The sequence below is a fragment of the Rhodnius prolixus genome, unplaced genomic scaffold (assembly GCF_049639745.1).
Source record: "Rhodnius prolixus isolate KJV_2025 unplaced genomic scaffold, Rpr scaffold_7, whole genome shotgun sequence".
Taxonomy (NCBI): Eukaryota; Metazoa; Arthropoda; class Insecta; order Hemiptera; family Reduviidae; genus Rhodnius; species Rhodnius prolixus.
The window spans coordinates 31,598,935-31,822,321 of NW_027411582.1; the positions used below are offsets into that span (position 1 = coordinate 31,598,935).

General features: G+C 35.5%; 5 protein-coding genes, 1 long non-coding RNA gene and 4 pseudogenes across 6 annotated transcripts; 6 read left to right on the forward strand and 4 right to left on the reverse strand.

Annotated features, from left to right (window-relative positions):
* The first annotated feature begins 21,943 nt into the window (after positions 1-21,943).
* LOC141447419 (uncharacterized) lies at positions 21,944-24,952 on the forward strand. The gene is made up of 3 exons (XR_012454309.1): positions 21,944-22,413; positions 23,030-23,227; positions 23,827-24,952. It is a non-coding gene; the product is annotated as an uncharacterized lncRNA (long non-coding RNA).
* A 9,397-nt stretch (positions 24,953-34,349) lies between these two features.
* LOC141446580 (uncharacterized) lies at positions 34,350-144,991 on the forward strand. The gene is made up of 2 exons (XM_074113120.1): positions 34,350-34,656; positions 144,369-144,991. Exons 1-2 carry the CDS (start codon positions 34,612-34,614, stop codon positions 144,702-144,704), a joined length of 381 nt encoding a protein of 126 aa, XP_073969221.1. The 5' UTR covers positions 34,350-34,611; the 3' UTR covers positions 144,705-144,991.
* Positions 81,435-82,961, forward strand: LOC141447420 (cAMP-dependent protein kinase catalytic subunit alpha pseudogene; annotated as a pseudogene).
* Positions 84,580-87,033, reverse strand: LOC141447422 (cAMP-dependent protein kinase catalytic subunit alpha-like). The gene has a single exon (XM_074114931.1). The coding sequence runs from the start codon at positions 86,260-86,262 to the stop codon at positions 84,928-84,930; it is 1,335 nt and encodes a 444-aa protein (XP_073971032.1). The 5' UTR covers positions 86,263-87,033; the 3' UTR covers positions 84,580-84,927.
* Positions 88,630-90,211, reverse strand: LOC141447423 (cAMP-dependent protein kinase catalytic subunit alpha pseudogene; annotated as a pseudogene).
* On the reverse strand, positions 91,836-96,604 carry LOC141446557 (ribosomal protein S6 kinase alpha-5-like). The gene is made up of 2 exons (XM_074113099.1): positions 95,279-96,604; positions 91,836-93,204 (listed from the first exon to the last, which is right to left on the reverse strand). The coding sequence occupies exons 1-2, from the start codon at positions 96,453-96,455 to the stop codon at positions 91,943-91,945; spliced, it is 2,439 nt and encodes an 812-aa protein (XP_073969200.1). The 5' UTR covers positions 96,456-96,604; the 3' UTR covers positions 91,836-91,942.
* Positions 99,764-101,093, forward strand: LOC141446579 (cAMP-dependent protein kinase catalytic subunit beta pseudogene; annotated as a pseudogene).
* LOC141447424 (cAMP-dependent protein kinase catalytic subunit alpha-like) lies at positions 103,565-105,076 on the forward strand. The gene has a single exon (XM_074114932.1). The coding sequence runs from the start codon at positions 103,673-103,675 to the stop codon at positions 104,972-104,974; it is 1,302 nt and encodes a 433-aa protein (XP_073971033.1). The 5' UTR covers positions 103,565-103,672; the 3' UTR covers positions 104,975-105,076.
* On the forward strand, positions 109,041-110,503 carry LOC141447425 (cAMP-dependent protein kinase catalytic subunit beta pseudogene; annotated as a pseudogene).
* Positions 144,992-203,007: 58,016 nt separating the features above from the next.
* On the reverse strand, positions 203,008-216,391 carry LOC141446603 (uncharacterized). Its single transcript, XM_074113148.1, has 2 exons — positions 215,498-216,391; positions 203,008-204,671 (listed from the first exon to the last, which is right to left on the reverse strand). Exons 1-2 carry the CDS (start codon positions 216,248-216,250, stop codon positions 203,718-203,720), a joined length of 1,707 nt encoding a protein of 568 aa, XP_073969249.1. The 5' UTR covers positions 216,251-216,391; the 3' UTR covers positions 203,008-203,717.
* Positions 216,392-223,387: the final 6,996 nt, after the last annotated feature.

Here is a 223,387-nt window from a genome sequence, read left to right on the forward strand (position 1 = left end):
ATTGATAAGAATGATTACGATGATTAGGGAATGAAATAAAAAAAAAAGGAAAAACGTTTTCCTTAAAAAGAAGACGAAGACCGAAAAGTCTTCGATAGATAAAGCATTCAAGACTGGTGAGATTAGGAGGAAAACTTCACTAGATGGAAATAAAATAAGCGAAATGTAAGGAGGAAGAAAAGGAGAGTCTCCTGTTCCTTAATAAGATGATCAATCCTTCGGGAGAGCTGAGAGAGAGAGATAGAGATACTCCCATTAAGCGATTATCCTTCAACGAGACTTTACTCTCTTTTTAAACGACAAAAGGGGAGCCCCATCCGCACTTTCCTTCTTACCGTTGCTCAGGTTAAACAGGAAAAGAGAGAGATGAGAGCACTACGGGTAGGTGGCCAAGGTAACAACCCAGGAGAATAAGTACGCCGTAAGCGCGGAGAGCGGTAGTTGAAGATAACTAAGAGCCCATCGTAAATCGCCCCTTAAACGGGGGAATGAACTGGTGAGGCACAGGAGGGCTTTCAAAAAAAAAAAAGAAAAAAGGGAATAAGTAGCGGGAAGAGATTACATTTGCAAAAAAGGAAGGGCAAAGGGAATTACTAGTTTAGTTGCACACAGGCACAAACATCTCTCTGGACCAAGGGATACTGTGCGCGCAATCTAAACTGAGAGGTAGGTGGTACAATTAAGGCAATTAGCAGCACGCTGGAATGGTTCAACCCATTTCTAACACTTCCGTTTTGTAGGTAGACTGTTCTTCCCCCTTCTCCTTTTTTTTTTTTAATTTTTTTGTAAATGAAAAACTTAATTATGGATAATTTATTAAGTTAGAAAATACTTTAATATTCTGCTGACAGAGTATGGCCGCCATTTTGGTGGCTTTATTTAGTTGTTTTCTCTCTAAAGACGTTAGTTTAAAGTTAGAAACTGGACAAAACTCTAACTGAGATTCTTTTTACGGACGAATATATTTTTCTGATTTTTGTGTTCCTAAAATGGAGCTAACAGAAAAACGAAAAAATCCATTTAGAAACTGATTTAGAAATGATGAAGGATCTCAAATGCTTCAATTCTTTTGCAGATTCTGCTCTTTCTCTTCTATGTGTGGGTTGCCAGCTCAAAAAACACCCCTAGGAGTCCGCAGTTGCTGCATTCAATAGAAAGCCAATGCGTTTATTTATTTATTTTTTTTTTTTATTTTTTTTTTTTTTTGTCCGGCGCATCAACTGCGAGGTTATTAGCGCCTCACACTCTTTCATTTTCCACTCGAGCTAGAATGGCGCTTGCCCAAAATACCCAGCATCCGAAACAACGCCTTTGAATGGTCAAAGGCGGAGGGAGCTAAGGAAGTATGGTATTATGGTCTTGACTTACTCTCTTTACCATCGCATCCGACGACGGGGAGAAGTCAGCCCAACGTTTCGCGCCATTCTCTAACTAGTATCAGGGGATTGCTAACGAAATCACTACCTAAGCACTAACTAAATAAATACATTCATACCAGAAGATACATTCATACTAGAAAATACACTCATATCAATAAATACATTCTTACTAATAAATACATTTATACCAGCAAGTACATTCATATCAATAAATACATTTTTACTAATAAATACATTTATACCAGCAAGTACATTCATACCAATAAATACATTCTTACTAATTACATACACGCTTTCTACATTCACTCTGGAGGAGTGTACTCGATATTCCACTCCTCGCTTAAGATATCCTAACCTAGCCTAACCTAACTGATCTAAATTTTACTATACAAGTTACTACTCTTCAAAAAGTCAAACAGTTTTCCTATATAAGGGGAACCCTCTTTTAAAATTGCCCGCAAGTTACATGGTAGCCCTGTTCTTTGTCTCTTTCCTTTAAGGGCCTGACACTCTTCTAACATGTGGATCACGGTCAGACTCTCTCTACATAGTGGGCATTTCGGCTTTCTTCCGTTCACTAGCAGGTATCCGTGGGTGACTCTTGTATGCCCAATTCTGAGTCTGGTGAGCACTACCGACTCTCTACGCGGGAAATTCTCTACTATTTGATTAAGCACTTGTGGCTTAATTTGCTTCAACTTCTCATTTAAGAGATCCCATTCGGACTGCCACTTTTTAAACATGGAGTACTTTGCAAATGTTTTTACGTCGTCCGGTCTGACAGGGATGGCTAGATCCGCATTTGAGCAGGCAGCCTGTTTGGCCGCTGCATCAGTTCTCTCGTTTCCAGCCACCCCTATATGACCTGGTACCCATACAAAGATTACCTTTTTATCACATGTATTCAGATTATGCAATGTCTCATGGATACGGATAATAAATGGGTCGTCTGAGAATCTATCCTGAAGGGCCTTTATTGCGCTGAGAGAGTCTGTCAGCACCAGGACTTTAGAGTAATTTCTTTCAGATATCGTTTTTAATGGCTCGTAATTTGGGGGAGGGGCATTGTCTCGATTGATTGGAGTAATTGGAACGATCGCCTTTTTTATTTAAATAGCTATGAGCCAACAGAAATGATTGGAAAATATTTAAAGATTTGCAAAATATTTCCGCGATTCAAATACGTACGCCATTTTGGCAAATTAAGCCAGGGAAATTATTATTTAAAAAGAACTTTTTTAAAAAAACTGTTGCAAAAAGCAAATGTGATATAAGATAAAACAATATCATGAATATGGATCGGAGAAGGCACCCAGTATTGTCACTCCATTATCATGAATCTAGTACTACACCGCTCTTATGAAGAGAGTAGATCTCAGGGGCCATCTTCTCTTCAATCTCCTTGGAGAATCACCTAGTAATATTGAAGAAGGTAGGTATTCTATGAGAGGGTTAGGATGAGCTGCTGTAGAGTGGAATGAAATTTTGTGAAAACGAATTTTAGCAAGACCTTTAACGAAAGAGATTTTGAGTTCATTATGGGTTTGGTGAGGTTAGAAATATAGAACGGAGCTTTAAGCAGTTTTCGTAGTATTTTTGGACAGTAAAGTCTGGAGGCGTAGTGAGTTGGAACGGTTTAGTCGATCCCCATACTTCGATGCCTAATTACCAAATAAGTTGCAGTAACAGAAGGTATAAGAGTCTTTTGTTATATAGGTTTGTCAAGAAGTCTGGCGAGAGGTTTTTTGTAGCCTTCGTTAGTTTCTTGTCTTTTCGAGTCTAGTATCGGGGGGATTCCATGTCAACCGTTTGCTTATAAGTCCAAGGTAGCGTACTTTGTCCCACAATTGGCACAGAAGTTTTGCTTCATGAAGAAAAGAAAAATTATTTTCAGGGCCGTTCTCGTAGAAAGGTGAGCTCCCCCAGTAAGTGTCATTTCAAAGTAATTAATGTTTTTTTTTAAAAAAAAAATGCAGACAATCTTGGCAAAGCATTGAAGAAAATTATAAGACCAAAAAACTGTGAGAAATGAGTATTAGTAAGAAATAGTCGTGTGAATGTGCACGCGAAATTTCAAATTATGCCAAAACCACAAACAGACGCACCAGACAAATCTGTAAAACCGACAACTTAGTACTCAAGAGATCACCAATTTTGTTTTATTTCTGGTGAGAACATGATCGCTATACTTCCGCTTTCCCATTACTTTAAAGGCAGTAAAGATGATTGTACTAGTTAAGTTGATCGAATATAATCGATATCATTTATATCGTATAAAGATTTATTGTAATCAGCCAGAATGGTTTTAGATTGCATGTACAGGGGATTTTAGAAAAACAAGAAGGGAAGTGTCCAAGTTTTTGTGTATATACAGTAATAAAGTTCCCTGTGTGTGATTTAAAAGCAAGGAAGATTAAGTTTGGGGGAACCTAGGATGGTTTCTAAATATCCTAGTGAAGGGTGTACGAACATTAGAATATTAATTGGTTGTATTTGTTCGCTTATGGATATCCCGAAATGAACTGATAGCGACCTCGACTGGGTTAGCACGTTCACATTTCTGGTGTATCATTCTAGTTCACCAAAGGGGTTGGCGGGTGGGGTGGGGGGAATGTGTTGTGTATTCAAGCTGCTGCTGCTGCTGCTGGTGGTGCTGACTCAGTCCATCTTATTGTGTGATAATCGATTATAAATACTACTTGCGCCTATAATAAGCTTATCTTCTTTTTATATATATAATATGTCACGTGACCTCTATCAGTACCGCAACCATTCCCGCCTTTCTACTTAGTTACCCGCTCCAAGAAGGGCGGCTACTCTTATCTATTTACATTCTTTCCTAAACATGTAGATAGTGTACCGAAAAAAAGAAGGGAGATGTATACAACCGGAAATCACTTTTAACAATGCTTTACTACTTATACATTAATGTGTGTGTAATGGATTGTTAAGTGTGAATGTTTGCAACTTTTAGGGGGCCGGAAGTGCATGAGTTAGTTCGTCGGGGAGGCTCAATAGAGCGTGGTTTTTCTTCACTAACTTAAATGAAGACATTAAAGCACAAACTTAAAGCGTTCTTTTGCGATGATCGTTGCCTAATGATGGCTAATCGATGAAAAGCAGCTAGCGATTAGGTGAAATGGATGGAGGCGAATAACTACGTATTATAGATTGCTCAAATTTCTCTCATAACATATTCCACATAGTTTTTTGGCGTATCCTAAGTCTACATCAAGCTGGGCTAGCCTAAGTTGAGTGAACATTACCCAGTTTTTGCGATATTTAATAATAATTTCTTGGGAGTATGTTACATAAGTACTTAGACCTGTGAAGCTAATATGCATTGTGATACTGGGTTCGATTCCCGGTCTTAGGCCTTGGATTTTATTTAATGGTTAATATGAGGAATTTACAGTAAAGTATGTTTGCTAGTCGCCTCCGTCCACGACACCTAATTGGTAGTTGGACGTTAAGACCCGCCTGAAAAAATAGGCGATTACTTTACTTTTTTTTTACATAAGTACTTGCTTCGCTAGTTACTAAGTGGGATTTTTTTTTTTTATTGGTATCGGACGGTACTTAGAAAACCTTAAAATGACTTTAATACAACTTAAGCGCGAAGCCTAAGAACTCCTTAAAATCTTTCGCAGGGGAAAATATCTCAAAGGCTATATAAATTGAAAATAAAAATTTTAAAGAAAATTTTTGGAATTTTAAAATAAATAAATAAATAACCTTCCGGTTATTTCCGGTTCCAGGATTTCATGCGTTCACTTTCCGTAAAATTATTTTAAAAAAACAAAAATTTAGGCTAAGATGATGACGAAATGGAAATTTGGGATGATAATTTGAAAAAAGAAAATTTGGCATAAACACAATATTTTCCTTACACTTACAAGTAACAAAACTAGAAAACATTTATAACAAAATTGTAGTTCCGGCAGTCGAATTTGTTCCGGAAATGGTTTTTTTTTTTTCGGCAAAATATTCTTTTGAGATATTCTATTTATAACTGCACCTACCATTAAACATTTTTCTCCCCCCAATTTTTTAGAAAACCTCAAAATGTGTGAATTTAATGTACACGATAAAATTTAAATTTCCTGTTTGAGATCCGTGACACTTCCTTTTTGTAGTTTTGTACAAAGCGTAAGGAAAGAAACAAAATGATTTAATAAAACTTGGGTGAATATACTATTTTAGCAAGACAAATATGTAATGAGGGTTTAATATAAACTGTGCGCCGTTATCGCTGAATTATTTTCAAAGTAACAGTAGCTAGCAAGCAGTTAATGCTACCTAGTTTGCGTCATAACTTAATTGCGTCATTACCTTGTATTTTTGTCTCTTTCTCTTTACTTTCTCATTTTTTTTCTCTCTCTCTCTCTCTCACACACAGAGCTTTATACTTTTTAATTATTCAGGGATTTCATGTATGTGAAAGATTTTTTTTTTAAATAAAAGAATGGATACGAAGTATGATGAGAGGAATGAATCTGAGGGAGATTTGAGAGAGGAAATAAGGAAGAAGCGGAAGGACAGGAAAAACAAAAAAAAATTGAAATGGGACCGAATGGTGGGGGGAATCAGAAAGAGAGAGAGAAATAGAGAGTCCTGTACAGCAGTTTGTGAGGGTTAATTGTTAAGGTTTGCCACAGTTTGTTTGGGGCTTAGGAAAAGGGGCGTGTCCCTTCCACCCCCCCCGCTTGAGATTTTACGCAAAAGTGAGAGAGGTGAGATTTCAGCAAAACAAGAAAAACGCTTCCCCCCCATAACCGCTCTCTTTAGAGAGAAAAAAACAGTTGGGGGGGAGAGAAATAATTATTTTTTATTAAAAACTTTGTAAGCAAAACTTATTTACAAACCCTTTAATTACCTTTTTAATTGCGTTTAATTAATTTTTTTCAACCTGATTTTTTTTATTTATTTTTTTAAATGCAAACATTTTTGTTTAATTTAAGAATATTCAGTAAGATGTAAGCATTCCGCCACCCCCCCAAAAAAAAGTTACTAAGATTTTGGTTAATTTTGGAATATGTCTTTTTTCTGGAGAATTGAGGGAGCAGTCTGGAGCCAAGTAGTCAATTTTCATCCACAAATTATCGGCTTTCCAATCCCTGGGATTTTTTTTTGGGGGGGGCGGTCCCCGAGCGCTAGCTCATACCCGCCCCACGTACACACCTCTACCGCTCATCCAAACGTCCACAAAATGTCAACAGCCACAAACAATCACAGCCACAGCAACAACAACAACAACAACAACGTCAACAACAACAACAAAATTATTAACAATAATCACATAATTACAAACAAATAAAACAAAATAAAATCACATACGCACACGCCCAACACAAACTCGTGTATTCCCTTCTTTAAATTTTAACATTTTTGAATATCTGGGGAAGGAGGCCGAGCGGTTAGAGGCAAGACCTGCAAAGCTAATATGTATTGTGGCACTGGGTTCGATTCCCGGTCTAAGGCCTTGAATTTTATTTAATGGTTAATAAAAGAAATTTATAGTAAAGTATGATTGCTAGTCGCCACCGTCCACGTCATCTAATTGGTAGATGGACGTTAAGCCCCGCGTGAAAAAATAGGCAATTACTTTACTTTACTATCTGGAGAAGGGATAACTGGGCGCCTAAATATAACCATTTTAACCCTAGATCTTCGCTAGAGAACTTGGCTCTCTTGGATCCATTCTTAGAAACATCTGGGGTGCTTTAGGAGCGTGAAAAAGAGTGCTCTTGAAATTTCTTAGAGAGCCTGGATAGTTACCAGATTTAGAGGATATATTTTCTGTCCCGAAACCTTAAAGGGAGAGCTGAGAAGGGCAAAGGGCTGGATGAGTAAATTGGTTCTAGGAAGTAATTGACTTTAGGAGGGCCATTTTTAACATAATATGCCGTTTAACTTTATTTTAAATATTTTTTTTTTTTTTTTTTTTTTAAGAATTCGTGTTTGCCCAGTTGTAGGGGAAGATATAGCGATAGACTTCCGCCAAAAATTCATTATATTTTGTGAAGAAGACAGAATAGGCTAAGAAAACATCTCCAAAGAATACGAGGTGTGGCTATTAAATAACGAGACTGATGCTGCTACAGAAGAACTTATATGCATGTGCCAAATCCTAACGACCGCGACAGCTGTGCATCTTTCGATTGCAGCGTCTCACGTGTTTGTAGAGAAATCTGTCTGACCGGAACCGCCGTTTGTGTAAGAGGTGTTAGTTTCGTTTTGCCGAAAACATGAAACTACACATGTAGTAGAATAACGAATTGTCGTGAAATTTCACATGAAACTTGATTAAAGCAGCTAGTGAAACTTATCTTTTATTAAAAGAAGTTTATAGCGATGAATGTTAATTACGTGCGCGAGTTTTTGAGGTGGTTCAAGATGGCCGAGAAGACATCGGAGATGATGACCGCCCGGAACGCCCTTCCACGTCCAAAATGGACATGAAAATATCGATTATAATTAATCAACATTTCTACCGTTAGGTGCTTGCTCAACTCCGTGAAAGAGTAAGGAAAAAAACGACCCGATTTGTGGAAGAACAAGTCACGGGGTTCTCCATCAAGACAACTCACACTGCATTGTCTGTCAAGACGAGTTTTCTATGCCAAGTACAACATCCCAGTTTTAAGCCATCCGCGTTATTCGCCTGACCTGGCCCCCAAGTGACTTTAGATCTGTCCCCCCAAAGTCAAATCTGCATTAAAAGGAACACGATTTCAGTCCGTTGATGCTGTGTAAGAAAAAGCGGCACGCGTCATGCAGGAGCTCACAGTGAAAGACTTCCAACACTGTTTCGAACAATGGTAAATTCGCATAGAGCGTTGTAGGGATAGGGGAGGGGTGTATATTGAAGGTGATAATAACTAAATATGTTTAAATTTAAAATAAAATGTTTTGCAGCATCAGTCTCGTTACTTAATAGCCACACCTCATAGAATGGCTCCCAAAGTTTCAGCCAAAGCTTTTGAAATCAGTACAAGGTTGTCGACTAAAAAATGACATTGAATCGTAAAAGAATTAAATAGTGAAACAGTTACTATTAAAGTATTTTTTACGAAAAACATCATTGAAAATAAAGAAATTTCCCGTTCGAGAGAAAAATGAAAATTAAAAATCCGACAATTATGATTCAGTAGGCATAGAAAGCATAATAAAGATAAATTAAGATTTTAAAACGTGATAAACCCTTTATTATATAAAATTAGGGTTTCCCATTGTTTAAACCCAATAAGCGGTTAATTTTCCCCCAACAAAACAAATAAGCACAAAACAAAGATGAACAAACGAGCACAAAACTGTTCTAATACAATTTTGTTTTGTTCAAAAAATTTGTTCAAAGTCTATTCTAATTATTGTTTATTCTTTTTTAACGAGCTTATTGAAAGATGGTGCCGCCCATCTATTTAAAATAAAAAGAAAACATGGTCAAACACAAATAAGATGGTAAAATAAGGATAAAAGAGCCAACAAAGAAAGAAAAAGTCAAAAGTAACAAATAATAGAACTAATGATCTTTCAAATTGTCATCCTATTGTTACCATAGTTACATCTTATTTTTTGTAGTAGTCATGGTAACATTGTTTTGGGGACATGTTTGGAATTTTTATTTTACAGTTTAAAATTCTTTTCGAGCATTTATAATTGTTTACAAAATGGTTATTAGAATATTTCAAAAGTACGAAAATAATACAGCCTGATCAGAATAGACAATTTTTGAAAGTTAGCTGATTCACATACGTGAAGAAGAAATTTTAAGTTAACGAAGTTTTGTAGTTTTTCTATTTTCTGTGATAGAAAAATAATAGTTTGGTTACATCAATTTATTGAGGAGGCGAGCGTGATGGATGAAATGATCGAAGGAGCCCTAAAACTATAATGAATAAGAACGTAATATTTTTATTTTGTTATAAAATTATTAATAAATTAGTGAAGGAAGAAACTGACTTCCGCATAAGAGATTTAACAGCTTTAGCCATGTATGGGAGCAAATCAAGAGGCTATTGAGAGCTTAAGACGTCTAGGAGGATCGTCAGGAATTGTCCAGGAAGAAAGACGATGGACTAAAGGATTTGGTTGGGTAGATAATTTGTGGTGGAATATTAGAAGTCTAAATATTGTTTAATGTTTTCAATGACATCTGGCCGTTCACATGAATGTCCTAAAGAAAGCAGAGGTTTTTCCTAGTTCGGGAAAAATTGTTTAAAAAACACTAAGACTACTGTGGTAAAAATAAAAGATTTTTCCAAATAAAGAGCTTTTTCGTCCTTCAAAGAAGATACCCATCGTTTAAAGAAAACATTTTTCAGATAAAACCAAATAAATGAAAAGAAAACCAATAAAACAAATGAATTTTCCAAAATTTAAATTAAATAATAATAACCAAACAAACGTTTCTATTTTTCTGGTTAGAAATTATAAATAAATAACTTGATCTTAATGGTGTTTGAAAACTAATCAAAGATTAATCTCAAATCAAAAGCACATTGTAATTCTACTTCTGTCATAAATAAACAGTATATAACAGAATTGTAAGTAAGTAAAGTAATTGCCTATTTTTTTCAGGCAGGCTTTAAGTCCAACTACTACAGTTAGGTATCTTAGACAGAGTGATTTGCAAACATACTTTACTATAAAGTTCTCATATTAAACACTAAATAAAATCCACGGCCTAGACCAGGGGAATCTAACCCACTAAACCAGCAATACATCTCAGCTTTGCGGGTTTAGTCTATATTCTCCTAACATAATTTACTATAAATTTCTCATATTAACCATTAAATAAAATCCAAGGCCTAAGACCAGGGGAATCGAACCCACTAAACCAACAATACATCTTAGTATTGCGGGGCTCGCCTCTTAACCGCTCGGCTACCGTGGCGCCTTATACAACGCAATTTTGCCCTGCCATTTCGCCTAGTCTTGTTCCAAGATTATCTCTTTTTGTGACTTAAAGTGACGTCCAAGTTTTGTAAGTTAAAAAAAAAAGAATTTCTGCCGCCATTAAGATCTTACTTAGTTGCCGCCCCCACCCGGGTGTGAGTGTGGAGGCAGACAAGTATGAAATTTTGTAACAGTATTCACCTATAGACGGACATGTCTTAACTACGAAATGTAAAAAATAGAAATTAAAATAAAATAAGCGCAAGCGCAAATGGACCCATATTTGCACTCATCGTATGGTTTTGGTGAACTGTTTTATGTAGTGGTATATTCAATGCGCACTTGGGTTAATGTCAACATGTCCGTGTGTAGAGGGCGAAAGAGATCATAGCGGTCTCTCTCTTTCTTTTTTTCTGACAGCTTCCCTGTAGCGTAATTGTGGTTATAAATAACGTTTTATTGTCCAATAAACCAGCGCAATAGGATATTAATATTAATGTGCAAAAGAGCCTCTGAAGAGTACATTGTAGCAGGATGGGCGGCTTTTCTCTCACACACACACACTCTCTTGGTGGGAGAGCAAGGAGAAATATCAGTGCTCTCTCTCTCTCTCTCTGCCCCCGTTTAGCCACCTCCAACAGGATTAGAGGAACAAGAACAGGGTAAGAACCAGAATATAGGCTGGATTAGGTGAGACTGAGAGAACAGACCTAAAGACGATATACAGCGCTCTTGTTTCCAGAGATATCAAGGCGCGCAAGAAATGCGATACAAACTGTAGAGAAACAATGAGAAAGAGAGCGGAAATAACATTCGGCGGGAATATTGCGCGCCGGCGGCTCTCTTTTTCTCTTTTCCCCCTCCACCCAATATGGCGCGCTTATGTCACACTGTTTTTTTCTTTTTTTTTTTATAAGCGTAAACTAGGATCGAATGTAGACTTTGGGCGGGTTAGATTTTATTGAGTTATAAGAGGGGGGAGCATATAGTGAGATTTCGAAGCTTTTCCTTCACGTACACTTTTCAATAAGCTCTATTATTGCTTATATCCAAAATATTGAGATGCTTCTGGGATTTCAATTTAGGCTACTATGACGTCATATAAATCCTGATTTGAATTGTAAGTGTGTTAAACGCAATATATATTCGGTTATTGGGTCTTGTTCAAATACGTACAACAATAACTGAGATAGATTTAGAGATATAGAAGGTTGACCCAGTACAGACTCCTTCGCTGCAGAAAAATCCCTGGGATTCGAACCACCTCTCTCCTACAGATACACCATATCTATCTCCTCTTTTCTGCCGGAAAAGGAAGTTTGCAATCGTACAGTTCTTTTCTTTTTATAAATACTAAGTCCTTTTGTATAGGCTTCTGTAGCATAATTAGACCTCTAATGTGTTATTCTCGTGTCTTTTACAAGTCTATCCTAGCTGAACAGTGCATTTAATTAGAAGTAAATTGTTGCTGAAAACTGCGTTAAGTTGACTTAACCAGTTAAGAGTGGAATTTAGTTTTTGAACCCCCCCCCCACTCACAGTGTGCGGAATTAAAATCAGACAATGACGTGTATACATGTCGAACGCAGGGCAAAACAACCAAAAGTTTACAAAAGTCGTAATATTCACTGCAATCTTTGGGCAGGGCCGAATTTAGATGAAAAGAGGCCCTAGGCTATTCCACTTATGAAGCCCTTTCACCCCCCATTTTTAAGTATATAAACTACATAAGAGATAGTAAAATACATCACTACGTTGAAACATCACTAAGGCAGTGTTTTAGTGTTCACTGTTTTTAGAATTTGTAATTTTAATTTTGCTAACAATTTGAATGTAGGCCTCTCTTGATCTTGAGGCCCTAGGCTGAAGCCTAGTTAGCCTATAGGTAAATCCGGCCCTGTCTCTGGGGCTTACAGATTACAGAGCATTCTGTCCTCTTTCAAAATCTTGCACCGCTTCACGAATGCATTTCTCTAGTTAACTGGAGACACAAGAACTTTTACAAGGAAGAAAAGAGCTTTGAATTTTATGCAAAGTGAAATTATGCTCGTACTGAGGTCTGAATCTCTATCTAAGAGGTAAAAACGGGCATTGCACAAGGGTTGAGAGCTTCTATTTCTGTGCGTAATTCCCCAATCTCTAATGTGGAGACCAAACATGTACTAACCACTTATCATTTGGCTGACTTCCACCATCCCCCACCGTATAAGATACTGGGCAATTCTATTGGTAAGATAAAGGAAACATCCCACCAAATAATATTCTTATTGTATTTTATTAAAATTTCGAGTTTTTATCGTTAATAGCAATTTTATATTTTTCACTAGTATACGAGTACATGTCCAACGCACCGTAATAGAGATTTGATTTGACGTGTATACACGTCAACCACGCCTAACTGGTTAAGAGGTTTTCTTGAAAAAGTTGTTAATATATCCAAGAATGGTAGCGCTTAAAAGAAAAATGATTATATTCTGCTTAACTGGTGAACAGAAACAGACTTTGAGGATGGAGTACCAGTAGAAGGTCTAAGGGTACAATACATCTATGTTGATCTAATCTAGAATAGTTGTTAGCTAAATTCCATTGGCTGTAGACTAAGAAGCGGAAGTTACTGAAGCTATGACGCAAGAAGGGTAAAAGAAAATCAAGGGAAACCAGTTTAATGCGTAAAAAAAGGGAAAAAAACCTTCGCGCAATATCATCACGTTATTTAAATTTAATGATACTGTGAAGAGAGCTCGTAAAAATATAGGAGGTCTTGACAAAGAAAAAAGGAAAAACTAGGAGCTATAAAAGTAAGAGAAAGTAACAGGAGTAGGAGAAAACAATCGCACAGAGTAAATGTGAAGAGAAAAGAAGTAAAAAAGAACCCAAAGAGAAAATTCTCCCCCACTCCTTTGGCTTTCCGGCAAAGAGAGGATTTACCCAAGTAGGCTTTCCTCTCTCTCTCTCGGCACTCTGGTGGAAAACTCCAACTTTTCTCCTCGCTTCTACTACCACCGCTATAATAAAACTTAATCACAAAGCTCCTTCTAGAAGAGGTTCCCTTAGGCTCCTATTTTCCATTCTTTATTCACATATTTCTTACTGGGAGCTAGACAAATTTATTTTTTACTTCCTCTACGCTCTTTCTCACTCTTTTCGTCTCTCCAGCAGCACTCGAAGAATATAAAATAAAATTAAAAAGATTTATCATTTGCAAACTCTTATATAAAAGATTCTTTCCTTAGCGGTTTTTTTTGCACTTTTTTCATTTTCTTATTTGAATGATGAAAAAAATTTATGGCCGAAAGAATTTTCCACTTTCGGAAAACACAGGAGAGTTTCCGAAAGTTTCCCACCTTTAAATCGACTTTGTTATATTGTATATACTTATGTTACTAAAGTTTTGAAAACGTTTGGATAACGGAAAAACTGAAGCTGATACTCGATTTTCTCTTTCATGCTTATTAATATCTAGTAAATTAAGGACTTAAATACTTATATTACAGTGGAGTAATACTCCTTATAATTTGAGGAAAGCCCACCTGTACCGCACTTGGCACTGTCGCGTTCTACTTCATCCCCCCTTAATCTAATTTCTTCGGGAAAATATTTGGAATAAAAGTTAGATAATATTGAAGCAGAAGACGTGGGGGGCGGAGTCCTACGTCATACCTAAAATTTTAATAGATTATGCACGATATGTAGATGTGCAGGTCACGTTATTAGAATTGAAGAAGGCGAAATAGCCAGGACAGTGTTAAAAGAAAGAGATCCACAGTCTTAGAAAGACGCTGGCTGATGGCGAAGTAGATTGATGGTGTTACCCTCGGATGCAAGTTCATTATTTGGCATCACAAACTGGATGGCTGCCGCACAAGATAGGAATGCCTGGCTGAGGCTCAGACTCATTAGTAGGTAAAAAGGTAGAGTAATGCCGATTTTTTCAGGCGGGCTTTACGTCCACCTACCAAATTACGTGTCATGGACGGAGACGACTCCTTCACGGTTAGGTTAAGTAATCACATACTTCGGTTGGTTGTATTATCGGAACGAACAGTATACTCAAGATACCAGAGACGGATATTTGCAAGGAGTACCAATTACTTAAATGCATGACCGGGAATCTAACTGATTAAAACGTCTGTAGACTCATTAGTTGTGCCATTTAAGTAAGTAAGTTATGCCCCAATACTAATGATATTACTAGGGTTTGTGGGGAAATGGTGAGAACAGGCCGAAGATGTCTGACTGACCGCCCACTACTGCATATCCTCCAATCCAGAACAGTACGGATTCCTGGTTAAGATGTAGAAAACTCTGAAGAATAGTACACCAATGGAGCTCTTGCTTGAGTACAGAAATGGGTATCTCAGTACTCTGATTTCTGTACAGAGAACTGCCAACCCAAGTCCTAACTTTTAACATGTCTGGGGAACCAATGTCTCACAAGATATTAAACATCTTTAAACCAAGGACTATTGAGGGGAAAGGCTGGACTACTTTACAGAAGAAAAGAAACCATCTGGTTTTTTTTCCAAAAATTATAAAAGCCCTACTGCCCAAAAGAATCTGGGTGTAGAACTGGGGGCGGACCAAAATGGAGCTAATTAGTTGGGATGTTTCTGGCTAACTGAATATATGAAGCAATGTTAAAGGGAGAATAGTCGTCTTAGGGTCATCCAAGAACCTGGAAGGAGGATAATAAAGATGGCTTTAGAGTTGAGGAGATGCACTGGATAAGGAGAAGGGAGTTTGCTAAGATTCGGGGATGAAGGAGTAGAAGCTGTGTAAGGCTTCTACCCAGAAGTTGGATTAAGTATGGTACAGAAAAGGCTGTGTTATTTCGAATAATACAATCTACAGAGAAAAATTGGTTAAACAGGATAAAGGATAAGAAAAGCAGGAATTGGAAAAAAAATAAATAAATAAGAATAAATAATGTAACAAAGTAAGTGATTTAGAATAATGTCAGATAGAGGGGTGATAATGTTTTAGGTGACGAAAAGAAAAAGTGATGTAGACATATGTGTTTTTCCCTTTTTCACTTTGGAAATGAAAGAAAAGCTAGAAGAAGGAAAAAAAATCTATGGGAAGTTGTTGTTAGGGAAGAATTGTGATGTGGAAAGGGGGGGATCAACGAATAGAGTTGAAGAATCGGGTAGTACCCTATAGAAAGAGAATAGCAGCAAAAAGCGGAAAAAAGATTGACTTGTATGGTGAAATACTTATGCAAAGTAGTGTGTAGCTAACTAATAAATCGGGGTAACATCGGGTCACACAGGGCATCTGATCGAATACTTGCACCACACAGGGTCGATTCCGGTGTTGGGGGGTTCTGGAAATTCTTTTTCCCTTTTCTTACAGTCGGAGGGTTTCCCTTGGCCCTTAGTATGTCTCCAGTAACGCTACTATCCTTCTACGCCACACACACACACACACACACACACACAACTACACACTTTATCCCATTCTATTTTTTTTGGATAGGAAGGTTATACTTACACAGCCTTCTAGATATGTAGATAAGTACATACACAAAGTTACAACTTCCCCAAATCTAAACTTGCAGTTAGAAATAAAAAGCAACTTTTATTGCCCAAAAAAAGCTTTAGAGAAGTTAAACTCCCTCAAAAAGAAAAAAAAGCTCATTTCAACTCCCTGAACAGTTCCCTTCAATCCAAACAGAGCTTTACACCCACCTTTCTCATACATGAACACTCCTGAACAATTTCACCCTCGTTTTTATGTATTCCTCCCACCATTACAAAGCTCAAAAAGCTCAACACACTCGTGATCCATCCAGGGTGACTTTGTTTTTTTTTTTTTTTTTACTTTTTACTTCTCCCTTATGTTACAACATGAAGCTTAAGCTTTTCTCCAATTTTTTTTTTTTCGTTTTACTTTGACATCCTAAACATTTGAATCTCTACATTGAATCTACAAACACAGACTCACAAAATAGGAAATAGAGGGTGGCAAAAAAAGGTAAAAATCAAAAAGAAAAACCTTTCATTCAACTTTTGTAACCTTCCCCTCGTTTAAACTAATCTTATTGGTGATTTGAATAGAATTTGATAAAATCTGAGGTCCTTTTCTTTACTCGACTATTTCCGTTCTCAAGTTATACGTAATACTACCGCTCTTCTTCTTTTTTTTTAAATTGGATAAAAACGTTAGTGATCGAAAATAAAATTTCAATTCTAATCGATTCCATTGGGGGGGGGGGGGAAATAACTATTTACCAGAAAATTTGAGGCAGTTGGGAGTTGAAAGGAACGATAGGGAAGCTGCAATAAAAATAAACAGCCGATTTAAGGGAGAGAGCAAACAGCTGGCTGAGATTGTTGCCTTTATAGGCACTATTTACATGCTAACTTAATGGCAAGCAAGGAATCAGATATCCTGCTTTTATTTGAATGGAAAAGAACTACTAAAATTCTAACCGGAAGTTAGATTGCAGAAATTAACAATTATTCAATCTAAATTAGAGCTTAAAGCTCCATCTATCTAAACACAGAAAAAGGAATCAGTCGCTATTATAAACTAAAAAAAAAAAAAAAAAAAATTAAACTAGTTCTGGCACGCACTCTACCAAAAGTAATTTTTAATCTCTTGTTTACTAGCGCTAAATATGGCCCGGCCAATAAGGGGGCAAACAGCTGGGCGTATTGTTTGATTCTACTCTTAACAAATCTCCCGCTAAATTCACAAAATAGACTGGCCATTGATTCATTGGGGATATAAACACACACAAAAAATCGTGCAAGGAAGAGGGAAGAAAAAAAAAATTTCGTTGGACTAAATCCAGGACTATTATCATCCTGGTATAATAACAGAGGACAGGCGCCACTTAAACATTAAATCATTACTAATACACACGCATAGTTATGTCTTAAAGATTGTTTTACCGAAAAATTTATTAGCCATAAGCAAATCACCAAACTGGAGCTATCGATATTACAAAAAAAAAAAAAAATAATCGATTAATCGACTGAACACAAACACTGAATAAAATATTGTTTATATATTTCTTACTAACAGAACCCAACATTACCCCTAGTCACTCGTAACTGTCATGCGACCTGTCACGAATGGATGGACAACACTGGAGGTGACTGTACCGAAAACAATGCCACCAAGATATCAGGCAATTATAGTCAATAATATAAGGCACTGAGTTGAGGGCGCAGCCTAACTTAGAGGGAACAAGAAAATTAAGGCTATAAGTGGTCATCTCCAACCTATCGGATCTTCCTTTTTTTCTCTCTGGAAGTTGCCAGGTGTTAGAGAGGTACAATGTTCTGTATAGTGGGGGGAATCAGGAGCCAAGGAGTACTTTATCCCCAATCTGTCGACTTCCCGGAGATCTTAGAGCCGGGGTTCTTAAACTATGGCCCGCGGGCCACATGTGGCCCCCCGTTGCACTTCCGGAAGGGGCATCTCTTTCATTGGTAGACCAGTGAGATGGGAGCACTATATGTGGCGGCATCACAAAGCGCTGCGTCACTTATGTACAGTACTACTTCCGATGACGCGCGGGATGCACGCGGTACGGCTCCAAAAACAGTGTAAAATAACAGCCAGAAGTAGGAAGAAAGGCAAAGCACTATAACTAAACCATCATTAGCCAAACTGACCATCTCATTAGCCAAAAAGCAGACCCATAATTCCCACAGAAATACTGGGCAGTTTGTTGATTTAAATTTACTTGTTCTTTATTTGAAATATTCTATTTGTTCCCGTTTTGTTTTTTTTACTTTAAAATAGTTTTTTTTTTTTATAGTCTGGCCCTCCAACGGTCAGTGAGGGACAGTGAACCTGGCTCCCTGTGTAAAAAATTTGGGGACCTCAGTCTAGCGGGCCGAATACAGCGAAAAAGTTTTAGAATGAAATAACAGTACTATCTTAGCACTACATCCTCGTATTTCTTTAAAATATTAATTAAGGATTAAATATTTAATTTTATTTATTCCAAATACGAGGAAAATCGGCGGAAGTGCCACTTTGCCTTATAAAAACATCTAACAAACTGTCATCATTAATAGCGATAAGCGTACGTCATGTAATCGTTCGCATCGTATTTATTTTTTAAACAGAAAACCCAAAATAAATATTTCCGTTCAAAACTCAATTAAATCAATACAATATTTCCTCTTTATTAGCTATCTAGTTAGCAAAAATAATAATTCAGCAAAAATGCAAAGAAGAAAACAAAAAAATGCTGATTTACAGCGGGTCTAAAAGGGAGTTGAGATTAACTCCGGATATTGATTTATTCTTACATCCTTTTTCATTCCAACAATTGTTTGACTACGTAAAATTACTTAATCATGAAATATGTATTGCGTCATCACTAAGGATTGAAGAACTTGTTCTTTTCAAATTCGGAAAAAGCAAGGATCACTAAAATTTGCGAAACTTACATTGAAGACTTTTTTTTCAGAAAATGCTTCTCAAAGAAGTCCTGGGAAAATGATGGGTTTTAAAGCTTGCCTCTAAAGTGTCATTTAAGTTCAAATTATAAGCTCATTACTTGATTAATATTATCAGGAATTCAATAAGTAGTTAAAAACTTCAATTTTGAAATAAATCGGTTGAACGGAAGTACCATTTTGTGGTTTTTTAATAGATTTTTTTTCGGAATATTTGAGATAATAAAATGATTTTAATGATTGCTCTCAGATAGCAATCAAATTCAAGTCAATTTACAGTTGCACTGGTAAATTTAATTGAGCAATCTACAAATAAATCAATTCTACTTCACTCTGTTAACAGAATAAGAAATTGTGCAAATAGAATAGTATAAGAAAAGTTAGCTACCGAAGAAGCAAGAATGTAGAAAACGAGCCACTGGTTATAAAACAAAAAGTGTTTTGTTGCCGGACATAAGTTACTGCAGGATATGAGAAGCTGTATGAAGATGAAGGTTTTACTTCTTAAGAAGTTTTGCTTGTAATATAGAAATTTTTATAGCTATATATATATATATCTTTTTAGAGTTTCTAAATCCCTTTTTAAAGGGGTTTTTAAAGGGCTACCCTATTTATCCTTACTTCTACTTAAGTGAAGTTCCTTTACTTAGTGCTTTTCTCTCTCTAGCTTCTACCTACACCGAGAGGAAGTGTTGTTTTTGTAACGATTTTCGCCCTAGAGCTTCCAACAGGACAATCCGTCAAAAGATCAACGGGTGTTTAGTCCATCAACTCCCTAAATCTACGATCAGGCAAGAGCTCCATTTTGTACAAGTATCTCCTCTACATTATTCGCAAGTGAAGCCCTTCTGAGTCTAAATAAACCTAGTCCAGGACAGAAGTCTAGTTCCGGAATAACAACCTTAAGAATAAACAGCCTCAGTTTCACTACCATCCACCTACGAACGCCCTCACACGCTAGACAATCCGTCAAAAGATCAACGGGTGTTTAGTCCATCAACTCCCTAAATCTACGATCAGGCAAGAGCTCCATTTTGTACAAGTATCTCCTCTACCCAAACAAGGAAACCAACTCGCGGCTGTGAGAGACCCTACAGCCTCGTATAACAACCCTGGACGATGTAGGGGTAGTGAACTCCCACAACTCATCCACTCTAGCGTAGGGGTAGTGAAACCCCACCACTCACCCACTCTAGCCAGAGAGAAAGGGACAGCCCCCTTGGACACAGAGAAGGGAGGCTCGGCGAAGGTATATAAGAACAAGAGGAAAGTCAAAGAGGATCAATTATCATATTCATTATTATATTCAGATTCAATTATTATATTCAATTCAGTGAGATATATATTCAATTCGGAGATTCGGAGATTCTGTAATTCTGTTCAAAGTCTTACACTTCAGTTGTACACATCGTTTAGCCACGTCAGTCAGTCTGTTCTGTTCTTGTAGTGTAAAGTATAGAGTCCTTGGCAGTCAGTCATATAAATACATAAAGTCTTATACCGATACTAAAGGTGTTATTTATCCATCAACATCCACAACCAACATCTCTCTCTCTCTCTCACATCTGAACCCATTACAACGAACTTCCAAACTAGCCCAATCATGTTGATGGTATCATCAACCCCAGTTTCTAAGTTAAACCCCCTGTTCCATCCATACTTTTAACATCTGCAGTAATTTTCAAGAAACACAAATGAAGGCCTCATAGATAACCAATCATACCTAGAAGGCAGTGTCTAAAATTATAAGTTTTGACCACTTTAGCTAGATAAAAGACCAACCCTCAGAGAAATTTCAACAACATCTCGGCGATATCCGTACCGTTTCTCAGCCCGAAAAACCTGCCAGTTTGATTCTCCAACAGGCTTTCATAGCCAAGCTTCGTTTACACCTTCACAAAAAAGAGATGTAAGTTTCGATTAATGCCGGACTAACCAAGGAGAACTCATTTAAAGAACCTAGGTATGATAAAGTGGGTTTTAGCTAGTTGACTGTTTGAAGTCACAAGAATTAGTGAGCAGGACAATCTCAGTAACATACTATGCCTGCCTCATTCCGTTACAATACATTCTACTCCTTGGCCCATCGCAATATATCTTAGACTTATTAACAAAGAATAAATACACTCAACGTAAAAAACAAAAACAAAAATTATAATAGCCTCACAAGGAAATTATTAATTTCTAGGAATATCATTGCGATTCAACAGTTCAAGTAATTATTGAATATTCTGTGCAATAAGATTAAAATTCTCTGTTTTTTTTTAAAAAAATTTACTAGTCTGCTTAATTCTGAAGATTATTTATGAGGCTCTCAGTCAAAAATTGCCCACCCATTCTCTGAAGTTATCAAAAAATTGACCTTCACTTTTAAATACCTATTTAAGAAGTTACTTTCTATAAATTAGACTATGGTTTAGCTAATTGCCACTTAGTGGTTAGTTATTATTTTTAACAACTTAAAAACAATATTTTAATTTAAGTCGTAATATTTATTATGAATATTTTTCAAGGGCAATTTTAAGTGACTAGATATGAGGAGGATATGGCAAATAAATTAATTTAAAAAAACCAGAAAAATAGAAAATAGAAAAACAGAAAGAACAAATTCCTAGTCAAAAAATAGTTGTGGACAAATAGTTCTTAATTTCAATAACGTTTTTTGGTATCCATGGCCATTAAACTGCAGCATTTTTAAAACCAACAAAACGAACTAACCCATTTTCTTTCTTAGATGACCTCGGAGAGTACAGGGGCCAAAGTTAAATTGGTTTTGTCCATATTCTAATAGATCAAATAGAGCAAAAGAGAGAATGCGTTAAAGTTATACTTTTGATGTTTCAGGATCAAAAACTGCTGAATGGCTGGATCAGTTTGTATCATATTTGATTTGAAAACGAGGCTACACGCTACTGCATACACAGATAATTCGTTGATAATAAAGTCAACCCATAAAGCAGCAAGAGGCTTAAGAATTTAGAGAGATTGTACAATAAATTAAGCCTACAATTGCATTAAAATGTAAAGAATGCATTGTTGCTTAAATTTTCAAAATGTGTTGAGCTTAATAATATAAACATCTACCACCTATAAGTATCAATAAGTTGGACAAAACAAGAAAAGAAATCTCAAAAATAAGTTGCAGTAACCGTTTAAAGTATGTTTGGTTTTGCCGCCAAGTATGGCAGTTACAAAGTTACAAACATAAACAAAACAAATTCAAATCTATTCTACGCATTTAGTGCAGAAAGTTAGGTTATAATGTTGTAAAGGTTTGGTGAGGTTCTCAGAAAGTAATTGATGGCTTCCTAATTAAATGATTGTGGTGGGGCTACTAGATTGGTCTCATTTCTTGCTTTCATTTTTTAGGTTATGTGTGAAATGTTACTAGTTTTACTAGCTTCTAACTTCTCTATTTGCAGCAAAACGGTGGTTTCTGAGTAGAAGTTTTAGTGAATGTGAACGTGGTTTTTCATGAATTTTTGTTGGGGTAATTCTAACAGTAGTAAAAATCATTTTGAAAACAATTTGCTAGTTGATAGTGTTAAAAGAAAGCATGGCACCATGAGATAGTTCCAACAGTTTTCTGTTATTAACATCCAAGTGATTAAAGAATCAAATCTTTGAAGAGCTTGATTATATAAGTTGATAAAAAGGATTTAGTTTTAAATTAGCGAAGAGTTAATCTAATTTTTTTTTAACCTGGATTCAAATCAGTAAGTAAAGCACTACTTATTTTGGCGCCTAATTCATCAAAGAGGAATTTGTCTTATTTTATTTTGTTAAAGCTTTCAATCTAGGGACTAGGCAATCTTCAGGGCTGAATAAATGCACTGAAGATGATCTAGCACCTATATAGGTCGATAAAAACTAAAAGCAAAAAATTGGTAAAATGTAATGGCTCAAAGCAGGCAACTGGATTAGAAAATTTTTTGTATTAATTACTATAAAAACCCAATTATTTTTTTCCCCCAAACAATTTTACACCTGCTTTAGACATAAGATAGGAGATCGATTCTACAGATAAAGAGCTAACTTTGGAATGGCCTTTGTAACGTTTACTAGGTGTCAATTAAAATAAACATGCACAAAATAAAAACGTGATAAAATATCCAAAGAAATTATGCCACACATCATTCTTAAATTTAAATTGGTTAATTGTTTCTTGTAAAGATGAACAAGTTTATAGAATCAAATGTTCAAAAATGATTTGCTCTTTCTAAATAACATTGTTATTAAATATGCAGCATATTTATTTGAATGTTATGTCAAAAAAAATTAATAATTAATAAGCAATTTTTACAAAAACTTACATTGAACTGCTTCTTCTAGGTTAGATTCAGCTACCACCAGAACTTGGCACTCACTCGCGAACACTGATTCACTCGCGGCAATCTCACCATCCTGAAATTGTCAAGAAAAGATATTCTTAGATGGGCTAAACCTTCGTTTTCCAGGGAATAATTAACACATGATGTTCAAGATTAGCTAGAAATCTTGATATCACACTTTGAACTAGTGAAATTAAAGGTTAGTTCTAAAATTTTCTATTATTTTTACAGAAATAAGATTAGGATTCTTGTTTTGTGCACCTTTAAATCTAGAGAACATCCTGTAGCTAATAAGAAATTTCATTTCAAAGTATTCCCAAAATGATACTTATAATTCCCTCAAGGAGGAGAAAGATTATTGCCAATTTCAGACTCAACTTTCTATTTGTTTTATTGCCAAGCTTTCGACCTCGGAACTAAATCATTTTTAGGGCTTATTAACAATTATAATTTGTTTTACATTCCTAAGGTTGGTGTACCTTCTGTCCAGGACTGTTTAAATACACAGTTTTACATGGTTATTTAAATTGTGTATGTGAACAGTCAGAACAGAAGATACTGTTAACCTTTACTGTTAACAATGTACAAATAGCAAACTTTTCAGTAAGTATAAGCCCTGAAGATGACCTTAGATCCTAGGAAGAAAGCTTGGCGAAAAATTATGACTGAAATTGGCAATAATCTTTCTCCTCTTTGGAGAAATGCAACATTCACCAAAAACAATGAGCAGTACTCCACAATTAACATTTCTTCTTACTTTAGACTTAATTTTCATTGTAATTTATGTTAATTTTTCAGGCATGGCTCCTTTATTAATACAGCTTCGATGCTAACTAACAATTTAGTGAATAGCAGATTCTAATATCAATAAATAGTAAATCTGTTGAAGAAATCTATCTGGAGTGTTTCAAGATTAAGGATTTTTCGTTTCAAAAGTGAATTTAATGAAGAAAGTGAAGTTACAGTGTTCAAAAGACATTAAAAGGCAAAAGTGATATGTGTTTGTGTAACTTATTAAATAATTTCTGACTTTTAAGGATTTATTTCTAAGGTGAGAGATCAATAGAAAATTTTTAGCATAGAATTTCATGTTTTATTAACGTAAAATCATTATTTTTAATGATGCAACCAAAAAGAAAACTGCAAATTCTTATATTGACTCATATGATACAATATAGTTAGAAAATTAAGTTATCTTCTTTGGGAAAACAAATAATTATATGAATTTTCATGAAAATATCTTTTAAAAAAATGTGTAATATCTAACCATAAATTCATTTTAATATTATGTAGAAGGAAAAAATACTTTAAATGTTTCATAAAATCAAAACTAGAACAGTAACTTAAGAAAAGCCAAAAAAAAGTTCAATCTTACCATAAAAAAGGCTAGATTAATCTATACAAATTGAGTATTTCATTTATTTTATTTTATTTTTTAAGAAAATGATACTCTAAATCAGTAGTTTAAGAACCAAAATTCATTTAGAAAATGAAATATTTTAGATGATATGATATGATGATGATATTTCAGTTCTTTTTTTTTCTACTATTAAGATATTTTATTTAAACTTTTCTTTTATGATGAAATTAGTTTACAAAAGAACATTTTCTTTAATTTCACATGTATATAAATTAATATTTTACCTAATAATGATAATTAAAATTCAAATAAACCCAGTTCACTTTTTGATGTTCAAGGTCAAATCACAAGATTATTCAAATCCAAATTATCTAAAAGAATTCATTAAAAAACTTTTAAATAATTTTGTAATATTGTTTTTTAAAGTGGATTACTAAAGTTTAAGTCTTTAAATAACTCATTCAAAGTAGTTTTTTTAGTTAAATTACTCATTAACTTACCAAACGCCATATTGGACCCCCCAGTTTTTTCAACACACTTTTTTTACTTTACAAATTTAACAAAGTAATCCAGCATAAAACACCATAAATTTTATGTACTTTTAAAGCTTATTTTTAGACAAAATGAATGCTGTAATTGTTTATTGGTATATTCATAGTTTTTATTTAAAAAATAAATATTTTAAATAGACTTACGTTAATATGGTGAACGTTCAGCTTCGGGGCACCACGACTACGAATGGGAAAGGGGTGGAATGATCAAATATATTAATTATTATTTCAGTTAATTGTATCACAATAAATAATAAAAACTATTAATTTTATTTAATTAAATAATATATTTATTGTTTACCATTAAATGATTGATTAAAAAATATTTTGAAAAATTGACGTCAATCTCATTAAGCAAAGTATTTCAATTATGTTTTTTGACCTAATATAAAAATTTATTTTAAATTTTTATATTTTTTTATGTAATTACTTATTTTTTTAAAAAATAAAATTTGTAAATTAACGTTTTGTATATTAGCATTGTACTACTAGTATTGTCCAGTAATCGAGTTACGCCATTAATGACTCCATTTTCAAATCTGTACTTATATTTCATGCTAAAATGATGAAAGTTATCAAATATTGTAAGTTTCACTAAAGAAATTACCTCATTATAAGTAAGTAGAAGCACAATAATATAATAATTAATGTAGATATCAAAAATAATAAAGTTTTTTGATTAAACTGAAATGTGAAAGTCTCTTTACAATTTAATTAGTATTTGAAATTTCCTAAAGTTCATACTTTGAATAATTTTGAGTTTCTCTCTGTATGCTGTGATTCTTACGAAAATAAAAAGAAAATTAATTGAATTTGATCTGAATTTTCCAGAACCTATTGAATACTTCCAACTTATCTTAGTTCAAAAAAAATGGATTCTTAAAAATAGGAACAATCAAATTCAAGATGGACTATTCAAGATAATGGTAAGTATTTTCTTTAGTTCAGTTATAATTAAAATTTCAATGACAAATTTGAATAATCTAAATATATTATAGTTGCTAATTCAAAAAAATATTTTAAAGCAAAGAATTTTGTATTTAAATCAATTGTCTCTGCACCATATATTTATCCAGGTTTCTTGATAAAGTGAACTGTGAAAAAGAAGCTGACAAAATGTAGATTAGGGAAACTTACGAGTTTGCTTTCAGATGATTCATTTTTCAAGGTTAATGATTTCAATGATACTTAGTATGATTTGATCGCAATCGTATCATGGAAAAGACTTTATTAAAAGAAAAGTACAATTATATTGTTGAAATATTTAAAGCAGAAGTTGCAATTTAAGTATTTTTAGAAGTTGTAAGAGATTATAATCTATAATTATTGAAGACTTATTTGTGGATTATAGAAAGAATAATCATTTTTCTATTCTTTCTTTATTAAAGCAACTATTGTGCTGCAATAACTACATATGCTAGATCTTCAAAGCAAATATTTCTATTTTTATGCGAACAAAAATGCATTTTATTTTTTACCCCGTTATGTTACTTTCTATTACGTATTTTTCTGTAGTTTGATGGCAAAAATTTGTATGAAATGGTCTTCTAATGTCCATTATATCTTCATGGACACTAAAAAAATTTTTTTTCACTTTATTTGTATATTTACAACTGCAACAATTGTTGCATCAGGTAAATTTGATCTTACTGGTTCAGTTCTCTTGTAATGACATGGTTAGAGCAATCACCCACTGGTGAAACTCTTTCACAATGATTAATCACAACAGATCTCTAGGCCATTTTCGCTTCAAGCGACGAGGAGGATTGTCGGGAAGGTGAGGAGAGGAGAGTTGTTGGACAAGAGGATTAGGATGGAGAGAGCTAGGAGGCTGTGAAATTTGCGATAGCGAGACTTTATTAGGTCAGTGACGAAAGGGATGTGTAGGTCAGTGTGTATGGTAAGGTTAGAGATGTAGAATGGAGCATTCAGGATTTTCCGTAGGATTTTAGACTGTAGTGTCTGCAGGCGTTTTGGAGTTAGAGGGTTTGGTTGAGCCCCACACTTCCGCTCCGTACGGTCCATATGGGTCTTAACAGTGTCTTGTAAATTGTCAGTTTGTGATTCAAGTCGAGTTTGGATCTGCGGTCAAATAGTCTAGTAAGTAGCTTGTAGCGTCTGTTCACGTCTTGTCGTTTCAGTCGAGTATGTGGGTTCCAGGTGAGTCTCTTGTCAATGTACAGTCCTAGGTATCGTACTACGTCAGCTGGAGGAATCGTTACACCGTTCAGTTGAACTGGTAGACTTGCAGATTTTCGTAAAGTAAACGTAATGTGCACAGATTTTTGTTCATTAATTTTCATTTTCCATTTTCGGAACCAGGTTTCGAGAAGATTTAAATGGATTTGAAGACACTAGAAAATAGAATTTTAATTTAGATTTACACTTACTTAATGGCAGATTCAAGCAATTTAACTATAGATTAATGGCCAGTTTATGCATATCATGAAATTGAACGTATGATATTCTAGATTTCTTTACTATTCTGCAACGACTGATGTTGTATTTGCACAATTTAATTGAACCTTTATTTAGTTTAGTTTAATTTTTTTATATGCAATTGAATTTATAATTATTATTACTTGATACTAAGTAATTAGGAATGTATTCTGCAATATGTTTAGTTGATTTTGTAGTTGATTGGTGGATAATACTGTTGATTTTATCCGAAATAGCATCCTTGTATGCTTTTTGACACTGATCGGTTTCAAATTTACAATCTACCATCAAAAATTGATAATTTTGAATGTAATTTTTGACAAATTCTAATGAATGATATAAGGTTGATTGAAAAACCAAACAGCCTACCCCTTGTAGCTACTATTATGATTTATTCCATTTTGTCAAGACATTTCAGACCTTAATTTATTCATCATCACTCTTTTTGGTCCATGATTTTTTTTTTTGTTTCCCGCCCGAAGATAGAATTACAAATCAGATAGAAGATAGAATTACGAATCCCCAAAAATTCACCGTTTAAGCGTTTGCTTTCATTTAAGCATAATTATATCTTAATCTTTATGAATATCGCAATAAACGTTTCAAAGATATCGAGAGAAACAAAATTTTGAAAGTATCTCCTCTGAAGATGAGGAACTTGAAGAATCAAAATTTGGTAGTCTCAGTTTAGTGTGGCTTCTTATCGACTCATCTTTATCCTCATCACAATGTTGACTGTCAGCGCTAAAATGATCTTCTTTGTAAATAAATAAATAAATGTTAGGACTCCTACCAATACTTTCAGTTAAATCTTACTCAAAGAGAGAAGGTGACATGATGTTTGTCTCACTTTTACCGAGTACCTTGTATTGTTTTACCTCGTACCTGGAAAACTCCCTTTTTCTGCTCCTGCAATGCTTTCCCAATTCACCAATTTTTCTGTTCTCTTAAAAAAAATTCATGAAGCACCATCTGGAGCACCACACCACGGTTCCTAATCAACTCAATTCGTCCGGCCGCTTCTCTCGTTGCCTTCAAATCCCGTCTTGTTCTGCTAAACAGAAGAGCTTCACATTAAACAAGCTCCTCATTGAGTCTTTTCCTACTTTTACCCTTAATTTTGGAGCGCTGCTTATTTATTGCTCAAAGTCTCGAGCGTAGCTAGGCGGCTATCCTAAAACATTTCAATCTACCTGGTCGTACCTTTCTAAAGCAGAATACTTCTGTAATACCAATGATATCATTCAGAAAACCCTTACCACAACCACAAATACTAGACATCTCCCTTTATACAAACAATATAACCAAACTGCAGCTCCAGAAACGCCAGGATATCAGCAGTCTACACCATAACTCTCTCTCCTCAAGCTTATCTCCTTTTAAAAAAGTGTCAGAGTTGGGTGTTCTTCAACGTTACGCTTTTTCTGGCACTTTTTTTGACCATCATCCCTTAAAAAAGTGCCCTACCGGACAGATTTAATGATTTGCTGACCTTTAAAAAGTCACAACTTTTAATTCTACACTTTGAACTCAGATTGTATGTCTTAGAAAACCTCTGTTTTTTTATATACATTTGCCTAAGTTTTGTAGACAGGTTTTACCAACAATATTTTGGAACCTTCTCTCTTCTAAATAGGGTATACAATTTATGTATCTTTTGACGTTTAATGAACCCTTACACATGACTTTTTAAACTGTAAGTTTTTGTAAAAGAGATATGAAATAGCATTGTATTGACGACTCCCTGACGGTCAATCAACCAAGAAGTAGCCTTTAGTTTGAAGTTATATTGTTGGCACTTCCTATATTTTTGTACTAAAGTAATATTAATAGTCATTAAAAGGGAAGGGATTAGCTATGAGGTTAGCATACTGGACTCCCACGCGGAGGTCCCGGGTTCGAATCCAGCAGCTGACCCTTAGATTTTCTCTTCCTAGGAGCTTCTTACAGCTCACTGTCCGGTGATGGACAGTGTTGTCTGTAACGAGAGAACACTGTCCGGAGGCCGGCAGTGCACTGAAAAAAGCTCCGGGCGCTAATAATCTCAGCTGTTGATGCGCAAAAAAAAAAAAAAAAAAAAAATAGTCATTAAAATAATAATCGGGTTTAAAGCCAGTTCCGCCTTGCGTTGTGCTGAATTGAATTTGTCCAAGTTGATGGGTAGGAAGCGACATGAAGTTTTCCTTTTTGAAGTTTTATCGGAGTCTTTTTTCTACATTTTTGTATCTCTGGTTGAGATTAATTCTTTTAAATCTCACTGTTGGGTTCATGTTAATCATTTGTCAAGATGTAGTCTGAGATATCGTACTTGGTTAGTAATTGGTGAAGTGTTGTTGAAGTAGAGTCTTCTTGTTCAGAGTGAATACTGTGTTTTTGGATTTAATTTCCTGAACTTTGATTCTCCACTTTAGCAGCCAAGGCTCAAGTACATTTAGAAGAGATTGAAGTGATAAAGTTGCAGTGTCAACGGCGAACGTGAAGGTAATTGTAGTTGAATGAGTTGGGAAGTTGGAATTCAGTTTGGAGTATGAAGGGGTATGAGTACTACCTTAAGGAATTTCAACGAGTATTTTGGGAGGATAAGAGAAGAAGAAAGACCTAGTTTCACTTGGAAGAAAGGATAAGATTTAAGATTGAGGTAAAAGGGTGATTGAAGAAGGTGTGCCATTCACTTTATGAAGCAATGCTGTGTGCTAGATCCTGAAGAATTCTTAGTAAATGTTTAGGGAAGACCCTCCGGCAGTACTTTGACTTAGTGATTAGCAGACTCGGATTCATCCAGTACGTTTTGGTGATACTCGAACCAAACATACATCATCATTTCTGTAGCCCAATTTTATTTCTGATTCCTATTTTTTCCAACCCTCGTATTTTTTTTTTTTTACTATAAAAAGCATAATTTTATTTATTAGAGTTAATATTACATTTTTATTATGCGTAAATATTAAAGTAAAAACAAAAGAAACTATTTTAATTCCTATCTTGTAAAGTTGGCCGTGGCGGATCAACGAACTAACAGCGCTGCCGTCGGTTTTCCTCTACTAGTCTACAAAAGAAGTTCCCGTTTCTGTGTGATTTTACAGTAAATTTAAATTTTAAAGCAATAATTTCTGAGTGATTTTCATTATTTAACCTCTGATTATAATATTTAATTAAATAAAGTTTAACTAAACATTAACCTGTGAGAAAATTTAATTAAAATTAAGTCAGACTAAATAGTAAGTAAGTAAGTATAGTTCAACTTAATTTTTATTCATTTAAATGAAATTAACAGAACTTAAGCATCTGTTCTTAAAAGATATTTACTAAATCTTAGTCGCGTTACATACATTCAGACAGAATTTGTCTTTATAAGTAATAATTATTGAATTGATGGTACATCTTTAAAGTACATAAGGTAAGGTTTCAAGTTGGTTTAAATTACAGATTAAGCAAGCCATATCAAAATTGAAATTGAATTTAATGCCTTGAAAATGTCACAATTAAATTGTTATTTCTGATTTTAAGTGCTATAATTTTCGCTGTTTATTAAACTACACATTTATGAAGTCAATTAAAGTTAACGAGTTGGTTTAGAGACCCTTTTGGCCCAAATACAGCTTAAATCGCTGCTTGAATTTTACAACTTTTTAATATCTTTTGACTATTAAAGGTTTTTCTCAATCTTTCAATTATTATTATTTTAGATCTTTAAAAGAAAACATGTTCTAAAGTGGGACTTATTATCCCCAAAGATATTTATTGATTATTGATTATCTATTCAATAAAAACTAATTATTTTTTGTAACAATTAAGTTGTTAAAATGTTATTAAGGTTTTACACTTCATTGGGCTTCATTGAAACTTATAAATTTAATAACAAAATTAACATTATTTTCAAATATTGATTATTTAGTTTTAAGTTAATTATTTGAATTATATTACGCAACTAAATTCAGCCAGAACTTGAAACAACATAATATCAAAATCATTTCTCTTTATTTCATCCATTTGCTCCAATTTTCCTTCCAATTCAACAGAAAACCACTTTTCTCCATAGATACTTTTCCTATCCTTTTCCATTCTTGCTTCATTTAGATTCACAACTTTGCAGCAGTTATTCTTTTCTTGGTTCCCAGTTTTGTCTCCGTCTCCTTGACTTCTTAAGATCAGTTCTTGTGGGCTCCATATAGTATTTTCGTTTGACCATCTTTAGTCCTGAGCGAGCACAATATGTTCAATACATTCCGTGCTATACTCGACAATTGTCTTTCCTGTCATTTTTATACTTTTTTGCTTCAATGCCCAATGATTTGCCTACCTTTCTTTGTCGCTAATCTTTGGCATACTTCTTTTCCTGCCATATTTATTTAGACTTCATGTTAGGACGTACCCAGGGCCGGATTTAGATGAAAAGAGGCCCTTTCACCTCCCATTTTTAAGTTTGTAATACATTTTTATGTTTGTTTATTAGTCATATGCGTAGAATTTCTCCTTATTTTCGGTCCAGTGTTTTAGTGTTCACCGGTTTTTAGAATAGTGTAATTTTAACTTTTCTATCAATTTGAATGTAGGCCCCTCTTGATCTTGAGGCCCTAGGCTGAAGCCTAGTTAGCCTATAGGAAAATCCGGCCCTGGACGTACCACATTTTGTAAACCCTCCAGCATGGAACAAATTCTCATCTAAAGTTAAGTTACCATGAGGTTTCCATCAACAATGACCAATGGAAACCAATTTCTTTGTTGTATCTCTTACGTTTCGGGTACTTTTATCAGGGGAACTTCTTTAGGAATGGGGAATTTCCAGTATGCACATCAAGAACATTCTTAGAACAACTAAAGGAACACGGTTTTTCACCGAACGAACCTTAAAATATGGTCGTTGTTCTTGTTCTAGTCTAGGCTCTAGTTAAGCTTTTCAGAAATGATTATACCGTTACTAGCGCTATCCAGCGGTGGCCATTTGAACTCTACAAATTATCACACATACTGTTCCATTCATGGTAGTAAATAATAATAATGTTTAAGCATTTTGTCTTTTCAGTGCAGACACCTACGTTAAAAAATAATTAATAAGTTAACCAGCTGTTAAATAGTGTTAGTGTTAATGTTATTTTTGCAATTAACTGTGGATTCCCTTGGTTTCTTGCCCTAATGTTCTATGTTTTGTTACTAAACTGCTGAATTTTGTGCATTATTTTTCTGTAGCAACCTTCTTTATTAAGTATGAACTTATTAATAAAAGGTTGAACTTAATAAATCATGACGTAGTGAACTGAGAAAGGGATATTACTTCAAGGCAAATTCATTTTGCAATTTTAAGTGAGGTAAAAAGAGGAATACTTTACACTAGAACTGTATGAAACTTCTTCTTCCCTTTGCTCTTTTACAGGAAGCCGAGTTGAATGACTGAGTTTGCATAATTGTATATGTTTTAAAATTATGGCCTTATTTCCATCTGGATTGTAGGGATAAAGGTTGTTATATAAAACGCTTCTAAAAACAGGACTTTTTTTTCCTTTTATATTTTAGGGAGAGCCGTTATACGCAGATTGTTGCGTTATTAAACTATAATTTTCACTATTACTCGCTTTCTGTGAGGGGACGGCCTACTGTCAGTAGCGTAACCACTGTCTCCGCACAGCCTCTTCTATCCAATCTCCATCTCTCTCTCTCTGTCTAGAAACGCAATATAGCGGTTTATTACTCTTCTACGACTTCTCTGCTCTACGTATTCCTCCCCCCGTTTCAACTCTTGGCCAGCATTTTAAATGAGAACCTTCCTACGTTTTCAACTTTCTCACTTTGCCCTACTGGGGTTACTTTTTAATGTTTAAATAATAATACAATAGGGACTTGAATAAAAGTTATTATTATCAAAGTATGTTCTAAGCATTCTACTTTCTACTTTCTGGAAGTATTTTGCAAACTACATTTGAATCTGTGGAAACAATCACATCGAGACGTCCGGTTTAATTTTCTTTTCTTTACTGCCATTCCTGAGGGTTGAAAATCTATATTTTTGTAAAGGGATTTTCTGAAGTGGGTCCCTTTTCTAGATCTATTGTTCCCGTAACTGTTGGCAGGTTGGTAGGCCACTCACTCTAAGCAGTGCTGGGGGGTTGAAATACTATATCTTACCTAGGCTCTCTCTAGGGGAAGTTCTAGGTGCAGAAATGGGATTTCCATTTCTCCATTGACTTCCTCAGATATTTTGGATGAAACTATTCCAAATGAATTCTAGGTTGTGGTAAATTTTCCACCAATATTATCATAACTAATCAAGACTCTTCCTTGGAAGTCACAGATAGAACGGGGAACCTGTTGTTCAGAGCAATGTACCTACATATCTTCTTCTACACGCCGCGGGTGTGCTGAGTATGGTGCTCCCAAATTAAGGAACTTCTGGTTCCCCAGGGAAGTTCTAGAAAGAGTGAGGAGCCGGTTTCAGGGATAACTATCCCCTGGTTGGTCCTATGCATTCCCTGCTTGGCCTACCCTTTCTCATATTCCAAAGATAGCTCCCCAAATTAAGAAGAGCGAAATTTCTAGCAAGAGTATTCACTCCTTCATTATTCAAGAGAACATCCATCACATGGAAGCCCCTGCAGACTGGAATAATCACTTCCCTCGCCTTCCCAAAGAGGGCATTTCTTCCTCCTCTACCTGGTGCCACTATCCCATCGATCCCCTCCTTCCAGATGTCCTCTTTAAATATTGTGAGAAATCTATTTAATAATTTCAAAGCAGTATTGCAACCATCTTTTGAACTTCATTGAGATACTGGACTTCCTTTCCTAGTACTACTTCATAGTCTATTCCTGTGATAGTAATTTGTTAAAGAGGCAAAATTACACCTTAAAGTGGTGCAACCTGAACTCGAGCTCCCTCTGGAACACACTCTCGCGGATTTGTGTCCCTCCCTGAACATAATGAATAATACTGTTTCCTTAACTAATAACCTGTTGTTTTCTTTTGCAGGTGTTCGGGAGTGTTAAGTTTCGGGTGTGTTAAATTTCGGGAGTGTATTTCACGGAAGTGATTTCTTTCATTCACAAACTTTTTTAAAATTAGTGCGTAAAAGAAAATAAATTCCGTGTATTCAAAATTTTCGTAACAAAAAGCCAATCCGTTAGTTCTTTTTTTTGTTTTTTCTAAGCGAATCAATTTTGTTTTAAACTGTGTCAAGTGTCAAGTGAGGAGATGACAATGTAGCAGTGATCTATCTCCAGGACATTAACAGCTCTTCGATGGATGCAAGCAATTGTTACGCATCCCAACCATCTTCAACAATGTAAGGTAAGACTGAGTAATTGTTGCATGATTATATTGTTTTATTAATATAAAAAAGGGAATTACAATTCTTTAAATTTACAACTATAATACGGCTACTACTTATATCCTTCGGAACTTCCGGTCCAAGTTGAGATGGTGCGATGTTGTGTTTTGAAACTTTAGCGTTACATTATTTATTTAAGATGTATTATTTGGTACTGGGTTCGATTCCCGGTCTAGGCCTTGTGCATTTTATTTAATGGTTAATATGAGAACATTATAGTTAAGTATGTCGGCTAGTCGCCTCCTTACAAGACACCTAATTAATTACTTATTTGCCTCTTTACAAAATAATCTTGTTTTGCCACCGCCTGGCTAAGTGGATGATTTTTTGAGCGTATATGATTCTGGCAGAAGGATGAAACATCTTCAATTGATTCTCTTCTTCACTTTAACTACTTGGACTAAAATATCACCAGGACTAGGGGACTTGCATCATTTCCTTGCAGTCAGTTGTACTTTCTTGGCTTTCTGTAGGAATAAAATTATATGGTTTTTATTACTTACTTTCAAAAGAGATGCTCTCAGGAATAAGGACATCTTTCTCTTTCTTTTGTGGCTTTCCAGTCGCCTGAGCTCTTCCCGGCACTTATCATCTTGGACACCATCTTCTCACTTTTGTCCAAAATCTACCACTTTTTCTTCTACACCCGATAAGAAATAACTCCTATTCGATTTTCTCTAATTTTCATGTAGTTCTATGTACAAACAACTTCATAATTTTTCTTGAAATAATTAGTTTTAGGAGGGATTAGGGATTTAGGTAAATGATTATTGTGCTGGATTCTCTACACGGAGATGCTGGGTTCGAATCCAGCTCTTAGAGTTTTTCTTTTTTGGGGCTTCTTACAGCTCACTGTCCGCTGATGTATCGAGAGAGGCCTCTCTCGCTGAAAAAAAACCTCTGGGCGCCAATTACCTCAGTTATTGAAGCGCCTTAAATTAACAAATAACATTAACAAGTAAATAAATAACATTCACATAATTTTTGGTCTTTCACGTTTTGAACTTTGACTTTATGGGTTTAGGTCTAGAGAAATTCATCTTCCTCCATTTGGCCAATTTCTGTGCATTATAGATTTAAGAACTGATGCTATAAAGAGACGTTTAACTGAGATCTTTTGGGCCGGAACAAGAAATTATGTTTTACAAAATTCGGAATTTCTACTTTTGATACTTTTTTAAGAGAATATAGGGTTCACATCATCTTTTTAAAATTACAAATTGTTTGGCAAAGCTTGCTTAAGTAATTCACATGCGGGGCGCCACGGTAGCCGTGCGGTTAGACGCCGAGACCCGCAAAGCTAAGATGTATTGTTGGTTTAGTGGGTTCGATTCCCCAGGTCTAGCTCTTGGATTTTTATTTTAATGGTTAATATGAGAAATTTATAGTAAAGTATGTTAGGCGGTTATAGACTAGACCCGCAAAGCTAAGATGTATTGTTGGTTTAGTGGGTTCGATTCCCCAGGTCTAGCTCTTGGATTTTTATTTTAATGGTTAATAAGAGAAATTTATAGTAAAGTATGTTAGGCGGTTATAGACTAAACCCGCAAAGCTAAGATGTATTGTTGGTTTAGTGGGTTCGATTCCCCTGGTCTAGGCCTTGGATTTTATTTAATGGTTAATATGAGAAATTTATAGTAAAGTATGTTAGGCGGTTATAGGCTAGACCCGCAATGCTAAGATGTATTGTTGGTTTAGTGTGTTCGATGCCCCTGGTCCAACCCTTGGATTTTATTTAATGGTTAATAAAAAAAATTTACAGTAAAGTATGTTTGCTAGTCGCCTCCGTCCACGATTGGTATCCACCTAATTGGTAGTTGGACGTTAAGCCCCGCCTGAAAAAAATAGGCAATTACTTTACTTTACTTTACTTTTACTAATTCACTTGCGTAAGCTATAAACAAATCAGCTTCTTTTAGTGATTCGAGTTACTGTCAAGGAGTCGTAAAAGCAGTCACTTAAAACTATTTCTTTAAAATAAAATAAAAAGTACTAATTTAAATTGTTCTAAGCCGCCCTTTTAGCACCCTACCAGAAAATACCAAAACATTTAAGTACCTACTTAGCTCCTCCTACTGCTGCTGATGTTACCCATAAATCTCGCACCATTTAACGATTCCCTCACCTAACCAAAAAATACCTAAACAACCCATCCACAAAATATCCTAAATAAAAGTGTTACATTTTTCACCATTATATAGAGAAATTTGGCTTAAAAAATTGAGATGACTTTTGATCTCTTTGAAAGGATGCCGCTTTCTTAAACAAGTGGCTGAACACTTTCCAAAGTAAATATATATAGTTACAGATTTTGGTGTGCATGTATGTGTTAAGGTTTTTGCTTTGTTTAGATTTCATTATGTCACCCCCCTACCGTCCTCTATGTTATGCTTTAGATTGAGAAGGGCAATTATCAGTTTTGAGTGGTTCCCTCTTCGCTCCCTTAAGGGTGATCTTTAGTTCCCGCTTAAGGGCAGCTGCAAACCACTAATCGTTTAGTAAACACGCACACATATATATACACACATTTAGCTAGGAGGTTTATGTGAATTATAGTCCCAGGGTTCTATTGCTGTTTGTCTGTAACTCTGAAATGGTGCTTATTTTTTTGGGGGAATATCCGCTTTTATCTCATATTTCATTCAGAATCTTCTATTTGAACGTTTTACCTTATTTCAGGTTAAAAATAAATAATTTTTTTTTCCCCAGTAAATTTTGAAGGAAACTTAAAAGGGCCATTTCAAAGGGACATTTTACTAAATTTTGTAAATACAAATAGCCCTTTGTAAATAGGGATACATTACTTCCCCTCCTTAAGGAAATCTAGGACGAAACACTCCATTCTTCTCATTCTACTTAACGTAAATTATTCTACTTCTTAACCAGTTAAGGGTGGAATTTATTTTTAAAAAAACCCGCCACAGTGTGCGGAATTAAAAACAGGCAATGACGTATAAAACAAGACGAACGCAGGGCAAAACAACCAAAAGTAAAACAACGTCGTAATAGTCACTGCAATCTCTGGACAGAGCTGGATTCAGATGAAAAGAGGCCCTAGGCTATTCCACTTATGAGGCCCTTTCACCCCCCCCCCCATTTTTAAGTTTATAAATTACATGAGAGATAATAAAATACATCACTATAGTGATACATCACTAAAACAATGTTTTAGTGTTCACTATTTTTTAAAATAGTGTAATTTTAATTTTACTAAAACAATTTAAATGTAGGCCCCTCTTGATCCTGAGGCCCTAGGCTGAAGCCTAGTTAGCCTGTAGGAAAATCCGGCCCTGTCTCTGGGGTTTACAGATTACCAGAGCATTCTGTGCTCAACCAAAAATCTTGCACCGCTTCTTCACGTATGCATTGCCACTAGTTAACTAGGGGATGCAAGAGCTTTTACAAGGAAGAAAAAGAGCTTTGAATTCTGTGCAAAATGAAATTATGCTCGTGCTGAGGTCTGAATCTCTATCTAAGAGATAAAAACGGGTATTGCACAAGTGGTTGAGAGCTTCTATTTGTGTGCATAATTCCCCAATCTCTAATGCGGAGACCAAACATGTACCAACCACTTATCATTTAGCTGGCTCCCACCATCCTCTTGCCCAACACCAGAAATTCTATTTAGTACCATTTTAGCAGGATGGAAAAAATAAATACCAATTTCAGTCATGATATATTTTTATTATGCCGAGCTTTCGACCTAGGGGACTAGGTCATCTTCAGGGCTAATTGACAATGTAATATTTTATATCATTAAAGGGTTGGTGTGTCTTCTGTTTGTCTGCTCCATAGACCTAGGTTGAAAGCTCGGCACAATAAAAATATGACTAAAATTGGCATTTATTTTTTGCATCCTATCGAAATATAATGGGTATAATGGACGTACCATTTTAGTATCTCCTTAACAAAAACTTACAGTTTAAAAAGTTAAGTATAAGGGTTGATTAAACACCAAAAGGTACACAAATCAGCAAGTACCCATCATTTCATTTACACTTCATTGACATTATTTAAGTAATTTTACTGCATTAACTTTTCCTTCACATTTTTAGAATTTATTAGATGTCACAGGCCCTTATGCTGGCCATTTTCATCTACAAAATATTTTTTCAAGACTGTAGACTAGATTGTAATATCTATTTATCTATAATAATCAAACTATTAATTGCAGGTTAAAAAGAAAAACGTTATAAAAAATAAAATATGAGGCTAAAAAGTTCAAAAACTTTTCTAAAAAAATGTTTACCCCAACATACATTAATGATTTTATTTTATTCATTTTTTATTTTTATTTTTAAACAGAAATCGTTGGTTTAAGTTCATTCTTCGATCAAAGTAATTGTTATTTTATGTAGGAGTCAAACGTTTATAATAATAGGTAATAATTATCTGGCTTTATCGCAAATAATATAGTTTTCTTCAATTACATTCTCAATCTAGGTGTTCTTCCCACAATGTTGTATATATGTAATATAAGTGGCCGACTCTAACTTTGTCTTTTTCTACTTTAACATGCATGTGTATGTGACTACTCAGAATAATTCATAACTCATTTTATCATAATTATAATAAAAAAATATTATGAATAACTGGCCAGCATAAGGGTCTGTGACATCTAATAAATTCTAAAAATGTGAAGGAAAAGTTAATGCAGTAAAATTACTTAAATAATGTCAATGAAGTGTAAATGAAATGATGGGTACTTGCTGATTTGTGTACCTTTTGGTGTTTAATCAACCCTTATACTTAACTTTTTAAACTGTAAGTTTTTGTTAAGGAGATTTTTGTACCTTTTGGATAGATTTTTCTTTTTGTCTATTTTGCAAAGTTACATATCTGCTTTTTTGAGAAAGCGTTTTGAATAAAATAGGAAGGTATTTGTGCGTAAATAGCAAAAATTAAACTGCGATTTCAGTACTTCCTTTTAAGAGGAGCAAGAAAAATAAACTGCGATTACAGTACTTCTCCCTAAAAGGCATAGAGGCAAAGATTTTGAATCGAACGACAATTCATTGATGTAAATCGGTTCACTCATTGATAATTTTAACGATTGCAGTACTTCCTCTTAGTAGGTGTAAGAGCATGATGGCACTTCACAGCCATGTAGAGGAGCTTTAATCACTGCTTCGTGCTAAATTTTATCAAAATCGGAATAAGCTTTGTAGAAATATTGGTAATAATAGTTTTAGAAAGGGCCTTATTTGGGTAGGGCAAACTCCCCTCCTTAAGAGGCATAGCGTCGAGACTTTTGAAGTGCAAATCTTTACAAAATTTCGATTCGAATGACACATCATTCATGAAAATCGGTTCACGTCTCGATAATTTGAAACGATTGCTATACTTCCTCTTAACAAGTGTAAGAGCTGATCGCCGCTTTAATGTTACGTAGAGGAGCCCTAACCCTATCATCCTATCAAATTTTATCAAAATCGGGCCAAGATTTACAGAGAAATTAGAAATAATAATTTTTGAGGGGGCCTTACATAAAGGGGGCTAACTCCTCTCCCATTCGATGTACAGCGTCGAGACCCCCAAAAGGCACATCTACATAAAATTCCGACTCGAATGACACCTCATTCATGAAAATCGGTTCACGTGTTTAGGCGCTACGCAGTTTACAAAAAAGGTAACAACAACAAGAACAAGAACAAGAACAAGAACAAGAATAAGAACAAGAACAAGAACAAGAACAAGAACATTTTTTGAAAAAGCCGTTTTTTCTCATTTTCGGCAACTTTTTTCTCAAAACCAATTAGATCTGGGTTGTTGCAAAAAAATTACAGTTATAAAGGAGGGTTTGCCCTTTATTTTAAAGAAAATTTGGGAATTTTATCTTTTATAGAAAAAGAGAAAAAAATTGTCAAAGTTGGGTGTTTTTCAACGTTACGCTTTTTCGTGCAGTTTTTGATGATCAACCCTTATACAACTGTCCTACCGGACAGTTTTAATAATGTAAAGGATTCATTAAAATCTGAACAATACAAAGAGAGATATAGTGGTTTGAAATTTGAACAGTATACAAAACCTCCAAAATTTAACCTTCTATATCTCATTAAATCTTCCATCCTAAGTTTAACAATTTACGGTCACGATACCAATATATTCGAAAACTGAAGTTATATTCAATTAAGCTTAGCTCTTTTGTAACCTAAGATATTTATCTATTAAAACCGGAACACTTTCGCAAATAAGAAATCCTACCAAATATTACGTCAATTCCGTTTTACACTTAAAAATATTTATTCAATTTAATTAGGGTGGTGGTGGGGGTACCAGGAGCTATTATCTGCTTAATAAATGTTCAGGAGAACATGGTAGTTATTACTGGAAGACCTAGTGGTTTACTAGTGGGCTCCTATATTGGAAGCGGGGTACAAACTGTATCAAAAAGGGTGACCCCAAGCGGAAGACATGCTTCCCCCCCCCACTGCTGTTCTCTTGGTCCAGATGCCCATTTAGAACAAAGGAGAGACCGCAAAAACCGGCACCCCCTCCCTCCTCATCTAAATATCTAATACCTTTAAAAACTAATATCAGGTAGTTGTAAACAGTACCCCAAACCATAAACTCCTGCGGGAGGGTGTATTGGTTTTTCTTTTATTTTCGGCGGGCTCGAGGAGGTTTTAAAGCTGTCCAAACATGTGGTACTAAAACCTTCCACATTTATTTAGTTTGGCTCTCTCTATCTCTCTCTCTCTCTCTGTGTATTTAGTAATTTAAGTTGCTATTCTCTTGTTTGCCGAATCCTTTACCACGGCCTCTTATATAAGTTTCTCCATTCCATGTGGTCCACCTTTATTGTTACCGCCGGCAATTATAACCGCAATTATATATACACTTATTAATAAACATTATCTTAGAAATTATTAGATAAATAACTGCGCTTCCCTGCTAAGGAAGATGTTATTATTATTAATGTGACACTCCCTTATAATTTTGGGGTACAATAATCTGGGATATAACTTTATCGGATTGTTCATTCATTTATCCAAAAGCAAGATAGGTTAGTGCCAGTAGGATGAAAAAATAAATGGCAATTTCAGTAATGATATTCATTTATTGTGCTTTCGAGCTTTCGATCTAAAGACTAGATCATCGTCAGAACTTATTGTTAAGCTAGTTTCCTCTCTTATATTCCCCCATTTCGACTATGGTTGTTTAGTGTATGGCGGTCTTTCTGATGATATTGAAGCTAAGCTCAAGCGCCTCATGTACTGCTTCATAAGATTTATTTTCAGCATTTCCAGAGACTCTCGCATTTCGCACTGCTACGATGAGTTGAAGTGGCTATTTCCTGTCTATCGCCGCCAATATTTTTTGGCTTCTTTCCTTTTTCAAGTCGTCCAGTCTCAAAGGCCTTCCTATATTTTTCAACTCCTCGAAGTTTAAATCCTCGATCCATTCCCGTAATACCAGATCTCGCTCATCTGATCTCTATATTCCCTCTCACCGTACCTCATCCTTTGACATATCCTTCCTGATACGTGCTACCTCTCTCTCTGGAACTCCTTGCCATCATCTGTCCGCCATGCTCCTACTCTATCTATCTCCTTTTTATCCAGCTTCCCCCGAAATTCTAATTGTTTTAATTTATTTCCTTAATTTCTGCTGTTATTTTTATTTTCACTTTTTTGTAAATACTTACGTATATTTTCTGTTTAATCACAGGCCAAACTGTTAAGGCCTCTATTTGTTCCTGTATTTATTCTTAGGGGACAATTGTCCCAGAATAATAAATTTCTTTTCTATTTCTATTGTCTTTATGATTTTTTTACATTATTAAGTTGGTGAATCTCCTGTCTAGTCTGCAGACAATAAGCCCTGAAGATGACCTACTTCCCTAGGTCGAAAGCTCGGCACAATAAATGAATATCATTACTGAAATTGCCATTTATTTTTTTTCCATCCTATTGAAACTATGATTCTTCTTCTTCTTCTCTTCTTCTTTCGCTATCTCCTTTGTGCCGTGACCCTCAATCCAACCCTTCCATCGATCCCTATCCCATGCTATCCTTCTCATCCTCGCAAGAGATTCTCCTCTAGTTCGGCCGAGACTTTCAATGTACACCTCGTATAGGCTCTGGCATCCAGCATTTGCTTTGGCCCTTCTGTCCATCCTCCATTCTCAAAACATGGCCAAACCATCCCAGCTGTCGGGCCTCTAAAATTTTACCGCGCTGGCTGCACTTTTAAATCTTCGAAATTATGATTCAGTCACCAAAAACTATGAACACTTATTCATAGTTTTTTTTTTTAAATTTATTCTTTTGCCAAGCCTTCGGCCTAAGGGTCTAGTTCATCTTCAGGGCTTATTGTCCATTGGATATTTTTACATTATTATTGTTAAGTTGGTGTATCCTCTGTCCTTGTCTGCAGACAATAAGCCCTGAAGATGACCTAGGTCCCTAGATTAAATGCTCGGTACAATAAATGCCAATATCATAACTGATATTGGCATTTATTTTTTGTTCATCCTATTGAAATATAAAATAGGTATGCATATTTTTAGTCGGTTATAAAACTTCTTTACAACAAGTATTCAATGAAAAGGCTACATTAAATTAAAGTTTGAAAAATTAATGAATTATAATTACAAGTATTAGTTATTCGTTACTGACTATGTAATTTGTGCTCACGTAAGACGAATTTAGGACTGAAATTTCGTTTTAACTCCGTAATTCAAATTCCAACAGTAAAAGACCAACTCCAACATTCCCTTTTTCTTCCTTAATGTGCGAGTGAATGTGATGATTATTCAGAATAAAGATAAATCACAAGAATAATTTGGAATAGAGTTAAAACGAAGTGCCTTTTTAATACTAACTATGATGATGAGATACATCTTTTATTATTCTAACAGAAAAATATTTATAGGTGATAAAAGGCCAGCGCAAGGGTCTGTGACATCTAATACATTCTAAAAATATGATACTAGAAGTATGAATGAAATGTTGGGTACTCGCTGATTTGTGTACCTTTTGGCGTTTAATCATCCCTTATACTTAACTTTTTAACTGTTTTGTTAAAGGGTTGAAATAAAGAATCAAGTCACCAAAAATAATGAACAGTAATTGCCAAAGTAATTCATAATTTTGTTTTTTGTATGGCATCTTACTAGCTATAATAGTAATCGTGATATAGAATGTTATATTTTCTATGTTTTCCATCTGTGTATTCGAAATGAATCAAAATTCAATCGTTTATATCTCTTTTCGTACTAGTCGGATTTCAATGAATTCTTTGCCGCATTGTAGAGTAATCATAGCTCTATAACCGGTGTAAGTAGCAATGTTCTACACCCAACAGTTTTTGTGATATGGAAGGTTAAAGTTTGAAGATTTTCATATTCGTTCAAAATTTCAAACTCTTATTTCTCTTTTTGTATTTGTCAGATTTTAATGAATTCTTCATCGAAATGTAGAGAAAAGTTAGCTGTATAAGTGGTATAAATGGCATCTTACTAGCTATAATAGTAATCGTGATATAGAATGTTATATTTTATATGTTTTCCATCTGTGTATTCGAAATGATTCAAAATTCAATCGTTTATATCTCTTTTCGTACTAGTCGGATTTCAATGAATTCTTTGCCGCATTGTAGAGTAATCATAGCTCTATAACCGGTGTAAGTAGCAATGTTCTACACCCAACAGTTTTTGTGATATGGAAGGTTAAAGTTTGAAGATTTTCATATTCGTTCAAAATTTCAAACTCTTATTTCTCTTTTTGTATTTGTCAGATTTTAATGAATTCTTCATCGAAATGTAGAGAAAAGTTAGCTGTATAAGTGGTATAAATGGCATCTTACTAGCTATAATAGTAATCGTCATATAGAATGTTATATTTTATATGTTTTCCATCTGTGTATTCGAAATGAATCAAAATTCAATCGTTTATATCTCTTTTCGTACTAGTCGGATTTCAATGAATTCTTTGCCGCATTGTAGAGTAATCATAGCTCTATAACCGGTGTAAGTAGCAATGTTCTACACCCAACAGTTTTTGTGATATGGAAGGTTAAAGTTTGAAGATTTTCATATTCGTTCAAAATTTCAAACTCTTATTTCTCTTTTTGTATTTGTCAGATTTTAATGAATTCTTCATCGAAATGTAGAGAAAAGTTAGCTGTATAAGTGGTATAAATGGCATCTTACTAGCTATAATAGTAATCGTCATATAGAATGTTATATTTTATATGTTTTCCATCTGTGTATTCGAAATGAATCAAAATTCAATCGTTTATATCTCTTTTCGTACTAGTCGGATTTCAATGAATTCTTTGCCGCATTGTAGAGTAATCATAGCTCTATAACCGGTGTAAGTAGCAATGTTCTACACCCAACAGTTTTTGTGATATGGAAGGTTAAAGTTTGAAGATTTTCATATTCGTTCAAAATTTCAAACTCTTATTTCTCTTTTTGTATTTGTCAGATTTTAATGAATTCTTCATCGAAATGTAGAGAAAAGTTAGCTGTATAAGTGGTATAAATGGCATCTTACTAGCTATAATAGTAATCGTCATATAGAATGTTATATTTTATATGTTTTCCATCTGTGTATTCGAAATGAATCAAAATTCAATCATTTATATCTCTTTTCGTACTAGTCGGATTTCAATGAATTCTTTGCCGCATTGTAGAGTAATCATAGCTCTATAACCGGTGTAAGTAGCAATGTTCTACACCCAACAGTTTTTGTGATATGGAAGGTTAAAGTTTGAAGATTTTCATATTCGTTCAAAATTTCAAACTCTTATTTCTCTTTTTGTATTTGTCAGATTTTAATGAATTCTTCATCGAAATGTAGAGAAAAGTTAGCTGTATAAGTGGTATAAATGGCATCTTACTGGCTATAATAGTAATCGTCATATAGAATGTTATATTTTATATGTTTTCCATCTGTGTATTCGAAATGAATCAAAATTCAATCGTTTATATCTCTTTTCGTACTAGTCGGATTTCAATGAATTCTTTGCCGCATTGTAGAGTAATCATAGCTCTATAACCGGTGTAAGTAGCAATGTTCTTCACCCAACAGTTTTTGTGATATGGAAGGTTAAAGTTGGAAGATTTTCATATTCGTTCAAAATTTCAAACTCTTATTTCTCTTTTTGTATTTGTCAGATTTTAATGAATTCTTCATCGAAATGTAGAGAAAAGTTAGCTGTATAAGTGGTATAAATGGCATTTTACTAGCTATAATAGTAATCGTGATATAGAATGTTATATTTTCTATGTTTTCCATCTGTGTATTCGAAATGATTCAAAATTCAATCGTTTATATCTCTTTTCGTACTAGTCGGATTTCAATGAATTCTTTGCCGCATTGTAGAGTAATCATAGCTCTATAACCGGTGTAAGTAGCAATGTTCTACACCCAACAGCTTTTGTGATATGGAAGGAATTTTGTTTTTTGTTTATACTTTTGCCAAGTCTTCGACCTAAGGGTCTAGTTCATCTTCAGGGCTTTTATTTGTTAACAATTAATATCTTTTTTCTCTCCATTGTTAACATCAAAGATTGACGTGTCTTCTGTCCTGTCTATTCAGATACCTAAGAAGAGTTTATTTATCTGTTTATTTTTTTTTGTTTTTTGTTTTAAGAAATATATTTTGGATAATTATAAGCTTAATCTTGGAGCTTATGCTTCAAATAATTGAAGAGAAGCTTTGCTTCAAATAAACTCTCAATTAATTAATAAGAGCCAAAAGAATCACCAAATCTTTATCTCAAAAATAGTTTTTCAATGTTTTAAGTTTACCTGTACCTGTAAACTATCCAGGTAAAATTTCTAGGTATAAACCCATAAACCCTAATTATTACCCAGTTGTTGTAGTAGTTTGTAAAGAAAATTAAAAAAAAAAAAAACCTGCTCTATCCCCTGGACTCCAAACAGATTCCCTGAAGAGTTATTTCTCCTTTTTTTAATTAGTTGTTGTCCCTAAAAAATAAACAAAAAATGTTTTACAGTTCCTTTATTTTTTATGTTTATATAAGTTAGTTGTTTGTATAGTTGTAGTTGGCGGAAGCGGGGGGCCATCTTTTTTTTTTCTGTTCAATGTTTTCTTTTGTACTTTACATGGAAAGTGATAATCACTGTAAATATTCTTGGTTAAAAGAAAATAACAAGAAAGGCCAGAATATAGTGGGAAACATTCATGGAAGTTAGAAATTAGGAAATTTTAGTTAAATTGGAATGGCACGTTTCTAGATCGTGACGTCATTTCCACACAGTAACTCTTGTAAAAAAAAAAAAAAAAAAAACAATGACGTCTAGTATTACAGTACGTGTTAACGTTTCGTTCACGTTTCTTTTTTTTTTTTAAAAAAAAAAATTATTTATTCAAGTTGTATAATTACTAAGTCCTAATTTTTGTTAATTATTTTAAATGGTGGGAGAAGAGAACGACTTAATAATTAATTAATTTTTTCACCTACGCAAACTAAACAAACTTTTGACGTGAATACGTCTTTAAATTTGCTATCATATGGAGGCAATCCAAAAAAAACCTAATGATAACAAAATCGGGGGATACAGTTTGGCATTATAGTTTCGAATCTATCGTCTACATCCAAAATTAAATTATACCACTGGATAGCTAAAGGATCAAAGAATTCATTACGATAAGCAAGGAATGTGACGCATCGCGCGCGGTCGAGGGGGAAGCGCCGCCATTTTGCTGCGTATCGAGATTTGCAATTAGTATAACTTTTGATTCGGAGAAGCTACGATGTTCGTTTAAGTTTTAATCGTCAGCTGTCGTCACAATCTATCGATTGTATATAAAACATTAGTGTAAAATATTGACAGTGAATATAATAAGGTGTTAGAATAAAAAAATATTATCAAAAATATATAATGTCGGCCCTATACGCGTCGAAAAGCCAAAACCAAATATAGAGATCGTATACGGTTGGAAAGGGCTTCTCAAGAACAATCGAATGGTACTAATGAAACACCATATGACCGAGTCAAGCTGTGCCGGGAACGTATCTATGCGGCAGAGCGGATGAACGACGGTGTCCAGTACATCTGCAGCTGGGGCCGGTTGAAATTATGCAAGTGGATGATGAAATCGCGGACTGTATAGGCATAGATTGTGTTCGATCGTCGATTTGTTTCCTTGATTTCATCCTAAATACATAAATAAAAATATTTTATATAAAAAATATAACCCGTTACGTAAACGTATTCACGTACAACAAACGGCCGGTGTCCATGGCACAGCCACACGTTAATTTTTTGAAAAAGTATTCTTTTAGTTCAATTGTACTAGAAGTTTAAAAAAAAAATAACTCCATTAAAATTAAAAAACAAAAAATGACAGCTAAACGGGACGATCATGACAAGACAATCCGGTAAACCGGAAATCAGTATAAACAAAAGCATCCTCAACACACTTGAGAACTGATAAACTGGATCTATAATTAGTATTTAAAGAAGGAAACTCCCATAGTAAGTTAAACTTCTTCCGTTGTTGAGAGCTTGTGTTTTTGTGTGAGTTAAGTATTCACTCTGTATGTGTGTATGTAAAGTATGATTATAAGTATATGTAAGATTACCCCCATACGTTTACCCAAACTATTCCTAAAAACAGTAGCGTTTCTTCATCTCTATCCACTACTCTCCACCCTTTAACCACTATCAACTAACTTCCCTATACCCGGAAGTAGTATTTATTGAAATCTGCATTTGGTTATCTTTAGTATTTACCAAAGTGGTGTGCTTGTATGTACGTATGCAGTTATTTAAAGAAACTCCTTCGTCAAGTTTAGTTTAATTTTTACTTCCGTTCCTTGTTGTTTTTTTTATATAATCGTTCTGTCTCTGATTTCCTGTTGACAATATTGTTTCCAAACTTTTTTTTGTAATTTGTATTTCTGGATCAAAACAAACAAACAAGACAAAGAACTGTGTTTTTATAGTTTTGATCAATTTTTTTTACGTTTTGTTGATGAGTAGCCGTAATATTTATTTAAAAACTTCGTGCTAGCCAACTTCCTGGGATAATTAACCAAACCGGAAGGGATTAAGCTCAGGCTCCGTGTGTATTCCACTACATTTACATACATATACAAGGTGTCCCAAGCTGTATGGATAGTGCTGCACGAGACCGAGACGAGACGAGACTTTATGCAGTCTCGATCTCGGTCTCGGTCTCGGTCGCTCAAATCTCGGTCTCGGTCTCGGTCTCGTCGAGATATCTCGGTCTCGGTCTCAGTTTTTTTGAATTTTTGTTTAAGTATTAAAAGTGGTTTGCTATTAATAATCTTTTCAAAAAATGTTATTATTTTCTAATAATTATTTTAATTTATATATTGGTAATGAAAATGTGTGTAAAAGAAGACAACTATTTACACTTCAATGCATCATATATTATTATTACTGTTATATATCTTTATATAATTTCAAAAAGATGTTAACAACGCGCCAAATGAAAGACCCAAATAACATATCTGCCTCCTACAACAAGTTGATTCGTGAAATAAAAAATACACCTCCCAACAAACTTCCCGCTCCATTAGTTATGGCTGTTGGTGAAGATAAAGAATCTGATGATTCACCTTTTGACGACGACGACGACTGCATCAATATTTTTGCACCATTTGCTCAAAAATCAGCAAATATCACCGAAGCATGGAAGACAGAAATAATTAATTATACCAAATTAGACCAAGCACCAGTAGACGTTGACATTTTAGAATGGTGGAAAACACTTGAGAATTCCTTCAAAAATTTGTCTAGAATGGCGAAAGATATTTTTAGTATCTGTGCAACTTCAGTGCCATCGGAAAGATTATTTTCGCAAGCTGCGATGATAATGACCAATAAAAGATCTTCTTTAACTTCTGATTCAGTAAAAGCTCTTTTATGTATCAATGCTCAGGCAAAGAGTATCTTAAAAACGAAAATAGTGCGAGACCTGCGAAGCTAATGAGTATTGTGGTACTGAGTACGATTCCCGGTCTTAGGCCTTGGATTTTATTTAATGATTAGTAGAAGAAATTTACAGTAAAGTAAGTTTGCTAGTCGCCTCCGTCCGCGACACCTAATTGGTAGTTGGACGTAAAGCCCCGCCTGAAAAATAGGCGATTACTTTACTTTGCTTACTTTACTTATGTAATTCGAAGTCAAATAGATGTAGTAATATTGAACATATATAATACAATCGTAACTTTTAATAATTAATTCAATACCCGTAATGATTATTTATTAATAAAGAACACAATTTTATAATTTTGTAGCTAAAAATTAATATTTGAAAAACCGAGACGAGACCGAGATTTCTCGACGAGATATATATCATGTCTCGATCTCGGTCTCGGTCTCGGTTGCTCAAGTCTCGTCTCGGTCTCGGTACCGAGACCGAGACCGAGATTTGTCTCGTTTCTCGTGCAGCACTATGTATGGATAACGACTTTTTCTCGGAAACTAAGATAGCTAGAAAAAAAAACAACTAAAAAATACGTGTTCCCTTAGTTTTTTGTTAGAAATCCAAATTTAATTTGTAAATTTTTTTCGGTGCTTCCAGAAGCGAGATACAGGCACCAACTTCATTTTTTCAAATGGGGAGGGGTGGTTTTTATTTCAGAAATAGATTCCTCTATTTTTTTTAAAGAAAAATTTACTCGAACGTTTTTTTTTTCTGTGAGCGATATTTTACAAGTTATGAATGAAAACATGATTCTTATAAGAAATTTCAAAATGATAATATTGATCGGCCCCCCCGGGTCGATATAACACCATCAGGCATGTAAAGAGTTATGCATCGATAGGCAATTTGATGGGCGTGTTATATCGATACGGGGGGGGCGATTCAGTGGCCACCTAGTTCATCGGATTTGTCACCTATAGACTATTTCCTTTGGGTATCCCTGAAAAACAAGTTGATTGGCCTCCTTCAACAATTCACTCCAAGCCGTTCTGTCACTCGCTTTCCTTCTCCATCCTCCCGCATTTAACTTGGAGAGGTCCTCCTCCACCTTGTTCAACCATCTCAGTCTTGGCCTCCCTCTAGGCCTTCTGCCTCCGGGATGCCCTTCATAGGCGATGCGAGGTGCTCTACCTTGGTCCATTCTGTGGAGGTGCCCCAACCAGCGTAGCATTCCCAGCTTAATGCACTTTACAATGTTCGCCTCCTTAAAAAGCTCCCTCAGCTCAGCATTTTTCCTACATCTATAAGTACCATTCTCCACCACCGGGCCATAAATCCTTCTCAATACCTTTCTCTCCCAGCAGTTCAGCGTACTTTCATTCGCTGAGGTTAGCGTCCATGTTTCTGAGCCATATAATAGGACTGGTTTGATAATGGTCTTTGATAATGGGACACCCTGTATACTTACACCTCTTTAAGGAGAAGAAAGGTTATAGACCCTTCTTCTTGGAGTGTGCAGATATAATAACGTGATCTATTTGGTTAACCGTACATCCTTCAGTAACCTCCCTAAATGTATTCTATTAAATCTTAGCATCAAATCTGAAAGCCAAACTACCAGCTAAAAAGCGAGCTACAGTCAGTCTCATGTATGTGACAGTGTTCTAAAATTGATAGCTATATGTTAATGACCATCATTCAGTTAGAACTCCAGTGTTTGAGCACTTCTCTTTAAAAAATCGTGACCTCCTAATTTATCTATTCTCTAATTTCTCTATTTATTTCCTATGTTTTTATTTGCGCATGTCTTCTATTTTAAAAACAGTCTTTCATTTAATGACGTATACTTTAATAATGACTTTTTAAATGCTCTCTTATACAGGGTGATCCATTTAAAACGCACCAATCGCTAATAACTTTTTAGGAAAGCGGAATTTCGAAAAAATCCACGAAGTAAACTATATATTTTATTTGGTCTAGTTTTCAAATTTTTCACCCCCGATGCTGTATCTTTATTTTTGGCGGTGTTACGGCTAAAAACCCGATTGAAATTTTTATAAGGACCACTGATTTTGACAATGATTATGAAAACTATAAAAAAAATTGTGAAAAATGACGTTAACCCCGTTTTAATATCCCTAATATTTGTTGAGATATTTATGATCAAAATTACAATTTTATCTTTTTCGTGAACGGTTTTCAATATTAATTTTCCACCAGAAATACACCAGTTTTGGGAGGGTCCTCTGACTGCCAAAAAATGTTATTGGTGATGCAAAGTACTAAAAATAATAATAAATAATTGAAGATTTTAAAAAATGTAGTGTAAAGTAATGGTTGTAGGAGTATCAGGATAAATTGTGTTTTATCATCAAATAAAAGCAATCATCATATCATTTTAATGCACCCAGTATGCAAGACTTCTTGACCTATGATTACGCTGAGAATATCTTGGCCAGGGTGTTGGTCTAGTGGTCAAGAGCGTGGCTTTGTAAGTGTGGGAGATCCCCAGTTCGAATCCCGCGTATGCAATCATTCTTATTACTTAGTTGACATCTGTAGTCAACCAGAAAGATAGGCGAAGGAAAGTTATGAAAAAAAAAGATGTAGAAGTAAGAATGTAATAGGAGGATCCAGGAATAAATGAGAGTTTAGAAAGGACATAGAAGAAGATAGAAAATGAGAAAACAGTAATAAGGAACCTGGAATAAATAAGAAGATTAGACTTGAATGAAGAAGATAAAGTTAGAAGGAGGAATCGAAAAGGAAGGAGAAGTTAAAAGGAGAATGCAGAAGTTACTAATCAGAAGATAGGAGAAAGGAACTTAGAAGAAGGGAGAATTTGGAAAAGAGACAACGTGGAAGGAACCGGAACAGGAGAAGGAGAAGGAAAAGGTAGACATCAGTAATTCGAAACATCTAAGCTTACTCCCGAAACTTGTATACTGTAAAAACCATTATAGGTTTAATAAACAGTAAAAAAACTCCACGGATATAATGATCAAAAACTTATCTCTCCAGCTGCATCTCCAAGTATACCATAAACAAAGACTGAACTTTGGTCACATTTTACTTTTGTACAAATCCGGTCTTAAAATGCAAACAATAAGACATAGCAAAGAAAGAAAGAAAAATCCGTTAAACAAACGAGAAAATGGGAACTAATTAAATTTGGAATGTATTAATTATAAAATTTGCATAACAAGATAAAACATAATAATGGTAAAAAAAAAAAGATATATTTATTAGTATACAAAACGCAATCTTGCCAACATAGGTCTGGAAAAAAAAAAATTCCCCAAGAATGTGAAGAATTTTAATTTATACGATACTTCTGAGATGTGTGCAAATAAAAAGAAATGACTTGGTCTAATCTAGAAAGCATTCATTTAAGGAAATAATAAAAAGTTGTGACATTCTCCTATTTCTTCTAATCTTTCTTGAATTTTATTTCATTTTTTTTCTTTGTCGTTCAATTTTTTTGGGGGGGTTTTATCGAATAGTTGAAAAACAAAACAATATCAAAAGCAATTAAACTTTGGTTTGTATAGCAATTAGCTGGAATTCTATTATCAGCTACATTAAATTCTAATCCTCTCGTTTTTCTTTGTGAGTGTAGGTATATATACTCGTATATACTTTAAAGGGAGGGAAATTAGCTGTTATAGCTTAGTGGTTGATAACAACAGCACTCAGCAACCGGTCACCAGGGATATTTAGATCTTTATACTTATTGGTGGCAAGATAACTTCACCAGCTGTAAAGATTTACCTTAACATAATTAGAAAACCTGTTCTACATTATAACCTAACTTGTTGATATCATCTTCTAATTTATTTTCTTTTATTGATTTTTTATATTTGCTATTTATGTTTTTATACTGTTATCTGCTTTTTTATCGAGTATTTTTTTAAGAGTATTTTTATAGCTAATGGTTGGTTATTAACTTAAGTGATTGCAGCTATCATGAAATTTAATAAAATTTATTTGGAATTAGAATTTGCTGATACAATTTTCAGTACAACCTGGATTAACCGGGCTGACCTCCCGGCTATACCCACCCCGGAAAACTGAAATCCCCGGTTATACCGAATGCACAGTATTACATATTAATACATTACGAGGGTCGTTTGAAAAGTCCGTGCAAAAATAAAAACTACTTAATTTTTTGGGGTAAACCTTTTTTATTTTTCAACATAGTCTCCTTTTAGGCTTATACACTTCGTCCAACGCTGCTCTAGTTTGTTGATCCCTTTCGAATAATAGGATTTGTCCAAGTCTGAAAAATAGCCATTCGTTTCTGCAATCACCTCCTCGTTTGAATAAAATCTTTTTCCCGCCAGCCATTTCTTCATATTGGGGAACAAATAGTAGTCCGAGGGAGCCAAGTCTGGAGAATAGGGGGGATGTGAAACGAGTTGGAACCCTATTTCCAATAATTTTGCGACCACAACTGCTGAGGTGTGAGCTGGTGCGTTGTCGTGATGGAAAAGGACTTTTTTGTGGGCCAATCGTGGGCGTTTTTCTTGCAGCTCGGTTTTCAAACCGATTCAATAACGATGAATAATATGCACCTGTAATAGTTTTACCCTTTTCCAGATAGTCGATGAGGATTATTCCTTGCGAATCCCAAAAGACAGTCGCCATAATCTTTCCGGCCGAAGGAACGGTCTTCGCCTTTTTTGGCGCAGATTTCCCCTTGGTAACCCATTGTTTAGATTGTTCTTTGGTCTCAGGAGTGTAGTGATGTATAACGACGCTTAAAGTCCTGCGGATTCTTCTGGAACAGCTGCAAACCGTCCTTGCATCACTTCACACGATTTCGTTTTTGGTCAAGCGTGAGCAATCGCGACACCCATCTTGCGGATAGCTTTGTCATGTCCAAATGTTGATGCAAAATATTATGTACCCGTTCATTCGAGATGCCCACAGCACTAGCAATCTCACGCACCTTCACTCTTCTGTCATCCATCACCATATCATGGATTTTATCAATGATTTCTGGAGTAGTAACCTCAACAGGGCGTCCAGAACGTTCAGCGTCACTTCTGCCCATATGGCCACTCCGAAAATTTTGAAACCACTTATAAACTGTTCTAATCGAAGGTGCAGAGTCACCATAATGTTTATCAAGCTTCTCTTTAGTCTCCTGAGGCGTTTTGCCTTTCATAAAGTAGTGTTTAATCAACACACGAAATTCTTTTTCGTCCATTTTTTTGAAAATCACTCGATTTCCTCGATTCAAACGAATGCCAAACATACTGTTTCGTCCCAAAGATCGACTCCTATCTTAGGCTGAAAACATAGTGGAGCGGCGAGCAAAGCGGCGATGATAGAGTAGAGCAAAGCGGCGAAATCAAACACAAGTAAACATATAGGACCGCGCATAGTGGCGAGCAAAGCGAAGATAGAGCAACGCTATCTATAGAGAGTAGAGCGAAGCGTTATAACATGTTCGATTTCTTCGCTCTTATCGCGCTCAATTTTTAAAGGTTATTGCTCGCAGGTTATGGGTATTGATATATTTATTGGTGTAGTTTTTTTTAAATAAACCTCTGTGCGACCATAGTATTTGCGATAATAGTTTTCAAAAATTAATAATTAATAGTTAAAATTAATTAACAATTAGTAGTTAATGGAGAATTCAGGTAATTTTTGCTACATTTAATTTGGTTCTCATTCCCTTAATGCTAACTTTCATCTAAATACTAGGCAAAATTAAATTACATTTTCACGTCCTACTACTTCTGATCAGGACGAATTCTCCAATCCTTCTTCTGTAGCGTCGTACTACTCCAGTTTTTCAGATGAACAACATTAATTTACGACAAATCATGGTGTAGTGATTTAATAAAATTATTGTGTTTTTTTTTAATTGACTAATTTCTTTTTATCTGCATATATTTCTATTTTATTTTTATTTATTTTGATTTTCTTATCTTAAAGTAACTGCTAGGATTAATGGGGTTACACAGATTTGTATTTAGTTAATAATTTAGTTAATTTTTCTATATTGTGCCTAACTTCTGTTGTGAGTTGTATTACTAAAAAACAATAAAATTTGATTTTGATTAATGGGGTTACACTGGGCTAGTATGTAATCAAATGTTGATATAGACATTCGAAAATGAGCATGAAACTTGCCAGGATGCTCCCAATGTTGTTGGTACAAGTGATGAAATTCACCAAGTTCATTTCTAGACTTATTTATATCAAGAACACTGCAGCTCCTGCTTCTAGGCTGCTGCAAATACCAAATTTTCAAGGAAGAATTTTCATATAGAAATAGTTCCTCCATCTTGTTTTGTAATAAGGAGAACGCGACTAAACTCGTCACTAAGTGCATGCGACTCTTTGCTCGCTGCTCGTCGCTCTTTTTGATCTGAAGCAGCTATCATCGCCGCTTTGCTCGCCGCTCCACTATGTTTCCAGCCTTAAGAAGGCAATCCTTTTTTTTTTTATTTTATTTGTTGTCATCCCAGGGTCTTTTGTAAGATCTTGTGTAAGACAGTGGTAAATCCCAAGAAATTCAGTACTAATTGCACCATATTTTGGGGTTTTTATATACATACATACATACATAATGACCCTTCAAGAAAATCAGGTATAAAAGAGTTGCTGCCATGCCTACCAATTATGTGTTACATCGGAAGACAAAAAATGTTTCCTGTCGCCACCGAAAATTAACTATTGTTTTGGGCGCCCATCCAGGTGTTCTTATGATGACTCAACATGATCCTGGTTAACCGAGAGCCGGCTAATCGAGGTTGTACTGTAATTAAAACCCCATTTTTTTTTGGAGTTTAATTTAATTTGATCCAATTTGGAACGTGTAATCTCAATTGAGTGGTCAACTTTCATCACCGCAAATCAGCTGGGGAAGTAAGTTCTTATCGCAAAGAATTTTGGATCTACGGAGTCGAGCCATAGGGGTTCTGCCAAGTGGTCCACTCACCTGAGAACCCTAAAAGTCCTCCGCAAAAAAAAACAAAAAAAAAACGCCTTTATTGCGGGAACACGAGGAGAAGCTGAGCCAATAAGTTTTGGCTCTAAATTTTGTCTGAAATGCTGTCCCGCAAGGAACTAATTCTCCTGCTCATAAATTTTGGCCACCATTTTTCAGCCAAGTTCTGAACAAAAAAAAAAAATATTTTTTTTGTTCTACAATTCTTTTTTGTTCGTCCGCCATTTTTGGGCCATTTCCAAGATGACGTAGCGACCGGCAATAATTTTATTGGATCAAGTCTACTTCCGTTTACTCAATAGTTTTCTAGAATTTTTTAATTGACTATAAACAAAAATAATTTTTTTTTTTTTTTTTTTTTTTTTTTTGGCGCATCAACAGCTGAGGTCATTAGCGCCCGGAGCTTTTTCCAGTGCACTGCCGGCCTCCGGACAGTGTTCTCTCTTTACAGACAACACTGTCCATCACCGGACAGTGAGCTGTAAGAAGCTCCTAGGAAGAGAAAATCTAAGGGTCAGCAGCTGGATTCGAACCCGGGACCTCCGCGTGGGAGTCCAGTACGCTAACCGCATAACTAATCCCTTCCCTAAACAAAAATAATAAATAAATAAATTGATGGTAACCATTGGTTACTCGATGGAATATTTAAAACGTGCTGGTTCCATATTGAATTACACGTTCCGCAAGTCTGAACATGCACGTCTACGGTTAATATTGCTGAAGATAAAACATATATTGATGTCTGCGCTTCTGTTGAAACAAAAACACACACACACACACACACACAAAATAGAAGACAAGTGCATTTTGAATAATGACCAGTTGATGACCAAAAACGTTTTCTTGGCGTTGTAATTAATCCTACATTGACGTGTGGTGTATATAGGTAAAACGTAAACTTTTTTTTATGGTTTTGATTTTGTTTTTAAACCGAAGGAGATCAAATAAAAATCGGAGGCTAAAACTTCTTTTTGAACATGCTCAGAACAAATGACTTGAGCCGATGATTGAGAATCTAAAAACAAAGAAGACTAATGGATGATTTGGGAAGCTGCGGCTCTTAGTGAATGAGAGATAGTTGATAGGTAATATACACGCGCTGTGAGTGAGTGAGAGAAGAAATTGAGATAGTCTGACACAAAGTTAATGTTGTTTTAATCTATAAAAACCCACTTCTATTGGCTCTATTTATTTTTTCTTTAATTTCTTTTCTAACGACAGCCGGACGAGTATTTTTTAAAGTGATTACTTTTTTAAATTAAGTACAGAAAATAAAATAAAATAAATAATGGAGAAGGAAACAAGATTGATTTCTGGGAATTTCCTTCAGAAGCTCCACAGAAAGCTTTAACCAAAAGTATTTGCAAATAACCGGACGTGAACTTGGTAACAAGGTATGACCAAACCAATATACGCTGCCCAAAACTTCCTTGATAGGATCTTATTGGTGCATTTGCCTGACCACAAAATGTAAGCTTTGGGTACCAAATATCTGCCCTGTCTCAAGAAATATTCAATATAATTTTAGGCAAAAAATAAAGACGAAAGAAAAAAAAATCATTGCAACTCCAGCTGAACCGAGGCTGACTGCAGAATTAATCCGTCAAGGCCGTGTGGGGGCTATAAGGATAATTGTAGGACTATTAATTGGGCCACTGCAGGCTCAGAAAACACATGCATCGCATGGAGGCCTGGCAGATGATAGCCTCTGTAGGTTCTGTCAGGAAGAGGAGGAGGAAACGGCACTGCAACGTGTTGTGTCAGTGTGGGGGGGGCTTCTCTGGCTAAGGATGTTACTTCTCGGGGAAGAAAAATCCAAGGCCTATGACCTTTACCCGGGGAGCCGCTCTCCAGCATTAAGAGTCTGAACAAAAAGGACAGGTCTGGAGGGTGAGCTTTAGAGTGGTGGGGGTGCCACAATAGATCCAAAGGGGTAGCAGTGGCATAGGCCTTGAGGCCGCCCTAGTTTTGATCTATCTAACACCAGCTGAATGAGTCTTTAGGCTTAAATTTCTGCTCTAATTAGATTCTTCTAAGTTCCACGGTTACTGGTAGCCCAATAATCTGCTAGAAACAGTTAGCAAGAGCTCAGGGCTCAAAGAAACGTTGAGAAGAAAGGTTATTCTCGCTATCTTTTCCATTGATCAGAATTCCTTGGTGCCTAGGAGTTGAGATATTATGGCTTACTGCTTTCTTCAGTTTAATGAGTCTTCTTCTACTACTACTATTGGCGCTACAGCCCATTACTGGGCCTCCTCAATCCGCTTCCGCCAGTACTCCCTATCCATTGCAGCAATCTTCCAATTCCTCACTCCTAGCAGGTTTCTGGCATCCACGCCTATCCCATCATTCCATCTCAATTTAGGTTTGCCCACTCTCCTGACTCTGTGTACATCTTCTTGTTGAAGCTTTCTGGGTGTTTCAAATTCAGACATCCTTGCCACATGGCCTGACCATCTGAGCCTGGAGTCTTCTTCTACATTCTCTAATTTTACTCTTTAATGAACATTCTGATTTATGGACAAAAACGAAAAAAGAAACGATCCTGACTTTTGGAGAAAGTTCTTAGTCCCCTACCCTGTTCTTCTCCAGTTACCTCCATCGGGCAAAATACTGTAGGAACGTCAAGAGCTTTGCTTTTTTGTTTGCTTTTTAAATAGATTTAATGTTGGAAGAAAGGGAAGAGATTAGCTCAGTAATTAGCGTATACTGGATTCCAAAGCTGAAGATCCCGGTTTCGAATCCAGCTGCTGGCCGTAGCCTCTCTTCCTAGGAGCTGATTGTCCGTTGATGGATAGTGTTGTCTGTCCAGAGGTTGGCAATGCACTGAAAAAAAGGTCCTAGAGCCCATGACTACAGAAATTAGATTAGTTAGTGTATATTTTACAGCTGATTTTTAGATTCCTTTTAGTTCCATTTAAACTAGTATTTCAAAATAGTTCACATTAATCAAACTATTGAGTAGACGGTAGTTCTTTTCACTTACTGTTCATTAACCGCCCATTAGCTGTCCACCAGTGACAAGGTATACTGTTCAGTAGTTCTGTAAAATAATGAGTATTTAAATGTGTAGTACAAAGGGTCTATAGTTACACAATTAGCTGCCCTTTATCCCTTCATTAGAGGGATCCTTTTCATTTTTCTTCTCTTTTTTTATGGCTCTAAGTAACCGTGAGTAACACAGAACAGTAAGAAGTAAACGAGTGGTAGAAGTTACCCAGTGGTAACATTCCGAAACGCTGTTCTGTTTCTCCACTCTCTTCACGAGGCCACTGTCTTCTTGGGTTGTCAGGAAGCCTAGCGTGTGCCTTTTCTGGGTACATTAGTAACCATAGGGGTTACTGTACCAAACTATAAGAAGGGGTGTTGTAGATTAACTTAAACACCAATGCATGAATGAGGAGGCTAAGCTACCTCATAACTTAGTAGTTTAGGTTGTTAGGGTGTGACGTAATTTTGTATATAGTTGATGGCTGGGTGGGTGGTGGAAGATATGGGGATCAAGGGGAGTAGAATATGAAAAATAATAAATTCCCTACAGTACAATGATATAACTGTGGACTTTGTTCGTACATGCAATAATCCATATTGGCTATACACTTCACTAAGTACGGGTATAATATCTCTGTGGTTACATGGATTAACTGTTTAGTGCGGAAGGTTCCTTTTTTTTGTTTTGTAGGAGGGGAGAGCTAGTTAGGGGAAGGTCTACCCACCTCCACTTAACTGTTATAAAATGTGTAAGGGAGAAGGGAAATTGACGCGTACCCTTTATTGTATTATTAAAAAAAAACAAACTCCTACCATATACCATGTTGAAATGTTTACTTTTCCCAAGCAGAGCGAGCCGTCTGTCCAGAGAATCCAATTATATTGCTGGTAATCAATCATGTACGTATTTCTATGGCTAACCTCTTTTTTCTTTAACAACAACAACACAAACAGTGCCGCCAACGTAATGATCAAATAAAAAAAAATAAGACTGCCTTCCTGTGCTGGGACACGCTTCCCGTAACAAATAGCAGTTTTATAACTCTGTAAACTAAGTCTTAGTAGTGCTGCTGCAGAGATTGTAAGACATTAATTCCTGGGTTTTTGCCATCTTTGGTCTGTGATAGCCAGGCTTATAACTCTGTGAGCTAAGCTATAGTCTTTCTAGTATTGCTGCCGAAATCATAAGACATTATTTAATTCCTGGGTTTTTGCCATCTTTGTTCTGTGATAGCCTGGCCCCGTCTTACTGGCTAACAATAGATCTTATAGTTTGTTGAAGGCTATTGTAGGGACAGTTTTAGAAATCCTGCTGTGAGAAATGATGGCGCCTCAATTAGAACTTTGTTAATAATTTGACAGCTGATTGCTTATCCCGGGGAAGGTGGTCTTCGAGGTTTTCACAGGAATCGAACACTATTAGAGGCATTACAGGATGTCACAGCCAGCATAGACTACGTGAACGGTGAGAGGGAAACTCCTGGCCAAAAAGCAGACGAAATAGAATATCAACATCCATTCGTTCCAGCTTACCACCGCAAATAACAAAAACCGGGTGGCCATTCAAGGAAGATTGCAGTCCCCTTGAAAGGCCGTTGTGATTAGAAAGACCACATATGTCCCTTGCAAAAGATAGCCTATGTACGTTGGCTATCAGGAGGCTAACTGGCAACTGCATTCCACGTTTTACGGAATAAAAGAGGGTATGGCTCAGGGTTCAGCTTCAAACTTTACCTAGAAACCTCTCACCAGATCCTTTAATCTGACAGGACTAAAAGTGGTCCCAATAATAGACCTCCTGGACAGCGGGGGCCAATTAAACGAAATTGAAACTTGGCGCTCTAGGCTGCTGCATAGGACGTCTAAGTAAGGGGCCGACCCTGGTCAAATCTTGGAAGTTTTTCTTCTTTTTCTTCATCTTCGTCTTCATCTTCTTGCTGTTGGTTCTTCTTCTTTTTCTTCTTCGTTTATTTCTTGTCCTTGTTCTTTTCTTCTTCGTCTTCTACTTCTTTTTCTTTTAGAATCATCTTCTACCTAGACTCCAAGGATTTCTGAAGAAAGGTTCCTTCTAGTAGGGAAAGTCCTCTTTCCTCTTTAGTAGGGCAGGTTTCGTCTACTAGATCCGAAACCGGGAAGGCTCAATAAGTCTCTTGTGGCTGCGATCCCGTAGGGCATAGATCCCGTCCCTTTTCTAATCTATTCTAAGATCCAAAGAAATTTCATTATGTAAATTACGATAAGAGAATTTGTGTTTAACATCAGACATCCAATATTTTGTAATAAACTTTAAATGTACTAAATGGGAAGAATAAATACAGACGGAGGTTGATATTCGATTATTCTGCGGAGTATACTGATTTTTCCTTATCTGAGCACAGTAGATCATTTTATTGGGTTAGATATTTACGAAGTGTAGGGAAATTAGAATATTTTATGAGGAAATTATTATTTTATCAGGTAATTAACCAGGTGATATTTAGGTTTAATGACGTACATGATGTATAGACGGATAGAAAATATCTTTTATTAGAAAATACATCAATCTATGTGAATATGAATTACTTTTTGGACTGTCCCCAGATTTGGGATCAAATGGGAATTGCAAAATTGTTAAGGTTGTCGAGTGAAATGAATACAGGGAAATCCCTACACCAAAATTGCCATGAATCAAAATGATACAGGATAGGAATATACGTAGGTGAGAGGTGGGGCATATGCATTACACGGTTGCATTGGCTACCTATTGCATCCGGCCAGTTTATATACACGTAAACCATTGCAACAACAGGAAATCGTTTTCACCAGCCCCCGTGGGCGGGCGAGTGGTGGTAGTATATAGGTTTGTTTGTGTTTTGACGGACACCAATTTGCAAACATTTTTGATCGAATATTATGTGTACACAATATCTATATAGGTACAGGGTAACACCGTGAGGTTTTGTGAAAACGGATGGAACGGAGGTTGGTGTATGTGTAGTTGTGTGGTAGAATAGCGGGCTGTCTGGTTATACTATGGTAGTAGAATTGGTTTTGGTTATACTATACAGATAACCAAAGTGCTCCGGAGAAATATCATAGCTCTGCGGTGCTGGAAATTTGTCCAGACCAGGTTGGTCACGATTGGCTATCTTGATTTTGATTTCTGTACCACTCTCCAGCCTCCCAGCTCACACACACACACACACACACACACACACCAACGTATTCACACATTTCAAACAAACTCAACTCTTTATCTACAGATCATCCGTTTTCAATTTTTACAACCTTACAGTTTTTTATTTTTTATTTTTTGGACATGTTTAATCTTCTCTTTCACACTTTGTTATGTTCTCATCTTCTGATCATTTATGAAAATCTAAATAATAAAAATAAATATTGTTCCAAAAAAACTTTAGATATTATATTTCCCCAAATGGGTGCCTCATTCTTCCTTGAGGAGATATTTGAGACTTAATGAGTGTTAAAAAAGGATAAAAAGAATGGTCGAATATCAACCTTTATCTGAATTTATTCTTCCAATTTAATAAATTTAAACTTTATTACAAAATATTGGATGTCTGATGTTAAACACAAATTCTCTTATCGTAATTTACATAATGAAGTTTCTTTGGACCTTAGAATAGATTAGAAAAGGGACGGGACCTATGCCCTACGCCACCGCAGCCACAAGAGACTTATTGAGCCTTCCCGGTTTCGGATCTAGTAGACGAAATCTGCCCTACTAAAGAGGAAAGAGGTCTTTCCCTACTAGAAGGAACCTTCCTTCAGAAATCCTTGGAGTCTAGGAGGAAGATGATTCTAAAAGAAAAATAAGAAAAGAAGAAGAAAGAGATGACGAAGAAGAAGAAAAACTTATTAGTTGTTCTATTGCAAGAAGTACAAGAAGAAGAAGTAGAAGAAGAAAAAGAACAGAACAAGGGCAAGAAATAAACGAAGAAGAAAAAGAAGAAGAGCTGATCAGCAAGAAGAAGAAGAAGAAGACGAAGATGAAGAAAAAGAAGAAAAACTCCAAGAATAAAAAGAAGAACAGATTAAGAGCAAAAAATAAAGATAGAAGCAAAAGAAGAAGAACAGCTAACATCAAGAAGTAGAAGAAGAAAAAGTAGAAGACGAACAAGAGCAGAACAAGAGCAAAAAATAAAGGTAGAAGAAAAAGAAGAACAAAAACATCAAGAAGAAGAAGAAGTAGAAGATGAAGAAAAAGAAGAACACAACAAGAGCAAAGAGAAGATTTAGGAGAAAAAGAAGAAGTTCAACAGTAACAAGAAGAAGAGTAGAAGAACAAGAAAAAGATAGACGTCTTAGAATGAGTGGCCACGTAAGAGCCTAGCGAATACGGAAGTGATCAATGATAAATTTGAGCATGTTTTTTCATGAAAAGATCGGCCCTTGCGAGCTAACTAAACATTTTCATCGCCTCGTCTGTTGGAGGAGTTTTTTCTTTGGAGGGCGGTCACCACTTCTACAGTAATTTTACTCTTTTTTTTCTTTTGTAACTATGTGCATAAATTTTGACTAAAATCGATACAGAGATTTATAAACCGATTTGCAGTAAAATATCGATAATTGAAATCGGTGAGATTAGTTAAGAGGTTTATACAGGATTCCTACATGAAGATTTCGGATTCCAATCCAGTTGTCTTAGACTATCTTCTCCTAAGAGCGTCTTACAGCTCACTTACTGGCGATAGACCGTGTTGCCTGTTACGAGGGAACACTGTTCGATGGCGGGCAGTGCACTGGAAATGTTCCAGATGTGGTGCCTAAATAAATACGATAAAACTAATTAGGTTCTACTATACACACATTACATTGCTGTGTGGGGGCGTAGTATGCAATGAAATAATACAACAGCTTTACACCGGCTTGCTATCATTGAATTGTTTAAACTTTTAAGACCTAAATTCACTAAGGCCTTCTGAAGAATTCCTTCCAGTAGAAAGTCACTGGAACAGTCCTAAGATGGCCTATTTGATATCCTTAAAACTTACAACCAATACTTTTTGTTCATATCATGGTAGTTGTCAACAGTAAGATTCAAGAGCAACGCTAAGCTTTCTTACTTCCTGTTCTCACAGGTGGCGGCCCAGATAATCCTTCGTCGCTCCCACTCCGAAGAAAACGCTAAAAAAAAAAAACTATTCTACATCAACCTTCAATATCGAAACAAAAACGGTGCGAAGACTCAGACAAAGCAACGTTCGCATTTCAGACGTAATCGTTGATCGTTTAGATTACTATTTCAAATTCACTTCCTGCTTTTTTTTATTGAAGAATCTTATAGGCAGAAATTAATCGATATATATCGATGGTAGATTGTATCGAACATTCTAAGCTCAAGCGCCTCCATGAACTGCTTCATAAGATTTATTTTCTCAGAGGCACTCGCATTTCGCACTAGTACGATCGGGTTGAAGTGGCTTTTCTCCTGTCTACCGCCTCCAGTTTTGTTATTGGCTCCATTCCTTTTACAAGTTTTCCAATCCCATCAGACCACCTTATATTTTTCAACTCTTTAAATCCTCGATCCATTCTCGTAATTCTAGATCTCGCCCCTCTTCACACCGTACTTCGTCCTTAGGCAATTCCTTCCTAATTCGCGCTACCTCTCTCTGGAACTCCTTACCATCATCTGTCCGCCATGTTCCTACCCTTTCCATCTTTAAATCCCTTCTGTTCATTTATCTCCTTTCTACCCAGCTTCCTCCGAAATAATAATTGAATTTTTTTTGTATATAAATATCTAAAATACAAGCCAAACCAATAGGACCTCCAAACTGTACAGGTAGTTATTCTAAGGGCACAATAGTCCTGTAAAGCTAATAGTATTGTTGGTTTAGTGGGTTCGGTTCCCGGTCTTAGGCCTTGGATTTTATTTAATGGTTTAATATGAGAACTTTATAGTAAAGTATGTTTGCTAGTCGTCTCCTTATACGACACCTAATTGGTTTGGACGTAAAGTTCTTCTGAAAAAATAGGCAATTACTTTACTTATAAATTTATTATCATTCATTCATATATTTATTTTTTAATTATAATGAACAGAAATTTTTAAAAAATTTCTTGTGTTAGTTGGTTTTTAATCTGTTGTATGACTAAAGATGCAGATACAGATGCAGACTCCTACAATAATAAAAATAAAAACGTAATAAAAACTCTTGCCTAATGTGGATATATGGTCCTAATTTTTGTAAACATTTTATGCGATGTAGAGAGGGGGTAAGTGCCATTAAAGAAGGGCGGATATTACCTTTAAGTGGTTGACACTCTTCACTTTGCCGCCAGTGAAAGTGTTAACACCCCATAGTCTAAATAAACACTCTGTTCTTCTTAGATATGCTTCCCTTATCTCGGTTAAATCAAGAACTATCTGTGAGGGGTGCAAGAAGAAAAACTAGTCCTGAGGTAGGGGGGCCAATGCCGGGGCAGGGGTGGCAAACTTTTGTCTTCTTGTCTCGCAGGACGTCTTCCTGCACTTTCTCGGGAGCCACTGCTTTCTAGGACGGGTGGGTCTGTGTCGGGATTGGCAACCTGGCACGCGTATGAATGGGCTGCGTAAATGTAAATAGATTTAGGATTGTAAATGAGTGAGAGGAATATAGAGTACTCCACTCAATGTATATATAGGAATATAACTATTAGGATGATTGTATTTATTAGGATGAGTATATGAGTGTACATATAAATTTTGTGTAAATAGGTTTTTTTTAAAATTTAGGTTAGATCTCTATGGGGTGCGAGGAATATCGAGTACTCCACCCCAACATTAGTTAGTTAGGTTAGAAGAAAATAGGAGTTAGGCCAACCGTTAGGTTTGTATCGATCAGATTGACTAGGTGTAGGTTAGGCTGTGTAGTAAAGTGTCTATTCTACAGTATAGTTTAGGTGCAAAGGACCCTTGTTGTTGCGCACCTTACAAAACCCCAAAACAAATAGTCCTGAGGATGTTGCCTTCATTAATTAAATGTTCCATTAAGTATGTATAAAGATACATTTCCGTTCAAGATTCCTTTCAGCCTCTTTGGGAAGAATTCTAGAGAAAGCGCAGAGCTCTTGCTGTTGGAATCTTTTAGAAAATGAAACGGTGTAACAGAAATCAGAAATGGGATTTTTAGGATATTATGGTTGGGTCTGTTTTCGTTAGCAAAAGAAGCTGCGTTGATAATGGTGTACAGGATTCAAGATTATTTGATTTAAAGCGCTTAGTTCAGTTCAGGTGCTTAAGTTCCTTTTTGTTTAGAAAAACTCAATTTAGATACTCAAATCATTCGGTAGCGAAAGTTAAGTACCTGTCGGTTGTAGTAGAGTCCAGGTGAGGCCACAACTACCCTTTTTTTTCTATTCCTGTAGTCGCCCTGGCACCATCGAGCTCACTACAGGAGCACGGCTATTTTTTTTGTTTATCCTTGTCTCATCGTCAGTGATGGCGAACCTATGACCCGTGGGTCAGACACTGACCCGCGCAAGCTTTTTTACTGACCCACAATTGCTAGGCAACCATTTGTTTGTTTACGCGGGTTGATTTAGATTTTTCTAATTGTGTGGTGAATTTATATTCTATCTGTATTTTTTCAATACAGAGCAATTTAAATGCTATCTATAACCTTTAGTTTGATCATTACAGTTCTAAAACGCAAATGACGACAAATGCTTTTGTAGTCTTTGAAATAAAGCAAAAGTGTTTACAAAATATCAAATAAAATGTATAATTTTACTCATATTTTGTTTGTTTCAAAAAAATCGACAACCCAAAGCAAATAACCATATTTAGATTTTTCTTCAGATAAAACACACTTTTTGCTCAGGTTATGTTTGTAAAAGGAGACTTCCATAGCACTTGTTTCGTCCCCGTTTTAACCGTTAAGCCAACTGAATTTTAAAGATGTTTAGTTTTGAAAATATTCAATTTTAAATTTTTAAACTTAACTCTTGTGCCGAATTCGTGACCCAAGAGCTAGTACTTAAAAAAAAAAAAAATGAACATAATTTGACCCACATCTCAAAAAGGTTCGCCATCCCTGGTCTAAAACCTCTAGGGCTCTAGTTTAGCATCTCCTCTTACCTCGCTACATCCCTTTACGATTTCCACGGGGAAGAAGTAGTATGGAGCCGAGGGGATACTGAGCATATCTTCCCTCTTCAACCTTTTGGCCATCGTATCCAGTCGACGGATGGAAGAGTCTTGCTGTCATACAGGCACCATACTATCTCCTCTTTTATGCTTCGGGTGGACTTCGGTCAATATCCTTATCTCCACCCTACTTCCAATTCAAATTTATCTCGTGTCTATAGCTCAAGTTTGACTTCTAACGTCATTCAAACATAGACACGTCACAATTAAAACTGTCCAAACAACAGGACAGTTGTATAAGGGTTGATCGTCAAAAACTGCACGAAAAAGCGTAACGTTGAAAAACACCCAACTTTGACAATTTTTTCCCCTTTTTTCTATAAAAGATAAAATTCTCAAATTTTCTTTAAATTATAGAGCAAATCCTCGTTTATAACTGTAATTTTTTTTGCAACAACCCAGATGTAATAGATTTCGGGGAAAAAGTTGCTGAAAAAGTGCAAAAACTGCATTTTCAGAAAATGTCCTTGTCTTATTGGACTCCTTTGAGCAGTTTAAAATATATTCAATAAAAAGACGTTTAAGGAATACTTAATATTTCCTGTAAGTTGACAAGAAGGAAGGATTTCCTTCAGCTTTGGAATCTCAGTTATTTTTTTTTTTTTGCTGCATTTTAATAATAGGAAGTCTTTAAATTAGATTCATTGATTATAAATGATTAAATGAACAAACGTACGTACAGACACACAAAAATTAATATCGGGTTCTTTTATTGAGACTATAATTATTATGGAGACGCGTGTATCTATCGCCGGCTCTAAACTGGCTGCAATAGGGTTCTATAAAATATTTATTTAAAATACAAAAAAAGAAATAATAATATTTCAAAATTAACAAAAGCCAAACTATTGTCCTTATTTATTAAAGTAATAAAATTGAGAAGGGCGTTAGATCGAGGGTGTGAGAGGCTGTATATGTAATGATACAAGGAATTAAGTGTGTTTGATCGATGATGATCGGTATTTATGAAATAAAAAAAAAAAATAGGGTGAGCAAAGAGTGAGGGGAAAGGGCACACACACACACACACACACACACACACACACGTATATCACAGGAAGGGAGGAGATTTTGGAAGGGCTCAATGGTGTGGAGAGAGAATTATTTAGATAACGTGGCCCTGGACACGTGACCAAGTGAAGATTATCTTTCCTGTATCCTGTTATAACAGTATATTTATATGTTTAGACGTGTGTGTGTACGTCTGTGTGTAAGAGGAGGGAATCTGATCCTAGAGCAATGCGTACACACTCCCACTGATACTAGAAGTTTATATTTGAAAACCCATTCAGGATTTCTAGGAGATTTCCAGTCGTTTGCACAAAACAGCCAGCAGCATGGTTACTAACACCCCCCCACATTAAAACTGTTAAAACAGATTATACAGATCCGTCAGGCTGGGATTATGCCCCATCAATGGCCAACCGCCCGCTTTCAGTGTTCCTTCATTTTCAATTTTCTTCATTTCCAGTGAAATCCCTGTAATAATATCGTGGGAATTGATATAAATACTCTCCTACTTATATCTCCTTTCTGCTAAGTTCAATCGTCAATCAAAACTTATTAGAAATAATCTGTCATCTGTCATCTAAGTTGTCTAATTGGCCAACCGTCATTTGACTTTCTCCTATGACCAAGACGAGCTCTTCCTAGGACCCAGACAGAGCCTCTTACATCCTTTTTCTGACGGTTATTGGGCTACCAGAATCAAAGACATATGATAGGATCAACTCTTTGGAATTGATTCATAAAGAAGGCCTGATACTGACGTCGTTAAGAGAGAGTGAGAATGAATCCTCAGGGAGTGAATGCAATGCTCTGGAGAGCCGGTGATCTGACGTCCTTATACACCCTGATTCCTTGGACACCTTCTATTGTTCTGAGCCCTACCTGGGCTATTATAGTCCTTCAAAAACCTTTCACATCCTGCAACTTTTTGAATTCCCTAATTCTCTGCCATTACAGGCAAAATCCTGAATGAAATTGAATTTTTGTTCATCTAATTAATCTTTCTCTTGTGATAATGGCCGGAAGTTTGAAACCAATCAGGGATTAAATAAAAATGATAACGATATAATAAATACTTCCTGTTTATTTAAAAGAAATTGTCCCGTCATATCCTCCTCGCAGACTGAGGTGCCGATGGCCTCGTGATCGCACCTGGTCGCTGAGATAAACAAGGCCATCCTTCATATTCAATCCATTCGGTATTTTACTTTAACCGACTTGTCGTTGGATGGCCCTCATTCAAGCCCTTCCTGTGATTTTATTTTATTTTTCGTATTTATTATTTATTAATTTATTTTGTTTTATAGTATTATTTTGTTTTTGGTTATTATTTTAGTTTAGTTTATTTTTGGTTCAATTTCATATTTACGCTGTTATACATTTGCTTGTTGCGTCTATGTATTAATCAACAAAGGGAAATAAATAAATAAATGAAATTGAGGAACTAGGTATTAAATATTTACCGGAAATAATCCAATCTAAACATGTAAGATCATGCAAGAGTACACTTTATTTTCCTGTTTAGTCATGTTTCTCTTCAAACTGTTGAAGGAAGCGCTGGAAGAAGTCGCAGCTTTCTCCACTTCCTTAAACTCCGTTTCCTCTCTGAACAAAACTAAAAAAAAGAATGTCTTGACTTAGTTGATTCTTGATGAACTTTAGAAAGAAGGTTTCCTGCAGGAGGAAATCTTTTAAAAAGGAAAAATCTCCCTCACGCGTAGTGGAATTGGCCTGAAAAATTAAAGAAAATAACATTACATTAGTTTACATAATAGATTTAGGAGATTAACATTGATTTACCAAAAAAAAAATCTCATGAGAGGGTGCAAGGGATAGAAATCATGGGAACCAGCGTTGTCAACAAGTATCGATAACCATACTAATCGGATTAAACCAACAGCAAGCTTGTGTACAAGATTATAATGGAGGGTTAGATATTGAATACTGCTCTAAGTAGTATAGTCGATTCTAGTAAGGGGTCGTCGGAATTACCATCAATTCTTGGTAGTTTCCATTCGGTTAAAGGCTAAGTCCATAATAGCTCCCGCCTCTATAACTGCTCTTTCAGCTAAGGATTACATGACAAACCAAAAAGTCAAATGGATTATATTGTATAACTAAAATATGGATTACTAAATACGGATTCTTTTGGGCGAATACTAATCGTACTGAGGAAGTTATTGTTTATAGCAGAAAATTGCTGTAGCTATAATAGCTTAAGAAATATAGACAACTGTTTGCTAAAAAAGTAGTAATACCTTAAAAAAATATAAAATTAAAAATATAAAACGGAGCTGAATCCAGCGATAGTTTATATGGAATTTTTTGTTGCAAATGATGCCCAGAATCACCTCCCGGAAGTAACGGTAGTCTTATGCTGAACACCCTGTATATTGGTATACTGGACATAAGTAAATCAACGCGTATTCTAGTTCGATGGCTTGAGATGGCAGAATCTCTGAGCATAATAAGTAAATATAATTACTAATTTTCGTTTTTCGAGCTGATGTTTTTTTGGTCTTCAGCATCCACCTGATTACCATCTTTGTTTTGCCACAAAATTGCATCAGAATTATTCACTATTAATTATAAGCTACATCCGTAATAAAGAGTACAAATATCCGGTCACGAAAAGTGCCATTTTCTCTTTAAAATAAAGAAAAAATATTTTCCTCAAACTCATGCAAAAAAAAAAAAATACCAGGAATTGGGGGTGTTTTCCCACCAACTGGCGTAACCATAGCAACCCCGTAATTGGACTCATTTTATCTCTGCAATTCTACTAGCTGCTGCTGCTGTCTATGTGGGTGGAATGGTCCAAGGGCGGACTTTCCACTGTGGATGCTGCGCACCATAGTTCTAATCTCATCCCTCTGTTAATTATTTTTTTATCTCTTAAGCCTTCGGCTCCCCACCAAGCTTCTGTATACCACCGAGCGGCGGCTCCATTACCACTACTCACACCCCTCTCCGTTTAGTCAATTCATTTTTTTTTTTTTTTTCTGTATTTTTGTACCTACTATCTTTATATCATCCGGTTAGATTTTAAAAGTTTTAAAAAAGACTAAATTATTTGTATTAGTCGATTTAATTTTAATTTTTTTCTTCTCTTTTCCACTTTTACAAGTAAAAACTCGCAAGAGGAAGTCTCCTACAATCGTGCAGATTCAGTTACCACCGGGTGAAAATCAATTTCCGGATAGTGAATTTCCTTTAAACGCGAGTTTTCCCACCAAATTTCTAACCTTCCTTAACCTTTGCAGCAGAAGTAGGGGTCATACTTACGTAAAAAAAAATGGCACTTATGACGCGATATACCTAACTTAAAAAAGGTTTAAGGTCTAAAGTTTAAATAAAAACGAGGAAGTTGTTCTCGAGAAAATGAGAAAATTCTATTCAGTTGACCATTTCACTTCCGGTGACTACTTTTTTATACAGATAATTAGACAGTAAATTGTACGGAAATAGGAAATCACCATGCTTTTCCAGCAGTGCCCTTCATGGAAATTCCTAGACGAAATGTTTGAAAGATGTTATTCTTTTTCCGCTTTGTCTTAGCCGTTATGCCTTCCAGCTTCGAGCTTCAATACCTCTTTAGCTCCCCTGCGAGCTCTTTATATTCCTTGTTCCCAATTGTAAATCCTTGTACGCGCCTTGTTTATCCCTTAAAATCCGTCAGTTATTGAGGCTATCTTTTGTTCTCTGAATCATACTCTATGCGGGTAATTAGCCCAGCATTGGAGGCCTCGCTACCACAGGATATCTGGTTTATTTCCTGGTCAAGAACATATGTATATCTAACTAGGTGATTCCTTGGGATTGGTAGCCCTAAAGTGTGTACTATAGGTGACCTTGTCTACAGTGATCTTGCTGTAATATTGGTGTACTGTGTCCTGGGGGTTAGATACTCCCCAGGTGTCTGCATGTATCAGACACCCCTTGCGAGGGCCAAAAGTTATTAATGCACGTAATTACATGAGGGTCAATTCAATGATTAGACCAAAAAATCGAAAATAGCTTTTTAAATCAATACAATTTTTTTTTGTTAATTATTCCACGTAATTCCCAACTTCCGTCTTCTTATCTCCCCAGCGCGGAATTCTTTACCATGAACTCGAGGTTAATTTTTCTACTTTGTTTCTTTACCACTTCATTAACGGTGAACTTGATTCCTCGCAAAGCTTCTTTCAGCAGACTAAAAAGATAAAAATCTGGATAGGACAAGATCAGGGCTGTAAGGAGGGTGTCCCAGGACCAGTGATGGCGAACCTATGACCCGCAGGTCACAGACGCTGACCCACGCAAGCTTTTTCACTGACCCACAATTGCTAGGCAAACATTTGTTTGTTTACGCGGGTTGATTTAGATTTTCTAATTGTGTGGATAATTTATATTCTATCCAGAGGCGGCTCTAGCTCGTGTAGCGCCCTTGTGCAATGAAACCCTGGCGCCCCCTAGGCCTGACCCCCCCCCCTTCGTGGCTATAACTATTAACTAAGTTATTGCGTTTGATAACTGCCGCCACCGCGCTGGCTGGCCGCTTCTGTCATATCATTGTTGTACCATGATGGTCCAAGACGATGCTCTTAGCTGTCTCAGGGAGCGCCGCGGCGCCCCCTGAGACGGCGGCGCCTGTGTGCATTGCACACCCTGCACTACAGGTTAAGCCGCCCCTGATTCTATCTGTATTTTTTCAATACAGTGCAATTTAAATGCTATATCTATAACCTTTAGTTTGATCATTACAGTTCTAAAACGTAAATGACGACAAATGCTTTTGTAGTATTTGAAATAAAGCAAAAGTGTTTACAAAATATCAAATAAAATGTATAATTTTACTTATATTTTGTTTGTTAAAAAAATCGACAACCCAAAGCAAATAACCATATTTAGATTTTTCTTCAGATAAAACACACTTTTGTTCAGCTTTTGTTCAGTTATGTTTGTAAAAAGTGACTTCCATAGCCACTTGTTTCGTCCCCGTTTTACCCGTTAAGCCAACTGAATTTTAAAGATGTTCAGTTTTGAAAATATTCAGTTTAAAATTTTTAAACTTAACTCTTGTGCAAATGGGCATCAGTGACCCAAGAGCTAGTACTAAAAAAGAAATGAACAAAATTTGACCCACGTCTCAAAAAGATTCGCCATATCTGGTTTTTAGGAGCTTCCAGCTCACTTTCCCAATAGTTTCCAGCCGTACGAAGTCGAGCGTTTTTCTTAAAGATGAAGCACGTACGTCCTTTACTCTGCATCGCCTCATCAGCGCGGGTTTGACTTTGTTTACAATCGTGCCTGAGTAGTATAGACAGTTGAAACTCCCAAAAACACACCGCTAAAGTCTGACACTGCCATTGTACACCTCTTGCGGCCATTTTAAATCTTTTCCACTCATGCGTAGAAATCTCGTCCGGTTTTCCGAAAGTAAAAAAATCGGATCACTTAATTAATATAAGAACTTAAAATCGCATTAGACGTTTTCAACAAAATCTTCAACTAAAAAGAAAAAATATTCAATAACATGGTACTTTCGGTTGAATTACTTTGGCTAAAACCTTCTTGTTGTACCGTTTGGTGGCACCTAAACGAGATATTAAGTTTTGAACTATTTTTTAGGTTTTTAGGGAACTCAATGACCAATTGTAAAAACACTTTTCCGGAAGTCTAAATGGATATCTCCGCTCTTGAAAATTCAAGATCAAAATTCTGCACGATCAAAATACTTGATTTTCCTTCGAGAAATAAGAGAAAGCGAATATATTTCACACAAAAGGTTTTTGTGCTTTATTCAAAGCCCTAAGTAGGGTAAATTATGTGGGTATAAAGGAGCAAGTTCTTCTTCTACTTCTACTGTTTCTTTTAGTCAAGTTGGGGATTTTTAGGACGAAGTCTTTACCACAAATCTGTCTGCTCATTCAACTTATTCTTCTTTCCAGTTTACTTCATAGAATAAGCATTTTTCTACCTTACTGTGAGTGTGAATACTGGTGGCTCCAGGTTCTCCCGCAGGAGGAGAAGAAGTAAGAGTTTTGGAAGAAGAGAAGATTTATGCGCACATTACCGACCCAAGAAATTAGAACATTTGTATTCAAGTATTCCGAGTTGGAAGTTATTTTTTTTTGGTCTTTCTCTGCATCCACGAAGAAAATGTTCCCTTTGGTGAGGGGGACGTAGTATTTTCCAGGTGTGGAAAAATCCAGGAAAATGTATTGGAATAAATACTCCAGAGGAGAGACCCTCTTCATAGGGTTTTTTTCCCTTCCTGCGTAGGCGCCTCACTATTTGGGACGACTTATACGGTGCACACCAGGCTAGACGGGAAAAAACGACCAATCTGAGCCCAAGTAAGGGAAGTTAGCTTCCTGTCTCATCTCCAGACAAAAACGACCCTTGTTATTAATATTTACAACATGGGCCGATTATGGTAAATATACTCACTTAGAAGCACCTCACCAAAAAAAAAAAAATCTTTCAAAATTTCTACGACGTAAATCTGAATAGCGTAGGACATCAGCGTTTAATTATTCCATGCTGAATACTTACCCGCCCTCATTCCTTTTCTTTTTTTGGTAGGATTTAGGAGCATTTAGTGGAGGGGGGATGAAGGAGAGCCGCTGTCAAGGAGGGTGTGGCTGATTCTAGCAAAGAAGTTTAGACCTCTTTGGTTATTCTCCATTACTTCATACCTGAATTTATTCAAAAGGAATTTCCACGTGCTCCTGTCTTACGAGGGTCGTTTGAAAAGTCCATGCAAAAATAAAAACTACATAATTTTTTGGGGTAAACCTTTTTTATTTTTCAACATAGTCTCCTTTTAGGCTTATACACTTCGTCCAACGCTGCTCTAGTTTGTTGATCCCTTCCAAATAATAGGATTTGTCCAAGTCTAAAAAATAGCCATTCGTTTCTGCAATCACCTCCTCGTTTGAATAAAATCTTTTTCCCGCCAGCCATTTCTTCATATTGGGGAACAAATAATAGTCCGAGGGAGCCAGGTCTGGAGAATAGGGGGGATGTGAAACGAGTTGGAACCCTATTTCCATTAATTTTGCGACCACAACTGCTGAGGTGTGAGCTGGTGCGTTGTCGTGATGGAAAAGGACTTTTTTGTGGGCCAATCGTGGGCGTTTTTCTTGCAGCTCGGTTTTCAAACGGTCCAATAACGATGAATAATATGCACCTGTAATAGTTTTACCCTTTTCCAGATAGTCGATGAGGATTATTCCTTGCGAATGCCAAAAGACAGTCGCCATAATCTTTCCGGCCGAAGGAACGGTCTTCGCCTTTTTTGGCGCAGATTCCCCCTTGGTAATCCATTGTTTAGATTGTTCTTTGGTCTCAGGAGTGTAGTGATGTATCCATGTTTCATCCACAGTGACGAAACGACGCTTAAAGTCCTGCGGATTCTTCTGGAACAGCTGCAAACCGTCCTTTCAACACTTCACACGATTTCGTTTTTGGTCAAGCGTGAGCAATCGCGGCACCCATCTTGCGGATAGCTTTGTCATGTCCAAATGTTGATGCAAAATATTATGTACCCGTTCATTCGAGATGCCCACAGCACTAGCAATCTCACGCACCTTCACTCTTCTGTCATCCATCACCATATCATGGATTTTATCAATGATTTCTGGAGTAGTAACCTCAACAGGGCGTCCAGAACGTTCAGCGTCACATGTGCCCATATGGCCACTCCGAAAATTTTGAAACCACTTATAAACTGTTCTAATCGAAGGTGCAGAGTCACCATAATGTTTATCAAGCTTCTCTTTAGTCTCCTGAGGCGTTTTGCCTTTCATAAAGTAGTGTTTAATCAACACATGAAATTCTTTTTCTCGTCCATTTTTTGAAAATCACTCGACTTCCTCCATTCAAACGAATGCCAAATACAAAGAAATAGACCGATCTGGCTGAAACTTGGTGTGTGTTCTTCCAAGAGATGCTACTAACTAAAGATAACCTCGATACGCGCCAGTAGTGCTATCTCTCTGACTTTGCACGGACTTTTCAAACTACCCTCGTATATATCTCTTGTGGAAGATAATTTCTTTCCCAGGGACTTCATTTAAGTATCCCTCTATTCTTTCAGTAATAAAATTAGCCAACCATTTTTTTTGTTTTTAAATTTATGGCGCGTTAACATCTAATCTAGGTTCGTTACTATCGATGTATCTGCCTCATTCTGATTTTAAAGCCTGTATTAGGACGAAAAGTGTCAAAGAATTTGCTCAGAATCACCTAAGGGGCAATTTTATAAAATCGTTAAAGTCCCTAAAATAGGTGATAAACCTTGGTTTCACGATGGATCATGTTCTAAACCGTATGTCTCCATTATCGCCATAGACTGCGAAGTGATACATTATCTATGTAAGAAATATCTGCATAAAATAGGTAATGAGGCATGCCCACCTCTTTGTACAACTTGTGATTGTCCATGGAGTACATTGTCCATGACCTGCTCCAAATTTGCATCCAACAAGAGGCTCTACTTTTTAAAAATTTTAAGAAATCAAATTGTCGGCGAATATAACATACCCTTAGCATTCTAAAGCAATGGTTCTTATCCGGTGTTCAGCGAATATGGTCCATTTGAATTTTAAATGTATTGAAAATTAGAAACTTAAGAAAGATAGGAAAACAAAAAATCGTTCCTTGTTTTTAAAAATTTTGAATTTTCTACTACAAAAGCTGGCCTATCTTTTTAAGTCATAGTCTTTTACAACATTTTTCCAGTGGAAGTGAATTAGTGATGGGCAAAATCGTTGATTTCAAAGATGTTTTTTTTGTTATTTGTAGCAACGTACTTTTATGTTCATTATTTGATTAATTTCATTTTCAGAAATTATTTTTGAAAACTATGTAATAATTTATCCTTTTTAATTTTAATTAATACAAGTACCTTTTTTAAAAATTATATTCGATTTTGGTACTGTGACACTACCAATGGTAGGGTCGTCTAGTAGACGCGGTTCCGCTGATGTGGTCAGATTAGGGCAAGGAACTTCCGAGAACACCGAATAATCACAATAACAATAATTACAATGAGGGGAATAAATAACAAGTCTAGAATGTGTACAGCCTTATTTTTACTTGACAAGACAAAGATTAGAATAATATTAAACAAAATAAAAGGATCCTTCACCTAATTTACCTATAATATATACATTGATCTGTTTTGTTAATAACTGAAATAAAATATTTATTCTTTATATATAATATACGAAACACAAAATAATCTAGTGCACGGGGGGGGGTTAGGTTAATAATTGTTCGGGTTTGGCGATTAATTTGCCCTGCCAGTCCTGGTGGCTTGACGAGGAGGGAGGAACCACACCACACTCAGTACCTGTTGGGGGCGGCACGGTCACCTGGTTCTGCCGATGGTTCCTGGTAATTCGTGGCTCGAGCCAGCGGTTTCTGTCTCTCGGTGTAGAGTGGAACGTTTAGAAGAAGCGGGTCGGCCGATTAGCTCAATTAGTTCTGCTCTTTTCCGCAGCTAAGACGCTCTCTGTCTCACTCTCCCTCCAGCACTGACTTACTCCAGACTGCTCCACACCCCTCTCCGACTGCATTACCCCTCTCGCCACTACCACATTCCCACCACTGCACTTGTTTGAAGCTCTTCTTGCTCTTCTTTGTTATTATTATTATTATTAACACTCTTATTATCATTATTATTAAATTTATTATTATTGTGACCATTTTTGACTGATTAGCCTATTTTTCGACGTTACGTCACAGTACTTTACCGTTAGCCGGGCGGAAATGTCGCTAATTGTGAACCAAACGCGAGCCAAGTCAACGGAATAAAAGTCGAAAACGTTCAACTATAAACAAATATTAATGAATTGTAAAGAAAAACAGTTTTACCCAAAACTGTTTTTCGCTTGCGCCCGGCTCGATTTTTTTTATTAGATATTCATTAATTTTAAGTTCTTGTTAAATACCGAATTTCAAATTTTTTTAATGTTGGTTGTTCCGCGAGAAAAATATAAGTATACATAATTGTGTTCCGCGTCTTTTGAAAAGGTTAAGAACCACTGTTCTAAAGAATAGAAAAACTTTCGATGAACTAGTCCACTTCATTACCAGTCGTCTTAAGGCTACCCTTTAGAAAAAAATTAGGATCTATGAAGATAATTTTCTGGCTAAAACTGATGCCAAAGGTGGGGGCGGAAAGTGGTTGGCGCCCGGAGCTTTTTTTTTTTTAAAGGTACTGCTTGTTTCCGGATAGGGTTCTTTCGTTACAGGACAACACTGTCCATCACCTGTAAGAAGCTCTTAGCAAGGGAAAAACCTAAGGGCTGAATGAATCTGGGAACTACTAGAACCACTTAGCTAACCCCATCCTAAAAAAAAAAATTATTGTATTTCATTATTTTTTTTACTTTCCTTTTGGGGATAGTGGGGATGGATAAGCCTTCGATGTTACTGGGTGCCCTCCCCAAGAATAAGTAGCCTTCTTTTGGTTTATACTGGACTGGAGTGCATTTGATCCTTTCTAGGAAGTTCTTGGTATTTACAAAGAGGTGAAGCGTAACTCTGTAAAAATGTAGAAAGAAGTGAATATCTAAACTGGTTCCGAATACTCGTTTTCAAAGAGCCTAGTTGGTTTTTAGGTGGTTTTTAGATTGGGTGTGGGTATACCACATCTCTGCGGGACAAATTGAAGTCATGCCAAAGTTCAAAACCTTAAAAAAATAAAATAAAAATAAATAAATAAACCTTTAACCTTTAACCAGCAAGTGTAGCGTGATACTTAAACACGGTTAATGCCGAATTCCCTACTCCAAACAGATTAAATCTATCTCTGATGATGGTTGAAAATTTGAATCAGTGATACAAACAAAGGACCAAAATCAACAACTTTAATATTTCTCTTGCTATAATATTTTCATGAATCCTAACAGAAGTACTAGGGCACATTAGTTTAAGGATTCTGTATAGGGATTTACTGCTTTAGTAAGTTGGTAATCATGTCGTATTTCCAGGAAGATTGGATGATTAGCCTTGTAGGGAAAGTGTTTATTCCTTCTCACGCAGTAACTTTGTTGGGTTACAGCCGCTGCTATTTCTTAAAGTGGCCGGAACATTCTGAACTGCGCCACAGTTCTGAACAGTGACAAACTTGGAACTTCATAAACTCTCTCTCTCTCTCTCTCTTCTGATCTGTTATTGAGATATTCTGGTTTGTTTTGGGGTTTTGTAAGGTGCGCAACAACAAGGGTCCTTTGCACCTAAACTATACTGTAGAATAGACACTTTACTACACAGCCTAACCTACACCTAGTCAATCTGATCGATACAATCCTAACGGTTGGCCTAACTCCTATTTTCTTCTAACCTCACTAACTAATGTTGGGGTGGAGTACTCGATATTCCTCGCACCCCATAGAGATCTAACCTAAATTTTAAAAAAACCTATTTACACAAAATTTATATGTACACTCATATACTCATCTTATTAATTACATTCATCCTAATAAATACAATCATCCTAATAAATACAATCATCCTAATAAATACAATCATCCTAATAAATACAATCATCCTAATAAATACATTCATCCTAACAGATATATTCCTATATATACATTGAGTGGAGTACTCTATATTCCTCTCACTCATTTACAATCCTAAATCTATTTACATTTACGCAGCCCATTCATACGCGTGCCAGGGTGCCAATCCCGACACAGACCCACCCGTCCTAGAAAACAGTGGCTCCCGAGAAAGTGCAGGAAGACGTCCTGCGAGACAAGAAGACAAAAGTTTGCCACCCCTGCCCCGGCATTGGCCCCCCTACACCTCTTTCACACACACATTCACACTGCCTAACCTACTCCTTCCTAAATTGTTACTATTATCAAATACTACTGTTATTTTTACTGCTACCAAACTTTTGTAAGATACCGATTTCCATAAGTTTGTATGTTAAAAGTGACCTCGCGTAGTAAAGTGTCTATTGTTACATTGAATTAAAAACATTAATATCTTTCAGAAATCGCAGAGTGTTTTGTACGCTGTTTTCATCGTCCTTCAATACTTCTTCCATTTGTGAGGAAATGTTACACTTTTGCCTAGCTCTGGTATACTTGGGGCATTCAACCAGGATATGGCGTACAGTTAAAGGGACGTTATTACACTCAGTGCAAATAGGTGGTTCTTCTCTTTTGAAGATTTAACCATGGGTAAATAGCGTGTGGCCAATCCTCAACCTGGCTAACACCACCTCCTCACGGCGAGTGTTTCGACATGATGTTACCCACTTCATTGGTGTTGACTTTATATTCCTCAATTTGTTAGTTAGAGGAACTAATTCCCAGTCTCTTATCCACTGGGACATAATTTTTGGTCTAAGAAAACTTTTCCAATCTGAGGGCAGAATAATTTCATACTTATCGTTCAGTAACGTGGCATCTTTAGCAGCCCTGTCAGCGGAGATATTCTTATCAGGTTAGATAATTAAGGCTAGATGGTGTGATTGTCCATATTTCAATCAAAAATTGTCGAATTAATAAATGAAAAATAAAATTAGTAAGACTCGCAAAAGAAAAGTTCAAATCAAAAAATTTCTTTAAAAATAATGAAGTGACAGTTGATGATGATGATGATGCATTTTGTCGCAAAAGACCATTTAAGATCCAGATAACCTGGCCATAATTATATAATATGAGCATATGATTTTTTTTGAAAAAATATATATATTTCTAAGTTATTTTAATTTTCTGTTTTCTTTTTTTTATATATATATATATTTTTTTTTTTTTTTGGAAAACTTAAAGAAAAGTGTGTTTTTTGTGCAGAAATTTATTTTTTATACAGTTTTTCCTTTGCGTGCAGTTAAGTTGTAACATAGAGGGATTTACGTCTTGATTTAGTGAATGTTTTCTTCTCTTATTGATGCGCCAAATGAAATTTCTATTATAAATTAATTAGAAGAAAGAAAAGACAAAAACAAAAACAAAAGAAAGAAAATCATGGAAAAAACGAGTTCCGTAGTGCAAGATAGTGACGATAATTTCTCTGATAAAACGCCAGCATCTGTAGATGATTCAAAAGAGAGAAAATCATTAACACAGACTGATAAAGGGATATTCGATGATTGGCTAAAAACTAATGTACCACAGCGTAAATTTAAGACAGAGAAAAAGAATAAATACTCAGATGAATTATTGAAAGATATACTAAATACAGATGGAAAAGAAGTGAAAACTTGGCGTGATTATTTAGATAAAGCTAAAGCTGCTTTTGAAAAGCGAATGTTGAATACACAAATGCCGTTGATTAAGAAAACAGAATTTGATTTTATGAAGACAATTGGTACGGGTGCATTCAGTAAGGTATTATTAGTAAGACATATTGAAACGAAAACATTTTATGCGGCCAAATTGTTGACAAAATCCGTATTAGTACGCGATCGACACGTACAGCATGCACGTAATGAGAAATTAATTTTACAAAGTATTCGTTTTGTTTTCACAATACATATGGAGTTTTTCTTTCAAGATAATGTCTATCTATTCTTTATAATGACTTTAGTGCCCGGCGGAGAATTGTTCTCCTATCTAACAAAGGTGAATCGTCTTAAAGAAGAACATGCTAGATTCTATGCAGCGCAAATTGTATTAGCCTTTGAATATCTACATTATTTGGGCTTAATTTTTAGAGATTTAAAACCAGAAAATATATTAATCGATGCGAATGGTTATTTAAAGTTAGCTGATTTTGGTTTTTGTAAAGCAATCGAACTAAGAACGTATACATTCTGCGGTACGGCAGAGTATTTAGCTCCGGAAATGTTAAGCTGTCGAGGTTATGGTAAATCGGTTGATTGGTGGACATTTGGAGTATTTTTGTACGAATTAACCGCCGGATATACACCATTTTATTCAAAATTACAAGCAAAAACTTATGATAATATCTCCAGATGTAAATATAAAATACCATATCATTTTTCTAGCGATCTCAGAGATCTAATTAGAAGTATCTTATTATTAGATCTAACAAGACGATTTGGTAATTTAAAAAATGGTGTAGACGATATTAAAGATCATAAATTCTTTAGCAGTATGCCTTGGACAATGTTATTGAATCGTGAGGTAAAAGCACCATATATACCAGTTATAACAAGACCCGATGATACTAGCCATTTTGAACGATTTGTAGAAAAACCACAGCAAACTTCTGCGGTAGACCTTTACAAAAAAGAATTTGCCGATTTTTAAAAATATCAAAAAGTAAACGCCCGTAAATTAGATTTGTTTAATAATAAATAGTAAATAAAAAAATATGAAGTTTGTTTATTTAATTCTATTTTTATGATGCTAAGATTATCTACAAATAGGTTTAGCCTAAAAAAAAAAAAGGCACTCTTCACAGCCTAAAAATCCTTTCTAAAATCCTGTAAAATCCCATAGGTCCTACGAGAGACGCATTTAAGGTACTGCAATGGTTCAGCTTGCAATAGATTTACCTTTTTTAGTGTGTGAACATTCTCTCTCTCTCTCTCTCTCACTGCAATTTTCCGAGTTTTTCCCCTACAAAATTTTTATCCAAAACCTAAAATTTCAAAATAAAGAGATCTAGTTAGAATTTTATCCTCATCTCAACCTAAAATGAATTCCCTCAGCTAAAATTATTTGATAGACAAAAATAGTTACAGATAAGGTGCATGTAAATTTAAACCTCTCCAGAAAACCTATTTTGAGGGTGGGGAGGAAAATGTTCAGAAAAAGGAAAAACCCAGTTCGTATTTATTTCAAAAAAGAAAACCTTCTCCCTCCACACCTATCTCTTGGAAAAGCGCTCTTATTTGAAAACTTTTTTCTGGGAGAATTTTCCATTTAAAGGTAATAAATTACCATGCCTTTAAAGGAAATCGTAAGAGTCATTTTCCGGGAAGACTTTTTTTTCAACTGAAAAATCCATATTTAGTAATATGGTTTTCCGGTTGGCTGAGATCCTCCCTCCCAATAAAATTTAAAAGGTATGAGGCTCCAGTTATTGGCTGGGCTGAAAAATAAGTGTTTAAAAAACCTGAAGAAGGACATCCACGCTGTCCGAAACTTCAAATTTTAAAGAGAATTTTTCCCAAAATAATTTTTTTTGGGGGGGCTCCTTTGTTTGTTTGTTTTTTTAATTATTTATTTTGTGATTTACAATCTGTATAAATATATACAATAAGTAAATAGGAGGTGAATGAGATGAACTGGTGCGGGAAGAGTAGGAGGAGAGAAGCTACCCAGCGGTAGCACTCTCTATAGGAGAGATGGGAATGTGAGGAGTGGAATATGATGAACTGGTGCGGGAGGAGAGCAGGAGGAGAGAAACTACCCAGCGGTAGCACTCTCTATAGGAGAGAGGAGAGCGTGAGGAGGAGAGAGTGATGAACTGGTGCGGGAGGAGAGCAGGATGAGAGAAACTACCCAGCGGTAGCACTCTCTATAGGAGAGAGGAGAATGTGAGGAGGAGAGAGGAGTGATTTAGTTCTTCAGACCTCAAGGAAGTCGCGGGGCCACTGGCGATTCAGTCGGCGCGAAGGATTGTTAGGGATGTCAGAGGAAGCGAGAGACAGTACAAGAGGATTAGAGCTAGTCGAGAGAGCAGTATGAAACTTTTGGTATTCAGTCTTGGCGAGTTGGTATATGAAGGGAATGTTGAGGTCGTTGTGAAGAGTGAGGTTAGTCACCATAGAAAGGAGCGTCAGCTATCTGTCGGCAGTAGGTTTGACTGAAATCTCCTGCACAGTCCGTACGTTTTTTTGGCTCCTTTGTAATATATCCTTATATATTTTAACAACAACCAAACATCCATAAATTATCTTTATTTTAGTCCTTTTTTTCCAAATTGTTTTTTTAAAAAGGATTCCTTAAATTTTTTTAATCCTTTCCTTAAAAATAAAGAAGACAATTAAAACAGGAATTTGGGTAAATTTAGTGAAAGAACATGCTACTGTTTACAGTTACACACAATAAACTAACACAGTTGATACTTTTACAAAGGAAAAACTTAATTGTCCTGTTTTTCCGCTGAGTATATCTATGAAGGCTGAAGACATTTTTATCATTTTTTTTTTTTTGGGAGGGGGTTTTCATTTCTGTAATTTGGTATCAAATTTCTTTGTAGTAATAATTGTTGTTTAATTATTAACTACGTGCTTTTTATTAGACATTTTTTTAAAAATTATTTTCTGTACATTGATACACCACGTTTTTACAAACACTAATTGCTCTCAATTATAATTTCCCCACCTCCTTTTCAAAAATTAATGAAACGTTCGTCAAACGGTTTAGTTATCTCATCTTCAGGTGGTGTTGGCGGAGGTTCCGGTGTAAAATATAGATTATTTGGTAATGTCACTATTGGTAATAATGGTGAAGGAATTCTACGATTGATTAATTCTAACCAATTAACATCTTTAAAAAATTCATGCTTTTTTATATCGTTGACACCATTTTTTAGATTACCATATCTTTTTGTTAAATCTTTCTGTAATAGATGGGTAACTAAATCTGATAATGTGGTTGAAAAATATTTAGGCATTTCATACAAAGCTTGTGTAATTAAATGGAATATTTCAAAATATTCAGTTGCTAGAAATGGTGTCTGGCCGGAACAAATTTCAAAAGCTAAAATACCAAATGACCACCAATCAGCTGCGATACCATAACCATTATGATCCAATACTTCCGGCGCTAAATATTCAGCCGTACCGCATACAGTGTAAGTGCGTTTATAATTAATCCATTTACACATACCAAAATCGGCTAATTTTATGTAGCCAACATGATCGATTAAGATGTTCTCTAGTTTTAAATCTCTATGGATTAAGCCAAGATAATGGAGATATTCTAAGGCTAATAATAATTGTGACATTACGAAACAGCATAGGCTTTCTTCGAATCTTCCCATTTTCTGTATATAACCATATAGTTCACCGCAGGCTAATAATGGTAAAATGAAATAGATATTTTTAGTGTCTTGGCAAAAATATTTTAAATGAATTGTAAAAGGAAATCTTATCGATTGTAGAACAAGTTTTTCGTTTTTAACTGCTTGGAATTTACGATTTAATATTATATTATGTTTGCTTAATGCTTTACTAGCATAATACAGGCGATTATCCTTTTTTCTAACCATACTTACTACACCATAACTACCCTGGCCAAGGTATCTAATATATTCAAATTCATCTTCATTACATTCACCAAATGTAGTGTGATAACGTATTTTAAAATTTATTTTCTCTTTCTCTAAATATTTTGCTATATTTATTATTGGAATAGTTTTCTCACTTCTACCTAATTCTGGAAATTTTTTCCTTATCACTTTTCTCTTCTCTACTATTTGTTTTTTAGGTTTTCTAATTGGTATATAAAGTGCGGATGAATCAGTTGGGATTGGGATAATTATTGGTGATTCTTTTATATCATTTCTCTTTTGTTGTTGTTGTTGTTGCTGCTGCTGCTGTTGCTGCTGCTGTTGTTGTTGTTGTTGTGGTTGTGGTTGTCTGGCCGTTCGTACTGGTTTTGGTGGTGCAGACTTTACTGGTGCTGATCTACTTGGAATATTTTGCCTTCTTACTTGTTGCATTTATAACAAATTTATTAGAACACTAAAAGATCCACGGAAATGAAGGCTCTGTTCACAATAAATTTATTTACTTAACTTCCTGTGCATCTTTTATTTTCTTTTTTTTATAACACATCCTGTATAAGGTATACTTTTGTCTTTTTTTTTTTTACTTGATAATTTAAACTTAATAATAAGTAAATAAAAAATTGTTTATTTAACATTAAATTTTTCAGGCGCACATGATTTATAGTTAATCAATAACATATGGCCAAGCTATAGCTACAAACATATCGCTACACATATCGCTTACTCAAAACACCAATCTTTACAATCAAAATGTGAATTTTGAAACGTATCAATTTTTCATTAATGTTATCCCAGTATTTTGTTACTCTTCCCTTCAACTAAGGAAGAGTACTAAACTCAATACTGGACTTCCTTGAGGAGATCCAGGGTTCGAATTCTGCCTGCTAGCCGTTAGATTTTATTTTTTTTATCTCACTCTCTCTCTTAATTAATTTAATATCCGCGATCTCTATGATTTAATCTAAGGACCTTTTCTTCACTGCAATCACTTTTCCTTTCCTCTATTCCTTATTTCACTTTCTCTTTAACCTAATTTTCTCATCAGGATAATATTAAATGTTGAATATTCACCCTCAGACGGGAAACAGAGGTTTTGTTTGTATGTGCACACCGTATAATTCTAAAACCAAAAACAGTAAGTTCAAAATTGACATTTAGTTGCCACGATAAACGTTGGCCCAAAAATCTGTACCGCTTTTCCGATTTTTCTATAAAATACTAATTGTTCACTTGAAAAACCTAATAAATTTTCTATTGCAAACATTTTTTTTATTAAGGGGGCAGTTGCTTTATCTTTGAAGCGTCATTTCCTGTTTATTGTCTCGTCCACCTAACAATCAAATTCCTCAAAATTTGAGGCTAAATTCACAAATTCAAGATAAAAAAGAATTATTTTATGTGGTGCCCCTCCACTAAATTTATTTTCACAACATTTCGTGATTTTTCATGAACATCTACGTATAGATGTACACATATATGTACACATATATACAAACATATATGTACAGGGTGTTCATTTTAAGACGGCTCAAATGTATTTCATGCTTAAACGGTTAATCTCAGCAAAAAATGGTAGAGGAAAAATTTGTTGCCCGTCACCACTAGTTTCAGAATATGTGACTTGATTTTAGATTCCTGCCCGCAAACGCACAGTACATGCTGAACAATCTGCGTAAAGTGCATTATTTGATAAATTAAGGAATAAGTTTGATCCTTTAAATGAAAGATATTGATCACTTAAATATGTGGCAGGAGGTTTCCAATTTTTTTGGTAATTAAACGCAACTCTCCCAAAATTACCAAATAATTATTAAACCTTCTTGTTTGTAACAGATGTAAAGCTACTTTTTAGCCATTTTGTGTATGCTTGAGAACATCTACAGCTCTTAACATTTGATTTTTCTTACAAAAATCACTCGGAAAACGACTTATTTCACTATATTAAGAAAAATACTAGCTTTACCGCCTTGGCAATATTTTTAGTAGAAAGGGGATGAAAAAAATACATAAAAATGACCTATCGCGTGCTCTTCTTTCTCTTTGATAACAAGTTAAAAAATTGAAATATGATTAATAAATATCCAGATTTTGAAATGGCCTAGCACCTTTAATTTTAAAGATATCAAACTGCGGTTTCCGGTTTCTTTCATAACTTTTAATACTCTTTAAAACTGTGTATATGCAAAATGGGAGTCAACTGCGGAACTCTCACTTTTGGTCGCACGTCAGCCGCGTATGCGGGCAGGAATCTAAAATCAAGTCACATATTCTGAAACTAGAGGTGACGGGCAACAAATTTTTCCTCTACCATTTTTTTTGCTCAGATCAACCGTTTAAGAATGAAATGCATTTTGAGCCGTCTTAAATTGAACACCCTGATAAAATTTATCTTTGGAAAGCATGAAGTAGATTTCCTCTGAGGTGTCATTTTAAGTGTAATGTACGGCCCTATCTCTTAATTATTGCTACAAAAATTAACCCAAATCGATAGCCACTTCCTCTAATTTGTTGCACAGGAAAAAACCGGAAGATTAAAGAACAAGTCCTGAAAACAGACAGGTTGAGAAACTGTTTTTCTCAGTTCATTGACAGTTTTTTTTGGCGCACTTCCGGCTTGCGGACAATGTTCTGTCATTAAAACACTGCCAATGAAACAGTGAGCTGTAAGAAGCTGTTAGCAAAGAGAGAAAATCTAAGGGCCAACAGCTGGATTCGAGTATCCAGTATACCACTGAGAGCTTATCTCTCCCCAAAGAATACAAGTATGATTATTTATTTTTTTTTTTTTAAAGTAATTTTGAGAAGTACGACTCAATTATTTTTCGTTCAAATAATTTGGTCCAACAGTTCCGATTCATTTATTTTCCAAAAATTTTTTGTGTATTTTCTTCCCGCAAAACTAAAAATCATCAAAAATTGAATCAATTTTAGTTTTTCCTTCTTCAATAATTGGCGGCTGATTTTGCGGTTCAAAGAAATTATTACGTGGCAAAGTCATCAATGATAACATCGGTGAATCAATTTTACGATTAATTAAATCAAGCCAATCAATATGTTTAAAAAAATCATGTCCTTTAATATCATTGATACCATTTTCTAAATTACCATATCTTTTAGTCGGATTCCTTTCTAGTAAATGACCAATCAGATCGGCCAATGTATAAGAAAAATGATTTGGTATTATATATTTATCGTGTGTAATTAGATGAAAGATTTTTAGAAATTCATTAGCAACAAATGGTGTCCTGCCGGAACAGAGTTCGTATGTGATTATACCAAATGACCACCAATCCGCTGCTAAACCATAACCTCCATGATTTATAACTTCCGGTGCTAAATATTCGGCCGTACCGCAAATAGTAAATGTACGTTCTTGTTTTATATATTTACACATACCAAAATCTCCTAATTTTATGTAGCCAAAATGATCGATTAAGATATTCTCTAGTTTTAAATCCCTATGGATTAATCCAAGATAATGAAGATATTCCAAGGCTAATACCAATTGGGATAATAAAAACTGGGCAGTACTTTCCTTTAATCTGCCATATTTCTTCATATAAATGTATAACTCACCACCAATCATCAAGGGCATTATGAAATGGATGTTCATATAGTCTTGATAATGAAATTTCAAATTAATTATAAATGGAAAACCTAATGATTCTAATATTTTTTTCTCATTTTTCACTTCGCTAATTTTATTATTAGCAAATATATGGTTTTTCCTCATTTCTTTCCTGGCATAATACATACCGTTATCTATTTTCCTAACCATATTTACGATACTGAAAGCGCCTTTACCCATAAATCTGATAAATTCAAAATCATCTTCATCAACCGGAAACATTATTGATTCAGGGCTATTGTAACGTTTTTCGAAATTAGCTTTTGATTTCACCAGATATTCAGCAATATTTCGTATTGGTGTGTATTTTGTTTTACTTCTACCAAGTTCTGGATATAGTTTTTTACCTTGTAGAACGTTTTTTGCCTGGGATGAATCACGATTTTCATGTTCTTTGTATCTATATATCTCTCTTATTGGGCTAGACAGTTTAATTTTGTTTCCGCTGACGTTTGTTCTATAATAGGGCGTTCTTTCCGCTTGGCTATCGTTCTGCATTTACTGAGAGGTTTTTTTTGTTTTTCATTCAAAGTGGATATGCTTAAATAGACTTGGAGATATAGTAAAATTTAAATACTGATTCTTTTGGAGGTTAGCCATAAAATTTAATTGCACTTTTTGGTTTATACAAAACTGTTTATGGAACATTTTTAAGGTACTAAAAGAATGAGAAAGAAAACTGAAAAAATTTAAATTTGAAAAAGGCACATGATTGTTAACTTATTATTTATATTTTGTTCAAATGTTCGTATGTACATCATATGTAGTAAAACAAAAAAAAAGCAAATCTACAAAAAAATCAAATATTATTCCAGCCTTAAGAACTTGGTTATGAAATTCCAGACAACTTTTTTTGGGTAACTTCCAGAATAGATTACAGTTTATTGTCTCCAAGTTACCTCTTACAAATCGATGATCGAAAATGATTGTAAAAAATAAAAATTCAATTATTCATGTTGCAGAAATCGGGAATACAAAAATTACGTGGTATGATAAATTTTTTAGGCAACGAAAAATGAAGAAAATTCCCCAAAAATGGAGTTCCCATTTTAGACTATGGTTGCTCCAGTATATGGGCCGGTCTTTCTGGTGATCTTGAAGCGCCTCATGCTTTATAAGATTTATTTTCAGCATTCCCCAGAGACTCTCTGCAATTCGCCACTACTATGATGAGTTGAAATGGCTTTTCCCCTACCTACCGCCGCCGGTGGCTTCATTCCTTCTTTTAAGTCATCCAGTCTCAAAGAGGCCATCCTATATTTTTTCAACTCCTCGAAGTTTAAATCCAGAGATCCATTCTCGCAGTACTAGATCTCGTTACTCTGATCTCTATATTCCCTCACACCGTACCTCAACCTTTGACAAATCCTCCCTAATACGTGCTACCTCTCTCTCTGGAACTCCTTGCCTTCATCTGTCCACCATGCTCCTACCCTATCTATCTACTTTCTATCCAGCTTCCTCCGAAATTTTAATTGTTTTAATTTATTTCCTTAATTTCTGCTGTTATTTTTATTTTCACTTTTTTGTAAATACTTACGTATATTTTCTGTTTAATCACAGGTCAAACTGTTAAGGCCTCTAATTGTATCTGTTTTTATTCTTAGGGGACAAATTGTCCCAGAATAATAAATTTCTTTTCTATTTCTATTCTATTCTAAAATTGGCCCCCCCCCCCAATCAAAAAAAAAATATCCAAAGATTGCACTCTTTCCTTTTTGAATTTATTAAATTTTTAAAGTAAAAAAAGAAAAATGGCCACCAACTACACAAAACCTCTTTCATTTTATCCATAATAAAAACACGTCTCTCGTTTTGTGAAAGGGAGATTCCACAGTCAGCAAGTTTAGTAGAAAGACGAATTTTAGCATACTGATTAATTTATTCCCTGATGATGGATGTAAATCCAAAAATCGATCAAAGCTCCTACTTCAACCATTAAAACAGAAAAAAAACAAAAAAAAAATCCACCAATCCCTTTCAACGCAGTCCCCAAACCCTTAGTCCGCCGCCATCTTTCATCGCGCATCATCTCAGCCAATGGGCCTTGCACATTTACTCATCGAGTGACTAGTACAATTAGCTCAACAACTGGGGTAGTTTTACCGCTGGGTTAGCTTCTTTCTCTCCACGGAGTGGACGAACATATGCGCATGTCTATACATGCATATTCAGTGCTAACAATGTTAGTTACAGCAGTAATTCTTTAATTTTCTTAAAGTAATTTTGAATACACTGATTTATTAGTAAAAAAAAAAAAAAATTGTTAAGAAAACGACGACAAAACGCATATTTTCCAAAAATGATACCGAAAATCAAACTTCTGCAAATCACAATAACTTCTCTAATTAAGTACAGTAAAATGCAGTAAAAAATTTATCGACTTGAATTGTTATCGTTATATATAAATATATTTATGTATATAAAAAAAAAAAAAAAAAATTATGCGAGCTTTTTAGAGAAAACAGGAAATGTTTACGTTTTCTAATATTTTTGCAAACTTCTCACTTCCTTTGCAACATGTTTATCCTCGCTAAAATATTTAGTATCGTGTACTGAATGTAATTGCGGCCTATATGGTGGTGTCATTTGTCGATTGACCAACGATAACCAATCGATAAAATTATACCATCGATGAAATTTTATATCGTTTACACCATTTTTCGTAGTACCATAACGTTTACTTACATCCGTTGTCAAAAGATTTCTTAATAAATCGCATAGATCATCACTAAAATAGGATGGTAAATTAAACTTTCCTTTTGTAATTTTAGTAAAAGTATGTGTCCTGTCAAGTGACATAAATGGTGTATAACCACTGCATAGTTCATAAATTAGAATGCCTAAAGCCCACCAATCCACCGATACGCCATAACCTTTATGCTCAATCATTTCTGGTGCTAGATATTCTGGTGTACCAGTCAGTGTATAAGTTCTGGTTTGGACAATTTTACTTGCACCAAAATCGGTTAACTTTAGGTAACCAAGGTGATCAATTAGTATGTTTTCTGGTTTTAAGTCTCTATGTAATAAATTGAAATTATGTAAATATTCAAATGCTAATACCATCTGGGCTGAATAAAAGGCTGAAGCTTTTTCTGACAATTTATCCATTCTCTGTAAATGAGTGAACATGTCGCCACCTAATAGTGCTGGTACTATCAAATACATACAAATTGCATCCTGCAGGAAGAATTCTAAATGTAAAGTAAATGGGAAAAAAATGGACTTTAAGATATCCTTCTCTAGTGTAAACTGTGCTACTGCTTTTCCTTTTAGTCGATCTCTTCTGATGATCTTGGCCGCTAGATAAGTTTCAATTTTTCTCAAAAATACTAATCTCACATCACCAAAACTAGCTTTACATAGCCTTTCTAATATATCAAAATCACTTAAATCTATAATTCTAACAGCTTTTTTCAGCATACGTTCACCAAATTGATAGCTTTCATCAATCAAAAATTCATCCCAATCTTGAATTTGTTCATGATATGTATAACTCATACCATATTCATCAATTTTGATACCGCTAAGTATAAAATCACGTAAGTCTTCAATTTGTGTATTCCTGCGTGGCTTGATCCACGGTTGTCGGTGTGACACCCTTGTTATATTGGCTTCATTTAGTTTTTTTGGCGTTTGATCACTTTCTTTTATCGGATTTATATAAATTACCTTTACCTTTGTATTCCTGCGTGGCTTAGGCATTCTATTTTCTTCCTTCTCTTTTCCTTTGGCCATCCTGCCTATTTAATGACAACTGGATTATATATAAACACTAAAAAAAAAAATAATAATTGTACTTAGTTACCCTAGAAACTGTAAGGACAATAAACTATTATTTAATCTAGTCACCACATGTACATTTTCTTTCAATGATAATAATGTAGCGATTAACTATTATCTACAACTTGTTAATTTAGCTTGACCTTGGAAAATATCTCATTATTTATTTTGGGGGGGGCCTCTAAGTATCCAAAAATCACGACTTTCCATTACCATAGTAATTTTCTTTGAAAGTTACTCGTCAATAAGGATTTTTTTTTTTCCAGTGCTCCGGACAATTAATCTCTCCTTAAAGATTGCCCTGATCACTCTGTCTCTCGTTAAGAGAATTGAATTAGAGCTATCCAATGATGACCTGAGTCGGCTAACTCAGGATACAGTCTGTAAGCGACACTAAACTGATTATTGATGCATGAAATTCCGAAATCGGTCAATGGTTCAATGAAGATGCGTTCTTTGACGTATAAAATCAACGTATATCTTTCTTTCTTTTTTTAGTTGTTCTATCTTTTTCCAAGATTTAATTTATAAGACAGCTAATTTGTGTAGATAGGATCGATATAGACTATCGATAGAAGCTAATTTGGTAATAATACTTTTTAAACTCTTGTTTACACTAGTTTTGTAAACAATTAAAAAATTATTAAATTAAAGACTAATGTACGAGGGTCGTTTGAAAAGTCCGTGCAAAGTCAGAGAGATAGCACCACTGGCGCGTATCGAGGTTATGTTTAGTTAGTAGCATCTCTTGGAAGAACACACACCAAGTTTCAGCCAGATCGGTCTATTTCTTTGTGTTTGGCATTCGTTTGAATCGAGGAAGTCGAGTGATTTTCAAAAAATGGACGAAAAAGAATTTCGTGTGTTGATTAAACACTACTTTATGAAAGGCAAAACGCCTCAGGAGACTAAAGAGAAGCTTGATAAACATTATGGTGACTCTGCACCTTCGATTAGAACAGTTTATAAGTGGTTTCAAAATTTTCGGAGTGGCCATATGGGCAGAAGTGACGCTGAACGTTCTGGACGCCCTGTTGAGGTTACTACTCCAGAAATCATTGATAAAATCCATGATATGGTGATGGATGACAGAAGAGTGAAGGTGCGTGAGATTGCTAGTGCTGTGGGCATCTCGAATGAACGGGTACATAATATTTTGCATCAACATTTGGACATGACAAAGCTATCCGCAAGATGGGTGCCGCGATTGCTCACGCTTGACCAAAAACGAAATCGTGTGAAGTGTTGCAAGGACGGTTTGCAGCTGTTCCAAAAGAATCCGCAGGACTTTAAGCGTCGTTTCGTCACTGTGGATGAAACATAGATACATCACTACACTCCTGAGACCAAAGAACAATCTAAACAATGGGTTACCAAGGGGGAATCTGCGCCAAAAAAGACGAAGACCGTTCCTTCGGCCGGAAAGATTATGGCGACTGTCTTTTGGGATTCGCAAGGAATAATCCTCATCGACTATCTGGAAATGGGTAAAACTATTACAGGTGCATATTATTCATCGTTATTGGACCGTTTGAAAACCGAGCTGCAAGAAAAACGCCCACGATTGGCCCACAAAAAAGTCCTTTTCCATCACGACAACGCACCAGCTCACACCTCAGCAGTTGTGGTCGCAAAATTAATGGAAATAGGGTTCCAACTCGTTTCACAACACCCCCTATTCACCAGACTTGGCTCCCTCGGACTACTATTTGTTCCCCAATATGAAGAAATGGCTGGCGGGAAAAAGATTTTATTCAAACGAGGAGGTGATTACAGAAACGAATGGCTATTTTTCAGACTTGGACAAATCCTATTATTCGGAAGGGATCAACAAACTAGAGCAGCGTTGGACGAAGTGTATAAGCCTAAAAGGAGACTATGTTGAAAAATAAAAATGGTTTACCCCCAAAAAATTAAGTAGTTTTTATTTTTGCACGGACTTTTCAAACGACCCTCGTAAGAAAATTACCATAAGTAAATTACGTATAAGTAAGTAGTTTATAAAAAACAAAACTCATTCAAAAATTATAATTTATCCAAAACTCTTAAAGAAATTGTTCAATTCAATATCTTCTTCAGATTCTGCATCGATCTCAATCGATTCAGTAACTTTTATTGCAATCGATATTTTTGGCAAGACGGGCGGTTCAATTTGACGATTTAATAATGGCAACCAATTTATATTTTGAAACCATTTATGCCTTTTAATATTGTTCAATGTAGTTCTTTTAGTTTCTTCTTTTTGCAACAGTTTCCAAACTAAATCTTGTAATAATTCTGTAAAATATGATGGACATGTATATTGCCCTTGTATGATATTGTCCAGAACTTTTGTAGCTTTAATATGATAAAATGGCGTTTTACCACAACACAATTCATAAATCATTACACCAAACGCCCAGATATCGATTGTCTCACCATAACCGCTTTTAGATAAGATTTCTGGCGCTAGATATTCAATGGTACCGCATAGTGTATAAGCGCGACTATTATTTAAAGATTTACAAAAACCAAAATCAGCCAGTTTTATGTAGCCTAAATGGTCGATTAATACATTTTTTGGCTTTAGATCTCTATAGATTAATGACATAAAATGTAGATACTCTATGGCTAGCAGAACCTGTGCTGAATAGAAGACGGCCGTTTCTTCAGTCAATTTACCACCACAATCTTCCATGATTTTGGTCAAATCACCGCCAATCGCTAATGGCATGATGAAGTACATATGTTTACTAGTTTGGAAAAAATGATCTAAATATAATGTAAAAGGAAATCTAATCGATTGTAAAATCAATTTCTCATTCAATATATACCTGATCATATTTTTCTCATAAATAGTTTTCTTTTTAATAATTTTTGTAGCATAAAATATTTTCGTATCTTTGTTAACTGTTAATAATACCCGACCGAAAGCGCCTTCGCCAATTAATTTTAAAAATTTAAAATTACATAAACTCAACTTAGTTGGTACATAATTTGTCATTTTCGCTTTGTAACTCTCTAGTTCTGTTTGTAGATATCTTTCCCAGTTTAATACCGGCGTCGGGCTATATGTTGTGCCTAAATCATTTTTATCTAAATAGATTACTTCGTTTTCTTTTATGTCGTTCAAATGTTCGCATTTTGAATTATGCATAACTCTTGTTAACATCTTTATACTTGTAATCTTACTTTCGTTACTATTGTGCTCAGGATGTTTTCCGACTGACATTTTCTTCTAAACTAGTCCTTAATTTTGATTCCTTGAACTCCTATTTTTTTTTTTAAATTCATTTAATTTTATATTTTATTAATTTTTTTAAGTTTTACTTATTTTCCTTAACCCATTTTCATTAAAAAATTAATAAAAGTTGGTTAACTGGCAACAAAAACAAACAAAATGGAAAATAACTAAAAAATATCATATGGAAATTCTCTCGTCTGATAAAATACTTTTACAACTACCCGGAAGTTGCCATAAATTTTCACCAGAATTTTGTTTAATAAAAAAATTGTCGTTTGGCTGGCCAAAAAATAAAAATATAATCATTTTAAAAAGTTTCAACTTTGGTAGGTATCCATTGTTTATTCCATTTTAAGATTTGGATAAGTAATCTCCACCTCCCTTGAAAAGAAGAAGTGTTGTTCTGGGGTGTTCCTTGATGTGAAGCAGGCTTTCGATCGGGTGTGGCACACTGGACTTCTCTGGAAGCTCAAGACCATCCTTCCAGCCACCTATTTCCTCATTTTTAAAATCATACTTGTCTGACAAGACATTTTAGAGTGAAGGTAGGAACTATTCTTTCTCCATTCCACGCTGGAGTTCCGCAAGGCAGCATACTAGGCCCCATTCGGTACACAATCTACTCCTCAGACATACCTACTCATCCTCAAACTACTCTTCTCACCAATGCTGACGATACTGCCATCTTATCTACTAACAAAGATCCATTAATAGCTCATAGAAACCTTCAGTCTCACCTCACCTCCTTAGAAAAATGGTTCAAAACAATGGGCTATCAAACTGAACGAAACTAAATCTCAAAATATTACCTTCACTCTTCGACGCATCACTCTTCCTCCTGTCTTTTACAATCTTATTCCTTTACCAGTAGTCAACCAGTAGTCCGCTACCTTGGGCTTTACCTTGACAGAAGACTTACATGGAATCCTCATACTCGACTTATGAGAACAGAACTCATCAGACGCTTCCCCATTTGTCCCACTGAAAAGACTACTCGACAACAGATCAAAACTCACTCTGGACAACAAAAGACTTATATATGTAAGTATATTAAAGCCAGTCTGGGCTTATGGCATCGAACTGTGGGGTTCTACCAAACGCTCAAATCTGCAAAGGATCCAGTCCTTGCAATCTAAAATTCTTCCCTCTATAGTTTGACTCTCCTTTCTACGTCACCGAATTAAACCATTAACACAGAGTTAAACATTCCTTTCGTGAAACAAGTTGCTGAAAACACGATACAGAAAACTCCTCACAACATCTATCTTCAAGAACATTTCCAGACAACACGTCTTAAAAGACAGTGGCCTCGCGATCTCCTCTCTGATGAAGAGAGTCAGTAGAATGTAGAATGTTATTGGAGTGTTACCGCTGGGTAACTTCTCCACTCTGATATGTGTGAATGTTATTTATTGTTATTGTTGCTTATAACGCAAAATGCGTTGATTGTAACTAAATAAATTATTAAAAAAAAAAAAAAAAGATTTGGATAAAAAAATGATCCGAATCGAATATGAAGCCGAACTTTAATGAACCGTTCATTTTTTTATTCCGTCTCTTAAATCGAGTAAAGAGAAGATAATCGAATAGATTTTCAGTTTCTCACCGGAAATAATAGTTTTTTTTTTTTTTTTTTTTTTTTTTTTTTTTTTTTTTTTTTTTTTTTTTTTTTTTTTTTTTTTTTTTTTTTTTTTTTTTTTTTTTTTTTTTATAAAAAAAGTCCCATATCCTGAAAAGTGGTTTAACCTTTCAACCTCCAAATCTACGTTCAGGACCAAAGTAAATTCAGGCAAAACTGATTACACGACTGTTATATTTCCTTCTACACTCACGTCACTCCAAAATGGACAGTGCCCATCAAATTCCTCCTTCATCAGCTTCTGGGAGCGCCTGGACCAGATAGCAGAAAAAAAACATCAAGAAGCTTCTCCAGGGGATGACACCGGTACAAACTTAATCAGACTTGCGATAGACTCTCTTCGACCTTACTAAAAGTGGCTCTCTCCAGGAGACTACATCCACTATCCCTGGTACACTCCTATGATCCAAAATCAGTCTGCTGAAACTCCTCTTTCTATCCTAGATTGTCATTCTAATCCACTCTGCCACGACATAGCCTCCTACAGATCCATCTATTCCCCTACAGACCCAAAAGACTAAAGCACTTCCTTCTCTAATTTTCTCCTCTAGCTGCAGGTTTTTCCTTCCTTTTTCCCTGCATTCTTTATCCTTCACATCTTAAGCTTTCCGCATACCATTGTTATGAAGGTTACAATGTTTAGTACATTGTCACTTCGTGTATTTATTTTTTTATAGATATTTATATTGTAATAAAGATTTATTCTATTCTATTCTAAAAAGACCAAATCCAATGGACCGGAAGTAACAAATTGTTGAATAGTATTTAGTCGCGCACAACGTTCTCTTGGTGGTTCTTTAATCTTTTCTGCCATTGCGCTACTCATTTTCCCGTGCTTCTGGTTCCCGACAAACTATAACCTTTACAGGCTACCAAGAGACTGCATCTCCTTCCATCGGCAAGAAGAAGGAGCAACAATCACCTTCCTGTATCCCTTTTTTTATATTTATCTCTTCAGCATCAGTGTTTTCTTTATCTTCAGCTTTAGGATTGGCCCTCTCGGTGTTCTTATTTTCGCCCACTCTTTATAGCCCTGGCCCTTACGACCTTCTCCCCACCTTGTGACCCCAACCTTGACGAGTTGGTGGGGCTTAGACACCAAACAGACTAGTGTCTAACCCTCCCACTTTAAAATTCTCTCGTCTTCTGCCTAGAGGATGAACAAGATGCACTGTCCTGGCAGCCTGGAAAGAAATGACATGAAAAAAAAAAACAGCAAAGGTTATAGAAAGTTTGGCGGCAAACCAGAAGCGCGGGAAGATGTTTAGCACGATGGCAGGAAATCTAAAAGAACCGCCAAGAGAAGGTTGTCTGTGTCAGAATAAATAGTTTTTATTTTCATTTTTTTTTGGGGGGGGATTCTCCCCCTGCCGAAAACTATCATCAATGATTTATCCCTTAGACTTCTTCCAAAAATTGACACTTCCAGGACTGAATCCCAGAAAAATGATTCTTTTGGGATTATCCAGGATACAGATTGGGCCATTTAAGGGTATTTGTAGTGTCGCCATTATCTTTACATAAAATCGAATTGTTAAATTTAATTGATTTTATCATTAAACTTTGTCCAATGATTAAATCTTGAAACTAATTTTCTTGCATATGAAATACATACAACCTATATATATATATTTATATTAAAATGAAAACATATGAAAATAAAACGATTTTTTTATTTATTTGAAAGGCCTGGAATTGTTAGTTGCCAGATTTAATTGTTCGTAAACAAGGATGAAATAGTTGTTTTTTCGTTTGTTTGTTCCTATTTTAGTAAATATTTAGCAGAGTTATGAAACCTAGGAAAAAATCAAGATCGTTCGAGAAAAATCAGCTAATCAGCACTGGTGAATACCTTCAAAATGAGAGTCAAATTTCAGTATGCAGTAATAATAACAGTAAACGTATAAAATTACTATTTGGAAAGACTTATCATCCTATAGAAGTGTCCGACTGGGAAAGTTATCTGAAAACGTGTAAAAGTAGTTTCCAAAAACGATATGATGATTTTAGTAAATCAACGATGAATCGTAATGATCTAATAATTATTAAAACTTTAGCAGAGGGAGAATTTTCACGTGTATCGTTGATGGCTAACGAAGGAAGTCATGTATTATTTGCTGCTAAATGCATAAATAAACGGAAAATTATGAACATACATATGGCCAAACAGATTGTTTTACAAAAACAGATATTAAAATCAATCCGATTTCCATTTTTACTATATTTAGAAGGATTTTTTCAAGATTTTAATTATATATATTTCATTATGCCATTTTTAATTGGTGATAGCATGGAGAATCTATTAAGAAAACGTTGCCAACTATCAGAAAATTTTGTGAAATTCTATTCAGCTCAAGTATTATTAGGCTTAGAATATCTACATTTTTTAAACATAATTTATAGAGATCTAAAACCAGAGAATATTTTATTCGACCATCATGGTTACATCAAATTAATTGATTTTGCTTTTGCTAAACTTTTAACAAATAATCGTACGTACACATTTTGTGGCACTCTTGATTATCTAGCGCCAGAGGTTATCCTCCAAAAAGGTTATGGTCTATCTGCCGATTGGTGGTCTTTTGGTGTATTATTGTACGAACTATGCTACGGACGTTCACCTTATCATGATGAAGATGATGAAAACATTCTGGAAAATATTTTTTTTGGTAAATTAAAAATGCCTGATTGGTTTAGTACATCTTTAAAAAAATTATTAAAAAAATTATTAACAACGGATACAACAAAACGTTTAGGATGTTCTTTTAAAGGCGCCGATGATGTTAAAAGACATTATTGGTTTAAATCTATTGATTTTATGGCATTGGTTAATCGTAACCTAAAACCACCCTACGTACCGGACAATGAACAACTGAAAATGGCGGTTTATTTGGACAGCTCAACTGAAAGCGATTTGAACAGTGTTACTGAAGATACAAAAGATAAATTTGACGATGTATTCAAAAATATATAACATCTTGAGAAAAAGAAATGTTCATTTTTTTTGTTTTAAATTAAATTAAATTTAAATAGTTATAAAAGATCCATTAATAGCTCATAGAAACCTTCAGTCTCACCTCAACTCCATAGGGTAAAATGGGCTATCAAACTGAACGAAACTAAATCTCAAAATATTACCTTCACTCTTCGACGAATCACTCATCCTCCTGTCTTTTATAATCTCATTCCTTTACCAGTAGTACGCTACCTTGGGCTTTACCTTGACAGAAGACTTACATGGAACCCTCATACTCGACTTAAGGAGAACAGAACTCAACAGACGCTTCCGACAATTGAAAAGACTAACTAGACAACAGATCAAAACTCACTCTAGACAACAAAAGACTTATTTACTCGTACGAGGGTCGTTTGAAAAGTCCGTGCAAAAATAAAAACTACTTAATTTTTTTGGGGTAAACCATTTTTATTTTTCAACATAGTCTCCTTTTAGGCTTATACACTTCGTCCAACGCTGCTCTAGTTTGTTGATCCCTTCCGAATAATAGGATTTGTCCAAGTCTGAAAAATAGCCATTCGTTTCTGTAATCACCTCCTCGTTTAAATAAAATCTTTTTCCCGCCAGCCATTTCTTCATATTGGGGAACAAATAGTAGTCCGAGGGAGCCAAGTCTGGAGAATAGGGGGGGATGTGAAACGAGTTGGAACCCTATTTCCATTAATTTTGCGACCACAACTGCTGAGGAGCTGGTGCGTTGTCGTGATGGAAAAGGACTTTTTTTTGTGGGCCAATCGTGGGCGTTTTTTCTTGCAGCTCGGTTTTCAAACGGTCCAATAACGATGAATAATATGCACCTGTAATAGTTTTACCCATTTCCAGATAGTCGATGAGGATTATTCCTTGCGAATCCCAAAAGACAGTCGCCATAATCTTTCCGGCCGAAGGAACGGTCTTCGCCTTTTTTGGCGCAGATTCCCCCTTTGGTAACCCATTGTTTAGATTGTTCTTTGGTCTCAGGAGTGTAGTGATGTATCCATGTTTCATGCACAGTGACGAAACGACGCTTAAAGTGCTGCGGATTCTTTAAGTCAACAGCTGCAAACCGTCCTTGCAACACTTCACACGATTTCGTTTTTGGTCAAGCGTGAGCAATCGCGGCACCCATCTTGCGGATAGCTTTGTCATGTCCAAATGTTGATGCAAAATATTATGTACCCGTTCATTCGAGATGCCCACAGCACTAGCAATCTCACGCACCTTCACTCTTCTGTCATCCATCACCATATCATGGATTTTATCAATGATTTCTGGAGTAGTAACCTCAACAGGGCGTCCAGAACGTTCAGCGTCACTTGTGCCCATATGGCCACTCCGAAAATTTTGAAACCACTTATAAACTGTTCTAATCGAAGGTGCAGAGTCACCATAATGTTTATCAAGCTTCTCTTTAGTCTCCTGAGGCGTTTTGCCTTTCATAAAGTAGTGTTTAATCAACATACGAAATCCTTTTTGTCCATTTTTTGAAAATCACTCGACTTCCTCGATTCAAACGAATGCCAAACACAAAGAAATAGACCGATCTGGCTGAAACTTGGTGTGTGTTCTTCCAAGAGATGCTACTAACTAAACATAACCTCGATACGCGCCAGTGGTGCTATCTCTCTGACTTTGCACGGACTTTTCAAACGACCCTCGTATGTATGTATATTAAAGTCAGTCTTGAAGCACCGAACTGTGGGGAGGTTCAACCAAACGTTCAAATCTCTACAAAGGATCCAGGTCTTTGCAGTCTAAAATTCTTCGCTCTATAGAAAAACGCTCCTTTCTACGTCACCGAATCAAACCATTCACACTTGACTTGAACCATTTCCTTTCTGTACAACACAAGTTGTTGAAAACATGATACAGAAAATTCCATCTTAACATTCAATCTAATCACAATCCCACTTGTACAACACTTCTATCTTCCAGAACATTTCTAGACAACCCTTCTACGACTGTCTTATAAGACCTTTGGTCTCGCGATCTCCTCTCTGATGAAGAGAGTCAGCAGAATGTACGTTTTTATGTGCAATGCACAATGCAGTGCAAACGCAGAATGTGCAATTCTCGAGCGGACTCGCCATCGTTAACTGAGTAAATTTGAGGTTATGTTTACAAAATATAATTGAACAGCTGATCAGATGTCATCGCAAGGTTGCCAACTTTATGTCCTGAAAGTTTCATACGGACCAATTTAGCTGTTTTTGAACAGTAGTAATTTGTCTCGTTACTTATTGAATGACCCTCGTAGAATGTTATTGGAGTGTTACCGCTGGGTAACTTCTCCACTCTGATATTGTGTGAGATGATGCTTATTTGTTACCCTTGTTGCTTACAACGCAATGCGTTGATTGCAACTAAATAAATTATTTTTAAAAAAAAAGCTTTATTTTATTAATTAAAAATAGTAAATATATATTAGGTATATATAGACATTAAAATAATATTTCTATGGTAATATTTAATTTATATTTTAAAATTATTTCTACGCGAAAATATTTTAAGAAATACAAAAATAGGTAAAAAAGTTAATTATTAAAAGTAACTAAAAGAAAAAAATCAAATATGTTTAAATGTGAAGAAAGTGAACTTAGTAGCGATGGAAGTGATAAGGAAGAAAGAGCTGCTGAGAGGGCAGAAAAAGAAAAAAAATTAGTTGAGGAAATGAAGAAACGCAAAGTTAGAAAAGAAGAGAAATCGGATGATGATGAAGATTCAGATGTGGATTTAGATGAAACCAAAATAGTTGACATAGCTGAGGAATATCTAGCGGCCGCTTTTCCACAAAAGATTTCAACAAATTTTGTATTTACTAAAGTAAATCAATTAGGTAATTTCTTTGATTTAAGGCCAGTGAAAAATTGGGATACCTATATGAAAATGGAGAATAGTGAATTTTTAAAACGTTATCGTTTTAAACCATTTAACAATACGTATACTAAAAAAGATTTCCAATTTTTAAAAAGTTATGGCAGGTCAATGTTTTCCGAATGTTTACTGGCGAAAAATAGGAAAACCAAATTATATTATGGTATAAAGTGTTACAAGAAGAAAACCATTCTACAGTTGGAGATAGGAAAATTAGTTGAAAATGAGATGAAATTATTGAATGCAATCAGGTCTCCATTCATTGAACATGCCAGTTATTTTTTCGAAGATTCCAAAAGGCAATTTTTTACCATACCATTAAGTCTTGGCGGTACAGTATTTGGTTTATTAAAACGTCATTATCGTTTGACCGAATATTATTGCAAATTTATTGCAGCTCAAGTTGTATTAGCTATTGAATATCTACACAATATGGAAATCATTTATAGAAATCTAAAACCAGAAAATATGCTAATCGACCATCATGGTTTCATCAAATTGGCTGATCTAAGTATTAGTAAAAAACTAGAAGATACTACGAGAACTTTTACTTTATGCGGCGGTACAATTGAATATCTAGCACCGGAAATGTTAACCACAAGTGGCTATGATAAATCAGTAGATTATTGGGCCATTGGTATACTGATCTATGAACTCTACACAGGGATAACACCATTCTACAATGAGGATGAACTATTGGTCTATAAAAATATATTAGAAGGAAACTATCATAATCATTTTACATTTTCCTCAACTTTAATCAATCTAATTAAATCATTATTGAAATCAACACCAAACGATCGATTGGGCAATCTAGAAGATGGTATAAATGATATTAAAAATCATTATTGGTTTAAGGATATTTTATGGTTACCATTGTTTAACAAAGCCGTCATACCGCCTTATGTGCCGGAAATCACTGAACCACATGATATGTGCTTTTATGAGGGACTTGATAATGAGGATTCTGAACTGAACGAATCGTGCGAACTAAAATGAGTCAGGAAATGGAACTAATCACAAATTTTTTTGTTTAAATACGGATTTTGTTTTAAGTAATTAAAAATTTTAATTTGAGTAATTAAAATTTTATGAATTGGTTGTGGTTTTTATTTTAATTTCTTATTTATTATTTTGTAATAAAGGCGTGTCAAGAACTAAGTTCATTTGTGCTCAGAGCTTTATTCAAAGCATAGACAGTGTTCTCTCGTTAAAGACATTATCCATGACCAGACCAGTGTGACCAGTGAAGTGAAAATCAAAGGACTAGAAGCGGGATTTGAACCCCGGGGATATCCGCGTGGTTATCCACCCCTGAACTGGATATCCTTCTCACTAAAATTTAATAGCTCCTGTTTACCGACTTCTGTACAATAGGGGAAAGGCGTAATTTTACTGTGTGTGACATTATTGATTTTAAATTTAATAACATAAGGGGGCCACCCAATCTCATTTCAGAAAGAATTCTTATAACTTGAAAAGAAATGAATTTATCTAAATATTGTTGGCCAACATTTTGAGAATTCCAAAATATATTAAAAATAATGTTATTAACTTTTTTTTTTAATCATCTAAGTGCAAATGTTCCCTGTTTTATTATAGAAATACGAGGGTCGTTTGAAAAGTCCGTGCAAAAATAAAAACTACTTAATTTTTTGGGGTAAACCTTTTTTATTTTTCAACATAGTCTCCTTTTAGGCTTATACACTTCGTTCAATGCTGCTCTAGTTTGTTGATCCCTTCCGAATAATAGGATTTGTCCAAGTCTGAAAAATAGCCATTCGTTTCTGCAATCACCTCCTCGTTTGAATAAAATCTTTATCCCGCCAGCCATTTCTTCATATTGGGGAACAAATAGTAGTCCGAGGGAGCCAAGTCTGGAGAATAATGGGGATGTGAAACGAGTTGGAACCCTATTTCCATTAATTTTGCGACCACAACTGCTGAGGTGTGAGCTGGTGCGTTGTCGTGATGGAAAAGGACTTTTTTGTGGGCCAATCGTGGGCGTTTTTCTTGCAGCTCGGTTTTCAAACGGTCCAATAACGATGAATAATATGCACCTGTTTTACCCTTTTCCAGACAGTCGATGAGGATTATTCCTTGCGAATCCCAAAAGACAGTCGCCATAATCTTTCCGGCCGAAGGAACGGTCTTCGCCTTTTTTGGCGCAGATTCCCCCTTGGTAACCCATTGTTTAGATTGCTCTTTGGTCTCAGGAGTGTAGTGATGTATCCATGTTTCATCCACAGTGACGAAACGACGATTAAAGTCCTGCGGATTCTTCTGGAACAGCTGCAAACCGTCCTTGCAACACTTCATACGATTTCGTTTTTGGTCAAGCGTGAGCAATCGCGGCACCCATCTTGCGGATAGCTTTGTCATGTCCAAATGTTGATGCAAAATATTTTGTACCCGTTCATTCGAGATGCCCACAGCACTAGCAATCTCACGCACCTTCACTCTTCTGTCATCCATCACCATATCATGGATTTTATCAATGATAACCTCAACAGGGCGTCCAGAACGTTCAGCGTCACTTGTGCCCATATGGCCACTCCGAAAATTTTGAAACCACTTATAAACTGTTCTAATCGAAGGTGCAGAGTCACCATAATGTTTATCAAGCTTCTCTTTAGTCTCCTGAGGCGTTTTGCCTTTCATAAAGTAGTGTTTAATCAACACACGAAATTCTTTTTCGTCCATTTTATGAAAATCACTCGACTTCCTCGATTCAAACGAATGCCAAACACAAAGAAATAGACCGATCTGGCTGAAACTTGGTGTGTGTTCTTCCAAGAGATGCTACTAACTAAACATAACCTCGATACGCGCCAGTGGTGCTATCTCTCTGACTTTGCACGGACTTTTCAAACGACCCTCGTATTAGGTTTGTGATATAAGCACTTCTGATTCTAGAAGGGGTTTGAAATCCAATTATCATTTGTGATTTAGGGTTTTGGGAATATACTCTATGAAAGACAATTTTAATCCTGTTAAATGTGCTATTTATATTTTCTCGTATACCTTAAGACAGACCAACCTTACAACTTTACGGGCATATGATAATTTTGCCAGAAATATTCCTTAGATTTTTTTAAATATCTTTCAAAATTGGTATTCTCATTAAGGTATTCCTTTTTCTTTAAATTTACGAACCTTATTAATTTCATTTTGTACAATTCGTGCTGTAGCAGACTGAACGGTTGATAATTTATACCGCCTGTAGTTCTCAGCTTTGCGCTGAAAGTAGACAACGCACTGGAGGCTGCCGCCATATTGCTGGGATTCCACTTCCTTCCTTACTTAGCAACTTCCCGTTTATTTTTTCCTTTCTTTCATAGTGAACTTGGACGGTGAATACTATTCACTTATGTTTAGAAGCTATTTTTCAGTTTTCTTTTGAATTTTCCTTATTGTTTATTTTTTCTTTTCAAAGATAAGAATTTTCTAAGATAATTCCTTGAAACTAACAACCTAAGAAGACCTTTAAATCTACACAAATAACTATTCAAAATAAAACATTGAACGTTTCCTAGCAATTTTTTTGAAGCTATTTTTTTAAACTCCAGAGCCAGATAGATTTTCATTTTCTCTTCTTTTCCCTGATCGGGAATATCCGGTAAGAGAGACCGCTCTCAGTATTAAGAACTATTATTTAGACCAGCGATTCCCAACCTGTGGTACGCGAAAAATAATCAATAATGGCGGACATAAAAAATTAAATCATATAAACGTTTTTTTCCTATAATACATAAAAATTATTTTAATTAATAATATTATACAGTAAAGATGTTACTATATCACGGTTCGCCTAGAACGATTTTAATTGAAAAGTTCACCAACATGAAAAATATTTCTTTCTCCTTATTATTTGGGTCTAAACTAACCAAAATCCACTGAAAACCAAATCGGTTTACGTTGCGGATTTTTTTTTTTTAATTTTTGGTCAAAAAACGGCTTTTTTTTGCATTGTTAAGCCTAATAAATGGAAAAACGATACAGTTTTTTGCAAAACCAATGCATGCATTTTGAAGCTGAGGGAATTTCTGACAGATTGATGTATTTTATAAATGATAAAAATGAAATTTCGACATTCAAAATCAATAAAAAAGACATTTTTGAGCAAAATAAGGCAAAAACAAGGGGTTTCTCCGTTTTTTTGTGGAAGGGAATGGGACTTTTCTCAAAAATGAGAAAAATTCCTGCAAAATACAATATTTATACACTGGAAAAAATGAAACTTTTTGGATTACTAAGCCCTGCAATGCGATAAAAAATTATTTGGGCTCTTTTAATCCAAAACGTTTCATTAAATGAATTTGAATTGGAAAAATTCACTTTTCCCAGTGTATAAATATTGTGTTTTGCAGAAATTTTTCTCCATTTTTGAAAAGTCCCATTCCCTTCCACAAAAAAACGATGATTTATTTGTTAAGTAAGCTTTGAAATGCGAGAAACCCTTGTTTTTGCCTTATTTTGCTCAAAAATGTCTTTTTTATTGATTTTGAATGTCAAAATTTCATTTTTATCATTTATAAAATACATGATACATGTCGGAAATTCCCTCAGCTTCAAAATGCATGCATTGGTTTTGCAAAAAACTGTATCGTTTTTCCATTTATTAGGCTTAACAATGCAAAAAAAAGCCGTTTTTTGACCTGAAAAATTAAAAAAAAAAAAAATCCGCAACGTAAACCGATTTGGTTTTCAGTGGATTTTGGTTAGTTTAGACCCAAATAATAAGGAGAAAGAAATATTTTTCATGGTTGTGAACTTTTCAATTAAAATCGTTCTAGGCGAACCGTCATATAGTAACATCTTTACTGTATAATATTATTAATTAAAATAATTTTTATGTATTATAGAAAAAAACGTTTATATGATTTAATTTTTTATGTCCGCCATTATTGATTATTTTTCGCGTACCACAGGTTGGGAATCGCTGGTCTAAATAATAGTTCTTAATACTGAGAGCGGTCTCTCTTACCGGATATTCCCGATCAGGGAAAAGAAGAGAAAATGAAAATCTATCTGGCTCTGGAGTTTAAAAAAATAGCTTCAAAAAAATTGCTAGGAAACGTTCAATGTTTTATTTTGAATAGTTATTTGTGTAGATTTAAAGGTCTTCTTAGGTTGTTAGTTTCAAGGAATTATCTTAGAAAATTCTTATCTTTGAAAAGAAAAAAAAAAACAACAAGGAAAATTCAAAAGAAAACTGAAAAATAGCTTCTAAACATAAGTGAATAGTATTCACCGTCCAAGTTCACTATGAAAGAAAGGAAAAAATAAAGGGGAAGTTGCCAACTAAGGAAGGAAGTGGAATCCCAGCAATATGGCGGCAGCCTCCAGTGCGTTGTCTACTTTCAGCGCAAAGCTGAGAACTACAGGCGGTATAAATTATCAACCGTTCAGTGTGCTACAGCACGAATTGTACAAAATGAAATTAATAAGGTTCGTAAATTTAAAGAAAAAGGAATACCTTAATGTGAATAACAATTTTGAAAATTATTTAAAGAAATCTAAGGAATATTTCTGGCAAAATTATCATATGCCCGCAAAAACTAATCTAACTAGTGCTGATTTTGATTTTATTAAAATCTTAGGCAATGGTACTTTTGGTGTAGTATTGATGGCTATGAAAAGCGATAATGAACATTTTTATGCTATAAAAGTAATCAATAAAAGATTATTGATTGAGAAAAAATATTTACCACATGTAAAATCAGAGAGATTTGTATTGCAAGCATTGAACTTCCCATTTTTAATCAATTTAGAATATTTTTATCAGACTGTAAACAATTTATTTTATGTAATGCCATTGGTGCTTGGAAATAATCTGCACGAGATGCTAAAAATAGAGTTTAAATTTAGAGAAAGCGTAGCTAGATTTTATCTAGCACAGATTGTTCTAGCTTTAGAATTCCTACAATTTATCGGAGTTATACACAGAGATATTAAACCAGAAAATATCGTTCTGGATAGTAATGGTTATGTGAAACTTGTGGATTTTGGGCTTTGTAAATTATTAAATGGTAGGACTTTTACATTGTGCGGTTCACCAGAATATATGGCGCCAGAAATTTTAAAAAATCAAGGCTATGATGCAGCTATAGATTGGTGGGCATTCGGTATACTAGCTTATGAATTATGCAGTGGTACATCGCCATTTAAAGCCCATTCAGTAAAAAAAATCTTTACAAAAATATTAAAAGGTGCCTATCATTTTCCATCATATTTCAGCATAGAATTGAAAGATTTTATCTCTCGTTTTCTAATTACTGATAAAACAAAACGTATCAACTTTGTACATGAAGGTATAACATTTATAAAATCGCATTTATGGTTTTATGGTATCAACTGGAATGGAATAATAAATCGTACTTTACCGCCGCCAATTATCCCAAATTTAACAAAATTTGGTAAATTAATAAAGCTAGAAATAGTAGAAGCCAATGAAGGTGATGACCCTAAAAAATACGAACGATGGTTTAAGGATTTTTAAATAGACATAAAAAAAATATATATATATGTATATAAACATTAAAATCGCGTAATATTTTTTCACAAAACTTTTAAGTTTTAAGTTTTTAAAGAATACGATCTTCTTTCTCCCCACTTAAACATATCGACGCTGGAGTTCCACAGGGCAGCATTCTGGGTCCTATTCTCTACTCCATTTACACTTCAGACATACCAACAGATACTAACACTACACTTCTCACATACGCAGATGACACCGCGCCTTACTGTCCACTATTCATGATCCTGTACTTGCTCACAGAAATCTGCAGTCACATCTCTCCTCCTTAGAACAGTGGTTCAAGAGATGGGCTATTAAACTTAATGAAACCAAGTCTCAAAATATCGCCTTCACTCTTCGTCGCATTACTCTTCCTCCAGTCACCTATAACCTAACACCTCTACCAGTAGTGAACGTTGCCCGCTACCTTGGGCTTTACTTAGACCGCAGGCTTTCTTGGAACCCCCACACTAGACTTAAAAGACCAGAACTGAACAGACGCTATCGACTACTTAAAAGACTCTAAGACGACAGATCAAAACTCTCTCTGGACAACAAAAGACTAATTAATACACCTATTTTAAAACCCAACTGGGCGTATGGAATAGAGCTGTGGGGTTCAACCAAACGCTCCAATCTTCAAAGGTTTCAATCTCTACAATCTAAAATTCTTCGAACTATTGTAAACGCTCCTTTTTATGTCTCCAACCTGACTATACACACTGACCTAAACATTCCTTTTGTCACACAAGTTGCTAAAACAAGATACAGAAAACTCCACTACAACCTGCAATCTCATATAAATCCTCTAGCTCAAAATCTTTCTTCTAGAACTCTTCCTGACAACCCGACAAGACGCCTTAAGAGACAGTGGCCTCGTGATCTCCTCTCAAGTGAAGAGAGCGACTAATATCCTATTTTGGAGTGTTACCACTGGGTAACTTCTCCACTCGTATTCTTCTGTTATTGTTGTTACTGTTATCACTGTTACTTATAGCGCCAACGCGCTGATTGTAGCAAAAATAAACGCAAAAAAAAAGTTTTAAAGAATTAAAAAAAAAAAAAAAATATGCTTATAACAAGACTGTTGGATAGTTCGGGACCTAAAACGGAAATAGTGCACAACATTGAACTAAAGGGTGACCCAGTGAAAATGACCACATTTATTTCTTTAATAACAACAAAAGTATTACAGATATAAAAGTAGCAAAAAAATCTTAGAAAAGTAGAAACATGGGAGATTATTTGTGGAATATTACATCCTTCAAATGATGACCGTTCTGGGCTTTACATTCTTCCAATCGTTTAACGAAGTTTTTGAATACTTTCTTCAGCATGGAAGCCGAAATTTTTGCGAATTCAGCTCTAATCCTCGATTTTTAAATCCTCTAGATCACGGGGGCTTGGTTTCATAAACACGACTTTTCAAATACCCCCACAGAAAAGAATCTGGAACCGTCAAATCTGGCGAGCGAGGCGGCCAAGCGAAATCTGAAGAACGTGACAATAAACGAATTCAACGCAAACGAACACAACAACGCAAGTGTAAGAGCAGCGGTGTGACAAGTTGCCCCGTCTTGCTGGAGGAACCAGGTTTGATTCAAACGACGTTTGCGGCGGAGTTAGGGGATGAGGAACAAGTTTAACATCTCCCTGTACCTCTCTCCATTGACGGTTCCGTCGAAAAAATACGGTCCGATAATTCCCCACGATGCTACACCGGCCCATACTGTAACTCGTTGGCTATGTAACGGTTTTTCTGGAATGAATTGGGGATTACCACTTGCCCAGTACCGAAAGTTTTGTTTATTTACCGATCCAGAGAGTTCGAAATGAGCTTCATCGCTCATTAAAAGATTATTTAAATCAATCTCACCATCGTCCAATTTCTTTAACGTGTTTACGGCGAAAAGTAATCTCTGTCGGTAATCAGTTTCTTTCAACTCTTGAGTGATCATCAACTTATATGGATGGTGGTTCAAGTCTGAGGTTAGAATTCGACGCACAGATTCCCTTGATAACTTTAAAGAAGCTGCGTGACGGCGAGCGGAACGAGGTGGACTAATTTTTATTGCTTGGCAAACTTTTCCGATGTTTTCCGGTGTACGAACTGTTCTTTTGGCACCTGGATGAATCTTATCAGCCGTCTTGCCATTTTCACGGAAGTTTTCAACCCACCTGAGGATCGATTTTCGCGTAGGAACAGATTCATTACTTTTAACTTTGAACTGTTTACGAAACGCTCTATGAACTTTCACAACCGATTTATCTCGAAAATATGCTTCTACACAAAATGCTCGTTTTTTTTTGCAGTGTAACGTTCTATGATTACTAAAATGTTGATAACAGGAATCTACCAGGTCTCTATTAACCATAGAGCGCGCGTTCGTCCCTGTAGCAGTGTTACCACCACAGTTATTCAAAAAAGAAATGTGGTCATTTTCACTGGGTCACCCTAGTATTTTGTGGGATCCTGTGTGGAGTAATGTGTCACTAGTTTGGATTGTCAGTGTGTTAATGCAATTCGCAAGGATGCGACAAAGGTTCTATTGTAGTAAAAAAGAGAATTATCTACGGGAAAACTTACTGACGTAAGAGGAAGCAATACGTCTCACTAATAGCTGGAACGTAGCTAAAAAAAACCTCCATCAGAGCGCTCTAGTTAGCTACTTTTTTGTTTTTAAATTTAACTTTTTGAAGAGATTAAGCAAAGTTAAGAAAGCCATTAATGAAGTTCAAGGTAACAAAAAATTTGGTTACCTACTTTAGGTTACCACAATCGGACCGGAAATCAGCTTTTTAATCAAAATCACCTAATCAGTCACTTTACTGAATCCAGTTTTTTTTGAGATTTTATCGAATTCAACTCCTCTGACTTTTATTCGGTAAATTACTTCAATAATATTATAAGAACTTTGATTAAGGGTTATTTTTACTTGTGGGAACTAGGGTGATTATATTGCCCCTAAAGTGCTTTTTTTTTTTAGTGTGTTGTACGGTTCTATTAAGAATCATTAAATTTGTTGTAAAACTCCGAGTTTAAAGGAAATGACTTTACCAGAAATATCTGTTTTTAACCAAAGGCTTCATTACTTTTTTTTGGATAATTTTCTTGAAAATGACTTTTGGGAATTGAATTTCTCTCGTTTAATTATGCTATCAATCAGCGTAGTGGTGCTGTAAGTAACCATGATAAAACTGAATAGTAAGAAGTATAAGAGTGGTAGAAGTTAATCCAGTGGTAACACTCCAAAACGCTGTGTTTGTCCACTCTTTTCACTAGAATGGAGATCATGAGGTCACTGTCTCTTAAGACGTCTTGTCCGGGTTATCAGGAAGAGTTCTAGGTAGAAATATTTTGAACTAGAGGATTTCCTTTGCGTGTAATTGCAGGTTAAAATGGACTTTCTTGAATCCGCGTTTTTAGAATTGAAATTAAACTTCAGTTATTTATTTATTAAATACATAGATTTATTTATCAATTTTTCTAGAATAGTTTTTTTTCTTAGAAGCTGTATTAATTTGGTAAGAATTAAGTATTAAAACTGTCCGGCAGACGTTACGTTGAAAAACACCCAAAATTGACAATTTTTTTTTTCTCTTTTTCTATAAAAGTTAAAATTCCCAAACTTTCTTTAAAATAAAGGGCAGATCCTTCTTTATAACTGTAATTTTTTTGCAACAAGCCAGATTTCGAGAAAAAAAGTTGCTGAAAATGGGCAAACATTTTCCAAAATGGTTTTTGTTACTTCTTTTTTTTTGTAAACAACGGTAGCGCCTAAACGCGTGAACCTATTTTCATTACTTAAATAGTATACATAGTTCCGCGAAACATTTTTAGTGAAGAGAAAAGAGAATTTCAGTGAGAGAAAGTCGTAGTATTAAAAGAGAATCTCACCGGATGATTCCATATTCAGTGAAGTACGAGGTGTGGCTATTAAAATAACCAGACTGTTGCTGTAAAACATTTTATTTTAAATTTATACATATTTAGTTATTATCACCTTCAATATACACCCCCTCCTTTATCCCTACAAAGCTACACGGCGAATTTACCATTGATCGAAACAGTGTTGGAAGTCTTTTTCTCTGAGCTCCTGCATGGACGCGTGCCGCTTTTTCTTTCACAGCTTCAACGTACTGTGAAATCGAGTTCCTTTTAATGCATTATTTGACTTTGGGGGAACAGACTCTAAAATCACATGGGGCCAGGTCAGGCCCCTCATAAGGCGGATGGCCTAAAACTGGTATGTTGTACTTGGCTAGAAACGTCTTGACAGTGTGAGCCGGCGCGTGATTTGTTCTTCCACAAATCGGGTCTTTTTTTTTTTCCTTACTCTTTCACGGAGTTGAGCAAACACCTCACCGGTAGTAATGTTGATTAATTATAATCGATATTTTCATATCCGTTTTGGACGTGTGGAAGGGCAACCCAGGCGGTCATCATCTCCGACGTCTTCTTGGAAACGCTTCAACCACTCAAAAACTTGCGCACGAGATACAACATCCATAAACTTCTTTTAATACAAGATCAAGTTTCAGTAGCGGTTTTACCCAGTTTCATGAGAAATTTCACGACAATTCCTTGCTCTACTACATGTGTAGTACCATGTTTTCGGGCAAAACGAAACTAACACCTCTTATACAAACACGTCAGGTTCCGGTCAGACAGATTTCTGTACAAACAAGTGAGATGCTGCAATCGAAAGAGAAGGCTTTACGCTGTGAACAGCTGTCGGTCGTTTAGGATTTGGCACATGCATATAGTTCTTCTGTAGCAGCATCAGTCTCGTTATTTAATAGCCAAATCAGCGTAGATCAGCGATTTTGGTTGAAGAAAACTTGTTATCGTAAATTTGGAACCTAACGCCAACTTCTTTCTAGAAAGAAAGGAAATAAATATAATTGATAAATGTTTATTTTTTTCCTTTATTAAATTAAAGACTTGTTCTAATTAGTAACAAAATAAGTAACAATTAACTTGGTTAAACATTTGTGTGACTTACAAAAACCAATTCCAATAAATTATTTATTTATTTATTTATTTTAGCGTTAGAGAGATAATGAGAAAGATAGTGAAAGAATGAGAGAGAAATAGTCGTTAAATAAAATATTACTTACAAAATAAATATAATAATGTACAAATGTAAATTAAATTAGAAAATCTCCAATCGAAAACTGTTTTTTATTAAACTTACTTCTTTAAATAACAAGTTTTAGATGGTGAAGAATGATAAAGAATTTAGAAAAAAAAAAAAAATACAGTGGGTTGACATTTGGGTTTCGAACTTGTTGTTCAAAGTCGTCTTGGTGGTAGTGGAATATACAAGCAGAACAGTACAAAGCCAAACTGGTGTAGATAATATAAATTATCTTGTGTTCCTAATTGCCCCGGCACTGAGCTACTGGCACTGAACTTTATTTTCCTTGAATTAAAATAAAAATAAATAAATAAATAAATACTAGAACTAATACTAAAACACCAAGAATTTATTTAAATTAGGTATTTTTACTCTTATTCACTGTGTATGTGTGTGTGTGTGTGTGTATATATAATAACTTTCGCTATACAAACACACACTCATATCTACAAAAACATAATAAAACAGTCTCCCCCCCCCCCACCACCAACTACTCTACTCTATCCAATTAACATCTCTTCTCCAAACTTTCAACCTAACAGCTCCTTTACATTCTGAATTATAACTCCATCTCTTGAAATTTGTTTTTTCTTTTGCTTCAACTTTTTACCACAAGAAGGCTCTAGCGTCTGCCGGTGCGTTCGCTTCCTGCTAAATATAAAAAAATCATCCGCTTTTCTATTTTTTTTTTTTTTTTTAATTCAAAAAAAAGATCAAATTGATAATGATCGCAAAAATCTTAACATCAAGATTGGCACAGATAATTCCAAACAGAGGAAGCCTAAAGAAGTTCTAGAATTATACCCAAAAGATGGAGCTTTAGGTTGAGCATTTAAGTTATTATCGCTTCCTGTAACTATTGCGTTGTGTAAATTATCACATATACACAACCAGTCTGCAGGAATGAATCACATTATCGCAGAGATTGTAGAAACTATTGCCATTTTTAAAGAGAAGGGAGTCTGCATTAATTTTTTGTGGGTAAGAGGTCATTGTGGTATAAAAGAGAATGAAATTGTTGATACACTTGCAAAGGAAGCCACCAATAGTGGGGAAATGGCTAATTATAAATTACCACACACCGATATCAAGGGTATAATTGCAAAAGCAGCACTACAAAAATGGCAGACAGATTACAATAATGGTGATAAAGGTAGATTCTATAAAACTATGGCAGAGCAGTTACCTAGACAACCATGGTTTAAGGGAACTGGCACTAATAAATGGGTTGTTACGACAATAAGCAGGCTGAGAGCGAACCACGCGGTGTGCGGATCGTATCTACACAGGATCAACAAAAGGTCCTCTCCTCTTTGCGTAGATTGCAATGAGGAGGAAGATTTCAAACATGTAATAATGATATGTCCACGTTATGTGGTAGAAAGGAAACGAATGTTTGACGATATATACAGGTATTTAGATGCACCATTTCGCTACGAAGACATTATATTCTCCACCAACAGTTATGTGCTTAAGTCGATAGCAGAGCTAGCAATGAAATATGAATGTATTTAGAAGCTATAGCCGAATTAGAATGAATGGAACAAAATGCTTAGAGAAGGATTACGTGATTTTAATTTTGGTTAAGCGAGAAGGATGGCAGGAGCACAGAGTGCTGCTCCATCCATTAGCAGTAGTTTATGTAAATAGCGGTATATAGTAGAATGATGAATGTGTGAAGCGAATGTATTTGTAGGTAAGAACGGAGAGTAAGTGATATTCTAGTGATAAGCACCTAGACGATGCTGGCTGTATGGCGGAAGCCAATGCCAAAAAAAAAAAACAAAAAAAAAAAAAAACTATTGCAGATATCAATCACATTGTCTTTTCAAAAACAGATTATTAAAACCAAAAATACTATATTAAATTTAAATACTCAGTGGCTGTCCAGTACAGTTGGAAAATTAGTTTGTCGCTTCCGGGCAACCGCTTTCCACTGCTTTCTGGTTTTATTAGAGCGTAACTTTGTATAAGCTTGAAAGATATGTTCAGATGGACAATAAAATTTAGATCAATCCTTTGTTGCATCCTTCTTCTTCTTCGTCTTCCAGTGCTGCAAACCATGATGACCTCTCGCCTGCTCTATCCGAGTGGAACCATGGTACCTATCGGTGGCTAAATGGCTCTGAAATCAATTTTCCTCTAATCAGGGTTTGATCATTGCCAAGATACAAACTAACAGCGATTGGCAATTAATGGACAAACTGTAGAACAATTTCATATTTCTGGTACAATCGGCCAAATGGCATTCCCCTCTCGTCGGCTAGATCGAAGTTGTAAGTAAGAAGCGCGGCATGCTTCCGTTTGCCTAGGTACCATCCCAGCTCTAGTGGCCTTTGTATGAGAAAAGAAAATGTGTAGTAGGAGCTAATGGCCACAGACGTCGATGCGCCGGAGAAAAAAAATTCATATTTCTTTTTCTTTTTTTTTTATCGTTAATTAACTTGTTTATTACCCGTGCAGATCCGGAAACAGAATAGATCTTCTCCTGTCCAGGATGTCGTAAAAGGCGACCTAATAAGGCTACGCACGTATGATTCTTTTACAGCCGTATGGGTTATAGTGCACCCACGGAATCCTAGATCAGCACCACACATGCACAAGTACACAAAAACACTCTGAGCCATCATTCATTGCTCACGGTTTTTCCATCCTTGTCTTTGCCTTTCAGACTTGATCAGCGCCCGGATGCTGGAGGTTAAAGGTACAAGAAAACAAAAAAAAAATACCAGACGGCGCGCCCGGGGGTTACCCGGGGTCTTTACAGTGGACCCAGTTTTGCAAATTTTCATTAATTGGCTCATGTTTCCAGGTAAACGACCAGTAGTCGTCTTAATAGAACCTCAGTTCTATAATTTTTGGCATATTCCCCAAAAGTCAAGCACTTCCAAACTGGTTGGGAGTTGTCTGAATTCTGGATAACCCTAGCGGAGATCTCAGTTAGCGGAATCCAGCTGCTGGCCCTTAGTTTTTTTCTCTTCCTGTAAAGAGCTACTTACTAGCTTACACTCTGAAAGGTCGATAGTTTACAGAAAAAAAGCTCCAGGCTCGAATGACCTCAGATTATTTTAAAGATAATCGTTGGACAAAATACATTAGAGTAGTTCTGATTTCCTGATATTAACCAAAACTATATTTAGAGCCCTCTGGTAGCACTTAAACGAAATATTAAATTTCAACTTCCGGCAATTATTTTTTCTTAAATTTTTGCTAAAAACGCCCCATGCACGATTACAATACTGCAGCTAAGTAAGAGAAAACTAAATATAATAAACTTTTATTGGAAGTAGTTGATTAGTAGTGACAGTACACGATTAATCGATTGCCGCGTTCGATTGCTCGCTCTCTCTCCCTCTCTCTCTTGTTCTTTGTAATTAGCCAGGGTATGCAATTAACATGGTATTGGCTGGCATTGGCTGCTCGTTGGTTAAACCTAGACTACCTGTGTCCGCCTATCTATTATTCCTATCATATGGCCACGAACATAGCTACTTAATTGGAGCACATTTATTAGCTATTGTAACTCTAGCTACTGCAGCTACTAACACAGACACACACTATAATACTCGTTTTTCTTCAAACTCTGATTTATCTAATACTTATTTCTTCCACTAGAAAAATTTCCTTTCCACCCACGCATTTCTTGTGAATAGATTAAAGTTGTTTTGTATACTAGTAATGATTTAATTAAAGTATTTTAATGACTTCTTTTTAGTATTAAGTTTTGAAACTCAAAAGAGGGAGGGAATATTGTGTTCGTATAGATTTTCAATTTTGAATGATTTTTTTTTTATTTTTTGAGTTCCCCTCTGAGCTCGAAACAGTAGCTTTTAAAAAATGTTAGTGTGAGTAACGAAATTAGGGGGGTTATTGGAAAGAGGAAGATTGCAAAAGTACAAATTTGATAATTCGATAATCGAATGTTTGGGGCCGGTTAAAACAGCGAACCGGAAATGCCACTTCCATTTTTTCGATGTTTTGTTCCCTGGCTCAGAAAAACGGAAGAATAAGTTGTTAAAAAAATGAAAGTAAATACGCACATACGACTTTTAGGAATCTCTATTTCTGCTTCAGGGTACCTCAAAAACCGATATTTACGATGACAATACAGTATCAAAAATCGACAAACTTTTTTATTTATTTATTTATAAAAAGACCCCCCCACACACACACTAGATTTAAAAGAACAGAACTAAACAGACGCTATCGACTACCTAAAAGACTCTTGGACGAAAATCAAAAACTCTCAAAAGACTGATTTATACTTCTATTTTGAAAACCCATCTGGACGTATGGAACAGAGCTGTGGGGTTCAACCAAACGCTCCAATCTCCAAAGGGTTCAATCTCTACAATCTAAAATACTTCGAACCACAGTAAACGCTCCATTTTATGTCTCCTAACCTGGACTATACAGATCTTAACATTCCTTTTAAGTAGCTGAAAACATGATACAGGAAACTCCACTTCAACCTACCATCTCATATAAATCCTCTAGCTCAAAATCTTTCTTCCTAGAACTCTTCCTGATAACCCGGGGACAAGACGCCTTACGAGACAGTGTGGCCTCGTGATCTCCTCTCCAGTGAAGAGAGTTACTTATTCAGTGTTTTGGAGTGTTACCACTGGGCAACTTCTCCACTCGTTTACTTCTGCCTGCATTTCACACGCAGAAAATCCTCTAGCTCAAAATCTTTCTTCAAGAACTCTTCCTGATAACCCGACAAGACGCCTTAAGAGACAATGGCCTCGTAATCTCCTCTCTAGTGAAGAGAGTGGGACTAACAGTCTAATGTGGCATGGAGGAGCATATCAAGAGTTATATGAAGAGCTGGAGGCCGATTCTATTTTGGGCCTGCCTTCGGATTCTATGACTCCCAAATATAACTTCGACAAGCCGTTCAAAGTCTGTATTGGAGACCGGGAGGCTTGGAGACGTGGACCCCCAGTGGTGGGAGATTCAATGTGGTACACTGATGGCTCCAAGATGGAGGAGGGAGTGGGAGCGGGAGTGTACGGGGTGAAGCCGAAATGTAGCTTTTCGGTTAGCCTAGGGAAGCTAGCTACAGTTTTTCTGGCTGAGCTGGCTGCAATTAGGTTCTGTGCTACCGAGATTGAAGGGCGAGGAATTATTAATTCTAAAGTCGTAATTTTCTCGGATAGTCAGGCTGCTCTACGGGCAATTAGTTCCTATCAGGTTAACTCAAAACTGGTTTGGGACTGTCTGGGTGCCCTGAAGGAAATTAGTGACCAAAATAAGGTCTTTCTGGTCTGGATACCTGGTCATTCAGGACATAAGGGTAACGAAGCGGCAGATTTATTGGCCCGGGAAGGCTCTGCGAGATACTTCGTTGGCCCGGAGCCCAGTTTTGGGGTTCCGAAGTGTATTAAGACTGCGACCATTAACTTATGGGTGCAGAGTAGGTCTCAGGAGTGGTGGTCTGCCACCACTGGGCAGAGACAGGCGAAGGAGTTTATTAAAGGCTATTCGCCGAGGCTGACTGCAGAATTAATCCGCCAAGGCCGTGGGGCTATTAGGATGATTGTAGGTCTATTAACTGGCCACTGCAGACTCAGAAAACACATGCATCGCATGGGCCTGGTAGATGATAGCCTCTGTAGGTTCTGTCAGGAAGAGGAGGAAACAGCACTGCACGTATTGTGCCAGTGTGAGGGGCTTGTTTGGCTAAGGATGTTACTTCTCAGGGAGGAAAAACCAAGGCCTGTGAGCTTTACCCAAGAGTCGCTCTCCAGCATTAAGAGTCTAATTAAAAGGACAGGTCTGGAGGGTGAGCTTTAAAGTTAGGGGAGCCACAATAGACCCAAAGGGGTCGCAGTGGCGTAGGCCCTGAGGCCGCCCTAGTCCAATCTAATCTAATCTAACAGTCTAATGTTTTGGAGTGTTACCACTGCGGTAACTTCTCCACTCTTCGTTACCTAATCATTTGTTGCTCTGTTATCATCCTTACACAAAGCGCCAACGCGCTGATTGTACCACAAATAAACGCAAAAAAAATACTATAAAAATGCCAAAGAATAATGTAATTTCCATTCAAACTAAAAATATTAAATATAAAATGTAATTTATCTACAAAAATAAATTAAAAAAAAATATATAATAATAAAAGCTCATAAATTTTATGAACACTTTATTATACAAAGAAACAAGCTATAAATAAAACAACCGTTTATCATAATTAATTTACACATTACTCTCTCATAACCGAGTGTAAAAAAAGAATATTACCGAGGTAATAATTTAATGTGTGTAAAACTTATACCCCCTGGACATCGATTATATGCTAATTCCTTCATTATTTCTCCTAACACTTGTTTTACTATAAAAAAAAAAAAAAAAAAAATGGAAAAAAAGAAATTTAAGCAAACTGTTTAAATTTTATTAAAATTAATTGCGCACGATTATGGTGCAAATAGTAATAAAATCTGGTACGCGGGGGATCAGCTTAAAGGTTTAAAATTTACTGAATTGGAACATGGAGATTGTAAAAGTGAATATATTTTAAAATTCAGGAGTTTAGTGAGGCCACAGAAAGTCGTGTGAGTGTTTTAAGTTATTTATTAAATCTTTACTAGCAAGGCGAAACACTTCAAATAACATAAAATACAAAGTAAGTGGATATAATTAAAAAAATAAAGAAAATAAAATCGCTATATACATATAAAGCGCCACGGTAGCCGAGCGGGTTAGGCTGGAAACAGTGGAGCGGCGAGCAAAGCGGCGATGATAGCGAGGAGCAAAGCGGCGAAATCAAACACAAGTAAACATATGGGACCGCGCATAGTGGCGAGCAAAGCGAAGATAGAGCAACGCTATCTATAGAGAGTGGAGCAAAGCGTTATGACATGTTCGATTTCTTCGCTCTCATCGCGCTCAATTTGTAAAGGTTATTTTTCAAAGGTTATGGATATTGTTACATTATTGGTTGTTTGTTTAAAGAAACCTCTGTGGGGCCATAGTATTTGTGAAGCTACAATAGTTTTTAATAATTAATAGTTTAAATTAATTAACAATTAGTAGTTAATGGAGAATTCAGGTAATTTTTGCTACATTTAATTTGGTTCTCAATCCCTTAATGCTAACTTTCATCTAAATACTAGGCAAAATTAAATTACATTTTCACGTCCTACTACTTCTGATCAGGACGAATTCTCCAATCCTTCTTCTGTAGCGTCGTACTACTCCAGTTTTTCAGATGAACAACATTAATTTATGACAAATCATGGTGTAGTGATTTAATAAAATTATTGTGTTTTTTTAATTGACTAATTTCTTTTTATCTGCATATATTTCTATTTTATTTTTATTTATTTTGATTTTCTTATCTTAAAGTAACTGCTAGGATTAATGGGGTTACACAGATTTGTATTTAGTAAATAACCTAAATAGTTAATTTTTCTATATTGTGCCTAACTCATGTTATGAGCTGTATTACTCAAAAACAATAAAATTTGATTTTGATTAATGGGGTTACACTGGGCTAATATGTAATCAAATGTTGATAAAGACATTCGAAAATACGCATGAAACTTGCCAGGATGCTCCCGAAGTTGTTGGTACAAGTGATGAAATTCACCAAGTTCATTTCTAAACTTATTTATGTCATTTACACTGCAGCTCTTACTACTAAGGGGCCGTACTTAAATTACGTAACGCAATTTAAAGAGCTTTTTAATCCCTCCCCCCCCCCGATGTAACAGATCGTAACAAAATGTCAACCTCCCCTCCCCCCCTAGCCAAATGTACGTAATTTTTTGTTATGGAATATCGTCATTGCATAGTATTTAATTAAAATCAAACATATATTTTTTATTTATTACTTATTTAATTACATTATCACTTAGTATGAAGGTTGGCTATAGTAGAATTTGGCGCGAAAAATATCGTTAGTATTTTTCCATTAATGACCAAAAAATTATAGATTCAATTGGAAAAATTACGTACAAGCATTAAAAAAAACCCTCCCCCGAACCATAACGAATGGTAACAATCGAGCCTTACCCCCCTCCCCCCTTGCGTTCGTTACGTAATTTAAGTACGGCCCCTAAGCTGCTGCAAATACCAAAGTTTCAACGAAGAATTTTCATATAAAAATAGTTCCTCCATCTTGTTTTGTCAAAAGGAGAACGCGACTAAGCTCGTCACTATGTGCTTGCGAATCTTTGCTCGCTGCTCGTCGCTCTCTTTGATCTGAAGTAGCTATCATCGCCGCTTTGCCCGCCGCTCCACTATGTTTCCAGCCTTAGGAAGTTGTTAGAGGCTAGACCCGCAAAGCTAAGATGTATTGTTGGTTTAGTGGGTTCGATTCCCCCGGTCTCTAGGCCTTGTGCATTTTATTTAATGTTTTAAATGTGAGACTACTTTTGTAGTAAAGTATGTTTGCTAATCGCTTCCGTCCATTGCGCATCTAAATTTGGTAGCTTGAACGTAAAGCCCCCCAGCAAAAGTAGGGTATTACTTTAAGAATGTATTAGTATATCTTAGAAAATATCAAGACGACTAAGATGGAATCCTAGTTTGTTAATTCATGTATGTTTTATGGCAGCAATTTGGGTTTAAAGTTAGTGCTTAATAGCCGTAATAAATTTATGAGTCGGTTGGAAATAAAAGGTGCCTTAAGAGGCAAAAAAAAAAATAATACAGTTGCTATTCATCTTTACTACAACTATGCATTTTTACTAATGATCTAATACGTTCTAGCTGGTCATTTATTTAACTAGAATACTCCCCCTAGCAACCCTCCATTCAGCTTCCTGCCTTCTTTTTTTCCCCATTCATTAATTCTTAGTTTTATCCGAGTCCCCGTTATCTCTAGATCTAATCAGATTTTTAGAAGTAAAGTGATAGTAAATTATCAAACTAGATATCAAGCTAATTATTAATAATAAAAAAAAGAAGAATCTTAACAAATAAGTAAGCCCTCAAGTTATTCATGAATTCAAACCCTATCATTTACCTGGCAATAAAAAAAAACTAAAATAGTGTTCCTTAATTATTATCGATCATTTTTTTAAATACGATAATTAGCAAACGATGCTATCGTATTTTTTTTTTTTTTTTTTAACTAAGTTATGTTGTAAATCGATTTAATTTTATAAAAAATATTTTCAAAATTTTTCTTTTACGTTTCCTTAGGTAAAGATGAAGTCTTGGAAAATGTGTCAAATTTTCAATTTTTGAATTTTTACCGGGAAATATCCGGTTTGACCACCCTTAAGCTGTTTAGTGCAAAGTTTAACGAATTTTAATGTTAATAAAATCCCGAATAAAGGTACCTATGCTAAATAATTAAGGAGACAATAGAGTGTCTTCCCTATCAGATTTTTACGATCAATTTAAAAAATAAATAAAAATAAAAAGTGTGTAACTAGATACCGCTTAGTGCGGAATAATGAGAGTATCCGGTCCCGCAGCCGATCCAACTGTCTGGTAGCAATCTTATAGAGAAAGAAATAGAAGAAAAAAGATCCACATAACCAAACCGGTTTTGTATATACGTGGTATTTAATTAGGAACAGTAATAAAATTATAATTATAGCTTGTTAAAATACGGTAGCTGATTTATTGACCGTTCGAGAATAATTTAATTTGTTCCCTCTTCTTATTTATTTCTTTATTCTCTAATTCTAACCTGTATATATATTTATATATATAAAGGACGGCGTCCGCAAAGAGAAAGAACGTTCAGAGAGTGAGTATTCAGGTTTCTTCTTTGTCTTCTTCATGGTACTTCTATTAATTTTATAATCTTTAATATTTTTTACGATTTAATAATAAAACATGAAATCTAGCAGGACGCGCGTTAGTTAACATTATGTTTAACTGTCGACCAATAAAATAAAAGATACAATATTCAAATATCTTTCTTGGAGGATCAACTTTCATCTACAACCGTTTAACTTTCTCTCGTTGATGGTGAAGTTCGAGCTTCCCGGATATTTGAGCCTAGAAATGGGACAACAGCGATGATACAAGAGACTTGTCCCCGTAGCCGAGTTTTGAGGAATTCCTCAATTTTCCCATCTCATCATCTTACGGTGAAGGAGGGAAACGGATTAATGCTCAGAACAGCTGAGGAAGAAGTTCTTCACTAGCCCAAACTGGGGGGCGTCGTGCAAGGCTATAAAGTATGGATGGTCTAGGACAGGGGTCTCCAAACTTCTTGCACAAGGGTCACTGTCCCTCAGAAGGTTGGAGGGCCGGACTATAGAACAAACTATTTTAAAGTAAAGAAAAAAAAAACGGGAACAAATAGAATATTTTGAAATAAAGAACAAATAAACTTAAATCACCAAACTGCCCAGTATTTCTGTGGGAATTAGGGACCTGCTTTTGGCTAATGAGTTGGTCAATGTCCGGTTTATGTTAGTTATAGTACAGTTTACACTGTTTTCGAAGCCGTGACGCGTGCATCCTGCGCGTCACCGGAAGTATTACTGTACATGAGCGACGCAGCGCTTTGCGGCACCGCCACATATAGTGATCCTCCACTCACTGACACACCAATGAAAGAGATGCCTCTTCCGGAAGTGCGGCGGGGGCCGGATAAATGTCCTCAGGGGGCCGCATGTGGCCCGCGGGCCTTACTTTGGGGACCCCTGGTCTAGGAGGTAACTTGATCGAAAACGGAATCTTCAAGGTAACCGTCCGTAATCCCTTGGATTTAGTGACTTTTCCTAGTTAACTCAGGCTTGAGAGAGCATTTAAATATTTTCAGAAAATCTTAGTAGATGAATACAATGGTGAAGAATACATCGTACTATGAATGGTGGGGATCTAAAGATATTAGTGAATGGTTATTCCAACTTTTCGGATCCTCAGCGATTCTTAGAAAGCCTCTGAATATGGTTTCCAATTATTTTTGGGGCGTTTGCTGCCAATTTGCCGGCTTCCTGGCTTCATGGTATTTTCTTAGAGAGCATGGATGGTTACCAAAGTGTGAAACGGCTATCCCCACCTTAATTCGTGTATTATTTCCTAGACAATTAACCAAGAGTTTCATTGGAAATTTGGGTTTAATGAGAAGCTGTAATGTTACGCTTCCTTCATTTTATTTCATTAAAAGGGCATGAATAAAATTGGTATCAAATAATTTTTTAGTACAAATCCTAAGTTTTCTAAAAAAAGAGAATTACGCAGTAAGAAAGAATATAGTGTTTTATTTACGCACAATTTTCGGGAAAATCAGATGATTTAACTCATAGGTTTCCGGCGCGAATCATTATTCAAAAATTTTCCCTTCTACGTATTAAAAGTAAAGAAAACCTACCTATAGATATTTAAACCAAAAAAAGGCAAACAAAGAACAAACAGTTTCCTTAATGTGAAGAACATTAGAGATTATCTTGTCATAAGTTTTGTTACCCACACGTACATCCTCTTCTCGTACACTGAAGTGGTGTCGATCTGTTTTTAAAGAAGGAGCATCTCCAGACTGAAGAAGCAATATATCAATCTCACCTGGAGTACCACACGGCTGTAGAAGTAATCAAGACATCACGAGGAGGCTTCGTGTATTCTAAGGTGGTAGTGACTAAGAGAGCGAGAGAGAGGGTGATATTAGGTTTTAGTAATGGCCGGAAGAGGAGGGACCGACTTTACCTTCTCACTGATTATTATTAATCTTTATCGGAGTCCGTGCGGTCGGCCCAAAAGAGTGGTAGGGCCCAAGTGGATGCTGCTTCATTGCCAACATCCATCAAACTGGAAGATCTATGAAGAGTCTTTTACCTGTGTTAGTGCGTAGTCAGCTTTAAGGCTACATTCTCACTTACTAACACTAACACTCTTCGACAACACCTAAAAATCACTTCTTTTTCTTCATCGTCTTCATTTCACATCTAAGTCTAAGTTCCGGGTTTAACACTAATTTCATTTTGAAATATTTGTCCATATTTTTTTTATCTTCAGAGCTCTTCAATTTATATCCAGATGGTTCTCAGCTGCATACAACGCAGTAAAAGGTACAAATAGAAAGATAAACTTCATTGTTAAATATTTACAATTAATTACAAAAAAATAAAGTGCTAATTTGAATTTCAACCTTCATTAGGAGAAAGTTAGAATAGGAAATGATTTAGTCTTTTGTGTCTGTACAGAATGGAAGGTTCGTAGGTGGATGTTTGGGGGGCAGAGTGGGTTAGGATGGCGATCTAGGTTGGAGAGGAGTTTTGGATTAAGGAGTGTACAGGGGATTATGGAAGATATCTCTTGGTGGGAGACGATCCTAGTCGAGGAGAATCAGTCGCAAGTCAGAGAAATTTGTTCTGCATTGTCCTGGAGTTTCTTGATGTTACTACTACCAGGACTGGCCTCCAGGCAGCGATTTACTTCGGCCTAATGTCCACTTAGTAGAGGAGTTTTTTTTTCTTTCTTTCTTTCTGTTCGGTCATTTTCGAGACTTGTGACAATAACGGAAAGAGTAGTCTTGTAAGTCAGTTTGCCGGAAATCATTTGGTCCTGTAGGTGAGTTGAGAAGGTAGTTTGTAGTTGAAAGTTAAGCCGAGGTACCTTGACGTGGTTAGACCACGGGGATCAGAGTATTGTTGTGTCCAACTTGTCTGTTGAGGAAAGAGTTCCTGAGCCTCCATAGTAGTTAGTTTTCTCATGATTCTCATTTTGAATTAGTGCATTATTTAGTCAGTTAGTCTGTTGCTAAAGTAAGTTTTTTGATTCGAATATCTCTAAATGTACCCAGAATATATGAAATTGGATTTGACAGAGAAAGTTAAAAAAGCTAAGATCGCTGTAAACAGTATGTGGAAACAGTTTTTTATGAAGCAAGAGATACCCTTATCGTGTAAAACCAAGGTATACGAGGCAACTGTAAGAAGCATATTATGCTATGGTACGCAGGCGTGGGGATATCAAAGTTCTGAGGTGTTGGAAAAATTTCAGAGGTTTTTCCTGAAAAAATTGTTGCAACTGCCATACAATACACCAAATTATATGTTAAACTTAGAAACCTCATACAATCTAATTCATATTTATACATTTAAATTGCATATGGATTATGTTCGGAAAATGTTGAATTACGGTAACAATAGATATTGTACAATGGTGGCAAAGGGGATTGTAAAGTGCAACATTTCATGGTATAAATACTGGACAGAAACAGCAAACACGGTGGGGATGTCTATTGATTTAGAGGCGCCAAATTTAAAAGAGCAGCTAGAGAGAATGATTCATGGGTATACATCATTATTAAGGTGTAAATCGATTGATCGAGCTGAAGCTGGGACGCATCATGGCTTTTATTATTTACTTAGAAAGGATATGAATTGCTTTAAGGATGAACATAATTTAAGAAAAATCAGTACTATAATAAAATGTAGAGGGGAACTGTTAAACCTTAATTGCAGACCATACAGTAAGGAGAGTTCTGATTTATGTTCCTTGTGCAATTTGAGTAAAAAAGAAGATGGTGAACATTTCCTTGCAGTCTGTCCTGTTTTGAGTGAATTTAGAATCAGGTATTTGGGGAAAAAAGAGCTCACACAGGCAGAACTGATAGATGTGCTAAATGGTAAAGACTGGGACAGCCTATGTAAATATGTTAATGTGGCCAGTAGGTATAGAAATTTTTTAGTTTCTGAGTTCAATTACTAAGAAGTTAATGTAATTTTGTTCAATTAGGGTTTTATTATTATTTTGATTTTTAATAATGTTCTAATTCCTCGTTATTTATTGTATAATTTTCTCTTGATCATTGTTTAAGTTCCGAATTTATGCAGCTTTTCCATTTCTTTATAGTTTTTATTTGTTATTGAGTTTAGTTTAATATAACGACTCCTGGCAGACGGTTTTTTATACCATGCCTAGAGCAAGCTTTCTTTTTTTCAATTTTGTAAGTTTATTTTGTATGTTTATATTTTTTTGTAAATAAAGCTTTCTTCTACTACTACTACTACTACTACCCAGAATACTTGAGTTAGATGAACGATGACCATCTAAGTTGGCCACCGCTGCTTAGTTGCCACTCTGCTAGGAAATTCGCAGAAAAAATGTTTTCTGGTGGATATGTTGTGAATCAGAGAGTTCGTAATGACGGACCCAGCTATCCTAGAATCACACTAAGATCATTTCACGTACGTTAGTTCCTGTTTTTAGGATTAGGCCGGATACACAAAACTTAGACCAATTTGAAAAGAATTTTCTTTTTCTCGAAATCAGAGTACCTTAAAACTTGTATTGCCATAGAAATACGAGAGAAAGGGACAACATATAAAGAAAATTTCTCTAAAGGAAATAAAATAAACGGGGGAAAAAATGCTGAAAATTTTAATAAAAGATACATTTAATTAATTCAAGACACAAATTTTAATGAATTTGATCCATAAATTAATGAACAGAGATGCCCACCATCATTGGTACCAAAATAGAACAAAAAATTATTGACAATAAAATAAACCAATAGGAAATCGTTCCACTCCCATAAACCAGGACACCAAAATTTACACTGAAAACATTTATATATGGCTAGCTTGTTTTAATTTTCTTAACAACATAATTCAAGTTCTTCAATCTTCAATAAACATCTTCATCAAAGTCTAGAAAACAAGATTATACAGAAAACAAAACTATAAATGAAGATAATAATAAAATAAAATAAAAAAAAAGTAATAAAAATACAACTGGAACAAGTATAACACTAATAAAACTTATTTTAATTTCAAAAAGTTGTAGAATACTTTTAAATATACATCGATGTTGAAAAATAAAATAAATTAAGATCTAAGTAAAAAAGACAAATATCAACTAAATTATTAATGTTAATATAGAAGTTATAATGTGACGTCATTATGTAAAAGTCATATAAAATTATATAAACAGAAGATATATATGTATAAAATAGTGCAGAACATATATACCTTTACGAACTATAATAAAAGATAGCCCAAGTGGAGGAAGTTATGTAAAAAATAAATAAAATATAACAAAGAATAAAAAAAAAAATGAATATAGAGAAACAAATGGTCAAAGAAAGGCCTCTGTGTGTTACAAGAAATCCGTGAAGAAGAGGAAGAGGACACACAACTCTGTGAAGAAAGAAGAACAACTCTTAAAGGAGGAGGCTGTGGAAGAAATCCTTTAAACTGGCAATAAAACAAATTCGGTTGCTGCTACCTCCTTCTACTTCGTCTTCTTCTACTTCTCCTCCTTCCGACCCTTCGCCTGCCAAAAAAAAAAAACACCACTTGTTAGTGAGAACTGGTTATTTGGTTTTTATTCGTATTTTCTGTTATATCTAAACCAATTAGAATGTGCCATCTAAATCAAGCTAAAAAAAGAAGTATGTTTCTTTCTTAATTAGGGGTTAATTGCGATAAGTTATAAAAGTATTTTATATCCACTTAAAAAAAGAAGCTTCGCCTTAACAAATTTGGTGAGTTAATAAAGATTGAGTCACGTGTTATTTCAATATTTTGTAAAGGGAAAATAATAAATTAATTTTTATATATTTTATAAAATACAAAATTTTCCCACTTAGAGATAATACGAGGTGTGGCTATTAAATAACGAAACTGATGCTGCTACACAAGAACTATGCATGCGCCAAATCTTAACGACCGACAGCTGTGCAGCGTAAAGCCTTCTCTTTCGATTGCAGCGTCTCCACGTGTTTGTAGAGAAATCTGTCTGACCGGAATCGTCGTTTGTGTAAGAGGTGTTAGTTTCGTTTTGCCGCAAAACATGATACTACACATGTAGTAGAGCAACGAATTGTCGTGAAATTTCACATCAAAGCTTGGGTAAAACCGCTACTGAAAGTTATCTTTTATTAAAAAGAAGTTTATAGCGATGAATGTTGTATCACGTGCGCAAATTTTTGGAGTGGTTGAAGCGTTTCCAAGATGGCCAAGAAGACGTCGGAGATGATGGACTGCCCGGGTCGCGGATATGAAAATATCGATTATAATTAATCAACATTACTACCGGTGAGGTGCGTGCTCAACTCTGGTGAAAGAGTAAGGAAAAAAAACGACCCGATTTTTGGAAGAACAAGTCACGGGGTTCTCTCCATCAACACAACGCGCCGGCTCACACTGCATTCTCTGTCAAGTACAACATCCCAGTTTTAGGCCATTTCGCCTTGTTCGCCTGTGACCTGGCCCCATGTGACTTTTATCTGTTCCCCCAAGGTCAAATCTGCATTAAAAGGGGCACGTTGTAGGGATAGGGGAGTGGTGTATATTGAAGGTGATAATAACTAATTATGTATAAATTTAAAATAAAATGTTTTACAGCAATAGTCTCGTTATTTAATAGCCACACCTCGTATATTTGAGCTTTACTAAATTGACGACCATATTTAAGCGCGGTGCAGCCAGAATGGTCGTAAAAAATCCTGGGCGCCTAGCCCAAAAGACACCTGATGGATAGCGTCACCAGTGACTAAAACTTTAAGCCAAGAATTATATCTTTCTTGGGTCCGTACGGCGGAGTGATGTTCCAGTTCTCAGTGCAGAGATTAGGAGCCAATCAGGAGTTCTAGTAATTTAAGTGCCAGTATGGGCCTAGCTCATATAAGGTTGCCCACTTTAGAATCGAATTCTCCTTTGACATTTATCACCATGGGTTTCTGATTGGTTTCAAATTATCCACAGAAATAAATGTGTTTTAATTTCCAAAATGGGCATCTTATGGTACAATTCCCTTGGGGCCGCCCCCAAATTTACTCTTAAATACCTAGAACACCCGATTAGCTCCTTGCATTGAACTGGAACATCTCACCGCCTTACAATCCAGGTAGATACAATTCTTGGCCTAAAGATCGTTACTTAAAGAGATAGTTAAGATTATATTGTCAATTTTAGTTTCAAGAATTTTATTTTTGCGTTTATTTGTGCTAAAATCAGAGCGTTAGCGCTAGAAGTAACAGCTGATAACAGAGTAACAAATGAAGCAAAGAGTGAAGAAGTTACCCAGTGGTACCACTCCAAAACATTAGACTGTTAGTCCACTCTCTTCACCAAGAGAGTAGATCATGAGGCCACACTGTCTCTTAAGACGTCTTGTCTGGGTTATCAGGAAAAGTTCTTGAAGAAAGATTTTTAGCTAGAGGATTTGCCTGTGATTGCAAGTTGAAGTGGAGTTTTCTGTACCGTGTTTTCAACGTCTTGTGCGATAAAAGGAATGTTAAGGTCACAGTGTGTATAGTCAGGTTGGGAGACATAAAATGGAGCGTTTACGATAGTTCGAATTATTTTAGATTGTAGAGATTGAATCCTTTGGAGATTGGAGCGTTTGGTTGAACCCCACAGCTCTGTTCCATACGACACAGAAGGGTTTTGTAATAGAAGTATAAATCAATCTTTAAATTTGAAGAAATTTAAAGACGAAACATTAAGTTTCAAGATATTTCTTTATCTTGAAACATATTTCTTTCTTTAAAGTAAATGACTATTTTTTTGTTTTCTTGTCATTAAAAAAAAGAGTAATAAAACTTAAATATAAGAATAAAGAACTAAACAAATCACAGTTAGTGATGAATCAGTTAATCAAACGTCATGTTAACAATCATCAGATACTACTGGCCAGAATGATTCTTTTATTTTTCCATCATCCTCTAATCATACGTCAGCATACGTCATCTTTTATGTTCATTTAGATGTGCATTGTAATATTATTGTTACAGTCGAACCTATTTTTCACTTAGAATAAAGCGTTGATCAATCAAATCATCTAAATCAAATTGATGATGTAATATTTATTTTTTTAATTTTTCTTGCAATAAAACTATCTAAATAAAAGTCTGATTATTACAAATTATTTCACATTGATCTTATAGTTTATGTATGGATTTTAATAAAAAGTTATTTATTTGTATTGAATTCATTTTAAGTTAAAATTCTTTGGCTTTGAATGAAGTGGAATAGTCATGAGCTTAAATATACTTAACACGAGTGACTTACAATCATGATCGAATTCACTAGTGGGGCTAGGGGCTTCGGTTGCCGTGGAGATTTGTCAAGAATGATAGATATAGATAGATAAATAAATATTTATTATAAGTATGTACAATAAATACAGACATGAAGTGCCAATGTACAGTACATTATAACCTTCATAACAATGGTATGGGGAAAGCTTAAGATGAGAAGGATTCAGAATGCAGGGAACAAAGGAAGGAAAAACCTGCAGCTAGAGGAGAAAGTTAGAGAAGGAAATGTTTTAGTTCTTTTGTGTCTGTAGGGGAATAGAAGGAGGCTGTATCGTGGCAGATTGGGTTAGGATGGCAGTCTAGGATGGAAAGGAGTTTCAGCAAACGATTTTGGATCGTAGAAGTGTACCGGGGGATAATGGATGCAATCTCGAGGAGTGAGTCAATCTTAACGCATCGTAGAGAGTCTGTCGCTAAGTGTAAGAAATTTGTTCTGTGTTGCCTTTGGAGTTTCTTGATGTTACAGGCTATAAAGTCTAGGCTCCAGGCGGAGCAGGCGTAGAGCAACATCGGCCTAGTGACTACTTTGTAGAGGAGGAGTTTGTTGGTCCACAGTCATTTTGGAGTCACGTGAGAGTAGAGGAAATAATCGTCTTAGTAGTCCAGTTTGCTTGATTTTACTTTGTCCTGAACGTGTTATAGTGAAAGACAGTTTGTTGTCCATAGTTAGGCCTAGGTACTTAGCGTGCGTAGATCAAGGGATCAGAGAAAAGCATGGTAGAATAGGCGAGAGGACTTTATAAGAAAGGATTAGGGGAATGAGAAAAAGTATAGAGCTTGGTAATTTGGGAATTTCTCATTGGCTAGCTGCGGTGTCTTTAGTATCAGGGAAAACACATTGTGGAAAATCGAAAGCGATTACAAGTACTTCCACTTATCGATAGATCAAAGCCTAATTACGGTATTAAAAGAAAAAAAAGTCATTTGTAAGAAATGGTAAAAAAGTAAATTTACCACTTTGCACACTAAATGACCTCCCTTATGTATTTATGTATATTTGAAGCAAAAAAAAAGTAATAAATAGATACATTAATAACCAGTATTAATAAAAATTAATGGGATTTTATTAATATACAAATAGAATGTAATAATAATCGAAAAATAACATCGATTAAATAATCCCACGCCTTCAGAATATTTTATTTCTAAATTGCTATTTAATAAAATTAAAATAGAAGAGAAAAAAAGGCTAAAAATCAGAGAGTTGTTAGTTTCTTTCAGATTTTATTGCCCAGATAACATTTAAATAAGCTGCAATTAATTTGTTTTTGGTATCCCCCCTCACTGTTACTGCTTTTATAATTTAAATATTCCATTTTTGCTCTAGAGTGGCGATAAAACTGATATTATTAATGTTTAAAAGGTTATGATTTTTTTTTTTGGGGGGCGTTTATGTTTGCTACAATCAGCGCGTCGGCGCTATAACTAACAGTGATAACAGAACTATGAATTACAGAGGTATACGAGTGGAGAAGTTACCCAGTGGTAACACTCCAAAACAGGCTATTAGTCGCTCTCTTCACTTGAGAGGAGATCACGAGGCCACTGTCTCTTAAGGCGTCTTGTCGGGTTGTCAGGAAGAGTTCTAGAAGAAAGATTTTGAGCTAGAGGATTTTATATGAGATTGCAGGCTGAAGTGGAATTTTCTGTATCTTGTTTTCAGCGACTTGTATGACATAAAGGAATGTTAAGGTCAGTGTATATAGTCCCAGGATGGGAGACATAAAATGAAGCGTTTACGATGGTTCGAAGTATTTTAGATTGAAGAGAATTGAATCCTTTCGGAGATTGTTGCGTTTGGTTGAACCCCACAGGTCTATTCCATACGCCCAGATGGGTTTTAAAATAGAAGTATAAATCAGTCTTTTGTTGTCCAGAAAGTGTTTTGATCTATCGTCTAAGAGTCTTTTAAGTAGTCGATAGCGTCTGTTTAGTTCTGTTCTTTTAAGTCTAGTGTGGGGGTTTCCAAGAAAGTCTTCGGTCCTAAGTAAAGCCCAAGGTAGCCGGGCAACGTTCACTACTGGTAGAGGTGTTAGGTTATAGAAGACTGGAGGAAGAGTAATGCTATGAAGAGTGAAGGTGATGTTTTGAGACTTGGTTTCATTAAGTTAAATAGCACATCTCTTGAACTACAGTTCTAATGAGGAGAGATGTGACTGTAATGAAATATATAAATGTATATTTCTCTTTGAAATAATCGAGTAGATTATCGATTTTTAGTTTTTTTCGCCGGAAATATCCAATTTGTGGTCTCTTGAGCCCCTGATAAAGTGTAATCGCTGCTTGAGTACCCATGTATCGATTGTAATCGCTGAAAGTTCAAATTTGTTATTTCGTTTAAGGTACCAAGAAAGGTTACCTCTTTAAGGTTACCAGTCAAATATGATATATATATTGGTTAAATTGCACACAGTCTAACCTCTAGCACAGCGTTTCCCAATCTTTTTTTTGGCTCGCGTACCACTTGGTAAATTGTACCACTTTGTAAAAATGATCGTATTTCGTGAAATTTGTTATTCCGAGTGCTATTTTATTATTATTATCTTTATTTGTACAGAGATACAATGTATCTGTTACAAAGGAGTCCATGTTCACTTTATAAACTATGTAAAGTATAAGATCTTAGTTTTAAAATTAAATTTAATGTTGCTTGGATAGAGCTTACTCATTACAATCCAGTCTCTTTAAGCAGATCTTTACATAGTTATCACTTAAGTTCTGTCACACATGATAATTCTATTAAATTTTCTTTATCTCTTATCGATAATGATGTAGCTTTTCCTAAATTTTTCTTTGTAGAAGGGGTTTGAAATCCGATTATCATTTGTGTTTTCGGGTTTTGGAAAAATACTCCATGAAAGACAATTTTAATCCTTGATAAATGTGCTATTAAGTATATTTTCTCGTATATCTTGAGACAGACTAACCTTATTACTGTACAATATTAACAACTTTACTGTATAATATTATTAATTAAAATAATTTTTATGAATTATAGCAAAAAATGTTTCTATGATGTTTTTATGCTTTAATTTTTTATGTCCGCCATTACTGATTATTTTTCGCGTACCACCAACCAGCATCTCGCTTACCACAGGTTGGGAAACGCTGTGTCCTACAGGATACTTACTAGATATACTTTAGATAGATAGACTTTACTATATACTTTACGACTTCTTCTTCTCTAAGGCTCAACAGTCCTTAAAAGGACCAAGGCCTCCACCACTATCCTCTGCCATTCCTCTCTTTCTTGGGCTCTCGTCCTCCACCTTCTTACGCCCATCGCCCGCAGATCCTCCTCCACCTGGTCGATCCATCTATTTAGTGGGCGGCCCCTGGACCTCCTGCCCCCAGGCTTGCCCTCCAGCGCCATTCTTGGCCCGCGGCTGCGATCCATCCTCATTAGATGGCCAGCCCACCCTTGAAAATCAGTCAGGCTTTTCTTTGGTGGTTTCTGAACAATACTCTTTTTTCAGGTGTGAAGTTGTTAGCCCCACGCCCAACCCCCGCTAACTTGGAGGACCTGTGATTTTGAGGGTTTACTTCCTTTGCATACGCCAAAGCCTAGGGGCGGTGGCCCTAGGTTATGTACTGTGAATGACCTTGTCTGCATTGTGTATGTGTTGTAGTGTAAGTGTATTGTGTACTGCTTGGTGTGGTGATAGTGCATGGTGTCCTGAGCTGGGATACCCGTGGGATCGCTACCCCCAGGTGACTGCATGCAACAGTCACCGCTTGCTTCACGACTACCAAATATTATTTAAAAAATTGTAATTTAAATGAATTACGTAGTTTTTTCCTCACCATGATTGTACTGGGCAGTTGGTTAAAGGTTACCTATTTTGTGTTTAAATGTTTTATCTCGTACAGGTATATTTGTTAAAGGCCCTTATAGTTACCAATCTACTTTTAAGGAAACAATAGGAGTTCTCCGGTCGAAAACAAATATATATCACTTTGTTTAAAAATAAATAAATCACTAAATAAAAAAAGGCATTCTGAGATTTTTCTCCAACTCAACAGACTGTTGTAGAACAGAAGAGACTTATACTATCTTGTTGTATAAATTCAATGTAGAGGCATTATAGATTAAGACATCACACAGTGGTATAAAACAATTCAAAAGAGTAGGGAAGGGGTCCCTACCAACTGCTTTGCTTATAATGTGGGATCCAGGAATGAATAAATAAGACAAAAAGGGGGGAAGGTTAAATAAAGGAAACCTAATTTGAATATACGTATGCTTGAGGTTTTTTTCTTTTTTTGAGAGAGAGGAGGGCCCCTTGTTTGAAGATTGTGGTGGCATTTTCTAAAATGTATCAACAGCAACCGACGACCTTTCAGGTTCAGCCGTCTTTAGAGTATCTCTCTCTGTCTCTCTCTCACACAGCTTCTCTCCGAGGCATGATGTATGCCTCTGCTACAAGTAAAGGTTCCATATTTATTTAAAACCAATTTCCTCCCCACCCTCTCTCCTGCCGCTCTGTTTGACCGGTGTTCTCCATTCACTGGAGGCTCTCTCTCTCTTTATCTATATATCCAATCGTATTGGTGATATTAATTGTGGACCATTGGACAATTTAATGTCTCTTTAGAATCATGTTTTGTATCCCAGTCAATCTTGTTCAAATCTCATAAATTCATTTATTCTATAATAATTTTTTGTTATTAAAATTAATATTTATTTATTTAAATATTTCTTCCAGCTATTTAGAACTTGATACATAAAGTGATTTTATATAAATGTAGGCATGCTTATTGAAAATTTGCATGTTTCTACATGTTATTATTTTGTTTATTTATTTTTTGAACTCTGAATCTTGTGGTAATCATTATCTTTCAATTAAGATCTGGAGAGAACATGAACAGAACTGGGTGATGTGTCCTGGGGGTCAAAAACAGCAAGACTATGCCTTGGCTGTGTAAACGAAGCGCCAAAGAGACTCTCTGCTTGGATAGAAATCAGATTACTCTGACTACAGGCCTATTCTCAGGGGTACGATAGGTTTAGGAAGCATCTGCGTAAGGTGGGGGCTTATTAGCTTGGAACCGTGGTGTAAATTGAGTCAGGAAGAGATGGATACGGCCTCTCACTGGCTATGAAACCTTTGGATCTTTGGATAGTAGCGCAAAAAGAACTAGTAGGGAAAGTCCTCAACCTTCTTAGTACGAGAGGTTTCCTCTACTAGATCCAAAGATGGATGGCACAATAAGTCTCTTGTGGCTGCGGTGCAGTAGAACGTACGAGTAGGTCCCGTCCCATCTACTATTATAATTCTAATTCTAATCTTTCAATCGCTAACTACATTTACTTTCACCCCTTATTCAAACATTCACGATCACCTCAATCATACAACTTAACGCAATTCATAACAATTATTAAAATCCGGGTTGGGATAGAGTACTCTACAGCGTGTACACGGAGAAGTGGTCAAAACTTCGGAAGGCAATTCAGCAGCTCAAATGCAACAAAAAATATTCTATTCACTTTGGCCCGATTCTCAATAGAATAGAATAGAATAGAATAGAATAGAAAAGAAATTTATTATTCTGGGACAATTGTCCCCTAAGAATAAATACAGGTACAAATAGAGGCCTTAATAGTTTGGCCTGTGATTATAGAGAAATTAAATAAATAAATAAATATTTACAAAAGTGAAAATGAAAGTAAAAATAAAATAATAAAACAGCAGAAATTAAGGAAATGAATTAAAACAATTAGAATTTCGGAGGAAGCTGAATAGAAAGGAGATAACTGAATAGACGGGATTTAAAGATGGATAGGGTAGGAGCATGGCGGACAGATGAAGGCAAGGAGTTCCATAGAGAGGTAGCACGTATGAGGAAGGACTTGTCAAAGGATGAGGTACGGTGAGAGGGAATATAAAGATCAGATGAGCGAGATCTAGTGTTACGGGAATGGATGGAGGATTTAAACTTAAGGAGTTGAAAAATATAGGAAGGCCTTTGAGACTGGATGACTTGAAAAAGGAAAGAAGCCAAAAAATATTGGCGGCGATAGACAGGAAAAAGCCACTTCAACTCATCGTAGCAGTGCGAAATGCGAGAGTCTCTGGAAATGCTGAAAATAAATCTTATGAAGCAGTTCATGAGGCGCTTAAGCTTAGCTTCAATATCACCAGATAGACCGCCATACACTAAACAACCATAGTCGAAATGGGGGAATATAAGAGAGGAAACTAGGAGTTGCCGGGTCTTAATTGGAAAAAGGTGACGGGAACTATTAAACTGCTTAAGGATATGGATGGAACGGCGAGAGATTTGGGAAACATGGTTTTTCCAGGATAGGTTTTGATCGAAAGTGATACCAAGGTTTTTCACAGAGGGACAATATTTTATTGGGGTATTGTAAAGGAAAAGATTAGGAAGAGGAGCCAATGATTTAAGGAGTGGGTTGGAGCCAATAACTATAGCTTTGGTCTTTTCTACATTCAGGGTAAGCTTATTGTTCGTGGCCCATGCTGAGATGTTATTGAGGTCTTCTTGAAGTTTAAATACAGCTTCAAACAAATCCGACGGGGAAAAGGATATGTAAATCTGAAAATCATCAGCATAGAGGTGATACTGGGAATGAGAGATGGAAAGAGGAAGGTCATTGATGTAAATTGAGAAGAGGGTGGGAGATAGGGAAGAACCTTGAGGTACACCGCGTGACAAAGGAAGAAGTGAAGAAGGATTACTATCGGGAGTGACAACGAATTGGGAACGATTAGACAGGAAGGATTGGAACCAACGGAGGGTGCTATTGGAAAAAGAGAGGGATTGTAGTTTAGATAGCAGGATATGATGGTCAACGGTATCAAAGGCTTTGGAGAAGTCTAGGAGTATAAGGATGGTAAGTTTTTGGTCGTCAATAGCCGTCTGCAAGTCATGGGTAATTTTCAAGAGTGCAGAATGAGTGGAATAAGAAGGACGAAAGCCAGATTGGAGTGGATTAAGGAGATTGTTTTGTTCGAGGTAATTAGAAAGCTGGGATTGCACTAAACGTTCAAAGGGTTTGGAGAAATTTGATAAAATAGAGATGGGACGAAAATCAATAGGAGAGGTGGGATTTGAGATTTTATTTAGAGTACGGACTAGGGCTGTTTTCCAGCAGGATGGGAAAATAGAATTCTGAAGGGAGAAATTATAAATATGGTAAAGGACTGGCAATATCGCTGGGAGGCAGGCTTTAATTAATTTAACAGGAATGTTGTCAGGGCCATAGTCATTTGTACGGGATTTCAGAACTGAGGTTAGGAGATCTTCAGGAGTAATATGATGGAAAAAAATATTGTTAGGATCAAAGGAGGGTAAAATGAGAGCAGGAACATTACAAGAGGCATTGGTTAAGAAGGAAGTGAAGTGGACGTTCAGGTCATCAGGAGATATTGAAATGGGGCAGGAGCGATTAGATCTACAGAGGGAAAGCTTACGAAGGATAGCCCATTTCGATTTGGAATCAGGAGCATTGGAGAGAGATAAGTGAATATGAAGGGATTTGGCTCGGCGGACAGAGGCCAGAGTAAGGTTACGCAGGAGCTTATACAGAGAGTAGTCATGAGGAGAACGCGTGCGTCTAAACCTCCTCCTGGCTGCCTCTCTTCTCCTCATCATGTCCTTGAGCTCCGGTGTAAGCCAGGGTGCAGGAGGACGTCGAACATGACAGGTTTTAATGGGAGCATGGGAGTCTAAGATGTTAAGGAGGTGATGTGTCCAAGATATTGGCATTTTTAACTTTTCCGTCGATATTCGCGTTTTTCACCATAAAAACGGCCAAAACTTTTCTATCCTTTATCTTACAACAAATCTGCTTATTCCAAACGAAAGAGCATTAAATTTCCTATAAATATGCTTAACCCAGAGCCTCAAAATATTTCTTATAAACGATGAAATTTTGTACTTTAATGTCTAAAAAAATGGGAGTTCGTACAAGAGGCTACGGCCACCTCAACTCTATTCCAGGTTAGTGCGGGACTCACTCTAAGTCTTGTCTGTAAATTTTAGACGGGTAAAGGGTTACTGAGCGGAGTATCAAGGCAAGAGATTTTCGCTTCTCTAGCTCAACGTGTACACGTTGTGTTTATCAAATTATTATCCTGAATGGCAGGACTCTTTGCCAAGGTTGGGCAGTTAGCCTAGTCTTTTACAAGAGTTCAAGACATACCAAAGTCTGATCGCAACTCTCGATTTTGAGTCCAGATTTAGGTTCTTTCAATGATTAACTCGTATAATTCGATGTAATGAACAGTTAGTAAAAATTGAATATGTTTCGAAAATTCCTAGTTTAAAAAAAAATGTATAAATTAGAGCGTCGAGATTCTTTTAGATAGAAATTTTAGAAAGAAAGAATTCTCGAGATTTAGAAAGAGATAAAAAGAAACATAACCGTTGTCATGAGGTCTTTTTCGACCTAATTGATAAAAAATTCTTAATATATATATATATATATATATATATATGTGTGTGTGTGTGTGTGTGTGTGTGTGTATGTGTCTATGTGTAGTGGAAGTATTACAAATAAAAATAGAATATAATGTAATATGTAAAATTGTTATTTGGTAAGACGATAACATGGTAAGTTGTAGATCAGTGTCAGAATTAGGCTTTAATTAAGAGATTTTGTGGTGGTTGACATTTAAAATGGGCTGAGCTTCGTGTAAGCGGTGCGTGTGAGTGTGTGTGTGTGTGTGATGTAAGAGAGAGAGGGTGAGAGAGAGAGGGTGAGAGAGAGAGGGTGAGAGAGAGTGAGACCAATGGAGGGAGAAAGAGAGTGATCGTTAACGAATTAGAAAGAGTGAGAAGTAGCGAGAGATGGTTTTATGTAGCAGGATAACAGTGGCAAAGGAGCTATTTCATCAGGAGAAGAGGTGTTCATCTGTAAGACAAATGATTAGCTCACATGTTCAAACATGCTCGCACCCTAACATCTTTGTTTATGTATATTCATAAAAGTGTGAGTGTGTTCGATTGATTATTAATTTACTGTATATAATATCTGTTAATCACATAAATGATGTCTTCTTTAATAATCCCCACTCTACAAAAAGCCTTTATTATAGCTCATTATTTGTTTATTTATTTTATTTTCACCCTCTTAACATATTTATTTTAATTTATTAAATCTAACCTCTCTATTTTATTAATTTCCATTTAAAATTCATTAAAAACGTGTAATTTCTTCTTCCATTTCTAATTTATGTAAAACATATTTTAAATTCTTTCTTATAGGGACCAAGTACTTTTATTATTTTTAAGACTTTTTTTTTATACAAATTATTATTAAAAATGTGGTTAAGTAGTCAGTGCTGGATAGATATATTTCGATTTTATCCATCGTGGCGCGCATGTTTATCGTATCCCTGACCGTAATCTGATTAAAGTACCTCTGACGGTGGATGAATGTCTGAAACCGGTCAGAGATCCAATAAACATGCGTGCTTATTTCAGAAATTATTATTATTTCGTTTAATTTTCACACAACTAGATAATACTCTATTTAAATAATCTATAAAGTGAAAATTGTAAAATTATAATCGTGTTTTCCAAAGCGTGCTGCCGATTTTCCTGAAAACACGTTAAGAATAAACGCACAAGCATGCAATATGGACGAAAAAAGTCAATGGTTATGAAACATGAGTTCAAATTGCAGAATACATTATGAGACTCGAAAAGTTTTTCAACTTTTGGATAAAGGCATGAAAACCTATCTGTGCGGTAATTTGGAAGAGTAATGCCTGGTTTTTCAGATGGGCTTTCCTTCCTATTAAGTGTCGTGGACGGAGGCGACTAGCAAACATATTTAACTATTCAGTTCTCATATTAAATATTAAATAAAATGCACAAGGCCTAGACTGGGGGCATAAAACCCACTAAACCAACAATACATCTTAGCTTTGCGAGTCTAGCCTTTTACCGCCTAATCTACTTTACTATAAAGTTCTCATATTAACCATTAAATAAAATCCAAGGCCTAGACTGGGGGCATAAAACCTACTAAACCAACAATACATCTTAGCTTTGCGGGTTTAGTCTATAGCAGGCTAACGTACTTTACTATAAACTCATATTAGCCATTGGGAATATAGACTAGTACCGCAATACATCTTAGCTTTGCGGGTCTTACGGTTGGAAGAGTAATGCCTGGTTTTTCAGATGGGCTTTCCTTCCTATTAAGTGTCGTGGACGGTGGCGACTAGCAAACATATTTAACTATTCAGTTCTCATATTAAATATTAAATAAAATGCACAAGGCCTAGACTGTGGGCATAAAACCCACTAAACCAACAATACATCTTAGCTTTGCGGGTCTAGCCTTTTACCGCCTAATCTACTTTACTATAAAGTTCTCATATTAACCATTAAATAAAATCCAAGGCCTAGACTGGGGGCATAAAACCTACTAAACCAACAATACATCTTAGCTTTGCGGGTTTAGTCTATAGCAGGCTAACGTACTTTACTATAAATTCCTCATATAAGCCATTGGGAATATAGTCTAGTACCGCAATACATCTTAGCTTTGCGGGTCTAGCCTATAACCGCTTGGTTACCAAAACTGAGATCTTCTGCACCCATAGCACTCCTGGCTTTTGGGCGGTAACCTCATTTAACGACAGTGGGCCATCAGTAGTTTCTACAAAGACAAAAGACATGGATTAGAATTAAGATTTGTGCTAACTTGTCCCGTTCTTAGTGTAGCAGCTAATTATTATGAAAAAATATGATCTTATAAAAAATAACTAATTTTTTTTTCTTTTATTGTTACAGGAAACACGGGAGTGTGCTCGAGAGTACGGAAGTGTCCCCGGAAGTGCGGGAGGGTTAAAATCTCCGGGAGTGCTTGATTACTCTTTATTAAGTTGGAGTGATTTATTTTTAACCTGTGCGCTTAAAAATAATTTAAAAAAAAAAAATTCTCCGGGTTTATTCAAAATTCCGTCACAAGACAGTAAATACATCACAGTCTCATTTGCGTTAAAACCTTTTAAACTGTGTCCAGTGTCCAGTGAAGATGAGCTGCAGAAGACATCGATGGATATGTTACTGCAAGTGATTGGTGCATATCCCAACCGACAGCTAAAATCAGGTAGGACGAGGAATTAATTATGTGGTCCATATTGATGACTCTCAGCATCTTTTAGGTGTCATTCTTCTACGGAATGGCACACTACTCCTGCCACAGATCTATCCTCTAAAAATTAATAACTCTGTCTTCTATAATAATTATAGTTCCAATTATTTTGCTTGCATGAAAAAAAATGGCACTAGTCATTTTAGAAAAATAAAAGGGAATTTATAATTATTTAAAACATTTATATGGCCACTTATTAATATCCTTCTTCGGAACTTCTAGTCCAAGTAGAGGAGTAGAAAGGTAAGGCGATTTCTGCATGTTTACTCTGCATGACTCCTGTGCATGTTTTTTTATATAATTTTTCATTTATTTTATTTAAAAATGTATTTCTTCAATAACTATAGCATTTGTATTTTATTTATTTGATCCATCCAGTTTTGATTTTTGATTAAGTTGTAGATTAATTTTTGATTTACTTTGGGTAGACTGTTTTGTTGTATCAATTCCAAGTTTCTATCGCAGAATTTTTCAACTTAGAGTCTCTGAAATTTTTCTTTCAATCTAAAACAGGATAATTGCGTTTTTTTTTTTGGTTTTTTTTTAAGGAAGCTATAAATTACTTCTAATAAATAATCAATAAAATAATCCTGCAGCAGGATTATTTTATTGATTGATTTCTTTTTGTTTTTCTGTAAAAATAAACAAAAAGAAAAAGAAACTATACATCGTGTATTTTCAATGTTTAAAGACAATCAACAAGGCATTGTCTTCGGATTTTTATTTTTTTTATTTATTTTTTTTAATTTAAATAGCAAAAAAATAAATAAATGTTTGCGAACTGGCTCTCTAAACATTGCCTGATTGACATAAACAGGGTTCTAGATTTGCATTTCAAGAGAATGGTGTACCTTAGCCCTGGAAGTACAGGAGGAATTATTCTTCTTGATGCTACAGCAGTAAAGGTTGGCCTTATAATTTTTTTGCTTAGAAGATCTTTTCTTGGACGGATATTGTTTTAAACCATTAGAACAGAGTAGGTGACTGTGACTATTGAGGTTTATGACCTCATAGTTTCTTTCTAGATTCAGGAGCAGAAGCTAGTAGTTCTCTTTCTCTCTCTATCTCGCTCTTCTGTTCTATTCTGAGTAGACTTTGATTTAATGACGGCGATTTACGCCAATGAGGAGAAGAGAAATCAACCTTCTCTTTTTTTTACCCGTCTATCTCATGACCCAGGACGGTTACTCCTCTTTCTCTCCTAAATCGCTCTCTCTCAACTTCTTGTAACAAATCTCTCTCTCTCCCGCTCTTTTGCTTTTATCAAGAATTTAATTTACATGCTAGACAACTATTGAACTCTGACAGACATTTATTTACAGGTAGTATTCGTCATTTGTCAACAAAGAAGTAGTCAGAAGAAGTACAGTAAAAAGGAATGCAGAGAGGAGAATCTTCTTGGCCTACCATCCTAAGGGAACTATGAAGTGGAAGAAAATAAAGATAACGATGTGTAAGTACAGAATACGAGCCATGGATTATCTCGAGACACCAGTTTCTCTTACCGCTATTCCTGCCAAGAAAGGGGGAAGTGGATTAGCTACAAGAGTGAGAAGTGGATTAGCGTCCTCTTTCCTCAAGAGTGGGAAGTGGAATAGCCTCTTCTTTCCTCAAGAGTGGGAAGTGGATTAGCCTCTTCTTTCCTCAAGAGTGGGACGTGGATTAGTCTCTTCTTTTCTCAAGAGTGGGAAGTGGATTAGTCTCTTCTTTTCTCAAGAATGGGAAGTGGATTAATCTCTTCTTTCCTCAAGTGTGGGAAGTGGATTAGCCACTTCTTTCCTCAAGAGTGGGAAGTGGATTAGCCTCTTCTTTCCTCAAGAGTGGGACGTGGATTAGTCTCTTCTTTCCTCAAGAGTGAGAAGTGGATTAGCGTCTTCTTTCCTCAAGAGTGGGAAGTGGAATAGCCTCTTCTTTCCTCAAGAGTGGGAAGTGGATTAGCCTCTTCTTTCCTCAAGAGTGGGACGTGGATTAGTCTCTTCTTTTCTCAAGAGTGGGAAGTGGATTAGTCTCTTCTTTCCTCAAGTGTGGGAAGTGGATTAGCCACTTCTTTCCTCAAGAGTGGGAAGTGGATTAGCCTCTTCTTTCCACAAGAGTGCGTCCTTCCGAGTATCCTAACCTAACCCCTGACACTCTTACCAATCACTTACCTTTATTTTATTTGTTTACAAGTCTGACCGGTTCTCGTTTTCTTCCATCTTCAGTCTTTGAGTCATTATTAAACGTGGTGTGATAATTTTATGAACGTTATTTTATGTTACTTTTATTCCTAACTTTACGGGGCGGGGAATTGGATTGTGGATTAATTTCTAGGTAGATTCCTCTTTTTGTAAGTACCATTTTTATGACGATAACTCGTTTGCATAATTAACAGGTGCTTAAATTTGTTTCTAAAATTTGATTTTGAAGAAAATTCCACCACCAGAAGTAGCTCTTAAATTAAATTACTCCGGAAGTACTCAATAGAATCTTTTAATTTTTCCCAAAATATTTCTTAGGCTTTTCTGTAAACTTCATATTATACAAAAATTTTATAACTTTATCTTTTATCATTTTCTTTCCTGGCGAAAAAAAAAATCTTTTAAGGACAATTTTCGGGGAGTGGTAAGGTTAGGCTACTGAGTGAGGTTACAATTCAGTGTAATGTATGGTTTATAAACTGTTTACAGTTGATAAGAATTAAGTATTACTCAAATTTTTGTGGGTTTTTTCAAGAAATTTGAGAATAATAGCAACAGTGCTTTGTTCTCGAATTCCTATCATTTCGGATACAGGAAAATATTGTTTATGACTGGTATTGTGGAAAAGCTGTAACATTACGCTTTCTTGTACAATACTACGAGGGTCGTTTGAAAAGTCCGTGCAAAAATAAAAACTACTTAATTTTTTGGGGTAAACCTTTTTTATTTTTCAACATAGTCTCCTTTTAGGCTTATACACTTCGTCCAACGCTGCTCTAGTTTGTTGATCCCTTCCGAATAATAGGATTTGTCCAAGTCTGAAAAATAGCCATTCGTTTCTGCAATCACCTCCTCGTTTGAATAAAATCTTTTTCCCGCCGCACCATTTCTTCATATTGGGGAACAAATAGTAGTCCGAGGGAGCCAAGTCTGGAGAATAGGGGGGATGTGAAACGAGTTGGAACCCTATTTCCATTAATTTTGCGACCACAACTGCTGAGGTGTGAGCTGGTGCGTTGTCGTGATGGAAAATGATTTTTTTGTGGGCCAATCGTCGGCGTTTTTCTTGCAGCTCGGTTTTCAAACGGTCCAATAACGATGAATAATATGCACCTGTAATAGTTTTACCCTTTTCCAGATAGTCGATGAGGATTATTCCTTGCGGCCGAAGGAACGGTCTTCGCCTTTTTTGGCGCAGATTCCCCCTTGGTAACCCATTGTTTAGATTGTTCTTTGGTCTCAGGAGTGTAGTGATGTATCCATGTTTCATCCACAGTGACGAAACGACGCTTAAAGTCCTGCGTATTCTTCTGGAACAGCTGCAAACCGTCCTTGCAACACTTCACACGATTTGAAAATCACTCGACTTCCTCGATTCAAACGAATGCCAAACACAAAGAAATAGACCGATCTGGCTGAAACTTAGCGTGTGTTCTTCCAAGAGATGCTACTAACTAAACATAACCTCGATACGCGCCAGTAGTGCTATCTCTCTGACTTTGCACGGACTTTTCAAACGACCCTCGTATTTTTATTGGAACTTAAGAAAAATTCAAGGTTTTAATAAGTGGTTTCGAAATTTTTTTAGAAAGTTTTGATTAATTAAAAAAAAAAAATAAGGTTTTTAGCAACCCCTGTATCTGAAAAACTTATTCTTCTCACTTTGTCAACGTCTGCTTAAGTCTAGGTTATCTTTTACATTGTTGAGGGGAAAAAAATAACAATTTGATGCAACTGAGTAGCTTAAATGAGATGTAAAAGATAAACAGAAATATGTTCATTATGTTTAGAAAAGAAAAAACAAAAAAATGATTGACTATAATTATGTGCATTTTGTCAAAAAAGAAATAGAAACGATAAAGACATTCCAAAGAAACAAAAATTTATATTTACGTTCATGTAAATATACGTATATAAGGAGAAATGGCGCCAGAAATAAAAGGGACAGAAGCTGAAACGATATAAATTTTGAAAATTAAAAGAAAAAAAAAAAATTCAAAACGACTTACAAACAACAAAGAATATTGGCCCGGCTAGTAAATCTTTTTACCAGAAGACAGAAAAATACTGAGGCTGTAGAGGAAAGAGAGAGGTAAAAAAAGGAAAGAAACCAAAAGGACTCGACGGGCTTTGGACATCGAAGACCCAAAACGAGGGGCCTCTTTCATTTGAAAAACATCCTGGGTGCAGACAAACCGAGGGCTATCTGTAACTTAGATCTACAGATTCCTTCCTTAACAACTCTCTTCTCTTTTATAAACTCTTTCTCCATCTCTTTCTCTTTCATCTACCTTCATCACATTCTCAAATATAATGTAGTAACAAATGTTTTACTTTCTTAATTTTATTTCCTTTTGTCCTCCTTCTTAAAAAGAACAACACAAATTTCTATTCAACTCCTTTCCAACAAGACAAAAATAAAACAATTTTTAAATATAGGATAATTTGTCAAAGTGGTTATATCTTGAATTTTCTGTATCTTCATTGCTCTCCTTGCGTCTTAAGAAGATAGACAAGACAGGTAGACTTGACTACCTGCTTGCTGATGAGAGGTGAACCTTTTTATAAAATAGTAATTTGTCCTAATCTAGGGTGATAGACTCGTAAACAGTTCTTATGGGCTAGTGATGTATGTACAAAGTCTGACATGTTCAAAGAACAGATTAGGTACTGGGAGGATGGGTGAATTATCTGTCAATGTTAATATTTGATCTTATCTGAGTATGGGAAAAATGATTATACGCTAACATCACTTAGTCTTACTAAGTACAGAATGTTTTCGTACGTGTGTAAGTGTGTTGCCTGTAATTCTCTAGAGCAAGGGTCGGCAAACCGCGGCTCGCGAGTCTCATGCGGCTCTTTTATCCAAATTTTGTGGCTCTTCAGCCCTGCCCAAAATAAATTGTATATTTCAATTTTATTGAAGTAAAGATATTTCTTCAAAAAGAATTTTAAATGCGATAGGTTTTAAATTGTATTAGAATTATATTAAAATACAGTACGTAATTTGTAGCCATTTTCATTCAAACACAGGTTTAGTTGTTATTTATTTGTTTATTTACATTGCAAAATAAATATATAAAACATGTAAATGTTATTGAATATCATAAAATAATAATTTGTGAATACAAATGATCTACAGAGTTTGTTTACACTATCATCCTTGCGGCTCTTAGTAAGATTTATTAAAATTATTTAAGGAGAAATGGCTCTCTACTTAAAGTAGGTTGCCGTCCCCTGCTCTAGGCAATTCCCAAGAAGTCTTAGTTCAGTCATAATGAACGTTAAGCCTATCTTTACCCTGGATGTGATTGTTTTTCCTTAAGAAATATTGATTGTAGTGTGTTTCTGAGAGAGCTGTGACTGCACTTCCTGCAACAGTATTAAAAATTGTCCAGTAGGACAGCTGTATAAGGGTTGATCGTCTAAAAGTGCACCAGAAAAAGTTGAAACTTTGAAAAATACCTAACTTTGACAATTTTTTTTAAATTATTTTTTTCTGTAAAAGATAAGACTTCTTAATTTTCAATAAGATGAAAAAATTAATGCTATTTTCAGTCATGATAAACTTTATTATGCCGAGCTTTCGACCTAGGGACTAGGTCATCTTCTTCAGGGCTAATTTACAAAGTTTCCAATGTTTTACATCATTAGTTGGTGCGTTTTCTGTCTTATCTGTTCATGGACTGGCATTCACATTCAATCCATGAACAGATAAGACAGAAGACACACCAACTCTCTAATGATGTAAAACAGTTAAAAAAAAAAAGGTAAAGTAATCGCCTATTTTTTCAGGCGGGGCTTAACGTCCAACGGCCAATTAGGTGTCGTGGACGGAGGCGGTCTAGCAAACATACTTTACTGTAAATTTCTTTTATTAACCATTAAATAAAATCCAAGACCGGGAATCGAACCCAGTACCACAATACATATTAACTTCGCAGGTCTCGCCTCTAACCGCTCGGCTACCGTGGCGCCCGATGTAAAACAGTATATTGTAAATTAGCCCTGAAGATGACCTAGTCCCTAGGTCGAAAGCTCAGCATAATAAAGTCTATCATGACTGAAAATAGCATTAATTTTTTCATCTTATTGAATCTATGATTCAGTCACCAAAAATAATTAACAGTAACTCTTAATTTTCTTTAAATTAAGGAGTATATCCTTGTTTATAAGTATAATATTTTAAAAAAACGCAGATTAAAATAGTTTTCGAAAAAAGGTAACCAAAAATGGGCATTTTCAGAAATTGTTTTTTGTTACACAACGTAGCGCTACCAAACGCGTGAAATGATTTTCATGATTAAGGTGTCATTTGGATTCTAAATTATTAGCACACTAGACAGGAAATTGCGAACAAAAGCTCGTACCGAATTTTGATATGTAACTCAAGAGTCCACTCAATAATATTGCGTCACTCAACCAAAAAAAGATATTTTTCTTTTTGAAGGGGTGACATACAAACAGACGAATTCAATTAACCACTCTATGATCCACCTCCTACTCTTAAAAAAAACAATATGAATGCCTTCACTCTCCTCTAACTTAAAAAAAAAAGACATATATCAATGCAGCAGCGCTAATCTACAGCCGAAACTAAATCAAAGACACCTTCCACCTATTGTCTCCACTTCCGGCGCCAGACTATCCAGAAAAAACAAAAAAACTACACGTTGTTACGTCAGTTCATATTTTACACATTATTTAAAAAAAAAAAAAAATACCCCCTAAAGTTTAAATGTATAACATGGCTGATAGACTTCAGACATATTTATGGTGCACGGCCACCTATATAATTTTTTTTTTTTGTTTCTACCCATTACATACCCACGTGTATTTTATCATATTTTTAATAACATAACTCCCTCTCAGTGTGGGAGATTTTTTTCAATTTATATGAAGATAAAAAAACATTGTTAGTTATAAATAATAAAAAGTAGTCTACATTAAATCAAGGTAGCACTGGCATACTATATTGTTGACACGCAGTAAAGGAAGTTTATGTTTTGGACAGGGTGAATCTGCACAAATCTTGTTGCAGAGATTTGTAAATAAAAAAGGTTTTGGGTGAATGGGGGTTATCTCTTAATATGTTACAAATGTTAAAAAATAAATTATTTTCTATTAGACGCGCAGAAAAACTTGGTCAAGTATTATAAGTGGTAAAATAATATTTATTTTGAAGTGGCAGGGTTAGACAATTTTTTTAATTTCTGTTACATTTAGTAGATCACCGAGTAGCCGAGGGGGTTAAAGGGCTAGGACCCGCAATACTAAGATGTATTGTTGGTTTAGTGGGTTCAATTCCCCTGGTCTAGGCTTTAGATTTTATATAATGTTTAATATGAGAAATTTATAGTAAAGTATGTTAGGCGAATATAGGCTAGACCTGCAAAGCTAAGATGTATTGTTGGTTAAGTGGGTTCGGGGCCCCTGGTCTAGGCCTTGGAGTTTATTTAATGTTTAAAATAAGAAATTTATAGTAAAGTATGTTAGGAGGTTATAGGCTAAACCCGCATTACTAAGATGTATTGTTGGTTTAGTCCAGGGATGGCGAACCTTTTTGAGACGTGGGTCAAATTTTGTTCCTTTTTTTTTATTTTTAAACTGAATATTTTCAAAAAACTAAACATCTTTAAAATTCAGTTGGCTTAACGGGTAAAACGGGAAGAAACAAGTGGCTATGGAAGTCTCTCTTTTTACAAACATAACTGAACAAAACCTGAACAAAAGTGTGTGTTTTATCTGAAGAAAAATCTAAATATGGTTATTTGCTTTGGGTTGTCGATTTTTTTTAACAAACAAAATATGAGTGAAATTATACATTTTATTTGATATTTTGTAAACACTTTTGCTTTATTTCAAATACTACAAAAAGCATTAGTCGTTATTGCGTTTTAGCACTGTAATGATCAAACTAAAGGTTGTAGAAATAGCATTTAAATTGCTTTTGTGTCAATGCGTGATTTAAAAAAAAAAATACAGATAGAGTATAAATTATCCACACAATTAGAAAATCTAAATCAACCCGCGTAAACAAATGGTTGCCTAGAAATTTTGTGGGTCAGTTAAAAAAGCTTGCGCGGGTCTTAGGTTCACCATCACTGGTTTAGTGGGTTCAATTCCACCGGATATGAGAATTTAACAGTAAAGTACTGTTTGCTAGTCGCCTTCGTCCACTACTTTTGATTTTACATTTTGACCTAAAGCTCGCTTGAATTTCCAAAGAAAAAAATATCCTACTAAGGTCGCTTGAGTCTGAAAATTGAGTCTACCTAAGATTTTTGGTCAAAATCAATAAGTCGAAAGTTTCACTATACTGAATTAATTTTTCAGTTTTGTTTTTTTTTTTTTAGAATTTTCATGAAAACACTTCAACGGATTTCCTTATACGAGGAATGGCTGAAAAGTAACGCACACATGCTAGGAGAGGGGGAAAGAAAAGAGTCATCAAGTTCGGACAAGAAGTCTATTAAAGTGCAATTCTTAAGCTTCACGATTATGTATTACTTTTCAATGTAGTCACCATTAACGCTAATACATTTCTCTCAACGTGAAACAAGTTTTTCCATTCCGTCACTGAAGATTCTTTTGACTTTTCTTGAATCCAGGAATTGACAGCTGCCTTCACCTCATCGTCTGAGGAGTACTAATTACCCTTGAGTAGAGGAAACAAATAAAAATCGCAGAGGGCAAGATTCGGGGAATAAGGAGGGTGTGGAATTGGTTCAAACTTCAGTTTTCCCAGAGCCTCTGCAGTTTCGCCGTGCGAGGTGTAAGGACGAGCGTTGTCTTGTCGCAAGATTATTGGTGCCAAGCTGGCCTCTAACAAGACAAACTCGACGTCGGAGGTTTCTTAGAGTCTGTACGTACCGAGAAAAGAATTTACCGTTGCTCCTGGATCCAGGAAAATCGGTCACATAAACTTGGTGAGCATCCCAAAACACAGACAGAAAATTTTTTTTTGCGCACGGTTGTGTTTTGAACTTTTACGGCCGAGGTGAAGACGCATGTCGATATTCAATGCTCTGCCTTTTCTCTTCTGGGTGTCGTATTGATGGACCCATGATTCGTCCCCTGTCACAATATTCAAAAGAAAGTCCGATAACAGCACGCTGTTTATCTTGCAGTGACATAGCACCAGTACACGTTTCCATACTTCGGCGTCTAAAAATACACTGGCTGAACGCAGCGAGTTCAAACTGCGCATACGTAATAAAGGGAAATGTGGCTTCCAAATGCCACCTCGCGCGCTTTTTGAAGCTCTTCGTTCGCGCATTACTTTTCAGCCAACCCTCGTACTATGACTACAGTTTATTACCCTTTACAGGAAATCTAATCATCACTCTGCCTCCAACCCTCTACAATCGCCCAGAACTGCCCTTAGTCAAATTTTCCTAGCGGAAACGTTTTTCAAATTAAAAATTAAACTTCCTGTAATTTTTCCTTTTTTTTATATATTAAGTTACGCTGAACATAGAATCTACTGACACACGGACAGAACAAGTGAAACTACGAGGGTCGTTTGAAAAGTCCGTGCAAAGTCAGAGAGATAGCACTACTGGCGCGTATCGAGGTTATATTTAGTTAGTAGCATCTCTTGGAAGAACACACACCAAGTTTCAGCCAGATCGGTCTATTTCTTTGTGTTTGGCATTCGTTTGAATCGAGGAAGTCGAGTGATTTTCAAATCGTGTGAAGTGTTGCAAGGACGGTTTGCAGCTGTTCCAGAAGAATCCGCAGGACTTTAAGCGTCGTTTCGTCACTGTGGATGAAACATGGATACATCACTACACTTCTGAGACCAAAGAACAATCTAAACAATGGGTTACCAAGGGGGAATCTGCGCCAAAAAAGGCGAAGACCGTTCCTTCGGCCGGAAAGATTATGGCGACTGTCTTTTGGGATTCGCAAGGAATAATCCTCATCGACTATCTGGAAAAGGGTAAAACTATTACAGGTGCATATTATTCATCGTTATTGGACCGTTTGAAAACCGAGCTGCAAGAAAAACGCCCACGATTGGCCCACAAAAAAGTCCTTTTCCATCACGACAACGCACCAGCTCACACCTCAGCAGTTGTGGTCGCAAAATTAATGGAAATAGGGTTCCAACTCGTTTCACATCCCCCCTATTCTCCAGACTTGGCTCCCTCGGACTACTATTTGTTCCCCAATATGAAGAAATGGCTGGCGGGAAAAAGATTTTATTTAAACGAGGAGGTGATTGCAGAAACGAATGGCTATTTTTCAGACTTGGACAAATCCTATTATTCGGAAGGGATCAACAAACTAGAGCAGCGTTGGACGAAGTGTATAAGCCTAAAAGGAGACTATGTTGAAAAATAAAAAAGGTTTACCCCAAAAAATTAAGTAGTTTTTACTTTTGCACGGACTTTTCAAACGACCCTCGTACTAGGATCTGAAATCGGTTACTTCCGGTGAACATCTGATTCGATTGATTATACATCCACTTAATTCGTACAGTTAAAAGTGTTTGACTTTAATTGCATTTTATTACTCAGAAATTTTCTCTGACTTAAAATAAAATAAAATACAAATTAAAATAAAGTACAAAGTATAGAATAAACTTGAAAGAATTTCTGTACTTTATTTTGTAAAATTTATTAATTTATTTACTTTTTGTACCTTTTTTCCCCTTTTTATTCCTACTATAAAACCCGGGCCTTATAATAAAAGTCACATAAAGTACTCATTTAGAATAGAAGCTAATCTGAACAAATGTTTTTTCTTGTAGCTTTGATAATAAATGGTAATAAAAAAGCCCGAAATAATAACAATAAATAATAAAAAAAGGAATAATAAAAATTAAAGGGAAAAAAAGAATGTCAACCTTTTTTGGAGGAGGTGGTACCATTTTTTGGATGAAAGAGATCCTCTGGTGACAATATATGGATATGGAATACATATTTGGTGGGAAGTGTAGGGAGGAAATTATGATGATTATGATGATGATGACGACAAAGGGTAGAGGCTTAAGTCTGAGAAATGGACCAGTTTGTTTCTTGTTCTCTATTTTTGTTATGGTCGTAATGGAGTGGCCAAAGAAGTTCTCGGGTGTGTGCAGAGGCGTCTTTTTTTCCCCTAACTAGTTAATTAATGTTTGATTTTTTTAAGTTATTCTTTCATCTTCAGCGTGATACCTTGTCCTCGACACATTTCTCCACCAGTTTTGTTAGAAAAAGGGTTAAAAAAAAAAAGAAGAAAATTTAGTGTTAGCTCCTAAACATTCACCATGAAGTGAGCACAATTTGTTGAAATGGAGTTCTTTTTTTTTGAAGAGGAACCCAGAAGGGGGGCCGGAGATATTCTTCCCTCTCTTTCCTTCACAGCCTCTTTATGGGGCAACCCGATCGCTCTGTCTCATTCACCCATACACTAAATATTATTAGCTTGAAATGAATGGAAACGAAGTGGTGTCGGCACATATCAAAGCTTACTATATCTTTCTCACTTACTTCCTTACCACCAAGTCTTGCCAACTCTTTCTAATATTAACGCACCTTTTAAAATGAAAATATACATAAATATATTCTTTTATTATTATTATTTTTTTTTTTTAAGGCGTTAATAATGGGGTGAAAAGGACATCATCGTTCACGCGGTTGGTGTACGACAAATTTTTGCTTTATTGCCATGTTTACTTACGCGAATCTTATTTTCTCTTACTCTAAAAAGACAAAAATATTGCTAGCCTGTAGTGCTGCACGAGACCGAGACGAGGCGAGACTTTATGCAGTCTCGATCTCGGTCTCGGTCGCTCAAATCTCGGTCTCGGTCTCGTCAAGATATCTCGATCTTGGTCTCAGTTTTTATTGAATTTTTGTTTAAGTATTAAAAGTGGTTTGCTATTAATAATCTTTTCAAAAAATGTTATTATTTTCTAATAATTATTTTAATTTATATATTGGTAATGAAAATGTGTGTAAAAGAAGACAACTACTTACACTTCAATGCATCATATATTACTATTACTGTTAAATATCTTTATATAATTTCAAAAAGATGTTAAAAACGCGCCAAATGAAAGACCCAAATAACATATCTGCCTCCTATAACAAGTCGATTCGTGAAATAAAAAATACACCTCCCAACAAACTTCCCGCTCCATTAGTTATGGCTGTTGGTGAAGATAAAGAATCTGATGATTCACCTTTTGACGACGACGACGACGACTGCATCAATATTTTTGCACCATTTGCTTAAAAATCAGCAAATATCACCGAAGCATGGAAGACAGAAATAATTAATTACACCAAATTAGACCAAGCACCAGTAGACGTTGACATTTTAGAATGGTGGAAAACACTTGAGAATTCCTTCAAAAATTTGTCTAGAATGGCGAAAGATATTTTTAGTATCTGTGCAACTTCAGTGCCATCGGAGAGATTATTTTCGCAAGCTGCGATGATAATGACCAATAAAAGATCTTCTTTAACTTCTGATTCAGTAAAAGCTCTTTTATGTATCAATGCTTGGGCAAAGAGTATCTTAAAAACGAAAATAGTGCGAGACCTGCGAAGCTAATGAGTATTGTGGTACTGGGTTCGATTCCCGGTCTTAGGCCTTGGATTTTATTTAATGGTTAGTAAAAGAAATTTACAGTAAAGTATGTTTGCTAGTCGCCTCCGTCCACGACACCTAATTGGTAGTTGGACGTAAAGCCCCGCCTGAAAAAATTGGCGATTACTTTACTTTGCTTACTTTACTTATGTAATTCGAAGTCAAATAGATGTAGTAATATTGAACATATATTATAAAATCGTATCTTTTAATAATTAATTCAATACCCGTAATGATTATTTATTAATAAAGAACACAATTTTATAATTTTGTTGCTAAAAATTAATATTTGAAAAACCGAGACGAGACCGGGATTTCTCGACGAGATATATATCATGTCTCGATCTCGGTCTCGGTCTCGGTTGCTCAAGTCTCGTCTCGGTCTCGGTACCGAGATTTGTCTCGTTTCTCGTGCAGCACTACTAGCCTGCAGATATTTAATTATAAGTTTTTGACCGGAAGTGAGTGTGTGCCTACTACGTGTAGGCTTACTGTGTGTATGTACATCTAAAGTGGAGTTCTATGACGTATGGGCCAACTTCATATTTTCCACTGTTCTTAAGTGACGTCACTTTAATTTTTTTTATAAAAACATTACTTTTTTTTGCAATGGAAATGTTATTAATAAGAAAGTTTTAATCCGAATTCGATTCGAAATAATGCACTTTACGCATTTATTAAATTTTGTGTAATTACTTTTACAGATAGGTAGCGCAATTTACTCGCAAAATTTCAAATTTTTGTTATCTACTTAGATAATATAATAAATATCCCAAATATTTCACTTTAAGAGTTAGGGTCCTAAATTAATAGTTTCTAGTTTCTCATTTTCAATCTAGTTTTTCAAATTTCTGGTTCCGGCCAAATTTATGGCCTCCTTAAAGCATATAATTGAACCTATTCAATATTACCCATGAATCGTTTTAACATTTTAGTACGACTTTCCAATTTGACAAGAAAGACAAAATTTATCACTTTAATGGTAAAAATTTAAAGGGACGTTTTAGTGATAGAATAAGAAGGGCAGAAAAATTAAAGGCGGCACCTAAAATGTCTATTTAAAGATGAAGGGCAAAAATGTCTATTTTTGTAAAGTCACTTAAGTGTTACTGTGGATGGATAATGGTACAAAAACTAAAGGTGTATGTAGGGGTCTCTGGTTATATATTTTAGTTTGTCCTACACACATTATGCCAGGTGAAGTACATAATAGGCCCTTTTTAGGTAATTGCAGTTTTCTTAAAAGCATAATTTGTCAAAAAAAAAAAAAGTTTAAAACTGAATAGCCCGATTTCATTACCTAAATTGGCATCAGTTCGTCAATTAGGTGAAGGTTGACACCAATTATAATCAGGTGATTATACTGTTTATAACTTTTTTTTCCTTCAAATATTATAATTCAAATTTTATGTTTTCTTAATACTAAACAAGGCTTTGCAAAGTTCTCTAAACTTAAGAACAAAGGTGCTTTATTTAATGGTTATTATAAATTTATTTGGTCTAAAAGATTTCGAGTTCATCCGGCTTACAGTTTATTACTTAGTACAGAAAGTAGTGCCAAATTTTTAAGGCGACCTTTAGTCCAACTATCCAATCAGATTTTGGGGTTCCGAAGTGTGTGAAGACTGAGGCCGTTAACTTATGGGTGCAGAGTAGGTCTCAAGAGTGGTGGCTTGCCATCACTGGGGCAGAGACATGCGAAGGAGTTCATTAAAGGCTATTCGCCGAGACTGACTGCGGAATTGAAATCCGTCAAGGCCGCGTGGGGCTATAAGGGTGATTGTAGGCCTATTAACTGGGCCACTGTAGGCTCAGGAACACATGCACATTGCATGGGCCTGGCAGATGATAGCTTCTGTAGGTACTGTCAGGAGGAGGAGGAAACGGCAGTGCACGTGTTGTGTTAGTGTGTGGGGCTTGTCTGGCTAAGGATGTTACTTCTCGGGGAGGAAATACCAAGGCCTGGTGAGCTTTACCCAAGAGCTGCTCTCCAGCATTAAGAGTCTGGTTAAAAGGACAGGGTCTGGAGGGTGAGCTTTAGAGTGAGGGGAACCACAATAGATCCATTGGGGTAGCAGTGGCGTAGGCCTTGAGGCCTCCCTAGTCTAATCTATCTGTCCAATCAGATATCGTGAGTTATGAACTAATTAAAAACCCCGAGTAAAATTATTTAACGCCGGAAAACGAGCATTTTATGGCAGTTCAGTTCATAAGTGGAGCCGTAAAGTAGTAAAATTAGAGGTTTTTATTTAAAATATTCTTGTAGAATCAGCATTTTTATACACCAATCGCACCAAATGAGCTTCTTGCTTCACAAGATTGAGGCCTTCAGCGGAAGTAGAGGTTTTATAATGGACCAAGGGTTCTGCTGTTGATCGTTGATCTCTTCGATGTTTTCCTTCTCCACGGATGAAGCTAATTCTTGTTTCATCTCTTCAAGGCTGTTTCCTATGCTAGGAGCAAGTTGTTTGTAATTGCTTCTTTTTTTTAATTAGGTTGATTTCTTCATACTTCTTGTCCACGAGCACCAGTTATGCTAAATAAGTACACTGAGAGCTTTTTCTTTAAGAGAAAATTATTCAACATCGGAAAACGTATACATCACGTTAGAGAGAGAGAGAGACAGAGAAATAAAAGAAAATTGTTGCCAGAAAAAATGAGACTTTTCTATGCTAGTAATTTGAGGAAAAAAAATGCTGCAACTGTGGTCGGATACAAATCTATGGATATGTTTTACTAATTTTTGAATCCATTTTTGGGGGTTTTTCCTGTTTTGTTTTTTTTGCCCCTTGAATCCTCATCCATTTTCATTTAATGTGAGCTGCCATCTTAGGAAGATCTTGGGAGGTGGTCTTAGCATGGTGGATACATAAAATACATACAATTTTCCTGCAAAATATTTGCAGTTTGTTGTTTTTCCTCTTAATAGATTCTTAAAAGATTTTTTTGGTTAAAGACAAAAATAATTTCTAGTATTTTTTTGAGAGAACATTTTGACTATCAGATTTTATCTCTGGGAAAATATATTTTATATCCCCCCAAAAATAGGGGAAAAAGAGGAAAAGGTGTGAACAATAGTCTCCCTCTCACTCTCTCTCTCTCCCTCTCAAAAAAGAAAAAGACTACAAAAAATTGACCATTGAAGGACCTGCGCTTTGCGAACAAACACACAGACAAGAAGAAGAAGAAAAACCACCTGCTTTTATAAATGGCATGATTTTCATGGTTCATTTATTGTGTCCACTTAAGTTACCACCAGTTACTGTTAAGACCAGTCCCCGTGGATAGTAAATCAAAGTTCTTTAATAGAAAAGTCTGCTAAGAAGTTGGTTCTTGAGTAGTGTAACTCTATGTTTGCAGTTAATCTAATGTAAAAAATTTCTTTTCATTTCAATTTATTACCTTGTATATATCCAAAATAAACCATAACTGTATCTGAATTTTTACCTTTTTCTTGTTGGTCTTCTTCATTGAAGAGAAAAAAAAAGTCTTCTCATCGATTTAGGGGACATAAATTATCTAGAACCATCTATCGAAGACCAATAAATCGGTGTAAAAGGAATTATGAATGAAACTGAAGTGTGGGAATTTTAAGTTCTGTAAAGTTTCAACTTGATAAAGTATTTATTGAGCTTCACCTGGATATGGTGAATTATGGTGTGGCTGTATTGTTAAGCATGATCCATATGAGTTTATCTATGCCTTGCTATTTTAATTTTGAAATGCCACGGAGTACTCCATATTTCTTGGGCCAGAATCTGTTCTAGGTGTAACTAAAGGGTGCACCGTAGAAAGCACAGCTCTTAAACAAAGACTTAGGGAAAAGCAGGGCAAAGGGATTTGTTGCATATTGGGGGAATAGTTTAGGCGGATTTAGCCTTGTCCAGCGATTGCCTAGAAGTTTTCCTATATCCTTTTTTTTGGATCACGATTTGATCCGGAAAAAAAATGGTGAGTTACCTATTTTTTCCGAGTTTTGTCTCCTTCCCCAAAAACACTGTATAAATCAATAACTACATTAGTAGTTTGGCTAATGTTCCGTAGCTCCGCGTTTGGATGGTCTTTAAAATAAAAAGTAAAAGTAAAGTAAAGGGCGGAGATCAGCCATGAACGTACAGAACAAACTGACTCTATACAAGACACTACTAAGACCCATCTGGACCTACGGAGCTGAGCTCCACAGCTCTGCGAAACCTTCCAACGTCCAAAGAATCCAATCCTTTCAATCTAAGGTTCTTCGGCATATCGACAAACGCTCCTTATTATGTACCCAATTTAACCCTCCATATAAGACCTCAATATCCCTATTTGTCAATGACCTAATCCATTCTCGGCTTCCTTAATTTCCATAATAGCCTAACCATACATCCTAATCCCAACAGCACAAGCCTTATCCACCAACAACCTATCCCGACAGTCCTCCACGACGCCTGAAACGACGTTGGCCCCGCGACCTTTTACCAATTTCCTAAACTTCCTTCCAACCTCTAGAGAGTTCCAGCATTGGCTGGCCCCTCTCAGCATGCCTTCCCGATTGTGGCACTGGATCCTCGGATTCAGCCTACAATCTGTGCATAACTAAATGAAGATCACATTTACTTGATGTATATGTATATGTACAGGCTGTAAATAAATAAATAAATAAAATGTAAAGTAAAGTAATCGCCTATTTTTTTTCAGGCGGGGCTTAACGTCCAACTACCTAATTAGGTGTCGTGATCGGAGGCGACTAGCAAACATACTTCACTGTAAATTTCTTTTATTAACTATTAAAAAAATCTAAGGCCTAAGACCTGGAATCGAACCCAGTACCACAATACATATTAGCTTTACAGGGTCTCGCCTCTAACTGCTCGGCTACCGTGGCGCCTTGGTATTTAAAATATCATCTACAGTTATCACCGTTGGCTAAAGCTTCTAGCTCATGATTTCCAAAATTAAATTTCTAGAACCAACGTAGCAGAGGTTTCATTCCATAATTCAGCGCATATTCTCGTAGATTGAACTGTAACAGGAGATTGTTCGAAACTGCTTCCTCGGCATGTCGTAGTGGTCTTTAAAAAACACGCGAAAGCCTGTAAACTTAATAGATGAAGAGATTCATTGGTGGATTTGAAGTAAAATTTAAAAACAAACCAAAAAAATGGCTACAAAAGATTAATGTTAAAATAAAAAAATAAAAATACAAAGAAGCAAGTAGAATAAGAATTGAATAAAGGAATATTGTTATATATTACACAAGGGAGGATTGGAGCATGCGCAGATTGCTAAAAAGAAAAACGGGCGACGACATATAAGGCGCGATTCACCAACACTTTAACCCACCCTTGTGTTACTTAGCTAACCCAAAGGGGTGGGGGGGAGGAGGCAGCAAGTCCGGCGTTGCCCCTAAGTACTTAACAAAACTTTATAAAGACGTAAAGTATAGAAGGTCGTGACTTGTAATGGCTACAACAACTTGCCCATACATTTTAATTCGTTCACATACACACACACTCACAGACACAACACTATAGTGACTAAATCACCACGGCCATCTATATATGTGACCATATTGCCATGTTATTTCCATATGTATGTATATATAACTACTTCCATAGTACTTCTATATATTGCACTGTCTATATATCCATTATATATACTCGTATCTTTGTATGTATTAATGTAAATAAGTAGATAACAACTTTTTATTATTTTACTTTTTAAACGCCTAAAGCTCTATTCAATTTGCAATTCAAAAAAAAATATTAATAACAATAATAAAATCTGTACTATCGAGTTCCGATTATGATTTCGGATTTAGATAATCGATCATCAGAAGTAGAATAATCAGTTTGATTTGTAAAGATTTCGACTTCACTTATGTTTCCGACTTGCCCTGCCACTTCCTGTTGCGAGACGGAAACAATAAGTGAAGTCGAAATCTCTGCACCCAAACTGATTATTCTACCTCTGATTATTGATTAAAGCTTGTAACCGGTCAAAGAAACAATAAACATGATGATAAAAATCGAAGATTTTGTCCAGCATTGTGGACCTAAACAGATTATTAATATTTTTCGTGACTAGGGCGTATTTCTCTTAAGGAATTAGGCAATTTTAGGCGCTACACGGTAGCCGGTTGTAGGCTAGACCCGCAATGCTAAGATGTATTGTTGGTATAGTAGGTTCGATGCCCCCGGTCTAGGCCTTGGATTTTATTTAATGGTTAATATGAGAAATTTATAGTAAAGTACGTTAGGTGTGTTCAAAAAATAAGGTGAATTTTCATTTTTCTCAAAAAATATTTATTTATTCATCGATTTTTATTTTGTCTCCTTCAAAGTAGTCCCCCTCAGATATAATACATTTGTGCCAGCGATTTTTCCAATCCTCGAAACAGTTCTGATATGCACTTTTTGGTATGTCCTTGAGCTCTCTCAGCGGTTCGGTTTTTATCTCCTCAATCGTGGCAAAACGCCGTCCTTTCTTCAATCTTGGGAACAGGAAAAAGTCGCAGGGCGCCAAATCTGGTGAATACGGTGGCTGAGGCATGATAATGGTGTTGTTTTTTGCCAAATAATTTTTCTCAAGCAAAGATGAGTGAGCAGGTGCATTATCGTGATGCAAAAGCCATGAATTGTTTTTCCACAATTCCGGGCGTTTTCTTCGTATTGCTTCACGCAAACGGCGCATAACTTCAAGGTAATACTCCTTATTTACCGTACGACCTTGTGGTAAGAACTCCTGATGCACTACGCCACGGTAATCGAAGAAAACAGTGAGCAAAACCTTGACATTTGAACTTGGCGTGCTTGTTTCGGTCTTGGCTCTCCTGGACTCTTCCATTGAGACGATTGCGCTTTGGTTTCGATGTCATAACCATATACCCATGATTCGTCACCAGTTATGACCCTTTTAAGCAAATCTAGATCGTCGTTGACGTCATTCAACAATTCCTGAGCGATGCTCATGCGACGGTTTTTTTGATCAAAATTCAGCAATTTTGGAACGAACTTCGCTGCCACACGCTTCATGCCCAAAATTTCCGAAAAAAAATTGCATGACATGTGCCAACCGGATATGCCGACATCCTCAGCAACTTCTCAAATTGTGATTCGACGATTCTTCATAACAATTTTCTTTACTTTCTCAACATTTTCATCGGTTGTTGATGTGCTGGGGCGTCCAGGGCGAGCGTCGTCATTCACGTCTTCTCGACCTTCTGTGAAAAGCTTGTACCACTTGTAAACATTTTTTTGACTCAGTGTACTCTCACCGTACGCCACTCTCAACATTTCAAGTGTTTTTGAGCACTTAATTCCATTTTTTACACAAAATTTGATGCAACTTCGTTGATCCATTTTTTTCGACAGAAGAAAATCGCCAAACTCGCAAAACACTTGTCTTATTTATGCCTCTCACAAACAAACTAAACATCCTATATAGCTACAACTTTGAACATATGTTCAAGGACAAGTGTACCAACATAAAAAAAAAAAACAATCGAAATTCGAATGTACGTAGCCCGCGAAATTTGAAAATTCACCTTATTTTTTGAACACACCTCGTATGTTAGGCGGTTTATAAGACTAAACCCGCAAAGCTAAGATGTATTGTTGGTTTAGTAGGTTTGATGCCCCTGGGGCCTTGTGTATTTTACTCGTATTTAATATTTAATATGAGAACTTTGCAGTACAGATTGTTTGCTAGTCGCCTAATTTGGTAGTTGGGCGTAAAGCCTGCCTGAAAAAAAAATAGGCATTACCTTACTTTTTATTTTTTTAAGAACGCAATTTTGGCAATTACAGAAGAAAAAAAAATTGAACTGAAACAATGGAAATTAAGTAAAAGAGAATATGCTAATGAGGTGATAAACGATATGAATGGATCGCTCGGTGGGTAATTGTTAGATAATTTATTCAAGTAAGATTAAACAGTTATAATTGGATGAACAGTAGGTGGAAGGGGTGAGAGAGGGAGAGGCAATATCGTTTAATGGTTTAATGTGTATGGTTAGTTGAACAAAGCAGAGAATTATCCAGCAAGCAGTAATATTGGTTGTGCCGCGCACAGAGTTAGTTAGTAGTAAATGGTTTGGCTGTGGGGTTGAGTTAGGGCCTGTTTCCAGTAATAAGGCGTAATAGAAAGGAAAGAGCCAGCCAAATGGGTATGTTTGTACGTACGCACGCGTATGTGATTATAATGTACAGCCGTGCGTAGATTATACACTATATATGTGGGAGTATGTATACGTATATATATATACGAGTAACTACGTTACACACAAAAGGTGGGATATGATGGTTAGCTTTTAGTGTAGGGGTAAGGTTATGTTCCAGCCATGGTAACCCGTTAATGGTTTTTACCTCCCTCTCATTAAACCGTTTAGCATTAATTATGGGTCCTAGAAACAATAGTGAGCACAAAACCCCTGACTAGATAACTTTAGCCGCGCGCTTCGTGCAGCTGTGTGTGTATTTTCCGTGAAGCGCGAATTTGTGCGTAATTCTAGGCTACAGATCACCTGTACTAGGTTAAGCTTTTCTGTTCACCTAATTCCGTAGTTTTTTTATCTCCAACGTTGTTTCTTCATTTTTAGGAAATTTTGTGTGGCCACGATAGTCGAGGGGGTTATAGGTTCGATTCCACTGGTATGATTGTTAAGCGGATGTATTCCGAATTTTCAAATATTTGATATCACTTTTCACCGGAAGTATCCTCCGGAAGGCCAAGGTCCCTCTACCGGAATTACCACCATACAGAGAAGAATTTTTTTTCACTTTTTTGAGATTTTAATCTGAAATCGCCCCAACTATTAACTAAGTACTCACTTTGCATTTATGGAATTCAACATTTTTTATTATTATTATTATTTTCAAGAAAATTCGGTTAAGAGCATTTCAGGAAGGAAGTAGGGTTTATGCTTTTCTCTAAAGAGCAATTTGAGCATAATTATTGCTTTCGGGTTCTACAAATTCTGAATAAGGTTTACATGTGTTGAAAAGAAAGTTAGTTGACAGTTCGAGCACTAAGCAAACAAAAGTTATGAGTTATAACACTGCAAAAAGAATATAAAATTTGAAGGTCTAGTTAGATAGATAAATAAACTTTTATTATTAGATATGTACATGATTCTGCGCCGAATTTCAGAGGGGAAACCTAGAGAAGGCGCTCTAATGCTGGGCTAATACACCTATTCCAGGCCCTGGACACCGTTAAAGTGGTAAAATTAAGTAGGTTGCGTTGGGCAGGGCCATGTAATTAGAATGGCAGATAACGAGATGTCCAGAAAGGTAATGGCAGCGCACAAGAAGAGTTGGACGCCCTAAAGTTACGATGGATTGATGGTGTTAACGAGGACTCTAAGAACATGCTGAAAATAGAGAGGACTGGCGGAAGCGGATCGAAGAAGCCAAGGCCTATTGATAGGGGCTGTAGAGCCGAGCAAGAAGAAGAAGAACAGATATGTACAATTTCTGTACAAACATGAAGTACCAATGTACAAATACATTAAAGTTTGGGGAACGCTGAGGATGGGGGGAAAAAGCAAAAGGGGAAAGGATAGAAAAACCTGGAGCTGGTGGAAGAAGTTAGAGAAGAACACGATTAATTTCTTTTGCGTCAGTAGGGAATGGAAGGATCTGTTGGAGACTATGTCGCGGCAGAGTTGGTTATGTCGACTGTCTAGATTGGAGAAGAGTTTCAGCAGACGATTTTGGATAAAGGAGTGTACAGGGGATGTCTAGTACGTTGAGAAGAATCAGTCGCAAGTTTAAGAAATTTGTTCTGCGATGTCCTGGAGTTTCTTGGTGTTACAACTACAGGACTCATATTACCTTAGTTAGTGGGGAAAATTAATGAAAACTTACAAGAAAATGCAAGTTGCTCAGATAAGGATAGAGACTTCCTGTAAAATTCAGTCTAAGTAAAAAAAAATTTATCAATTTAGAATTTTAAACATTGTAGGAATAAAATCCATATAAGTGTTGAATCCAGATTCTTTCTAACAATAAGAATGGCTGGATTAATAAGGTCTGTTGAATATGTAAAGGACAAGAAGACAAAGCGACAAAGAAGAAGAGCCAACAAAATAAAGAAGTAAAAGAAAAAAAAAATATATAATGGTCTGGGGCGCCATATTTAAAGGTAGTGGAAATATATAGTGGTTAAGAAGATCGATACAAATCTACTGCATTTAAGAAGAATAAAAGTGGATATCTGTTAGGGATGTGGTAATCATGCGAGAGATCAGGGTTCATCCTCAGACCAAATACACCCACCACTCGGTCTCAAGACTGAGGAGACAACATAATCCAGTTTCTAGGCTGCAATCAGGACGAGCGGACACTCTGGAAGCCGTGTATACTCATTGACAGTTATCATTTGTCATCTTAGAAAAGAGACCGAACTCTCTGAAGAGCTAACCAGAGTGAGCTCCATTCTTCTATCTCTTTTTTATTATTATTAAACTAAACTCCACTTGGGAACTTTAGAATTGAGGGGAGTTCTCACCTCCGCAACGTCCTTCTCTCCCCTTTCTTCGTTCCCTGCTGTTCCCTGCGATGATTTAACTGGCCAATGAGCGCCTTAAGTGTCTCAATTGCAGTCTCATTAATTTTGTATTTATTATTTTATTCTTTTGGTTATTCTTCTTCTTTTTCTCAAATGAATACATATTCATGAATCAAGAACAGGTGTCTAGTTCAAGGCAGCGTACTGTGTACATTTCTATGTACCATCTTTAACGCTGGCGTCCCTATTTATCCTTACACCTTTATCTTTTGCATTTCTATCACCCAACCCTGCAACTTTTCTCGATTCCATCTCTGTTAAAAGAACACCTTAAGCTTCTACCACCACCTTTACTCCAAAGAGGTAATCTCAAAATGCGGTTTTGAAACTGTTCAGCAGTTTCAAAACCGTAACCTCCCTTTTATGTTCATATATCGCTTTTCATTTTTCAGTGAGCGCGTGCGAAGGTGTGGCTATTTTGGAGGTAGGAATTATCTAGCACAAGATTTTTTTTTTCTTTTTAGAGTTGAAGATTTCTAGTCTGTGATGCTCCTGCGTCGTCAAGGAGACTGACAGATTGGGGTATCTCCCTCAGGGAGCCTTGAAAAATGGACCACAAAAAGAAGAAAAGAGGAAAAAAAAAAAAGCCTTGAAAACTGCTTTGTCACATTGCTTAACATTCAAGGAAGATGAAAACTGCTGAAAAAAAAGCTGAAATTTACAATTAAATTAATTAAGCGGATATGCAACTCATTTCTGCATTGAACCAAAACTACAAGTGAATAGAATTGCAGCACCAAGATGAAGTAAATTATATTGACGTGAAACTGACACATTTGATTTCTCATCAATCTCAGTATTACTTGATTTCAATTGATAAATTAAAAAAATCATCGTAAACAATCAATTAAATTTTCGTAAAGACTATTGTATAATCAATCCTTGTTTTGTCTAGAATTTTATGAGAAATTTAGAGAATAGAACTTCCGCTGTTTGCCAAAAGTTAATGCTTTCGAGACAGTTTGTCTGAAGCGAGTAATTTCCGAGAGTAGATTGGACCGGAAACCAATCTTCAGGGCTGCCAGCTTGGAGATCTCGGTCTTGTGATCTTTCAGCTACTTCTGAAAGTGAAAATTTAAATACGTAACCTTTTTAACATAAGTATTAAATAACTTAAATTTTGGGGGGATAACAATTAAACAGCAAATTTTTAGCATACGAGGGTCGTTTGAAAAGTCCGTGCAAAAATAAAAACTACTTAATTTTTTGGAGTAAACCTTTTTTATTTTCCAACATAGTCTCCTTTTAGGCTTATACACTTCGTCCAACGCTGCCCTAGTTTGTTGATCCCTTCCGAATAATAGGATTTGTCCAAGTCTGAAAAATAGCCATTCGTTTCTGCAATCACCTCCACGTTTGAATAAAATCTTTTTCCCGCCAGCCATTTCTTCATATTGGGGAACAAATAGTAATCCGAGGGAGCCAAGTCTGGAGAATAGGGGGGATGTGAAACGAGTTGGAACGCTATTTCCATTAATTTTGCGACCACAACTGCTGAGGTGTGAGCTGGTACGTTGTCGTGATGGAAAAGAACTTTTTTGCGGGCCAATCGTGGGCGTTTTTCTTGCAGCTCGGTTTTCAAACGGTCCAATAACGATGAATAATATGCACCTGTAATAGTTTTACCCTTTTCCAGATAGTCGATGAGGATTATTCCTTGCGAATCCCAAAAGACAGTCGCCATAATGTTTCCGGCCGAAGGAACGGTCTTCGCCTATTTTGACGCAGATTCCCCCTTGGTAACCCATTGTTTAGATTGTTCTTTGGTCTCAGGAGTGTAGTGATGTATCCATGTTTCATCCACAGTGACGAAAAGACGCTTAAAGTCCTGCGGATTCTTCTGGAACAGCTGCAAACCATCCTTGCAACACTTCACACGATTTCGTTTTTGGTCAAGCGTGAGCAATCGCGGCATCCATCTTGCGGATAGCTTTGTCATGTCCAAATGTTGATGCAAAATATTATGTACCCGTTCATTCGAGATGTACCCACAGCACTAGCAATCTCACGCACCTTCACTCTTCTGTCATCCATCACCATATCATGGATTTTATCAATGATTTCTGGAGTAGTAACCTCAACAGGGCGTCCAGAACGTTCAGCGTCACTTGTGCCCATATGGCCACTCCGAAAATTTTGAAACCACTTATAAACTGTTCTAATCGAAGGTGCAGTGTCACCATAATGTTTATCAAGCTTCTCTTTAGTCTCCTGAGGCGTTTTGCCTTTCATAAAGTAGTGTTTAATCAACACACGAAATTCTTTTTCGTCCATTTTTTGAAAATCACTTGACTTCCTCGATTCAAACGAATGCCAAACACAAAGAAATAGACCGATCTGGCTGAAACTTGGTGTGTGTTCTTCCAAGAGATGCTACTAACTAAACATAACCTCGATACGCGCCAGTAGTGTTATCTCTCTGACTTTGCACGGACTTTTCAAACGACCCTCGTAAAATGTCTCTGGTTCTTTGAGAAGAACGATGGAACCTTCCCAGGCCCAGCCATCTTGGCGTCTCCTAACTCTTTTGTACAGAATACAATTTTAGAATTTTAATTATAAACAGCTGCATAGTCAGACAAAATGCAATACCGCTGCACACTAATACAAATGCAAAAAACAAAACAATGCAATACATCTACACGCACAAACATTCTCATAATGCGTTGAAAAAAAAAAGTATATTGGCACAGTATCTAAGGAGAAGTGTCGGTTAAAGATCAATCGCCTTCCCATCCGATACGACTGCCAAAAATGCAGTTCTAATTAGTATCTATTTAGTGCCCGTCTATTTTTAGTAAACTAATAGGGGAAGATCTAGTAGGACTAGTAGTGTTGCATTTCTAATAGGAAATTAATTGCAAGCTCAGCTAGTTAGAGCTTTCAATTCAATTGTTTTTTTATAGTTTTTATAGTTTTAATTTAATGTTGCTTATTTATGTGGATTGGAAAATCAGAATCAACAAACTATCATTTATAATCATCATTATGATGATGTCATAACATTATCCATCATAGATGACTCTCTTCTAATTATAGGATCAAAGGTAGCGAACATGCCAGTTGTCCTACAGAAGATTGTTACTCTTAGTACCATCGTGTAAGTTGATAAAAAAACGGTTCACAGAGCCACTGGAGATTAGCCACGATGTTGTTAGGTTCCAAAGCGCATTGGAAAGGCTATGTAGCGGCAGAATTGGTTAGGTCGACGATCTAGATTGGATCAAGAGTTTTTAGCAGACGATTTTGGATAAAGTAGTGTAATCGGAGATTATGAAAGATATCTCTTGGTGGAAGTCGATACTAGACGAGGAGAATCAGTCGCAAATCAGAGAAATTTGTTCAACGATCTACTGGAGTTTCTTGATGTTACTACTACAGGACTCATGGGTTGAGAGTTCGAGCGGCAACCAAGAAAAAAGTTAAAGAGGAAAATAATGGAAACTTATAAGAAAATGCAAGTTGCTCAGATAAGGATAAAATTCAGTCCTGTAAAATTCAATTATTGGGTACCTCAAGATTTTTTTTTTTTTTTTTTAACAATCGACCAAAAAACGATCCTTTTTTTTTTTGGATTGAATCGTTGAATTGAGATAAAATAAAAATTTTGGTTCCTGTACTACAAAGGAAACGTTCTTGACAGTTATTGGACCAAGCTGAATTACCAAACACTTCCCAAGGTATGAAACCCATAAAAGAAATAACATGGTACTCGGGCACTGGTTTTCTCAATTAAACCATGGTTCATCTTTATCATCGCTAGTTCTATGCCAGCTCTTTCCAAATCATATCTTGGCATCTGAAGTAATTCCCTCTGCAAGACCTCAATAATGGAAAGAATTATACATTCCTTATAAAAACAAATATATAATATATAGCATTCTAAATGCGAACAATTTTAAACATATTAAATTACACTTTATCAAATCACTGCCATCTAGATAGAAGACCAAACCGGAATGGATAAATAATGAATCAGACAGCTGGAATTTAACTGGTCACATGTTTTCCCCTCCTTTGCAAAAAAAAAAAAAAAAAAAATGTAAATGTTACAGAAAACAATTTACAATTTCAGTGGAAAATAATTTCCTTATATGGTGAATATTATGCTCATCAAAGATCTTTTCCTTTCTAAATTTAAATAATAAAAATTTAAAGAAATAAGAAAACATGGGATATAATTTAAATTGATCTTTATCATTATCGGAATTTATTTCTAAATTAGTAAAAAATACACATTTTGGAATAAAACTTTAATAAAATAAAAATTATATAAATTTTTTATACTTCTAGTTTTCTATTATAAATACGACAATTTTATTGGATGAATTTATATTTAAATTTAATGTTGAACACCTGAATATTATTTGATGAATCTGATAAAACGCTACAAAGATAAAAGTGACTTGTTTTAATATATGGCTATGCAATTTTTTAAAATAAATTCATTTAGTAATTTACAATCTGTATTTATTAAGTAAATAAGTGTAAAGAGGTATGAGATGGGATGCGATAAACGGAAGAGAAACTGGCCAGCGGTAGCACTGACTACAGCATATCGTTGTTGATCTTCAGTTTACAAGGAAGTCTCTTGAGGCCATTCTGTGTACTGGAGAATTGTTAGAGATGGTGAAGAGAGAAGAGTGACTGTGAGAAGGAGGATTTAGTATGTAGAGAGAGAGAGAGAGAGAGAGCAGTCTGGAACTTGTGACATTTTGTCTTGGACAAGTTGTTGTACGACGGAGATGTTGAGGTCGTTATGAAGAGTAAGAAATGAGCGTCAACCATCTGTCTGTCCGGTGGGAGATCGCTCGTTTTTACCGTAGTTTGGCCTTTTTAAGTCTGAAGTCGTGGGTTCTACGAGGGTCGTTTGAAAAGTCCGTGCAAAGTCAGAGAGATAGCACCACTGGCGCGTATCGAGGTTATGTTTAGTTAGTAGCATCTCTTGGAAGAACACACACCAAGTTTCAGCCAGATCGGTCTATTTCTTTGTGTTTGAATCGAGGAAGTCGAGTGATTTTCAAAAAATGGACAAAAAAGAATTTCGTGTGTTGATTAAACACTACTTTATGAAAGGCAAAACGCCTCAGGAGACTAAAGAGAAGCTTGATAAACATTATGGTGACTCTGCACCTTCGATTAGAACAGTTTTATAAGTGGTTTCAAAATTTTCCGAGTGGCCATATGGGCACAAGTGACGCTGAACGTTCTGGACTCCCTGTTGAGGTTACTACTACAGAAATCATTGATAAAATCCATGATATGGTGATGGATGACAGTAGAGTGAAGGTGCGTGAGATTGCTAGTGCTGTGGGCATCTCGAATGAACGGGTACATAATATTTTGCATCAACATTTGGACATGACAAAGCTATCCGCAAGATGGATGCCGCGATTGCTCACGCTTGACCAAAAACGAAATCGTGTGAAGTGTTGCAAGGACGGTTTGCAGCTGTTCCAGAAGAATCCGCAGGACTTTAAGCGTCGTTTCGTCACTGTGGATGAAACATGGATACATCACTACACTCCTGAGACCAAAGAACAATCTAAACAATGGGTTACCAAGGTGGAATCTGCGCCAAAAAAAGGCGAAGACCGTTCCTTCGGCCGGAAAGATTATGGCGACTGTCTTTTGGGATTCGCAAGGAATAATCCTCATCGACTATCTGGAAAAGGGTAAAACTATTACAGGTGCAAATTATTCATCGTTATTGGACCGTTTGAAAACCGAGCTGCAAGAAAAACGCCCACGATTGGCCCACAAAAAAGTTCTTTTTCCATCACGACAACGCACCAGCTCACACCTCAGCAGTTGTGGTCGCAAAATTAATGGAAATAGGGTTCCAACTCGTTTCACATCCCCCCCTATTCTCCAGACTTGGCTCCCTCGAACTACTATTTGTTCCCCAATATGAAGAAATGGCTGGCGGGAAAAATATTTTATTTAAACGAGGAGGTGATTGCAGAAACGAAAGGCTATTTTTCAGACTTGGACAAATCCTATTATTCGGAAGGGATCAACAAACTAGAGCAGCGTTGGACGAAGTGTATAAGCCTAAAAGGAGACTATGTTGAAAAATAAAAAAGGTTTACCCCAAAAAATTAAGTAGTTTTTATTTTTGCACGGACTTTTCAAACGACCCTCGTAAGTGGGAACGTCTGTCTATGAAGAGCCCAAGGTAGTGCAATAGGTCCTGTGCAAGGAAGTGGATTGCTTGTTGAAGAGCCACAGGTGGACAGGAGCTCCGCCGGAGTGTAGATATACGTGACATGCTGGCATTTCTATTGGTTCATTTCATTTGGCGCCACTTCTTTGTAGAATCTCAGTATCATCCTCTTATGCCCGCAGACAGTAAATAAAATCTCCTTTCTTTCTGCAAAGATGTACGGGTTATATGGCATGGTCATTAAGGCTTTTCTTTGGATCTGATTAATTAAACTCTTGTGGCATCATTAGGCTTGAAATGGGTCCATAACTACGCGAAATAGTTCCGGCTCTTCAGAAAAATAAAAAAAAAATAGTTCCTATTCAGTTAGTACATATCCGGTAGCCCAGGATAAATAGCCAAAACTCCCATTCAAATTGTAGCAAGGTTTACTACTTCCCTTGGCCTGGTTTCTTCCTGTTTTCGAGTATGTCTTATCTTTTTACCTTCATAGCGAATGGAATAACAAAGATGTTTTGAGTTAGTCCTGTATCATATTTATTCTATTACAGTAGAGGTCGCCAAAGTGGTCTATATAGACCACCAGGGGTCTATTTAACAAAAGTAGGGGCCGATCTGAGCCAGGGGGGCGAAGCGAAAACAATTTTGAACCCAATATAGCGAACCTTGCAAAGAAACACCAGGCACACCCATCTCATTAATTAAGAAGCAATACTGTTGATACTTTACTTATTATTTAATAAATATTAAGGTATTTAAATTTCAACATTAAGCTATTTTTCATAACTATTATTATTAAAACTATTGTTGTTTTTTTTTTGCTTTTTTTTTTTGGCATTGGCTTCCGCCATACAGCCAGCATGGTCTAGGTGCTTATCACTAGAATATCACTCACTCTCCATTCTTAATTGTAGGGGTCCATGATCAAAAAAAAAGTTTGGCGACTCCTGTATTATAGTCGTCCTTAATTGCTGGCTTTCCTGCAGAAACCTCTTCAGTTACTTGAAGATGTACCCACCCTGAATTCTCTATTTTAATATCTGAGGATAGAAATTGGAGAACGAGGATGCGATAAAAATCTGGCAGTGGTTATCCCACTTGTCTTCGTAGAACATACCTAGAGAACGCTGCTGGATGAATTGTTTCATCACCTGAGATGCTGTAGGGAGCGTAGTCCCCTGTGAGGAAGCACTATAGATCTAATTAGTGCAATATAGCCCCCCCCCCAAACTCCTATCAATGGAATTACTCGAAACAGGATGAAGATCCCAAAAAGTACGGCTGATCACGGAAATGAATCTCTCTGATACTATCCAACTTGAATAAAAATAAAACATAACTCATTTCAATCTAGAAAGCCGTTCACTAATTCACTGGGTTTACAAAATTAAAAAAACACACAGCCAGCTAAATATCAAAGTCATTATAATATTACATTTAAACTTTTAACATTTTCATCTCATATAATAATAGCACAATTAATTAAACAAAATGTACGACTAATATCACAAATCAAGGACTCAACTGCGACATGTCACGCGATTCTTGTTATAAAGTGACTCTAATCTGAGTACAGCATATTTAATTTTATTTTTTAATATGTTCAACCTAATCTTTAGTATGAACCTAATATTTAAAATGATTAACATTTATGGTTTTAAAAGTGGCTTTTAATTTAATTTTTATCCATTTATTTAAAAATTAGCTTTTTAAAAAAAAAATATTGCAGAAATAGCTCTAAGATTTATTCCATAAATCAATATTTAAACTTCTAATTAGCTCTCATGAGGGAGCCCACAATAATTGATAAAGCGCCAATGAAGTCTAATGCGAGGAACATCCAAATGTAGACCTTAAAAATAATCTGATCACACATTAGACGCTCTCTTACCATATTAATTAAATTTATTCTATCTATAAATCTATAATTTGTGCCTAAAAAATTGTTGACTTCAACAATCTGAGGGACATTGACGCCCGGATTTATCGTTCCTAGCAACACTGTGAACTTTAAGAGAAAATCTAAGGAGCCAGCAGCTGGATTCGAACTCGGGGATCTCTGCGTTGGAATCTAATAAACCGCTGAGCTCAACCCTTTCCTCATGACACCAATATTAAACGTGTTTACTTTAAAGGAAGCACTTTAAATGGGAGAAACCATTAAAAGCTAAGAAAATCTCCTTATTGAATTGTATTTCCGGTTTTTTGAAAAAAAAATTAATTAACGTTTTTTTTTCCTTTAAAGCAACTGCGTAATACATGGACGCAACAAGCATATATGATAACACGTATAAATACATCATAAATGTGAAATAGAAAAAAATAAAATAAAGTAATATGTAGTGTATAAACAAAATAAATTAATAAATAAGTAAATAAAATAAAATCACAGGAAGGGCTTGAATGAGGGCCATCCAACGATGACCACCAGTCGATTAAAGTAAAATACCGAATGGATTGAATACGATGGATGGTCTTGTTTATCTCTCGACCAGGTGTGATCGCGAGGCCATCGGCAACTCACTAAACAGAAAATGTATTTTCATTTCCAAGATACGTAAACAGCCAAACTTCTTTCTTATCTCTTTCTTGAGTTGACTACCGTTGAGGAAGGTAGATATATCTTCTTCTATGGCACTTTGAATAGGAAGAGATTTATATAAGGGAGAAGTTATCCCTAAATGCCCTGTATTCAGTTTTTTTCTGGGGCCCTCTTGGAGAGGAAACTAGCTTTGAAAGTAGCACTCATCCAGTTTCTTTCTATTTTGGGAAGTCTTCTTTAGAATATCCTTGGAAGACGCTAGGAAGTGTAGGTAATGTTGGTACAGTAAGTGGTGAATTTTGACTGCTGACTTTCTTCTTTCTAAGACATTCCTGTTGAGAGGTTCCCTTTAACTGGTGGAATCACTCCCAGGACGTCTTAGGATATTACAGGAAGTTTAACTTTAGATGGTGGTTATCCCCAGGTTGTCATTTCTTAGGTTGTCTTAGTCTGGATCGTTACCAAGAATTGGAACGGTACGTACTTTAACTCATTGTTGCAGTTTCTCTTAATTTGGAACAGTCTTCTTTCTCTTTGGAAGTCATTTGGTGGTGATCCTAGACTGTCGGCCTCCATCTCGTTCTTCTTAGAACTTCGAAAATCATCTTGAGCTTAATAAAGCTACTTACATCATAGTGCAGTTAATAAAAAAGATCCATTGAGAGATTGAAGTGATTCCGGAACAGCACTACTGTTCCCGATAATTGCCGAACTCTAATTTACAGCTTAAGCAATGAAAGCTACAAAAAAAAAGGTGAATGCCCTTCTTCAATTCTTTCTTGGAATAGATCTTTTAGTCGGCTGGAGGGGGTGGGGATAGAGGATTTTTGTAACGCGTAATTTAGAAATGATTGTGAATATTCATAAGAACTGGATATGAATCAGTCTCTTACAAATTTACTAAGAAATCGTAACAATCTTATAACATTTATATTATAACGAAACAATGACAAATGAAATGCCTGTTAAGCAAACCGGAACGGTTATCGTATCGATAAGTTTTTTTTTTTTCTACATATATACATTTCAATAAACTCTTATTAATCGATTATCAAAAGAATTTATGATTAGATATTAGAAAGGCAAAATCTGTGATATGTTGTTTCCAACTTGTCTAAGAAAACAAGGACGCAGGATGAAAAAATGTATTTCAGGGTATCCTCAGTTAGAAATGGAGTAACATTGCTGAGGCCATCATCTGTTCGGGTCATTAGATCTAATTAATTTTTAATTGGCAGATGATATTGCTATTAATATTACGTTCAAGGGTAAAACAAAAAATCTTATTCCAGAAATTTAATCAAAATGTTCTCTTCTATATTGCTGACGTCGTCGTCTTAATTGCAACAAATTCTAAAGATTATTTGAAGAGATTCATTTTTAGAAAACAAAGAAAAGGAATACGATTTTTCGGGACTTACGTCCTAAAAACCAGAGTTAACCAGAGAAAACCCTTTTAGACGGAAATGGACCAATTTTTTTTAGAGATCTTGCATCCTTGCGGGTATCTCAGACTAACAACCTTAAAAAGAAAGACTTTCCGTACGTTGATAGAAATATTGCATGAACACAATGGTGTCAAATATAAAATTGTAATGAGGCGCCACGATAGCCGAGCGATTATAGGCTAGACCCGCAAAGCTAAGATGTATTGTTGGTTTAGTGGTTTCGATTCCCGGTCTATACCTTTAATGGTTAATATGAGAAATTTATAGTAAAGTATGTTAGGCTGTTATAGACTAGACCCGCAATGCTAAGATGTATTGTTGGTTTAGTGGGTTCGATTCCCAGTCTATACCTTTAATGGTTAATATGAGAAATTTATAGTAAAGTATGTTAGGCGATTATAGGCTAGACCCGCAAAGCTAAGATGTATTGTTGGTTTAGTGGTTTCGATTCCCGGTCTTAGGCCTTGGTTTTTATTTAATGGTTAATATGAGAAATTTATAGTAAAGTATGTTAGGCGGTTATAGGCTAGAGCCGCAATGCTAATATGCATTGTGGTATTGGGTTCGATTCCCCTGGTCTAGGTCTTGGATTTTATTTAATGGTTAATAAAAGAAATTTACAGTAAAGTATGTTTGCTAGTCGCCTCCGTCCACGACACCTAATTTGGGTAGTTGGACGTTAAGCTCCGCCTGAAAAAAATAGGCGATTACTTTACTTCAATATTCATAAATTATGCCTGGAGTAGAATTTATTTTATTAATGCAATTGCTTAAGACTAACGAACCCATCCAAGACCAAAAGATCATCAAGTCGTCTCATTCTCCAAGTTGTTTCCTCCGCATTTAACTGTGATTCTTATTTCCTCCTTAAAAAACAGTTGATGACCTAGGCAGACTAGCACCATTGCCTGCAGAGAAATGGGACATTAGGTAGTACGATTATCTTACTAGAAGGGGATTGAGCGTACTCAAGGAACTGGTCGATACCAATAACACTTACTGGATCTTTGATTAGGGATAATCAGAAACAGGAAACAGAGATGTAGACCTTTTAAAGCCGGTATAGAATTAATAAACAATGTAAACAATTTCCCATTATATCAATGAGAGAGGCGCCATTATTAGTCCAGACATTTCTACATTATCTACTGGAATAGAAAAAGTTAATTACAGATTAGTTGTCACCATATATAGACAAAGAGGAGGAAAGCAATGGAGATGAAGTAGTAAATAATAGTTAGCGGCAATTATCAAAGAAGACCCTAAATACTAAACTAGATGGGTAGAGAGAGTAGTGGAGAAATAAGTTGAAGTGGCAATTAAGTTCGGTAGCGCCGCTGTACAGCCCAATAACTAACCGTGTAGAGAAACGGACGGTCCAGTTGGTACCTGCGAAGAGGCCCAAACACCACCACTGCTTTCCAGCTCCAAAGGATATTAAAGTATTAGTAATTAGTACAAGGTGATTTATGTAAGTTTTGGAAAGATGTAGTAAGAAGACATGTTACCGCCTCGTCCTTACATGTATAAGAGGGAGACGGGTCCAGGCCAACACACCAAGTAAGGTTATAATATAAGAGGAAGGTTATGGCTTTCAGGTAGCACCAACTCGTTATCTACTTCTCTTTGTCTACTTTTAACGTATTACTTTTTCTCCACCCTCCTTAAACAACTGTCCCGAAAAGAGAACTTAGGCACTAGTATCCGGTAGGTTACATCGAGATAAGATTTTTTCTAGTTTATGTTAAAAAATTTTAAGAATCTCTTTCAAGGCCCCGACAATGTAATCCAATAATGTATTTTTTATGATAAAAATGTAATCAATAAACTTTTACGTTGAATGCTTTGTTCTGATAAACTGAATGTACAGTACAATCTCGATTAACTGGGATTCGGATTAACCGGGATCATAAGAACATTTTTTGTCTTCCGATGTAACATAATTGGTAGGCGTGGCAGCAACTCTTTTATACCTGATTTTCTTGAAGGGTCATTATGTATGTATGTAAAAACCCAAAATATGGTGCAATTAGTACTGAATTTCTTGGGATTTATCACGGTCTTACAAAAGATCTTACAAAAGACCATGGGATGACAACAAAATTTTTAAAAAAATATGTACATATCTAAAAATAAAAAAAAAGGATTGCCGTCTAAGACTGGAGTTGATCTCTGGGACGAAACAGTAATGTATTACTACGTAATACTGTGTATTCGGTTTAACCGGGATTTCAGTTTTCCGGGGTGGATATAGCCGGAGGTCAGCCCGGTTAATCGAAATTGTATTGTATTAACTAAAATTGAAGGCTCAAAACGGTTTTTTACAATAATTTCTATGAGTTGCCTAATTTTTGGGCATTCAACCGGATTAAACTTGGGGAAAAAAGATCAAATTCTGGAGATCTTAGCTGGACGGTAACACCATAGACCTGTCTGTTTTGCAGGAGCAAAAAGGAGATAGTCCCTCCTGTACCTTTTTCTTACTTATCTAAAGATATAAAGCAAAAGCAAGTGTCATCTTAATCAAGCTCCTCGTATAATGTTCTGCTTTGTTCAGTTAGTCTATTAATTTGGTTTGATAGATCATCTTTTTCACTTAATCTTAATAAAGATGTGTTTTTCCGAGTTAGGCAATGCAAATTTTATCGCCAGTAGGTTATAATTCAACTGTATGCTGCACTCCGCCAAGCATTGCTTTAATAGAAAATAGCATAAAGTGCCAAGTAGTTTCTGCAAAAGTTGCACCAAGTGCCATAAATCCATATACAGTAAAGATTTTGGTACAAATCTTATTTCATCCTCCATTAAAGAAGTAACTAAAGGGGAAAATCATTATTATTCCAATAGCAATGCCTGCAACCAGGATCAATCTTTTACCTTCTTTGACGTCGTTACTTTGCCATCATGCCAAATTTTTGCCAATTGGATTTTTCAACCCGAATAATATCTGTTTCAATTTGGTTGTCCCTCACAAGAAGACGATCAAAAGTGGCTTTAGCTTAAAGTCTTCAATGATTTAAAACGTGTCCATTGCACTCATTGCTGATTTGAGGCACCTTAAATTAAAATGATAAAACTAAAAGGAAGTGGCCTCCCTGACCCCCCCCCCCAAAAAAAAACTGTGTACACAATTGAATTGCTAGCAAATAAAAAATACTGAACATAAAAAGGGCCAAAAAAAAAAGAAAAGCTCTGGGCATATCGGTACTAACAATATTGCTCGATTACAAAGAGTGTTTGGCCCAACCGGAGTGGAGAACGAGGAAGGGTCAAAGCGCCATTTTTTGAAGCCGGGAGCTGGGGGGTGGGGGGGAAAAAGTACACGCACAATTGAAAATCGACAACGATTGTCGAAAACAAAAAAAAAAAAAAAAAAAAAAATCCTGATAGAGAAGAACACTGGAGATTGGAAAGAGTTGTCCGAGATATCTCGGACAGTGCCTCCGGTGGATGTCATTCTTCGGGCATCATCAGCATTCACAAGGTGGACGGAACAAGTTGCAAGCGATGAACGAATAGGAAATACAAAACTGGAGGCGTGTAAAAAAAAAAATTACTAAAAAAGAGAAGAGGAAAAAATGGAAGCTGTATCCCCTCCCTAGTGTCTGTCGGTCGGTATGTGCAACTACCTGGTTGGAAAACAGCATAACCTAAACGGCGATAAGTAACTTCGTATGATGTCAATTTGATGATGAAGAGAGGTTAAAATTCCCCAATCATCATGCTGTTTTTTAGAAAAACAAAACCTTTTCTGAACTAAAAAATGAACACTTTTGTTTAAAATATAAACTCATGACGTAATAGTTAAACCATCAGCTGGTAATTTTATTTTATTTTTATTTTTTACAGCGATAAGCGATGTGAACTTTAAAAGCGATTTTTTTTAAAAAAAAAAAAAAAAGAGTAAAAAACTAATCTACTTTACACTGAAAAAAATACTGCGAAATTTTTCACACAATTATTTGGCCTTATTGGTGACGTAAACTTCCTGTCCTGGAAAAAAAATCGCTGACGCTGCCTCCAAAATTGGTAATGATTCCAAAGATTTTAAAAAAAGAAATAAAGTTCAAACTCATTGGCCGTGTGGGTTCTTTTAAAAATTTCAGTCCTTTTTTTTTATAATTATTTTATATAAATACACTATTTTCCTATCGAATTTCTAATTTAACGCTCATGATTTCATAATTTATGAGAAGATATCTAATTCTGATTATGTTCTCTGAGTCTTCAAGAGAATCTAATTAAATTCAATGATTGGTGCAACAGAAATAGTCTTTTTTTTTTAATTCAACAAATTGTTAAATATTTCTTTGTTTTAGTAGACTTACATCTTTTGTTTCACAATTTTAAAAAAATCGCGAACTCCAGTGTGGTGTTGACAGCTTCCGCTCGCTTTCTTAGCATAATTTCCGTCATATTGGTTCCATAATGAAATAAGTAAACTAGTATGAAGCGTTAGATCTTAGGTTCTATGCTGCTGATAGAAATCATTTAAAATATGGTTCTTTTTACATTGGTCTTCTGAAAAGCCTTAAACGTTCTGCACAGCACTGAATGGCCAACCAAAACAAGATGATACGCTCAAAAGACTGTTGAATTTGAAATTCCAAAATTATGAAACCTTTTACAAGAAGTCTTCAACCTTTTACACCTTTCGAGCTCCATGGTCTTTCTTGGAAGGAACCTCATGTTTAAGTAGTAGATAAAATAGTTTATCAAAGCTTTTTTTCTTCTCAAATTGGCCAAATTATTCTTGTATCTTTATTCAATCTTAATACAAACATCTTAATTAGAGAATTGTATAGTGAGGTAGCGAATTAAGGATCTTCAACCTTTCTACACTTTTAGGAACCCTTAGGAGCTCTTGGTCTTTCTTGGAAGGAACCTCATGTTTAAGTAGTAGATAAAATAGTTTATCAAAGCTTTTTTTCTTCTCAAATTGGCCAAATTATTCTTGGATCTTTATTCAATCTTAATACAAACATCTTAATTAGAGAATTGTATAGTGAGGTAGCGAATTAAGGATCTTTAACCTTTCTACACTTTTACGAACCCTTGGAGCTCATAGTCTTTCTAGGAAGGAATCTCATGTTTAAGTAGTAGATAAAATAGTTTATCAAAGCTTTTTTTCTTCTCAAATTGGCCAAATTATTCTTGTATCTTTATTCAATCTTAATACAAACATCTTAATTAGAGAATTGTATAGTGAGGTAGCGAATTAAGGATCTTCAACCTTTCTACACTTTTAGGAACCCTTGGAGCTCATAGTCTCTCTAGGAAGGAATCTCATGTTTAAGTAGCAGATACGCTAACGTCACCTTACAATTCAAATTAGATAAGTTCGCTTCCATATTCACAGCCGAATTATTTGCAGTATATCAATGTTTAAAGTATGTCGATTCAATAGACCAATCCCCTTGTTTTAATTCTCACTGACAGCAAAATTGTTGTCCAAAAATCTACAAAATTATGGAAATAATGCGACCCGCTTTAATCTTAGAACTTCCCAATTATTAAATAGTATTCTAAAAAAAAAAAGGCAAATCGGTACAGTTAATCTGGATTAAGAGGGTCACACAGGTCTGAGACAAAATGAAATCATGGATCGTAAAGCCAAGGATGTGATCTCTTTACAAAAAGCATCTCCATTCTCAATGTTATTAAAAATTATGCAAAAGCAGAGTGCTGTACCGATTAGCAGCGGATATACGAATCGTCAAAGGCGAGAAAAGGCCCAATTTTATACAGCCATACAATCTAGTGGTCCCCAAAAGACCATGGTTTTTCAGATATAAGAACAACAATAGGAAGTTTGTTAGCACACTCATTAGAATGCTGTTTAATCACAATTATTCGCCGCACCATCTAGCCAGGATTGGTGTGGAAACATCTCACCAGTGTTCCTGTACTTCTAGAATAATAGCAGACGCCAAACGTCTAATTCTGGGAATGTGCCAACAATACTAAAGGAAGAGAACCGATTGTGGAAGGCTGTGATAGCGACTGGATGTACCCTTACCTGCCAATTTAAATACTATTCTGGCAGCTGATGATGGCAGCATTTACACAGAGCTCTTTCGAGTTCATAACAAACAACAAGATATCTCTGTAAATATACAATATACTAAAGAAGCTTCGAAAGAAGAATGTAAATGGCTCATTTGCTAAGCTCAAGAGGCCAATAACAAAGAGAGAAACAAAAAAATAGTTTATCAAAGCTTTATTTGTATTTATTTTTTTTTACAATCAACTGCTTTTTTTATATCCAATTTATATTAATATTGTAATTTTTACTTAAATATTATATTAATCTAATATTTTAATAAGACAGTCCACTACCCCCTGTTCCTGCATGAAAAATTCCTTGTATAGATGATTTCCATTTTACGTGCGTTTTGGCCGAGCAAATAGTGATCACTTGCGGCACCCCTGTTAACATTCCAGGGAACATTAGGGTACCCCTGCCTTAAACTAATGCAAAAATAAATAAATAAATAAATAGTGATAGAAAATTGGGCTTATTCAAGATGACGAAAAAACTATCAGAAATCCGTTCACAATCTAGCCTATACTTCTAGCAAGGCACGTGCCTCTTACAAGACTAGAATCTCCGTCAATACAAAAATCCGGTCTCCCACCTCCCAAGAACTAATTGAACTGAACATGAACCTAGATAAATTTCGTAGAAATCTAATAACTAAAAGTTATTGCATCATCAATAAAAAAATAATGAAAAAAAGAAATAATAATAAAATATGAATTTAAAAAGTATTTTTACGGTTCATTGGCTAACCTGCCATCTTAACTCGATAGATAATATGATCTAGTCGTGCATAATTCTTCATTTTTATTATTCAAATAATATTGCTAATATATATATATGGACTCAGAGTCAAGGCCTTTTTTTTTATACATATATAACATATGAATAACAAAAAATTTTGCTTTTCCAAATATAATTATGAGCTGTACGCAAAAAACAAAATGAAATCAGCTGATGTGATTTTTCTATTAGATAATTTAGGTTAGGAATGGACGTTTTTGTTAGCGTGTGTGGTTTTTATGTTTCTAATTGTATAGGCCATTAGGGACATCACGAGGCTAATTGAGGACAATTAGCGGGCAGAATGGCCGAATGTTAAAGGGGCGAAAAATATTGTCTAATCGATTAGACAGATAGATCCCTTCGATAGTGAAGAAAAAGATGGGAGGTTAAGGTTGGGTTTTGGTTGATGAGTGTGAGCTTTGTTGATGTGTATTTTGTTTAATAAAAAAAATAGTTGTGATATAGTTGTTTATTTTATTCTTATGTTTGTTTGAACATTTTCAACTCTTCCCTGACTGTGAGTTAACATTATTTCAGAAGTGGGCCTATTACTCACTATACCTCCTAGGTCGTCTCCTCTTCCGCTGGCTTCTCCTGCGATCACTCGAACCGCGGTCTTCTTCTTTCCCCTTGGCAGGCGCTTCTTGTTGCTGAGGTAAGCGCGGGGTCCCTACGTTTAACTGAGAGTTCGATTCTTCCTCAATCCCCATCGCTTCACCCGCCTTACTTTCAATGTCTGTTTCGCTCCCAGCTAGTTCTTCATCTTCTTTATTCTCTCGTCCTCCAAAGCCCTTTAGCAAGCTCACATGAGCCACTGTTGCATAGGTGGCGCCGACTTCGTTTCTCAACGACATCACACGGTAAGTATCCCCTGGTAACACGGCGGTAACCACTAGAGGTCCTTTGAACTTGATCTGGAGCTTGGTTGGTTCACCCGTCGGGACAGGTGGTCTACGTAAGAACACAATGTCCCCAATATTGTACTTCACGGTGGTGTGGTGTTGGTCGTATTTTTCTCTCCAACGCTTGTGTTCTTCTTCTATTCGCCTCCTCACTTCGCACTGGAGTTCCCCTACATCTCTTCTTTCACTCTCGGACTGTTGAGTGAGAGTTCTCAAAGCACCATCTACAAAACTCGGTTTGTAACCAAACAAGGTTTGAAAGGGTGAGATCCCTGTAGTCTTATTCATGGCATTATTCAGATGACTTTCCACTTCCTCCAACTTCTTATCCCATGTTCTCTCCTTCATCATAGAGACTTGAATTACTGGTAGTAAAGTAGCATTCACTCTCTCCACCTGGCCGTTTGCCTGTGGATGTCGCACTGATGTTAAGATATGATTAATGCCATTCGTGATGCAGTAGGTTTCAAACTGCTTGGATGTAAAGCAAGTGCCACGATCGGTGATAATCCGATCCGGCAACCCATAGTTTAACACAAACGATTTTACACTGTTCAACACTTGAGCAGCTGAGGTATCTGCCACTGGATACAATTTCGTGTACTTGGTTAAATTGTCAATTATCACCAAAATGTGTCGCTTCCCTTTAGTACTTCGTACCAACGGTCCCACATGATCTAAGTTTATCGTACTGAACGGCCGCTTCCCCGGCGTGATCGGGTGTAATTTACCTGGCTGTTTTCCTCTGGCAGTCTTATATAATACGCATTCCGGACAATTCCGAATGTGAAAACGTACATAGCGTCTCATCTTTGGGAAGAAATATCGCTCCTTAATTTTTTGAATCGTTCTATCTATGGAGAAATGCCCAGCGAGGTCGTGGAACTTCACCACCAAACTTTTCCGCATCGCTTTCGGGACAACCCAACGATAAATTCCATCTGTCTTATCCTTTTGGTACAACATACCGTTCCTAAGGCTAAATTCTTGTACTCTTCGATTCTGTTCGGCGGATCTTTCTTCGGGTTTGGTTTTGAGATCCTCTATGAGGTCCTTTAAGTCCTTATCCCCGTACTGCATCGCCATCACATGATCTTCTTCGGAGAGCGCCAACATCACTTCAAGTCTCGACTCTATTATGGTATCCATTACATCATCTGCCGGCTCCACCGCAGCTCTACTCAGCGCGTCTACGTGCGCCATCCTTTCACCTGTACGATGTTTGACCTCCACATCGTACTCTTGGAGTAGGTCGAACCATCTGGCAACTTGTGAACTCTTCGTTTTATTTGCATTTAAATACACCAATGCCTGACAGTCGGTTATCACTGTTACCTTTATTCCCAACAACATGACTCTTAATCTGTCTAGACACCAGACGATGGCCATTAATTCCAACTTGGTGGAATGGTAACGACTTTCCGCCTCACTGGTCTTTTTGCTTATGCAGTACACCAAATGCATGAGCTTGTCGTCCCCTTGCTGAAACAGCATCCCTGCTAGTCCACTCGCCGACGCATCCGTATGTAGTTCAGTGTACCTCTTAGGATCGTATAAGGCTAAAACTGGAGCACTAGTTATTTTCTCCTTTAACATAATAAAGGCTTGATCTTGCTCTTCTTTCCAGCTGAATTCTTCCTTCTTCTTTGTCAGCCTAGTAATCGGTTCAGCCATTCTTGCGAAATCTGGAATGAATCTCCTAAAATAGCTTACTAATCCAATGAATCGTCGCACATCGTGTACATTTCGCGGCGGGGGGTACTGTGTAACCGCCTCCATTTTCTGGATTCCAGGTCGCACACCATCACTGGATAGCCGTAATCCGAGGTATGTCACCTCTGGCATAGCGAATTGACATTTGGAGGGTTTCAACGTTAGACCTCCCTTTCTCAACGCCTCTAATATTTGACGAAGTCGCTCCTTCATGTCATCATAATCTCTCGCCGGAACTAAGAGATCGTCCATATAACAGACAGCCACTGAGTTTTTCAACGGTCCTAGAATCGCATTCATCGCCCTCGTAAATTCATAAGGCGCGTTCATGAGCCCAAATACCATCTTTTTAAATTGTCCTGTTTCATCTGGTGTGACGAAGGCCGTTTTCTCCTTCGCTTGGTCGGAGAGGGGCACCTGTAGATAACCGTGGGCCAGATCCAAAACGGTGAACATCTTGCTCCCGGCTAATCGTTCTAGAATCTCGTCTAGATGCGGCATGGGAAAAGTCTGCTTGACCGTCAGCTCGTTCAACTTGCGATAGTCCACCACAAGTCTATACTCTCCCGACTTCTTTTTTATAAGGAGTACTGGGCTTGTAAAAGCCGATTTCGTCTCCTCAGCTATTCCGTTTTCTTTCCATTCCTGAACAATTCGTTTTATTTCCTGTCTCTCACCCCAACTGGTTCTATATGGTTTACAGCATGGAGGTTGACTTCCAGGCTTCAGTTGTATGTCCATAGGGTCGCACCTCGCAGTTCCCAACTCAGTGATATAAATTGCAAAACAATCGCGGTATTCATTCAATAGAACAATTAATTCTTCTCGTTCTTCTGCAGTCAGTGTCTCGGATATATTTAGCTGCTCTTCCGTCAACGGCTTCCTTGGTTTTACTATATCTTCGCTTATCTTGTTCACCCCAACTTCTGCATTTCTGGCAATCACTTGTCCTTCCACAATCTGCTTCTCATTCTCCGAATGGTTGGTGATAGGTATTTGCAAATGGAGATTATCTACCCTGGCTTCTATAAACATGCAGCTCTTGGCAGGCACCTCTACCGGTTTTGTGGCCACTACTTGGCTGCGAATCTTCTCCTGTAATTCTATTTCTAAGAAAGGAAATCTGCCTGACTTTCCGAAGCTGACCTTGTTTCCGAGTTTCACCATTTCTACTTCGGGAGCCTCAGTCCAATTTCTACCAACAATCAGATCATATGGTTGGCATCCGTCGGCTACAATGAACAATTCCGTACCTTGAACATGAACATCATCAATGGAAAGCTTTACAACAGCTTTCCCCAAGGCGTACGACACAGAGCCTTCACCAAAGCCATAGACAGGAGCTTCACACGGCCTAATATGCACTCTGCAACGAATCGCGGTACTCGCTCTCATTATACAAACACTGCTGCCTGTATCAATAAAAGAATCTACTTTGTAGCGATCATCAATTACAGCTTCTTTTTTATACCTTTCGACGAAATCGTTTTGTGGCATCCTGGTTAATAATGCCTTTTCTGGACAGTCAGCCTTTAAGTGCCCGATTTTCTTGCACTTGTGGCATATTTTCTCTCTTTTGGGTGAAGGGCAATCCCTAGAGATGTGTCCTACTTCTCCACAATTGTAGCACTTTGATTCGGTCTTCGTGCAATTGTTCGAAAAATGACCAGTACCGCCACATCGGTAGCATCTAATTGTTTGTGGCTTGGCCTCAGCCTTATCTGTCACGGAACCCACTTTAAATGGCGGCCCATCTTTGTTCCTTCGACTTGTTCCAACACTGTCTCTAATGCTTCTCTCTTTTCTCACACGCTCTTCCCTAACCTTAGTCAATTTCTCCAAGGCTACAAGTGACTCCAATAGCTCGTCTTCATTTTTATGCTCTTTCATGAGTAAATGATTCGCTACATCCCGAGACCATAGTCCTTCAAGCATTAATTTCTTTACTTCGGCGAATGGTAGGTCTAAGCCTGAGCATAAATATATCTTCTCATGGAAGTATTCCACTGCGGACTCATTTCGGTATTGCATTCTATCATACATTTTCTTCCAACGATCAACTTTGTCGCACTCACGAACGAAAGTACCGTTAAATTGTCTTTCAAAATCTTTCCAGTCCTTAAACTCTCTTCTCAGGTACCAGAATTTGGCAGGTCCCGCTAGGTGAACTCTAGCAATTTCAAATTTCATACCCTCAGTCCATCCATGAATTTTACCAACGCCATTAATCGTACGCAACCAGTCTTTTGCACCGCTTGTTACCTCAGTACCCTCAAATTGAGGTATTTCTTTGTTAAGGTCTGGCATGATTTGTACGTCAGGTCTTCGCTCCACAAGTTGAGTCAGAATATTTTGCTGATTTACTAATATGCGAAGTAAATCCTTATTTTCATGCTCATCTTTTACCGTGATACAGTGCGGACAAAGCCACAACACTTCCGGACTAGCAAGTACTTTCAATTTCACCTCCGTCATGCCAGGAATACATTTACTGTGCCACCAAAGGCTACACTTTCCATCACACAATATAGATGGTTCACCCTCATCTATTTTGTTTTTACAGCCTCCACAGTTTTCCATCTTCATTTAATTATTTTTATTTATTTTTCTATTTAATTATTATTATTGTTTTTTTTTTTTTTTTTTAAACTATATATAACTCTAATGAATTTATAAAATCAACAAAAGTATCTAATTACCTGCCCTGAAGATTTACTGGCACCAGAAACAATTTAATTGTAAGGGTCAATTGGTTAACACATATAAGTCGTCAGTAATAAGTAATAAGTAATAAGTAATAAGTAATAAGTAATCCGTAATCCCACTTCTGAAATAATGTTAACTCACAGTCAGGGAAGAGTTGAAAATGTTCAAACAAACATAAGAATAAAATAAACAACTATATCACAACTATTTTTTTTATTAAACAAAATACACATCAACAAAGCTCACACTCATCAACCAAAACCCAACCTTAACCTCCCATCTTTTTCTTCACTATCGAAGGGATCTATCTGTCTAATCGATTAGACAATATTTTTCGCCCCTTTAACATAATAGATAATGGGTTCATCATAATTAGTAGAATTTACTTCTTTATACTTTGCCGACACTTTTATTGTGCAATAATATTGTCATCCTTTCTTCTGATTTGCAGATATTAACTGGATTCAAGATGTCAGTGGTCAAAGATTCACTCAGATGTACCTAAAAAAAAAACGAAAGAGGCAGAGCAAATGACATGTGAGTTTTGAGTTATTTTTTTATAGATTTTTGAGAAGTTAGAGTTCATAAATGGTGAAGACTAATGCAATTTTTCACAATCTACAACAAGAGTTTTGCTAGAAATGTTTAAATTTTTTTGTAGTTTTTTAAAGTAATATCTAATATGTTGAAAATGGGGTTAGACCCACAGTGCTGGGGATAATAACTTGTTTTTAGCCTTTTTAATACGCATGTTTATTGTATCCCTGAACGGTTTCCTTCCATCATCACATGTAGAGTAATTAAATTTTATGAAGTAGAACCCCCAACTTTACAATTCTAAAATATTACACATGCTCTAAACCAGAGTGGTTCTCAAACTTATTTCGTCTACCGCCCCTTTTTACTTACTTTTTGAGAATCAAATATTTTCTAGTGCCTCCTAAAATGTTTAACTTTACCACATCTTAAAAATCACAATCGCAATCATTACTTTAATTTAATTATCGCGTTCAAATTAAAACAAACATTTCAATTTTAAATTTTAAAATTCCAAAGCTTCCAATATCTACGAGAATCCAATCTTTCCAGTCAAAAACACTCCGTAGTATCGCTAATGCTCCCATTACTTTGTATCAAACTCTACCTTGCACCGAGATTTCCTTGTTCTCTAATGTTTTCAAAAGCTGTAAGTTACCGTTACATTAAATTCTATACTTCAATAACCTCACATCCCTCCAATCCTCTAGTATCTCAGCTTACTACTCTACACAAGAAATCCTCCCAGGCGGTTGAAGCGCAGGTGGCCACGCGATCTTGTTAATGAATTAAGTGCCAGTGCAAAATAGTGAACTAACTGTTCTTCTTTGGTAGCTTCACCAATGATGTGAATTCTCCTCTCATGCTATTCATGTATTTATTCTATGTATCATGTTGTATCAGCTGCACTTGTCGCAGAAATATACTGCAGTTGTGAAAGTAAATAAAGTAAAAAATAAAAAAACTAATCTAACGTGAAGGATGAATTTTTTAGATTTGTTAGTATCAGGCTCGAATTTACGCAAAAACAAGTAAGTCACCCGCGTTCGGTAACATGTAAACGATTTCTCTTTCTAGTTAGCAGTGTTGCCTCAGCACTAAATCCACGTTCACACAAAATAGGACGATGGGAAGGCTATCAAAAAATCGACCACAATCCAGGGGTACAGCTGGCGGGATTGGTTGATTTTATTTTAAAATTTTAGAAAAACCGAAATCAGCCATCGCCTCCCATTTTTCTGTGGGCTTTTTACTGCGCCCTCTGCAGGCTTCCAGCACCCAGAAGGGGGCTTTATCGCCCTAAAGACTGATCTAAACGTACAGAATCATTAAACAGATATTAGCTTTCATTAATGTTTTTTTCCTGTAACAGAAGCTTGAAATATTTCATAGCTTCATCATATTTCCTGAAATTAGTCCATAAATTTGCGCTACTTCCATGAGTTATTGTGCTCTTCATACTCAGGACCTCATTACGTCAATACTCAGGCTTCTGTATTTGTTTTTTTTTTCTTTTTATATTCCTTTATTTGACGTCTTATCCTTTTGCACCATAAATTATTTAATTCTTTTTAAGGACAAGTGACTCATTTATTTTATAGACCAGCGGTTCCCAACCTGGGGTACGCGAAAGATTGTTTAGGGGTACGCAAAAAGAAGTTATTATGGCGGAAGATATAAAAATTATACAGATATATTATTAATGAGAAAAAAATTATATAATAAATGATTCCTACAACTTAATTACAAAATTATTATAATAAAACTGAATAACATATAAATTGACAAGAATTAAGTACTCATTCGATACTGCAGTATTTTTTTTAAAAGTAAATATATTTGTATATCAAAAATTATCAAATGATTTCTTGAAAATGTGAAAATTGGAAAAAATGCTGCTTTAGTTTTGACTAATATTACACATGGCCCGCATATAATTTACTTCTCCTTTATTAACGCTTTGCTGTTTCAATTTACGACCCCTGCAATAGTTATTGGTTTGAAATGTTAACCTATTCATAAATTATTTTTTTAATAGGAACATATCATATGTATATGGTCTTTACAAGACACATTATATTCAGATTGTTTTGCTGTTAATTTGAAGTTACAATACGTAAAATCAAGGATACGATTATTTATTATATATATATACTATAAGGAAACAATCAGGTAAAGGGGTACACTACTTAATGAAAAAAGATTGGGAACCGCTGTTCTAGACAGTTCAAAAACATTAAACCTTGTTCGTATTTTTATAAATTTTGTAAGAATAAGACTTTGAGACAAGAAAAATCTTAATAGTTATTGTTAAAAATAAATTAATTTATTTTTACAGATTTCAAAATAAACAACATGGCTGGTTGTAATTTAAAAAAAAAAAAAAAAGAGAGAGAGAATAAAGAAAAAGAAAAATTGATAACAATTAACCCAGGAAACAGAGATAAAGCGAGAGTGTGGGGGAATTAATTTTGTAATTTTCTAATAAAATACTGGAAAAAGGAGAGAGTGAGACTTTTGTAAGGGTTGGATTATATTTGGGGTGATGAGAAGGGGGACCCCTGGAGTGCGATTACGGCACCCCCAATATCTTGCCGCCCCCGTCGGGGGGCCGCTCCGAATGGCAAGCAACAGCGGAGGCGGCGTGGCTTTTCTAAAGCTGCCATCAATAAGATGGTGGAAAATGATAATCCAGCCCAGCCGGGAGCGGATGTTTCACCAGCCTAGTATAATATAAAGGAGGTAGATGGCTGTGGAAGAACTGTGTATCTAAACTGAATAGATTAACACTTAATTGTGGTGGCTGTGGATTAAGCTTTCTTAATGAAATTGTGCAGCTCACGGCCGGAGGCCGGGCGTTGGGCTCGTTATTATTTAATTAGCCCTGGCTTCCATTTTACTGTCCTAATTTAAACTTGTATTTTATTACATTATTAAATTAGCACACAATTCCCTTCTGCAATTAAAACTAATAAAAAAGAACGCAATAAATTGTTTAATTACAAAGTTTCAGTGCATTACTTAAACATTTTTGGGATTTGTGCGCCGATTTATGTTTTCATTGTGAAAAATTGTGGCCATTATTTTTTAAGGTCAGACAGATCATTTAACTGCAGTCTAAACCAATAATGCATAATGCTCGCCCGGTGCAATCGTGGACACGCTGTAAAATCTTTTTCTAGAAACTTCATTTTTTATTGGTACTCATAAAAACTTTTCACCTAAAGTACCACAACTGTTTTTTACTGTTCTCCATAATATTATTATATTTTAATGAAAAGCTATGCTTAAATTTCCCTACCTAGAATTACTTAACAAAAAATGAATGAGAAAACAATGTTGACAGCTAGTAAAAGCAAAATTACTTCAAGGGACAGACACTTTGACCATTAACACCATTGTTTCTAAAATAAGTCACTTTGTCCCAGATAAATAATATAAATAAAAGACCTTTAAAACGTTTCAATTTCCCTGGACAGTTTTCTGCTAACTATAATTTGCATTATCAACTCTTAATCATTGTACCATTCATGGACACCTTATAGAGGATTTAAAATTGGAGAAATTGTATGATATAGGAAGGTGTTTGGGGGATTTTTATTAGCGTGGATTTGGAAAGTCCCTGAGGACGTCTCTGGGGAACCTGAAGATAGATCGTAGGCAACAGTTTTCATCAAAAGTTGAGTTTGAGCTTCGAAAACCCAAAAAGAGGCTACCATAAAGCGAACAAACTTAATTGAATTTTTGCTACAATAGAACCAAAGTGTTTTTTTTTAATCTACAAAAAAACACTATAGATTGAATACCTAACTTTAGTAGCAATTAACCTGTTAAGCGGTGGAATTTAGTTTTTAAAAAAAAAACTCCACAGTGTGCGGACTTAAAATCAGACAATGACGTAGTTTACACGTCGAACGCAGGGCAAAACAACCAAAAGTTTACAATAGTCGTAATAGTCACTGCAAGCAACTTTTTCTGCAATCTCTCTGGGGGGCTTACAGATTACCAGAGCATTCTGTGCTCATTCCAAAATCTTGCACCGCTTTTTCACGTATGCATTGCTCCCAGTTAACTAGGGACTTAAGAGCTTTTACAAGGAATAGAAAAGAGCTTTTTGAATTCTGTGCAAAATGAAATCATGCTCGTCCTGAGGTCCTGAATCTCTATCTAAAAGGTAAAAAACGGGCATTGCACAAGGGTTGAGAGCTTCTATTTGTGTGCGTAATTCCCCCTATCTCTAATGCGGAGACCAAACATGTACCAACCACTTATCATTTGGCTGACTCCCACCAACCCTCTCCGTAAAAAATACTTGGCAGTTCTATTGGTAAGATATAAAGGAAAAATCCCACCAAATAATATTCTTATTGTATTTTATTAAAATTTCGAGTTTTTTGTAGTTAATGGCAATTTTATATTTTTCACAACGAGTATGCACGTCGAACCACCGTAACAGAGATTTGGTTTGACGTGTATATGTTACCGTGCAAGACCAAAATTGGAGAATGTCAAGATTCACTTGGTGAATGTTGAGATTCACATAGTCGCTTGGTTTAAGTACGAAATATTTGCTAAATATCCCTTATTTCTCCTTATTTGCATCTGTAAATGTCGACATTCACTATGCACTGATAGTGAGTATTGAATAAAAATATTTCTGTTAGGGTGAAGGGACCAGTAATTGACTGCTTAAGAAAAAATTCGAGTTTAAGATAGAATAACTTCCGTTATTTTGGCTCCAGGTGTAGGTTGTAAAATTGTACCGCTCCAGTAGGATGTACTTTATTTTATTAATATTTTAAATGCAGTAAATTCGATCTTTATGTCAACCAAAAATGACTTTTTTTGTAAGTATGTCAATGACCCAGTAATTGACAGCGAATTTTCGGTGGAACCAGTGTTTGACATGGAGTGGGACCAGTAATTGACATACAAATATATTCATGAAACGACATAAGGTATGCATTCAGAATCACTTTTAAATCTAAATAAATCACTTAAATCACTTTTTCAATTGGATTTATAACAAAAATCAGTCTATTCATAATTAATTACAATCAGTTCTTAAATAGGCAAACCTAAATAATCTAATATTTTTTCATCGTTACTCTTTTTTATGCAGTTTTTGACGATCAACCCTTACACAACTGTCCTACCGGACAGTTTTAATTAAATCTAAACCAAGACAGGTAATTTGAAGAACAGCCCTTACTTTCAATAGTACCAAGGAGATATTAGCTAACATGCTTGTTAGATCGTACACAATGTCTGTCGGCTCGCTTTTATCTCTTTCTCTCAACCCTTCCGCTTTCTTATCCTTTCAAGTTTCCGCTAAATATTTTGTTACTTAAACCTTTTTTTTTTGGTTCTCACTGTACCAAACTCTACTTCCGATTGGACTATTTGGTCACATCCTTGTTTTATTCATTCCGCCTATAACGCTGCTACCGATCGCAACTACGCGACTTTGTGTTCGAGTTGTTGGTGCTTTCTAGTGAACCAAATTTCTCCTACGCTTCCCTTCTTTTGGAGCGCTTCGCTAATATTTTCCACAATCTGTGCCGCCAGTGTCATTTGCTTCGAAACCAAACTATCTGATTGTAATTCATTCTTACTTTCTGCATCTATTCAGTATTTTATTGTTTATTATTACTGAGTTACCTCTTGGGCACATGTATATATACATTGTGTGCACGTTCCTCGCGTCCCGCCACAGGTTGTAAGCATTCGCACTTATAACAGTAATAAATAAATGAAACGTCAATGAAGAAACAACTAGATTAAAAAATATATATCTGTTATTGACTCTTTAACTTGGAAAGGATAGGTATTAAAATACACATACCTACAAATAAACCACTGATATTCACATAACTAGGTAACCAATTGACAAAAATATGTGTTATTAAAATAGGCACACCATAAAAGAAAAAATGAATGAAAAAACAATATATTCTTTCGGAATACATAGGAAATGAACATCATAATATATCTTATGTAATTGATAATTAGCCACTTGAAATCACAAGCCATTTGAAAACCTCACACATCAACGGTTTTATTAAATTGGTAACGTTCTCCATAAAGTAGTACAGGGCGATCCAACCTTCACGTGTTTAGGAATTAAAAATGGTTTTCATACCGATTTCATTTTTTTTTAATACAGTTTAGCCTATTTAGCCTTTGGGATGCTATATATTCGTCTTCGGACAACATGTCTGTCAATTGGTAAATACAATAGATCTTACAATCTTTTTTATGTTATTAATGTGTAACATCACAAAGTCACCAACTTCTCCACGTACTCGTATGTTTGATTTCGCACCTGGTACTTCTCTTGAGGAAGCTTCACTTTTCCTCTGGCCGTTTTCTTTGATGGAATTCTATGGTTTAGCCATTTCCTCCCTTTCTTCTTTGTCATGTGGCTAGGACCCAAAACTGAGGGAGAATGAGAGATTTTCCAACTCCGATAAGTGGGCGTCGTTTTTATTAGTCACGTAGGCCTCGTGAAGCTGTTCGGCGATCACGATTATTCCAGTTTGTTGTTCATACATTGTTGTTCTGTACAGAATAATCATTCTGCATACCCTCTTGAAATAAGGCGTACATTTGCTAATTCATTAATTTAAACATATTTTGTTGGAAGTTTTACTATTTATTTTGCCGATTTTTATCAATGATTTTATTTTACAATGATTGAATTTTTAATTATAATAAAATTTATCAACCTATCTTACCATTTTCCCAGGAAGTCAATCACTGGTCTCAAACAAAAAAGCTGTAGGACTAGTAATTGACATACATGTCAATTACTGGGCAGATTGCCGTTTCAAGGACCAGTGATTGACAGCCCCAGTTTAATCCTCAATGCTTCTTATAATTAAAAAAAAAACTACATAAATGAAATCTACAAGTAATACTAATTATAACAGAACATTGATAACCACACGAATATATGAACAAATAAGCGAAAAATAAGAAAAAAGAAAAATTATTTTCTTATCAATCCTCCTTAGCAACGGCTTGATTTTTCCTTGATTTTGAACTTTTAACACAAATAACCTTCCACTGATACCAAGGAACCTTCCAATAATTAATATTTTTCTGGAACTGCTGCCCAAAAGCTTCTCAATAACGAAATTGAAAGAATCACCACTAAAAAGGCTCATATTCCTTATAATACCACTTTATTTCTGGTATGTCAATTACTGGTGCCCAGTCAATTACTGGTCCCTTCACCCTACGTTTTTAATGATACTTTATTATTAGAACATATTATCAAAATCAAAATAGGAGAAAATAAGAGCATATGTAAATAAACTGTAGAACTTAAAAGTAAAATTACATTCAAAATGAGTAAAGAAAATAATACCAATAATAAACTTCATTATATGATTGACGTTAAAAAATCTTATTGAAACAACTTAAACCAAATAACATATTTGGACATACACCAAGCGACTATGTGAATCTCAACATTCACCAAGTGAATCTTGACATTCTCCAATTTCGATCTTGCACGGTAACACGTACACGTCAAAAGCGCTTAACTGGTTAATATTATTAGAATCTAAAACTGAACACACAGCTTCTACCCTGCTGAAACTGTCAATTATTAAGCGTACTTTTTTTTAATACATATCAATTACAAAATAATAAAAAGGAATAACCCTTTAGAATGAAATTTGTACTCTCCGAGATTGAAATGCTTGAAATTATCAGAGTTACAAGTGAAGCTACTATTTGGTGAGTGCTGCTAGCTAGTGATCATTTTTGGTACTAATATCCTCATTTGTGGTTAGTTCTGTTGTTTGGTGGCAATAATTTGAACTACTATTTATTTATTTCAACATTTCGCTCGTAAGCAGATTAATTTCTACCTCTACTAGCTAATTTTGGAATTTACGTATTAGTTAAAATAGCTGAACAAACGTTGAGCCTATTATTCTAAAATCTCCTTAACAAAAACTTACAGTTTAAAAAGTTAAGTATAAGGGTTGATTAAACGCCAAAAGGTACACAAATCAGCAAGTACCCAACATTTCATTCAAGCTTAGTTGATATAATTTAAGTAATTTTGCTGCATTAACTTTTCCTTCACATTTTTTAGAATTTATTAGATGTCACAGACCCTTATGCTGGCCAGTTCGTTCATAATATTATTTGGTTATAATTATGATAAAATGTATATTATATCTTCGTTTTTAAATAGGTACTTTATTTTAACTCTATTCCAAATAATTATTATTCTTCTGATTTATCTTTAATATGCCCTTTATTCTGAAGTTGTCACATCTTATACATGCATGTTAAAGTAGAAAAAGACAAAGTTAGAGTCGGCTACTGTTTAAATTTGAATCACGGAGGATTTAAAACAATATTTCAGACTTGAATTCGTCTAACCGAAATATTCGTGAGCACAAATAACACACAGTTAATAACAAGTAGATTATTCAACAATTATTCATTTCTCAATTGTAATTTAATTTTACTTACAGTAAAATACTGGAATAATTATCTGTCCTAAAAGTATGCAATACTTATTTATTTTATATTACATAACATATTATAACATTGTGAGAAGAACAGCTACATTGAGAGTGTGATTGAAGAAAACTATATTATTTTCTATAAAGCCAGATAATTATTACCTATTATTATAAACGTTTGACTACTACATAAAGTAACAATTACTTTAATCGAAGAATGAACTTAAACAGACGATTTTTATTAAAAATAAAATAATGGAAATCATTGATGTATGTTGGTGTAAGCATTTTTTTAAAAAAGTTTTTAAATTTTGTAGCCTCGTAATTTTTTTTATTTTTTATAACGTTTTCTTTTTAACCTGTAATTAATAGTTTGATTATTATAGATTAATAGATATTACAGTCAATCTACAGTGCTACTTCAACAAATTTTTTGTAGATGAAAATGGCCAGCATAAGGTTCTGTGACATCTAATAAATTCTAAAAAATGTGAAGGAAAAGTTAATGCAGCAAAATTACTTAAATTATATCAACTAAGCTTGAATGAAATGTTGGGTACTTGCTGATTTGTGTACCTTTTGGCGTTTAATCAACCCTTATACTTAACTTTTTAAACTGTAAGTTTTTGTTAAGGAGATTTTTGTACCTTTTGGATAGATTTTCATTTTTGTCTATTTTGCTAAGTTACATATCTGCTTTACTGTTTTTTTTAAATTTGGAATAAGCAATTCTAACATTATAACCTGATAAGGTGTTAAGTAGGAACCGTAACTACCACTGGAGAGATCTTTTTAAAGAATGATTATAGTTGCGGTCCCCAAACCATCCTCAATAACAATTTTTTTGAGAAAGCCTTTTTATATAAAATAGGAAGGTATTTGTACGTAAAAAGCAAATTTAAACTGCGATTTCAGACCTTCCTTTTAAGAGGAGTAAGAAAAATAAACGGGCGATTACAGTACTTCTCCCTAAAAGGCAAAGAGGCAAAGATTTTGAATCGAACAACAATTCATTAATGTAAATAGGTTCACCCAATGATAATTTTAACGATTTCAGTACTTCCTCTTAGTAGGTGTAAGAGCATGATGGCACTTCACAGCCATGTAGAGGAGCTTTAATCACTTCTTCGTGCTAAATTTTATCAAAATCGGACAAAGCGTTATAGAAATATTGGTAATAATAGTTTTAGAAACGGCCTTACTTGGGTGGGGCAAACTCCCCTCCATATGAGGCGTAGCGACGAGACTTTTAAAGTGCAAATCTGTACAAAATTTCGATTCGAATGACACTTCATTCATGAAAATCAGTTCACTTGTCGATAATTTGAAACGATTGCTATACTTCCCCTTAACTAGTGTAAGAGCAGATCGCCGCTTTAATGTTACGTAGGGGAGCCCTAACTCTATCATCCTACCAAATTTTATCAAAATCGGGCTATGATTTACAGAGTAATTAGTAATAATAATTTTGAAGGGGGCCTTACATTAAGGGGGCTAACTCCTCTCTAATTCGGTGTACAGCGTCGAGACCCCCAAAAGGCACATCTACATAAAATTCCGAATTGAATGTCACCTCATTCATGAAAATCGGTTCTCGCGTTTAGGCGCTACGTAGTTTACAAAAAAGGTAACAACAACAACAAGAAGAAGAAGAAGAAGAACAACAACAATTTCTGAAAATGCCGTTTTTGCTCATTTTCGGCAACTTTTTTCTCAAAATCTATTAGGTCTGGGGGGTTGCAAAAAAATTACAGTTATAAAGGAGGGTTTGCCCTATATTTTAAAGAAAATTTGGGAATTTTATCTTTTATAGAAAAAGAGAAAAAAATTGTCAAAGTTAGGTGTTTTTTAACGTTACGCTTTTTCGTGCACTTTTTGACGATCAATCCTTATACAACTGTCCTACCGGACAGTTTTAATTATTTGAAGCTAACAAAATGAAACATAAAAAGCTGTAACAACCGTAAGTGTCCAACATACATTGCATATCGAACATTAGTTGGGTTCAGTTGACCAAACAAATTATGGTTTTATGGTCCAGCGATGAAAGAATGAGCTACTGCAACCATATTTTATCTGAGGTAGTTCAAATAAATTCTTTCCTTTATCAAATTCACACAGATCGATCACCACGCACATTCCGAATGAATCTTGTAATAAATATAACAATGTTTTTTTAAAAGCTATTACAAATTTTCTTACCTACGATGGAATTATTATCTTAAATTTAGAGCTAATTGGTGAAGCTGTATTTTCTAAATATATCTAATTCGGCACAATCAGAACTTTGTAAAATTACTCTCTTCTAGTTTGCTGATTTTTGTATAAACTTGATTTGCTATTCAACTTAACTTAACTGACTTGACCTTTCTTCCGTCGCTAATATTTGTTTAGTCTTCTGGCTGGAAGGGCTTGTTGGTCATCAGTTCTATCCATGGTCTGTGAATCAGCTCCAGCACCCTTTAATTTGCCCTCGATTACAATTAAGTTTGTTCGCTTTATGGTAGCCTCTTTTTGGGTTTTCGAAGCTCAAACTCAACTTTTGATGAAAACTGTTGCCTACGATCTATCTTCAGGTTCCCCAGAGACGTCCTCAGGGACTTTCCAAATCCACGCTAATAAAAATCCCCAAAACACCTTCCTATATCTTTCAATTTCTCCAATTTTAAATCCTCTGCGCGTACTCGAAATACTTACTCTTGTCCTTCTAACCTTGATTTTTTTTTTTTTTTTTTTATAGGACGAACCCTTCCTATATACATTAACTCCACTTCATTCGCTGTTTCCAGAACTTACCTCTATCATCACCTCTTCCAATTCCAGTGCCAATTCCAGTACATTCTATTGAGTTTTCTTCAGCTTCATGTAATATTTCTTTTTATTATAATATTATATTTATTTATTTTTATCTACTAACAAAGATCTATTAATAGCTCAAGAAACCTTCAGTCTCACCTCACCTCCTTAGAAAAGTGGTTCAAAACAATGGGCTATCAAACTGAACGAGACAAAATCTCAAAACATTACTTTCACTCTTCGACGTATCACTCTTCCTCCTGTCTTTTACAATTTAATTCCTTTGCCAGTAGTCAACCAGTAGTACGCTACCTTGGGCTTTACCTTGACAGAAGACTTCATGGAATCCTCATACTCTACTTAAGGAGAACAGAACTCAACAGACGCTGATCAAAACTCACTCTGGACAACAAAAGACTTATATTAAACGTAAATAAGTATATTAAAGCCAGTCTGGGCTTATGGTATTGAACTGTGGAGGTTCAACCAAACGCTCAAATCTGCAAAGGATCCAGTCCTTGTAATCTAAAATTCTTCGCTCTACAGTAAACTCTCCTTTCTACGTCACCAATCAAACCATTCACACAGACTTGAACATTCCTTTCGTCACACAAGTGGCTGAAAACATGATACAGAAAATTCCATCTTAACATTCAAACACATCACAATCCCACTTGTTCAACACTTCTATCTTCCAGAACATTTCCAGACAACACTTTCTAAATATCGTCTTAAAAGACAGTGGCCTCGTGATCTCCTCTCTTATGAAGAGAGTCAGTAGAATTTAGAATGTTACTGGAGTGTTACCGCTGGGTAACTTCTCCATTCTGATATGTGTGATATGTTGCTTTTTTGTATTTGTATTTTGTGTGACCAATGTCCTGCAATAAAGTTACTCAGTTGTATGATGATGATGATGATGGTGGTGATGATCGATTTTATGGTGATGATATTCTGGTTCTATGTGTTCATGATGATGGCGTCCATGGTGATGATGGTGTCCATAAACCAAAGTTTAGTGTGAGTCGGTGACGTAAGTGAAGTAGTAATCTGTACACCAAACTATTAATTTTCATCTGATGATGGATAAAACACCGAAACCGATTAGGGATACAATAAAACACGCGTTTTACGGCGGATAAAGTTAAAGATATAATCCAGCAATTCGGATCTCGGATCTAACCACATTTTCAATTATATCTTGTATTTGTTGATTCAAAGTTTAGTGTTACCTACCTTCCCATAACCACGCAGGTTAAACAAAAATTAAACTTTAAAGATAATGTTTTTTTAATTGAACAAAAATTTATAACAAAAAGCTTTTCACGAAGTCATGAAAATGCAAATTAAAATTATTTTAAAAATTAAATTAATTTCTCGTAGAATACTTTAAGAAACAAAAATGGTATTTTTGCTAAGATTAAAGTAAACCACAAATCACATAGGTACTTCCAGCTGATCGTTGTGGGTTCTTTTATAAAATATTTTTGTAATGTATTAAGTCTTATTATTTTTTTGTATTTTAATTATGAAATTCAGTCTTTCTTAAAATCCATGCTCATGCTGTTCCTCATGTTTATGCACAAATACTGGGACTGGCTCTTTAACAAATTCAGGCACTTTTACTTCATATGGTACTTTCTTTTCAACTGTATATGGTACATGTTTTTCAACAGTGACTGGATATGGTTTTGATATAACAACTGGGAATGGTTTTTCTACTGGTACTTTAACCTCATATGGTATTTTCTTTTCTACATAAAATGGTACTTTCTTTTCAATAGTTTCATAAACTTTAAATGGTTTTGGCACTTCATATGGTACTTTAATTGGTATTTTAATCTCTTTTTCTATCGGATATGGTATTTCTTTCGTTACATAGACTGGATACGGTTTTTGTACGTGATAAGGTTCTGGTTTTTCTACTGGTACTTCATATGGTACTTTCACTTCTTTTTCTATTGGATATGGATGTGGTTCTAGTATTTCTACTGGATATGGTATCTCTTTTTCAATTTTCACTGGATATGGTTTTTCTACATGAAATGGTACCTGTTTTTCCACTTGAATATATTCTGGATAAGGTATCTCTTTGATTTTCTTCACTGGATAGGGTATTTTCACTTTTTTAGTTATATGTTTGGTTGTATGATGATGATGGTGGTGATGATCGATTTTATGGTGATGATATTCTGGTTCTATGTGTTCATGATGATGGTGTCCATGGTGATGATGGTGCCCGTGGTGATGATGGTGTCCATGATGATGGCGATGATGTGTGAGGTGATGGTGTCCGTGATGATGGTGCCCATGATGATGATGATGATGTCCTTTAACTATATAGATACGATGTACATGACCACTGTAAACACCAATCACACAGACTGTCACTGCTAACAATATTGCACACTTCATGTTTTTTTTCTTTCTGTTGCAAAGAAATCTTATCCTAACTGAACACTGAACACAAAACAACTGGAGTTCAATATCCGCACTCTCCTGTATTTATATAGACACAACACAATTCACTTGTTTAAACAATTTATAATATAATAACCATTATATAATAAACATCATATATTATTACGCTATAATTATTTTCCAAACAAAATCTGGGTTAGAAAATGAAAAAAATTATCAGATTGGAACGGAATGATCATGTACATGTAAAATATTCAATGCATTTGAAATTAAAATATCCTAATGATGTCGTAAAATTATTATGCAAATGTTTGTTTTGTGAATTCTTTTATTCGTTTGATTATAAACGCTGTGTTTTTGTAATTTTTTTGCAAAATAAAATAACTGAGAAATTGGGTTTTAAAATAACACTTGACTCGGAAAAGTATTCTCAATTATTCAAGAATTGGAAACATACAACTTTCACTAATAATAACTGTCCAAAAATTCACGCAAATTGTAATTTTGATTGAAAACACAGGTTTGTGATTAAAAATTGTTATTGATTCATGAAAATATTCAGTATTGGGTTACGTGCGCAACAGCATGTCTACTACTAAAGTAAAAGTAAAGTAATTGCCTATTTTTTCAAGCGGGCTTTATGTCCATCTACCAAATTAGGTGTCGTGGACAGAGGCGACAAACAAACATACTTTACTGTAAAGTTCTCATATCAAAGTATTAAATAAAATCCAAGATCTAGACCCCAGGATTCGAACCCACTAAACCATTAAAGGTATAGACCGGGAATCGAAACCACTAAACCAACAATACATCTTAGCTTTGCGGGTCTAGCCTATAACCGCCTAACATACTTTACTGTAAATTTCTCATATTAACCATTAAATAAAATCCAAGGCCTAGACCTGGGGAATCGAACCCACTAAACCAACAATACATCTTAGCTTTTGCGGGTCTAGCCTATAACCGCCAAACATACTTTACTGTAAATTTCTCATATTAACCATTAAATAAAATCCAAGGCCTAGATCGGGTATCGAACCCACTAAACCAACAATACATCTTAGCATTGCAGGTCTAGCCTATAACCGCCAAACATACTTTACTGTAAATTTCTCATATTAACCATTAAATAAAATCCAAGGCCTAGATCGTGTATCAAACCTACTAAACCAACAATACATCTTAGCTTTGCGGGTCTAGCCTATAACAGCCTAACATACTTTACTATAAATTTCTCATATTAACCATTAAATAAAATCCAAAGCCTAGACCTGGGGAATCGAACCCACTAAACCAACAATACATCTTAGCATTGCAGGTCTAGCCTATAACCGCCAAACATACTTTACTATAAATTTCTCATATTAACCATTAAATAAAATCCAAGGCCTAGATCGTGTATCAAACCTACTAAACCAACAATACATCTTAGCTTTGCGGGTCTAGCCTATAACAGCCTAACATACTTTACTATAAATTTCTCATATTAACCATTAAATAAAATCCAAAGCCTAGACCTGGGGAATCGAACCCACTAAACCAGCAATACATCTTAGCTTTGCGGGTCTAGCCTATAACAGCCTAACATACTTTACTATAAATTTCTCATATTAACCATTAAATAAAATCCAAAGCCTAGACCTGGGGAATCGAACCCACTAAACCAACAATACATCTTAGCATTGCAGGTCTAGCCTATAACCGCCAAACATACTTTACTGTAAATTTCTCATATTAACCATTAAATAAAATCCAAGGCCTAGATCGTGTATCAAACCTACTAAACCAACAATACATCTTAGCTTTGCGGGTCTAGCCTATAACAGCCTAACATACTTTACTATAAATTTCTCATATTAACCATTAAATAAAATCCAAAGCCTAGACCTGGGGAATCGAACCCACTAAACCAACAATACATCTTAGCTTTGCGGGTCTAGCCTATAACCGCCTAACATACTTTACTATAAATTTCTCATATTAACCATGAAATAAAATCCAAGGCCTAGACCGGGGGAATCGAACCCACTAAACCAACAATACATCTTAGCTTTGCGGGTCTAGCCTATAACCACCTAACGTACTTTACTGTAAATTTCTTTTATTAACCATTACATAAAATCCAAGGCCTAAGACCGGGAATCGAACCCAGTACCACAATACATATTAGCTTCGCAGTTCTCGTCTCTAACCGCTCCGCTACCGTGGCGCCTATGTCTACTACTATTTTGTTGCAATTACCCACGACCGTTTTGCATAAATTTGCCTGAATTTCGTTGATTCAGTGCTCAATTTCCTCCATTAAGGTGTGGGGTTGTCGTGGGTTTGTTCTCATACAAACCTTAGGCTCTTCGAAAAAAAAAAGGCGTTAAATCGCTCGATCTGGGGCGGCCAATTCTGATCAACAGAACGGGAAATTAACCATTCTGCAGTAATTGAATTGTTTTTCGGGTTGTATGGCATTTTGAAAACCGTCTTTTTGTGAACCACATGTCGTTTATAGCCATATTTTGGAATTTAGGCACACGAAAAAAATTGGTTTATCACATGTTGCGATAGTGGGCCCTATTAAACTGTTTTATTGGCTGAGCAGTCGCATTTTCGGAGAAGCATGGTGTACCTTCATCCCAAAAATCCGCGAAAACCAGTTATGAATGCTTTTTGTTTCTTAACAATCACTCGTCCATTTTCTGAAATCCCTAAATTCCCTGACAGTTTTTTGTAGGTTAAACAAGTAGCCATCAAGATGAAAGTGACCATGATCGCCGCTGGCGAAGATTAGGCGCCAAATCTTCATGACTCTGGTAAAAATATTGCCCAACAATGAAGACGCTTTGTTCCTTTGGTATAGTGCGTGAATTCTGGGACACCCTACTTTTCACGGAAGACTGTCACAAAAGAAGAATTGGAATAGCCCACTTCTTCCAGGATCACTGAGGTCTCTGCAGTTTATCGTAGTTTGAAGGTCGGGTTTGGATAATTCATTTTTGACGTGTGAATTCACTTTTTCACGAATAGTTTTAACTAAATCTCTAGTTTGAATACACTTTACTTTCACTACGGAAGAGTTTATGCTACTACAAAGAAATTTGGATCCGGTAGTCCATAATGGACAATGAAAATTTTATTTAAAAAAAAGGTGAAAGTAAAAAAAGAAACATTTCATTAAAAAATACATTAAATAACAATTTTCAAAAAAAAATAAATCATATTAACATAAAGAAACAAAAAACAAACATAAGGTTGGTGATTATTCAAGACATTTATTACTATAAGTTATCACAGTCTGCATTTCTCGTTACACCTTTAACTTCCTGTTCTGCCCCTGACTGGACAGTGTTCTCTCTTCACCTCAATGTTAACACTCATACGTAACATGCATTGCTCGCTCAAGTTGCCGTCAAAATTTACGTAAATTACAAGATGATAGGTATTTAGCCTAAAATAAAATCACAAATCCATTTTTTGTTTCTTAATTTATAACGAAAGAATAAACTTACTGTCCTCTTTTAATACATAACATTACAGTAAGAATAGTCCCGCAGGGAAAGCAATGAGCGTTTCATATCCCTGAGGGCATTTAAACGAAGCTAAACGTCATTTGTCCTGACGCATGTCTTAAATGGTTCAAGTCCGTAAACTAGATCTAATGTCTACCAAAATAAATTAAACACGTTACTCTATTATTTGTTAACATGAGAGAGACATGGAAAAATAAATAAATAAAATTTCAGGAAATGACATTGAAGATCACATTCCGTCGTAGTCTGTTGATTTAAATGGTATGCAGTCCGTGACATAATACTGTACGCAAGTCATTATGTCTGACGTAACCAACCAGTAAAGCGAATGACGATTTTTGCACTATACCTCATCAATTTAGTCATTTACACTTACCTACGATGCAACTAAATCATGTACAAGATACCCCTTATTTAATGGATATAAACTTCTTATCAATTTTGTAACCACTTTCTCCTGGGTAATGCAAATATCTTTTTACGTGTACTAGGGTCGTTTGAAAAGTCCGTGTAAAAATAAAAACTACTTAATTTTTTGGGGTAAACCTTTTTTATTTTTCAACATAGTCTCCTTTTAGGCTTATACACTTCGTCCAACGCTGCTCTAGTTTGTTGATCCCTTCCGAATAATAGGATTTGTCCAAGTCTGAAAAATAGCCATTCGTTTCTGAAATCACCTCCTCGTTTGAATAAAATCTTTTTCCCGCCAGCCATTTCTTCATATTGGGGAACAAATAGTAGTCCGAGGGAGCCAAGTCTGGAGAATAGGGGGGATGTGAAACGAGTTGGAACCCTATTTCCATTAATTTTGCGACCACAACTGCTGAGGTGTGAGCTGGTGCGTTGTCGTGATGGAAAAGGACTTTTTTGTGGGCCAATCGTGGGCGTTTTTCTTGCAGCTCGGTTTTCAAACGGCCCAATAACGATGAATAATATGCACCTGTAATAGTTTTACCCTTTTCCAGATAGTCGATGAGGATTATTCCTTGCGAATCCCAAAAGACAGTCGCCATAATCTTTCCGGCCGAAGGAACGGTCTTCGCCTTTTTTGGCGCAGATTCCCCCTTGGTAACACATTGTTTAGATTGTTCTTTGGTCTCAGGAGTGTAGTGATGTATCCATGTTTCATCCACAATGACGAAACGACGCTTAAAGTCCTGCGGATTCTTCTGGAACAGCTGCAAACCGTCCTTGCAACACTTCACACGATTTCGTTTTTGGTCAAGCGTGAGCAATCGCGGCACTCATCTTGCGGATAGCTTTGTCATGTTCAAATGTTGATGCAAAATATTATGTACCCGTTCATTCGAGATGCCCACAGCACTAGCAATCTCACGCACCTTCACTCTTCTGTTATCCATCACCATATCATGGATTTTATCAATGATTTCTGGAGTAGTAACCTCAACAGGGCGTCCAAAACGTTCAGCGTCACTTGTGCCCATATGGCCACTCGGAAAATTTTGAAACCACTTATAAACTGTTCTAATCTAAGGTGCAGAGTCACCATAATGTTTAACAAGCTTCTCTTTAGTCTCCTGAGGCGTTTTGCCTTTCATAAAGCAGTGTTTAATCAACACACGAAATTCTTTTTCGTCCATTTTTTGAAAATCACTCGACTTCCTCGATTCAAACGAATGCCAAACACAAAGAAATAGACCGATCTGGCTGAAACTTGGTGTGTGTTCTTCCAAGAGATGCTACTAACTAAACATAACCTCGATACGCGCCAGTAGTGCTATCTCTCTGACTTTGCACGGACTTTTCAAACGACCCTCGTAGATTGTATATAGCCCACAAAGTGTGGCTTATAGTTTGACATCTACCAATTCAACTTGATCTATTTTATTTTATTTTACTTTTTCAACTTGTTGCTAACCTAGACTTGTCTATGTAAATTTAATTTGGGGGGGAAAAAAGCTAATTTAGAAAGGCCTTTTTCTTAAGGACTCAAGTCGATGAACATGATTCTTCGTTTTCACAAACAATATTTCGGTAAAATAGTGAACCCAGCAGCTATAATTTTGGAAAACAATGAATTTATATTCAATAGAATGTTACAAAATCAATGTGAAATTACGTTAAAAATTGTCCAAAATAATCAAATCTTGCTTATTTCAACAAAGATAAGCAGTATATTGGTGAAAACGTAATTCCGTAATTCTTTTTTAGATTCCGAAGAGAATAACGATCTATAAGGCTTAATATAAGAAGAAATTGTGGACAAATTTTCATTATTAACATTACTTGACTTTATTGGGAGCAGGGCATTGCTAAAATAGCAAGTAAGTATTCAGCATTACATTTAGAAATCTCTAGATTTATTATTTTATTATTATAATTCTTTTTTATCAAAATTAAACTAAAATAAGATACATTTTTATATACTAATTTATTTATTCCTTAAATTTTGAACACTGAACTAAGATAATCCTCTGAAAAGCGCTTCCCTAATACAATACGATTTTAACTCCTTAATTGAAGAAACGCGCACACGTCCATATCTCTAAAATGTTAATCACTGCGCTATCTATCAATTCTAAAAACTACTAATGGCTAGAGTGTATGGGCATTCATCTTTCAAATTTTCACTTCTCAAATTTTTGTAGTTTAAATCTAAAGTTTATTAGTTAAGTAGTTATTCAAATAAAAATATTTGTTGTCCTTGAATATGTTTTCTTTTTTATTAAAATATGTTATTTAGTATAATATTTTTTAACGTGTAAGAGAAACGAAACGTGTCTCATCTCGTTTATAAGAAACGAGGTATATAAACCATTGTTTAAAAGGTACATAATTTCGTAAAAAATTAGAAAATATCAAACAAAAGAAAATATATAAATTATTCCCAGCACATAAGAATTAAACTTTTATTTTAAAATTCTAATAGACAAAGAAAATAGAATCGATAAATAAAAAAAAAAATTAATATAAAAGTGCATAATAAATTACGAGTGTATAAATGTCAATCACTGCGCTATCTATCAGATTTAAGAAAAACTAGTTTAGTTGTAATGAAAGCCGCTAGAGTGCACAGGTGTTAAGTAACCTTTATTATCGGTTTCTTTAGTTTAGTTTCTCTTCAACATATTTACAAAAGCTGTAATTGTGCTCACTTTTGATATAGACATACTAAGTGTATTAATTTATATTACATTAATTTAATAGATCATTTAATATTGTTAGCAGAGATTTTAATAGTACAGGTTAGGTTTAAGTTTATACTTACGTGCTATTTCTTTGGTCAACAGGTTATTGCTATCACGAGTGTTAGTGAATCTTATCATTCAAAATCTATTGAACACATCAAAAGAATATCTTTTCGAACTGGCATAATAGTGTTCTTGAACAATTAATTAAATGATGACATGCGATGAATTGAATATTGAATTGTGGAAATCCTTAGAGAAACTTAAGTAATTTAAAAATATCATCAGTGGACAAACGAGTATGATTAATAATTTTTGGTGTATATTATTTTAAAGTATGTTTTATTAGTGGCATTTTACTTATGGTTTAATTTAATTCATGTAATTTTTACAGAACAAAGTTTAAGCTTGAGCAAAATAAGTATTTACGAAGAATTCCATTTGGAAATTATGTGAGAAATGGAAATCTCTTTTTAATAACTACTGCTGGAAGTTGAAGCTTTAAGACTTTTGAATAATCAGTGAAAAAAATGACATCGAACATCTTATGTGAGTTCAATCTTATGATTGTCTTTGCTACAGATTCTTTACTATCAATTACTTCATTGGCAAGTTGAGCAAAAACTTCATTTTTTTTCTTGAAAATCACTAGTTTGGAAGTTAGTTGAGTGCGAAATTGAAATTTTCATTTTGTTTCTGTTGTAACGGTGAATGTAACATGTTTTGAGTTTATTTCGGTCAATGTCATCTAATTTCTCTATCTGTTATTAGGTAGAATAATTTTCAAAAGTACTTTCTTCTTATTTTTACTTCTTTGTGTTCGTTGCCAGAAATGGAAATTATGACCGAAGTTCGTTAGTTTCAGATCCCTTTGAGTGATAAAGTTTTATTGCATTTTCCATCATTAATACCTTGATGTTGCAAACAATATTTGTTGGTTAGAAAAATGTTTTAAAAAATAAGAATACCATGAACTAGTTAGTATACCGAATCAAAAACTAAAATGTTTTCGTGTAATTATATCCAAAGTGATTCAGCTTTATTTATTTGTCTTGCTATTTTCATGTTTTTTTTTAATTTTTTTCGTTGATTTCCTTTAAACTGCTTAATAGACAACATCAAGCCTATTCAGTGTTATTTGGATTTTTTCTTTTTAAATATCAAGATACCTGAGATACTAACTCGATTATAAGGACTTCGAGGTTTATGGTGGAAGAGTGTATTGTCAGTACCCTCAATATTATATAACAAAACAATATCTTCAGTCGATCCACAGTTACAAATGGTAATAAAATTCGATCTTCCTCATCAACAAAAGCAAAACCCCAGACTTAATGGTTTTGGGAAGTTAGCATTTAGTATTTTTCGTATCTTCATAGGGGACCATTTTCTTTTTCTTATTCCAAAGCCATTTCATCTCTGGAAAGCATCCAACTATACCTGCCTTATGCTCTTTTACCAGCACAAACTAGTACTTCAAGTCAAATTGGTTGTTCGATTCCTGTTTATACTTAATAAGTACTCACATTAACTTTTAACGTTCTCTTTGGCCTTGACGATTGCTGATCTTACATTAAAAACTGTTTCGTAAAGTAGAATTCACTTTTTCCTTTTCTTGTTTTACACACTTCTCATTTTTAACTCTTGGATTTAGTAGAAGTGGGATAACTTTGACGGCCGTTATTAGGGAATGAAGTTTGACAAGCCCTTTGTTGAAAGATTGCTTACTTTACCTACACTTACGTTTAATTATTTATCTTTAGTATCATACAATATTTAGCTGATCTCTCGATAAGCTGAGAAAGTATTAATCAATTTTTTTGTAATTGAAAATTTGTAGCTTTTTTAACCTAATGTACTGAAAACTTAAATTGGAAAATACAAACTTAAATGGTTGCATGGGGCCAAAAAGAATTAACTTTCTTAAATGTTCGAGAAATTGCAAATGTAGTTTTAATATTGAATATTAATATAATAGGAAAGACACCAGAGGTATCCGAACATCGAACATTTAAGAAAATTTAATCTTTTTAGCCACAGCCAAATATTGAAGTTTGTAGTAGTGTGACAATGACTAAACATCCAACTTATTCATCATTCATACTATAATAAAAGTAAAATTCTAATAAATTATAATTAAAACTTTCTAATGTCTTACCGTGATATTTCATTAAATCTAATAGGAATATGCGTCATATATACAACCACATTTCCTTTCCTAAACTACGAACTAAATTATAGATTGAAAATGAAAAGTACTTTATCCATTCTTAAAATTTGTTGAAGTGTAAACGTATATTATTATTCTGTGCAGGCCGAAAAAGCAGTGACCGTTCCAAGCACTGACAGTGAAAAGCACGCAATATCCAAATAAAGAAGGAATAATTAACAGCTTTAATTTGATTTTTCCAAGTTTGTAATCACTATTAAATTCTATCAAATGTTATCAAATTAAAAGAAAGAGTATTATGATAAATATTTTTATTGTAGATTACATAAAACTTTTTAGTTTATGATTAATATTTTTCTCGTAAAATGTTAAGAAATTCTTAGTCTAATTTGAATAGAATTTAACTTTTTTTATGTTTGATTTAGATGCTCCTCACGATTTTGAGGCTATTATGAACGAAATGAGGTGAAAATAATGAGGAAAATGCTCTTCATGTGGTCCTTATTCTCTTAATTCTAACACTTTCTTCTTGGAGAAGTGAGTACAGCAACTGGATGATCTACTGCACACCTATTGCTACTAGAGGTTACTTGAGTATATTCTTTTGATGGAGGACATCCTTATTCAAGAAAGTTTTCTTTCTAAAATGGTATCACGACATCAGGTAAATACCCCAGGTCTTCTAAACTTACTCTTAATGATAAGCGACCCAGTTTGTCTAGAGATGTATTGAATTTTAGAACTTCCTTTTCATCTTCTCAGATCAGATTTCCTTGGTTATTACATCTGAATTATTTATCAGGAAATCTTAGAAGATGAATGAATGAAAATGAAACAGGAAAGCAAGTACATTATCATTGATATCTTTTATATTAATTCGGACTCAACCGCCTTACCTGTCACGGGAATTCATTACTTCCTGAAATATCGTAGTACGTAATGCTTGCTGTAGTTTGTAACTTCTTTGTTTTGACTGTTTAGGAAAGTTGAAATTTGAAGTTCCGTTAAATTTCTAAGTATTTAACCAACATCCCTTCTGTTGTGAAAATATTTGAAACCATTTTTTTCAAAACCTATCGAGCATGACTTAGATAAATTAATAGTTATAACTGCCAAAACACGAACTTCAAATGGATAACTGATTATTTAGTTCGTTTCGTATGGTAATGGTAAATGTCACATCTTTTTTTTGTGTGTGTGTTACTGAATGAAGTGTTGATTACAAAGACAAATTGTTACCTACGCTATCTGTGAATATAGGTTGAAATCCAATGAAAATATCTATTCAACTCCGTATTTATCTTTCCATGTTGTGGTGTAATCCGCAGTGATGCGAAGAAGCGGTTAGTTTTATAATCTAGAATGGTTGTTAGCTAAATTTGGGACGATGCTGTGGGGACATTTAGGCATTTGTTGGATGTTACATGCACTACAACCCATTACCAAAAACCTGACAGCAGTTGCCATGGACACCCTTCCCAATAACGACCCTTGGAACTTGTAGGAAATGAAATTACTGATGAAACAAACCTACACCAAAGTAAAAAGGAGAGGGTTTTTTTCTTCCAGAACTACTGGAAGTTTTCCTAACATCACTGGCTGCAGTGACTGGAGTACAGAACTAATGTAATAATGAGTGGTTATTTATACCGTGAGTCTGGAGATAGATTGTGATTGGATCCTTATACACTCATCCATTTCAGTTTCCTTTACTGTCGAGTTTTAAGGGAATTTAAAAGATTTAATGTGTTTCTTATCTTGATTCAGTTTTGACACTATGTACATTGTAATAATCTTGAAGAAATTAGGCTGACGTTAGGCATCTAAACCAAGAGATTGTGTGAAGTGAATTAAAGTAAATGTCACTCGGGATTCTGTTGAGAACCCAAAACCCTACTTCCAACTCGTAAAATGCTTCTTGGAAGAGTTTTTCTATTAAAAAAAAAACACAGATAATTTTTCCTACTTTATGTACAATTTATTAACAATTCACAGACACTATAAACAATATATGTACAGTTATTATGTATATGGCATAATAAGTAATTGTGGTCAGCCTTAATGATGTTCCTCGATTTCTTGTTGGTGCTGTTCCTGTTTATGTACGTAGACAGGTACTGGATGTTTCACATATACTGGTACTTTAACCGTGTATGGTACTTTTTTCTCGACAGTATATGGAACTGGTTTTTCCACTGGCACAGCGTACGGTTTTGGTATAAATACTTTGAATGGTCTTTCCACAGGTATTTTTACTTCATATGGCACCTTCTTCTCCACATAGTGTGGTACTTTCTTTTCAACAGTTTCATACACTTTATATGGTACTGGAACTTCGTAAGGTACTTTTACTGGTACTTTAACAATTTTTTCCACTGGATATGGTACTTCTTTGGTTACATAGACTGGATATGGTTTTGGCACATGATATGGTTCTAGTTTTTCCACCTTTACTTCATATGGTACTTTCACTTCTTTTTCTACTGGATATGGTTCGGGTACGGGTACTTTCACTGGATATGGTATCTCTTTTTCCACTTTCACTGGATATGGTTTTTCAATATGTATTGGTACAGGTTTTTCTACTTTAACATGTTCTGGATATTTTACCTCTTTGATTTTCTTCACTGGATAGGGTATTTTAATGATTTTCGTCACATGTTTGATTTTATGATGATGATGGTGATAATGGTCTAGTTGGTGATGATGATGTTCATCGTGTTCCTCTTCATGATGTTCATGATGATGATGATGACCCCCGTACACTACACATATACACAATACACTGATTGTTAAAACTGTAGAATACTTCATTCTTCTCCAATGTGAGTATTACAACTGATGATAGACAACTAATTACTTGTTCCTTTTATATTTATATCTTCTTCGTAACTTCCCACTTATTACACAATCTGCTTAATTTTAATCATATACTATTCTTAATTATGTAAATTGTTATGAAGGTGTTTGCGCATGTCTGTATGTATTATGTCAGATAATTAGATTGGAACCGTTCCGTTCAAAAATCTTCCCGTTCCGTTTTGTTATTGTTCTCATATCGTCCCACGTCTCACTCTGCATTACCATTTCATTTTTATTTATTCGTGTTCAATTAGATAATCATAATTAATTTGAGATGCTGTTAAATAATAATATGATAGTAAATTATTTATATTACTCCACACAATTTGAAGTAGTCTTATTAAAACTAATCTGTGAGTGAACAATCTCCTTAATTATTATAAGGATTTTTTTTTTCTTCTACAATACTAAAAATAGGAAGTATTGCAATCGTATTAAATTCTCCTTATTGATTTTTCTCTGAAAATATCTGTTTTGAGAGCTAAGTGCGTAAAAGTGCTTTTTAGAAAGTAACCCGTTTTGTGGAGGAACAAAATTTCTCAAAAAAAAAATCGCAATTTCATTGTGATTTGTGATCTGTCTGCAATATTATGGATTTTTAACTTCTTTTTATTTTGAGATTTTTCTTTAAAATGGGCCCCATCGTTTTAAATTTAACTTTATAATTGAACACTCACATTTTCGAGGCAATTGCAAAATTTTAGTTGTAAAAAAAGACGCATTTTTTCATCTTCACTTGCTAGAAATGACATTTAAAATAATGGTAGGAAATTATTATGTAGTCCGAATTCACTTTGTAATGGGCCGGAATTCATTGTGAAGGCAAAGTGTTCTCAATCATGCAGACTGTAGTAGAATATCTAATAAATATGTTGCAAATTGCGCGTTTTGTTATAAATTAATATTCCTTCATTTATCCGTACATTTCATTGCCGATCCCCAATTAAAGATGGAATGGGTTTATAATTTGTACAATAAAGTAATTAAATGACTATTTATAATCATTATTAAAATAAGCTTTTCGACATGCCAATTTTTTCTCCAACTTGAAATTCTAAGTTCACATTGTTCTATAACTTTAATTTGGGCACTTTCTCCTACAAACTTCCAACTTAAGACTTTTTTAGGGTATGAAAAGGATAGAAAATAGGCATTTTAGTACAATATAAGTCCCCATCACTCCTGCTGCTCTATCTATATAAATAAAATCCCGAATCGAAGAAAAACAGTTCGTTGAAAGAGACACTTTATTAAATTTTTTTTTTTAAACGGAAATGGTCGAATGATTTTCCTGAAATATTGCATGTACATTGTAGGGCTATTCCATCTTTCTCGTTAACTTACCTGGGTTATTAAAGAGCACTTGAAATTAAGCTGTATCCCAAATTGTCGTTTTAATATAAATATACAGGTTGTTTCAGGGTTAAGTGCCCTAACTGAAAATATGAATTTAGGACCTCAAAACAAGAAAAAAATTTCCTTTGACGGTATGCCCGTTAACGCTTTGTTTACGAGATATTTACGTCTAAAGATTTTCATTTTATGAAGTATTATTAGATAGGTTATAATAAAAAAAATTAATAGTGTCTTCCAACTACTTTATTAATAGAAAATAGTGACAATTAAAGTAAATAAATAAATAATAAAGAAAATGAGGAATCGGTATCTTTCTTGTTATTGATTCAATTACTCTTCTTTTTAAAGAATGAAGATCATTGACCGGCATTTCATAGACTTTTCCTTTCATGGCACCCCAAGCAAAAACAGTCCATTGGTGTCAGATCTGGAGGGCAAGCAGCCTAAGCCGTCGATTGGGATAATGTTGATTTAGCCACTTTCGTGGACCTCTGCCGAAATGTGCTGGACAACCATCTAATTGAAACCATGAGTTCCTTCTGAGTTGAGGCGGAACAACTTCAATCAAAATGTAATAATCATTACTAATAAACTGCAGAAAATTGTCCGCATAAGGCCTAGGTAATAAGAAATGCGGAGCAATTAAAATATTGTCTAATATCACTGAAACTCATGCTGAAAATGTGCTTGAGGATTTTCGAGCATCCAGAGATGATAAGTTTTTTTGGCTGGCTGAACATTTCTTGTGAGTGTGGCTTCTTAAGAGTGTGATGCAAACTCTGTAAAAGCGTCAAACTGATAAATGTTATTGAGAAAGAGTTATTATTTAGAAAGTCCACAGTGCAAATTCCAGATGGTATTATTCCGTAAAATGTCAATATTGGTATGTGCAGTTAGAGACACAAGGTGATTTTAGCAGTTATACAATCAATTTATCATTCGTTCTAATATCTCATAAACAAAGCGTTTACGGGCCAATACCTTCATAGGGAATTTTTTTCTTGTTTTGAGGTCCTAAATTCATATTTTCAGTTAAGACACTTAACCCTGAAACACCCTGTATATTATAATTAAGGTTCTAACTTTCTTCTACATCATTTATGAGTTTGAAAGTCTACTCGAACTACCAAGTTTGAAGAATAACAATCAAAAGAAAGTACGCGTACCTTTTCACGTTTTCTTTAAGTCCCTAGAGTAATACAATGAGTTTGTCGGTTGCTAGGTTTTGAAAAACAACAATGTCATTTGACAATGTCATAAGTTGAATAATTTGGAAAAAGATCTCTTAATTAATAGAAACTGAGCTCAGCAATCATCACTTTAGTTCAACGTTTTGCAAGGAATAAAACCATCGTAGTAAACATTGTATGCCTATGCTTTACTGTTTAAGGCGATTAAGAAAATTATTAAGAAATCAAGGGTTGAGAATAGTAAAAACATTACAAAATGTTCCTAACAGACTTGAATATGGTGTCTTTCCATTTGTCGATTCCTTTATTTTTTAGCACGGCTCAAAAATGTCGTAGTGTTTGTGAAAAAAAAATATAACCTGCAAAAAAAAGAACTTTAAAATAGGAAACATATTTGAAAACGAAGATAATGTTTACGTAGAAAGATAGAGAAAGAGACAAAGAGCTTCTCAATGTGAGTAAGTTCCGGAAATGTGCTAACCACCCATTTAGAAAGTTATGAAAGAAGTTACACGTACATATGTGGTGTCTATAAGATTTTGAATGTGTTGTCATGTAAGTTGGTTTAAGAAATATTGTCTACTAGGTGGGCAGAGGGGGTAAGCGAGGAAGAGCATCAATTTATCTACCAGATGTGGTTGTTTGGGTCCGTTTGGTAATGAAATACAACATATATTGACAAATAGTGATGTCTAGTACGGCGCCAACTACATCTCTCTGTTACTCTGCAACACCTGGTCGTCCGTAACCTTCCTCTGGGCACGTCTTTCAGCACGAGATTGTATCCTCCCAGTTCATCCACATAACACTTGTTTAGTTCTTGATCTTCCAGTTCCTCATAAAACGTTTACTCCACAATAATCTTCTTCCACTACTTTTTCAAATTAAAAATACTTCTAGGTTTATTTCCCCTTTAAGTTGTAGGAGTAAGCATTAAGACCGTGGCCTGAATTGAATTAAAAACCTAACAACAACCAGAAGAGTATCTGAATAATTTGTTTAACTTAACTACCAAGATTCAAAAAATTACAAGTTGTTCTTTAGCTTAAAAAGTTTATGCAGGCGAAAATGTATGTACAACTGCAGTATAATGTTTATCCGTGACCAGAAAGCCCACAAGTTTTGGTGTAGAAATCAGTTAAAAAAGAGATATGTTGCCCTGTAACAGTGAGTTGAGTAAGGTTCGGATGTAATCGCACAACTGACAAAAGCAGCTCAAAATGAACGTTGAATTTGAAGATGTCTTTAATCAATCTAATTCATTGATTTTTTTGGGGTTGTTTAGGTTAGTAAAACAAATCTTTTCTGATCAATTAAAATTTTTGTTTAAATAATTGTAAATCTGATTTTAAAGTCATCACGCGTGTCATCAACATCAATGTGTTGTTTCCATGCCGACTGTTTCGAGGTGTCTTATTTGTTTAATAAAACTGGATCTTTTAATTTTTTTTTTTACTGCGTAATACACGAAACTTTTAATAAAACATTTGGTAGACAGAACAAAAGGAGCAAGAGATATAAGAACAATAACTCTGAAACTTTACACCATATTTAAAATTATTTATGTTTTTCGCATAAGATTTAAAACAAAAACAAAACAAAAATTGAAAAAAGTAAGTTGTTGACATGTTGAATAATTAAGTTCTCATTACATAGTTAATTAAATTAAAAATAAATATTTAAAAAGCTTTAAGGAGTAGAAACTTCTTCAAGTTGTTACTAATTAGACGTGTTAAGTTTCAGATCTGGGCTGACATGAAAGTTGAAAACCCACTGAGGAGCGAACATAAAAAAAGAAAAGAAAAGATAAAAATATAAACAGTAAAGTAAACAGTAGGGTTTCCTTTTTCTGACACCCAAGATCCTGACAGAATCTGACCTGCACATGATCAGGGTCACCCAGCACCCAATCTGTTGGTCACTCTTTGCATTTAACTTAAGCCTCCTAACACTTAACATTATTAGTGTTAGAATTTAATTGCAAGTGTTTGTGACGATAGAGATGAGATTGATTTAGGAACACTTCAAAGAAAGTACTATAACGTTTCCCCAAGGTCCAATGTCATGACCTCAATTCATTTATCACTCTGCTAGTAGTTAAAGGTTGAACTGTCTATTATAGCGAATAGAAAAGTCTAGTTTTAACGCTGTCTCACGAATTCGGAATTATAGAAAAAAAAAGAAAGTTAACCAACCCTTCTTCGTTGAGTGGTAAAACAGTAGATTACACTGAATAGGCACTTTCCCGTTTGTTCAGTAAGTACCCTTAACCTCTTGCGCTTTTAATTAATCAGCAAAAATGTGTGCCTATCCCACTGGAAAAGAAAAAAAAGAGCAAAATATGCTAACAAATATAGCATTGACTACTTGGTAACGGTGTAACATTTTGTCCCATAACTTCAAGCTTTGATTTATCATACCGGTAATTCTCGAGAAATGCCATTCTTTATTATTATTTGGTTCATTTTTCCACACCCAAACAGTTCCATCTTCTTCGTCTGGAATTCTAGATTTTTTCCCCCCGAAATGAACAAACAATATCGCTAGATTCCTACCCAATCTCCTTATCATCGCTTTCTTTTTGAGAGTGGTCGAATAATATCACTACCTTCAATATCATTATCCATTTTAGGGATCTGAATAAAACTTACTAAAAATAACAATGAAACTTATTTGTACTGACCATTAAAAATCTAATATGTACGACTAAATAAAAAAGGCAGTTCTGTGTAATTGCACTTATTTCGCATTTGAATAACGGTGTTTAGTTAAGAGTTAAGTATTATAGTATTACCAACACGAAAAATAACAAAATGTAGCAAGTAGTACAGTATCTCAAAAAATTTATTTAGTAGACGTGCGATGCACATTATTTTCAGTATAGGAGAAAATTATCAAAGACGTTGCATTGAACGCCAAAATAGCGCAAGAGGTTAATTAGAAAAATGTTTCAGGCAAAAAATACATCAACATGTGCACAATGAGTGCATACTGTTGAATGAAAAAGTTATGAAGCAACTTTTTTTGTAAATCTTTTTAAAATTATTTTTTACTTTCTGTTACTAGGTCAGTAAAATAGTGCAATCACGAACATAAGGAAAGCATTGAAATACAATAATTGGAAGCAAGAGTAACATTTATATTAATTTATAATGGGGCTTTTCGACCTAAGCCTTCATTGTCTGAATTCATTTGTGAAGCAAGGTAGGCATTTTAATTCTTTTACCTATATGACTTTATGAAGACCAACTGCGAATACTTAGCTAACTGGGGCCGCTTGGGTTTCAAGTACTCATATACTTTGTCTTAGCTTAATTTTTGTCTGGAGTCCCATATTTCGGGCAGCTGCTTTCAAAACAGGACTGACCTGGCCACAATATCTGTGCCAATAATTAGCAAATCCTGCTAAATATTGTTCCATGATATGAGTTCCATTAGTCAGCAATTATAGTGTGAGACCGTAAAGTAAGTGTAGTCGAATTTCCACAATACATAAAAAAGTATACAAAAAAAATAACATGCTTTCTATCGACGGATGAAATAATCGATTAAACTATTTGTTCCTTTTTGTTTTCTTGTTTTTATTTTTTTTTTTTTAACTTTTATCAAATTTATTTGACCTAAAAGATGTAATAAGTTCCAGAAAATAAGTTTAAAGAATACCACTTGTTTCGATTAGTAAGGTGCAACATCGATAAGGGGGTCCCTGTTTTTCGGTGGCCATTATAATTGAAAGTTTTATGTAACTCTTTATTAACTTCAAACACCTATAAAAACAGGATTAAAGGTTTAAAAATCATTTACTTTTTATTAATAACGCCTCTAAAATTGAAGGCTAACATAGCAATGGATTAAATAAAAATAACTTCCCGACAGAATAGAACCCCTAATGGACAGAATCTGTTTATCGTCACAATAATTATTTCCTGCAGAGAAGTCTGTATGTGCTTCGTTAATGGAAATGTATATTAAATAATATTAGATCTGATATCGTCCTTGTAATCGACTTTGATGGGTTACAAAGTAAACATAGGTTCGCGTTAGGTTTTTTTTTTTTTGAAGTTGTGCTTTGAAAGTACAAAAAAATTTATACATAAAATAAAGGATGTGATTTATGTATAGAATTGATTTAGCTTTTTGGACATATGCTGAGCTATGTGAAATGGAAAAGCAATGTGTTGTCCTTGAAAGAATAATGACGTTATGTGTTTATTCAGTATTATTTAGCTAAAGATGAGTTGTGGAATGTTCAAATTGATATTACGGTTAGAAGATATTGGTTTTGATCAAAATTGGTTAACCATAAGTGCATCTTTACTTACAGTTAGGATTCTCTACTTTAAAAGATTTTTGTTTTGTTTAATATTGGCTCTTCTTAATTTTTGTTTTTTGGACGCATACGTTTATTGTAAATTATTCGTTTAAAATTAACTGCCATTAATGAAAGCCAAACTATTAAATAGTTATTGCCAACATCAAATAGTAATGTAACAAAACTTAATTTTTCCAAGGAACGTACCCATGGTCTGACTGAAAACGTAAT

Coding starts and splice junctions, on each gene's coding strand:
- LOC141446580 (XM_074113120.1), top strand. CDS start 34,612: ATGCAAGCAATTGTTACGCATCCCAACCATCTTCAACAATGTAAG. Junction 34,657..144,368: donor ACCATCTTCAACAATGTAAG/GTAAGACTGAGT, acceptor TTATTGTTACAG/GAAACACGGGAGTGTGCTCG.
- LOC141447422 (XM_074114931.1), bottom strand. CDS start 86,262: ATGCAACAAGTAAGAAGGCAAAATATTCCAAGTAGATCAGCACCAGTA.
- LOC141446557 (XM_074113099.1), bottom strand. CDS start 96,455: ATGTCAGTCGGAAAACATCCTGAGCACAATAGTAACGAAAGTAAGATT. Junction 93,205..95,278: donor TTTCTTTAAGAGTTTTGGAT/AAATTATAATTT, acceptor GTCATTAAATAG/GCAGGATGGCCAAAGGAAAA.
- LOC141447424 (XM_074114932.1), top strand. CDS start 103,673: ATGTTTAAATGTGAAGAAAGTGAACTTAGTAGCGATGGAAGTGATAAG.
- LOC141446603 (XM_074113148.1), bottom strand. CDS start 216,250: ATGAAGTATTCTACAGTTTTAACAATCAGTGTATTGTGTATATGTGTA. Junction 204,672..215,497: donor AAGAAATCGAGGAACATCAT/TAAGGCTGACCA, acceptor ATATAAATACAG/GAGAGTGCGGATATTGAACT.